The sequence below is a fragment of the Equus asinus genome, chromosome 13 (assembly GCF_041296235.1).
Source record: "Equus asinus isolate D_3611 breed Donkey chromosome 13, EquAss-T2T_v2, whole genome shotgun sequence".
NCBI classification, from domain to species: Eukaryota; Metazoa; Chordata; class Mammalia; order Perissodactyla; family Equidae; genus Equus; species Equus asinus.
Window position 1 is genome coordinate 17,709,030 of NC_091802.1, and position 210,747 is coordinate 17,919,776.

General features: G+C 46.0%; 5 protein-coding genes and 1 long non-coding RNA gene across 10 annotated transcripts; 3 read left to right on the forward strand and 3 right to left on the reverse strand.

Moving 5' to 3' along the window:
• The first annotated feature begins 12,344 nt into the window (after positions 1–12,344).
• Positions 12,345–19,938, forward strand: TLCD3A (TLC domain containing 3A). Of its 2 annotated transcripts, XM_044745461.2 has the most exons (5): positions 12,345–12,527; positions 12,967–13,050; positions 16,335–16,539; positions 17,680–17,775; positions 18,239–19,938. In XM_044745461.2, exons 1-5 carry the CDS (start codon positions 12,406–12,408, stop codon positions 18,506–18,508), a joined length of 777 nt encoding a protein of 258 aa, XP_044601396.1. In that variant the 5' UTR covers positions 12,345–12,405; the 3' UTR covers positions 18,509–19,938. The 2 variants fall into 2 exon arrangements, with proteins under 2 accessions (XP_044601396.1, XP_044601397.1); XM_044745462.2 differs by lacking the exon at positions 16,335–16,539 and having other exon boundaries at positions 12,395–12,527.
• A 1,049-nt stretch (positions 19,939–20,987) lies between these two features.
• GEMIN4 (gem nuclear organelle associated protein 4) lies at positions 20,988–27,416 on the reverse strand. Its single transcript, XM_014826915.3, has 2 exons — positions 27,219–27,416; positions 20,988–24,340 (listed from the first exon to the last, which is right to left on the reverse strand). The coding sequence occupies exons 1-2, from the start codon at positions 27,226–27,228 to the stop codon at positions 21,174–21,176; spliced, it is 3,177 nt and encodes a 1,058-aa protein (XP_014682401.2). The 5' UTR covers positions 27,229–27,416; the 3' UTR covers positions 20,988–21,173.
• Positions 27,417–31,595: 4,179 nt separating this feature from the next.
• GLOD4 (glyoxalase domain containing 4) lies at positions 31,596–51,173 on the reverse strand. The gene is made up of 9 exons (XM_014826919.3): positions 51,010–51,173; positions 48,434–48,483; positions 47,756–47,876; positions 43,802–43,946; positions 40,056–40,192; positions 39,207–39,293; positions 38,833–38,946; positions 38,655–38,741; positions 31,596–33,090 (listed from the first exon to the last, which is right to left on the reverse strand). Exons 1-9 carry the CDS (start codon positions 51,103–51,105, stop codon positions 33,025–33,027), a joined length of 903 nt encoding a protein of 300 aa, XP_014682405.2. The 5' UTR covers positions 51,106–51,173; the 3' UTR covers positions 31,596–33,024.
• On the forward strand, positions 51,143–59,578 carry MRM3 (mitochondrial rRNA methyltransferase 3). 4 transcript variants are annotated; one of them, XM_014826918.3, is made up of 4 exons: positions 51,143–51,540; positions 51,796–52,040; positions 54,528–54,695; positions 57,000–59,568. In XM_014826918.3, exons 1-4 carry the CDS (start codon positions 51,227–51,229, stop codon positions 57,533–57,535), a joined length of 1,263 nt encoding a protein of 420 aa, XP_014682404.1. In that variant the 5' UTR covers positions 51,143–51,226; the 3' UTR covers positions 57,536–59,568. The 4 variants fall into 4 exon arrangements, with proteins under 4 accessions (XP_014682404.1, XP_044601386.1, XP_070338721.1 ...); XM_044745451.2 differs by having other exon boundaries at positions 51,193–51,540; positions 51,799–52,040; positions 57,000–59,578; XM_070482620.1 differs by having other exon boundaries at positions 51,226–51,540; positions 51,796–51,982.
• A 4,425-nt stretch (positions 59,579–64,003) lies between these two features.
• NXN (nucleoredoxin) lies at positions 64,004–202,257 on the reverse strand. The gene is made up of 8 exons (XM_044745453.2): positions 201,763–202,257; positions 87,912–88,029; positions 86,164–86,297; positions 85,602–85,702; positions 83,680–83,786; positions 70,582–70,761; positions 68,603–68,727; positions 64,004–65,623 (listed from the first exon to the last, which is right to left on the reverse strand). Exons 1-8 carry the CDS (start codon positions 202,132–202,134, stop codon positions 65,441–65,443), a joined length of 1,320 nt encoding a protein of 439 aa, XP_044601388.2. The 5' UTR covers positions 202,135–202,257; the 3' UTR covers positions 64,004–65,440.
• LOC123276238 (uncharacterized) lies at positions 161,318–162,341 on the forward strand. The gene is made up of 3 exons (XR_011493653.1): positions 161,318–161,415; positions 161,596–161,690; positions 162,204–162,341. It is a non-coding gene; the product is annotated as an uncharacterized lncRNA (long non-coding RNA).
• Positions 202,258–210,747: the final 8,490 nt, after the last annotated feature.

Sequence of the window (210,747 nt, forward strand, 5' to 3'; positions counted from 1 at the left end):
ACAAGGCTGGATTGTAAAGGAGGAGTCCTACAGTAGGCTGGAGGGGATCTGTAGGGTGCATCTCTCAGGACAGCGTCAGAATAAAGTGGAATAAACCCAGTAACCCCCAAATGAGGAATTTTCGTAATGTTTCTCATTGTGTGAAAAAAATGTTAAGTATATAGGATGGAAATATTAGGTAGGTTAAAACAGCCTTGGTTAGTGAAATCCAGTGAGATTTCTAAATTTCACGTGTCAATTTAGTGTTTCTTTCTAACTGTTAAAAGGAGTGTCCAATATCCTGTTACATCTACAACCAGTTTCATTGTTTTTGCAGTAGCTGTACTATAATATCTTTTTTTTTTTTGAGGAAGATTAGCCCTCAGCTAACTACTGCCACTCCTCCTCTTTTTGCTGAGGAAGCCTGGCCCTGAGCTAACATCTGTGCCCATCTTCCTCTACTTTATATGTGGGATGCCTACCACAGCATGGCGTGCCAAGCGGTGCCATGTCCGCACCCGGGATCAGAACCAGCAAACCCCTGGCCGCCGAGAAGCGGAACGTGCGAACTTAACCGCTGCGCCACCGGGCCGGCCCCTGTACTATAATATCTTAATAATTAATAATAATGTTAGTAATAAATAAACACTATTAATAACATTGTGCAGAATATGTTATTTTATAAGATCAAGACAGTGCCTTTCTTTCATTTAAGCTTCTCTCTCCATAATGACCTTCTCCTAAACAGCTGAGCTTTTTGTGAAACTTCTTATTAAAAAATTGCAGGATGTCTGAATTACCTGATCTGTATCCGCTAAATGCCAGTAGCCTAGCCCCTTCCTCCAACATTGTGTTAACCAAAAATACCTCTTACAAATTTCCAGAATGACCCCTAGGACTCTCAAGCACAATCACACTTAGGTCCTGTTGTCACAATGGGTAGCAAAAGCTCCCAGGCCAACTTGTGGTGGAGGAATATAGTTTAATTTCTGCATGAAATCTCGTTCAAGATGTTTTTTTGGCACTCCTTTATGGACTGTTTTTGGTACGTGACTTTTCATGATGACAGGTCCTTTTGCTGCTCTTCATTCCTGAATTTTCTGACCATCCTGGACGCTGGCATTTGTTCTTGATTGACATGCAGGTGGTTCTGAATGTTCCCATAGTCCTGGACACCAGTTTTGTTGTGGTTGGTGCTCTGGTTATCCGTGCATGCCCATTCTTGCTAAACCGATCCTAATCTGCAGCTAGCTTCAGCGGCTCCCCTGTTCTCACGGTCATGGCTCAGGCATTCAGTCATGCATACATGCTAGCTCCCAGATGCTTTTAAATTAGAACCCTTTCCCATTGGCTACGCTGGGTTTCTAATTCAGTAATTCCTTCACTTACTCACAAAGTGATAATTACATAGACAAAATGACAGACCCTGTTGTGCAAGTCTTACACATTACAACAAATATAAAAAGACTTGTTTCATAAAACTGACATTCTCTAACTAGTACAATCATTGTACTCTAACCCCCCGAAGTATCTCAGAAACACCACAGCCATTTCCAGCCTTGTGTTCTTGTTTCTTTGGCTCCACCTCTTCCTGCTGAGTTCTATTGTATTCCCTGAGCTGGATCTTCAGCTGCTACTCTTCTCCTGGTCTACACCAGTAGTTCTTAATCTTTTCTGAGTCTGGACCCCTTGGAGGATGTGAAGAACCCTGTATAGATCCTTTCCCCAGAAAAATATACATTTGCATAATATTTTGCTTGCAATTTTAAGGGAAGGGGTATTCCATTGAATATTTCTTACACTTTTTTTTTTAAGCCCGCACCTCCTCCTGCTAAACATAAAAATCTTGTGAACCCTCCCACACCAATATCCTGGTACGAGGTGTGATCCTCATTCCTCCAATTTTACAATCAGTGATACGAGGCCGATACCCATTCTCCACTTGCCGAGAGTATTTTGCACAGCTAAACTTTGTACGTCTACATCAGAAAACCAGTAAAAGTTTTATTTCCTAAATGTAAGATTGTCCAAGATTCTGATTGCCTTCTCCACTCTGATCGCCCACTGAGATTCATTGCTTTGAGAGACCGCTCTTACAGCCATCATTAGTCTCCAAATCTTTGATATTAACACTTGGTGTCAGTCACATGTTTTCAGCTGCCTGTGAAAATCTTCGCTTTGCTTATTCTCAATTTCCCTTCTTTGCCCTCACTGCCCTTGCCTGAGCACATTTATCTGTTGGGTTAAGAACTTAGCATTTTTTGGGCAGATAGAATCCACTACACTAAATGATAATGAATGGGCGGCTTCTACAGTAAAGTGCATTTGCATTGTACTTTATGCACGGCTTCAGTGTTTTCACATATGTTGTTTCTTAGTCTTCGCCATAGTCCTTGAGGTAGCTAGGACGGTAGGCTGAGGAGCCAAGGTCGTGTAGCTAAGTGCTGGCCTGCTAGAATGACACCAAGGTCTGTTACACTCCAGTCCAGTGCTTTTGCTCTCGATGCTTCTCTCACCTCCCCAAGCTAGGTCCTGCTACAGCGTTATTTAGAAAAATCAAAGCCGTTGTTTCCCAAGAGCTTACAAGACACCTTGACACTTTAAAAAATGATGACCCTAAAAGCATGTGTCATGTCATGTTTTTAAAAATAGTACCTTTCATGTATTTTTCGAGGCAGCGTGCTTTTCTTACTTCATCAGATTTCTAAGTATACTTCAAAATACTGGCATGCATGTACTGAACCATGTTGCACAGAAAGCCGAGCAGGTTGAACAATGGCTTTTTAGGTGCTTATTATGATTTTCCTTTCTGTTATATTTATGTAATAAATAAGGAATCATTTGTATTGGAAAAACTCATACAACACAGGAAAATGTCAAAGTCACTCTCACCTCACCCCATAGACACACGCACAAAACCAACACATCCACATACTCACTTCTCTCCCCAGAGGGAGCACTGTTGGCACTTTGGTGTTTTTCCTCCCAAACGTTCTTTGCATGATTATACAGCAGTATATGTACTAATCACAGTTATAGTTTTTTTAAATCATAAATTATATCTCACTATATTTATTGTTATTTGCTCTTTCCCCTTTAACAGTATGTTCTAAAGCTCTTTGTATTTTGGTCTATCTCTCCTTTTAATGGCTATATAGTATCCCACGGTTTGGCCATACCATAAAATATTTTATTTCTCTATTACTGGATATTTAGATCATTCCTAATTTTTTGCTATTACGAAGATACTATATCCTTGTAATACATATAAATAGTTCTACCAGCACTGAACAAAGTGCCCATATCCTTGTATCTTTATGTACTCTGGGTATTATCAGTCTTGTAAATATTTACTTATAAAGCTTTTATTGGCCTTTTTTATTTCTTCTGTGTATTTCCAGTTTATATCATTTGAATAATTCTTTTGGGTCGTTTGTGTTTCTTCATCATTTGTAGGATCACTTTGGCTATTCTGGATATTAACCCTGACTCTGCTATATACTATAAATATTTTCTTCTAAACTGTTACTTGTCTTTTAACTTGTTACTAGTCCCTTTTGATGTACAGTTTTGTTTTGTTTTGTTTTGTTTTTAATGTACACAAATATGTCAGTCCTTTTCTATATGACATCTGGGTTTTACACCTTGTTTGGGAAAGCTTTCTCCAGCCTATGGAATTATAAAAATAGTTTTCAAAACTTTCTTCTAATACATTGATAGCATTGCTTTTTATGTGTAACCTTTGCTATATCTGGAATTTACGTTTGTACTTCGTGTGTGGCAGAGCATTGTATTAGTTTCCTGGGGCTCCAGTAACAGATTACTCCAGGCTGGGTGCATTATGACAACAGAAATTTATTTTCTCACAGTTCTGGAGCCCAGAAGTCTGAAACCAAGGTGTCTGCGGGGCTGATTCCTTTTTGGAGGCTCTGAGGCAGAAACCGTCCATGCCTCTCCCCTGGCTTTTGGCGGCTGCCAGCAGTCCTTGGCACCCCTCGGCTCGTGGACTCATCATTCCAGTCTCTCACTCCGTCTTTACATCGACTTCTCCCTGCCTGTGTCCTTTCCTGTCTCTTAGAAGAATACTCCCACTGGATTTAGGGCCCACCCTCATCCAGTATGGTCTCACCTCAGTCCTTACCATATTTAAATTGCATAATTAAATCTGCAAAGACCCCATTTCCAAATAAGGCCGCATTCTGAGGTTCTGGGTGGACATGAATTATGAGGGGACACAATTCAACGAATTCTATTTTTTCTAAAGGAAGGCTAATAGTTTCTGTGGTTTTCTTACAGAGTCCTCCCTTTCCTCACAAGCATGATGCTTGCCACAGATTAAATTTAGCGGCTCTGGTTCAGGATTCTGTTTCGTTCCATTGAAGTGTTTCTTCTACACTGTTGCAATTATAATAATTTGTAGGATGTTTGGGTATATTAAATTCCTCCCCTCCTCCCAGCGTTCTTTATTCAAATATTTCTTGGCCATTCTTACACATTTTGTCTAATTCACCTAAGCTTTAGACAGAGCTTGCTGAGTCCGTTAAAAACATGTTGGGATTTCGATTGGGATCGTTCGGTCATGCAGCGTTTAACGCCAGGGACACGTTCTGAGAAATGCGTCGTTTGGTGATTTCATCGTTGTGCGAACACCACAGAGTGTACTTACACAAACCTAGATGGTCTGGCCTACAACACAACTAGGCTACGTGGTACTAATCTTATGGGGCCACTGTCGTATATGCGGTCCACCGTTGCCTGAAATGTCCTTATGCGGCACACAACTGTATTGAATTTAGAGATCAATTTGGAGAAACTTGGCATGTTTACAATATTGAATTTTTCCTTTAGGGCCATGTTCTCCATTTATTTAGGCTTTTATGTCTTTCAGTCAAGGTTTGTAGCTTTCTTCATATAGGTCTTGCATATTTCTTGTTAGGTCTAAACCTAGTGATTTTATACATTTTAAAAAAATTGTAAATGGGCCTCTTTTCCTATTACATTTTGTAATTGATATTTGCTTACTTATAGAAAAGATATTTATTTTCATATATTGACCTTGTATCCAGACACCTTACTTCAATTATTTTATTCTAAATTTCAGTTGTTTTTCTTGATAAATTACCATATTGCTTGAAAATAGTGACAGTCATCTCTCTCCCTTTTGAGTGTTAAAATCTTTTTTGAAGGCTTATGTGTGCACTGTTGTCTTGGCCAGGACCCGAGTAGTAGTGTAAAACCACAGCAGAGTGAATGAACATGGTACTTACCAGCTAAATAGAAGGAAACATATAAAGATGAACCAGTCAAGTCACAGATGCTGCATAAGGAAACAATGGACTTATAACACATAAAAGAAGAAAAGCAGCAGAATCTTGACTAGCAAGTGCTCCCTCTCCTTCATTTTGCACTGATATTACATAATACTTTCCCAATCCTTCTAAGACCTATGCTAGGCAACGCCATCGTGTTACCTGGCAACGTGGGAATTTGCTCTGCCTGCAGGGCAAACGTATTTCAGCCTGGCTCGTAACAGTTCATTAGCCTTTAGATTGACCATTAATAGTTTGGGAGGTCAGTTACAGACAGGTGGTGACACTCAGCTGCCACGTAAGCATGCACTAGTATGGGCTTGGGCGGAGGTTCCTGTTGCTATATATAAGGAAAATTCCCTCCCAAATGAGACTTTGAAGTCCTTGTAACTAATCAGCTTTCTCTGCATTGTTTTTAGTTTCTGGCCATTCAGGTTTTCACCTACAACCTTGTTGAGAAGTAATTACCTCTTGCAGTTGAAATTGGCTGTGCATGGTAACAGACACTGCAGACTTAGCTTCAAAAAGAGTGGTTTTCCTTGATTCACTTCTTAAACAAACACCAAGCGCCTACGTAATTGTAGTTTACTAAATAGGTTAAGAGAGCTCAGCTTATAAAAAGAAAAAAACAGATACCTAAATAGGAGGTTGAGTTTCTATAGATATGATGATGCCCACTTTAAAGACAGAAACGGAGTGCTAATAAGGGTGGGACTCTTAATAATATTTTTAAGGTTAAAGTTACCAGAAAAGACAAAGGCCTTGTCTAAGTCTGCGTACCCGAGTGTGCCTGCGAACAAACCTACTCTCCACCCACTTAGGAATTTCTAAAAAAAAAATTCCTTTCAAAACCAACGATAACTCACATTGAAAGATAATGTATAATAATTCAAATATCAAGTTACTTCTGACTTATTAAAAATGAGGTTTGTGAAAATTTTCGTAACACTGCAAATGTTTATGATAAGTGAAATAATAACATTCAAAATTAATTTAAACCATGATCTCAATCAAATATATAATAAATGTGTATAGAGAGGACTGGGAAGAATTTTACCAAAATGTTAATATCTGAGAGTAATATCTCTCAGTGATGGCATTATTTGTGATGATTATTTTCCATACTGGGCATGTTTTACTTTTTAGCATATTTTATGATAAGAAAACTGAAAAAAAAAATCATCTGAGTTTAGTTAAGTAGAAGAAGCAGAATAAACTTTTTACTGAATTACTTATGAGACATGAAGACAGTGAAAATTATTGATCTGATAATTTAGGAAGGCAGCTGAATTTGTTCACAATGATTTGCTGCTGCCAGCTCATTTCAAAGGTAATTTCCTTAATAGTTCAACACCCTTGAAGATCTTTTTAAACTTGAGTGTAGAACCCACACTACTCTGAGTTAGGTGTGACCACCTGCAAACAAGCAAATGTTTGCATTTACAGCAAAAGAAATGTGTAAGTGAAAGTACTTTGAAAAATAGAAAGCAATACACCAAGGCAAGCACATATAATCAGTTCTTGTGTAAATTGTGGTTTTTATTGATGGGGGTCCTTATCACTGTGTACCAGAGCAAAGACTTCCTTGTGGCGTGCAGCTGTGGTCACTGTTTGTAGGAGCCAGGTGCTCGGGGTGTGACTGTGCTGCTTAGGCTCACAGTCTGCTTTTGCAAATAATCCAGGATGAAACTGAGGAAGCTGCAGTCTGGAAGCTGGCTAAGGCCAGGCCGAGGGCATCCTTATGGAGAAGCTGAACAGCAAGACTGCTTCACAGATACCAAGATAAAGAATCCTATCCCTTGCCTGTGCCCAGCACATAGTTTACACGTATTTTTTAAAATATCTCATCTCATTCTCACAACCGCCTGTGTAGTAGGTAGAGGAACCGCCATTTTACAGGGAGACTAAGTGGTTTTCCCCGTCACACAGAGCCAGGACTGGAACTCAGGTCCTCTAACCCTAGCCCCGGTGCTGTATGCCATGGCTTCCTCTGGATCCACAGGCCCTACCTGCCTATCAGAGGCATGTAGTCTAAAGGGGAAACACAGATACAGAAACAGTGCAAGGCCATATCGACCAAGTGTTTCTATGGAGTGCGACATTCAGGAGAAAAAAGAGGAGGGCAATTAACTTTCCCTTGGCCACGATCTCCTAAAGAGCAAGTCGCCTCCTTATTTGTGCCGTATGTCTTCAAATGCAGTATGGCTTTTGTTGGTGCTGGCCTAAAGGGACCGATGTTCCATGAAGGGCTGTCACTTTCTTTCTCTTTGTACACCTCACTTTACCTTTCTCTACATCTTACAGCACTTTTCCTCTTGTTCACTTGTGAATCCCCATCTCTGGATCTGTATCTCTCTCTATTTTCCTGTATTGTGGCCTTTTTCTTCCTCGTAACTTTATCTATCTCGGCCTCTTCCGATGGATCTTCTTCCTAGGCTGTATTTCTCCTATGGGTCTCCATGAGACCCTCCATGTCTCTTCCCATCCCTTCATTTCTCCTTTTGTCCTCCTTCCTGCTCTGTCTCTGCTTCATATGTCCCTAATGCAGAAATGAAGTGTAGTTCTAAACAAAGTAACTTTTATTTCAGAATAGAGTTTCATTTTCTGTTATGATTTTTTTTTTTTTTTTGGCGGAAGATTAGTCCTGAGCTAACATTTGCTACCAATCCTCCTCTTTTAGCTGAGGAAGACTGGCCCTGAGCTAACATCCATGCCCATCTTCCTCTACTTTATATGTGGGACGCCTACCACAGCATGGCCTGCCAAGCGGTGCCATGTCCGCACCCGGGATCTGAACTGGCGAACCCCAGGCCACCAAAGCGGAACGTGCAAACTTAACCCCTGTGCCCCCAGACTGGCCCCTCTGTTATGACTTTTTAAGTAGATGAGTAGATGGAGACCTCCAAGTTCACTTTCAGTTCTGGAGCTTGATAGGAAGATGTTTCATGTGTGAATCTGAACTGTTTTTCCTGAAGATGCATTTTTCTGGATAGGAAGAAGATGTCCTCGATCAAGGGTAGCGGCCCATACATCACATATCTTAATGACATTCACTTGAGTCTTCTCAAAGTATTTCATAAGTAAATATGGTATTTTCAGTTTAAGGCTGGAGATACCAGGGAGCAGACATGGGAGAGTCCTGCGTCTTATCCCCTAATGGTGTCCAGATTGGGGCCTAAAGTAATGGGTGAGATGGGGACTAAAAAGCAGGATCATATACCTCGGCGGCAGAAGAAACCATCGAGAAATCCCACCACAGCCTTCCCAAACTGAGAGCTTTATAAATTCCTGTTCAAGGGGTGAGACCCAGATTTGCTAAATGAGTCTTATCTTGACATCTACTAACCTAAACTTCACTCTTGAAACCCATGTAAGAAGCATAATTAAAAACTCCTTAAGTCCCCACCCTAACAGCATGACCTAGTTGAAATCACTCTGCAACATGAATCAGGATCCCCAGGTTCTACCTTGTGCCTTGCCACTTCATAGGGTGGCAAGTCAGTTTACCATTCTGTACCTAAGTTTCTTCATCTATAAAATGAAAATATGTCCACCTACTTCACTGGGTTATTTTGAGAACCAAGGGAGATAATATATGGGAAAGTGCTTTGAAAAATTCTAAAGTTATGTATAACTATAAAATGGTGTTAATAATAGCAGCATCAGAGCCCATAAACTCCACTCCGCACATTTATATTTGTGAGTAAAGAATTAGGAAAGCAGTTATTAATCAGAAGCTGTATTATGCAAAATAACTACTCTCTTCTTGCTTATAAGTTTGAAGGCAGAAAGTACTCAGTTCAAATCCCAACTCTGCCACCAGCAATGGGACCTTGGGGAATTTTTTTTTTTTTTTGGTGAGGAAGATTGGCCCTGAGCTAACATCCGTTGCCAATCTTCCTCTTTTTGCTTGAGGAAGATTCTCCCTGAGCTAACATTTGTGCCAATCTTCCTCTATGTTGTATGTGGGATGCCACCACAGCATGGCTTGATGAACTGTGTGTAGGTCCATGCTGGATCTGAACCCATGAACCCTGGGCTGCTGAAGTGGAACACATGAATTTAATCACTACGTCACCAGGCAGGCCCCACCTTGGGCAATTTTTTAATTGCTCTGGGTTTCGCTTTGCTCACACACACATACATACACACACACACAGTGAGGATAATAGATTTTTCTTGAGAATCCAATGAGATAATGCATGCAAAACGTTTGCCGCAGTGCCTGGTACACAGTAAGCACTCAATAAGCATTAGCTTAAAAAAGTATCAAACAGGGCCAGCCTTGTGGCCTAGTGGTTAAGTTTGGCCAGCTCTGCTTTGGCAGCCCAGATTCAGTTCCTGGGCATGGACCTACACCACTCGTCGGCCGGCCATGCTATGGTGGCATCCCACATACAAAATGGGAGAAGATGGGCACAGATGTTAGCTTAGGGCGAACCTTCCTCCACACACACACAAAAGTATCAAACACTTGTTGAGCACTTAGAATGTGCCAGGCCTAATTTAGCATACAAAATGAAAAGACGTGGTCCTTGTTTCAAAGAGCTAACAGTTTTCAGAGGGTGGGGGACATACATACAAATGAAAAACAATATGCTTCCTATTCCAATTGAAAGGTGTTTAGAAAATGAAACTTATAAATCTGCCTGGAAGAGATAGGTAGATAGAAACCTTCCTGAAGGAAATGTTTGACTCAAGACTTTTGAAGGGGAAGTAGAAGTTTGTGTGAAAAAAGGCTTCGTGCTTTTTATTTGGCTTTATCCCTTGCCCACAGGCGTTTGATTGCTTGCAAAGCCAAGGCTCATGTTAATGCTTGTTGGCCTTCTGGTGATTCAACCTAAACATTCCAGTGACGTCATGAGCATGATTTTGGAAACTGATTTTACTTGCTATTTTCTATATCTGAAACATCTGTTGTTTTATTTTCATTTCATAGCCTCCTTAAGAGCTGTACAAACAACTTCTTGTGTAGGGAATAGATTGGTTCCCACCACTTAAAAGTGTTAGTATCAGGGCTGGCCCCGTGGCCGAGTGGTTGCGTTCATGCGCAGGTGGGCCAGTGTTTCGTTGGTTCCGGTCCTGGGCGTGGACATGGCACTGCTGATCAAGCCATGCTGAGGTGGCGTCCCATATGCCACAACTAGAGGGACCCACAACGAAGAATATACAACTATGTACCGGGGGGCTTTGGGGAGAAAAAGGAAAAAAATAAAAGAAAAAAAAAGTGTTAATATCGTTGGTGCGTGTTGCCGATCCCTTTAAGGAGAGAAGGCAGGGAGGACTTGTCACCACTTGTCCCTCTCTAGAAAAGCTGCAGCTGGAGGTCACTAGGATAAATGGAGGTGACAAGGATTTGTTCTTCTGGAGAGAATGGAAAGTTTACAGATAGCTGTCCTTGGTCCACTTGCAAATGTGAAAATACAGAAAGCTTTCTATTTGCTGGGTACCTTGCTACCAAACTGAAGTGTCTTTCTCATTTCACCAAATACGTTAGCAGTGAATTTAGGAGTCAGAGATGTTTCCCTAAGTGGAAGAAATTTCAGGCTTTTCTTTGGGCTTTCTGCTTCTTTGATGGCAGCTAAATCCCTCGAGAACATTTAAGGAGATGTTAAAAGCTGTATTTATTCTCTGTTTCTACACCAGTAACTGCCATGTCAGAGAAATTTAATTGGCATCTAACAGAAATCATCTGTTACCTTATAAAAGTCATAGAATTTAGAGCTGCAAGAAGCTTAAAGAGCTTGTAATCCAGCCCTTCCTCATTTCACAGGTGAGGAAACTGGCCCAGACAGGCTGAGCCCAGAGTCCTCCTAGGGGGCTGTGGTGAGCATTTTGCATGATGTTGATTTCAAGAGAACCATAGTACCTTTCAGTTGCAGTGGACATAAATGAATTGTATTTTCCCCAACGTTTGGTAGCTGATGAAGATACAGATCAAAGTAAAGTAAAACTTTAGGAAGTCCCAAGAGGGGGAGAAGCCAGTAATACTGAAAGTACTGTATTGGCCCGTATGACTGGCGCTGAGTGAAAATGAGATCCATCCCAAGTCACTCAATTTTAGGGCACATGGCCCAAGAAGTTTTAAATAAGAACACGTTGTCGACAACAACAAAATAGTCACCAAGACTCTGGATAGTATCTTGACCCAAAGCCGAGACGCAGTAGCACAGAAAGTCTTCAGACTTGATATTCCACCTCGATGTGTAGATGGAGAGAGGATTCTGCGGCAGGATTTAATGTTTTTCAGAGCGAGCCCCCTCTGGAGAAATTGCAGCAGTTGGCAGGGCATAGAAAAGCCATCTCTGGCCTGCAGAAAGATCATTTTCTTAAGACTTCTGTTTGGAAGCAAGTGTGCTTGGTACATAAGCCAGGCGGGCAGATGGCTAAAAGCCCACCCGCCCTCTCTTTCCTTCCCCCAAAGAGAGATGCCCACTGCACCCTGCGCGGAGCGCTCGCCTTGGGGGTAGGGGTCTCGATCGAGTGTGTTTTCCTACCTGAGCTTCTGGGGCCCTCCTCCCGACCCTGCCCCTTCGCCCGGGGCTGGGGAGGAGAAGGGCGCTAGGGGCAGGTGCGGGGCATTTCGTCTGCCGGGCTGGTCCCCGACGGAGGGGGAAGCGTTTGCGGTGACGGAACAGAAGCCCCGAGACCTCGGCCCTTCCCGCCACTGCCTGGGCCCGGCTGCGGCCACACGCGCGCCGCCCGTCCGGGGCGCAGCGTCCGCGCGCTCGGAACCCACACACGGAACCGCGCGCCCCGCGGCTCCAGGCCGGGGCAGCAGCTCGCCGCCGCCGCGCATTCCCTCGCCGGCCGGCCGCCCGGGGCAACCCAGGGAAGCCTCCGGGCCCAGGGGCGGCGGCGGCGAGACCCCGCCCCGCCCGGCCGGCCCGCGCCTATCGCGGCCGCCGGCCTGGTCACGCGGAGAGTGGCGCTGCGGGCTCGGGGCCAGAGCCCGGCGGCTGCCGGAGTCGCGGCGGGCCGGGGCCGGGGCGGGGGTGGAGGGTGGAGGGTGGAGGGTAGAAATAAGGGCGGGCGGGCCGCGCCAGTCTCGGAGCCGCGAGGAGCCAACCTGTGCCACGCCGAGGGCGCCGAGCGAGGCGCCGACCCCCGCGCACCCATGCTGCTGACGCTGACCTGGGGCGCACTCTTCTTCCCCGGGCTCTTCGCGCTCTGCACCTGGGGGCTGCGCCGCGCGCGGCCTGAATGGACCGACACCGACTGCGTGATGATCAGCACCAGGTACGGGGCGAGGCCGGCGCCGGCCGCCCCACCCCGCCGCGCGCAGGCTGCCCGGCCACCCGCCCCGCCTGCGCCCGCCCCTGCGCCGAGCTGAGGGCGGAAAAGGGGGGCGACAGGAAGCGAGGGGGCTGCCTCCCTGGTCCTTGCCCCTCTCTGTGGCGCTGGCCAGAGCTCTCCGAAGACCCTGCGCGACCTGCCCTGGAGGGAGAAGAGAGGGTGGAAGGCTGCCCACGCGGGTCGGGATGGGCAGGGAAGCCTCCTACCGACGTCCGCCAGCTGCTTTGGGGGTCGGGGGCGCGGCGGCGGCCCTACCATTTTCCTCACCGCACTGGCAGCCTAGGGGCAAGTCAGGTTGAGGAGTTGGGCTTTACACTGTCCGCAGGACTGGATTGAGCGCGCTCCCCTTCCCTCCCTTTTTTTCTTTTCTGCCGCTCCTTAGGCTGGTTTCTTCAGTCCAGGCTGTGTTGGCCACCGGGTCAGGGATCATCATCATCCGCTCCTGTAGCGACGTGATCACCGACAGGTAACATCCAGTGCCAGGTGAAAGCAGCACAAATAACAGCGCCAAACTTTTTCTAAGTTTCCACCTTTTAGTGATTCGCAGGCATGCACACGCTCTTAGGTAGCTGGCTGATTAATGGGAAAACTCGGGCGCTCTAATTAGTCTCCTCCTCCTCTCTTTACCTCTTTGAGCATAGCCAGCTTAGGAGAAAGTAAACTGAAGAAATGCTAGAAAATGGCAGAATCTAAGTCTAATCTGAGGTATTAGAGGACAGTGTGGTCCATTGATCCCAGTTCTTTATGAGTTAGACAAGTGTGAAAATTATTCAAAAGTGGGAGTATGGCTTTTGGTTTCTTTGGGTGACCTCCCTGGGTCCTGCTCCGGAGCATTCATTGGCCATGATATGTCCAGTGTGGTCAGCAGAGCCCTTCCATGGAAAGGAACAAATCCACCACCGCTTTCCTTGCAATGCTGCTCTTGTCTTTCCTCTGGATTTGGTAAGAGCAATGAAGAGGTTTCTGGCGCTCTTAGAAAACTGACTTGTATGTGTATTAGAGCTCAGTCCAGAAGACAGGTCAGGAAATGTGCATCTACTGAAACAAATCAAAGACCAGAGTGGTCTACTTTGTATAGTATTCAGAGCTGGGCAGTGGTGGTGCTTTTTTTTTAAAGCCATCCTTATCACCTGTCTCCCTAGAACCACCCTTGCTTTCTCTCAGTGACGTTGCAGAGCCATCATCAAATGTGCAGGGAAGGTCTAGCGGCCTTTCTGGTCCTATTCTCCTGTTGACTCTGCAAAGTGTCCTGCTTTACACCTGTTGAGACTGGAATGGGAGAGGAGCCTGAGCGGGGCATCTGTCTCACTGTGACCTGCCAGTGTAGTATCAGGATCTTACTTGGGATTAATCCGGCCACCATGATGTTTATGCTTCTCTTCTTATGATTCTTTTTACACAAAACCAGTTATTGACGATGAATTGTAGATGCTGAGAGAAGACAGGTTAAGTGACCTTGATTGTAAACACCAAAGGCTAATGGTGTTTGCTTGGCTGGGCTCAATTTTTATTTTAATTGAGCATTTTCTGATCATGCAGCAAGCTCCCTCACTGCCCCAAGTTTGTCAGATCAAACTTGAAACCAGACTCCTTTGCAAAGATGAAACTAAGACAAAGGCAGCCCCGTGGCACTAGCTCTAGCTGATGTGAGGGCAAGCAGCAGACAGCCACTACACATTTCAGAAAAAGATGTCTGCATACGAGTCACTTCCAGTTCTATAGCCCCATTCTTGTTTTCCCCTCAGAAGCCGTGTGTCAGAGGCTTGAGCATAGCAGCAAACCTGAGTTTGGTTTTCAGGTTCCTCCTCTTGTCTATCTTTATGCCTGAGATTGTCTGCTTGCAAAATGGAGACAGACACATTTCTGTGCCCTCTACCTTTACATGGATGTACAAGGATGCTCTAAAGGCACCTAGATGGTCTAAAAAGGGGCCTTTTGGGGCTCATATACTGTATACCCAAGTATTTTTCTATTATACGCCTTTTCATTTTATGCCCTCATATAGAATGTCTGTAGATAGAAGGGAGTATCTATAAACCCCCCCAAGGTAGATGCAGAATGTGTTGTGGGGCCAAGGATTTCATCCTATTCTTAAAGAGGTCCAGATCCCTAAAGGGCTAAGAGTCGCAGCTCTAGGCAGTTTTCTCAATTTAGGCACTTAAGTTTGGATAGTACTTTTTACGTTTAAAATGACTGTGACACTTGTAGTTTTTTAATCTTCGCAATAACTTTGTCAGGGAAGTAAGTCAAGGATTAGCATCTTCATTTTATAAAGAAAGCTAAGTTCCAGGCCAGTGGTAGTTAAGATTCTAATCCAGATCTCTTGCTAATAAATCTTCAGAGAATTCCACCTAACAATCGCAGTTTCAGATCTTACTGAATTCGTACTGTGTGCAAAATATTAAAACCCTAGGCTCCACGCAAGGGGAGAGGCCAGTCATATTGCAGCTGAGCTTTTTAGTGGCTCTTCATAGTTATTTTACTTGGAATTGCTTCAAGAAAGCACTGGAGACCATAGATAGGCAGTAGAATAAGTAGTGCATCTTTTTCGTCTAAATGGAACTTGGTTAATCAACTTACCTGCCTGTATATTTGCCATTACTTACTTGTTTGCATGTTTCATCGTTTATGCATTATTTAGTTATGCTGTGGGAAGGGTGGACTCACTCAGGAACAGAAACTTGAATGGCACCCTCACAGAGTATATTCCCAATGTTGGAGTTTAGTGGACTGGCCCCTTAGGAGGTCATCTGAGACAAAGTTAGAAATACAGATTCGAGGGCCCTAGGCGTACCATTTATAGTCGCTGGGGAGTGGAGCCCTTAAGAGACACTGCAGATGATTCTGATGTCCAATTAGTGTAAGAACCATAAATTTTTTCTTCTACCTAACACATGGGTACTCAATAAAAACTTGCTGACTTAGTGAATCTAATCCTTCTCAGCGTAGTACATGGTTTCAATTTAGGTTTTTTTCACATAAATTTTCTGTAGAATTATGATCATTTGGGAACAAAATGTGGAAATTATAGACTTTCCCTCTAATCTGTTCTAGGACAGTGATAAACTATCATTTCAACTCAGCAAATATTGATTCAACCCCTTTGGACAAGTAAATGGGATTAGTGTCTCTTGTCCCAGCTTCTCTTTTGGTATCTGACTGCTGTAAGGTAGTCCTTGGGCTCTGGGCTCATTTCCAGACAAATTTTTCGTAATGAATAGAATTGGGGTTAGCCATAGAATGGTAAAGAAAACGACCGGTTTCCTTCCCAGGAACTCCCGAGAGTGGGTTGCAAGCAGATGCAAGAGGAAACTCCTAAGTATTGAGCAACTGAGTGGAGTTAAACTGGAAATATGGGATTTGGGACACCTTCTAAACCAGTTTCTTGGCGGGGCTGTTGAATCATTGGTAGAGGTATCTATCCCAAAGTCAGCTTCTACCACAAAATGTTGGAAAGTCCATTACAAATGAGTAGCTAAATCAGGCAAATAGAACAGCTGGTCACCTAAACATGTGGGGCCAAGTGAACACCTGCTTTCTGCCTTTGGCACTCCTGAATTTGCCCTGTAATTTAGAGAAAGTTGTTCACTCTCCTTATTTATCAGTTTCAGCATCTTCATGGTAAAGTATTTGGAGTAAAAATGGCTAAGTACAAAGCTGAATGGAATGTGTTTGAGAAGAGGCTGACTTTGAGCCTTCATAGTTGCTATCCATAATTATTCCATGGACCTTTCATATGCTTTCTTTCAGGCACTGGCTTGCCCGAGAATATATCTGGTTTTTGGTTCCATACATGATCTATGACACCTACGCCATGTACCTCTGTGAATGGTACCGAACCAGAGACCAGAACCACAGACATTCCCTCACAACTTTTCAGAACTTCCTAAGTAAAAACCGCCTCATGATCACGCACCATGCAGTCATTCTGTTTGTCCTTGTCCCCGTTGCACAGGTATGGCCTCCCAGGACAGCCACCAGCAGCCTTGGTCCCTTGTTTCTCCTGTTGAACTGCATATCTTGACCATTACTTGGGAGTCAGGATTGCCCTTCTTTTCCTTCCCTTACCTCTGGCACCCACTCTCATGCCAGCTGCTTTTGCAATTAAATCCCCAGGCAAATCATAGAGAAAAGAATCAAATCTGAAATGTTCATGATCCTCCTTCCAGCCATCCCCCAGCCCTCTGTGATTTCCTAGCATTTGTCGAAGGTTCTGTCTTTAGTTCACACAATATAAAATACAATACAAAAGAACATAAAATTTGTTTTAAAAAAATGAGAGCTTAGTCAACTAGTTACTTGCTCTAACAGTGCCAGAGAGTACTGTATACATAATTTTGATGTCACAAAAGCACAGACTTTCAAAGCAAATAGCCTCATAATTTCTCCCCATATCCATGTTTCCCATAAAAAACCAAGAAGGAAGAGAGATGGGAATGCAGAGAGGAAGCTAGTAATTCCTGAGTGCCTATCACGTGCAGGCGCTTGATTTAAGAGCTCACAGCTTTCCATTGATAATTAGAAATTATCAGGAATAGTTAGAAATTGTTAGCTCTGTACCATAGATGCAGAAGCTGGGGCTCTAAGAGTTTTTGTGCCTCAGTGGCCCTAAGTGAAGAGCTGCTAGTCTACTGTGCTGTACTGCCTTCTTGAAAAGATAAAATGAGAGTGCACCACACTCTTTAAGAAGTCTCTCTTGATTGCTTTGGGTCCCTAACATCTAGCACAGGGCCTGGCACGTTTTGTTGAACTGGACTAGCTAAGTGCCCTTGGCATGACTAAGTTAGACACCCAAAAGTAGGCTGCAGAGTTCCTTCTGGCTAACACTGAAATTCAGACAAAGCTTAGTGTGTGATTCAATCAGCTAATCTGAAATTGCCTCTGGATCCTAGGATCCTCTGGATTCGACTGTCAAAGTGCTATTGCTCTGGAAGTATCAGAATATTAACTGGGTTTACACTTGCCCAGTTAGCATTTCCCTTTCCCTTCGTGGTCTCTCAGGGTTACCCTTTTCAGTAGCCCTAGTTAGAATTTTCCTTCCGGGGGTTCCTCAACCTCCGTTTCTCATTTCCCCCTTTTCTCTTTTCATCTGCAGAAGCTCAGGGGAGACCTTGGGGACTTCTTTGTTGGCTGCATCTTCACAGCAGAACTGAGCACTCCATTTGTGTCGCTGGGCAGAGTTCTGATTCAGGCATGTATGAAAGAAATGGCAGAAACAGTGCAGAGGGAGCGGACTCTGCTTCTCTTTGGCACATTGTGGGGTTTGGAGAAACCCCTTAGTGCTAGGAAGAGCGGGATAGGAGACCCTTGAACAGACTTATAGGCCAGTTGGTCATCTGAGCCAGTGGAGATGAAATTGTAAGTTTGATCCAAACTTCACACAGCTTTGTATGTATTTATTTCTGGCCACAGATTTTTTTTTTAATCCACTGTTCCTGTGCTCCTGTCAGCGGGGTGGCTTAGGCCCAATTCAACATCGCTATTGGAAAAGCTACGAGGCTATGTGCATGCATAAAGACAGCAGCGCTCAATCTTTTCTACAAGTGTCAGAAAACTGGATACTTGGCATTCACTGTTGCGGGTCTTGGGCTTGTCATTCCCTGAAGGCCCAACCTCTCAGTGACCCTGCATTCCCCTTCCCTCTTCTTTTGCAGCTAAAGCAGCAGCACAGCCTTCTGTACAAGGTGAACGGGATTCTCACGCTGACCACCTTCCTCTCCTGTCGGATCCTTCTGTTCCCCTTCATGTACTGGTCCTACGGCCGACAGCAGGGACTCAGCCTGCTCCGAGTGCCATTCAGTATCCCCTTCCACTGCAACGTGGCCAACGCCTTCCTCATTGCTCCCCAGATCTACTGGTTCTCTCTGCTGTGCAAGAAGGCAGCCCGGCTCTTTGACACTCCCCCAGCCAAAAAAGATGGTTAATTGCTCCCAGGAGTCAGCCAGTGAGGGTGCCTCCTCACACTATCTGCCTTCTTCACTCAGTATTCCATGGACCAGATTGTGCCCTGGGTGGCCTCAGCCTTTTGGGTATTGATAAGCAAATGGGTTTGAGTTTTTCTACAGAATATTCATATTACCTCCCTCTTCTAACCTGCCCCTTTTGCAAAAGCACTTTTTTCTTAGTAACAACGATCGGGTCCTATCAGACCTCCATTGGCAGCAAGTGGTTTTAATGCAAGCTCAAGGATGCTTCCTTGGGTTTTATCTCAAGGGCTCTGGGAGGTAGAAGCATGCGGTGTGGAGATAGGTGGACCAGGGCAATAAGTATTTGGGCCCCCGCCTGGCCCTAATACTGGCGGCTACCCACCTTTCCAACCACTCAGGGCAGTATCCACACATACTGGGCCAGCAGAAGCAAGTGATGACTTGGTTCTTGCAATAATTTCTTGTGATGTTGGCCTGGGAAAATCGTTGTGGGTAGGTAGTTTTTTATTGTTTACTAGATAAGCCATTGGTCCTTTGCCTCATCCTTTCATCCACGTGCCAACATTGAATTCTGGTGTCTACTGACTTCCAATCAGAAGTCTCACTGGCAGGGGAGGGTAGGAGGCAGGGATGGGAACCTGAAGCACTTGAGTAGGTAGGAAGGCCAACAGGTCTGCACCTTTGCAGGCTGACGGTAAAGACCAGTGTCAAACCTGTGAGCTTGTTGTAAACACAAATATTATTCCCTTTTAAACATGTCCCCACAAGCCCAGCTTTCCCCCATACCCACACGCACAGGATGCTCTTATGAAAAACTAGGGGTGAAGTGAAAATGACGGCTACCGAGCTATTTACTGGGTAATCCCACTCTTTGACACTGTCCTTTTCATATGCAGTAGAAATGGACTTCTCTATTCCAAACCGTGACAGACTGCCTCCTGATATATGCCACAGCTTGTGGTCCAAAGTCTGTTCCTATGGGAGTATATCGCCATCTAGCCAGAGGCTGGAGAGCAAGAGTGCAAGATAGTCTTGGCCAAAATGCATCCTGTGGACTGACTCCTTCACCCACCATTTGCAACTGGGGTCCTCTGGTGCCAACGCTAATCATTCCTCATCAGCTAGGATGGGTTTTAGAAACTGTGCTACCATGAAGTTTTTTTCAAGTGGCAGTGAAAGACTAGAGTTTTTAGTGTCTTAATTCATTGTTGTCCATGAACTCTTAAAGTACTGAGTATGTAACAGTCTCAAATTTTGACTATTTCAGTCTTTAATGGGTGCCATTTAAAAAACCTAAAGTGCTGTAATTTTTTTTTACTGTTTACTATCAGTATATCTTTATAAATCATCCCTGTGATGATTAAGCTGCACTAATATTTCCCAACTTATTCTCATTTGTGAAATACATCAGTACCAACTTCCTGTAAGATCCATCCTGTGACCTGACTTTTCTGGCCGCTGTGTGCTATTACTGTTTCTGATCTGTGTTCGCATCCATGCAGCCGGCAGGGGTGGGTGTTGGGGGTGGGGGAGGTTAACGCTTTCAGCCTCCAGGAGAGCCTAGCTCATACCTTACTTTAACGCGTTTCTGCAATTCATGGTTCCAAGAACACATTGCAGGGTCCTAGAGTTCAAGCCCAGTGGTCACATAACTTTAGGCCCTTTCTTCTCTTCCTAGGTGAATCCCAGTTAGGAGTTGGGAGGGTGGAAACCCAACAGTAGGCCACAGAGCCAGCCCACTTTAGGTGGGAGCGGGGACCTGAATAATGCCCCATTTTGAGTGAGGGTATGGATATGAAGGAGGTGACGGGATATATCCTTTTCCCTTGCCTCCCAAATTAAACACCTCACCAACCAGTTCTCATAGTTCTGTAATACACCCTGGACACCTTTAATTTGCATTTTTATGCTTCTGCCTGCTCTCACTCTTGAAAACCATGACAACCCACCCCAGGCAGAAGATAATTACACCCACCCTTTAAACACAGCAGAGATGTGTTTACCAGACCTGGTGTTAGCACAGCCCCTTCCGGATCGACCGAATGGTTAGAGCTAAGACCGTATGGCAGAAGTCCTCAACCAGGAAGACACCATTTTCTTGAGGTCATTAATCTGCCCCCTAACATTGACTTTTCTGGGTCCAATCCTCTCCTTTTACAGTGGTATGGGCCTTTTGACCACACAAATCACATGGCCAATTGGTGGCAGAAGAGTTCTTTTCCTAGTTGCTGCCCTTTCCAGGACACTGCAGAACGACTCTGGAAGAGGGTTTCAGTGCAAAGGAACATCATACATAGCTTGTAATTTGTCTTGCTTGGGCGGTTTCGCCTTTGGACTGACTTCCCAAGTTCTAGGGTGGAGAAGTCCAGTTACGAACGTGCTCCTCCCAGCCTGACTTGATCTTTAAGACTCTAGCTGAGCCCAGTCTCAGAGTGTATCTAGACTATTGAGGAGAAAGACTCAAAAGAGACAAGAGGAAACAAGAGACTTTTATTATAATTTGTATGTTACAAATACCTAAGAAACTACTTTCTTTACACCATTATTGCCATATACTTTTTGGCTTGTGGACAATTTCAGATAACCAAAAAGTTTGTGTTTCTCAGCTCTAGCCCCTGCAGACCCCACCAAGTTGAGGCCCAGTGTCTTCTGATCTACAAGGTCAGAAGTTGCTGATCTTCTGCAGCAAGGTTTGGCGCCACTCCTCAGGGCTGATGTTCTCGGCAATGGACTTTAAGAAGCGCTGCTCATTTACCTTCTGGAGCAAGGAGCTAACAGAAGGGTTGGTCTTGCTCAGCGTTTCGTAGCAGGTGAGGATTTCCAAGGCCAAAACGTAGAGTGGTTCACACACCTCTTGGTGGAGCATGGCCATGATGTGCAGAACATGACAGAATACCTGAGTGTAAAAAAACAGGGTCTCCTGAGTCAGGTCCTGTTCTTGTCCTTGGGCCCATGGGCCAACTGATTGTATTAACCTCACTGAGTCCAGGAGGTTGGTCAGACTGCCACAGAGGAGTTTGACTACATGGCTCCAGCCTTCCATAGGAAGCCAATTACGACAACTCTGGCTGCAGAGAAACTGGAAAGCTCTCAGGAAGAGTACGGAGAGTTGGAGCTCCTGCGCAAAGGGCTTCAGGTTGAGCAGAGGAACAAACTGAATATATTCCAGGCTATAAGGGACATGCAGGAGCTGTTTCTCCAACAGTCTCCTGGTCAACTGGTAAAGGTACTGCCACTCTTGGGGGCTGCACCAAGGCATGACTTGCACCAGGGCCACCAGAAAGCCCTTGCTGAACAATCTGACCTCCTCAGGGTTACCCACATCTACCACCAGGAGGGAGAGCATCCGTTCAGAGATGCTGCTGGAGATGTAGCAGCACTCCATCCAGGCAAGAAGCCCTGTGCCTGGCCCATAGCCAGGGTGGGCCTGGGAGGTCCACTCATCCTCAGAGAGCTTGCAGATCTCAAAAAGTGTGGCTGGCACCTCACACTTGAAGTGGCCCTCAAAGAAGTTTTTCAGTCTCAGGCCCACAGTCCAGTCTAGTTGCTCCAACTTCCGGTGGAGCCAGGACAAGGACTTGATCCAGGTGTCTGGGGAGAAGGTCTTGGCATTAGCTAATACAGTCTCACAGAGGAGCTCCAGAATATGGATCACCAGATCCTTGCCATCCAAGGAGAGGCAGCGCTTCTCCTTGGGGAGCTGCCAGTACTTGCTAAAGCAATCCAGGAGCTGGCACAAGCTGAAGATGAGGGGGAATGGAGAACACGTCTGGAGCCAGTATTCCTCCAGGCACGCATTGGCTTCAAGAGTCTGGATGAAGATCTTCAGACTGAGGTCCACCTCTTCAACATCTAGCATCAAGAAAGGCAGGACAAACTCCTTTAGCACCTCATCTGGCTCAAGAAGAGCAGCAACTGGAATCCCCTGGGGCTTCACAGGCCTCACCAGGTAGCCCAGGAGCTCCAAGAACTGCTTTTCTTCCTTGGGTGTAGAGAACTTTGTCCACACAGTTTCTTTGAGGCATGACACCATGAAAGTGATGGATGGATCTGGACCCTGCTCTTCTGTGAACCTAAGGGCCGGGAAGGCAGTGAGAATCTGAGCCAGGAACTTATGGGTGCCGAGATTGACCACAGCCATGCTGCACATTTTCTTCACTGTCATCTCCGGGTGCAGTATTACCAGGCGGGCCACAGAAGCTACAGCTTTAGCCAAGCCCTGTTCAGAGGCACTCTGAGCAAGCTGGTTGAAAGTCGTATTGAGGTCTTCCTGAAACCCCTCCAAGTAAGCTAGCAACTTCTCAGAGAGGCCCTTTCGCCCCCAGGAAAGCAGGACACCTGAGAGGACTTTATTTTTATCTGGAAGTGACAGGTCTGCATAACATTCCAGGATCAAGTTGATCACTTGTTTGAGCTGAGGTTCGGGGATGGCTCTGTCTGTCGTGCTGACTTCTATCACTGTTTCCAGCAGCTTTAACACCAAGTCTGGCTCTCGGAAGAGAGCCTGGTTATTAACCAGGCATGCTAGCCACTCGTCTGAGAAGGCCCACTGCTTCTCAGAAGCAAAAATGTAGCACATTTCCATATGCCGGTCCATCTTCTGCTCAATAATGGCCATGGCGATCGAGGCGGTGATGTCCTGCTCGAAGCCCTTGTTCTTCAGTACCCTGTTTGTTTTCCTCAGGAAGTCCTCGACACACTCTGCCAGCTCAGAGACTACCTGCCTCTCCTCCTTGGACAAGCCCGTGGTATTCAGGTACAGCTTCAGGTTCTGGCTGAAGGAAGTCAGACTGTCACACAGCCGATAGCTGTCATAATTGGTCCCTTGGCTGCTATTGAGCATGGTCTGCAGCTCTTCCCCCCACTCCCGCAGCAGGCTGCGCAGGAACTCAAACCCCACGAAAATCGTCTCGCTCGGAAGTTTGGCCAGTGAGCTCAGGCTGACGTCCCGTTCTGCCTCCTTTACCTTCTCTGCCAGTGCCTGTTGGTGATATGGGTTCTGGGTGTCTGAATTCCACACGGAGATCACTGTGGCCAGTTTGTCTAGATATACAGTTGCAGACACTTCCTGGGGGTCGTCCTCCATCAGTGCAAACACAGTGAGCATGTCAGCCAAGTTGGCTAATGCACAGCACTTCATCCCAGGGCACAGGATTCTATTTTGAATTTGCTTCAGCCCCGTAAGCAGCATGGCCAACAGTGGCATGGTAGGACACACATCTGGGTCTGACTTAAACCTCTTTGGAGGATGGGAGAACTCATCTGTAGAGGACAAGTACTTATGGGCCATTGTCCTAAACTGAGAGAGCAGGGGGTCCTGCTGATTGCCCTTGTGCTTCATCATTTCCCACCAGACATCAAGGAAAAAGGCCACATCCTTTGACGAAGTGTCAATCATCATGTGCTCCAAAAAGTGCTCTAGTTCCGCACGGCAGATGGTGGTGGGCAGGGCCATTAGGAGCTGGATAAAGAGTCCAGAAGCTTCCAGGGACTTGAGCAGCTCAAAAAGGACCGTGTGATTGATGGTAGGGATCATGTTGCCTACGGAGAAGAACACATCTTCCTGCCACCGAGTTTCAGTGTCAGAAGGGGTGACAGGGTAAGGCTGAAGAACTTTTGCCCAGATGATGATCAGAGCTTTCTTCTTCCAGGCGAAGGGTTGGGAGCATGCTGTGGAGGAGATCTCCCTCAAGGCCTCCACAATGGGCCGCCCAACATGCTCCCAGTCAGACTTTGTCAATTCTGCCAATGCTTTGGGGCGGAACAGCTGCTCAGCCAGCAAGAAGCCCCCATGCAGAATAGTCATTTCTTCACAGATATTCAAGGGTCCTGCACAGAGAGAAGCCCAATAAGATAGTGTGGTGAAAAAATTCTCAAAACAGTAAGCAGAGCTTAGAGGGAGAGACAGCAGTTAGTGGGCTGGCTGTCATTATCAGGCTTAGAGATGATAAGGGTTCTAAATGAAATCAATGGGAGAGGGGGGAGAAGGGATGGTTCTAAGAGGCGCTGCAGAGCTGGAGTCAAAAGCACTTACCCGAGGAATGAGAAAGGATCCCCAGCTCTCTAGCCTGGAACTGGGATGACAACAGTTTCCAATTGGAAACAGGGAACGCAGGAGAATCAGAACAGGTCTGGAGGGAACACTGTTCAGATTTGGTTATCTGGAGTTTGAGGCAGAACATTAAGGTAGAAATGTCCTCCAGCAATGGAAATGAGGGGTTGAAGCTCAGGAGGAAAGTCAGCCCTGAAAAGTGACTCGGGGAGGAATCTGCCCAGAGGGGATCACTGGAACCAAGGAAATGACAGAGATCCTGCAGGAAAAGCCGATGAAGAGGAAAAGCTGGACTGCTGAGGCCAGGCCCTCCAGCAAAGGGTGGGCCAGCAGAGGATTTGGGGAGGAACAGCTTGAGAGAGAGAGTGGACAGCACAAGGACAGCACCAAACCACAGGAGCCACCAAGTACGTACTGCAGGACATGACAATTGACTTTCTAAGTAAGGATGCAGACTAGGAGGGGTCCAGAAGCAATCAGACAAGCCCTACCTTCCCCCTTTTCCTTTAGAGCCTTGTCTTGCAACCAGATTTCAGATGTTCCGCTTTTCAGGGAAACAGTTCATCCCATGGCTCTTTCCATCAAGGAGAACAAGCTACTAAAGGCCCTGGTTCTTTGGTAGAAACTGAGAGGTAGATAGAAAAAAATACTGCACTAGATTAAGAAGGAAAAGTCCTTCCTTCAGTGAGCCATGAATCGACACAGCCTTATCAAGGAGGCATCTTGGGATGTTTAATTGGACGTGTTTAAATACGAGCTCAGCCACTTAAAGGCAGTGTGGTCTTGGACAGATTACTTCCCTGAGCTTCCCTTTGCCTATGTGGGGATAACACAGGTTTCATATTATGACTTGGAGGATCAAATGCTATATGCTAGTTGAGCCCTTGGCCCTGGGTTGGTGCTCACTGTTAGCTCTCGATCCCATGTGCCAGGGCTGCTGAGGGTTAAGTATGATACAGCTACGATAAGAGTCAGGCTACGAAGAGCCTGATTAGCTGCTCAATAAATGCTGGTTTCCCTAAGCCCTTCCATTGTTGGCAGAACCAGAATATTGTCACTAGTCTTGGCCTCTCCCAGTTCAGAAATGAGAAAGGACATAGGTCTTTCTCAGGTATGTTCTGTTGGCCCAGAAACTACATCAGAGTACAAACACTGCTCACTATTCAGTATTCCTGACTCCTCTGCTCCCAAGGCCCAGAGATGCCACTCCTTCGTCAGTCCCTCATGCCCTCAAGAACACATTTTCCCCCTTTTCACATGCCAGGAGCCAACAGAGAGAATCCTGCTTCCAGGAGACTACAGAATACTCGGCCCCTCTGACCATTTAAGGGAGCAGCAAAAGGCCAAGGGCTCAGTCTTCCTAGGCAACCATGGTGAAGGCAATCCACCTTGGCTCCCAGCAGCCGAGGCAGGCGCCCAGGGAGGGTTAGGCTACTGAGGGCTCTCTCTAGGCGTCCTGGCCCTTCTTTCTGGCTCAGACTGCTCTCCCATATATGTTCCCTTATGACTGTAAATTTAACTTTATTGCATTATCAGCTCAGCTGAGATGCTTGCCCCCAACACCTACCTTCCAGAGACATAATCCATAAGGACATACACGTGCTATTTAAGGGAATAAGTCCCAGAAGCAGTTACTACCTGAGCGTCCCAAGTGTTTTATCACTGCTGGTTAACTGGTGCTTGTGAGTGCCCACTCGTTATGTTTAAGTGCTTATCCTGTGCCAGGCTCTGTGCCAGGTGCTATGCATATAAGATCTCTTGTAATCTTCAAGCCAACCTTTGGAGGACTATTGCCGTTTTAGAGATGGGAACACAGACTCAGAAACAATTTGCTCAGGATGTCACAACTGCAAAGCGGTGCGGCTGGGACAGAAATCACCACAGCTGCAGGGCTGCAAACTCTTCCAGCTTTACCGTGCCACCACTGAAGAAGTGGCTGGGGACAGGGACCCAACCATTTCTCCACAGCCTACTACAACTGGCACATCTTGGGGTACCGTGCCCCAATTCTCCCAGAACAGCCTCCTGGTCTTATCCAGCAGGGTGGGAGGCTGGGCGGGAGCCACCGATATTAGCCGCTCCCCGCTCGCTTCTCTCAGCCTTGCCACTGAGGATTCTGAATCGACGTGCACGTGCCCCTCGGCTGCTGCAACCCCTCCCCACAACCGCTGGTCGGAGGAACGCTGGCTCCGTACCAGACCCTATACACGTGCTCTCCACGCAAACGCCCCTCAACTCTGTGAGGCGGGTACATTTTATCGATGAGGACCTCACGAGCCTAAGGCACTTGCTGAAGAACTTAGACGTTCAATAAATGACACCGTCGGGGCAGCCGGGATTCCCCGGCACGTCCTCGAGCCCAGCATGTTCCAAAACACGTGCACGAGCCCGGTCCACTTGCAGGGACCCTAACTTCACATCCGCTTGGCCTTTCGCGTGGAAAGGCGCCCCGAGTGGCAAGCCGCCGGCCAAGGCGCGGCGGGGTCGGGGCTAGAGCCCGGCCTCCCGACCCCCGTTCTCCGAGGACACCTGGCCCTCCAACACCCCTCCCCGCCCCGGAGCTCCCCCTTGGCCCGGGCCCGCTCAGCACCGCCCGGTCGCCCGCTGCGGGATGCGGCCCAGGCAGACCCGGAACAGGAGAGCCAGGACACCCACCTAGGTCCATGGCGGCGACGCTGGCAGCGGCACGGGCCGCCCCTCCCCCGCAAGGCCGCGCGCGGCGCAGGCGCCACGGCACAATGGGCAGCGCGGGGGGCGGGACAATAGGCCGCGCCTCAGGGACCGCCCCAGTCCCAGCCCCGGCTGCGCGCGGTCGGCACACGCGTCCTGCTGCTCGGCGCGCACGCGCAATCCTCACCAACGAGCCCGCAGCGCCCCCTATCGGCCCGAGGCCTCCAGCCGGCCAACAAGCAGGTGCCGGCGCCTCCCTCCCGCCCGGCTGGCCCGCCCTTCCCTCTCCCTCCGCCCCGCCCGCCCCAGGTCCCCAGGCCCCGTCGCCGCCTGTTCCTTGCTGCTCTCGGCCACGCATCTGTCCAGTCCCCTGCCTAGCCCTGCTTCCTGAGTCCTGGTCGGTGCTACTCCATCCCTGACCCTGCATGCTCCCCTGCTCGGTAACTCCCGGGGTCCCCCGCTCACAGTTCACCCACACGGAATGCCCCTCCCCAGACCGCCCCCTAACCAGCATAGACGCGCCACTCTCCGAGCGGCTTCCGCCCCCGCAGCGGCTCTCCCGCTCTCAGGCTCTCTGACCCCTCCGCTAGCCCCACAGCCTACAATCTTCCCCAGCGCTCCGCCTTCTGACAGCAGCAGCAGCACCTTAATTTTCTGGCATCATAGATGCCTTTGAAATGTTAATGGGCTTTCTCCCCAGAAAATGCACTGTGCAAGAACTGTGGGGCAGATGCAATCCAGTGGGCTCTAGTTTGCAATCTGTACTTTATAAAAACACACATTTGATTTCCGAGAAAACACACAGAAATATCCTATGTTCTTCTCACACATTACCGTTTCTTTTTCTCCCCTTTCCTTCTTCCCAGACTTAATCACCAGCCTCAAGTGTTTCTAACTGTCCACCCTCCAGTTTCTAGCACCAGATACCACCTAGAAAGGACCGAGGGGCCGGCCTGAGCTCCCGCAATGTGCCAGGTGGAGTTTGAGCTGGCCTGTGCTGCTATCAAGCAGTTGAAGGGACCTGTGAGCGATCAGGAGAAACTGTTGGTGTACAGCTTCTACAAACAGGCTACCCAGGGCGACTGCAACATCCCGGCCCCGCCCGCCACAGACGTGAAAGCCAAGGCCAAGTGGGACGCGTGGAACGACAAGAAAGGGATATCCAAGATGGACGCCATGAGGATCTATGTTGCCAAAGTGGAAGAACTGAAGAAAAATGATACTGGTTAAGGAAAGTAGCGTGTCAATCAGAATGAGGTAGCGCGGGGAGAAGGGCTTTTTAAAAGACCTGAATGGCGGAAGTGTCCTGAAACGTAACCACCATAGCTGGGGCATCAATAAATCACTTACACCGCATACAGTGATTGTCTGCTGTTGGCAAAGCGAGGAACTCTAAGTGACTGTGAGAGTCCCGGGCAGGTGTCCACAATATATAAAAAGCATCTCTCCTGTGGGGAAAGTCCATCAAAACTGGCTTTCTCTCTGATTCTGAGTAGTCTTTCTATTCCCAGAGTGTTGGTAGCTATTTGGCAGGAGTAGAAGGCTGAGGGGAGAATCATGCTGTGAAAATGCCCAAGACTTGAGGTCAGTGAGCCGGTTCTCTGGAGCTCCCCTCTGGGGGAGAGGGGAAGGAGGGAGGGGAGGCTGAGGTCCCTTATCTCTTCAGGGGTTATGGATTCACACTAAACCCCCATTTCAGAGGAGAAAGGGGCCTTGTCTTCCAAAAAGCTAGTCAAGTCCTACTACAGACAGCGCCTACTTGCACACAGGCCTGATGAAGTTAATGTTTTGAGGGAAGTGAAACTTTTAGTGAAGTAATTGATGCACCACAACAGAGTTGAGAAACACTGGAGCAGTGGTTTCAAAATCCCAGCCTCTGAAAGACTCTTCTAAGGCCACACAGCCAAGTTCCTTGGGACCACTCCATGGCTAACCTTGGTCTCTGCTGGGGCATGCTGGTGGGACAACATGTATGTAAGTACGTCTGTGGCTTTTGGTTTAGGAGCACAACACACCCGGTAACCTATGCGAGGGCCACAGTACCTGAGCTCAGCTTCTGCCCCTTGTCATGGAGGCATTGATGCAGAGTGCTGCCGTGGTGGGACACAGTGCTCAATGGCATGATTAAAGACATTCCAGGGAAAAAGCTCTGCTGGGGCATGGAATTCCCCAATACTTTTCCTCAATTAAAAACTATTTTCTTTTTTTTTTTTTTTTTATTAATGTTATGATGGATTACAAGCTTGTGAAATTTCAGTTGTACATTTTTGTTAGTCATGTTGTGGGTACACCACTTCCCCCTCCGTACCCTCCCCCCACCCCCCCTTTTCCCTGGTAACCACCGTTCAGATCTCCTTCTCAATATACTAATTTCCACCTATGAGTGGAGTCATATAGAGTTCGTCTTTCTCTGACTGACTTATTTCGCTTAACATAATGCCCTCGAGGTCCATCCACATTGTTGTGAATGGGCCAATTTCGTCTTTTTTTATGGCTGAGTAGTATTCCATTGTGTATATATACCACATCTTCTTTATCCAATCATCAGTTTCTGGGCATGTAGAATTAAAAACTATTTTCATAGACATCAGGCAGCTCCAGTTCATAAAGACCATTAAACAATAGAAGCAAAAACCACAAAGACTTCAGAGGACGAAGAAACCAAATCTCACCAGATCTCTTCAGGATCTTCTGTTCACCAATTTGCCGGAAGCTGCTATAAACCAAGTACATTCCTTGAGAATGTGAAGTACACCCAGGACAGCAGTGATGACAAACGTATTCCCTATAACTATAAGCTGCGCATGAGCCACACTGCACAATAATTGTGCTGTTCTCTCTTCTTTGGAGGATATTATGAACACATTTTGAAGCTTTTAGGACTATGATTTATATTAAATGTGAATTAATAGTAAAAGTAATAATGGAACATCTTGCTCCAAAATGTGGCGTCAGTTTAGGAGCTGTAGGCATAGCCATACCATTCTGTAAATCATTATAAAACCTGATAAAGTAAAAGTGTACCATAATTAGAACTGCAGAAAGCAACTGTAAGATACATTAAAAAAAAAAAAGCAGGTATAGTGTACACAGTGTATTCTATTTGGTGGGAAAAAGGAAGAGAATAAAAAAATATATATTTGTATGCTTAATAAGTAGGAGGCGGGGGAGTGGAGCTGATGGGGATGCGCAGGAGCCAGACTTTTCAATGTCTACCTTTTTATGCTGTTTTGATTTTTGAACCATAGACTCTCCTACCTTATAAAGAGTCTGAGGCAAGGGCACTTCTTTTTTTTTTTTTTTTTTTAAAGATTTTATTTTTTCCTTTTTCTCCCCAAAGCCCCCCGGTACATAGTTGTGTATTCTTCGTTGTGGGTTCTTCTAGTTGTGGCATGTGGGACGCTGCCTCAGCGTGGTCCGATGAGCAGTGCCATGTCCGCGCCCAGGATTCGAACTAACGAAACACTGGGCCGCCTGCAGCGGAGTGCGCGAACTTAACCACTCGGCCACGGGGCCAGCCCCTGAGGCAAGGGCACTTCTTTACTGATCACAAGGCCAAAGTAAATTTCCTATAAATTTCCCAAGGGTAAACATAAGAAATCTTAGACCAAACTAAAATTTCCCATTAATTCTTACCATAAATTTCAGTGGAGAAAAGTTGGAGCCTTCCTGGAATCTCTGCTAAACCACAATGGCGCTGTCTGACAGACGAGATGGGCAAAAGTCACATAAAGGAGCACTGAATATTCATGGCTTTGCTAATTCCACCAAGAGGTCAGGCAAATATGGATTTCATACAACTCTCCAGGCGGGAGAACTCTTGCAATACAGCCATCCTAAATCTCTCTGGATTTAAACCCAAGGGATATATGAACTTAAACTTACTATGCTAGGACTCCACAAGTCAAAAGACAAAATGACTACTCTGAAAACACTACTCTGGAGAAACTGAAAAACTTTCCGACTTCATCTGTTTAAAAACACCAGCTTGGGAAAACCATCTTTCTTACATCCTTGTTTTCTAGTTGATCATACCATCCCCAAAGATGGGGAAGTAATCATAACTTTTGGGTTAAAATTACTAGCTGCACTATGCAGAGATAAATTTTTGGATTATCAAAAAGGCCAAAGTTGTACACTAAATGGTTTTAGGATGAATTAAACACTAAAGATTGCAACAAAGGAAAAATGACAGGCAGTGAGATAAATAAAAAGGGGCTTCTATCATGAAGCCATACTGTCCCAGGTAGATAAACCACATTAACTTAGACCATACACAGCTGTACCTTTAAGAGAAAAACATTTTGGTACGTTAAAATATAAGATAAGCAGATAAAAAGGAATGGAGTGTGTGTCTAGTCATTCAGTACTTACATAAACCACTTATTTTATTATAACACACTTAGAAGAGCAGAGCGCAGCAGCCCAATACACTGGGGAAAGGATAGTTCATTTTCATGATAACAGTATTACTAGAGATAAACATCAAGAGTTACTTAATAATCTAATAGAAAATCTGAGAATTAACAAGTCATAGTCTAAAGAGACACAGAAGTTTGATCATTCAAAATTCATATAATTTCCCCATGTATAGGAAAAAAGTGAACCGTCTAGACAAAGAACACGTATAACTTGGTTTGCTTTCAAACTCATGATTGCTTCCCTAAGAGAATTTAAGTCGAATGAAAAGTGCTGTAGAGCTGGAAAAGGATATTTTTTTCTCAGTGAAGGTAAGATCACCCTATAAGAAGGTGAGCTGAAACTCACCCTGAAATTTCCATACCCCAACCCCCCCACTGCCACTGCCAGCAAGGGAGAAAGCAGAGGCTATGATTTACAAGTAATTTCATATGTGCTATTCTGGAACTGGTATCCTCTGAGTCAATCCTTTCCAGTCCCCTCAGTGTCTTCCCTAAAATTGGAACCTGGCCACCACTTTAAATAATGAGTCTGCAGGCTAGTGTGACAGCTTGATTTCAGAAGTATACTTTCAAAAAACATTTAATAAGTATGCCCAATATAATTCTGCTTCCAGTGATTAAAATATATTTGTTCTGTAGAACCAAATAGAAAACCATAGGAAAACACTGTTTTCAGGCTGAAGAAATCATTTAATCCATTTTAAAGAAGTCTAACAGGTTCTCTTCTTGTAAGGATTAAAAAAATTTATATATAAAGAAATTAGCAGAGAGCCAGGCATGTAGCAACACAATACATTAGACCCTTCCGGCTGTTTTCCCTGGCTACGCAAAATTTTAAAGCAAGGAATGTGGGGGTGTCAACCAAATCTTTTGGTTGGAGGAACAAAATTTCTTTAAAGATTTTTAAATGTCAAGGCCTGCACTTCATTAGAACAGCACACTGTCATTGGGTGCTGGAAGTATTCCTGCTGTACGCAACTGGTTAGGATTCATTTGAATAGTTCTCATAAAATTTACATGCTTATCAAAACCCCCTTCATCCCCGACCAAAGGTAACGTACCCCATAGCTGCCCCAGGCTGGAAAATAATTTATTACTAATCTAATAAATTAGGTTACACACAGAATGCGCCATTCCAATGACAATGCAGATTATAGCAAGAGTTCGCCTCTAAGCGGACTGATAATAGGATTTTATATCTAAAATGTATCAGAGCTTTCGAAGATTAAAATACATAAATCTTCACCAGCCCAATCTCCTTGTCTGTACAGAAACAACCAGGTTGTGAGAGCATTTATCATGATGGACACACCAGGCCTCACAGGTGCTAGACAGGAACGATAAATGCTTGTTCCACATGATGTCTTCTGTTAACCTGAAGCCTTTGGTTTATTTCGTTTAGCAAACCATTCATCACTTTTATCTGCTGCCATTGCCTATGAAAACAGAAATGGAATATGTATTTATTCTAAGTCCATAAAACAAAACATGCAGTCCACTTCATACCTCACTGCACTGTCTGCAGCAAGAAATTCACAAGGAAAAAGTATTCCTTCAGTGTAGAGTATTACGTTTAATTTGACAGAGGATGCTGATGAGTAGTGAGCAACTGCGTGTGAATCCTCACTTTGCAGAGTAAAGGGCAGAGCCTGCAGCCAGGAAGTCTGGCTGGCCGACTGACTAGAGAGCAAGGACCGAGTACCCCAGGCTGTGGGGTCTTTGGTAGAACAGACAGTGCTGTCACTCTTAGCGTCCGGGCAGGCTCTCAAGAACCTTTAGTGCTCATGAGACTTAGTCTAAAAAGGAGACCAAATATGAAAAACTATCTTGGCGTTTTAGCTATCAAGCCTGCCTCCTCCCACACCATTCCACTGATGTTGGTTAGTTTTAAATTAAAAAGGAAGCCTTGTTAATAACAACATGTTTTGGTTCCACCAGAGACCTCTCATCCTATTATTCCATGAGGTTGAGACCAGGAAGCGGGGCTTGCAGAGGGGACTAGGCTTAGAACCTACATCTCTTAAAACTTCCTGTCCAATACAACCAAGCATATGCCAACTAGCTGTTTGGTAAGGAAATACATTCATTTACAAAAAGCAAGTACAGAAATACCTTTATTTATTTATTTTTTTTTTAGGAAGATTAGTCCCAAGCTAACATCTGCTGCCAATCCTCCTCTTTTTGCTGAGGAAGACTGGCCCTGAGCTAACATCCATGCCCAAATTCCTATACTTTGTATGTGGGATGCCTACAACAGCAAGATTAGCCCCGAGCTAACATCTGCTGCCAATCCTCCTCTTTGCTGAGGAAGACTGGCCCTGAGCTAAGATCTGTGCCCATCTTCCTCTACTTTATATGTAGGACGCCTACCACAGCATGGCTTGCCAAGCGGTGCCATGTCCGAACCCGGGATCCAAACCGGTGAACCCCAGGCCACCGAAGTGGAACGTGCGCACTTAACTGCTGTACCACCAGGCTGGCCCCAGAAATACCTTTAAAAATGCCAGTTTTCATTTTGAGCTAGGTATTATGCTGGGTTCGGGTGTGGCAGCAGAGACACAGTCTGAGGCTTTGAGGAGCATACAGAATAGCTGAGGATTCAGACAAGGAAACAACTATTTTGCATGAGGGAGTATGTATCTGTGTGTGTGTGTCTTGAAGCATTTGCTACAGTAGAATCACGAACAAAGTAATATCAAGACCAAAGGAAAGAGTAACTAACTGGGTGGAGAAACAGTGTAAAAACACTCATCTACCTTAACAGGAAGTCAAAAGGTGTTGTCTGCAACAGAGAAGGAAGAAACAGAAACCCATGTATTTTTTATTTAGAAAGAGTGAAGCTGAAGTGGCTTCCCTGAGCAGCAGGACTCAGAGATGGGGCAGGACATCACCACATTGCGTTTACATAAAATCTTAGTACTATTTGATTTTTTATTTTGATGAAAATGAAAAGTACTGAAAAAAAATCAAAGTTACGCAAAAAAAAACAAAAACCAAACCCACAAAGATGCAGAAGTTTCTGTCTTTCAGGGGCCATAAAAAGTGGGGAGAAATAACAAACTCTCCTGTGGAGAACTCAAAAAAGCTTCTGAGTTTTGAAGGATGAGTGGAATAAGAGAACAAACACCCCTCTGGTGGAGGCAGGAAGATCTATATCTTGGTCCATATAAACAGTTCACTGGGACTAGAACGGGGGTGAGTCAGGGAGGAGAGCTGCACAGAAGACCAGAGTAGGGAAGGGGCAGACATGTCACACGCTCTGTCAAAGAGTCTGGAACGTATCTTGGAGGCAATAGAGAGCTAGCAGGTTAACCAGCTTTAAAAGGACCGTGTGGACTTAGGCTCTAGAAAGCTGATGCTGACAGCGGGGACTGACTGGAAGGTGGGAGGATGCTTCTGCAGTGCTACAGGTGAGAATGAGGGCCTTTGCAAAAGGGAAGTAGATGACAAGGTTTCAGAGGGGGAACTCACAGCTCCTGGTGACTAACAGCTAATAGAATATAGGGGTGAGGAGAAACAATATTCAAAAATGAGTCTGTCTGTAAATCTATCGCTATTCTAAAATAAAATGCATATTAAATGTTAAAAAAAAAACTGGCTCTAAGGATTCTAGCTTAAACAGCTGGGATAACAGAAATACAGTGCTGTTCAGGGGAGGGAGCAGAGTACAGAGGAGGAAAAACGGTTGTGAAGCCTGAAAGGCCTCCCCGGTCAAGCCCTTGCCCTGCCACCTACTGAATGTCTAATGCTGGGTGACTTAATCTTTTTGAGCTTCAGTTTTCTCATGTGAAAAGAGAATGCTATCAATCTTGCACATTGTGGTAAGAATTAGAGAATATATATGAAGCACTTAAGAACGTGTCAATATAGGAGATGCTTAGTAAATAGTAACTTTTATCTTTATATTATTAAAAGAATGGATCTGAGGTAAGATAACTTATAGACATCCTGAGATTGAAATGTCCATGGTTTAGCCAGGTGAAGAGGTCTCACTGGCCACAACACTAGTCTGAACACAAAAAGCACTAAACATAAAAGAAAAAGTTGATAGACTGGACTTAAAAAAAAATTTCTGCTCTTCCAAAGACTCTATTAAAAAAAATAAAGAAGCAAGCCACAGACTGGGAAAAGTACTTGCATTTGCAGATATCCAACAAATGACTCACATCCAGGACTCCAACAAATCAACCAAAAAAAAGATAAATAATCAAATTTTTAAAAAATGGATTTGAATGGGCCTTGAGAAATAAGCAAGTATTCAAATGAGAAGAGATGTTCCAGGAGAATAAAATAATGTAAGCAAAGACACATAGAGTGAAAATAAATTCATATTCAAGAGATTAGAGAATAGATTAGAATGGTTAAATATCTAGGGTTGAAATTACATGGTGCCTGAGATTTGCCTGAGAATTCTCCAGCATAAAAGAAAGTGGAGTGGGAAGTAATGATGAAAAATTATGGCACAGAGTTGATTGGTGTCAGTCACATAGGAATTTGTTGTACTCTCCTGTGTATATCTGAAATTTTTATTTTTTTAAATTTAAAAAAAGTTTTAAATTATTTTTTTAGGAAGATTAGCCCTGAGCTAACTTCTGCCAATCCTCCTCTTTTTGCTGAGGAAGACTGGCCCTGAGCTAACATCCGTGCCCATCTTCCTCTATTTTATATGTGGGATGCCTGCCACAGCATGGCTTCATAAGCAGTGTGTAGGTCCACACCTGGGATCCAAACCAGTGAACCCTGGGCCACCAAAGTGGAGTCCGTGAACTTTACTGCCACACCACTGGGCCAGCCCCATATATCTGAAATTTCTAATCATGAAGTATTAAAAATAAAATCTATTATGGAAAGAAATGGACAAAAGACTTGAACATAGAATTCACAAAGGAAGATATACAAATGGCCAATAAGCATATGAAAAGGTACTCAACATTGTTAGTCATCAGGGAAATGCAAAATTAAACCATAATGAGAAACCATTTTATATGTACTAGAACAGCTAAAACAAAACCCCAAAGAAACACAAATGTTGGTGAGGATGTAGAGAAGCTGGATCTCTCATAAACATACATGGCTAACAGGAGTGTAAAATGGTTCAATCACTTTGGACAACTGTTTGGCTGTTTCTTATAAAGTCAAGACAATTCCACTCCTAGGCAGTTACCCAAGAGAAACGAAACATGTTTATAAGAAGATTTACACAAGAATGTTCATAGCAGTTTTCTTTATAAAAGATAAAAATCTGGAAATAATTCAAATATCCACTATTGGAAGAATGCATAAGCAAATTATTATATTCATAAAATTGAATACCACTCAGCAGTAAAAAAAGAATAAACTCTGATATGTGTAATTACATGGAGGAATCTCAGAAATGTTGAGTGAAAGAAGCAGGCACAGAAGAATACCTTCTGAATGATTACATTTATATGAAGTCCAAGGACAGACAAAACTAATGTGTCAGAAATCAGAATAGTAGTTGCCTAAAAGGTGGGAGTGGGAACTAACTGGAAATGGACATGAGAGAACTTTCTACAACGATGAAAATGCTCTTTATTCTGAGTAGTGATTGTATGAATATATATAACTGTCAAAACTCACCAAATTTAATACTAAGTTTCTGTACATTTAAATTCAATGTGTATTTTACCTCAGTAACAACAAAACATACTTATTTGGAGCTTAGGGAGGAGTAGCAACTAGAAATTAGCAAGTCAGAGAACGGATGATGGTGAAGCTCAAAGCAGAGGTAACCTGAGCAGTAGCTAACTTCTACTTAGAGAAGAGACAGAATGCAGAACAAGGAGGAGAGGCAGCCAAAGTGGGACCATGGGTAAGATCACTGTGGGATCAGACACAGAAAGAGATGCCTGTGACGGAGAAGACGCTGACAGAGAAATAGGAAGATGGCACAATCTCTACCACCAAAGGAGAAGAGAGCTCGAAAGAGGAGGAAGCTGGTGAGTGAGATGTAGAGTGAGAAGGAAACAGTCTAGCAAAATCGCCAACTGAGAGGCTACCTGAGATTCTATTTTTCTTTATGGTAAAATTTATAAACGCTATATTTTCTACACATTTCCTGCTTTAATTAACATTGAGTGTTCATTATTACGTCAGCAGTTTGCCAAGCTCTATAAAATATACCAAAAATTCAAATTAAAAAAAAAACTACAAAAAATTTTTTTAAAATATATAATGATCCTATGAAGTGAATAATCTTATTTTCTTAAATTTTTAGATATGAAAACTGAAGTTTAGAGACTTTAAGTAATGGAACCAGGATAGACTGATTCTTTCCTTTAATCATCAACAGAGTATTCACCAAGTACCTACCACACACCAGGTATGTGCTAGAAGCTGGGGGACAACAATGAACAATTGCTTGGATGCTGAAGGACCAAGTTTGATGAGAATAGAAAAAGTAACTGCTGGATTTGGCAGATGGAGGTCACTGATGACATCAACACAAGCATTTCACTGAGTGACAGGAGCCAGTGCAGAATAGACTGAAGTGTGAATGGGAGGTAAGAAGTAGAAACAGTGTGTAGGCAGATTTTTAAAAGAAATCTAGAGAAGGGATATGGGGTAAATAGAAGATTTTTAAAAGATAGGAGACACTGGAGCTTGTTTGTATGCTGAGAACAATTCACTAGAAAGGAAGAGAATGGTGCTGTAGAATGGAAAAGAGATGACGAAAAGAGCTAAGGACGTGGGAAGGGATGGTATGCGGGCATTTCCATTCACTGAGCAGAACAGGGATGTATACAGCAGGAGTGGTTCCCCAAGGCAGCCTGAGGTAGTGGGAAGGCACATATGCTGCACCCAGGTAAGAGTCATACGGAAGACACAAGAGGCAATGAAGACACAAGTCCTTGGCTTACAAGTCACCTTGACAGCACAAGAACATCGTTCTAATAGTAAGAACTGGACCCTTCTCCATACACACTTAATGCAATCCCCCTTGGGCCCATGGTGATATAAATTTAGAAAGGAGACTCACATCATTCAACAATTTGCTTCCCTCTGGATCCATCTTAGAAAGTTCTCGAAATGCTTCATCCCCCACAAAGCAAATTTCATGTCCATCCTACACCAATAAAGAAAAAAGAAGTTTGGCAAAAAGACACCTCAGAAGGGACCTGTGGTTGCAGCCTGTCCCGTTCCTGAGTAATACTTACAGGGTCAGCCAGGATGACCACTTGAACCGTGGCTTTCCCTGGGGTATCCAGACTCACCAGGGGAGTCAGGATCTTTTGGTTCTCCCTTTTCATCAAGTCTTCTAAGTCCGGTAACTTGAGGAAAACAAAAAGGCAGAGTAAGCACTCTGACACCGTAGTCCCCTCCCCATCAGCCCTAGAGGAGTATTAGATCAGCCAGAAAGAACCCAGGCACCACTTGTTTGATTTTATTATCTCGGCTGCTCTTGAGACAACCGTTGAACTTGATACCAGCACCATAATCAGAATGAACCTAAACAAGGGAAGGCCAAAGTTCTCAGCTGGTTGCACTAGCCAGACACAGCTTAACCCGAAGATCTGGTACCAAACAGTACCTCTTTTTGGGGGCAAGAAAAGGCAATTCTTCCAAAAGCTGCTGCATGATCAACTGCACCCTGGATGGCCTGGAGCTCCAGCTTACACTGAAAAGAAATAAGGCAGGGAAGATGATATTCGGTAAACAAATTCAAACAGTACTACAGGAGTAAAGTAAAAACCAAGTCTCCCTCCCACTCTCACCTCAGAGGCGACCAGTCAGCAGTTTCCTGTGGATCCTTCCAGAAACACAGCACGCATTGATCTTTTTTCCCCACACAAATGGTAGCATAGTTTACACATTATTCTATCCCTTGTTTTTCTCTAATTAATGTTACCGTATCAGCAGATAAAGACTTGCCTCATTCTTTCTGATAGCTCCATGGTAATCCATTCTACAGAGGAACCATAAACTACTGAACTACTCCTCTAACCCACAGGACGTTTAGGTTATTTCTTATATTTTGTTACTACAAACACTGCTGCAACAGACAACCTTGTACCCACTTCTCTGTGCACATGTATGATAAGTAGGAGCAGATCTGCTGGGTTAAAGTGCAAGGACTAAATTATGCTCAAATGCTATGTTACTTTTTTAAAAAAAATGATGAAATTATTATCATTACAGCATTAAATCTTGTCTACATCTCTTCTCACTCAGCAATTCCACTTCTGAAAGGATATAACACCAAATATAAACGAAGGTAATATCTGAGTGGTGAGGTTGTCAGCATTTTTTATTTTCTTCTTTCTGTTTATCTGTATAAATATTGAATTGCTGTGAACAAACTATGGAAATAACCTTCATATTCATCTCATTTTTAAGCCAAACTCAAAGTAACAGATTATTTCTCTCCAAGATCACTCACCTGGTTATCAGCATAGCCCAGCAAAGCCTTTTGTTTCTCTTCATCTTTTTCATAAATTTTCATTCCCAGTAGATTAGACCAGTAGTTCAAGGACTTCTGAAGATCAGACACTGCCAGAGTTACTTTTAATACAGGATCTTTAGGATAATAAAACAGCAGGAATAGACAAGTCAACGCAATGGAATAGAACAGAAAGACCAAAACAGGCTCAAGTATATATAAGAATTTAGTTTATAATAAGAAAGAGATTTTTAAGTCAGTACGAAAGGGCACACCTTTAAACTCAATGGCAAAACATATTGCTGATGGGTTGGTTAAAGGATTAAGTTTATAGAATGAAACTATGAAAATACTATAAACAGGTGATCATTTACACAATTTTGGGGTGAAGAAAGATTTTTTAAAAATCTGACACTGAAGGGGCCAGCCCGGTGGCGCAGCGGTTAAGTGCGCACTTTCCGCTTCTCAGAGGCCTGGGGTTTGCTGGTTCGGATCCCGGGTGCAGACATGGCACCGCTTGGCAAGCCATGCTGTGGCAGGCATCCCACGTATAAAGTAGAGGAAGATGGGCACGGATGTTAGCTCAGGGCCAATATTCCTCAGCAAAAAAGAGGAGGATTGGCAGTAGTTAGCTCAGGGCTAATCTTCCTCAAAGAAAAGAAAAAAAAAATCTGACACTGAAGATAGAAAAACTATGAAGGAAAAAATTTGCTAAGTTAATTACATGAAATGAAAAACTGTTAGAAAACAAACACCAAAAAAAAGAATTACAGGGGCTGGCCCCGTGGCTGAGTGGTTGAGTTCGCGCGCTCCGCTACAGGCGGCCCAGTGTTTCGTTGGTTCGGATCCTGGGCGCGGACATGGCACTGCTCGTCAGGCCACGCTGGGGCAGCGTCCCACATGCCACAGCTAGAAGGACCCACAACGAAGAATATACAACTATGTACCGGAGGGCTTTGGGGAGAAAAAGGAAAAAATAAAAAAAAATAAAAAAAAAATAAAAAAAAAAGAATTACAATCAAAATTAAAGGGTAAACAACAAAGGAGGAAAGATTTTTTGCAACATACATGACAAAAAATCCTAATATTTAAATCACTTTCAACCATCAATAGGAAAAAGATAAACATCCTAGAAAAATAGGCAAAAGGCACAAAGCAGTGATTCACAAAAGATGGAATTGGAATGGTCGATGAACACAGGAAAAAATACGCACACTCACAAATAATCAAAGAAATTAGAATTCAAATAAAACATTTTGCTATCTAATTGGCAAATAATTTAAAACATCTGCAGTGTTAACTGATAGTACAGTGTGAAAAATCACTATCACATTAATATTGGTAGAGTGTAAATTAGTACATTTCTGGGCAACAATCTGACAGAATGTATCAAAAACCTAAAAAACGCACGCTGCTATTGAAAGAGCAATCCCATTTTCAGTAATTAAAGGAGTAATTGTGGATATATGAAGGGCTTTCGTCACAAAGGCATTCATCACAGTGTCTCTCATAACGACGAAACACCAGAGGCAACACATATCTCCAACAGGAGAGAATTGTTTATCTTCCTACAATGTAATACGATGGAATCCCTACAAAGGAATCTAAAAGAAAAATGTATGTTTAATTCTATATTTATTTCTTTTGATAAAGAATTGGAAAGATATACTCTAAAATATTAACAGTGGTTATTTCTGGATATATACATACTGTTTTCTTCTTCTTTTTTATTTGCTTATCTGTTTGTCTAGGAAAAAAATCTCTTCTTCTGGGCTGGCCTGGTGGTGTAGTACTTATGTTCGTACGCTCCACTTCGGTGGCCCAGGGCTCACTGTTTCAGATCCCGAGTGCACCGCTCATTAAGCCATACCCACACAGAAGAATCAGGACTTACAACTAGGATATACAACTGTGTACTGGGGCTTTGGGGGGAAAAAACAAAAAAGAGGAAGATTGGCAACAGATGTTAGCTCAAGGCCAATCTTCCTCACCGAAAAGCATACTTAAAAAAAAAAAGATTCTCTTTAAAAAAACACTCTTTTTAGTAAAAAGGAAAAAGTTATATTAAAACACTTAACGTTATTGGAAACTTCATATTGTAAAGTGACTTTCTGAAAAGCTGTTCCAAATCCCAATCTGACTGACAAATTCAATACATTTTCTTCAGTTTACTAGTCCCGTTTGCCAGAAGAGCAATACCATGACTAAGGCAAAGTGTTTCTCGCAGGTGACTCTGCCTGGCAGACTGTTTTTGTTTATCCTATTCACCGATAAATCAACAAATTCCAGATGACTCGGACCCTGAAGGGATGCACGGGTAGGAATGGTGACAAGTGGCTGAAACTACCCAGAAGTGAGTGATTCAAAAGAAGGATGGACACCAGCTGGACTGATAGATGTGACTCTACTACCAATCGGAAAGGAATGCCCCAAACGTATTATCATGTCAAAGGACAAAAACATCTTAGGACTGTGGGGCTCTCCATTATTTTATGCACGGAAACATCATTAAGACTAGGGAAAAAATGTACTGTGCAAATAGCGGCAGGAGCTAAGTTTTAAAGTTAGCCTATAAAGCAATGGTCACCTATCAATAAAAATAATCATAAAAATCCCTTAAGTCACCAGAGAAGTACAGAAATACCATCTCTCAGTAAGTCCCAAAGCGCCAGGAACCAATCACTGTTTCTTTTGCTGAGCTCCAGATGAAAAGCAAGCAGCATTCATACAATCAAACTCAGTGTGAGGGGCATTTGGGACTTGAGGCAGACCAGGGGAGGAAAAGGAATGCATGTCTTCCATCTCAGGTTCACTTAGGGGCATGTGTTCACTGAGCAAAATGGCACGCAGAATTGCCCTTGCTCTTCACCAGTATTTGTTCTTTCCTTTTGCTTTTCTTTGGCAGAGCAGGTAGCAGAATTTGCAGGAATTAAATACGTGCATGATGAGGGTCCCTCTGCAGTAAACAAAACATGTCATGCGAAGTTTCTTTCTGCTCCTACGGCAGTCAGTGTGGTGGGCTCCTCACTTGCATTCCACCTCGCTCCCCGAGTACCAGCGTTAAAGTGTGGGAAACTGACTTCAGCTGGAGGGAAATGACTAACTGGTCTAAGAATAATCCTATTTCTCCTGCCAGTGATTGGTTCAGAAGCAGGCTGTGAATCAAATCTGACCAGGAAGTTTACTGTAAGATTCTAGGAAAGTTTTGCTCTGCTCTTAAAAAAGAGCAACAGGAAGTCAGTCTCTCCCTCTCCTGCCAGAAGACAGTATAGAGGCATGTAGCCCCAACTGCTACTGGCAGCCATCCTACAGCCTACAACCTCTAGGAGGAATAGACCCCTGCGAACAAGAGAATGGAGAGAGAGAGAAAATTCGGGTCCTTGATGCCACTGCTGAGCTGCTGAATCAACTAACCCTGACATCTTTCCTACCTACAGAACGCCTGCTCTGTGAGCTAAAAAGATTTTTATTGTTCAAGCTAGTCTAAGTTGGGTTTTCTGTTACTCGCAAGTGAAAGTATCTTAAACAGATACATTACTGGTAGGACGGAACCAGTCTAGATCCTCTATGGTTATGCACTCAAGTTCTAATATGACAATATAATTTCTCAGAGAACACTGGCACGGGAAAGATATGTCAAGTCAATATAGAAAGACTCTCCAGGAGAAAGAAACCTAGCTCTCTCTCTCCTCTTCCATCAAAGATGCCTTTACACAGAGGGCTCTTATTAGCCCTGGTATAATTACCTGACTGAGGTGGACTGCGATTCTGCAAATAGAACTTATATCCTCCTGGGGCCTCAGTTTCAAAAACACCTTCTGCAACTTCACTGAGTGGCCACTCCAGCTTCCTGGCATTGCTGACAGCCTGGCTAGAAGCGAGTGTGATACCCTATGACAAACAACAAGATCACTCAAGTGTATAATCACAACAGACCTTTTAAAGAACAATATAATGAAGCAAAACCCCATTGCCTTTGTGTCAAATCACTGAAGATTTCATTGACATTCAAAATTTTCTTCTAGTTATTTAGAAGCAGGTTTTGGGTATTTTTCTCCTACGAAGATTCCAACTTCGTGAATTGTAGGACAAAAATTCAAACGCCAGAGAAGTTTGATCCATTTAATACCAAACATAATCTCTCCTAATTTTATTTTATTTATTTATTTTTTTTTTATTTTTCTTTTTTGAGGAAGACTAGCCCTGAGCTAACATCTGTCAATCCTCCTCTTTTTTGCTGAGGAAGACTGGCTCTGAGCTAACATCCGGGCCCATCTTCCTCTACTTTATATGTGGGACGCCTGCCACAGCATGGCCTGCCGAGCAGTGCCATGTCTGCACCCGGGATCCGAATCGGTGAACCCCGGACTGCCAAAGCAGAACATGCACACTTAACCGCTGCGCCACTGGGCCAGCCCCTCTCCTAATTTTAAAGATCTAGTCAGAGAAATATTGATCTTAACTTTGGCTCCCCAGCTACCTATTTAAGATGTTTTGGGGCCAGCCCCAGTGGCCTAGTGGTTAAGTTCAGTGCTATCTGCTTCGGTGGCCCAAGTTCGGTTCCTGGGTGCCAACCTACACCACTCTGTTAGCAGCCCTGCAGTGCTAGCAGCCAAAATAATAAAAAATAGAGCAAGATTGGCATGGATGTTAGCTCAGGGCAAATCTTCCTCAGCCAAAAAAAAGAAGAAGAAAAAGAAGTTTTGTATTTTTGCTTTTTAAACAAAAAAATTTAAACCAACTATCAATGCGGTCTTTCTTTAAATTTAATCAAAATATCCAAAAATGTTCACTTATGCCTTCTGATAAGGCCAGCCTCATTGCTAGCCGGGATTATCGTAAGAGCCTCTTTCCGCCTCCAGTCTTGTCAATCCATCATCCACACTGCAGCCAGAATAAACTTTCCAAAACACATCCTACAGTCTCTTCTCAAGACAGCAACCCCATGTTGTTTTCCCTCTGCTTAAAAACCTCCAGGGCTCTTCACTTCACTCAGAGATGGCTTATAATGGCCTAAAAGGCCCAACACAATCTGGCCCCATGCCATTTCTGATGGCATCTCTTCCCACTTTCCCCTCGCTCTATTCCAGCCGACTGCCCCGCTTGCACTTTCTTGAACATGCCAGGTGCTGTCTGAGGGCTTTGGCACAGGCTAGTCTCTTTACCTGGAAAACTCTTCCCCAAGACATCCACACAGCTAATCCCTTATCTCCTTCAAGCCTTTGCTCAAATACCACCTCCTCACTGTCACCTACCAACCTCAACACCCTACTTCAAATTAAAACTAGTCATCTGCTCCATACTCCCAACCCCCCGTACTCTGCTCTATTCTTTCCCTAGAACAATGATCACCTTTAAAATAACATATTATATGACTGATTTATTTATTCTATTTATTGTCTGTCAGGTCCTGGACCCCCTCCCACCAGGCATAGATTTTTGTCTGTTTTGTTCACTGGTGATTCCGGGGTTCCAGGAACAGTGCCTGGCACACAGTAGGCGCTCAGTAAATACTTATTGCATGAGAAATACTGTAATAAATGATTTAATACATAAGTCATTTCACATATTTGTTAACATATATGTAAACTAAATTTCTAAAAGTGAAACTCCAAGGTCAAAGGGTAAACGCATTAATTACTTTGATAATGCCAAACTGAGGGTGTACCAACTTACACACTTATTAGTAATGTATGAAAGTGCCAGTATTCCAAATCCTTCCTAAAACAGTGTGTTATCACTTTGATTTCTGCCAATCTGATAGGTGACAAACGGCAGCTTGGAAGCTGAATATCTTTTTCAATGTTTAAGAGACATTTCTAATTTCTTTTCTGTGAACTGTCTGTTGATAGTTTCACCTTTTTAAAAAATTAAGTTGTTCATCCTCTTCTTTTTAATGTGTAGGAGTTGTTTATGGATATGGGAGCTCCACTTAACCTGTTTTTCTTTTTGTTCCACAAACCAAATAGCACAGAAGGTACCTTTCATCAGGGACACTTTACTACCCAAGTCTCTCGGGAAGACCCACAGTGGAGCAGCCACGCTGTTCTCCTCCACTCTCATGACCTCTAGCACCTGCAGTCCCACTAACCGACATTTGACTTGAGCTGGTTAAATGTTGTGGCACCAAGATGATTTTGCTCGTCTTTCTCTCCCTGATTTAAATTTGAAGAGTAAAGAAAAGAAAGGTAGGAAGAAACACAAAGAAACTCTCAAATATACTCAATCACCAAATCCTATCAACTCTACCTCCTAAACATCTCTCAGATCCATCCCCTTCTCTCCATCTCCCACTCCTACCATGTTAGTTAAGGAGCTGCTAGTCACTCACTGTATTGTCCTTCCAGCTAGTTCCCTCACTTCCAGTCTTGCTCACTTCCAACCCCAGCTCTAGCCAGGTGGATTCTTGCACATCACAAATACTATGTCATTTCCTTGCTTAAAAATGGCTTCACTCTGCTCGTGGAATGAAGTCTAAACTGTCCTAATATGATGTGGCCCCAGCTTACTTCTTCAGCCTCAGCTCTACCCCCTCCCTTCTTCACACACGAAGCTCCAACCAGACTGCTCTACTCCCAGGTCTCCGAGTACCATGGTCTGTCTCACCTCCAGGCCTGTGCACATGCTGAGGATGCTCATCTCACCCTCCCACTCCAACCCCACTCACCTGGCTCAGATGTCACTTTCAGGAATCTTTCCCCCAATTCTCACCTCTCTGACAACAGGCTAGGAATTCCTCCTATGTAGTCCCACACTCCCCTGTTCTTATCCCAATCTTATCACTTTGTTGTCTCTTTACTTGTTCCCCCAACCAGACAGGAACCTCCTTAGGCCAGGGAACGTGTTTCACTTTCTATTGTATCCCCCAGGACTTAATGAGGTACACGTTATATAGTAAGTGACAATAAATATCTATTAAACGAATAAATTAGTTACAGACATGAAGAGTGAGAAAGAGAAAACCAAATATACTAATACGTTAAATGTGAAGAATCCTTTCCATTTACAAAACACTTTTATACATATTTGATCCTCATAAAAATTTCCATCTCAATATCATTATTATTTTAACATGAGTTAACAGGAACAGTGAGATCGAATGGCCAAAACAACATCTGGCACGAGGTAGGTTTGCTCAGTAGATTCTGAGTGAAAATTAGTTACTCCTATCTTGCTATGCATTTGGGCCCAGTGACATTATATCTAGCACACAGTAAGTGCTCAATAAGTGGTAGATATTATTACCACATAACTTGAATCTTTGAATGAATGAATGAATGCAGTGTTTGCAATGCCTTCTTCTCTCTCTCCTTAAAACCTCCTCAGGTTTTTCTCTAAGATTGGCTATAAATGCCCAATCCAATCCTAACAGTCCACTAGAGAAAAAAAATTTCTCTGAATGGTGATCAGGACCGGACCAGACCAATGACCGTGGCCCTTCTACCTCTCTAGGTTCAGTCTTCCCCTTGAGGAATCTTGTCTCCTTCAAAGTTGTCTCTAAGTCTTGAGCGTGATTCCTAAATACTGGGAAAGCACATTTCATCCGGAAGCCAGCTCTGAGACAGAATTTTTTTTTTAAACAGAAAACATCATGAAACTAATCACTAAAGTGCATCACTTCTGCAGTCATGACACCTAAAGTTGCATCAGTCATCTCCATAAACGGTACAGCCATAAATCTGATAGAACCAAATATTTACCAAGAAGTCATTGCCAAGCTTGTAGTCTCCGATGCCATAATTGTAAGTCAGTTCTGCAACAAAATGATCATCCTCAGGTCCAAATCCCACCATTGTTTTACTCCATTTGCCATCATAAGGCCTAGAAAAATGAAAGTAAATGAACTCAGTGACCACAGACAAAATCTGCCTCAGCCCTCCCCCAAAGAACTACTGGGACAGAGAGATGGGCAGTCCCTTCCAGTCCTCTAAGTACCCATAAGGATGAGATGACCTCAGCTGGTGCTAAGAGCAACTGTGGACAGTGCTTGTGGGTCCCATCACCAAAGGCTCCAAAGACCGTCCATTTGCCACTTCCTTGAAGGAAAGATTCATTTACGCTTTCTTTAAATAGGTGACAGAATCCTATAAAGACAGTTTTCCAACCTGACTTTAATTTATTCTTTTGTATAACCATCAATGAGCATGCTACTCCCATCAGGCCTTGGAATTTTCCTGCTTGCTGTGGCTACTAAGCTTAAGAGACACTCATAAGATATTGCTTCATCCAGAGCACATACTTATTTGTGCTCCTGAAGTTGCCTAATTTATTGCCTCCTTAATTTCTTCCACTGTCTTATAGTCACTTTTGAGAAACTGCCTTCTGTTCTCCAGGGGTATTCAGAGCCTAAAGAAGATTTTAAGAATCAAGTGTCATACCCATTACAGGTAGCTTTGCAGCCTTCTTCAAATTCCTCATGCCGCAGAATCTGGTAAGGGAATTAGAATAACTTGTAAGGTTTTACGAGTACTGCACACACAGCATATTTAACGTAAATTAACATGTCAAAACACTGATATTATCATCTGTGCGCTTTACTGGTAAATCGAACAAAAGATAGTTATCTTTCTATCTTTCTCAGGCTTGAAGTAGTGGAAGTAAGGAAGAACAACTGGATACCAAGGGTCAGGCATCAAGCAAAGTTGTGAAATCTATTTAGACTGGGAAGCAACGCTATGCAGGAAAAAAAAATGTGGCCTTCAGCATTGCAGAAGTCTGATTTAAAATTGTGGCTGTCACCTAGTAGTTGTGTAACTCTGAGGACACCGCTTAGGATCTGAGTCTCCTAATATGCTGTGAAAATAGATAATTTATTAAAGCAGTTGACATGGAATCTAGTACACAGTAGGCTCTCAATGTGCTAGTTTCTATTTTCCCTTTTGATTCCCACTGCTACTGCTCCAGTTCAAGCTCGCATCACTTCTCTCATGGACTATTGCAAATCATCTTTATTGATCGCCTTCCTTAAAACCACCATAAAATTATGTCCCTAAAGCACAGCTCTGATCAAAACACTGCCCTGTTCTAAAACGTAAGAGATCTCTCTACTTACTGTGGCATAAAATCCAAATTCCTTTGCATGGTATTCAAGGTACTATCAGAAGCAGTCCCACCCTATTGGTCCTGATATCCCATCCCCTCAACTTCAGCTAAGTAACCTAAGCTAAAGGCATATAAAACTAGTGGTGCTTCTCAAACACACCTATTCAGTTTTTCTAGTACCCTCCCACCCCAATCGTGGTCTGTGGAAATCCTACCTATCTTTAGAGGTCAACTCAAACACAAGGTCTCCACGGATTACCTCCTGACGACCCAGGTTAGAGTTAAATCTCTCCCTCTGTGGTAATTTTATAGTAATAGTAGCTAATGCTTACATAATACATACGATGTGCCAAATGCTACACATATAATAATGCGTTTAATCTTCACAACAAACCTTCAGTCAGTGAGGAAACACATTAAGGGAGAGCTTTGTGGTTTTCTATCACTTTCAAATTTCTCTTTCCATTACTGCTAGCTATGTACAAATCCAATTTCCACTCCCACATCATCTCAGGCCAGGAGCTTTTATGGAAGACAGATATCAGGGTCGTTTTCATCCTCATCACAAAAGTTCAACACAGTACCACAGAACTGTTGACGAAAATAATCCATAACCAATCTATAAACGAAAATTTGGGTGAGTTTATTCTGAGCTTAAATCTGAGGATTATAACCCGGGAGAGTCTTTCCACAAATGAACAGAGCACTCCAAAGAAGTGGGGGTATACAGGGTGGTTATATACCCTCAAAGAGTATGTTTCACATATGATTGAAATGTCCCTTTTACAATAGGCTGCTCTGTCAGCACAGCAATTGATGGAAATGGCAGATAGGTCTGCTCTCTCAGTGAATGCCGCGGGGTGGCAGGTGTGTTGCCTCGGGCTGGGCGGTCACAGATGAGTGCTGCAATTGGTTCCCAGCCTAAAGAAAGATGCTTAATCTTTAAGGAGATGCCAACGTTGGGAGGGGGAGAGAAGTTGCACCTTTATCTCAAGGGCCTTTACTCTTGCCATAGGGAATCTCTAAAGCAGATATACAATGTATGCTCAACGGCCTCGGTCAGGCCCTTTTGGAAAGACAAGGTCAGGCGGAATTAGGTTTACACAAAATGGCTTCCTCATATACTCTAATATATCCTATTACTTGCCATTTTTATTTGTCAAAACACAGACGATATTTTTCAAAAGCCTGATGAATTCAGCTAACTCCCTTTGCACTCCACGTCTTCTGCACTGTTGCACCTCTAAAGCCCTTGCTTATCAGGAGACCTCCAACGGCTTCCACCTGCACCTGCCACCCAGGTGACCCCTGCAGAATCACAGCTGCTCAAGGCTGGAGAAATGCCGCTTCTGGGCATCGGAGAGGAGAAAGGGTTCTCTCTTCACACTTAGATCTGGACTGTTGAGAGGATAGTCAGAGCATTCATCCAGAGAGATCCAAAAAATTATCCAAGAGCCCATTCAAACCAGCCCTGAGAAAAGCAGAACTCTTAATATGCTGAGTACCGAAACCGAAAAGCTCCAAACCAGAAGCGACTGAGTTACTGATCATTGGAAGAGTATTATATAACCTTTTGTTTGTTTACTGTCTTTCCCACTAGACTGAAAGCTCCACAGGGCAGGAGCTCAATATTTGTGAGTGAACTTAAATGAAAGAACGTGTGTGGGCATATAGTCTGTGACTACTAAGGGTGAACCCCCCCTTTCAAAGGCCGTCTAACCCAGCCAGCGACTCGCAACACTTCCTAAAGCTGAAAACCCAACAGGGCTAACGGGGAGCCCAAGGGCTAAGGTCAGACTCCCGGGTTCTGGCTGAGATTCACGACACACCCATTTCTGCCCTCCCTCGGCCAGGTGTGGCTCAGCGGCCCGTGCCAACCTCGCGGGCCAGCCCCTCTCGGCCCCGTCTGCACCTTCATTCCCAGGACATCACGATAGAAACGCGCCGTCTGGAAGCGGTTTCCCACTTTGAACACGAAGTGCAGAGCCCGCCGAGTCGCCATGACCATCAGCACCACACACCCGTGACACGGTACAGCGCCACACCGCCCACAGATGACGCATGGGGCCGGTGACGTCATTGGTCGCCGCCGGCGCGCTTTCTTGACGTAGCCCACTGCGCCGGGAAAGATGGCGACGCTGGTGAAGGGCCTGGGGCAGGCCACGCGACCGTTGTTACCGGTGGTTCAGAGTTGGGACCGTGACGCTCGGCGCTGGGTGCGGGCACTGCGGCGGAGCCCCGTGAAAGTGGTGTTTCCATCGGGAGAGGTGGTGGAACGGAAGCCCAGTCCTGGGAAGCAGCCCCGGAAAGGGGTGTTTGAGGCCGGTCGCCACGAGCAGCGACTGAAGCAGCCGCTTCCTGTGCCCCCATCCCAGACGCCCAGCACCTGGGAAGAGTCCGGGCTTCGCTATGACAAGGCTTTACCAGGGGACAAAAGGCTGAGGTGATGTGTTCGTGAGGCTTGTCGAGTATCCCCGTTTCTCTTCCCGCCCCACAGCGGGACCTTAACCTCTTTCTTCCTCTTGGAGGACTGCTTCCAGGACAACCCGCTGGTTTTTATTGCGCACGGAGAGTCCGGGTGTTTTCCTTGGAATTCGTTTGTTTCTGTCTCTCTGAGCTTCTTCATGTATGTTATAACTAGGTGTGTCTCCGTAACAAGGTTGTTGGTAATTATCCATCTTTTTGTTTCTATCCACAGCAGTGTAATGACAGTCGTTAAGTCCAGGCCATTTCGGGAAAAGCAAGGGAAGATCTTGCTGGAAGGTCGCAGATTGATTGCAGACGCTCTCAAGGCTGGTGCTGTGCCAAAAGTTTTCTTCTTTAGCCGTCTGGACTACATAAAGGAGCTGCCCACTGATAAGCTGAAAGGTGTCAGCCTCATTAAGGTGAAATTTGAGGACATCAAGGATTGGTCTGATCTAGTAACACCACAAGGAATAATGGGTCAGTGGTTATACAGTATGTCACTAGAAGTAAAGACCTAGGATTATTTGTCCATACTTGTCTGAGGGCACCAACTTTTTATTTTTTTTTTTGGTTTTTCTCCCCAAACCCTCCTAGTACATAGTTGTATATTTTAGTTGTGGGTCCTTCTAGTTGTGTCATGTGGGATGCGGCCTCCACATGGCCTGATGAGTGGTGCCATGTCCCTGCCCAGTATTCGAACCAGCGAAATCCTGGCTGCCAAAGCAGAGCACGCGAACCTAAGCACTCGGCCATGGGGCCGGCCCCAACAAATTTTATTTAAACCGAATTCAAAATACTATTGCCTAGTCTTTTCTTAAGACACAAAAAAATATATTTCTCAAATCTGTGCATCCTATAGTATTTTCAGTGGGAAGTGAAGTCAGTTTTTTGTCATCATTTGTATTGTGACTCTTTGTAATCTCTAGGGATAGACACTGTTCCTCAAACCTTACATTTTTTAGGTCACTTCTTCAGCCTTCAATGTCCAACTAAAAATTAAGAAAATGTTTACCAAAAGATTTAGCCCTCTATTTCCACAAAACCTCCGCTGGGCTGGTAATACCTGTCTGTCATTGACCCCCTTCTTCTAGAAACAGATCTGAGCAGTAAGCTGCAATTTATTGCCTTGTTTAACCCATTGAACAAGAAACTTTGTCTTCATTTGACTGAATCTAAATTACGATTCTAATAGACTGTGGTGTCTGTTAGCACTTAATCTTCTTTCTAAATATGGAAAAACTAAATTCTTTACACTTTTTTGACATTGGAGTTATAGTTAAGATCTGAGCATTGACTGGTAGTAAGTATAGAGGTTTCTCTTGGATAGCAGGGGACAGTTGGGGCAGGGGGAGTGATCTTCAAGATTCTAACGTTTGGGGCCGGCCCTGTGGCCAAGTGGTTGAATTCGCACGCTCTGCTTCGGCGGCCCAGGGTTTCTCGGGTTTGGATCCTGGGTGCGGACATGGCACCGCTCATCAGGCTATGCTAGGGCAGTGTCCCGCATGCCACAACTAGAAGGACCCACAACTAGAAATACACAGCTGTGTACCAGGGGGCTTTGGGGAGAAAAAGGAAACATAAAATCTTGGAGAAAAAAAAAAAGATTCTAATGTTTAGCCAGAGCCTCTCATACTAGTTGTGCATGTGTATTCCCTGTAGTGGGCTCACGGTGCAGCTATTAGTTGGGAGAGGAAATTCTGGGGATCATCTCTTATGTCTGTAACCCAGCAAATCACAGGGATCTGTGCCTCTGTGCTCAGAATTCTCCCCTAGGTGGGGACTTAGACTACTAAAGTCCTCCACACACTCTAAGTTGCTGTGATCTCTTTAGCTACACCTCTCTAATCATTACTCCATGCTACAGTGAAAGTATTGCTCGTTTTTACCGTGCTTGCCACTTTGGGCGTGTAGCCAACCCATCCTGGACTTCTTTAGCCCCCTTCGTCATTATAACTGCTTTCATCATTTAATGGCTTTTAAGTATATGTATTATTTAGCTTATCGTTATCATGTTTTGTTTCAGATCTGAGAGGGTGGGGTAAAAGCAGAAATAGATAAGATCTAGCAGTACCTGTCAGACTTCAGGCACATCTCCAAAATCCAGTAATTTAGTGGAGCCTCCAGAAGTAGAGTGTTCTTATCATCACAGCTGTTCAAGTAGAAATTAAAGGACTTCTAAGGCCCCCTGCTCCAATGAATGGTCTTGTGGCTCTGTGACTCTTAAGTGCAGGATCTTTTTACAGCTTACAGTTGCCTGATATCGTTCCATTGCCTTCATTCATGGGTTAGGTACAGGTATTTATGTGTTCTTGGTGTGAATAAACTAGAATAGCCTGTGAGCAGCACAGTTTGGCAGTATCTGTTAACATTAAGAGTGCCACATGCCATTTATCCACACGCCATAAAAATTCGTTTATCCATTTTTCCTAGGGAAGTGTGTGGACATATGCACAAAGAGTCATACAGGAATGTTCATTGCAGGGTTGTTTATAATAGGGAAAAACTGAAAATAATCTAAATGTCAGTCAGTTGGGGAAGAGCTAAATAAATGTGGTACATTTGTGTTACGAAATAACATGCAGCTGTTAAAAGAATAAGTAGCTGTGAATGTATTGACATGGTAAGTTCTCTAAGACATGTTATAGAGTTAAATTAGTTACAGAATGATACATAGAGTATGATTTTTTTTTATATATAAAAGAAAAAAGCACATATATATGGGTAGATGTTCATATATGTGGGTAGATGCATGAACAAGTTGTGAAAGAATACATTCCAAGATTGAAAACAGTTATGGGGGGTGTGTGTCAGTGGTAGGACTTTATGTTTGAATTTTTTCAGTCAGAATGTATTCATATGTTATTTAGGTAATTAAGAATATAGACAGAATAATAAATAAGTGAAAAGTCCAATTATTCCCCATGCCCACATCAGACAAGGGAACCACCTGTTTTGTTTCCTCAGGGATTTTTGCCAAACCTGACCATGTTAAGATGACATACCCAGAGACTCAGCTTCGCCATTCACTACCCTTATTGTTGATTTGTGACAATCTCCGTGACCCTGGGAACCTGGGGACGATTCTGAGATCTGCTGCTGGGGCAGGCTGCAGCAAAGTATTACTCACCAAGGGTAAGAGCACCTGTTACTGGGTGGATGGAGTGGCCATTTGTAAGTGAGCTGGCCCAGTGGGCAGACATGCATGGATCTGAATCTTGTATCTGCCCTTACTGAGTTAGATGTCTGTGAGCAATATTCTGAGTGTCAGTTTCCTCATCTGTAAAGTGGGCGGAACAGAATCTACCTAGTAGGGTTGTTTTAAGGATTAAGTGAGATGAGGCACATAAAGTACTTAGCACTGTGCCTGGCATACAGTAAGTAATTCAGCAAATATTAATTAGCTTTTAAAATTATTTTGACACCTGCTAGGTTATTAAAGAAACAATTTAAAATCAATCAGAGAAAGAAATAGATGCCTGTTTTAACACTTGGTTTCAAATCCTTTATTTAATGGTCTTGAGTTCCCAAATTGTTGGGATTATGAGACCTTTGTAAATCTTGACGTTCTGAATCCTGTGAAAGGAATGCTATCTGTTAAGAGTGTGATTATGAAATCATGATGTTTCCCTTAGCTTCAGAATGGGTCACACACCCCCATACAAATTAGCTTCGTTACATTTCCATCTCCTCTCATCAGAAATGGGGATTAGTAGGTTTGGTTCTAAACAGACTCCTCTAACAGTTGGGACATGCCTAAAATGCCTATTACAGCTTGAGGGGAGGGTGGGAGGGAAAGGATCATTCATCAGAAGCGCTCAAGTTGCTATTCCGTGTAAACTAATAGTGGCACGCATTGCTGAGACTTGCCTAAATTGCTCCTGCCACTTCTTCCAGTCATGCTTTGTTGGAGTGTATTTCTCTGCTGGTGTGAGAGCTAGGTGCTGGGGTTCCATCATACATACCCCATTTACCCACCTCATTGTTGAGAGTTCTGAGAGCAGGTGTGGTTTTGGAAATGTAGCTATAGAATCCAAGCACTGTGGTTCCCACACTGATGCTGGTGACTGCTGCATAAGAGGGAGGGAAAGAGTAGGGAACACTAGGTGTGGTGCCCACTATCCAGGACATGAGGATGAGGGGAGAAGGCTCATCCTGTCCCTTACTCCCCACCAGGTAGACAGCTCCTGTCATGAGTCTGGGCCCCTTTTCTGTCCCTCCCTTGCCCCCACCCTCTTGGCATATAGGCTGTCTCCCATCTCTCCTTCCCTGCAGTGATTGGGAAAACCCATGGTTGGGGATATGTGTGGGCAATGTTACATGCTCCATGTCTAATTTTTCTTTTTAAATTTGGTTTGCCTACTTAATTTATCCTAAATTTGACAGATTAATTTTTTAAATAACTTGTAATGAGGAGACTCATGCTAACAAGTCAAGGGAGAGTGGTAGATATGTGGTGCGCTGGTCCTGGGAAACGCGAGGTGTCTGCCAGTGTATAGAAGTGGTTGGGCTTAGCATGTGACTGTACGTAAAAGAATAATTCTTTTAGCCTTCTTACTACAGCATGAGAGAAGGTGTGTGTGTGAACAACAAGGCTGTTGCCTTGCTTCTCCCTGGATTGCTGTAAGTGCCTCTGGTCTCATTTCCCCATCTCGGGCCTAGTCTTCCCTGCTTCAATCCAGATTTAACATTGAAGACAAATGGGTATTTTTAAAACATAAACCAGATTCTGTCACTACTTTGCTAAAAATCCTTCAATGGCATTATATTGTCTTCTGGATAAAATCCGAAACAACTCAGCCTGGCATACCCAGCCTCCTGGAAAATTGGTCCTTGCCTGCCTCCCATCTCCTCTCCCACCACACCCCCACCCATTAATGGGCCTGATCCACCTCCCTGGACTGTGGTACTCTTCTCCCTGCTGTAACTTTGTCCTCTGTCTGGGCCTTTCTCTGACAAGACCCTCTGGTCCTTCAAGATCCAACTCAGCATCATGTTCTCTAGGATGTTTTTCCTGGTGGCCCTGTTTTGTACAAGGGTTTCTATTACCCTGTTCACGCTTCTTTTACATCAGTTATTACTGATATTGTAGTCCCCTGTTTAAATATCATCCCGACACCATTGCCCACTGTACCTCAAGCTCCTTGAGGTTGGGGACTTTTAATGCTCTGTGCATCTCCCGTACAGTGTCTGGCACCTGTGGATGGTAAATGTTGAAAAGATGGATAAAATCTGTTGCAGCACCAGCAGGAATTAATCCTACAGTCCCTTTGCTGGACATTGCCATAGGTGGGATGGCAGAAGTCCCAGCTATCAAGAAGGCTACAGTAGGACATTTTTTGCTTTATTGCCTGATCCAGAATTAATCTGATTTACTCTACAGTCCCTTTGTCTGGGAAGGTTTGTAATCTTAATTGGATCCTGTCTTTTATTTTCTAGGGTGTGTGGATGCCTGGGAGCCCAAAGTGCTGCGCGCAGGTATGGGTGCGCATTTCCAGGTGCCCATCATCAACAATCTGGACTGGGAAACAGTACCCAACTACCTGCCCACCGATACCCGGGTCTACGTGGCTGACAACTGTGGTCTTTATGCCCAGGCCCAGACATCTAATAAAGCCAGTGACCATGGCTGGGTATGTGACCGACAGCTCTCGAAGCTTCACAAGTATGAGGAAGAGGTGGATCTAGAAACTGGAGCCAGTAAAGGCTGGCTCCCTGAACTTGAGGTCCAGAGTTATGACTTGGACTGGACAGAGGCACCAGCAGCTGTGGTGATAGGTGGGGAGACCCACGGTGTGAGCCTGGAGTCCCTGCAATTGGCCGAGAACACTGGGGGCAAGAGGCTGGTGATTCCCGTCGTGCCTGGTGTGGACAGCCTAAACTCAGCCATGGCTGCAAGCATCCTGCTCTTTGAAGGGAAAAGACAACTGCGGGTAAGGGCGGAACACTGGAGCAGGGACAGGAGTTCCCACTGAGAGGGGACTGGCAGGCAGTCCTCGGTTTGAGGTTGTCTCCAACTCCTCCTACATTGTTAAGAGGCTGGCAGAGTTGGTAACTGGCTTCCCGGGCCATATTCAGGAGGCAGGAGGTAGGCATGATGCTGTTATATGGTTATTGAAAAAATAAGAATTGCCATGAATTTCTGCTTATCTTAAAAAATAACAAAGGTCAAAATTCTTCCTGTGATCTCCCGTCTGCCCACTGATATTTAAATTTATTTGTATCTGTATATTTTCTGTGACAACATAAATAGATGATCCACATGGCTCTCTCCATATGTTTTTTTAAAAATTGTCCACCAAGGAGCATTTTTGTGTCTAGAAAGTTTATGAAGGCATCATCTTGGGCAGGGAGGACCATTTCCTCCACCAGCTGGTGGGTGTCTTGCAGTCACTAAGCACTGGGTATAGGCCTGGCCCCGTCACTCACTTCTCTTCATTGGTCAGTGGAAAATAAACTCCTGTGAAGTAGAGACCAGCAGATGACACTGAAGTTTTATTTCAGTGTGGTCAGTGGGGCTCAACGGCTCTCTTTTCCTCCTTGGCCTAGTGATGAAGACATTGCTGAGAGAGAAGACTCGGGAAGCTACGCGCCGCAGCTGGCGGCACTCAGTAGCCAGCTGTTCTTTCAGCTTGGCTGTCAGTCTCTGCAGTGGTTCATTCAGGCCTTGGCTTAGAGAGCCTCTGTTTATGTATAGCATGATTTTTCCCCCTATTTCTGCTGAAACAGCTGGTAGAAGCAGCATAACTCATAGGTGGTGTTATTTATACCTTCTTAGCGCCTCTGCAGATACCTTTTTGAGGACTCTTTGTTCAGAAAAGGAGGAAACAGTTTTAAAATCTGCAGCTTAATTGTGCATCCGTCAGGAAAGCTGTACTCTTTTCACTAACTTCCTGCCGTAAGTCCTGCTTTAAATAACACTTTTGGTTAAATGTAATGACTCAGTTACTTATTTACATCATTCACCTCTCCTGCATAGCGGAACAGAGCTGCTTAGGAAGATGCCAGTGTTTCTGGAGCTGTGTCAACAGAGGGCTCCTGGGAGGGCAGAGAGGCTGAAGGTGAGATCTTCAGGCCCTTAGGCCCACAACGCTGCAGCAAGACCCTGCTGTTCTCTCAAACCCCCAGGGAACCAGGGCAGGCTGGATCCTTACTCACCAGGTGACAGCCGGGATATAGCGAGGGACATGAGGACAAATGCAGATGATAATTACTGTAAGTCACTATGGGAAGGGGGCAGGTGAGACTGGAGTAAGGGACTTATTTCAAGCATTTTGTAACCACAGAGAATTTGGTTGGAGTTGAGGACAGTGACACACCAGCAGTGTAGTTTTTCCACATCCCTTCTGTACAGCAGCTCCTGGAATGGTTGGATTCCTTGCGAGCCTTTCAGCTGCTCATTCCAGGGAGATCCAGTGAGTTGCCAGCATGCCCAAGAGAAACCATGGCTCTCCTTCCTTCCCCCTCGGCTTCCCCAGCTCCCTAGTAAAACTTTTTCTCGAGGGAAGCAAAAGATGGAGCATGACTCCTGCCCCAAGAGGCAGGATTGCTTTGACGAGCTCGAGGGGATAGGTTTTTGCAGGAACAGTCTCTGGTGGGCTATGCTCTCCTAGGCTGACCGGCCAGAACCACTGCTCTGGTGCCCCACTCTGGTCTGCACAAACGTCCCAGGCAAGCAGCCCACAGATTGTTCTTGAGACCCTCTTCCTACCGTCAGCTTTTAGAAAGTAGAAGAGCCTTTATACTGTGCTAAGCCCACAAAGGCTGGGGCCAGCTTCACAGAGCCATAATGCCTGTCACACCAGCCAGCTAAATCTGGGAGGCAGCCCAGAGAACTGTACCACTTGAGTCTATTGACATTCAGTCTCTCTCAACACCTTGGAAAAGTGCTAAAGAAACAAGTTACTAAAAGGAAGCTCGTGTCTTTCCAGCATGAAACCAGTCTCCTGCAATTTTTGTCCCTGGGTTATTGTTCCTGCTGATTTTTGTTACAAAATAAAGATCAATGAAAGAATAACAAACCTATACTTTGTCCTTCTTCAGAAAAACAAAGCAATGCAAAACAGTATACCTGGCAAGTAATTCTAAGCCTATTTTATCGCTCTGGGTGTAAGAAGAAAGAGAAATTTACATCCATTCACTTTATAGTCAGTGGCTTCTATACTAGGCCTTGTGAGTTCCTTGTGTATTTTTGTGGGTATAATTTAGCAGAGGGGAGGGCAAATTTTCCTTTCTTTAAGACTACAGGGGAAGCAAGTGGTGGTGAAGTTCTTGTTTGCTGAGTGATAGTGGAAAATCACTATCTTGAATTCTTCTCAATTATGAGGCCAACGTTTGTTCTATCACCATTTCGCCAGGAAATAGGAATAAAAACTGGGAAGTATATGACAAGCAAAACACCACTTGGCTGAAACAGCTGTCAGAAGGTTGGCCAAGCTGCCCCTTGCCTTTGTTCAGTGTAGCTGTACTATGATTTCCTCCACGAGGTGGCAGCCACGCCTCAAAACCACTCCCAACCCTGAAAGGGGCGGGATTTTTCCTGGATTTCAGTTGTTGAAAAAGAGGATGGAGTCAAGTCTCCCTCAAACACAGAGGGCATTTTGCAAGCCATTTGTGCTCAGAGGTGCTGAAGTTGGAGACCCATCCAGATTGCCACTCATTCTCTCCACAGGATATTAAGTGTAGGACATTGACCAAAAACTAAGGAGAAAATGGACAGAAATGGGAAGTGGCTGTACAGGGAAAACTAGCACAACTTTTCCCTTTGAATGTGAGCCTGCCTCTAGGAAAGCAGTTCTGCATGGCCCAGAACTCACGCTGGGAGCCCACCGCCTCGCCATTGGCTTGGAGCTTCAGGGCAGGGGGAGCTGAAACTTCCCCTTCCCCCAGCACAGCTGCTAGCTCCTGGTTAGACTCGCAGTCCTTGAGGCCCAGGGGCTAAACAGACCTCTGGGGAAAGGTTTCCACCAGTTTCACCTGGGACCTTCTACCACTTGCCCCAGGGTTAACAGCAGCACTGGACGTCACCACCCTCCGAGCTGAGCTGCTTTTAGCTCCACTTCTGTCATCCCGCCACACGAAGACCCCAGAAAGAGCGCTTCACCCAGGGTTCTGTGGCTAGTGCTGAAAACCAGCAGCTGCCCTGCAGGCCTGGCACTCCACTCTTGGCCCAGCCACCTCTGCCCTCCTGCAGGAGCAGACCTGACTGACTCCCGTTTTACCATTGGTTTGTTTTGCTTTTTAGGAAACACTCACAGAGACACCTTTAAACTCCAAGATCTTATTTTCTCTGGTTTTGTGTGTGGGAGGAAGATTCGCCCTGGGCTAACATCTGCACCAGTCTTCCTCTATTTTGTATGTGGGATGCCTCCACAGCATGGCTGATGAGTGGAATAGGTCTACACCCAGGATCTGAACTCACGAACCCAGGGCTGCCAAAGCGGAGTGTCTGGAATTTTAACCACTTGGCCACAGGGCTGGCCCCTTGTTTTCTCTGTTTTCAATAACTGCACAAAAGTAATAAGCTAGAAGCCAACTTAAAGGATGAGCCGACTTAACTGCTCTGGGAGACTTAAAGTCCCTGACTAGGCTGCCATGTTACATCGCAGCAGCTGAGACAGCAGCTGCAGGCCGAGTCCTTGCTGAAGGCCTCAGGATGCCGGGCTGATGCTCAAAGGTCCGGTAAGACTGAGAGGCCAGAATACGTTACAGATGGGATCAGCTCTGTTCTTACTACATTTGTTTTGTAGGGAAGAGCAGCTTTTTTCATTGAAGCCTCATAGCTGGAGAGGGCCATCACCAACGCTACGGCTGCCTCAAAAGGCAAGAAAGGAACAAAGGTTGAAGAGGAGACATGGCTGCAGCAGGGTCTGGCCTCCCAGCCTCCCTTGCACCTCTGTGATGGGAAGTGGGGGCGCATACTGGCCGCAAGCCAGTAGAGGGGTCTTGACTGGTTGGATACTCCCATATCCTCTGATGTCCAAAGGAGACTTCTTTTTTTGGCCCTGGGTCCTAAGATCACGCCTTCTCCTGTATCCTAGTTCTGGCCTGTGTGCACATGAGCACCCAGGAATCCAGACTGGAGGCAGTCTGTCTCCTTTGGGCTTCACACTGGCCCACAGGCCTGGGGACAGAGGCTTTCATAAGCTGGCACATTATTTAATGGAAATCCAACAGTCCTTCAGAACAAGTCCTACCCAAATCTAAACACATTTCCTGGCTTGGGAAGTTTTCCAGAACACCAAGGGGGTGAGGTATACTTCACGCCTTGAAAATGAACCATATTTACTTCATGCTTTCACATACAAGGTGTATGTAGAAGATCCTAATGTCCTATTTTCCTACATACAGGCCTTTTGTTTCCTAGAAAATATTTCACCCTTTGCATATGCACCATTAGCTCCAATAATGAAGCTAACAGGCAACAACCATTTGTTCCCAAAGAATTCGCCCCTGAGCAGCCTGCTCGGAGGAAAGCAGGGGGTGCTCCTGTCCCTGTTGATGTCAGCAGAGGGTCACGGGCTAAGTGCTCACTTCAACACAGCCGCTTCAGGGCCAACTTGAAAGATCCTCCTGAGCTCCGGACCTCCGGGTCAGTGCTCGGCCCACAGCAGCACCAGGGAGAAGCCGCAGAGGGCACTGCTGACCCTCCCCACAAGCCGGAAAGCAGTCGTGTTCAGGTCCTACCAGGCAACCAGGGGGCTGCCAGGCTGGCCGGGGGAAGTGACAGTGAATGGAATGCATGCACACGCCCGCCTGCAAGGCTAGAGGGGCCTGGACCAGACACTCGCACTACAGTTCCGAGTGTACGGCGCGTCCACACGTGTACATGTGCACACGTGTGTGGTTTTCTCCCTAAGGCGACAGTGCAACACCTTATTAGATCCAGCTGATCTGTTCCTGGACCATATCCTACTCTGTCTTTACAGCATTGCAGAGTTTGGTTTGCTGTGCTGGAGCAAGGCAGCAGGAGGAGGGAACAGCTTTTGAGTGTCTTTAATTAGGCAACAGGAAAAAACAAAGTCTGGCTGAAAATTACCAATTGAAGCTCGGCTGATGCCAAAAAAACATTACTGGTTCCCTGTGCTCGGAAAAGTGAGTGCCAGAGATTTCAAGGACACCCTTGAGCCGGGGGACAACAGTAGGCCACCTCATCCTGGAGAGGAAGCTGGTTTTCAGTGGCCCTCTGGCATTCACAGCTGCCCACTGTAGTACTAATCCCGAATACATACCTTCTTCTTAAGCAGATCTTTGTTGTTGGGGACAGGTAAAAAAAAATCCCAGGTTTGTTGTGAAAATGGGGGGAATTGGATCTGGAAGCCATTATGGTGAACACAGATCTGGAACCGCAGGGTGGCATTTTTACAGCCACCGTCCTGCCTCAACCTGCAGAGCATGGTTTCCCTTGCTGCTGGCGGAAGCCCTTGAATGTGTCACAGCTGGTGTTTTAACCTGCTTCTAATTAGCAACAAGAATTTTAAGGTATTTTGGGGGCTGCTTAGTGGAAATTAAGAAACCACCCACTTCGTCTGCATCGGTAACCTTTAAGATCTTAGGCTATCAAGACAGGGATTTTGCACTGGCAAAGGATCCCCCCCAAAGTCACCACTGTATCAACCTAAAGCAGCTTTCTAGTAATCCTTCCCACTCATCCTGACTAACCCACGCTCCCACTCTAAAAGGCGAGTTCTGGCGTCAAGGATCCAGTTGACTTAGTGGCAAGTAGCGCAGTCAGCCCTCAACGGGCTGTGGAAGGCTCACAGAGCACCTCGTTTTTCTGCTGCAGTGACTTACAGCGACTCCTCACTGGACTTTGTTCCTTCTGCCCCAGAAGATAAGTAGCTGCTGAGAGAAATCATCTTTCCTCTAAGGCTATCACAACAGAGGGCACAGCCAAATCCTGCCCATCTTCCAAGCGAGGTTGACCTTGCCTGTCCCCACACCCACGCCACCCGTAAGGGACACACTGGTAGGATTCCCAGGGAAGCCCCCAGCCCAAGGATAGAGCTAGGTTTGAGGTCTCCAGCTATTGCCCCATTCTTCACAGGAGACCTGTCTGGGGTTCCTTCTGTTTCCCCAGCTGGCGTCAGGCTTCAGAGCACTTACTCCCCAGTAAGGAAGAGAATGAGGGGTGTCCACAAGGACGTCTGTTATCTGAGAGTCCACCCCCACAAGGGCAAGTGAGACCAGGAGAGATGGCACCCAGGGCTCCAGCAGGGATCTGCCTCTGACGCTCAAATCCAAGGAGCTTCCCAGGTTCTGGAGGACTTGACACCACGACCACATTCGGTCTGGGGGTTCCTGGAAGTTCTGAAACATAGCTACCAGGTATCCCGTGAAAGTCAAGAAGATCTCACGTGTCCCACCCCCCACTGCCCACTCCCCATGAGAGCACAGCACCACAAGCAAACAGATTTTTGTTACGAAGGACAGGAAAGGCCGGGTGGTTGATAACGTCCAGAGATGCCCGCTTTATTTCCTACTAGGCAATTGCATTTCAGGCTGGTGACATCAAGGAACAGTCTAATTACCAACTAATGTTGTACCTCTGAACTACAAATCAACAATCCAATTTGGCAAAGGAGCAACAGTGTCAACAGCTCACTGGGGGCTGGGTTTTCCAAATAAACGGTCTTGACTGGCAGACAGCTGGGAGTGGGGTGAAGGGTAAGGCCTGGGATTATTTCAAGACCCTGACGCCTGACTGAGAGAGGCTAACACCCTGCGAATCCCTAGGCCGAAGCCCTCCAACCCAAAGCCTAAGTACGCAGCTGTTATGGTTTTTGTTTTTGTGGTCAGTTCAGCCCAAATAAGGAGCTGAGCTACCGGAACCTAGCAAAGCGGATCCAAGGCCTACTCTTCATTGAAATGTCCTCTGCCCTCACTCCCACCCTAGGGCACAGCTCTTTCTGCAGGTTCTTAGCAAAAAGCTAGGCTTCTGGTAATTTCTTGTCTCTTTTTAGTTCTGCTATGAAAAGGGAACGACAGGGGTAACCAAAGGTGGGCACAGGCACCTCAGCAGAGCTGCTGCAGCCCCAGGCCCGAAGCTGGGCCAAGTTAGAGGTCTGCTCCTCTAAGAAGGCAGGGCTGAGTGCATCTTCTTGGGAAGATGTCCAAGGGTGAGAATTTATCAACAAAATTCCAAGATAGTAGGGGCTGTTCGTATGAAACTTGGAGAAGGTCAAGATCAAGGAAGAAAGATACTAGGAAAGAATGAGAAGCTCCTATCACATGGTAGGAGCTCAATAAAAGTAAGCAATTACTATATAAATCATTACTGTAGCTACTCTTTTTCTCACCAAAAGAGAACGCAAGCTTCCTTTGAGATCTGGAGATCCGCTGCCCAAGAACTGACTGACAAGCTGGTGTTTCTCCCTCAGACTGAACAGACTAAGTCACTAGGAAAGGATGTTCTCACCAGCAGCTCTAAGCTGAGGCCTAACGCCGCCGTGGCCCTTTCCCTGCTCCACCTGCACGTACAGGTGTCACTGAGCTGTCTCGAGCACGTGCTGACCCCAGAGGCAGGGCCCAAGCCCCGATGCCCTGTTGCTTCATGTGAACTTGGCAGGAGAACACCCTGGCGGATGCTTCACTAAGAGCTAGTCACTAAGTGACGCAGTCCCACTTCTGGCTGGGTTATGCCAGCCCCGTGAATCCCAAGCAGGGTCTCCAAACACGGTGGGTTCTTCTGCTGCTGAGAGGATGCGCACCCTGAGGTGCTAGCTGAGGAGTTAATGCAGAAAACAAGGCACCACAGAGAGGTTGGACACTTGAGTTGTGTGATTCAAAACACGCTGGAAAAGTCCAAGGGCAAAGGGAAGGAAGGGGAGGAGAAGGAGAAGACTGAGTTTTAAATAACGTCTCATGAGGCCAGAGCCCCACTAGATGGGCTCGGGTTTGAGCTTTTCTGCTAGGAAGTCATTCACAAAGGCCTCCACAATGGCAGGGGTGATCTCCTCCACGTCCATCACGTACTTGGCCCGGGCTGACATGTCCAGAATGGTGAGCAAAGGGGCAGCCTCAGGCAGGTTGGTATAATCTCGCAGGGAGTCAGTCATGTCATCCTGGAAGTCACCAGAAGGGAGAGAGAACCAGTAAGTTTTCAAGACAGAGAGTAACGTCCCGCAGGCCCAGGCTCCCCAGATGGCATGGAATGGAACCACTCCATCACCCTGAGGAGCAGGCCCCTCCAGGAAAGATGGGCTCTTGGAACGGGGAGCAGTGGACCCTGCCCTGCCTTGGGGAGGGGGAGGCTGGTTCACACACTCTCTCTCTGCATCACCCCAAACCACCAGGCAAGTCATCTTTCCTTATTAGGATGAACGCAACTTTAACACGTCTTCTGCTCTGTAAAAACGTGATGCCCTTTGATTACGTACGTTTGCAGTCAGCTCTCAATCATTTGCAGCGCCACTGTGGATTATCTGAAGCCAGTCTGGACTTCAACTCTGGAGTGTTTACACACAGAAACAGCTCCCTGCCCCCACCTCCACCCCTGTGTCTCAGTCGGGCAGGACTTGCACGGCCAGTTCAGGAGACAGGGCTAGTGAAGTACGGCTGAGGTCTAACGGGTCACTGTCTTGATCTGAGCAGGAAGCCGGCACTTCATCATACATTCCCAGTGGCTGTCCAAGTGGATTTCCTAACATCACATGTAGCCTTACTAAGTCTAAAGGCAAACGCAGAAAGCCAAAGACAAGGAGAAAGATTTGTAGGGAGCAACCGTTTGAGATTACCTTTTACACTGTTGACCCTCATTCAGTAGATAACAGCAAATGGACTCTACATACCCATCCTGAGGTTATCTCACTATGAAATGCACAACATTCTAAACAGAATGAAAAGACCAGGATCGCCCTGCAGAGAAAGGGTGTGGGGTATTCCTGGCCTTAAATGCTGGTGACCAGGAGGCATGAAATTTATGGTTCACCAGTTTCTGAGACAAAAAACATTCCTTTCTCAAAGGGCAAATCTTTAGCAAGATTTAGTGATCGTCTTTTTTTCCCCCACCCCAGAAACACCACGCACTTCCCAGCCACACCGGGTGATTCAGCCTCTCTGGTTTGTTCACCCAAGTCAGGCCCTCCATATGGGTTAATAAACAATCTTCATGATAAACAGAAGAGAGACACCTGGACAAATACCATACATCGAATTCCCATTAGGAGGCCTAGGCCAAGCCAAGAGCTACGCTGCCTCCCTCCCCTCTCCTCTGAGCAAATCAAATGGAGATGAATTCTAATGTCTGTTAAGGCTTCAGAAGGGATGACTTCCGCCTGCCAGAGCAGACAGGATCAAGACAAACAAGGGGCTCCCCTTAGCCCTGGGTGGAATGTGAGAGGGCCAGAGTCCTGGTCTCAGAGGCACTCAGTTACTGCCTGATGTTCCAGCACCCTGTGCCTACCCTCCTTCCATGTTGCTTTGTTTCTGAGCATGAGGACAGAGAACTGGACCAAGGGAGCTGCCCAGGTGAAGCGCACAGGAAGGACAGGGCGGCCAGGTGGGGAACTGGAGCAGCGGATGACCCCAGCTCCCCTGTCCAACTTCCTGGTCCAAGCATCCTTCCCTCTAGGCCTGGGCCGGTCCACCTGCTGGACCACATGGACAGAAGGAGTGGCAGCACTTCTGGAGCCACACCGACCTCACGTTTACTCCTCTCTCTGCCACCTACTTAATGTGTGACTTTGACAAGTCACTTCTCCGAGCCAAGGTCTCATCCCCTGTAAAATGGATTTAATAACAGCTCACGTGGGGCCACATGAGGTGTGCAAGCCAGGCAGCACTCACACTCTCGGAGCCGGCCCTCCTCATCTGTGGAGTGTACTGATTCCCATGACCCGAGAGAGGAGCAAATGGGACCCAGCAAGTGAAGCATTTGGCTTGGTACCTGGTATCTAAAAAACCTGCAGATGCTGCTTTTCAGCCACATTTCTAAAGCAGTTACTGGAGCTTCCTAGCGCCGACCCCTGCCCACGGCTGAGCCCTTTCTGTTCTGCGCCCCTCTTTCCTCTCAGAGCCATTCGAAAGGGGTTAGCGTTTAATAAATTCCGGGCAGCCTCCGTGCCTGCTTTGTTTCCTCCAGGCAGGGCCCTGTGAACCTGCTTTGTTTCCTCCACCCCAGAGCTGAGCAGGGGGACTTCCGCCGGCTGTGAGGGGCCCAGCAGGGCTTAGCAGGGGCTGCTATTGAAGAGGTGATGAATGGGTGGTTCAGGGTGTCCAGCTGCCACTGCCTCTCCTGGGATTGAAACACAGTGGGAAATGCGCACGGGGTTCTGACCAACTGGAAGTGGAGGAGAGCAGGGGCGCTTCAAAAAGTGTCCGTCAATAACTGGCTAACGGCGGGTGCCTGGGAGGGTGGGAGGCAGTGGAGGAAGCTCGTGGGGGTGGAGACCGAGGTAGAGCGTCTATGCCGACCGCAGCCATCTTGCTGAGACCCCCACATTGCAAGACAGAGGCTCGTACTCCTTAGGGGAGCCACGCATCTGCTCAAGTCCGCTCGACTGAAGGGCCCGGACGTCTCACCCTGAGAAAAGCCCCCTGCTTGGTCCCGCCCAGCTGGAGGCCTCCAAGGGAAAGGCCTTGGGTAAAAGAGCTGGGATGTCAGCAGTTTCCAACCTCAGCACTGTCCATAACTGCAGGTCGCAGCTGTGGCCCCCAGCAAGGATCCCTGTAATGGGAAAAGCCCATCTCCAGGCTGGTAGGAGGGACTAACCAAGCAGACACTCAGCAAAGCATCAGGGGCCTGGTTTGGACCCTCGTTACTCCCGGAGGGAGTAGGTGTTATCACGATCTTTGTGGCTGCCACTCTCCCCAGAGCCTGGGTGGGAGAGGTGCACGTGGGATGTCTGTCCTGGGAGGATATCCTGCTGCTCTGAGGCTGTTGAGTGAGAAAGACTGGGAGAAGAAAGCAGCAGGGGCAGGAAGTGGTTTTCCATGCCTGATGACCCACCTTTCCATGCCACATTTGTCTGTCGGCTCTCCAGAAGCACCCTCACCCCAGACCCTGGGGCCCCCAACTCACGTTCTAAAATGGAGGCACTCACCTCCCCCGCCACGAAGAACAGAAGCGGCGCCTCTTCCTCTTTGGCCTTGTACTTGGCGATGATCTTCTCGGCTATGGGCTGGATAAGCTGCTTGGCCGCTTCAGACTCCCCATCATCCTCAGAATCTGTGATGGGGAGAGAATGACACAGAGACACCCTGGCTTGTCAGACAGATGGAGTGGTGCCCCCCAAAGAAGCCTGGGCCAAGGGCCTGAAATGCCCATCTGGGCAGCCCCTGCATGGACAAAGAGCTTCCCCTGGGACACAGGCCTCGCCTCCTGGGTGCCCTAGGGTGGGCCCTGTGCGCACATGCCCCGGTTCGCACAGCGCTCTCCTACGCCACGCTCCCCAGAAACACCTCACCTCGCTGAGTAGCACTAATGCCCCAGGCAAACATGATCCTTTTCACAGAATTCTTCACAAACCCACCTTGAAAGCCGAGCTTCCCCTTAAGCCAGGACCTGAGGTCCCAGGTAGTTTTGCTCCTGATCACAGAATGAGATACCATGACCTCAGATCTCTGACTTCCTAATGAAAGTGGCAGAAGGAGGGGGTGGGAGGTCACGACTGTGGTCCAATCAACAGCTTTGGTGGCAGTGAGGAGGCACCAGGGCTGCTGGAATGCCAACTTAACAGCCATCAGCAGGTCTCACCTGGGAGGAGATAGGCTGACCGCGTGGGAGAGCACCCGACCAGGCTCCCCAGGGCCACCTTTAGGCACCTCATGCCTCCAGTGAAACAGCAGCATGGGAGCAGCCACACACGTGCTCCTAGGGCTCACTCCTGCTGAGCCCCGGAACCAAGAGCAAGAGCAAGAGGGGCAAAGCAGGGGGAAGGAGGGCAGGTGCCAGCAGAGGACTTTCACCCAGAAATACCACACCGCCCAGGAGGCCCGCAGCGTGCAGACCCAGCGGGCACCCTCTAGAGCCACATCTAATTAGCTCTGAGATGCTGGGACTCGCTTCACCTCTGGAACCCTGCTTCCACATCTGCAGATGGCCAGGGACATTCCCAATTGTCCCTCAGTTCAGAATTGTTTCCCAGCGGCCCCAGGATGTGGGTGTGTGAGCCTGCAGCAGGCAGGAAAGCCCCAAGGTAAATGACTCCCCAAGGCCACCTCTCCGCAGGGGGCCTCTGTCCTCCAAGCACAGGAGCAGCCTGCAAGTCTGCATGCTTAAGAATTCCAAGTGTGGGTACTGGCTCCCCTCCTGGGGGCCCTGAACCAGACTTCCGGAGAATGGGGAGAGAAGGTTGCACATATCCCCAGTTCCCCTTGGTGAAGTGGGTACGCAGCATCTCAGCCATGATCCTAGTACCCTAATTATTTTGAGTTGGAGCTCAACAGCAAGTCCCAAGGCAGAGGGTGAGGTGGCCCTTGAGCATCAGCTGCTCTGTTTGCAAGGAATCAGGGTCATCCCACAGGGCTGCAGGGAGCCTAGAGTAAATGTTCCCATGTCCTTCTGCCCCCAGAGCACGGTCATCCACTGAGTGCCAGAATGGGTGAGATGGTGCAGGGGTGCCGAAGGGACACGTGGCCCCAGAGATGCTGCCCTGAGGTTGGGGCCAGCTCCAGCAGCCCCTGGACAGTTCATTAGGACACAGGTGATGGCAGAAGCAGCCTGGGGTAAGCCTTGGCCCGAAGGGGGCCAGCCCCCTGCAGCTGCTGTGCGTGCAGCCCTGCCTCCTTCCAACAATGGGTCTGTTCATCAGGGGGGCCCAGGGCATCCTCCTGGCCTGACCTATTCTTCCCAGCTGGCAGCCAGAGCAGCAAGGAAGGAAAGCACAGCAGCAGCTCCCAGAGCACCTCCCGCAGGGGGAGAGCCATGAATAAATCATTGGGGTCAAAAGCAAGGCTGCAGGGAGAGACAAAGGCCCAGGCTCTGCATTGTTGTGACAGAAAGAAGCTGCAGGGAAAGACACCCGCCATGGGAGGCCTGTCCAGTCCCATCCGGCCCTGAGGCCCCCACTAAGCTTCATACCTACAAAAAGGACGAGGCAGGGGCCCTCGTTGAGCTGCACAGCGTTGGAGTCGGAGAGCTCCAGCACGGGCTTGGGGTGCCACGGGAACTCTCTGCAGTCCTCATCGTTGAGCACCTCCACGCGCCCTTGCCGCGTGATCACCTCCCCCTGCGGGTCCAGCACGATGAGGGTGGGGATGCCTGTAAGAGAAAGAGCTGGCCTAGAGGCAGGCCCTGGCAGGAGGGGCCGGCTCCCACCCACAATTCACGGGAGGGACCTAGGATGCCACACAGGCTGACGATTAAGAGTCAGAAAGGATGGAACCCAGACTCAGCCACTGAATAGCCACAGAACTCCCGTGGGTTCTCTGCGTGTAACTTCTCCGTGGAACCCTGAGCACGTACTTCACCTCTCTGGGCCTCAGCATCCTCCGCTGCAACACGGTGCATGCATGCAGTTCCTACCTTCTCCTCCTCTGTAAAGATCAACGAGGTCGTGCATTTAAAGAACTTTGAAAACAGGGTCTTGACACATAAAAACAGTCCATAAATCCTACAGATCCCAAACAAGCAGGAGACGCTCCTCCCACCTGCAGGGAGACTCACACCTAACGGAGTGATATAGAAACCCACTTCCATGTGGCGTACTTGCTCCAGACACACCAACCAGCACAAATCAACTGATGCCACGGGAGGCCTCACACAGGCAGGAGGGCCCCACTGTGTGAGCACAGGGGCCCATAGAGAGGGGAGCCTGGGGCAGGGGCTGCCAGCCAGCCAGTGGCCCTTCCCGCCCAGCTCCAGCCCTGCTGCCTGGGGAGGGTCCAATACCCGTTCTGAGGAGGACAGTCCCTGGAGGGAGCATGCTGATGGCAACACTGCCCCTTCACATTCGAGGGCCAGACTGGGGTGAGAAATGCAGCACGGAGCTCCCCACAACCCTCCCAACCATAAAGCCTCAAATGAGAAATCAAAGAAAACCACATCCTGGTTACAGTCGCATCTGAGTGTTGCACCTCCCTGCTGTGTGTGTCCCACTCTGCGCGCCCCACTCTGCGCTGATTCTCCTCCTGCCAGGGCCACCCCCCGCCAACCACAGCCCAGAGTCAGCCTTGGTCCTGCCCTTTAGGGACACTTGTCTCTCCACTGGCAGCTGGTCCCCTCCCCACCTTGCAGTAATCAGCCGCCTCTCCTCTGGAACCGACCAGCTTTAATTTTATATGGGCCAGTGAAAGCCAGAGCAATTTAATATTTATAGATACCAAAGTGTTCGGTCAGTAATTTGCTCCACTGACATTCTACTTCTCTGTGGGGGGCACTAAGGTACCCGAAATACGGCCCTGGTGTTTTGTAACCCGCCGCGGTGGCTGGTACAGCGGGCATGCAGTCGCAGGCCTGTCTTCAAAAGGGAAAACAATTCCATTACGTTCACACCTATCAGAAGTGGCTTGGCGTGTTAGGGAACAGATCCAGAGAGCAATGCGCTCTGGAGGACTGCCATTCCACTGCATCGCACGCAGACTCATGTAGCTGGGACTCCTTGCAGGCTTTTAACATGTGCTCGGAGCTGTCCAGGCCACCAGAGAAGTTGTGTGTGAGAGTAAAAGAGACTTGGGATGTTTCCAGCCTCCTCATCACAGCTGCGTTTTATCCCTAGGAGGCCACATCAGGTGCATCCCCATCCCCAAGGATCAGGCTGGGCTTGAGTTAGCAGCCTTAACGGAGGCTTGGGCCATGACAGGCCAGCCAGCTGCAAATGAGTGCCTCCCCATTGCCATACCCCATCCCAACAATGCTCCGACAAAGTTCTTTCATCAGAGAGTCAGTGTGTTTCAGGAACTGGGCAATTACATGTGTTGGGTTAAACCAGGGCCCACCCACTGCTATGATTAGACACAGCAACTGGCCTGTCTGTAGCCCAGACAGGGCATGCCCAGTTGGTCTGTAGAGGACAAGCAAGAGGATAGAAAAGGGAGGAAAAGTAAAATCTGAAGGCTAAGAAGCCCGATTCCTGGTTTGGTGCCTCAGTTTCTCCAAGGGACTACCTTAAGGCCTTCTTTGTTACCACAGCTGCAGCCCCTCGAGTTCATGCCAGTGGGGACCAGGACAGCAGGGCAAGGACCCGGAGCCCCAGCTGGCTGCTGAGGAGCCCTGAGCTGACTCCACCAAGGACCATCTCCCCGGGCCTCGGGTCTCCCCACTCCTTCCCCATGGCTACAGGAAAGCAGCCCCCACTCAGAGTTGGTGCTTTGAGCACTGAAGCCCATACCTAGGAGCCCAAGATGACGAGGTGTGTGACTGTGGGGCTTAAACAGAAAGCAACTCAGTAAAACAAGCACAGTCAGAGTTCAACCCAGAGAAGCCCATTTCTGGCAAGTGGACAGGGAAAAGCGTCTCTGTGCAGGGTGCCAGGCCCCCTTCCCATCATGGGATCTTGGTTAGCTTGGCCCTAGAGCCCTCCATGTGTGCTTTCCTCCAGGCATGGGCCAGCGGGCGAGGGGGAGGAAGCTTGCGTCTCCAGTGCATCTGCCCTGTGCTAGGCACAGCCCCTGCCGCCTCACGCAATGCTATCAGATGGTGGCGGGAAGTACGACTATCCCCCTTTTATGGAAGGTCAGGTTATCTACCCAAGGTCGCCTGGCCAGTAAGTGGCCAAGTTGGGACAGGAGCCCTGGTCTGCTTGTTGTAAAAGCTGCTGTTCTTTCTACCAGGTCACCAGCTGGTGGGGGGCTCTCCCAGCACTGGCGCAAGGGGAGGCCCAGCATTTGCAGCTTTCTGCACCGCCCACCTCCCTCTTCTCTCGCTTCCCAAGGCTGCGTGCAGGAAGGAGGCTGAGGCTCCAGTCACCTCTTCCCTTTCCTCCCCCTGTCATGCAATCCCCAATCCTCCCTCGCTGGAAGCAAGTTCCCCAAGGCAGAGCTGTCTACAGAGAAAAGAGGGCAAAGCCTCTACTGGGAAACTTAAAGGGAATGGAAGATTTCTAACCGGTGCCTTTATACCAAATAACTCTCACACCAGCAAGGGCTTCTCTGGAGGGAATGAAAGAGGAGCAGCCTGGCTCTGCTTTGCTGGAACTCGTGTTTCCCAGCTGCGATGGCCGGATGGTTGGGGGAAGAGCAGTGAGAATTCTCAGGAAGATCCAGGCAAGCCACTTAACTTCTCAGAGCCTCATTTCCACAGCTGGCAAATGGGGGTGGTGATAGCTTCTGATCTTATTTGGTTGTTGTGAGGAATAAACAAGACGACAAGTATAAAATGCTTTTTAGCAGCGTATCTGATATACAGTAAGTACTCCATAAATAGTAGCTCTTGTTACAAATAACTTCATTATTATTATTTTTTTAAATCATCCGTAAGTTGATTATTTGGCTCATGAGAAGGCAGATGTACAGAAGACTGCTGCCTGGCTCTATGAGATAAATAGAAACCTCCATGCTGGCTGGAGGAAGTTAGCTAAAGACACAGAAGACACAGACAGTGTCTACACTGCAGTGAGGGTTCCAGGATCAGTGTGATGCTGATAGTTTACTTGCACCATCCCAAGCTTAACTTTTGGGCATAGAACACATACTCCACGCTCCTAGAGAGGGCTTCAGCCCCAAGCCCCCGGCCCTGGACACCAGCAATGCCTAAGAATCCCCTTCACCATCTCCTTCAAAACCCAGAGAAGAAAGAACAAAGCCTAAAAAGCCCACTCCCAACAGTCTCCTTGTACGAGAAGCCTATTTGTGAGTATTTAAAACCATCTCAAGCCACGTGCACTGCGAGGGCCCCACAGTTGAATCAGTTGCTTTTCTACTGCCAAGAGGGGGAGTTTTGAAGGAGGTGGCGTGGGGTGGGGATGGGGGCGGGGCAGGCTGGGGCAGAGAGTCTGGCCAGGGTTGTCACCCAGAGAGCCTCTTGCTCTGCATGTGGATGGCAATATGATCTGAGGGTGCTGGGAGCTGGGCAGAGAAATGGGAGGAAAAGCGGACCTGAGAATAGGAAGAGCAGGTTAGGGCAGATGGCAGGGCGAAATATTCTGCCATCACCAAAAAGGTCATTGTGAAAACTAAAGCAAGATGGAAAATGTTTGTAATACATGGTTAACTAGAAAATACAGAATACACGGTGCTGTGTGTGCGATTACAGCTGTGGATAAGCACGTATGCGTGTGGACAGAGACCAAAAGGGCTCAGAAAAGTGAAAACAGTTGTGCTAGTAGGACAGGAATGTGGGTGAGATAGATATTTGAGCTTTCTTAAATGGTGTTATGATAGATGTAGTGACATAAAATAAAAATCAAACAAGCATGGAAGGGCAGTAGGGCTGGGTGGGAATGACAAATACAAACCATGCCTTGGCCATATCAACGGCCAGTTCCGTTCATCAGATCCCTCCTTCTCCCCTCCTGGCTCCCCCAGAACTCTCCCCTGCTTGGAGAGCTAAGGAGCGGAAGGCAGCTGGTTTGGGTGGTGATGAAGCTCAGAGAAACCCAAGGGAGGTCAGGGGATGGTCTGGGCCTACTTGAACTTGGCCATCAGGCCTGAAAGTGGCTCAGGCACGTCCCTGTGTCAGGAGACAGGCACGAAGACACTCATGCAATGTTCTTGCAACACAGAAAAACCAGAAAGCACTGAGTGCCCATGCTCAGTGGGACAGATAGATAAACTGTGGTACAGTCGTACAATGAAACACTTTGCAACTCTGAAAAGAAATGAACCAGATATAAATACCAACAGGGCTAAATCTTGAAAACATAACATTAAGTAACAAAAGCAAGTTGGAGAAGGCTATTACAGCACGCCAGCATTTAAGCATGCTTCTAAAATACACCCCCAGCGCGACTATATATTATGCATGGGTTCACATACCTGCAGTAAAACTATGAAGACAGAGTATGAAGATATACATTAAACGTAGCGTCTCCCCCGGGGGACAAGGAGGGAGCAGGGCCGTGCAGGGGAGCGAAGGGAACCCACTTCTGTCTGCACTGATGCTCCCATTTGCTCATATTTCAAATACCTGAAGCAAAAATGTCAACTCTGGGTGGTGGCCACATGGGTGTTTGTTACATTATTCTCTGTCCTTTCTTGTTTTTCCTTTTTTATGTTCTCAAAATAAAACAAGACAAACAGAACACTGAAGCTGCTCAGTAGGTTTCGAGGCAGCCCCCCGCCTGCCCTCCCCAGGCCCACGGGCTGGCTCCACACGGCCTGCGCCAGGCCTGTAAATACAAAAAACACCAGCGTTGCCCCTTCGCTGTCTACGGACTGAAAACCACGTCTCCGAATGTTTCATTTCTCTATAAAATAAACAGATTTTTTGAAAGGGGCAGGGAAGAAGGCAAAGGAAAGGAGAGGAGAAAGGTGGGAGATGGAGAAAGGGAAGAGGAGAAGAAAAGGGAGAAGGATAAGGAACAGACAAGAGGGCAAGAGAGAAACAAGCAGATGCTGGGAGAGCCGGCAGCCCTCACCCCAGTGCCGTCCTCCCGGGCTGCGGCCTGGTGGCAGGGCTCACGTCCACTCGGCCACTCCCTCGAGGCCCCAGCTGCCCCCCACCCCCAAGGCTCAGGGTGGGGAGGGGAGAGGAAGAAACCCGCCAGGGCCCCTAATGCAGGAGAGACGGGCTGTAAGCCTCCCTGTGAGGAACACGGTGTTCTCTGACAGCCAGGATTAGTCAGACAATCGCTAATGGAATTTGTCTTTTGCCAAGTGTGTCTAAACCCCTTCCTTAGAAAGGCATTTTTGAACAGCTTATAGGGCTGCGAATTCCCCAGCATGCATAGAGCACTGGGAGAGGGAGCCCCTCCGGCTCAGGGAACCCAGCCACTCCCCTCGGACGAAGGAAGGAAATGGACGGAGGCCAAATGCCAGGGCCCTATGAACTCAGGCGGCCCGGTGGAGCCCGCTGGCTAACACAGCCTGGGTTCAGTCCAGAGCCCCCAGGGAGCCAGTGAGCAGCCCACCAGCGGCAGCAGGACTTTTGGCCCGGCAGCAGATCCTGTCACTCTGGGAAAGGGATGACTTGAGGGGGACAACGTCAAGATCCAGACTCGGCCACAGCCACCTGGACAGACACCTCCATAAGGCCTTTTATGCAAGGCCTCCTTCAGTCTGCTGGGGATACTGGAATCCAGTGACGCTCTAAGCCCGGCTCCCAAGATGCTCAGAGGATTCGGGGTTCTCCTTGCATTACCCATTTTCATCCGAGCCTGTCAGGATGGCACAGGGAAGCTCTGCCCTCGTGTGCCTCGACGCACAAAGTGACTGTCAGATCCAGTCACTGGCTCACCGGAAGGCACAAAGACAGCCCAGGTGGAGGTGGCTCACCTTGGGTGCAGGCAAGGGAATGTACCTGGTGCTGCTCTGCGAAAGCACCTTCACCAAAATGCTTGAGGAGGAGAGACGGAGGGGAGCGAGAGCCCAGGCCACACACAGAGACTCCAACAGGGAGCATGAGCTCCCCCAGACCCAGCCCTGCAGGCTCTGCTGAAGACCAGAGGCTCGGCACAGTGGAACCCTCCACCAACTGCGGATGTGTGGCATGTGTGCACATCATGAGATGTAACATAATAAGAAAGCTGTGTCTGGTCTTCATTCCCAGTTCCTGGCACAGAGCTCCTAAAACCCTTGTAATTTCCCGATTGGTAGTGGGAATCCTTTGTTATAATATGTGGTCTTAGTCCCTGGTTCTGACACAAGAGCTTCCAAGATTCTTGGAATCTCGGAGTGATGAGTGTCTTTTGTATGCTTAATCAGATGACAGGTGGCTGGGGGCCCCGAAATAGCTTCAGAATGAGTGGTGGTCACCAGAAAGGCATGATCAGAAGGTTAGAACTTTCTGCCCCACCCCATGACCTCTGACCTTGGGGGAAGGAAGAGGACATGGAGGCTGAGTTAATCTCCAATGGTCAATGATTCAACCAATTATGTCTACATAATGAAATCTCCATGAAAACCCTATCTGGCGGGGTTCGGAGAGCTTCTGGGTTGGTGGAGACATGGAGGTGCTGGGAGGGTGGCACACCCAGAGAGGGCATGGAAGCTCTGTGCCTCTTCCCATGTATTGATGCATCTCTTCCATTTGGCTCTTCTTGAGTTGTATCCTTTATAATAAACCCATAACAGTTCACAATAGAAGGAGTTTGCCCTCTGAGGGAAAGCACTGCAGGAGGCAGCATCCGAGCTGGAGGGATGGGCAGGATGGTGATGGAGGGAGACCACGTGAGATGGCAGGGAGGGTGTAGATGGGGGAGCAGTGAGAAACGGGGCTGTGAAGGTGTTGGAGACCAGACTGGAGAGAGTCTTGGAATATCAGGGCACGGTCATGGAGGGCTTCCACACAGGGGATGAACACCACTATCAGAGTCAATCTTCTGAAGCTTCACTTGGAGGTGCTCTGCCCGGTTGGTACATACAGTAGACTGGGACAGGGGAGGAGGACTGGTGCAGAGGAACAGAGGGGTTCTAGGTGTCATGGAATCATTAGAACAAAGGGAGAAGAGCTGGGACAAGCCCCCGTTAAAGAGATGGTGGAGGAGAAAGCCAAGAAACAGCAAGCCAGGAGAACACCAGGAGAGGGGGTGATGTGGAGGGAGAGGGGGAGGAGGAGAGGATTTTAGGGGTAGCCCCAACTGTTGAAAAACAAAACCAGATGGAGCAGGAAAAGAACAGGGAGGTCACTGGATTGCAAACATCTCGACTCACTCCTGGGTGATCTCATCCAGTTTTAAGCTTGGAAATATAACTATATGCCAACTGACAAATGCCAAATTTGTATCTCAAGCCCCACCTCTCCCAATTCTAGGCTGCTGAATCCACATCACCACCAATGGGCATCTTACAATCAACATGATCAAAATTAAACTCCTCTTCACCTGAACTCCACACCAACCCCATCCACCCCCACCCCTACATCCGACATACGCGGCTTTCCCAGTCTCAGCTGATGGCGGCTCCATCCTTCTAGTTGCTTAGGCAGAAGGCTTTGGAGTTGTCTTCGAGTCTTCTTTTACTCTCACACTTCACATCCAATCTGTTAGCAAACTGTAAGGCCCTAACTTCAAACTCTATCCAGAATCTGCCATGTCTTGCCACCTCTACTGCCACCACCCCTGCCCGAGCCCCATCATCTTTTCCCTGGATTATTACAATAACATCCTAACTGGCTGCCCTGCTTCTCAACACCACAACCACAGGGACTCTACCATAAATTAGATCGTGGGACTCTGCTCAAACTCCGCAGTGGTGTCCCACTTCACTCAGCGTAAAAGCCGAAGTGTGATTAGCAAGGCCCTATGGGCCCTGGTCTTCTTACTCTCCAGTCTTAACCCCTCCACACCTGACTTGGTCATTCTGCTCCAGCTGCACTGGCCTCCTTGCTGTTCCATAAGCACGTGAGGCACGATTCTGCCCCAGGGCCTTTCCATTGGCGGTTCCGTCTGCCTGGAATGCTCTTCTCTCCCAGAGAACCACAGGGTTAATTCTCTTGTCACCTTCTCAATGAGAAGAACCTGTTATGAGGCACCTGTTAGGGCAGGCTGAGCAACAGCTTTAGGGAGTGATGGATTTTTTTTTTATGGCTAAGCATTCTGTGAAGTGGAGAAGAAGGAGCTAATAGAGAAACAGAGACAAAGAGGCAAGAAAGGGAGGGAAATGCAAGAGGCAAGAGCAAGACCCTAGAAGAACAAAGGCAGAATCTTAGAAAGCAGGGATGATACTTCTAACAAGAAAGAAGAAAGGAGATGGGGCGATGCATAGACATCCCGAGCTATGAAGCCAAGGACATAACAGAGATGTTTCATGGCAGAGAGGAGGGAAACAGAGGGAACTCAGGAGAGCTGGCCGTACTCCCACTAAGGCAGATCTGCGGAGGAGAGAAGCTGGAAGAGGGGCAGGGAAAGGAGACAAGAGAGCTGTGGGAAACGGCCATAGGGAGGAAAGCGATGGCCCCAAGACCTCAGCTCCTCTGCCAGCCCCTGCTCCACATCCCTGTCCCTCCACTCCTGGTCCAGCCTGGGCAAGGCTGCAATGGAGGTTCTCAGCAACCCACCTCCTACAGCAGGCCGTGGATTTTCTCTACCTTCTGTGTTGGGAGTGAGAGGCAGTGGGATGCAAAAACTTGTCTGCCCTTGTCCTTGTGAGAACAGAGCTGCTGACTGGTAAGATCAATGTACAATGCCACACGAGAACTTACTAGCCACGTGTGCTTCTACTAGAAACCAGACCCCTGCTGCACGGGGGACCTCAGAAATGCCATGAAGCAGAAGACCGTAAGTGACCCTGTGGGGCTAGAGGGAGGCAGAGCTAGGGAGACGGGCACGGGGCTGCAGAGGCCACCTGGGCCACCTGCCTCAGAGCCCAAGGGTGCAGCTTCCCTCTCCCCATAGGCAGGCCTGTTGTGAGCCCTGTGTGAGGCCTGGTCACAGTGGGTGCCATCAGAAATATCAGTGGACAGCCTGCCTCTAGGATTTCTCTTCCAGTTTAGCTTGAATGTCAATACTGCACTGATCTCCCCTTAATCAAAACTTTCAAAAGGCTCCAGAAGTCCAAAGTGTCAAGTGTAAAACCTCAGCATGGCGTTCAAGGCCCTCTACGATGTGGCCCCACCAGCCTTATTGCCCACTCTGCCCTATAGTACACCATGCACATCCTACTCTGGCCTTTGCCCTGGAATGTCCCAAACCCCCTATCTAAACCCCATCCATTCTGTGAGGCCCTGCTCCATAGCCACCTCCGCCAGGAAGCCTTCCTGGCAAACAGCTCTAAGCAAGTCTCTCCTCTGAACTCGGATTATTCCGCTGAGTGGCCCTTCATTAAATGCTGCCTTGAGAAGGAGCCTGTGCTGCTCTTTTCCACTCTTGTTCCACCATGCTTTAGTGCATCTCTGGCTTCACAGGGCCAGAGGCAGACAGACCAAGGTCAGCAGGCAGTGTGTGACAGGCTGTTTGCAGGAATGAGTTCTAAGCCTTAGCCCAAGAGGTCAAGTGATCAAGGAAGCAGTCGGCACAAAACACTAAGCCAGGGAGAGACTGTGAACCCGAGAGCGAGGAAGCAGGAGGTGGGGAGCCGGGACAGCAGACAAGTCCAAGCTGGAGACAGACCAGAACAGATGGCAGGGGAGGATAGGCCATGGCTTCAGCAGACGAGGAGCAGTGGGACGCGCCTGGTGCAGGGCTGGGCTGCAGAGGACGCGCGCTGGCCGGAGTTGCGTTCCATGTGAATCTCACATTCTTCTACTGTGGCATGCCTGGTGGGCCACTGCTTGCCTGGGCACAGAGCCTCCCCAGAGCAGCTTTCTGATCCTTGACTAAGGGCTCCTTGAAGTTGGGGACCACGTATGTACTTCCATCCCCACACTGCTAGGGCCTTAAGGATTGTGCCAAATGAATGCGTCTCTGAGAACTCTCCATTCTCTTCCTCCTCAGTTGTGGTCATCCTCTTTCTGGCTGTCTGGGCCACACCTAACAACCGCAGCTCCTATGGCTGTAATATTTACATGTTGACAACTAGAGAATCCGAAGGAGAGTTCCCTTCTCCACTTTCTGCAGGCAGACAGGAAACCATCAATTTAATTTTTTTGTGCCTTGCCCACATTCTCCAGAAGGGTGTCCTCCAGCCTTAGCAGTGTATCCAAAACTTGTGTTGAATCTTGAAGAGCTCATGATCTCTCCTTATGACGCTGGCACCCACCCTCCAAAGGGTCCTCAGAAGCATCTCACAGAGCACAGGGAGGGTAGGGTACACACTGCCAGCCTCAAGCTGGCTATGTGTTGTCTGTAGACCATCCTTTGGCAATTTATTAAGTTCAGGTGACCCCACGGCCTTAGCACTGACCACCAGGAATATCTGCATCATGCTGGACCCCACATCCAGGAAAGGGCAACTCAATTCCCTACCTCGGAGAGGAAAAGATTCTGCTCCACTGATGACACGTGCTTGGAAAGAAGTCTCTACGTGGAGAGGCCTCCTGACTGAGCAGAGTGGCTGAGTGAGGCCCAGCACCCAGCTCCACCCTCTGGACAAGTGTCAGTCTGCTAAGCCCTCATATGAAATGGCACTTATTTGACCAACACTTTTTAGTTTCTCCAGACATCATCATACTCTGCTCTTTACTTATTTCCCAATGTAAATCTCATCTCGTCCACTCAAGGGCAGCACCAGCCCACCCTGCTGGTTTATCTCCCACGGAGCTCACTGCAGAGTCTTGGTGGTTAGTAGGAGTTCAAGAAACACAATCCTGTGCATTTAAATCTACTCCATCTTTTTCCCCAAAAAGGATTTGAGGCAGCTTAAAAACTGCATGATATAATCCAATAAAAAGAGATGAAAATATCCCCCTGAAGGGAAAACAAGGAAGGAAAAAAGAGAAAAACGGAGCCAGGGTCAAGGGCATGTGCACAGAAATGGGCATTTTTGCAAAACTGCTGAAGGTGGTTACAAATCCAGCTCTGGGTTTTCTAGAGACTAAAGCAAAGAAAGAATCGTGGTCTGCAATGAAATTCAAAGTATACAAAAGATGAAAGAAAAAAACAAAACTATCCCACCTGCTCCAGAGAAGCTCAACCTTTGCTGGTGCTGGAGGATAATTTCCTAAGCAGGAAGTCCTACAGGCGGGATTGCTAAATTAAAGGTTTTGTAGATTTTTAAGGCCTCTGATGTAGATTGCCAATTGCTCTCCTGAAAGGTTGTCTTGATTTACATTCCTACCAGCAGTCTGCTCTCTTCCCTACACTGGGGATTGCCGTTTTTTTATTGGGGTGGGGAGGAGGAGTTCATTTTTAGTAATAGGAGGCATGAGCCTCCAACGTTCTCAAAGGACCCCTAGATCTAGACTGTTAATACCCAAAGTGTGGTCCCTGGACCAGCGGCACCAGCATCGCCTGGGGGCCCGCTGGAAACGCAGGCTTCTCAGCCCCCCCCAGGCCCACGGAAGCCCAACCTGCACTCTCACAAGATCCCCAGGCGATTCTTACGCACATTTGAAACGGAGAAGCACCAATTACAAATTAAATATTAATTTTTTGAAACTTTGGCTCTAAACAAAGCCATATGCTTACTCTAAATGGTGAAGAAAAAAGGGTGAAGAACCTGATGAGTTCCCCTGGAAGCTGTGGAATTTGTGGGTAAATCTTCTCTGTGTGTGTGAGGAAGAATGGCCCTGAGCTAACATCTGTGCCCATCTTCCTCTATATGTGGGACGCCACCGCAACGTGGCTTGACGAGCAGTGCCATGTCTGCACCCAGGATCCAACCTGGGAACCCCAGGGCCACCACAGTGGAGTGTGCAAACTTAACCACTGCGCCACTGGGCTGGCCCCTGTGGTTAAATCTTGGATTTGTCTTTTTTCACTCTCTGTAACACAGGAGCACTGAGAACTCAAATATTAGCTGTACCTGTTTAGGGCTGACCAGGCTCTGGTACGACTGACACAAGGGGAATGAGTTTAACTCTTAACAGACCAATTAAGTGCTTCACCAAGAGAACACCTGGCTGGGGAAAGGCTGGGAAGGAGGTATTCAAATAATAAAGAATAAAAGCACAGTTTGCGTCACTAATAATCATTATTTCTGAAAAACACCATGATTAGTACTCCAAGTCTTAGTTTTCCACCCTCTCAGGAAATCTGTTTTCTCACCTAAAAAGTAACACGCACTCAGCCCTCACTATATGCGTCAGGAACCATATGAAGCGCTTTATATACATTATCCTTTAATGCCCCTACAATCCCTTGTGGCAGAGATTTCTCATGCCCGATTTGCAGATGAGGAAACCGCGGCTCAGAGTCCTATGGAACCAAAGATCACTCTCAGGTCTGTCTGACAGTAGACCCCTTGGGATAAGGTTTTGGCCAAGTCGTTTGGGAGCATGTGCTCCACGGCCCAACTGCATCCGAACTCACTAGGCCAGGTGGTGAGAACTAGCTGTCTCACCTGGACATGTACTTTTTCAAAAACCTGGCTTTAATGAGGTGTAATTTACATAGCATAAAATTCACTGCATGTAATTTTTAAGATGGTGAAGAAGGTGAACATTCATGGAAATAAGGGTGCTCTTTTCCCTCTAAAAGCAAAGCCAAAGAGGTGGTAAGCCCAGACAGCAGGTTTCCAGGGACCCCACGGAGTGGGGGATGCCTACCTTGGATTCCATACAGCCGGTTGAGGCGCGACCGCCGGGCCTCGTCGGTGTAGGGGACAGCGAGCCAGGGCATCTCACTGAAGTACTGCTTGAATGAGTCCTCTGACCTGCGGAGACACACGCGGAAACATGGCTCTGTTACATCCGAACGCACCAGCACTGGGTCCTCCCCACCTTCTACCCACTTATGCCCAGGGCTCTGCGGATGCAGGGGCCACTAACCAACATGCTCCTCAGGCACCAGGCAGATGACACAGGAGGGCTATGCCGCCCATCCTGGCGTACGCCAAGAAGCACAGGCCTCCACACAGCAGGCGGATGCCAAAGCACAACGCCAGGCCATTTCAACAGCCTCCTGCGTGCGTCCCACCAGTTCAACTTATGCTCAACTTTTCATTCTTCAACATGACAGGCCTTTCCCTTTTTTTTTAAGATTTTTTTTATTGTGGTCATAATAGTTTATAACATTGTGAAATTTCAGTTGTACATTACTATTTGTTAGACACCATGTAAAGGTGCCCCTTCACCCTGTGTACCCACCCCCAACCCCCATCCCCATTCCCCTGGTAACCACTAAACTGTCTGTTTGTCCATAAATTTGTTTACGTCCACAAATGAGTGAAATCATACAGTATTTGTCTTTCGCTGTCTGGCTTATTTCGCTTAACATAATACTCTCCAGGTCCATCCATGTTGTTGCAAATGGGACGATTTTGTCTTTTTTTATAGCTGAGGAGTATTCCATTCGGACAGGTCTTACTTTTATAAGGAGCCTAGAGTGCACAGACACTGCATTCCCCATGATGCTTCTAATTTGTGCACATAACAGTGATGTGTACAGGACCACACTTTTAGCAAAGCATTAACCTATGATTCCATGTCTAAGAAACTCCAGGAATGACAAACCTAATCCAATGATAGAAAGCAGATTGGGGGGCCCCTGGGGCTGGGGTTTGGGGGTGAAGACGGACCAAGAAGAGGCATGAGGGAGTCTTTTGAGTGACGGAAATGTTCTATATCTTAACTTACACGGGTACATACATTGGTCAAAACTCATTGAACTGCATAACTAAAATGTACACATTTTACTGTAAATAAATTATACTCCAATAAAGTTGCTGTTTTTTAAAGCTTTAAAAAAGCAATCACTCCACGTGGCACGCCTTCAAGCTTGCCGCCACTCACATGCAGAGATGGGAGCTGGGGACCAGCAGGGTGGGACCATGGCCCAAGAAAACGAGCATGGCAAAGTGCAGACGTTAAGGATGCAGAGTGTACAAAACGCCCTCAGTGTGTTGGCATCTCAGAGACCCTTCTATGAACAAGAACTTAAGAGGCAGAAGTGCCTGGTGGCTCGGTTTGAATTGGGGCTGGAATTTTGTGATGGAGGAAGGTAAGTGATGAGTAAAGCCAGTGAGAGGGCAAGAAGCAGAAGAAATTGAGGCTAAAAGGACCTGATGGACTCCAGGAAGAATGTCTGCCCTTCTTGTTTTTATGATAGCCTCCAGACAAAGTATGTGGTCAGAGCTAAGAAAAATGACTGCATAGCCATCCAAGAGAGGTGTCACATTCCATCAGTCTCTGACTCTTTTCTTTCCATCCTTCCCCCTCTGAATCCTTTCATCACAATCTAAAAAGATGAACAAACCAGACAAATGTATCCTAATCTCAAATGATCCAGGCCAGAATTGGGACATAACCCAGGTATTTACAGCAAGAACAGGTTTTCCTAGGCTCCACTGCAGACAATTACATGAGTAAATATGAAATGTATCCGTCCCTCTGCCAATATTCCCAGACATGTCTTCCCCAATCCCTACCTCCAAGCTCTAAAGAAGTGAGAAGTGTAAGGCAAAAGGAACACATGTTAACCGCCTGCAGAAAAGGGCAGCTACACCGCCACCCTCCCCAGCACACGTTACCTGTCTGCACTAACAAAGATGATCTCAAATTTCTGGCCTGCCTCCTTGATCTTCCGGTAGGATTCCACCAGGACCCGCGTGAGGCTTCGGCAGGGTGGACACTGAAAGACAAGAGTGGGATCCTGCAGGGTGACGTTGTCCCTTCTCTTTCCAATTTCCCAGCCACTTGTCATCAGAGGCCAGGTTAGCAAGACCCAAGTAGGATTGGTACAGCAAAACCCAGTTTATAAAAGAGGCAGAAACAAAAATGCCTCTTCTAATAGTGAGCACCCAGCACGGCTCCTCCACACCCACACTGTGTGCCAGCAGGCAGCAGCAGAAACGAACCCCCTCAGGGTCCATTAGAAGTCTCACCAGAAGAGGTTAGGAGGACTATCCTTTTAGACCAGTCAAAGAGATCATTTTCTTGCTGCTATTATCATTCATAACAACAAGCACTCATGGCTTGCCAACAATGCAGCAGGCACAGGAGAAAGCAAGAACCGCCAGAAGCCAACCACAACTGGTCTTGGTGGAACATCACTGCTCCTTCTGTCTGGACTGAAGAGGGACAAACACTCACCCAGTGTGCGGAGAAATAGACTCCCACGTGAGACCCCTCCAGGCTGCTGCTCTCCAGGGACTGCCCGTTATTTCTAAGCAAGGGCCCTGCAATGACTTCCCTGAAGGGTTTAGGTCCCCAAGGGAATTCCAAACCTGAAACAGGCAACAGAGGGAGAGAATTGTTAAGACTCTTCATTGTGATCTCTGACCCAAGACCCTCAGGGATGCACGGCATGACAACCTCATCATCAAATAGCATTTGTTAACACATCCGTAGGATCTGCAGCTAAAACCCAGGAATAAAAGCAGGACTCATCCATGGCAGAGCCTGCCTACCCTCCAGGCAATGGGTCCCGAACCTGGATGATCACAGGACCCAGCCCCTGGGGCCTTTTGAAAACTACAGAAGCCCAGGTCCCACGCTGAGTCCTGGGATCTGAGAGCAAGGCTGAAGATGTACGTCCAAAACAAAGCAAAACAGACTCTCCAGGCAACTCTGACGATGGGCCAAGGTAGGGAATCATTGCTCAGGTGTTAACCATGAGTTTCTTCAATTCCAACCCTGGAGTCTCAGAGGCTGTCAATTCTGACTGCATCGTAGAGTCAGCTGGGGATTTTAAAATATGATGCTCCTGGGCCCCGCCCCCAGAGATCTTGCTTCAGATGGTCTGGTTTGGGGCCCAGGGAACCAAGTGAGATGAGAATTTAAGTCTAGTGAAAGGAAAGAGTAAAATCTACTCAACCCAGATGGTCTACATTCTGATGACACTTAAGCTCCAGGCAGGAAGAGCAAATAATATGCTCCCAGCTCAACAAAGCAGTGTTTTCTCCCAGGGTGGTCCACGGACCACTGCCTCAAAACCACCCGGGGTGAGCAGGGGATGGGAGAAGCACAGGCTGGTTAAGAGTGCAGATGGCCAAGCCCACCCTGAAACAACTGAATCCAAAAATCCCTGGGGGTGGGACTGGGGAATCTGCCTTTTTAACAAGCTTCAGAGTAGGGGGCATATATGTGTGTGTGTTTAGATTTGAGAAGGTAAAAACTTAGTTCTGCCATGCTCTGGTTTTTACAGAGGGCAATTCTTTGAAGCATGTGAAATTTTTACTGGGAAAATTTGTGACCAGGGTTGACTTCTCTAATTTGATCAACAAGTGAGGGAGGGAAGACCTCATGACCCTATTATGACTCCAGGGCAAGGGGGAAAGGAACAGACCATGGACAGCCACTGAGCAGGGTTATCAGAGCAGAGATGCCTACTCATTGCGTGGCCACCACCCGGCTGGTCAGCAAGACCAAGGCCAGCAGGACGGGGGCAGCACCAAGAAATGAGGGGCAGTCACCGCTGAGGATGGGAGAGCAACCCAGAGACTGTGACTTTGCTACAGAATTATTATAAAGAAAAGAAAAACAAAAACCACTTAGCCTGCCTCTAATTGTCAAGGTGACAGCTGCTGTCGAAAAGGCACTAGAAGTCAGTATCCTGGATCTAGCTCCTTCTCAAAGGCCTCCTCAGCTCTCAAAGCTGAACTTCCTTTTTCAGATTCCATCTCCTCTGGCCCATGAATTAAAGCTCCCAGAAAGGACATTCTAATCCCTTTAAAAATCTGAGCCATGACCTGGAGAATACTATGATTTCATCAAGACAGTATCCTCTAGCCAAATAAACCCACGTACATGTAGTTCATTTGGACGCTCTCTACCAATGGGGAGGAGGTCGGGGCAGGGGGACGGAACAGGACTATGGGATGGACATGCCAAGGGCTCACCTTCTGGGTCATCACGGATCACCAGCAGCCCATTCCTGCACACGACCTTCCCGGTGGTGGCGTCTAGGAATATTAGTGATGGAATGTTGGAAATTCGATATTTGTTCCAAAGTTTAAGCTGTAAGAAGAAACATAAAAGAAGATGGTTAAGTCCAAACCGGATTAATTGCAGAGTTCTTTTGAGCCCCTTAGGCCCGAGGGGTAGATGAACTAGAAAACACAGAAGTACAGATAAATGAACAACTGATGCAAAGCAGGGTTGACTAGGCAAAAGAGACAAGTGAAGCTACAACCCCACCTGCCCCTGCAGTCCATGACAGTGCAGGGGACCCCGAGTCTGAGTCACCCCCAGACTCAAGCCTGGGCAGGGGCTGACAGAGGACCACACCTATTCTAGGAGAGCTCTTCTCTCTCACCTCTCCCACAGGCACTTTCTCTAAAAGGCATGGAGATGGATTAGGCATCTTTCAAACATCATCAGACCTCCACCAGGTGCTTAAGGCAGGAAGGGGAGCTTATGATGGGTGCCTCCCCATCCTAGCAGCAGGCAGGTGCTCCCCTGCTCCCCTGCTCTGCCGTGTCCCCCGAGCCCCAAGGGAGAAGGGACAGCATAGCCAACAGAAGACCAAGTAGTTAAAATCTGCCCCTCTCACCGTGTCCCAGGTTCCTGCACTGGGAGCATCGGCAGTTGTTCTAAGTGTGTGCCATTCAGCCCACAAACGCTAGGGAAGCGATATCCTGAGCCAGCTCCAACCCTCATCTCTCTCTCGGTGCCACTCCAAATAATCCACAGCCTATTGGCAGGCTCTTGAGGTTACTGTGCCAACTGTCAGAGGGCCAGGGTCTAAGAGGGATGAGGCTGAGAAAACATCAATGCAACAGCCGAGAGCTAGGAGCCGAGTATGCGCAGGCTCCTTGGTTTGCTCTAGACATCGGGGTGAACACCGTTCAGGGTGGGCCACGGGGTGCTCAGGAACTCAACTGCCATGCCCAGAAATGACATAATTAAATGAAATGCCGAATTACCAAAGCACCTCCAGAAAGAAAGCAACAAGGGAAAACTGAAGAATGGCCAATAATGATTCGGCTGCTGGCCTTCCTTCCGGGGGCCTGGGGCCCAGACGAGAGGGCTGGCCGTGTGGGCACTGGCAGAACAGAGCCCGGGTGTGTCTAAGGGAAACAGGCACCAGAAGTCCAGCTGCACACAGCAGAGGGAAAGGCATGTGTGGCTGTGATAGTTATTGTTTTTAATTCACTTCCAAGCAGCGAGGGAGTCAGGCAGTGTTATCTGCCAAGAAATGTTAGGCTTCCCCTGTCTATGGAGACCTGGGTCTTGGCAGGAAGGGTTGTGGGACCCCACCTCAAACTGGGTGGGCCCCACCTTAGCGCTCATGGGCTCCCCAAACCAGCCCAGGCCCTGAGAGCAAGAGTGACTCTGCACACATGGTTTTCAATGACCAGGATTGCATCATTCCAGAGACATCTGACACAAGATTCAGATCAAATATTCTTAGGAGAAGATCAACAGCAGAACGAGAGCGTCTTGCCCCTGAGATCAGCCTCACAAGTTTGCTGTGCAAGGATCCAGCCAGGTGAATAAAAAAAAATGGCGGGGGCAAAGGAAGATTAAGGGATTTTTCTGGTTTAAAAATTATTGGGGAAAAGATGGTAATTATTGGGAAAAAATGGGAAACATAGCAAACCACAAAAACTGAGATAAAAATCATCCATGACTCACCACTTATGAAAGCTTAGACAATTTTATATTTCCACCAGTGGCAAAAGAGAGGGCCCATTTCCTAGTCCTCTCACTAACAGTATCACTAACATTAGTTTTTCCGATTAGATAGGAGAAAATGATGCCTCATTTTGGTTGCTGATCTTTTACTTACTGATGTTTAGGCGCTATATACATACGTATATCTCAATGTCGTAAACACACCGTTTTTTCCCAGGATTTTTTTTTTAAAGATTTTATGTTTCCGTTTTCTCCCCAAAGCCCCTGGTACATAGCTGTGTATTTTGAGTTGTGGGCCCTTCTAGTTGTGGCATGTGGGATGCCACCTCAGCATGGCTTCCTGAGCGGTGCCATGTCCGCACCCAGAATTTGAACCGGTGAAACCCTGGGCTGCCAAAGGGAAGTGCGTGAACTTAACCACTCGGCAACGGGGCCGGCCCCCCTCCCCCTGGATGTTTTACAACTGGTAAGTGCTAAAATTCATTCAACAGACACTAACTGAGCACCTACTATGGGCCAGCTCTGCTTTGAGCACAAGGGATACAAGATAGAACAAGGCAGATGAAGTTGCTGCCTTCACAGCTTCTATTCTAGGGGGAGAGACAGACAATAAATAAAAATATAAATAGAAAAATAATTTCAGACACTTGTGAGTAATCAAAGAAAACAGAGCAAGGTAGGAGCAGAGGCATGCTGGGGGAGTGGCACATATTTGGATGGTGATCGGGGAAGCATCTTTGAAGAAGTGGCATTTGAGCACAGACCCCCATAATGAGATGAAGCAAGTCATGTGTGCATCGAGGAGGCCACCTGAGGCCCAGGGAACCTGTGTAGAGGCCAGGAGGCTGACTAGGGAAGGCTGGAGTAGATGCAGCCAAACAGAGTCAGGGAGAGGGGCCGCAAAAAGGTGAGACGGGCGCTCAGAGACCAGATCTTTAAGGACCTATGGACTGGTAGAAAGAATGGAATTTTATTCTAAGTGTAATAGGAAGCAACTGAGGGTCAGCAGGGGAGTGGTACAATCTGATTTACATTTTAAAATGTCACTCCAGCTGCTGTGAAGGAACAGACTGCTGAGGAAGACAGGTGAAGGCAGAAGACCCATGGGGGAGGCCACTGCCAACAGTCCAGGCAGGAGCTGAGAGCAATGGAGAAGACTTGGGTTGTAGCAGCAGGGTGAGGCCGTGATGTATTTTGAAGACAGTCAACAGGAGAGGTTGATAAATTGAATGCAAGAAACGGGTGAGGGAAAGAAAAAGATCAAGGATGTACTGTGGTTTGGGGGCTTGAACAAAAGCGTGTTAAGGTGTCCCATTAAGCAAGAGGAGGAGCAAGTTTGAGAGAAAAATCAAGATTGGACAGGTCAAGTTTGAAGTGCCTGTGAGACGTGCAAGTGAAGACTTTGAGCAGGCATCTGCACTGACAAATCTAGACTCTGGGGGCGGGCCATGATATATCACCAGGGATCATCAGTGCCTACATGCTGTTAGGGGTCATGGGCCTGGATGAGGTCATCCAAGCAGAAGACACGGCCACAGGGGAAAAGAGCCAGGGCCCACCCACAGAAGACTGAGCAGGAGTGATGAGCGATGTGGGAGGAAAACAAGGAGACTTTGGTGTCCCAATAGGCAGGTGAAGAAAGTGTTGGCGAGGAGAGAGTAGGCCACTGCGTCAAATGCTGCTGAGTTGTTGAGTAAGATGAGGACGGAGAACTGACCAGTCGATAGGCAACTAAGGTCTCATGAGACCTTGACGGGATCAGGGAGGAGTCGGTGAAGTGGTGAAGCTGACAGACAGGCCGAAGTGAAGAGGGAAGAAGTGGGGCACAGCTCTGTCTAGCGCGCACACCTAAAGCGGGCGTGGGACCCATACAAATGTGAGTCCTCTTGCCAACATATCAAACACCTAGAGGAGAATAATAAAAAGAAAGGTTATAAAAAGAGAAAGAGAAAATGGCACACAAGGGGCTGAGGGAGTGGCTACAGACAGTTCTCTTTACGAGTTTTGCTATAAAGAGAGCAGAGAAATGGGATTGTAGCTGGAAAAGCACATGATGAGGTCAGAGGGAGGATATCTTAAAGATGGGAGATACTGTCACATATGCTGTTGGGGATAATCCAGAAAGGAGAGAAAAAAATTGACGAGAAGGAAAAATGCAAGAACAAAGTCCTTGAATAGGCAAAAGGGTGGAATCTAGGTCACAAATGGAAAGGTGGAGCTGTAAAAACAGCTAATTTTTAAATATATACTCTTACTTCAAAGTAGTGTTTTAGTCTGAATAGAAAACCAGGGGCCGGCTCCGTGGCCGAGTGGTTAAGCTCGCGCACTCTGCTGCAGCAGCCCAGGGTTCAGATCCTGGGCACGGACATGGCACCGCTCGTCAGGCCACGTTGAGGTCTACAACTAGAAGGACGTGCAACTAAGATATACAACTGTGTACGGGGGGGGGGGGTGTCGGGGAGATAAAGCAGGAAAGAAAATAAAAAGATTGGCAACAGTTGTTAGCCCAGGTGCCAATCTTTAAAAAAAAAAAAAAGAAAACCATGCTACTTGCAAATAAAGATCATTTATCTTCTTTTTTCAAGAGTTATACTGTTTATTTCCTTTTCTTATGGCACTATATTGGCTGGAATTTCCAGAACAATATTAAGTAGCAAGCATCCTTATCTTCTTCCTGACTATAACAGATATATCCATATATTTTATTATCATATGTAATATTAGCCATTAATTTGAGACAGATATTCTTTAACAGTTAAACAAAATAGTTTTGAATATTACCCAGCCTTAAAAAAGAAGGAAATTCTGCAATATGCTACAACACGGATGAACCTTGAGGACATTAGGATAAGTAAAATAGGCCAGACACAAAAAGACAAATGCTATATGATTCCACCTATATGAAGTACTTAGATTAGTCAAAACCACAAAGACAGAAAGTATAACGGTGGTTGCCAGGGGCGGAGGGGAGGGGGGAATGAAGAGGTATTGTTTAATGGGTACAATCTCAGTTTTACAAGATAAAAAGAATCATGGGGGTGGTGATGGTTGCACAGCAATGTGAATGTATTTAATACCACTGAACTGCACACTTAAAAATGGTTAAGATGGTAAATATTATGTTATGTGTATTTTACCACAATTAAAAAAATAACAGCCTTCCATAACTTTTTGACCAAAAGTTTTATCAGGAATGGATGGTGACTTTATGGTTATTCTTTTCACCTGTTGTGGTATATTTCATTAGTAGCCACTCCAAGGTTAAACCATCCTTGCCTTCATAGAAGAAATCTTCCCTGGTCACATGTATTGTTAGGGGATCACTACAGTCATATCTTCCTGGGGCCTCGGGCTCCCACAAGCAAATGGTATCTTGTAACAAGACTCTCTTTGTGGGTAGCTAGACAGTTTCCCTAAAGTAAACTGCAGCCTGTGAGCCTTAAAAATAAAGATGGCAGACACAATGTGATTCTAATAGAGCGGTTTGACTGTAGGCACTCAGACTTCAAATGTAAGCATGTGATTGGCTCTTGGCTAGGTATTTTTAAAGGAAAGGTGGGTTTTGGAACCTGGAAGAACTAGCCCCTAAATGCTTGGCCACCCCAGTGTGGGTCAGGAACATTCCCCCAGGAGACGTCATCAAAGGAGGCCCTGGGAGGCCTGCTTACGATGGCCTGAGGGTATTAATGTAGTACCTTTTATGACTCTAATACTATAGGTGCTGTCCTTGCCCTGCCTTGACAGATAAAGAGGAACTCAGTTTGTTCTGGGTCCCTTGTATAGGCAGAAGGATTATAACACCCTCCCCCTGCCTCACCCCAAATCAGATACTTCTTTTCTATCAGCATCGTCCTTGGGGAGGTAAGAAACTGTAACCCTGATGACCCCTGTCATCCCTCCCTCCCTAGGGACCCTTCCTTTTCTTTCCCACTGGGTCTCAAGGAAGACAGGTCTTGGCTTGTGTTTCATCCATTGCTGTTGGATCTTTTGTTTCCAAGGGAAAAAATTATGCTTCTAGACTCACATCTGACACTGAAAAGTTGATCCTTTTGTAGACTACACATCATGGTCTAATTTTACATGATAGTGATTTATTTAGGAACTTAGGTCATCCATCAGTGATTTGCAGATTTGCCCGGGACTGGCTGCCGCAGGTTGCCGCACCACGGTTGCTCTGCTCTGTGCAGAGTGCAGAAGGCACAGGAAGGATCATTCCAACCATGCCAATTTTGATACCTGAACCAGAAAGTGCACCTTATGTTAGAGAAGTCATGTAGGTCCGCTTTGATGCTTTTCTCATGCTGACAGGAAATGAGAAATGCTTGAGCTTAAAGAAATGACCACCGAGATTCACCTCTGTGCCTTTTCAACATCTCACTACAGGGTTTCAAAAAGGCCTCTTAAAACAGTGGTTTCATAACCATTTTTGGGTCACAGACACTTTTGAGGATATAAGCTATAGATCCTTTCTCCAGAGAAAAATGCACATACACAAAAACGTCTGTGTGCCATTTCGGAGTTCATGAATTCCTTGAAGGCTGTTAATGAATTTGTCTGATCCCAAGAGGTCTATGCATCCCAGATAAAGACCCCTTGTCTCAGTGCATTTTAGTGCATGGCTTGACTCTGATTGAACTGAAAGAGCTATGATATTGCCCCATCTTTATTCTTGTCACGAAAATTCACCCTAATAAAAATCAGCATTTGCCTAAACTCTAAATTGATGGAATAGCAAAAAGTGGGAGATTAAAATCTCACTGTTCTGTCGCTGCTGTGTTCTTAAACTCCTTCAGAGCTGATGACTGCCCGTGGTCTTTCGTTCATCCCTTTGCCCTCAGGATGGTGAAGACCAGAACCACCCAAGACTGAGCAAGAACTGCGCTTATTTTTAAGGCTCCCCAAGAAATGAGTTCACATTCTTCCTCAGTACGATATTAGAGCATTTAATCAGAGTCAGGAGCATAAGTGCTTCTTCATTAAAGTTCCTTCTTGGGAGGAAACATGCTAAGGTAGAAAGAAAACGGGCTTCAGGGACCTGGCCCTGACACCTCATTAGATGTCAGTAAGTGACATGGTACCAGACCTTGGGCAGGTCCCGCCTCCTTGCCTAGCACAGTAATACCCACATCACAGGATGAATATCGAACTTAAATGAAGTGATGTGTGGGGAGCCGCTTTGAAAACTAAAGCACTACCCACATGGGACACATCACTAATATCTGAATCCAATTTATGCTTATTTCTCCCTTGTCTTGTCAGCATCCTCTTCAAAAAACATTTTCCTGTCAACTCTATTTTAAAGTTAATCAATCAACTGGATAGTTAGTAGGCTATAAAACTCCTCAGAAAACAGGGATTCTGTAGCAAATGGTATTTTTGCCATAAGTACCTTCTGCAAAACAAAAATACATTTTTTTGGCCAGTTTTATGTGGTCAGCTTGCCCTTTTTTTTTTTTTTTGACCCCCTACCTCTTTTTTTCTCCCTCCCACTTCCCATTTTGGATTTCCAGATTTTAAAAGGGCATCTGGAAAATTTTTTTTAACTGACTCTAGATTTTGCTTCTCTCTCTACTTAACTCTGACACCACTTCTGCTTCAGACAAGAATTCCTACTTCATTTCCTCACCTCCTGGCTTGGCTGACTGAAGTGTGAAATACAGTATAGTCGGGCACAAAGAGCGGAGGGGGGAGAAGGAGCTGAGCCTGGCAGTTCCCATCCCAGCAGCCTCTGAACCAGGAGACGGGATGGAGAGTGACAGCTCACATCCCACTGGTCACGGGGAGAGGAAAGGCTGGTGGCAACTTGAACAAGGACTTTAAAAGGGTCACACTGACCAACACTGCTGCAGGAGGGAAAGACCGGAGGACTTTCACATCCACTGCTTGCTCTCTCTCCAGTGACTATCCTGCGGGCACAAAGGCCACCTGAAGTTCATTTCCATGATGCGTTCAACTTGCTGAACCACCTCCTTTCGTAGCTACCCAGGGGACTTCGACAGAACAGGTCACAGCAAGACCCCAAAGCCTAGACATCGAAGTGTTTATCATTAGCTCGCCAAATTCAGAAGCAAGGCAACAAAGACGAAATCGAAAAAAAGAAAGAGGAGAAAATATTAGCTCAACGTGGCAAAAATCAAAAAGGATGACAAAATGGGCTATCCAGTTACTTCCAAGTTCCCGTTGCGCGGCCTGGCGGCTGGTTCTGGTTAGCGAGTCCAAGGCCGCGGTTGGAGCTATCATCCCAGGAACGCCAGCCAGAGACGCTTTCACAGTGACCCAGGAAACGATGAGGCAAGTATCAAAAGGGACAGGACCGGGAACTGGTAAACTGTAAAAACCCAAACTGTACAGCCAAGGTAATCTGAGACACTGGGGGATTAGTCAGCACCCACAGATGCCACCGGGAAACGCAACCTGGCGATTTCCGAGAAAGCCCCAGCTCCTGAGGGTGACGCGGAATCCGCTTCTCGCTCTGAGGACTGGGTCTTGTGCTTGACTGGGGGCTAAGTTTTTATTTCTCAACAGCTGCTGCAAATCTGTGGGATCAAGCCAAAGCTAACACAGATGCAGGATTAATCAGCCAGCTCCTTGGCAAGGTCAGCCGGAGCCTTCTCAGGCAAATGCTGACCACAGTCAACATCATCCCTTCTGTCCTTAACAGTGTCCCCACCCTCCCCAACCAAACATCACCAAAGCCCATTCCATGTGTGGTCTGAGGGGGAAACTCCCCCGCGTCCTCCTCTCCAATGTCAAGGCGGTACAGACCCTGGAGGTGACCCAGCACAGGCTCTGAAGCCAGACTGCCCGGGTCTCACTCTGCTCCAGCCACTTGCTAGGTGGCGACCTCAGGGAAGCTACCTAACTTCTCTCTTGGTTTTCTCATCTGTGTAATGGGGAGAATAGCACCTACACCTCATTGGACTGTTGTGGAGATTCGACCTGTTACAGAAAGTGCTTAGAATAGGGCCTGGCACAGATTAGGCCCTACATAAGCATCAGCTGCTACTATTAATATCAATGATTATTGCTGTTGCTACTGTTATCCCACAACCATTCTAAACGCTCCAGCAGGACCTTGTCCTTGGATCCCCAGAGTTAAGACCAAATCTTGCTTTGGAGGCATGATTCCCAGTGTGTAATTTGGCCTGTGACTGAAATCTTCAGAGCCTGGTATAGCCGTTGGCCAAGCGCAGTGCTTGGCACATGTTATGTCTTCAGCAAGTGATGGGTAAACAAATGAAGGAACGAACGAACGGAGGCAAGGGAAAGAGGAAACTGTCGACGGGGCAGCCAGACTGGGTGCCTAGCCATGCAACCAAGTTCAGCTACTTAGAGGGCTTCCTTACGACCAAGACTCTTCCTTGTGCCTTGAGACACTCGGGAATGCCCAGAAGACTCTTTAAATTGCAGAATAAATAAGCCAAGACAAGTGCTAGTGGAATTAGAGCTCTTCTCCCTTATCTAACAGTGCCTCTGATCCCTATACTCCCCTCACCTTCTCATCTCTCCTTTGCCTGGAGCCAACACAGAGAAGGGACCAGCATGAGAGACCAAGGGAAAGGTGCGGGTGGGCTGGGCCAGGCTGCTGGTAACCAGCAGCAGCTCATGAGACATCCAAGCCCTCCTAGTGGAACTGCAGCTACGAAGCCGGACTGAAAACCAGCTTCCCCTTCACTATAACTGGTTCAGAAAGAGGTCACCGGAGCGTGAGGTTTAGAAAACGAGGTGTCCACTCTGCTTCATGCAGACAAAGGCACCTGGCATTAAATACACCACACGCCCTCCTTCGGGGTCCATCTCTGCCACTCTGGGCTGTATTAAAAAGAAAAAGAAAAAGAAAAGACTGGGTAGAAGAGACATGAAAAATTTACTCTGCTTTTCGCTAACGCTCAGAACAGTAAGTTTTCTAACCAATTTATGGCTAACCTAGCCAGGCTGCGCAATCCGGGCTATGAGTAAGTATGATTTACTTACAACACTAACCAAAGTGCCTCAGGGGAAAGGAAGGGAGTGAGATACCCGCCTGCCTTCAGGAATCTTACAGTCCAGAAGTGGAAAATGGTAAATTTTATGTACTATATATTTTATCACAACTTAAAAAAAAGTGGGGCTATGAGTATACTATGCACACGCATAGCATGAGGCAGACCGTGGTGACAGCCAGGAGAACGAGTAAGAAGGAAGACTGGCTCCTTGCTCCTTCACTGAATATGCCAGGAATGGCTCTGTGTGTTACATCCAATATGCTCACCATTTCAAACATCCTCCGTGTAACCACTCTCATTCCACTTGGGGCGGCCACAAGAACCAACAGCTCATGGACGCGTTTGGTCCTTGTTGGTCAGTCAAATCTTTACTCAATACTTTTGCTCATCAGAGAGCAGCCTGGTGCAGGTAAAAGGGTTAAGAACATGGTTCTGCAGCCAGACTGCCTGGCTCAAATCCCAGCTCTACTACACACCTGCTGGGTGGCCTTGGGCAAGTTACTTCACCCCTCAGAGCCTCAATTTGCTCGTGAGTAAAATGAGGATAATAACAACACCTGCTTCACATTGTTGCTGCTGGAAATAACTGGATTAATATACGTATAACAGTGAGAAGCACTGCCTGCTGCGTAATAAGCGGTCAGTAAATGTTAGAAATGATGCTGGTGCCTGAAGAGAACACTGCCATTTCTCCTTGACCGTAAGTGGAAAAACGTGATGACCCCTCTAACCCCCGTTTAGCACCCACGTCAGCTGCAGGTTCCCGTTCTGGTGGAGGCGGATGGGGGAAATGACTTCTTGGGCCTTGTCTCAATTTGGGACACCTGCAGACAGAAGAGCCAGGCCAGGAGACAACCCTACACAGTAAATGCAAGCTCCTCGCAGCCTGGTGGTGGGGGGACTTAAGTTCTAAAGAGCCTCACTTCGCTTTGTAAGATCTCCTTTTACCACAGAAATCAATTTGCTGCTAGTACGAGAGCTGGAGGATCTGACATGCTATTTCTTCCTCTATCTCTTTATACAAGAGACGTCCATCCTCATCAGTGGACACCTTCCACCACAGACCTCACCAGCTCACAGCAAGCTCTGCCACCATCTTCACTGGTCACCCCAACGTGCTGTCAAACGCACTGCCGATTCCCAGGGTAAGGGCCGCACACCATGCTTCTATTAGATCTTGAACACGAACAACCACTGCCCCTTAATCTTTTCTCCCAGGGGACGGCCGGGTTCCAGCAGCCCCAAATCCTCTCGCCACATCAAGGTGGGAAGCAGAGCGTAGTGCTAAGAACGTAGGCCTCGGGGCAGATGTTCTGGGTTTGAATCCTGACTCTGCCACCTCAGGCAAATTCCTTGCCTCTCTCTGTTCAACTGCAAAATAGTCCCATAGCACCTACCTTCTAGGGTTCCCGTGAGCATAAATAATAAGATGAAGTGCTCAGAACCGTCCCTGGCACACAGTAAGCACCCACATGAGAACGTGTCTTTTGTGTGCCCTTCCAGATTTTTTATCAGAAAGCCAGCTTAGAGCAATGGGCCTGCCCAGGGTCCTCAAACAGCAAGAGCACTCCATGAGCAGCATTTGGCTGTGGGGATCAGGACACCACAGCGCCACCAGTCCCTGCCAGGGCTGGATCCAGAACAACCCACACAAATAAATGCAGAGTGCTTTACAAGAGGCCTTCTGCCAGGTTAGCAGACAGACCCCGAGAGAGCAGAGGACCCTGTAGTTCCCCAGCAACGGCGCCGGGCGGGGCCACAGCTCCACCTCCTCACGGAAACGAGGATACTTTCCAACCAGCATCAGCTCTGCGGATCTTCCTTTCTCAAAATGAGGGAGTGGCAGATCTCAACTAAGAAAGGGTCACTAATTCTAACCCAACCACCAGAGACACAAGGGGCAGATGGTGGCCACGCAGGTAGGCATGAGAAGTTAAAAAACAAAAAAGTGGTGTTCCACGTGGCTGGGAGGACTGGGTCTGGCCACCAGCTCTGCGGTTTTGTGATCGTGGTGACGAAGGCCACAGTGGATGAAGGGGGAGCACGGGGAAAGAGGCTGCATCCCATATGCGAGGAGCAGTCAAAGAAGCCAACAGAACTAAAAGTGCATTCTAAGACACCAGTGCCGCCGCCACCTCCTCCTCCTCCCCCTCCTCCTTCTTCTCCCCTTCTCCTCCCCCTCCTCCCCCTCCCCCTCCTCCTCCTCCCCCTCCTCCTTCTCCTCCCCCTCCCCCCTCCTCCTCCTCCTCCTCCTCCCCCTCCCCCTCCTCCTCCAAGCCTCCTTCCTTCTCAGGAGTCACCAACAACTCTGCTCCTAAATTTCCTTTCAGAAAGCTGCACCTTCAGACTGGCTTCAATCAACAACAACAAATTAATGAGATAAAAAATGACGTCCACAAATATAAAGTCAAAAACGTAAATGTTTTCCTCTCAGCCTTTCAAAAGTGCTGAAATGCAAAATATTTCTTAATCACTCTGGTTCCCTGCGGGTTCGGAGAGTCCCATTCCCGAACACTTGGAAGCGGGTATCATTCGTAACACCAATTAAAGAGGTTCATTGACTGTGCCATACAACTTCCTGCCCTAATGACTCAACAAGCCAGGAGATGAGCAGTTTGTTGGGAGTACAAAGCAACATATGGCTGCCAAGTTCTTTCTGGCCGACACCACAGATGGAGGGAAAGGCTGCTCCGCTTCCCAGTGCTGCAGCTCGCACAAACTCACAGAGGGGTTTCCTAAAGCCCCATCTGGTACAAAAACCTCGACTGGGCAGAGTGGTTTGGAACAGCAAGGGGGTGGCTAGTAATAACAGACTAGGGCCAAATGCTATAAAGAGAGAAGGACTAAAGAAGTGGCTGGAGTTTTCAGACAAGAGAGGGCAAGGAGCCAGAATCAGGCTGGGATCGGAGAGACCACGTCCCAGCTCCAAAGGCAGTCACTTCTCGGGGGTGATAGGGTTTCCACGGCTTGTGTCACTGTGGATCCCTCTGCTGACATTATTGGGAAAGAGTTCGAGTTTGCCCACATTCACTCTGGGCAGTGTATTTTGACTTGAACACGAGGATCCTTGATCTGCCGCCTCCTTTGAGGGATATGTCACCATACAAGTTCAACTAGAATGTTAAGTTCATACCAAGGAGAAATAAATTCTGAGCGTCTGCACACCAGATTTATAGGGCCCATAAGGTTAAAACAAAACAAAAAAGGAAGAAAGGAACCCTAGGAATAAGGACTATGTGGAAGGCACAGTGCCATTTCTTGTAGATCCCCCAAATCTGGCAGAACTCCTCCCACCCTCGCCCCTCCTTAGTTGGAAGGTGGTAGATGCCATCAATTTACCCCAACCGATCCACCCTATGTGGCTCAAAACAAGATGGAAGGCGACCAAATGAGGGAACTGGCCATAGCTGATGAAGGCACTTCGCAAAAAATATGCCAACGATGTTTTGTTTTGCTTTTTAAATTTTTTTTTAAAAAAATCCATACTAAGAAGCCTTCTTCACCTGAAAACAGACCTTCTCCCAGAAGATGGTGTTAGTGCAGGTTCCCAAGGAAGGGCAACAGGGTTCCCCCAGCCCGCTCAGTTCTGGGGGGGCTGACAGGCCATGATCTGGGAGCTCCAGACTCTGATTTCCTACTCACTTTCAAACTCAGCACTTGAACCTTATGTCCACCACAGATTTACTGGACACAATAGAACCCCGAGGACCAGGCACTACAGTGAAAAGACCCAGTGAGAAAGAGAGGTAGATTTCACAAACTATGGAAACAAGAGAGTTTTACGATGTGAAGTGAGCCACCCAGTCAACAGCAAGAGAGAATTCCACCCTTCTAGAATCCTACCGTACTAACCCTTACAACAGGGCTTAAATACAAAAGGCCATCTTGCATCTCCTTCATCAGACAAGTCCCTCCAGGGGGACTAGAGCTTATGCTCCTTCTGCCTCTTCAATGCCTTACATATGCTAGGTACTCAGTAAAAGACAATGATGATGTTCAGGCCAAGAAAGGGTATACTTACTAACCTCTCCCATTTGACTCTACAGATGCAGCACGAAAAACAAGCAAGATGGTATTTCATTTTCACACAGTCATCGTGGTTCCTAAACAGCTACTAAGTAAGTTGCTATCCAAAAAAGAAATCAGACAAATAGGCTCAAAACTTTCTGCAGCTTCCAGTAGATTAGGAATGCGATTGCGTAACACCTACTAACCCAAACGCTATAAATTACAAGTCAGCAGGGTGAGCTTTTCCATGTCCACTCTCCAAATGAAAATAGGAGCAGGAAGTGTGGCTTGAGAGAATTACCGAGATGTTTGTCATTTCAGCGCCCTCCGTACCTGTTCCACAGTGGAGCCATTAGCACTCAGCAGAGCGCTCCTTTCCATTTCCCACTTGATTGTTCTTTCATCACGGTGGGTGGGGGGCGTTTTTGTTGTTTTCTTTTTGCCCCGGCTGCATGGAGAGCTCTGTTTCTTGGCAGAACTTTCCAAGTGCCCAGTTAAATCCCTTGTTACCACTTTCCTGCTTCAGGAAGTCCCACTGAGCCCAAGCCAAACGACAAGGGGAGGAAAGGAAACATTTACAATGATGTGAGAAATTCCCAGTCTGGAGAAAAAAGATCAAAGAGGATAGTCATCAGGGACCATTCTGCACAGAGCCTGGCACATAAAGGTCCTCTATAAATTGGACTGGATTGGTCCATGATGGGAACATTACCTCACTGGGAACCCAGCAAGCCAGCCTCGCCCACAGCTGAGGAAACCCGCATCAACCACACGGCTATGGACCAGCCGTGTCGTGATTGAACGGAATCCCATCCTCTATAGAAGCTGTGATCGCCAGGCTCCCGGATGCCTTTCTACAGAAAGGGATTGTGGCTTGCATTGTTCCCCTCCGACAGCTCTTGAAATGAAAGGGTTCCACGGCACAATGAAATAAATAACAGCAGGGAGAGAGAAAGAGGGAGGTAAATTGTTTGGAAAGTAGAAGACGGGGTGGAAAAGATGAAATTCAAGACAGATGTGTGAGAACCGCCAGCATATGTCCTTGAATTTATGCATCCAAGTGATTCATGTAGAATAAGGAAAAAAGAGCTACATACCCAATATAGAAATAAATATGGGAGTAAATACAGAATAAAGTCTTACATTCCCCTGCCCTTATAAAGAAACATAACTCACATCTCTCTGCTAAATAAAGCTGTTGTTGAAAAACAGGCTAAGTGAAGGATCCAAGATGAAACTATTAATTAAGCAGAGGTTCCCTGTGGTCTCTGTCACTCTCAACAGGATGTCAACCATCAACCATTTATTTCCAATTACTGAATGTTGATTTCTTATCTCCAAAAGGTACTGCCGCTGCTTGCTTTAACATCAGCAGAATTTTAAAAATAGTAGTATTTGCCAGGTTAATGCCTGCCATTAAGAAAAAATCAAGCAGGAAATTTAGATGGGCGTTTCCACAGAAACACAAAAGTCCAAGACACTAGCCGGAAAGACATTTTTACAATGCAGTATTAGTGTGTGTTGCTTTACTTCTAAACAGCTAACTCAAAGGGGCCACTGCACAATTGGTTCCAAATGCCTCATACGGAGAAAAAACACAGGCGGCCTGCCTCGCTGGTTAACTGCTCTCAGTTTGAGACTTCAGATGCTAACAAGAAAGAGGAAAACAGCATGAATGCCCCCAGTGGCTAGATGTGCAAGAGAAAGGGGGTGAAGCAGCGTCCAAGGATGGAACCGGGGGGCGGGGGAGATGACTGAGTTTCCTAGATAGGTGAAGCGTCGCACTTCGAGGTGCTGCTCAGCAGAACCTCAGGTCCACACCATGCACATACCTACTCACTTATTCATCAATAGACCTTTACTGAGCATCTAAAACCTGTCAAGTTTTTGTGCCAGACGGTGTGGGGATATAGAGATGACAGACAAAAGTCCCTGCCTTCAAGGGAGGAAAGGAGCTTGACTAGTGTCTGAACCACTTGCCATTTGAACACTCCACCTGGGCTGCCGGTCCTTGTCCTACCCCCCAGTGGTGAGCCTGGGGACATGTTTTTTCCACGGGCGCCAGCCTCAGGCCACAGGGGACTACAGCAGGTATGACCAATCATACTCCCTCCTGGGAATTTAGAAACTGGATACGAAGACAGATTCAGCAATGTCAGAGCTTCTCCACGAGCATGATACAAAGAGGTTAGAGGAAGGTGCCATATTGACCCTCCCAGCCCTTGGGGCAGCTGGAGCCCCCTCCACTAGTTGTTGGTCTCTGGTGGCAAGCTGCTTTTGTCCCTTTATCCCAGCAGACAGACAATGATCATTTTCTAAGTGTGGCACGGATGTGAAAAAGATGGAGAAGTACTGATCGGACGATGGTGGAAGCAGAGTCCCAAACTCACGTAAAGTGAAGGCAGGAGTAGCTTCTCGGGCCATGGACAAGCAGAGAAAAACGGAGCTCACAGAGATGGGATGGCAAGGGAGAAAGACACCAGAGAGCCAGAGAACAGAGAAGCAAGTGAGAACTCCAGCCCCCGAGGAGGCCGAGAGAGACCCATTTCTGAAATCCCATTCTGGTCCCAGCTGAACTCGATTTCCTGAATCTGGATGCCCGTGTGATTAACAACTGTGTTCTGAGAGCCTAACCCAATCTACTTATGCCAGCTTGAGTGAATTTCTGCTCCTTGTAAACAACTCCCAACTCAGACAGATGTGTGGGTAAGTGTGCACGGAGGGCCCGCGTACACCACGAAACCTCACTACTTACAACGCCGGCCAAAGAAAACAAAATTACATTACACTCAACTCTTTCCAATCCCTTTCTCACAGATCCTCCTTCTCTTGTCCCCACGGGACCCTGGGGAAACTCCTCCTTGTGCTCTGGATGCAGAGATGGGAGCAAGATGACAGAGCAAATTAGTACCAGGGCGTCTTTGCTCTCTGCCAGCCACCAACCCTCAAAGTACAGTACTCCTTAAATGTGAGTCTAAAATACTATATAAACTTCAAATGTGTGAGGCTGTGAGAAAAATCACCCTGCTTCCCCGACTTGTGGGTCCATGGAAAGGTGGCGGTGAACAAACTGTCACAAACTTGCAGAGAAAAGCCCTTTTTGCTTGTTCGTTTGAATTCCCAAGGAGGGGGGCTCTGCCTTCTCTCTGGCTCCGGGAGACGCTGCCCTGAGCTGAGTCAGGAGGGAAGAAAGTCTGAGGCTTCTTCTAGAGACAAGATGAATGGCCACTTTGTAAAAACCCCAGATGCTCTGCAGCACATTCCCAAGGTGTAATAGCAGGCATGACATCCAGAAGCAGACCCAGCAGGTCTCCACCACCTGTAGTTTTCCAAGACAGCCAAGTGAGGGGCTGCCTTGGCGGACACTCCCAGGCCAGGTGCTCCGGCACCTTCGTGCGGGTTAGTTCCAGAAGCCACAGGTGCCACAGAAGCAAAACAGGCAGGGAGTATAAAGTTTCTGAGGTTGCAACTGGACTGACTTTCTCCTCTAGAACAGCAGTGTCCCAGTGAATCAGACCTTGAATATGCCACTAATCGCTTGCTTAAGGAAACTGAAACTGCTGAGGCCTTCTGAATGGAAACCGCACACAAATTGATTCTCCGTAAGGAGCATGGACTTTCTGGGACACGCTGACCATTTTCAAGAGCACAATAATCCTGTCAACCTTTACCAGAACCGAATGTTAAATGTCAACAAGTTTCAAGCTGGCCTCTAGGCCACCCATAGAAGAATCTGTGTCCAGAAGCAGGGAAATTCAGTCAAGAAACTGGATTGCAGTGCCCTCCAGCTCTGCGCTTTGCTATGCAACAATTAAGACCCAAAGTTCTGCAGGACGAAGGGTGAGGGAAGCCGGGCCGGCTCCTCTAAGAGCCGCTCTGGCTACAGACAGAAAGGGAAAACGCCCAGAAAGCACGAGGGAGCAGGCATGGAAGCTGAGGGTCCCAGAAGGAGCGAGAACGGGCCTCACTATGTCCCCCAGTCACAGCAAAGGGCAGGCTGAGTGAGCAGAGGGGCTGAGTCGGCCAGGCAGTGCAAGTTACTTCACTTCGCAGAGAAAGTTGCTTCCGCTGTAAACTGGGAAAATGACCGTCCCTGCCTCATAGGGCTGCTTACGAGGATTACAGGAGATGGAAAATCCAGATGGCTCCTTCCAGCGCCCACATTTCCCAAACTCAGTCGTTCTCGTGTGTCGTTTCCAATTTGTGCCCCCTAATTCTCTTATTTACTTACTTTGCTTTCAATAAGTGAAATTCTTTTTTTAAAAAACAAATTTACTTTGAAAGGAAATTTTATATTACTCTTGTGAATGGAAAACCAGTACCGCCAACTATAAATAGAGGGCAAGTGTCAAAATAAAAAGAACAAAAACCAAACGATTACTAAATCGGATCGAGCCCCTGTTGCCTGCAGAAGGCTCCGAGGTCTGCTTTCTCTATTGAAAAGGAGATTGGCAAGAGTTCCAGAGGTTTAAACATGGAGTGCACACCAAGACTTTCTCCTGATATAACAGACTTGAAACGAAGAACGGAAAAAGCATGATGTGGCCTCATCAGTGGCTCCAATCCCAGTAACAGTCTTGCCACCTCAAATCCCTTAGGTCCTGTGCCAGTGGAGGCAGCGGTGAGATAAAGGGACAAGAATCTGGGGGGCCCAGCATACCCCTGCATGCGGGCCGCGGCCCCACAGCCTCCAGAAAGCTCTTTGCCAAGGAGGAAACCCCACTAGCTCAGTCTCACTTCTCCTGCCACTTGGGGGCACCACGATGACCTCTTCTCACAAGCCCGATCAGTGAGAACCCGCCTTGGCCACGGCCAGTGGTGTCTCCATCAAGGAACCTTATAAAACTCACCACGACCAAGAAGCTGGCATGCCAAAACTAACCACCTCCACCTTTACTAAGGAGGCCTGGAGTTCTCTCTAGCAATAATTGCATATTGGAAGGAAAGAGCTTCACCAACAATATTTAATGCAGTATTTCCCCAGGAAGAGCTGCACCAGAAGCCCCTGGGGTGATATAGATTTCTGGGCCCCACCTCTGACCCACTGAAATCTGACTCTTTGGGAGTGACATGCAAAATGTAAATTTGAAGAAAGCTCCCAGGTAATTCTTATGCCCACTGACATCTGAGTCATACATGCTCTTTTGCATATAGTGTCCCTCTGTCACACTGCTTTCCCCCTTCCTCGGTTATTTCTTACTCATCCTACAGATCTTGGATCAAATATTACTTCCTCTGCCCACTGCCCCCCGAAGTCTAGACCAGGTCCCCCATTATAGGTCCAAGCCCTGGCGTTCTTCTTTCACAGCCCTGAACACGATTTTCATTACATATTTGCGTGACTTGTTGAACAACGTCTGTCTTCCCCACTGGCCTGTGGAGCTCCACATGGGCAAGGCTGATACTCTGCTCACCACTGTATCCCCAGCTCCCAGCCCAGTGCCTGGTACAAAGTCGGCATGCAACAAAAATACACGTTGATTAAATGAACGAATCTGGAATTGCTACTTTTTTTTTTTAAGATTGGCACCTGAGCTAACAACTATTGCCAATCTTTTTTTTTTAATTCTCCCCAAAGTCCCCCAGTCCACAGTTGTATATTCCAGTTGTGATGTGCCTCTGGTTGTGCCATGTGGGACGCCGCCTCAGCATGGCCTGATGAGCAGTGCCATGTCTGCGCCCAGGATCCGAACCAGCGAAACCCTGGGCCACAGAAGCGAAGCTCACGAACTTAACCACTCAGCCATGGGGCCGGCCCCTGGAATCACTATTTCTAATTCTCATTTCCCACCACACCTCACTATGCTAAGGTTTTTCAGCTACTTGAAAGTCCTTGTCATAGCAGCAAAGGGGAACCCTGTTGCTGAGATATTTTTCAGTTAAAGGGATTTTAAACAATCCCGTCTGCTCACCCCAGGGGAGTTTTAAAAGTTTAAAATTGTTCATATACTAACATAAGAGAGACTGAAAGGCTTCACAGTCCCGCCTGAGTCCCCCAGCCCTTGAATCTTCTGGGTCCTACTGTGCCCTAAGGGGACCCAGGAGAGCTATGCCCAAGGTTATAAGCAGAGGAAAGGGATCACTTCCAACCTAATCTAAAATATCTTCTCCAAGGCTAGCAAAAACATGACTGCTTCCCTAGGATCCATTTATCCCACCAGTTCTATTCATGAATAAGTTTGTTAAAAAGTTTTGTTTGAATTAGCACAACCCTCTCTGAAAACATGCCCCAGAAGGAAGCAATCCTCCCATTCTTCAACAAGTATAGATGTGGCCCCATCTGATCCACCACCAGTCTGGCAGCCAAAGACCCACAAATGTTTAGCTCTGTCATGGGATATGTAGAATAAATTAAGTTTAGGGGAGGAAAAATCATAAAACAAGCCTCTAAGTCCAAAGACTCTGTGTACCTTGGCAGGGGGAATGTATGTGCTACAACAAATCCCAGCCAGCGTGCCAGAGAACTCCATCAAAACCAGCAGAAAACGATCCCTGCCACAGGAGACAGGCAACTCCACAGCAGGCCCCTGCGGGAGATGGAGATAAGGCGGTCCGATCTAGCCTTGCATCTGCCAAAATTCTTTTCCATGAAGGCTGAAGAAAGAAAAGGCCCTGAGTAAGAGGAGACGGACATTCTAGAGTCAAGGCTTTTGCAAGCACAAAACAAACATTAAACCCCTCAAGAAAGCTTTCTCATTGAGGTCTTGACCTCTGGGATTCTGACTGGACATGCTCCGGTAGGAGAGGAATCTTAACTCATTCTAGGGCACGCTTTAGGCCAGGAACCTTCCAGGTCTTAAAATATGGCTCCATGGGTCTTGCTAAGCACTTGCCTTTCACTAGAAACTCTAATTTCCACTCCTGAGCGTGCCCTGCCTCTGGATGGCCAAATTCACCTGGACCCAGGTAGACTCTAGCTAATTAGTCTACCAGGCCCAGCCACACCAGCCCCAGTAGAGCAGGACTCACTGGTGAGACGGACCCATCCCCGGCAACAGGGCAACGGAGAGTACTGATTAATTCCTTGCTTGGTAAGTCAGGGTTCCTCAGGCCAATATTTTACATGGGGGTGGGGAGGGGGACACAGCCCACTTCACACCCCTGTTACCCTTCTTACCACTTTGTGGAGAAATACATCAGAAACATCAGATTATCTGTGGCTTTGATGGACCTTTGCTTCTCCCGATAGGAAAAGGTCATAGGCCAAGGGCATGAACTCTACTCTGGGCTACAGAAGCTCATTCAGATCCTGGAGTGTCACAGTCTGAGAGTCACACTCACAATGTTTTCCTGAGAAAACAGTTTCAAACAGACTAGAGCAGGTTTCTACCCGGCCTCTCTCCTGTGTAACTTGTTTCTAATGATCTAATAACCGACACCAGTTTTGGAGGAGCTGGGCACATGCCTCTCTAGAACGAAAAATACACAGGCCTTCCTTTACCACACCTGTGAGCAAGCTTACCATCTCGAATGGACAACTGACTTTGCTAATTAACTGTTGCCAGAAGGGCTAAACACCAACTTTCTACAGCTAAAGGTGTTATTTCTGGTAGATACTTCCCAGCTTTTTAGTTGATTTGTAAACTAAGTACAATCCCATGTGCCAAGCTGCTTCCTTTTGTAACCATCAGAGTTTACCAAGAACCAGGATCAAAGCTAGCTGGGCTGTGAGGGATTTGTTGAGGGTTTTCTTTCTTGGCCAAGGTGACCGAATGGTTTGGCAGATTTTGAACTTTGTTCAGTCTCACACGAGGCCATACTGAGTGGAACCCGGGAACTCAATGCCTTCCCCTCTATCTGGGTACTAGAGCAGATTCCAACGATCTTCAGAGAGGAGGTCTGGCCCTCCCCCCGGTAGTCTTCCCTCCGTGCAGCCCAGAGTGGGACGGCCTTCCAGTCTATCCTTATTAGGCCCCTTGGCTTGCACGAACAGGTGCCAGCCCACACCCAGCTCACCTATACCATCCAGACATATCCAGGAAGGACAGTATTAAACTCGCCGCCATTCCCCTGAGCGAGAGAAACCACATTCAGGGAGAAAGGCTTGAAGAATACACCTCCAGATAATCCAAAATAAACACCTACTTCGGGGCAGAGCAGCAGGGAGCTGAACTTCACAGTGACCACTCCCAGAAGCAGTTTTACTAAGTTTCTCTTTGGTGGAACGTCATCAGAGTCTATCAGTGGTTATCTTAAGAAAATTATACACTTACCATAAGATACTGTTAAAGGCATAACTCAACAGACCACACAAATTCCTCTCGATGAGGGATCCTGGAAGAAATGCTCACGTTTTTCTTAAGCAGTTGGTTTTATTATATCTTACAGACACTGGGAATTGTGGAACAGATGTGGTTTCCCTTTTCTCACTGGCTGTAAGGAAGCTCATGCAAAATTTTACGTTCCCATGCAGCAGGGGTACAGGTCACCATGACATGCATTTTCAGTCTTACTGCAATTCTCTTTTGTCCTCTCCTTCCTTATTTTTCTTATTTTATTTCTTATATATATGTTTTTAAAGATTTTATTTTTCCTTTTTCTACCCAAATCCCCAGTACATAGTTGTATATTTTAGTTGTGGGTCCTTCTAGTTGTGACACGTGGGACGCCGCCCCAGCATGGCTTGATGAGTGGTGCCATGTCTGCGCCCAGGATCCAAACCAGCAAAACCCTGGGCAGCCGAAGTGGAACGGGCAAATTTAACCACTCAGCCACGGGGCCGGCCCCTCCTATATTTTTTATTTCCCTGTTTATCATATTTTGCTTCATCTTTAAATTATTTTATCCTGCCACATTTTATGCTTCCTTATAAATTAACTTAAATCCTTTTTTGAACATAGAGTAGAATATGTATGCATGTATTCTGTTTCTAGAAGAAACCTCAATGGATTGACCTAAAACAAGGTGTGTTTTTAGACACGTCAAACTACTGTGAACCCCCTAGTTTTCAAGGACATTCTAAAAACGGGAGCATCAAAGCTATCTGTATTGATGGTTACCACCTTCCCAAATACCACCAGGGTGGTCAAAATATGGCACTGGGCAATGTTTCTCTAAGTGAAATTACTTATCTATACCTGATAGAGATCATTTCTTAGGTGGCAGTAGTATTCCCCTCTGCATCAGATAGTGATCAAATGTTATTCCTTTTTCAATTTTCTTCCCGTCTTTCTAATTACTGTAGGGGAAAAGTATCAGTTTCATATCAGTAAGTGATTAACATCTCTCTAATACCTGCTTATCTCCCTTTTTAACAAAAATATACATCTAAATTTTAAAAGTAAGTATATTTAAAGAAAAATATTAAGTAAATGGTAATACAACTAGTATTCTGACATGACAAAACCACAATGACTGGAATGACAGAGATGTGGAAAATATCACCAAAAACTTCACACTTTCCTTTCCATTCTCTATCTAGCCAAGGGCAGAAAGTGGTCAATTTTTATATTTTTTGAATCTTTTAATTTACTCTACTCTGAGCACCCTGACATGAACCAAATGGACTTCCAGGAAGCCCAAGGAAGAAGTGACAAAAGGATTTAATGTTGGAGGGATCTGGTTCGAAGGCCATCCCACCTCCACCGTCTGGGAGAGTTTCTTTCCTGAGAACATTCTCTACTCAAGAAAAGGACCAAGTCATTCCAGGAAATACTTTCAGATCCAGTTTCCTGTCCAGCCATGGTTTTCAGATTAACTCCTCTCAGTCTGACCCCAAAACCATGCTTAATGGACTCTCTTAGATGTGTTTATGCACGTTTACCAATAGTTCAAAGTCATCATTTGGAAGTGGGATAGAGTCGCTCCCTAAACTCACCAAAGGAGTTAAGACCAGAAACACTGGACGAGATTCCTGCTGAGGTCACTTGGAGTTTAGGGGAATTTTTGGTTTGGGTTTTCTCCTCGTTTTAATTGCTTATAAAAGCTCCTTAATGTCAAGTAAAGAACAACAACAACAAATGTGAAAAGTTAACTTCCCCAAGATGTTTATTCTAAAGAAAAAATTTGTTCCCTGCAACTCTTACGCAGGAGGGGATTAAAAGTAGATAATCTTGTACGAAGAGGAAAGGGAAGCCCAAATGACTCAAGAAGCAAATAACAGCTGCACTAAAAGGCCGGCCAGAGAAGCAACTTATCTGCTCAGTCAAACTCTGTTTCACGGATCCCAGATCTGCTCCGGGGGATACCCCGTCAGGTCCACTCCTGTCAAAAGCGATTAAATGGACCATCCACACCAAACTCAGACATCTTCATTCTGTCGGAAAGGCCTGCACCTCAGGTCCTCCCGGTGACCCGTTAATTACCCTCCCACAGAGGGCTTCGCCTTGTGCACAGATTACGAGGCAACAGACAAAACTGAGCAAACTGCAGAGCAAGGGAGGATCAGGAACTCCACAGTGCGCTGTTTCTAACATGCTTCCTCTGGTCACGACCGACCCCAAGAACTAGCACCTCAGACCACTCCTGCGTGTGTGTAAAGAACAGGTCCCAACACAGATGGGTACTGTCACCTTCACAATAAGGAAGACAGAACGAACAATAAATTAGAAACCAATGAAGTGGTTTCTCCGGAGAGTGGAAGTGAGACTTCTCTTAGTATATTATCTTGTATAGTTTTGACTTTTGGACTGAGTAAATATTTTACGTATTAAAATAATAAATTTTTTTAGAAAGCATGAGGGAAAAAGCAAATCCTAAAGTTGAATAAGAACAGAAACACATGACGATTAGTACATGACCTGCCCCAAAAAGTGAAGTCATTCAAGTGACTTCTGGATGCAGTCCTCTGACTGTTCACCCTTACCTGGATGTAGTCAAAGGACAAAAAAACTGCAATGAAATCTTAACTTAGTAGGTTTATTGTTGGCCTTGATATCAGTATTGGAAATCTTTGAACAACGTTCTCACTGTGGGACAAGAGGGACACAAATATGCGATGAGGAAGGAAGGAAGTACCCTGTGATGCTGGTTCTGAATTGAACGTATCACTATGAACACAAGGTTTTAATAAACATTTAAATTTTTCAGCTTTTTCCACTGACAGTGTCTGGAAGCAGTGACACTGCCAGCAATGAGCACAGCTGATGCCTAGATCTTGGTTTCTAACCACCATTTCTCCACCCAAAGGAAGCAGAGTTTCTTAGAGAAATAGCTGATTCCAAGACTGGGGCAGGGGAAATAACAAGTTGAGCCTGAACATCTTATTGTGTGCCAGAAAAGCAAGGAAATACCCATATAATGTTGGGGACATGGGAAAGGGACTCAAGAGCCATCTTGAAAAGGTACCCATTTACCAAGCTTGGGATAATTAGAGTATTAAAAAGAATAATGCACTTAATGAACTATAACAATTGAATTTTTAAAAAATCCTCGAGTCTGAAGTGATACTAAGAAAGGGGGGGGGAGCATGCAAGCTTTCTTTATAAAAGCATGCAAGCTAATAACTGTAGAAGGAGTGACAGAATTTAAAGATCACATTCTGCAATGACCAGTGTAGAAACAGATTTAGGCAAGGATCATCAATGTATCAATGGATACTAAAGCCACTGGGTGACAAGTTATTTGAAACAGAAGGTTCCCATGGTCCTAACGTATCACACCATTTATTGCTCGTTAATTACGAAGGAGAAAATACCTTTACGAGAGAGATCTGGCGGACGTTACCTTAACCAAATATTTAAACTCAGCATCACCAACTGCTATGGACTGAATGTTTGTGTCCCCCCCAAATTCATATGTTGAAATCCTAACCCCCAAGGTGATGGTATTAGGAAGTGAGGCCTTGGGGGGATGATTAGGTCATGCAGGTGGAGCCTCATGAATGGGATTAGTGCCCTTTTATAAAAGAGACCCCAGAGAGCTCCCCTGCCTCTTCCTGCCATGTGCCATGTGAGGACACAGCGAGAAGACAGTCATCTGTGAACCAGGATGTGGGCCTCACCGGATACCGAATCTCGTGCTTTGATCTAGGACTCCTCAGCCTCCAGAACTGTGAGGAACACATGTTTGTTCTTTAAGCACCCAGTCTATGGTGTTTTTGTTATAGCAGCCCAAATGGACTAAGACGTGAATAATGGGACCAAACTATTATGTGCCTCCTAGTGAAATACAATAGGAAGTATACATCAACTTTGTAGTATTCCTGACGAAAATGCTTCAATCTAATCATAAGGTAACAATGAGACAAAATCAGACTGGAAAAGGCTACAACACAACTGACCTACACCCTTCACGTATCACTATTAAATTTCTCAGGTATGAGAAAGATATGGTTGTCATGAAGAGAACATCCTTGTCCTTAGGAGATACACACTGAAATGTTTCACAGTGAAATATGATGTATACAATCTACTTTCAAATAGCTCAGGAAAAAAAGGATACCCACCATTCACACATGCGTATAGACTGATGTCAGAGGTTCTTAAAAATAAACTCCCCAGAGCAGCGGCAACATCACTTAAAACACTTAATGTAGCAAAATGTTTACAATTGGTAAACTTAGGGGAGGGCGCATATGATGAGCATTTATTGTACTATTCTTTAACTTTTCTGTAGGTTTGAAATTTCCCAAAATAAAAGGTTAGGAGCCGAGAGAATAAGTCTTAATCCATATCCTTCGCAGGGAATCTAAACCATGGTTCTTCTTCCAACTGTTGCTTCTTGAATGTGCAACAGTGTTGGGGCGTGCTCAATTAGACTGACGCGCGCTCTCAGTCCCCGGACAACGTGAGACTAAGACGTCAACCTCAAAGGTATTAGGTCGGGGGGCCGACTATGTGAAGGAAATAAAACAGAGGAACAGACGGGGCTTTGCCATATGAACTGCTGCCTTTGTCGTTCAGGCTGTTTTTCTCTGATAAACATCAGTTAGACCAAGCTGAGTGTGAGGCTTTGCAAGAACTCATGTAGCACTTCTTCCCTCTTCAGACAATTCTCTGGTCCAACATCTCAGAAGATTTTTTTTTACCCGACTTCTACCCAGAGATCATTTCCAAACTAATTGTAACGGAAACCATAATTACCCCATCCCTCACTCTGAGGCCCTTCTAATTAAAGGGTCTCCTTAAGGAATGTATTTGGCATAAAAGGAGCAAAGAGGGCAGTGCACAGTTAAGTAAACTGATGTGAAATCTCCTGAAAATGTAGGTGACCTAGGAGTCATTCAGTCTGTCTGCTGCCCAGGGAACGGTCAGACACCCCACAGCCTTCTCACTTGGTTAAATGATGGTGAAAGGTGTAGGATCTAGAAATTCAAGGACTGATTCTGGCATTTTACCTCCTGCTTAAGCCTCTCCAGGAGGCCAGGCTTCTGAGTCTCAGAACTAGAACCATATCTGGGTTTATGGAAAATCATGTTTGGGACTAAACAGATCTTCTTGCCCACAGACTGAACAGATGAGAAAACCAAGGTCCCCAGAGGTCCTCTGTCTTGCCAAATGTCATTCATGCTCCCCACCAGTGTTGCCTTATAGTTTGTAATGCATTTGCTTATAGCCTCTGTATTAGGGAGTAGCAACATTTTCTGGGAGGAGGAAATTACCAGCATTTTAGGCTGGCTGCCTGCAGCTAGAGTTAGAGATTTTCTATAAGGCAAGAGTTAGATATTTTCTATAAGGCCACCCCGGCTCTGTCTCCACGTGAAGGACCCTGGCAATGTCTATCAAAGTTAACAATGCACATATCCTTTGGCCTAGTGATTCCAATTCTAGAAATTTATCCTGCAGATGGATATATGCATGAGTATGCTAAAGCATATGTGCAAAAATGTTCATCATAGCATTATCTGAAACAGCAAAAGACTAAGGGGAGGGAGGAAACATCCCTTTATAAGGGCCTGGGTAAGGAAATCACACTATGTCCATTCAGTGGAATACAATGCTGATATTTCAAAAATTGTAGCAGGTCAGCATGTGCTGATAGGGAAAGACTGTCAAATTATATAATTAAGTTTCATTAATCCAGGGGGGGGTTTTTTTTGCAAATAAGACAGACGTTACCCATACATATATGAATGTTTATAAATGCATGGAGAAGGATATTTTACGTATGTATATATTCATATTCCAGGAGGATATGTGGTTATCGAGTTATACCTCTATTATATGTTTCAGAACAGCTTAGAATTTGTACCTATGCACGTGTAGTTCTGCTTTTACAATTAGAGAGAAAAGGAGCAAGGCTTCCTCCTTTAGGAAAAGTCCTAGCAGGCTTGGAAGTTGCTCAGTCTCAGCCCAGGCCCTATCAAGTGGAGACTTTTTAACTGAACCAGCAATTAAACTGCTGGCTGTGAGCTAATCTCATTTTATCTCAAAATATAGACTCTTAGTGAAACAAATGGTTTGAACACGGGTCAGGACAAGGCTGACATTCAAATACTTCTTTACTGCAAACCCTCAGCTGGTGCCAGCCTCAGGCTGGGGGCAGAACATTTGAGTGGAAACATTTTACAGGAAAGAAAACTGATGCCAGCTTGGTCAGCAAGTTCCCTAGCTTCTCCAGGGAGTTCTTTCCAGCCCCTCAAGCTGTGTTCAGGGGAGGGCTTCCACAGCTACAAAAGTATACTCTTCCTTTGTTAAAGGAAAAGTCTGGCAAAACTATGCAGCTAAAAGACACAAACGGCTTTTCCTGAAAGAATGGCTTTTCCTGAAAGCCTGGGACAACAGCCGTCTGGCCCTCTGGATTATCCCAAACTCGTGATTAAGAGACAGACAGACAGCTTAATTTGGTAGATTCAAAAGTCTGAACAAACGTATTAGCAGTCAATTCACTTGCAAAGGACATGCAAAAGATGTCAAAATCTAAGTGAAGGTTCTAGATGAGGATTCCGCCTTGTCACTGAAGACCCTCAGAGTTACAGGAGCCTGATCTATTTTGAGGGGCACAGTAGAAGACATGAGTTATGTTGCGGGCAGGGTTTGTGGGGCTTCCTGAGTATCATCTCCTAGCTGGACCCGTGCAATAGCTCCAGAGTGGACTACCCGCCTCCACTTACCTCCATTTCCTACCCATTGGCCATCTGCAGCCTGTGTCAACTTTCTAAAACATCCATTTAAAACCATTTTCTGTTTAAAACCTTTCTGGGGCCGGCCCAGTGGCATAGTGGTTAAGTTCACATGCTCCACTTCAGCAGCCTGGAGTTCGGATCCCGGCCAGACCTATACACCACTCATCAAGCCATGCTGTGGTGGCATCCCACATACAAAATAGGGGAAGACTGGCATAGATGTGAGCTCAGGGCCAGTCTTCCTCACCAAAAAAAAAAGAGAAAGAAAGAAAGAAAACAAAAAACCCCTTATGACACCTTCAAGACGACATCTCCACTCCTTACCATATAAGACTTTTTGTTCCCATTGCTCTTTCCACCTGCCCACCTATACCTTATACTTTAACATTCACAACTGTACCTCGGAGTCCCCTGAACTCACCCCTCCCTCTGTCCTTTGCATATGCTATTCCCTCTATCTGAATCGCCCTTCCCTGTCCTGTTTATCCGACTCCTCCTTCTTCAAGACATCATGAGAATCTCTGGGAAATCTCCCTGACCTCTTCTCTCTTGAACCCTTGTCTAGCCAACAGACCGAGGAGCCACTCCTTTGCTCCCATCGGTGCAATCAATGCCATCGTATCTCACATGTCACAATTCTTTCCTGTCCCCACGAACACCAAGACTCTCCCAGGAGCAGAAACCACGTGCCCTCCACCATGGTAGCCCCAGCACCACACAGGCCCTGCACTGGGGTTCACCATCCAGTGCAGGTTTGTAGGAGTAAACGAGGAGAGAAAGGAAACGTCCAGGAAGTACAAAGAGGAAAAGACGCTTTCCTTTCATCCCAGGAATCACTGGACAAGTGAAAGGTGCAAAGCACACAGAAGCCCACATGGTCAGCTCTTCATAGGGCCAGGGTTAGAAGGTCTTTGCAAGGCTGCTGCCGCCATTCCAGAAGCAAGGCAATGGCCGTATGGTACAATGCCCTGAGCTGCAGACCTTGATCAAGTCTGGATCTTCTCACAGATGAACCTCTAGACTTGGGGGAACCCCATCTACTCAACAGTTCCTTTCCTCGCCTCTCTTTTCCCATTTCATTATTTGTTAATTTCCCAACACAAATGTGTCTCTCTTTAAAAGGCAGGCATGTCATGACACACACCAGGTTACATCAAAGGCCAGAACGCCTTGAGGAGGCCATCAGAACAGACCCTGGCGGCTGCTCCTGCGGCTCCTGACACTGACCCAGGAGCGTCCCAGCTTCTGACTCACCAGGCACCAGCTCGGGCTCTCTGATCAGGAAGCTCTGGGCAGATGACTTGCGTTCCAGGGGGCTGCCCGACACATCTCTGCTCTGATCCAACAAGGGCTTCCACCCTACTTAGATTGCAAAGTAGAGGGAGGTCTCCAAAGTACCCGAAAAGTACCTGGCCCTGAGCTGCAAACACGACCATCTTCTCAAAGCATTTTGTCAAAAGTTCATGTCCCAGTTCACTTCCACATATCTTATATTAATACTTTAGAAAGATGCTGTAGGAATAACTGGTGTGTGTAGGTTGCAGTGGAAACAGCACCCTAGCTCTACTCATTAAGAAAAGACCCCCTTGGGGCCAGCCCGGTGGCACAGTGGTTAAGTTCACACGTTCCACTTCTCAGCGGCCCGAGGTTCAACGGTTCGGATCTCGGGTGCAGACATGGCACCGCTTGGCAAAAGCCATGCTGTGGTAGGCGTCCCAAATATAAAGTAGAGGAAGATGGGCATGGATATTAGCTCAGGGCCAGTCTTCCTCAGCAAAAAGAGGAAGATTGGCAGTAGTTAGCTCAGGGCTGATCTTCCTCACAAAAAAAAAAGAAAAGACCCCCCTCATTTCAAGTACTCAGTTCTGAAAATTATCTGGAGAAATGAGTGAAATGGAAAGGAGAAAGTGTTAAGTAGGTAAAATCTCATCATTGTTTTCTATTTCCTCTACTCTTTTGTATTCCATGGGACAATTTACTGCTACCTCCTGCCAATCCTCCCTCCAAGTGTCTCTGAGAACCAGTTCTTCACCTTTCCTTCGATCTCAGTCAAGCACCGCAAGCCCGTCGCCCCAGTGTCAAAGGTGGCACGCAGGATGCCTCTGGGAAGGCCACTGTTGAGGAAGGAAGGGAGAGTGCCAGGCACTGACTGCTTGCTTGAAGTCATTCATTCTCCACTGAGGGTAATTTTGCTTCCCTGGGGACAATTGGCAATGTCTGGAGACATTTTTGGCTGTCTGCAGTTTGGCTGGGAGAGCAGATGTTACTGGTATGTAACAAGGAAAAGGCAGGGATAATGTTAAATACCCTACAACGCACAGGACAGCCCCCCACGACAAAGAACGATCTGGCTCAAAACGCCAACAGTGGCAAGGTCGAGAAGCCCCGCTCTATGCCTCTGCTGGAATTCTTCTGGTTGCCATCAGCTCCTGAATCACCTCCTAATTCCAATTCTCCAACACAGGAGGAGAGGTAACAGACTAGAGAGATGAAGGGAGAGTTAACTCAGCAAGGTGCTGGTTCTGCCATGTATGCGTAACGGGGAAAGCACCCGGAATTTATTGTGTGATTTGGAAGATGCATGGGCAAGCTTTAATAGTCTCGTTTTTATAATCTGGTAAGAGTTAGGAGGCCTAAAAGAACATCACGGCATCGGAAGGGGCAGGTGGAATCAGGAATCCTATCCCCATAGTCTTTCCTCCTGAGTAAACAGTCTGGAATCACCCCCACTTTCAGAGCTACCTGCTCTGATTCGAGGCACTGTGATCTTCACAGCTTTAATTCTCATTAACCAAAAGGATCCCACAGCTCCAATGCTGAAGACTGGTCCAGTATGACCACCTCAATGATGAGATAAACAACAAGTAGTCTACTGCCAATATCACTTAAAGGGAGGTTTGTAAATCATTCATTTCTCAAACATAAATCCTAACACATACTTTTGTTTTTGATACGCTCCCTTGAATGGAAAAAGTTGAAGCTAACTAGCTGACTGGGAATTACATTTTATCCATCCCTGATCTAGCTATGTTGCTTTATTGATGAGCACTTAAGAGTTACTCCCAAGCTTATAAAAATGCTTTTATGAAAACAACATGTCACAAGGCATCTGTAGCACTACTTGCTTTATTTCTTGGGAAACATGGAAGTGGGGGTATAGGGGGAGGAATTGTCAAAATTTGCACATGCCCATAGAAGTATGTCATGCATGGAATTTCACATACCATGTGTGCTGCATCAAAAATATAAAAAATAAAAAAGTGGAGGGCTGTGGTTCTAATACAGAACAAAGAAGGCCTGAAGCAATCCCAGCTGTGAATAGAAGAACCTAGGATGGTGGAGAGTTCCAGAATTGAGTCCCAGTCTTTCAGCTGAGTTGCCAAACACTCGTGGGCCAGGACACCGAACCACATCATTAAAAGACAGACAGACAGACAGAGAGCAAGCGAGCACCTGTGACGGTTAATTTTATGTCAACAATAAATAAAAATTAAAAAATAAATAAATATAAAAATAAAAAATATATATATAAACCTATTGGTGTCAACAATAAATATAAATAAATAAATATAAATAAATAAATATAAAAATAAAAATATATATACATAAACCTCCTATTGGTTCTGTTTCTCTGGATGAACCCAGACTAACCCAGAGCCCAAATCAGTGACGTCTGCAGGTCAAAGAGTCATCACCTTTGAAATCATATGTTGGAGAACATCAGACTCTTACTGGAACCTTCTTTTAGCTTCTACTCATCTGAGACCTCCTTAGCCCCTGTGCCAGAGGGTCTGGAGGGAATGAAGTTCTGGAAACTTTGTTCACATGAATAATCAGGATAATATCCAATGAGTTTATAGGGAATTGCCTCCCTCCACCAAAGAAAAAAATCCTCCCACAGTTGATTAAAGAAAAATGTTCAAACCTTCATTTAAACCACTTCCCTGGGGAAAAACAGGGAGCGTCCCTTCATTACACGGGACAACAAAAGACGGAAGGGGGAAGAAAGAGGCAAACTGGGGTCTAGTGAGGATGAACGCTGCTCGGCTTCTTTGAATTCTCCACCACTCACTCCTAAAACAGAATGCTATTCTTCTCCTGCATGAGCTCTCTCCTCTCAAGAAAGGGATCGCAGACAAAGGCGATGAGTCATTACTGCAGAGAGTCCTGAACGAGAGAACCAGAATCTGCTCTAGATGAATAAAAAATTAGCTGGGACAAAAGACAAAAGTGACATGAGAAAAGACTAATTCTGAAGAAACATATCAACAGTGCCATTAACATAATGCAATTTATTATTAAAATCAAAGTCATATTAGCCATCATTGGCAGAGCACTCACTTTGTGTCAAGCACCACATGCTTAGAACAGTATCTGGGGCTGACAGTGCCATATAAGTGTTAGCTGTTTTTATTATTTAATCTGGTTGCAAGTTAAGAGAAAGTGGAGGGGAAAGCAGAGATATCTGAGCGGCTTTTTGAAGAATGAACTGGATTTTATCAGGCAGGTCTTGAGCAGGATAGGGTAAGGCATCCGAGACAGAGCGAGAGGCAGGAGAAAGCCCAGCACCCTGGAGAACTGCACGTTTCTCAGCACTGTGGACTGAAGCCTCGGAGGCTGTGAGGGAGGGTGGGGGAGCAGTGGGAGACAGCGAGCCTGGAGCCCCAGGGGCTGACAAGCCTGACTGTAATTCATGTCGTCACTGAAGCAAACTATTGGAAATGAGGCCAGACCTAGAAAACCAGGGCTGCACACTGGCGACATGGTCTGGAGGGTGAGACAGACAAGAGAAGAACTATCTACAATACAAGGGACACCAGCACAGAGATCTGCAGAGCCAAGCAGTAAGTGTACAGCAGGGGGAAGGTTCCTTAGAACAGGTGACATCTCAAAGGACAAGGTGGACAGCTTGCTTTTGAGCACAACTTCACCAAACAGAGAAGAAGGCAAGGAGTCCCATGTCCCGGTGCAGGAGTCAGCATGCACAGAGGCTCAAAGGTGTGACTGTGGGTGGAGGTTTGAGGATCTGGAGCAGATGAGTGTGGCACAGCGGAGGGCAAAGGTGGGGGTGCAGGAGACGATGACAGAAGGCTGGGTGGGGTTCGAGGGTGGCAGGCCGCGAAGTCCACGCCAAGGAGTTTTGGATTTAATCTGTCAACAACGAAGGTCTGTACGTAGGGCAGTGACATGAACAACCGGTAGTGTAGAGAGGTTGTCCTGGGAGCTAAAGGGGTGGGACTGGGGGTTGGCGGACTAGTTAAGGGACTACAGAAACACTCCCACTCTGACCTAATTAGATTCAGAAATGGGGGAAATGAGTCCGGAAACGCCAAGGTTTGTAGCTTGGGTAAATGAGTCGGGATGAAGACCAACTAGAGTCTTGACAAGCAGGTAGAACCAGTTAAAAGCTCAACTATTTGTTGAATGAATTAATTAATGAAAGAATAGGTAGATAGAGTGGGAAGAAGAAGGAGAGAACAAAGCAGAAGAGAAACTGGTGGAGGTGGGGGAAGGAGTTTGGTTTCAGGCCCAGGGGACGTGAGGTCTCTCCAGCAACCATGTAAGGACACCCCTGGTTGACCGACGAGTAGGAGGGGTCCGCCATGGAAACCACACAGGAACCCACTGGCAATTTGTTGGACGTCGTCTTCCCCATCCTGGAGGTTGCATCTGACACAGAGAAGAGCTGGTGGGGAGGAGCTTTCTGCACTTGTCTCTTTCTGGCCTCCAGCAGGGGGCAGCAAAAAGGATGGTTCAGAAGAAAGAACTCGGCTGGCCAAGTGTGTGCCTCTCATGCCAAAGGGCTCTAGAAGCTTCTCTCACAGGTATGGAATTCAACCACAGTGCCGACTGTGGTGAAGCACTGTTTTGGTCCAAGAAGAAAGTGACGAACAAAACGACATTGAGACCAACCCATCTTTCAAGTAGAACCTCTGCGCCCTATTTTGTGTGGTTAAGAATGGAAATTCCACTTTTATTCCAAGCAAATCTTCTGATGCACCAAATTCAAGGGTGAGGTTTCATTCAAGAATTCTTTTTAAAAAATAGTGAGATCACAGTGATTTTTTTAAAAAGCATTATTTTTCAGGAGGGAAAATGGTCTTATCCTCATTCAGGGCGTAATTCCTAATCCTGGTCTCTGAAGACAACACACAGCCTCAAGCAAATCATTCTTTTTTGGGGGGTGAGGGGATGGTTCTTTCTTTCCTTATATGTAAAATGAAAGAATTTAATTAAATAACTTTGGATTAACTACCAGGGCTGAGGTTTATGATAAGACTGTGATTAGGGGCACATAAAAGGAGAAAACGTCTTAATAAGCGCGTCTTTGTTGCCTGTTTGAGCCTTTCTTTAGTAAACTAATAAGTTACACTTTTCCTGGAGAGAAAAATCTTGGAAATGACCCATTTCCCCAACAGGAGATCATTTCCTGTAATTCACATGTGGTAGAGTTAAAAAAGATGACTTGAACCTAGCTCAGAGAGGTCAGGGAGAAAATTCAAAATAAGTGTTTATTTTTCCAATCAAAACCAAACAATCAGGCTCAAAATAGAGAGGCCCCAGAAAAGCCACAGAATCTCCCAAGTGGCCGTGAGCTGGTACACCCAATGACCTCTCCTTATAGGAGGAAGAAGGCAGGGGAAAGAGGAAAAGGTGCTCCACTTTCCTCAAGCGGGCAAAGCTGGGGTCAGTCTGCCAAATTCTTTATTCATATTTAGGAGCCAAAAGAATAAGTCGATTGTGAAGGACAGATACTTCCAATGGGAAACTAAGCGGGGAATTTGCTCTGACAATAGGATAAGGCTATCTGAAGTGAGGCCCTCCTCCGCAAATCCCACAGTCTGGGCCAGAGCTCCAAGGCTGATCAGACCAGGGTCCAGAGGCTCAACGTCTGGAAATGTCTCCCTCCCTTTCTGCTCCCTCTGTGCTGGGGGGCGTGAGCCCTAGCTCACGCTAGTGAGCACACACTCGACACAATCAGAAAGGGTTACATACTGGAGTGAGGAGCTAGAACCAAGAGCGGTCACCTAGCATTGAATGGCTATGGAATGTCTTACTGGAAAAAGGGAGACTGAAAATTGGTCTGAAAAGTGCAGAGGAGTCCTAACCATGAAAGGCAGAACAATGAAGCTTATAAAAGATAACAGAACGTGAAAGAACAAATTTAGGATGAGCGCCCCAGGGTGGTAAAAGACTTCTTCTCACGCCACAAGAGCACCAACCTCACATGAAGTCTCACAGATTTGACTTCATTTTAAGATTAATAAATAATTCTGTTTCTATAAAGCTCCCAAACAGGCAAAAATAAACCATAGTATTTAGGGAAGCACACTTAGGTGGAAAATTCTCAAGGGAGGCAGGAAGTGACTGCTGCCCAAGTCGGGGTGATGGTTCCCTCTGAAGGAGAGGAGGGGTGTGCCAGGGAGGGGGCACAGGACGGTCTGCTTGATTAGATGTGGTTACACCGGAGTTCATTTTATAATAACACATCAGCTCCTAACGCATGTTTTCCACAGTTTTCTGTATGTATGTTATACCGGACATAAAGGTTTTAAGGGGAAAAAAAGTGAAGGGGAAGCAGACAGCTGGACTGACAGAACATGGGAGCGTGCCCTAAGAACCCATGACCCAAAAGAGCCTACATACAAGTTCAAGAAGAGCCAGCAAGGACGAAAGAAAGCAAGTGCATCTTCTGTCAGTGATGAGCAAAACTCAGACAAAGGCCATTCACATAAACTGTAAAAAAACAAAGTAGTATTAAGGAATTATTATTACTACTTATTATTTTTGGTGAGGAAGATTGTTGCTGAGCTGACACCTGTGCCAATCTTCCTCTGTTTTCTGTGGGATGCTGCCACAGCATGGCTTGACAAGCAGGGTGTAGGTCCACACCCAGGATCTGAACCTGCGAAGGCTGGGCTGCCAAAGCAGAGCACACAAACTTTACTATGCCACTGGGCCGGACCCAGGAATTATTAATTTTTAAGGTGTGATAATGGTATTTTGGTTATGCATGTGTGTGTGTGTGTAAAGAGTCCTTATCTTTTAGAAATACATACCAAAACATTTACGATGGAAATGATATGACATCTAGGATTTGCTTCAAAATAAGCTGGGGAGGAGGGGTGTGTGTATGGAGACATAGAGGAAACAGCACTGGCTGTGAACTGTTGAGGCCGAGTGATGGATACATAAAGTTCATTAGAATATTCTCTCTACTGCGAAATCTGAAGTTTGGAATTTACCATCTTTTTGAAAATTAGGGCGAAGGAACACTACCTTGGAAATGCTCTAATACTGGATGTTCAGTAGTTGAGAAGGACTCTCCCTGGCTCGACAAATAAACACAGTTCCAACATCCAGAGCCCCTCATATGCCCGCACGACCCACTCAACTCTAATCCCCATCCAGACCGAGAGTCAGCAACAACGTCCCATACCATCTTTCCACAACAGAAGTAAATTCTTGTAGGAACTAAAGCACCTTTCATCTTATAACTTCCTGACAAGAATCTGAAAACACCTCTAACGCTTAGGGCCTCAGGATGGGTAGAACCAAATGATATTAAAATCAAAAACCTAGGTAAATGTATATTTAACAAAGGATTCCTACCCAGACTATATAACGAACTCTTACAAATCAATAAAAAGATGAACAACTCAATAAAAAACAAGAAAAGAGTTGAACAGACACTTCAAAAAAGTGGAGAGGCCAATAAGCATATGGAAAGGTGTTCAACATCATTAGTCATCAGGAGACGCAAATTAAACCCACTTCACGTGCATGAGAAGAGCAAAAATAAAGAAGACTGACCACACCAAATGCTGGTGAGGAGCGGGAACCACCAGCATCTCATACAGGGCTGGTGGGAGTATAAAACGGTACAATCACTTTGGAGAATTGTTACGAAGATAAATATACATTTACAGGGGCCGGCCGGGTGGTGCAGCAGTTAAGTGCACATGTTCCGCTTCTCAGCGGCCCGAGGTTCGCCAGTTCAGATCCTGGGTGCGGACATGGCACTGCTTGGCAAAAGCCATGCTGTGGTAGGCGTCCCACGTATAAAGTAGAGGAAGGTGAGCATGGATGTTAGCTCAGGGCCAGTCTTCCTCAGCAAAAAGAAGAGGATTGGCAGTAGTTAGCTCAGGACTAATCTTCCTCAAAAAAAAAAAAAAAAATATATATATATATATATATATATATATATACATTTACCCTCTAACCCTACAAATCGACTCACAGGTATTTCCCCAAGGGAAATGAAAAAATATGTCCATAAAAAGAATTGTACAAGAATGTTTATAGCAGCCCTCCCACACCCCAAAGTGGAAACAACTCATACCTCCATCCACAGAAGAATGAAGAAACTGTGGCACGGTCATTCAGTGGAATACTTCTCAGTTCAGTAACAAAGGACGAACTATTGATTTATGCGACAGTATGGATGAACCTTACAGACATTAAATACAGGTGTATGATTCCATTTATATGAAGTTCTAGAACAGGCAAAACTAAACTACAGCGACAGAAGACCAAAAGTGATGTGCAGAGGAGAGGGAGAGGTTTACTGGAAAGGAGCATGAGAGAACTTTCTAGAGAGATGGAAATGTTCTCTTTCTTGTTTTGAATGATATTTACATAAGAGTTGTCCAAACACATTGAACGGAACACTTAAGATTGTGCATTTTATCTTATTAAATTACACCCCCCAAAAAATGCCAAAAAGAAAAATAATTTGTTTTTCTATGTAGGGGCAGGCAATTGAGAATTCCAGCATGAACACATGGTGCCTGCCTACTGGGCATGTTCACCTCCCCAAGAGTGAACGCCTCCCCCTTCTCTGTCTTTCTCTGCTATTAGTCCCTGTCTCCATCAATGGCACTAACTACTCTCTAGCCAGGTTCCCAAGCCAGAAAACTGGGAGTGCTTCCACACTCTTCCTTCTTCCTCACTTCTACTCCGCCACTTTCTGGATAGCTCCTGAATCCATCCCTCCTCTCCTCTCCATCCCAACCGCCCCAGCTGGAGTTTGGATCCAGGCTACTACATCCGCCTCCTGACCATTTCCAGTCTGGCTCCCCAGTCTGTCCTCATCCAAAACCCAAAGCCTCTGCTGAACATCCTTCTACTGCTCTAACCCTGAAGATAAAGACCAAACTCCTTAGCAAGACAAGTAAAGGAAGTCATCCCCTTCTACAGCAAGCAAGTCTTTGCTTTAGGTGTTACAGCTGCCTGGAGCCCCCTCCAACCACTTTCTCCCTCACTGCTCCCTCCCACCCAACTTCACACCTGTCCAACCTGGGAAGTCCTTATTCTTCCTTAAGACTTAGGTCAAGCATCACCTATTCTGACAAGTCTCTCTCCTAGGGATCCTCCTCTGCCCTCTGCCTCCGGACATCCTCTTACCCAGATGAGGCTTATATGCTTATAGGATGGCTGGCTATGACGGGGCCAGGCACTGGGGGCAACCACTTTATGTATGTTAGCTCAGTTAATAGCAATTATCACTCTGCAGAGTGATGACTGGTTTTCTGTTTTGTCTAAACTAACTAAACTGTAAATAGTGGCTCTTGTTCAACTTTTTCCCTGGTACCTTTCCTGGAACTAAGAAAATATAGGTACTAGCTTACCTATTTGCTGAATGAATGAATGTCACACAATGAAGGCATGAAATGGTTTGTATTTCGTTTCACTTCAACAAGCAAACTGAACATGTAGGACAGGCTAGTGCCGAGGTTTTGACCTGGCTTACTATGGCAAAACCCAACTGCATCCAAAGGATTTCCTAAAGATAAGTCACTCACCATACCCAATCCTCAGGTGTCTCAACTGCCTTACTCTCTTCTCTGACCACAACAAGCTCCTTATAAAAACCTCCTATAAAGTGCCTACTGTATCCCTTACATTGTCCTGGCCTCTCACCCACATAATCTTAGTTAATCCTTTCAGCGGCCTGGAAAGGTGGGCATTATCATCATCCCCTTGTTTATATATGAGAAAATTGAGGTTCAGAGAGGTTAAGTAACTTTTTAAAGGAACCAGAGCACTGAGTGGTAAAGCCAGAACAGAAAGCAGCTTGAACACCAAAAACCTACATTCTTCCCACTCACCACACTGCTTCCCAAGAAGACAAAAAGGAAAACCTTGTTCTGCTTTGGTACAATGTTTTCTGAATCACTGTTATATGAATGTATATCCAGTTTTTATAGAATGGGAAACCAAGACTCACTGTGACTCTGTGGCTTTGCTGAGGCCACACAAAGATAACAGGAGGAAGGCCGGCGTGGCATCTGCACGGATAGGCAGCTCACAAACCAAACAGCAGGCCCTCCTCCCTGCTCACCCCACATGCCACATTTCTACCTGCTCAAACCCACCCTACAGCTGAGTTACAGTGAAGAACGGGGGTTAATGTTTAGAATTTCTAGAGAACTAGGAAAATGATCGCAATAATGTTTACAGTCTGTAATGGTTCTGGATAAAAACAGCAAAAATCTTTAAAGCCCAAACACCTAGTCCGTAAAAACAACAAACTGAGAAGAGAAGGTTTTCATGAGATTCCCTTAAGGGACAGGTGACGTGTTGGAGGCAATTCTGGGAGGAGAAGCGGCAAGAACTGAGGATCTAGAAGACACTTGTGGGAAGCTGTTTGTTTAAGGCGAGGCTGACTCCATCAACAGCCGAGGATGCGAGGAGGCAATCAGCCTGCAACCTCCCAGGAGGCGGAATGAAACAGAGAGCTGCGCTGATAGAAGTGTAATTACACGGAGAACGGAGCCTGCAGAACCCAAGAGAACGTGAGGAAAGTGAGCTGTACTCTGCCTGGCCATGTGTAACTAACTACAAGATGGAAGCCAACAGGGTCCCCAGGGGCGAGGCCATGGAGCACTAGGAGAAAACTGGCAGGTGGGTGGTCCCATGTCTCCTGAGGAAGGGTGGGGTGAGAGAAAGATCTAGAAGCAACCCATCCAGCTCTTCCTCCTCCAATGTGTCTGGGATATCAATTCACAGAATGTAAAACTTCCCACTTTCAAATATGAAAAAAAAAAAAGGACTATTTTTCTGTCTTTTCTTCCCATTCCTTCTCTTTTCATGCCAACATGTCCAAGAACTGTGCCACTTAGGCCTGGAAGGTAAAGACCGGGGGAAGAAGAGAACTGATTTGGATAAAGGAACCTGACTCTCTCTTACTGAATCTTCGTTTCTCAGACATGGAAATACCCTGTTCACAACCCAGGCCTCTCTTTCTCTCCCTTTTCTCCCCCTGAGCTCCCCCGGCAGAAGCTGCTCGCTGGCTGGTGTAAAAGTAGTCTTTGTTCTTGGAGTTCAACCAGCATGGGCCTCAAATTTCCATTACATCCACAGCTCTAAACTCCTCCTACACCACCTTCCTGACCTCAGGCTAAAGAAAGAAAAAAGCTGGCTGTAAACATTCTGAGCTGAGAAACGAAAACCTCCTCTCCAGAGGAGACCCTCTGGAATCCTCTCCAGAAAGGAGGGACAACACTGGGAGAATCAGAAATTCCCATAAAGATAAGCACAGAGGAAAGCTCACTTAGTCAAGATTTCAGGGCTGTCCCATAGAGTTAAAAGTACAGAAATGGGGGGAGGGGGCGCGAAGACCATTAGTCAGTGGGATAAGCCAATCTCTAGAAAGACTCGGGCTCTGGGGATGGTGAGGAGGGCGTGGTCAGCAAAGAGTAGGAAAAATCAGGTCTGGCAAAAGCCAGTTCCGGAAGTATGCCCAGCACTGTCAGGGGGACAGAAATTCTGCAGTCACAGCAGCTGGGGACAGGAGCGAGGGAATATGCCGCCACCTCTCCATCCACCTGCCTGTCTGAAAAACCTTCTAGTTCCTAATTTGGTTTCTAGTTCCCTAGTAACAGGGCAATGCAGCAGCATCCTCGATGGAGAACACAAACGTTCAGATACCAGAAAAGGGATGGATGACCCCTTGCGAATTAGTAAACTAGCCTGAGTTGATGTCTGATCCTGAGGCTCCCATCACCTCTGGCTGTCCTGGTAAAACATGTTTCTAGAATGCAAACAAACCGTTCTTACACAGCTGTAGCCCAATCACCAATCTAGAATCTAGGAACCAGAGATGAAAAACATGGTTTCCACACTCTCACATCAGATGAATCCACCCCAATAAAGTCACTTGGTGAAGCTCCTGGTGGAGAGCTGGCTGACCTCACCTTGGCAACAGAGTCATACACTGCTTGCCAGGGCTGCCCATCTTCCCACACTCTCGTAATTTCTATGGTCGCAATAAAAACGAAGTATTAAAACCTGTCATTTATTATTATTATTAACTTGTAGGGGTTTTTACCAGACACACAGCTGAGAACAAGGAAGAATGACTGAGGTGTGTATGAAAGATGAGTCTGGCTGAGCACATCTTCTGGCAAGAGCCATCTCGCTTAGTGGCACGAGGGACATCTAAGACCAAGCGGTCCTGACCAGGTCCCCTGGGTGGGATGAACTGGCACAAGGGAAAGAGTTCCAGGACAAGGGTCTTGTCAGGATGACAGGTCCCAAAAAGAGGAGGCAAGGCTTGGACGGTGACTGGATTAACAAGAGGTGTATGTCTGAGCAGGAGGGAGACGCTCAAAAGGATGGAGGATTCCTCAGTGCATCTCCTACTTCCAGTCTTCTGTTTCTCCTGTTCAATCGACTCTGGAATTAACTGGACTTTTCCTTGCCTTTTTGCACAAGCCCCATGCTGAAGAGAGGCTCTGTGTCCCCCTGAGGGCTGCAATACTTGCTTTTGATGTCCCTTGGGAAAATTTAAACAAAGGCTCCAAATACAGCTCAAAACCCTGGCACAGAACCACACAAAAGGCAGGAGAGGCTGGCACAGGGCAGAGCCCATCAGAAGCTAAAGGATCTGCGTCCAGGACCCATCGGCTTCTGATCGTGGTGCCCATTTCTCAACCGAAGTAGCTCCCGGGTCCCAAGTGTAAGGCAGACGGGAGTCCTGTCAGGAAACTATGCAAGGGTATGTTCTTGTACAGAATCTCTCCAACATTATTCTTGGCTCTGCTAACATTGCTTTGGCTTTGAAAAATCAATAAATAAAGCAAGCAGAAGGTCCCCTCACATCCAGGCTGGACTAAAGGGCTTTGCCCTTACCAAGCCAAAGGAATATTTAGTCCAAGGAGGCATGTTCTGCTGGATATCTGACACTTTCGTGTGATTTTTCCTTGGGAGGGCCAGCAGCACACGGGGAGGCTGTGCTACGTGAGAATCAATGTTGCTAAGCTACCAAAAGTCACTGCGGGCGAGGGAATAACCATGGATTGCGGCCGGGGTGGGGGAGGGGCGGGGGTGCAACGTCAGCAAGAGAAAGGGAAGAGGAGACAGGAAATAAAGTCCCAATTACACAATGATTTTTAAGCCTCTGAAGGGAAATTGCTGGATCCTGAAAGTTTCAGTTCTAGAAAGTGGATCAAAATCCATTCCAATGATCCCGAAATGATACAACATAAAGATGGTATAGAAATAACAGCTCTTACACTTCTGGATGCCTTGAATTCTGACCTAAATCAAAAGGAAGAATGCCTTGATCTCATTCTATTATTTATTCTAACATTTTTGCCTGACAATCTGGGTAAAACAAACAAACTTTTATCTAGTAGGAGCTCAATAAACACGCGTTAGTGGACTGGCCAGTCCTCTCCCAGGGAAGAGACCACAGTGAAGAAAGACCGATGGGGGAGAAAAGGATGTGCACACAGTTCTGCAGGAACAAGGCCACGTGTGGTTCGGTGGGGGTGATGCAGGAAGCTGTCACTCATGTACTCTTGTCACCAAAGTCAACAAGAATACCTTCTGCTCCACGTATTTGGAGATTTTCCGAATCCCAGGCATTTTCAGTCCTTTACTCTTTCCACTAAAATCCCACAGCTTACTTCTCCCAAGTGAAGAGGGCAAGAAAAGAATCTGTTTTATTTGTCAGAACTAGCCACACAGTAAACAAATCCAAAGAAAGTGTGTGCTAGCCAATTAAACAGAAACGCAGGCTCCTGGCAGCTACATCACCCAGTTTTTTCATCCACTTGATGTAAGTGAACCCCCAACACTGAGATAGCCTCTTTGGCTTCGGAGGGGAAAAAAGGGTTTCCATGTGTTTCTAGAAGCCTTCTCAACCTGTTTTTTCTAAGAAAAAGCAAAATTCCATTTAATCCAATTCCCATTCAATGGAAAGGAAGTTAGAGCAGAGTTTGGCCTTTGGTGTCACAGGGGCCTGGGTTTGAATCCCTGTTCTGTTATAACCCACTAGCCATGAAGTCCAGAGCAGGTGTACTGAACCTCTCCAAGCCGTAGTTCCCTCATTCAAAAAACAGAGATGTCGACAACTACTACAGAGGTTGCTGAGACAACTAGAGGAGATAATCCATGTCCACAAAGCACCTGTATATACCATATACTCAGGAAGTGTTCCTCTCCCTCCAACTTGGGTTCACACGATACTTAAGAGATTCGATACAGGTACCACTGTAGGTGCAGAAAAGGACAGAAGACTGGGCTTAAGGAGCTTTTAATGCAAAAAAAAAAAAAAAGGATAACCCACATCTTAGAACAGGGCCAAGGGAAGTTCAGAAAGACTTTTTAAAAAATTTTTTTCCTTTTTATTTATTTATTTATTTATTTATTCATTTATTTATTTTATTTTGAGGAAGATTAGCCCTGAGCTAACATCTGCTGCCAATCCTCCTCTTTTTCCTGAGGAAGACTGGCCCTGAGCTAACGTCCATGCCTATCTTCTTCTACTTATATGTGGGACGCCTGCCACAGCACGGCTTGATAAGTTGGTGCCATGTCCGAACCCAGGACCCGACCCAGCAAACCCTGGGCCACTGAAGCAGAACATGCGAACTTAACCACTGTGCCACCAAGCCAGCCCAGAAAGATTCTTTAAAACTTAAAAAAAAACTAGGGTGCTCTAAGGTCTTTTGACAATTACTATCATTGATCACAATGAAAAAACACAGCTGCAATGTCAGAGGACATTCTAGATACACTGGAACTTACACAAACACTGACTGATCCACTCAAATTCCAGACTCAAAAAAAAAAAGAACCAGAAAGTTGGGCGTTGTCCTAAGTCTTAGAGCACAAAGAGAAAGCCCTGTAAGTCTTGCAGATAAAGGCTTGATCCAGTCCGGAAACAGGTTCAAATCTCAGCTCCTCCACCCACTGTGACCCTTGGCTTCTTGAGGATTCAGCGAGAAGGCAGAGCATTAAGCCCAGTCCCTGGCATGTTAGATGCTTCTTAAGTGCTGAAGTTAAGTTGTAGCCACATGAAAAGCTCTTAAGTCAAAAAGAAGACTGTGGGAAGGTAGAGATAAATGAGAAATGCAGACAGGTTAACCCTCAGGGGTTGCAGAATGCAAGTTGAGGGTGGAGCCTGGGGTTTCAAGTTTGAGGCCATGAACACTCCAGGGCCCGTGGATACTTCCTGTACTTCAGAGCGAGGAACAAAGCACTAGAATGCTTTGTCTTCGCGTCCCCTGGACTTGCCATACAAAATGTACCCCGACTCACACAGAGCATGCAGGAGCATGGCCATTCCTGCTTCCATCACCAGGGTAAAGAAAAATGCCCCAAATGCAAGGTTCAAAAGTACGAAGACATTAAATTTAAACAACAAAAGTCAACACCTCATGTGTAAAGGATCTTAATTAAACAGTGTCAAAAATGCAAATGGGAAGTCAGTGTCTGGACCTACTTATGATGAAATAAACTTGATTAAGAACAAATCTCTTTTAAGAGGAAAGGACCCAGCAACGCTCATGCACATCAAATGCTGTTCTCAATTAGCCCTCTTCCTCTGAACGTCACAAAGTACCAGCAGGTGGGAGATAATTAAAGTTTTAATAAAACTTGTTTGACATGCCTCAGTTGGAACCTTTTTGCTCTGCAAAGCTTTTCCCTTTCCAGCCCAAAGATGCACCCACGAAGGAAGATTCTTTTCAAAGGATCATTTTTCTGGTTACATTTGGGGTTTTAGAACTTCAGAAAGATGAGGGTGGAGGAGGTAATTTATGAAAAGGAATATTTCTCTTTATCCACATTTACATTTTATAAGGGAGTGAGTTTGGTTTTTGGATTCTCCTCCCAAGCCTATCAAGGGAATAAAGTCCTTGCTGCCATTTGATAAGATTTATGGAGCAATGAGAGGTCTGTGGGACGACGCGAGCTACGCCACTCGGCTCCATGAGTACAGGCTTTCCATTTGCAAGAACTGCTGACTTTTACAAAGCTTGTATTTTTCCCTTATAAATCTCTTGTCTTTAAAAGCAGTCATCTTGCAGCTTACCACCCCCACCGCAAACCTCAGCATCCACATAAGCCCTTTCCAGTATAAAAATGCTACTTCTTGGGCAGTTTTTAATTGATTACGTCTCCAACACTATGTCCTGCTGCCCGCAACACAACCCTGGCATCACAAAAGCTAACAGTAGGACACTGTAGCTATCAACTCATGAAGACACTCCACCTAAGTCCAGACAAGAAGGACAACTGTCTTCCTCTTCAGAAAAGGCAACCGAGGCAGTGAGAAAATAATCATGTTGCTTGAACACAGGGAACCTGCACCCAAGACCTGGGCTTTCAGTTTTGGACGGATCAGAAACTGCATTTAATCCGAGAGTAACCTAAGCTAACCCCACCATGCACAACCCAATAATTATAATTTTTGGCATTTTAATTGGACTCAGACCTCAGGGTTTGAATTTAAGAGGGTGAGAGTTAAAGGAATGTGTGTAGGGATTATGGCTGGAACGCTGCCTGCAAGCCACAGTTCCTTTTCTCTTCAGGACTTTCCAGATCCTCCCGGGTGCCTCTCTTCTGCCACTGCACAGCCAGGGTTCCCATTGTCCAATCACCAGGCTCCTTTCCAGCCTCACAACCCCACCCCCACCCCACCCAGACACACCTGGTCGAGCGTCTGCACAGCAGGGTTTCACAGTCTCCGCACACTGACATTTTGTTGTGGGGGGCTGTCCTGTGCATTGCAGAATGTTTGGCAACATCCCCGGCTTCCGCCCACTAGATGCCAATAACTCCCACCTAGTTGTAATAATCAAAAATGTCTCCAGAAGCCACAGGAGATTTTTAGGGCAGTGAAACTATTCTGTATGATACTGTAACAGAGTATACATGTCATTATGCATCTGTCAAAACCCACAGAATGTCCAACACAAAGGAGGAAGCCTAATGGAAACTATGGACTTTAGTTAATAACAACGTATTAATACTGGCTCATCAGTTGTAACAAATGCACCACACTAATGCAAGATGTTAATAATAGAGCAAACTGGGGGGAAAGGAGGAGGTATGTGAGAACTCTGTACTTTCTGCTCAATTTTTCTATAAACCTAAAACTACTCTAAAAAATAAAGTCTATTATTAAAAAAAAGCCTCCAGATTTTTTTTTTTTTTTTGCCACGTGTCCCTATGGAGCAAAACTGTTGTGGCTGAGAACCCCTGCTGCAGAGGGCAGGCCAAGTCCCTGGGGTATCAGGTCACACTTGCGGATGGAAGGTGGGAGAGGTCAGTTTTCTGAGTGGATTACGAAGATTCCTCTGGAGGATAATCATATTAGGGAAGAAAGCGAGGAACTCATCTCTTAGGAAAATCTAAGCAGAGGCTAGACAGAGGGATGCAATCCTCCTGTCCTGGCCTCAAAGACAGCGCCTCGGCCACTGTCTTTTAGTCTTTGGTAAGATTGCCCTTTGGTAAGCTGCCAGGAGCCCAGAAGAAGCATCTGAACCCCGCAACTGGGGGTCCTCCTGGTGGCTGCATTTGCACCTCTGCGTCTTGGGTTTCAACCTGCCTGCGGGCTCTGGCAGTGCCGACGGAGAGGGGCCCATGCATACTGTCTCCTGCTTTGTAGAACCTGTGCTAACATACTCCCTTCCAACAGAATACATAATTGAGATGTGACAATATGAAGGTTAAACCCACTTAGCAGACAGCAGCGCACACGCATATCTGAAATGTGGGCAAACCCCAGGTCCGCCCTGCAGCCCAATGGGTCACATCAGGGCTTTCCCTTGAGTCCTGGCTCCCTGGCTGCTTGGGCCTGGATTTCCTCTCACCCCTTCCCTTTATAGGTCATCTTCCCTAAGGGAAAAAAAGGAAGAAAAGAGATTCCCCAAAAAAGCAGGAAAAGCAAGAGATAATACATAAATCAGGAGAAACACTGTGGGGTGTGCGACTGTGACAAAGCTAGGTACGGGGACAAAACAGAATTAAACGCCACTCTAAAGCTGCTGCAATAATACTTGATGGTTCAAAAAGACCTAATCTTCCCCAACATCATTAATTTTTCTCCACAACGTAGATTTCTTCCAAGTTTGAATCTTGGGGTGAAATGGGCCTTGGGAATTGTTCCCACACCTCCCAGGGTTGTCGGGAGGATCGTGTGTATCCAGCACCTAACCTGGTGCCTGGCACACAGTACACGCTGACTACACGGTTTCCCCTATTATCTTTATTTGTATTTCGACTTCACTTTTAACTAAATCTAAACATTTATTAGGCTACCCAGTCCCCCCACTTCTCATCTCATAAAACCCAGCCCAGGGAAGTTTCTCTGGAACTGACGTTTGTTTTTTTTATAGAGAGAGTTGTTCCTGAGAAGAGGACCTTCTCATCTAGTTCAAAAGTCCCTTAAATCCTCTACCAACAAACCCTTCAACCTCTCCAGATCTCGGAGACAATAAAAAGCACCAAGCAATCGTGGCCACCGAAACTGACCAAGGCTCAACCACTCACAGGTGGCTACTCAACCACTCACCCCGTGTCTCAGTGGCCTCACAGCACAAAGAACATTCTCTCTCTTTTTTTTCAAACTGGTCCCTTCTTATGCCTTACTGTGTAAATTATGCCTCTCACAGAAAAATCTCTGCGGCAGATAAACACAGGATCTGTAATGGAAACTCCAGCACACCTAACAATAGTGCCACTGTCACACTCGTGTGAGCTTTTGTGAAAGCTGGGGATTGGCAACCCAGGGCTGCTGTGCCCAGGAAAATTATTTCCTGTGGGAGAAAGAAAACAACCTTCAGCTCCTGGCAGGTCCCGGGCAAGCCCAAGCCAGGCTCCCTGGAGAACTTACTCAAGCTCTGTATTTGGGAAGGGGAGGCGGAGGTGAGGGCTGTTCCCACCCTGGGAAGGGCAGTGGGGTGAGAACCAGAGATGCAGCATCAAGCCTGGCTTTCTCCCAGCGTAGCAGAAAGAAAACCACCATGGGCTGCCCAACACTGCTTAGGGGGCAATCAATTAGCAAGATGGGTCCTGTGTCGGAGAGAAAAATAGAAGCTCGATTTCTTTTTGAAAGCACCTTCCAGGGTCGGATGCATTTTTATCCCATCGGTCAGATGTAGAAAGGCAATCACTTAAATTTAATAAGAGTCGGAAACGCTGGGCAGCCTCATTGACATCCTGCATGTTCCGCGATTACTGAAAGGAAATAGAGAAATTACAGACGGTGAAACCTATTAGCTTCCGGAGGCCCAGTCCCAGGGTGATCAGCAAAGGCTTCTTCAACACATCGTGCTCTTCAGCTCGGTGTTAAATGAATTCCTGCTTCAGGATTATTTAGGGATGACCTGACATTGTGCGCCTGGAAGTTTCCCATGGGTTGAGCTGGCCAAACGATATTTAATTCTCAAATACCTACCCACCCACTGCAGCCCCTTTATTCCCTCCAGGCTCTTCACCTTTGCTCCTCCCTCAGCCCGGCCCCAGGCCTCCCCAGGGGGTTCTTCCCCTAGTTCAGTGGGGACTGTCCGGTGCACTGCAGGGTGTTTAACAGTACTCCCCACAGTCTGACAAATGTCCCCTTGGGGGCAAAACTGCCCCCAGCTGAGAACCATTGTCCCGGTCCTGTGCATTGTGCTCTTTTGGGAACAAATTCCCCTTTACTTCTCGCTGCCTGGAATACTTTTGGTCTCATTTTTATCTCCTAACTCCCACTTTGCTGTCAGGAACCAGTCTCGACATCACCTCCTCTGGAAAACTACTCTGATGCTCCTCCCCACACCCCCGAACAAGGGCAGGGCTGAGATTCCTCCTCTGTGCCCCGACCCTGCCCTGGGCATGCTTTTCTTAGAGCACCTGCGTTACAGTACCATAGCTGTCTCCTTACTTCATTTAATAACTCATCCACCCATTCATTAATTCAATGAATACCTAGGTGCTGGGTGCAGGAAATGCGACCATGAATAAGACACTTGCGTTCCTGCTCTCACTGGCTTACATTCCAGTGATGGAGGACAGGCAATAAAAAAGAAAATGGCAGATACTAATAAGAACTATAAAGAAAATACAGCTGGCCTCTCTCCCCAAGGAGACTCAGCTCCTGGAGGGCAGACTGCTTTATTCAGTATTGTAAAGAGAGGAACTACCACTGAGCCTTGGAAAAAAACAAGAACAAAACACTTAGCACTTCCCTCCTTCCTCTCTAGGCATGTGTCATTTTCTGCTCTCTGTCACGGAGATTTAGGTTGGGGGTTCTCTCCCTGGAGCTTCCTCAAGGGAGGATCCTGCCCAATTTATAAATTTTAGAGAGAAAAATCACAGGGTTTTTGTAAAATTAAATGATTTTCCTCAAGCTATAGTTTTTAACACTAAAATTTTACTAAAGATATAGCCAAAATGGTTATGAGGAGAGACAAGCATTTTATAGATGGGGAAACTGAGGCTCAGAAATAGTGACTTGCCCAAGTCACAAAGCCAGAAAACTGGACCAGACGCCTGGCTCCAAAACCCAAGGTCTTCCCCATCACACGCCACCGCCTCTTGCAGAAACAGACAGGCGCCAGTCAGGTGGAAACGTCAGGAGGAACTCTTGCCTCCCAGAAGGCTGCTGGCAAACCGTGGCTAGCATTTGGGATCCTCCCTGGGTGGGAAACGGGAGGTGGTGAGTTTATTTACGGGCAAAGGGGATCTGCTAGTTCAAGAGGAAGAAAAATGAATGACATTAATTTTTCAAATTCTTACCACTGGGACTGGGCCTAAACTTTAGCACTTTATTATTAGCAAGGCCAAAAATCACTGAAAAGCCAACGCCTACAAAGGAGTGGGCCAAAAAAGTCTGCCTTTTTTCAAGGAAAGAAAGGTTTGTAATATTTAAAAGCTCAGGACTGTTTCTGCGCAGATGTTAAAAATGACCCCATCTGTTGGCTTAGAAGCATCTTCTGAGAGGCAGGGTGGTTCCGAGGGACAAGCATGGACTTTAGGAAGCCAGGTCTGTATTCTAATTTGCATCTAATTTGCATCTAATTAGTATCTCCAAATGTGGGGGTTTGGAGGGAGAGGGTATGATATCCAAGTTAAATGGGATAATAGTACCTGGCACAGAAGTGGACACTTACTCACTGTTAGTGCTTCCTTTTCTGCAGTTGATGCCAGGGAAGAACCCTGACGTGGGAAACAGGAGATCTGGTTTCACCTCCCAGCTCTGCCTCGACTCAAGTACTCAACTGCCCTGACCCCAGTTACCTTAGACAACAGTCGTAGGATTAAAGGACACTGTGTTGGTTAAAACAAGCACAACGCCTGGCAGGTTGTGGGCATCCCATAAATGTTAGCTAAATCTGAACCAACTGGGTTTTGTCCTGTGAACATTTATCATGAAAGTTCCCCTCAACTTGCTGTTTAAACGTGGCCCTAATGCAGCTCCATCTGCCAGGCAGCTGGACAGCGATACCAGTCGGCGGTTCCAGCCCTCCAGGGTCATCTCCCAAAAATACTCCCTGGGTGTTTGCCCCAGCTGACAGTCAAGATTGAACCTGAAACCAATGGTAAGTATTACCACTATCCACCTACCTCTCACCAACTCATCTGTTATTTACTGCTCCCATGTGCATAAAGAACAAATATCTATAATCCATCCCAGATGTAAATCAACGTTCATGCTATCATTCTTACAAGCTAGAAAGGTAACAGAAATAATTTTTAACTTCCAGTATCAGCCTCTGATACCGACGACCTTCAAGCAGAAGGCATCAGAATGTCTATCTGAACCCCGAGAATCATGGTGAAGGCCCAGCGAACCTACAGAGAGGCAGGCACAGATGGATAAGCGGGAGAGCAAGAACCAAAAAAAGATGGCACAGGAAAACATGCAGGCTCCCTGGGCTGTCTTACCCTGCCTGCCCCCTGCAAGGGTGAGCAAAGAAGGCTATTTGAAGGCAATGCCACAGGCTTTCCAGAACTTGTTTTCTTTCCCCCAAACCAGTTTACAAAGAAGCGAGGGAGGGAGCAAAGGGAAGAGAAGCAGAGCCAAGCACCAGTCTAAGCTTGTGCTCGCCCTCATTTCAGCGTGGCAGCTGCTCTCCATAGCAGTTCACCACAAGGAACGACTACAGTAACAACAGCAACAGAAGCAGCCAGGGGATCCGTGCTGCCCTCTTCCATTCTGCCGCAAGTTTCCTACATATTAGCTCATTTAGCACCCATGACAAAGCTTTGAGGTACTACTATCCCCATTTGCCAGATGGAACACCAAGGTTCAGAGAGGTTAAGGAACCCGTCCAAAGTCATCCAACCCATAAGCGGCTTAACAGGATTTGAACCCAGGTTGTCTAACCCCACACCCAGAGGGCCCAACATCTGCCTTAATTCAAAGATCAGAATGAAACTCCCTTCTAGAGTGATCCCCTCAGAGCTCCACCACACACACACACACACACACACACACACACACAAAGGTTCTTATTAAATTCACATTCCTTTGTTTGTGGGAAAAACTCACTGTGGACAAGGAAGAGTTAAGTGCGCATTTGCAGACTTAGAACTCCGAGTTTGCTCGTTCTGTGGACTGAAGTCAGACTTGTAGCATTAACTTTAATGTAAATTTTTTTGGAGGTGATTCATGTAGAATTTCTGCCAAGAATTTTAATAATTAGACTGAATTAGACCAAACTTTGTCGGTACATGCCTAACAGCATCTGCTGATTTAACAGTTATCCTGGAAGCCCCTCAAACCCTGGGGAGGGGTTGGCCGAGAGGGCTGTGTGCCGGGATCCTCAGTGGAGAAAGACACCTGTGGGCTGCCCCCGACTTCCGCCTTCCATCCGACTAACAACTGGCTCCGCTTTTGTAATATCCCATAGCCACCAGGGACCAAAGAAAGGGACACAACAAATCGGAAAAGGCTCATAAAAGAAAAACCTTTCCCAACGGTCTCCTTTCTACCATGAGCTAAGGGCTATAAAGTGTTTTTCTCTAATGTGGTGATTTTCAGCATTTTCCCATCACAACAGGGACTCACTCACATGACGGGATTTCTCTAAGTGGAGGGGGAGGTCAGGGGAGAATCCAGATCTTACTCCCCACCCTTCAAGAATCAGACTCTTGAAGGGTGGGGACCGGCACAGTTTGGCAAAGCCCCCTGGAGAATCTGCTTCTCATGTTCCTCTCCCCGTCTCTCCTGGTCACACACACACACACACACACGTGTGAGTGTGCTCAAACATAAACTCATACTCTCACACTCATAGCACCATTGATTAACACACAGGCCCCCCAACAAGTAGAATCTCAATGAATCCAGCCTTTCCTGGAAGGCAGTGCCATTAAAACTACAGAAATTACATTCAAATTATAAAATAATTTATAACCTTCTTAAAGCAGTCTTCAAAACAGAATGGGAAGTTTAGGTCAACCTGCCCCCCACCTGAAAAAAATGTGTGTCGGGGGGCCTGTCACATGCCAGAATGGTAGCAAAATATAAAGGCATATCATTTGTATAAAACAAAACTTATGCTATTATGAACCATGGGAAATAGTTCAAGCCATTGCTGGCCAATAGAAATATAACGTGAGCCACATATATAATTCTAAATTTCCTAATAGTCACATTAAAAAGGTAAAAAGAGAGATGAAATTTAATCTTAATATATTTTAACTTGATATATCTGAAATATTATCATTTCAACATATAATCAATGTAAACAAGTATTAATAGGATACTTCACATTTTTTTTTCATACTTAGTCATCGAAATCCAGTATGCATTTTAAACACAGCACATCTCAATTTGGCCTAGCCACATTGCAGGTGCTTAATAGCCACATGAGGCTGGTGGCTACTGTATGGACTACAAAGCTTAAGGAATTGGTACAGTACAATTAAGAAAGGTCCAGAGGGGCGGCCCAGTGATGCAGCAGTTAAGTTCACACACTCCCCTTCAGGGGCCTGGGGTTCGCTGGTTCGGATCCTGGGTGCGAACCCACACACCGTTTGTCAAGCCATGCTGTGGCAGGCGTCCCACATGTAAAGTAGACGAAGATGGGCATAGATGTTAGCTCAGGGCCAGTCTTTCTCAGCAAAAAGAGGAAGATTGGCAGCAGATGTTAGCTCAGGGCTAATCTTCCTCTAAAATAACAGAAAAGAAAAGAAAGGTCCAGAGCTCCAGCTTACCTCTGAACAGTGTATTTCCTTTTTTTTTTTTTTTTTAAAGATTTTATTGGGGCTGGCCCAGTGGCACAGCGGTTAAGTTCGCATGTTCCGTTTCGGCAGCCCGGGGTTCACCGGTTCAGATCCCCAGTGCAGACATGGCACCACTTGGCAAGCCAGGCTGTGGTAGGAGTCCCACATATAAAGTAGAGGAAGATGGGCATGGATGTTAGCTCAGAGCCAGGCTTCCTCAGCAAAAAGAGGAGGACTGGCAGCAGTTAGCTCAGGGCTAATCTTCCTCAAAAAAAAAAAGATTTTATTTTTCCTTTTTCTCCCCAAAGCCCCCCCATACATAGTTGTGTATTTTTAGTTGTGGGTCCTTTTAGTTGTGGCATGTGGGATGCCGCCTCAGCGGGGCTTGATGAGCGGTGCCATGTCTGCGTCCAGGATCTGAACCAGCGAAACCCTGGGCCGCTGAAGAGGAGTGCGCGAACTTAACCACTCAGCCACGGGGCCGGCCCCTGAACTGTGTATTTCTGAATGACTGGCCCATAAGCTATGAATACATACTATGTTTTTTGAAGATTTTTTTAAAAAGAAAAAAATTTTAAGTCCATGCCTGCCCATTTACTACTAAATGGCTCAGGGCGAGTAATTTTAACCTTCTGGAGCTTCAGCTGCATCAAATGTAAATAGAGATGAAAAAAAGGCCAATACAACTTCCCTTACAGGACTGTTGTAAGGATCATATGCCATAATGCATGTGAAAGTGTTTTGTACGGTGCTATGCAAATGCTAATTATTGTTGTTACAGCTCCTGTAAGAGAACAGATCATCTTTGCAGATCAATGGCATTCTTCTCTCCCGTCTATAAACATTTTGCACACAGCTGTCCTTCCTTCCTGGAGACATATACACAGTAAGAAATGCATATCGACAATTCCTGAGCACTGTTACCATATCAGAAGCTATAACCTACCTCACAAAAAGATCCTATAATTTCCAAGTGATATTTAAACTGTTTTGTTGAATAGATCTTTTGTTAAAATGAAGACCTTCCTTTAAAAAGAGGAAGACATCACTGGTTGGCAAATTCTAGAGGGAACTAGCCTTGCCTCCAAGAGAATCAGACAATTCAAAAAACATGTTCTGAACAAAGATGGAGAAGAACATCCACCCCTCACCCCATCAACCCACCCACTCCATCTTGTTCCCTCTCCCCCAGGCTTCTGCCTTTCAAGAGTTTTTGCAAATTATCTGTGAATTTAGGTAGTTAGAAACAACTGCTATGTTAAGATTGAGAGGAGAGCTAATGTCTAAATATTTCTTGATAGTTGAACAAAAGACCTGCTAGATGCCCCTCCCCACCCCAATCTGTTATGATAATGGAGACAATAATGCAAGCCTTGAGTAGTGATTAAGTGAATAAGTGAGTAGTAATTATTTTATGAAGAGTGACTTACATAAAGAGAAACCAGAGAAAGCTTTTGTCTTCGAGAATTAATTGTAGGCAGAGAACAAGTCCTTGTTTCCAAAGGCCATCCAAGGTACTTGGCATTAGCGCCCCTCCCTGGAGGCGCAGAACCCTGGCGTTGGTCCCGAAGACCATCAGTGACAGCATCCTCACTTTACTTTACAGCTAAGCCACAAGAGCATCAGGTTTCTGAAGTCCAGTTGTAGCTAAGATCAGGCTTTCCCAAACTGTGTTCCGCACGTTGTTTCCAGACATTTCATGAAGGGGGTGTGGGGGTGGGGGACTGGGCAAGAGTTCCACAGCCAGATGAGATTTGGGACATTCTGTATCCACGCAAAGTTCTTCTACTGCTCAGAGACTTTAATATAGTAGTGTTCTGAGATTTGACCGTAAGTTAGACCTTTTTTAGATACCAAATCAGGAGTATTTTCAAGTTGACATGAGCATGTCTTCAGACACTTCTATTTTTATAAATGGCCACAAAATATACCGAGTGGCAGAAAGAAATGAAGGTAGATTCTCTCCTGAAACCAGCTGAGTGTCTGTTTTGTTGTTTTCATACTTGCAGAACTCCCCATCATAGCTGACCCTCTACAGCGCTGGACTCAGTGCCAACGGATGCAACAGGCTCCATGGCAGCTTGGCTACCTACCTCTGATTTCTCTGTTCCACCTCCCCAGCCACCCCCATGATTCCCTCCTTACAGATACCTGTGGCCCCCAGTCACAGGCATTCCTGCTTTGCATCTCAAGGTACCAACATAAAAGGACTCAACATTTGAAATAAAATATAATCATCATAACTTCTATTGTCTTAACTGAGTGTTCCACAGAGCTCGCTCAGAGTAGGAATGTAATTCAAAGGAAGAACAATTTCAATTCCCACCCCTAATTTTTCTCCTCTAGAACCCAGCTTGGCTGTTTCAGAAACCCAGATTCCACCTCTCTGGACTGAAGCCTCCAGGGTTAAATCTGAATAGTGCACAGTGGTTTCCAAACACGGGCCGAGGGCCCCTGGGGGAGGGTCTCAGGGTCGTTTCAAAGGTCTTTCAACACATGAGCACCAAAAATTGTCTACAGAACAAAAACTTACAAGTACAACTCTTATTATATGAGGGAATCCATGAAATGTTTTGATGTTAAAAAGAGATCCTGGGGCTGGCCCTGTGGCCCAGTGGTTAAGTTCATGCACTGTGCTTCGGCAGCCCAGTGTTTCGCCAGTTCGGATCCTGGGCGTGGACACGGCACCGCTCATCAGGCCATGCTGAGGTGGCGTCCCACATGCCACAACTAGAAGGACCTACAGCTAAAATATATACAACTATGTACTGGGGGCTTTGGGGAGAAAAAGGAAAAATAAAATCTTTAAAAAAAGAAAAAGAGATCTTCATGTTTTAAAAAAACTGGAAACCAAGACTAGCACTTTTAATAAACACACTCCTTGCCAGTAATTTGTCCTATTAGCAAAAGAATAACATATCTCAATATTTTCCTTTAAGTTACAGATTAATTAAATGATAAAAAAAATCTTTGATTTTGTTTCTCAGTTTTACTCTCACAAGACATGGCAAAATTTGAAATTATAAATACTCATAAACCCAAACATTATTCAACTGTCCTCCTTGAAATTCTACAATTTTCTATTCTTCGGCAGGGAACAGATTAGTAGATTTTGTATTTATTTTTCAGTGAGAACAAATAGAGGGAGTTATTGGTGTGTCTTTAGAATAAAGTCTCAGTATAATATTTTGACAGACCAGTACTGATTAGAAAAACAGTAAAACCACCAAAACCATGATGACCTTTGAGTATTCACAAAAGACAGCATTTCTTTATTTCTGCTGGAGTTTCGCAAGGAAGGAAAAAAGGAGGTTTTATAAACTTGTGTTCCAATGGAAACAAATGTTAAAGAACTACTGTGAGTGATGCTTATAAACTAGACTAATGGGAAATGGCGTAAAACAGATAACATATCTTAAGAAATGTTAGCAAGAGATCTCCCCTAATATCTATTTCTGTCTCCTTTAGATGTTATAAAAGCATCATCATGAAATACTCCTAACATATTTGCCAGGAGAAAAATCTTAAAAGTCATTTCACCTATTCACAGTGAAGATTTCATGAAGATCTACAAAAACAACGGTTTTTCTACTAAAAGGTCTATCCAGTTCTAGGTTGGAGCAACACGGTCACACCTTCCAAACCAAACAATCTATGGCTTATATGCTAATCTTCATAACTGGCATAGAGGGATGATAAAATGTTTTTCAAATGCAGTGGGAATTTTTTTAAAGCTTCCAATGCATAATACTGTTGTTTTTTTTTAAAGAATTTATCATCAGTTCCAAGTTAGAGTTCACTTGTAACAAATACTCAGAACTGAAGGCTTTTTTAAAAAAACAACATACTTTCTATATAGAGCATTATTGCTTCAATGAATTAATGCCAACAAATGTGGTCAGTATTGTTTCCAGATTCTTCAAGCAATTGTACTCCTTGTATGGTCGACCCCATCTCGCCTGTCCTTGATTACTTCATTTTTAGTCATTTGCAAACTCAAAAGTGAAAACGTAAAAAACCATGGGGGCCACTTTATTTGGCAGTAGAACAAGCAATGTGGGCACCGTTCATAAGACTTTCTCACATAGCTCTTCTCAATATAAAATTCACCATAGAAAGAATTTCCTCCCCAGATGAAAATTCCCTCCCTAGACGAAGAAGCCTTGGGGAAGAGTTTCCACTTTTTGAGAGAATATGAACATTAAGAAAGATTCCTTCTTGTTACAGCTTATCTTTTTTAGCTTTTCATTTTTTTTTTAAGGATCCCTCACTGATTAACTCCATTCAGTCTATTCTCTCTCTCGGACTCCAAGTTCCCACAATACATATGTATTCAATTTTATTGCTTTGCACTTGATATATTGCTTTGTAACTGTTCAAGGCATTTTTTGTGAACATTATGTTTCTGTCTCCCAAACTGTACTCTAAGCTTCTTAACAATAAAAACCATGCCCTGCCTCCACCTTGGGATTTTTTCTTTACTGTGACTGCATTAGACCCATAAATTAATTCTGATTAGATGGCATCTTTACAATATTTCATATTTCCAGCTAGGAACACTCATTTCTCCATTAATGCAAGTCTTTTTATTTTTTCTTTAATGTCTAACTGAAGTTTTGTAGTTTTCTCTAACAATAAAAACAAAACATGCACATGGTAAAGAACTACAAGTGAGTTTCTCTCTCTCCCTCGCCTCAGAGGTAACCCAGCAACAGTTTCTTACGTAGCTTCATGCATATGCATATTTGTGTAAGCATAAATACCATCTTTTCCCCCCGTCACTCTTGCTTTTAAAAAGCTGGGCCAATTATCAATTTATTACCTCTCAGTTGACAAACAAAAAATATTTAAAGGGAACAGATTCATTTTTATACATCAGGAAAGAAGGGTGAATTTGGAGCTGAGAGATAATAAACTGGTATTGGACACAGAAGCTAAATATAACCGCACTATACACAGCACAAACTACAAATCTTTTCAATCAAAGATTTACAAATCTTTTAAACCATATTCCATTGTGTGGACGGACCATAATTTACTAACCAGTCTTTTACTCAAAGGCACTTACGTTGTTTCACATTTTAACAGCAAATATTGCTACAAGGAACATCTTTGTACAGACATCTTTGTTAATATTTGTAAATTCTATTGGGTAAATTTCTAGAAATTGAATTGGTAGGTCAAAAATCACATACATTTTAATTTTGAGTGACTTTGCCAAAGAAACTACACTCCCTCTGACCACCATGAGTGCCTGCTTCTCCACACTCTTGCCAACACTCTATGTTATCAAATGTTCTTTTTGCTAGTCTAATAGTGACATATTGTATTTTATCCGTTGCACTTCTTTCATTTTAAGTGGAACTGAGTATCTTTTCATGTTTACAAACATGTTTATAGTTCCTTCTCTTTTTAAATTCTTTACTCAAATTGATTTTAAGAGCTTATTACGCATTAAGCAAAAAATGGCCATTTTCTCTAGCGTATGTGTTGGAAATATCTTTTTTCTGTCCATGGCTTGCCATTTGATCTGGTTTCTGGTATTTTGAACCACACAGAAGGTTTATATTAGTTATCTCTTCTACATTCACCAACAAAATCTAGTTTAATTTTCTCAACACAAATACGTTAACTTCCTTTCAAGAGAGGTGAAGTTAGAAAAATTAACAACCAGTCACCAAAACACTTCCCCTGAATTTGTGAGAGTTTGGAAGAGCAAATAGCTGTTAACCAAACCACTGCCAGCACTCAATGACGTAAGTCATGGAAAGGGCATCTGCAGATCCCTGGAAAGGCACCACTTCTCCTTTTGTTTGAAAAGTCCATATGCTCGCCAGGTTCCCAGAGTCCAGCAACCCTCTTTTGTCTCTAGTAAAAGATGCCTTGGCTCAGCTGTTTCAAAACAGAAGTGATCACAGATGAAGATTTTGGCCCTTGCCCTGCCACAGCAAAGACTCACAACACAATACCCAGTTCGATGGGCAAAGAAAGGAGGTTTGGTCAATTTCCCAGAGAGACCATGGCCCAACACAGGACCAAAGGAAAAAATGGTAATGAGGCAGGTCCTCCAACTACCCACTAAGTCCCCAGGCAATGAACAGGTAACACGTGTTCTTAGATAACTGTTTCTCTCCTGGCACTTTCTTCTTATCCTTTCCAGTAAAAGAACAGAGCAAAATGAAGTAGAAAAAAACATGAAAAAATGATTTCTCTTTTCACCTCCACTGGCATAAAGTCACTTACACTATGGCAAGGACATTAACTCTAATTAGAATGGTGTGTCCTCTCGAACTCAGGGGAGATTTTAATTGCATTCTTTTAGTTCTTGGTCATTTGAACATGATGGTACCAAATTAATGTCTGTGCAGGTGGGACAGCTAAAAAACAATCAATGTGCCACCACAATGATATGAAGATTCTTTGTAGCGGACATTAAATTGTTTATTTAACAAACATTTCTTGAGTACCTGCCACACATCTAGATCCACAAATTCAGAGTCCTTGCTTTCCAGAAGTATACAGTCTGAGAGAATGGAAACACATAAAACAATGATTGCGGTAACCTTTTTAAAGTCTTTTCACGGAAGAATTCACCGAGTGCTGAGGAAAAACATAGGCATATCCAATCAGACTGGAAGTCAGGGGGAAAAACCACAGAGAGGGCGAGTGTGAACTATTCCAAAGAGAAGCCTGGAAAGGAAAAGGGGAGTGATGGGACAAGAGCTTAATTAAGGGATCACTGAGGAGGAAGAAAGATTTGGGGGGAGGGCCAGGGGAGGGGGTAGATAAAATAAAGGAAAGCTCAAAAGAACAAATACAAAGGTTTGTAATTGATAGAGCAAGCAAGATTCCCAGAAGAGACAGGAATATATACAATTCAACAAATATTAAATGTTACCTTGTGCCAGCATTGGACTATATGGAGACAAAGATGAATAACAAAGATTTGCTTCTAACCCTCAAGAAGCTCATAGTCCACTGAGTGAAGTAATTAACTAAACACATAATTTAATAGAGAGAGAATTAAGGTAGGGGAAGTACAAAGTACTGTTGTGTTCATGGGAGGCGTACCTAATTTGGGGAATCAGGACTTCCTGGAGGAACTGATGATAAATTCATGGAACAATGAGCACAGGTAGAGGAAAGAAAGAAAACAGGATGAGTAAAAACATGAATGTGAGTAGGGTGGCAGAAAGGAATTACATTGGAAGAATAAGTGGGATTACGACCTTCGGAGTATAGAAAAGTAAAACTCTGGATGACCTCTAGGAATTATTTCTAAGAAAGGAATAAAAGTGAAAATTAATTAGCACCTAGTGTGACACTCACCAGCTTTGGTGCAGGGACAAAGAAAGACTATTAACAAGGATACCCTGGAGCTGGAAGCTGGCATGGCAGTGGACCCAGCAAAGCAAGGGGGACAGTTCTCAGAGACCAAGAAGCACAACACTAAATGGGCGGCCCCTCATAGTGGGAAGAGTTGGAACTTCCAGGGTTTTCCCCCCAACCCTAACCCTAACCCCCGGAGTTTTGGTCTCCAAGCAATCAGTTCTGTGTTCTTATTTCTATGCTCAGTTTGAAACCACATTTTGAAAAGGCATTTCTTGAAAGGCAAAGACTGGGAGAAAAATACTGACGCTCTAAGAGCTCCTGTCTAGCTGCCAAAGCATTGTTTTAGTCAAATGTCAAATGAAAGGGGAGAAACAGAATGATGATTTTATTTGAATTGCTTCCAAGGAAAAGTAACCTCCAGCAAAACACTGGGCCCACTTTGCTGGAAATCCTGGCGTGTCGACAACAAAAATGGAAGTAGAAAATTGCATCTTCCAGAAAGCACAGGATCCAATAGGAAAAACTGCAAAGGAGTGCTGTGCAATCGGGTTCCCGTGGCTCAGGATCCATTTTATTCTTTTCTACTTCTTCCTACTGAAAATGAAATTATTTTAAATATAATTTTCCCTTCGGGGGGCTTTAGGAAATGATTAAAGGTCAAATCCCTTGTTTTAAGTAAAATTAATATGTTAAATTCCAAATTTACTGAACTAAAAAAAGTAGAGAATGAAAATAAATACAAATATATTCCAAAACTTTAAAAGGTGATTTCAGGATACGGTTAAGTGATGGTTTCTCTTGGTGGAATGTGAAATTGCACCCCAGCTAGATTAGTAACAGAAATAACCTAGGAATCGAAGTTCTAAGTGTTCACGGGTTCTCGGGACCCTTGTGGCCCAGAGGTGAATGTTATGGGCAAAGGGGAGAAGGAAAAGAAGAAAAGATGGCAGTGCACTTGGAGTCATGAGACTACTGCAAAGTACCAAGGGCCTTAACATTATGCTCGTAAGTTACAGCAGCCACCAGGCCTCTAGGTCAGTCACCATCTTAACCTCTTAGAAATTTTCTTTTTTTTTTTTTTTGGTGTTTCATTATTTATTCTTTTGTCCCTCAAATTTCATTGAGGTATAGCTGACAAATAAAAACCGTATATATTTAAGGTGTACAATGTGATGATATACATATACATTGTGAAATGATTACCACAATCAAGCTGGCTAACACATCCGTCCCCTCACGCAATTACCCTTTTGTGTGTGTGGTGAGAACACTTAAATACGCTTTTAGCAAATTTCAAGTACACAATACAATATTATTAACCATAGTTACCATGCTGGACATTAGATCCCCTCCTTAGAAATTTTCTAACCAAGTTGAAGGCAGGTATTTTCAGTGGGTCTTTATCTTCACTCCTTAATCACATTTATGAGACACGCACAATGTGTCCTGTCCTGTTACACACTGTTACAAATCAAACAGACTCTGCCTCTGATGAGATTGCTTGTTCTTATGTGAACAAAGGGATGAAGTGTTCCATGTCTGTGACTCTTTCACTCATGAACCGAAAGCCAAGCCACAGGTGCCACCTTGTCATTTGTGGCAATTGTCCCAGACCCTCCTTGTTCCTTCTCAGCCTACTCCCACACTCTGATCATGTGGCCGTCTCTTTCCTGACCCTTGTCTTCATGTCCCATTTTTTATTTCACGCCTACTCCTTGAACTTACCACGGGTAGCGATGGGCGCCTTGGCTTGGCGTTCGGCTCCCCTAAAGGACTTGGCTCAGCCCTACTTCACCATCTCAGCCCAATTTAGACCACCCTATTCAACCTCCTGGAGGTAAACCCCATCTTCCAGCTCTACAAGAGGAAGATACAGAGTACATCAAGGGAGCGATGGGAAGAGTAGCTAATTCTCTCTAGGAAGGCTTTGCAGGGAGGTGATGGCCACACCCAGTCTCAGAGGATGAGCAGAGTGGAGAAGGGTGGGAAGAGCATTCCAAAAAAAGGGTATATAGCACGTTAGTGAAGAAAAATAATGTGTTTTGTAGTCAGTTTTGCAGACAAGAACCCCTAATGGATAATAATAAAATGTTTACTGAGCTCCTACTTTATGGAAAGCACATGATCCAGTACAGGACCTGGCACATAACAGAAACTCATTAAGTGTTTGGGAATAAAGAATATCAGTTTCACTTAAAAAGTAAAGATGTATGTCTAAATCAGAAAATAACCTATAACATTATCCTAGGAGAAGTGCCCAAAAGAAAAACAAAAACCCAGAAAACTTGATATCACCTCTCCCAAGACAACAGAGCTTTTACCTGCTGTAATCAGAGAATGACAATGAGACTGTGCTCGGCCGGGTCCTTTGTGCCAGAAACAGAGCCACAGAACCCTGGGGCCAAAGGATCTGGTCTTGATTAAGGTTATTTTCCTTTGTAACATTCAGTTTGGAGGGAAAAGGAAAGAGGATCTACAAGGAAACTAGAGGAGCCCAAGAGCATCCGTGAGTTTCATCACAGCCTTTCACTTCCTTGGTGAATGGGACTCGGGGAACTCATAATCCCACCTTCATTCGGCTACTGAGTCAACTGTTCCTTTCAGTTCTAACCACCTTCTGTCTTAGCTTCTTGACTTAAAAAAGGGTTTGGTTGAACCCTCGGTGAATTTAAGGACTCAGATAACAGATAAGTTTGCACAGTCCCTTTCCTTATTAAAAATGTTTCTGACATGATTGTTCTAATTAAACAAGCTTGGTTACAGGGCTCTGTCAATGCAGTATGATAATTCCTACATCCTAAAATGCTATTAAATGTGAGTATTGTTGTAACAACAAGGAAAAAACTCTCTAATCCAAGCATGACTGGAAGTTAAACTAATGCAGCTAGTTTTGGGAAGCCTAAATCATTTCTACATCCCTACTCTTATGGTCATTTAAGGAATCTGTGTCCCCCAGGCCTCGCTCATTGAAATCCCTGCATTCATCTCATTTGGCCCTCAGATGGCAGAGAGAATGGCATCAATCAGCATTTATCAGGTAGTACAGAGCTCTGGAGGCAAGCACCAACTGGGAAAATAATGTTGGAAAAGAATCCAGAAAATCCAACTGGATGCAAAGCAGTCCTGGTAGAAAACCCCTGGCAATACCCTCCATTGGATCTGAGCTGACCACACTGGTGTGGGAGCTCATGTGGCTATACCTCCCTCTGCTCACCCCACAAATTGATATTCACTGACCTCCAGGCCATAGAGAAACACGTACTCCATCTCTCTCTGCCTCAACTTCTGCTAGCATCCTAAGTATCTTCATCACCCATCTAGATTGTTCACTCAATTCCATAATGTCCTCCATGCTGAGGACCCTGACCTCCAACTCCCTTTAGCATGGCAACATCCTAAATTTTTAACACCCAAATACCCTCAAATCCAAAATTGCAAACTTAGAAATTCTGCTTCCTATCTTTCCATTTCTCCCAGCCAGCTACCTCTTCTGCCTTGGGGAATCTGACAACATCTTATGATTGTTTAAATTCATCCTAACAAGCCAACATGCCCACATGCCTGTCCTCTCAGCCAGGAGCACCTGAAGACACCTAGGCCCCACTGGAATCTGACTTCACAACCCAGCAGTGCCTACACAAACCTCTGGGCCTTGGTGCACACCTAGCCTGCCTGGGCTTGGCATAGTCTCTTATCCCAGTTGCTCCAACATTCCCAGTGCCAGTATCCAGCTCCCTCCAGATCTGCAGTGCTCTCCCGGGCACTCAGCGCTTATCCAGATTTCCTTACCCTCTAGCCTATACCTCAGGGTCAGTCTCATCAGTTGTAACCTCCTTGAGAGCATCTACGACATCCTCAACTAGCTCTTGATTTATACTGCCTCGCTAATCCATTCTCCAGTCAATGATTCTCTTTCAGCTCCTTTACTGGTGCCCACAGCAGTTGTTTCAAAAGTTGGCCAGGTCTTCTACCCTACGGCCATTCACTCTCAACAATTTTGTCTCATCTTCACCACGAAAAGAGAGGGCATCCAGTAAGGACTCTTCAGGTCCCTCCTCATCAACTTCCCGTCAATCTCAGAAGTTGGTACCCACCTCCCACAACCAACTCTTCCACCCATGCTCTTGCTCTTATCCCAAAACTAGCATTTAAACGCTACATGACCTTTAAAAGTCACTTAACCTCTTTGTGACCTAGTGTTCTCACCTGTAAAATGCAGAGAAGAGGGTTTATCTCATAGATTTGCAGAGAAGATTGAGCGGGACAACACATACACGGCACTCAGAACACTGACTGCACATAAACAGTATGTTCCTTTACAGCTCCCTCTCCGTCTCCTCCATCTACAGACAGAGCCAGGTCTTTACAACCTAAAAAGTAGCTGTTTATCCTCAAGCAACCGCTTGCTTTCTCTTGCAGCACCAAGCTTCCTGACTCACCGCTGCCTCTTCCTTATCCCTGCTCACTCCTTGGCTCCCTGCAGGCAGCTGCCCTCACAATTCTACAGAATCCACGCTCAGCCGCTCAGCGATGTCACCAATGACGACTTTTTTTTTTTAAAAGATTGGCAACTGAGCTAACAACTGTTGCCAATCTTCTTTTTTTTTTTTTCTTTCTGTTCCTTCTCCCCAACTCCCCACAGTACAGAGTTGCATATTCTAGTTGTGGGTCCTTCTAGTTGTGGCATGTGGGACGCCACCTCAGCGTGGTCTGACGAGCGGTGCCATGTCCGCGCCCAGGATCCGAACCGGTGAAACCCTGGGCCACCGCAGCCGAGCGTGCGAACTCAACCACTCGGCCACGGGGCTGGCCCCACCAATAACTTCTAATGGCAAATCCACTGTCCAGTGTTCAGTCCACTCTGCCATCTGAAACACTGCCCTCCATCTCTTCCTTGAAACTTCTACTGGCTCTCCCAGCTCTTTCGCTTCTGCAGTTTGTCCTTCTTCGTCTCCTACACCAGCCCCTCTGACTGCCCGCTGAATGCCAGGACTCCTGGTTCCACCCTTGGCTTTCTCCTCCTCCTCCAAAGATGAGCTCATCTGCTCCCACAACTTGGACAACGCCTGGTAGCTAATGATTCCTCATTCATTCCTCACCCAGCCTCTCTCATGGTCTCTATCTGCCTGGTGTCTCCCCCTGGTTATCCCAAGGGAACCTCAAACCCAACATGTCCAAACTGAGGTTACTGCTTTCTCCAAACCTGCTTCTTCCCCTGTATTTCTTTTTTTTCCCTGCTTTTTCTCCCCAAGTCCCCCCAGTACATGGTTGTTTATTTTAGTTGTGGGTCCTTCTAGTTGTGGCATGTGAGGTGCTGCCTCAACGTGGCCTGACGAGCGGTGCCACATCCACACCCAGGATCTGAACCAGCAAAACCCTGGGCCGCCGAAGCGGAGCACACAAACTCAATCACTCGGCCACGGGGCCGGCCCCCACAAACCCCGTATTTCTTAGATAGGCTGATGACATCATTATCAACCCAGCTCGCTGCTTCAAACTTCTGGTAGTGTGCTGGACAGAGGGCATAATTCCAGCAAACCCATTTTAGTGGGTACCTGTGACCATATTGGTAAAGAGAAATAGTCATGCATGTGGATTCCAAGTGTAAGAATCATTAGTCAGAAATGAGATAGGGCCACAAATAAAATCCAAGGGCTACATTCCAAAAGCAAGAGCTTAAGAAAAGACCTAGTTAGTTCAACGGGGTGGGGGTGGGGGGCCTCTAGTTTGGAGCTAACGCAAGAGAAATGTGAGAAAGCGAGAGAAAAGGCCCGGAGGGAGCTCACTGCCAGTTCTTACAAGGGGCTGCGTGACTTCCAATGGCCTGAGCTGTGCTCATCTCCTCCCCACTTCTCACTTCAACTCTGATACCCACTTAGTCCCACGTCCCTCTAAGTTCCCCTGTTCTACCCCGCTTGCCGCCACAAAGCCACCAGTTCAGGACGTCTGTTTCTCACCTTACAAACCACAACCACTATTAACTGTTCCCAGCTTGAGTCTCTCTCATCGTCAATCATTCTAAACCATAACTGTGATCACACCATTTCTCCGCTTTAAAGTTCTCAATGGCTCTCGACCACCATTAGGAACGAGCGCCAGCTCCGCCGGCCTTCACAGCCAGGCCCCAGCCTGCCTCTCCAGTTCCCATCCAGCATCACTACAGCCACGACAAACCACTAGTACTCTGCTGCCCTGGAACATGCCATGCTCTGAGCCCTTCGCCCAGCACACAGGTTCTCTCTCCTGTCTGGAACACCCCTCCTTGTCCCACCCCTCCTACAGCCAACTGCCATCACTTCTCATGAATGCGCAGTGGCAAAGGCTGATCCTCCAGCCGGGCACTGCTCCTTTCTCCAGCCATCAGGCTTTCTCCAGCCATCTGTCTCCCCTGTGCATAATGGGCCCCTCAAGGGCAGGGCCCTTGTCTTCTTCATCCAGGTTACATCCCCAGGCGGCGCTATTACAGTGTCCAGCAAATCAAATAGCCATTTAATGAGCGCTAAACATTTACAGGCAGCATCTTGTTTAATCCTCACAAGAACTAGGTGGGCACTAATTATCTCCATTCACAGGTGAGTGAGGCTGGCCAGCAGCTCAATAATGTTCCTGAATGACAAATCCACTTTACACTGTGAATGGTTATCGCTACGCAGCCTTAAAAAGACCCTGAAGAAGGCCAGGATTATTAAGGAGACAAAGGCTCTGACCATTCCCTCACACAACGTAAAACCCTGAAATCCTCTGGTAATGCTTTTCGAGAGAGTCTCGGGCTCCTGCATGGGGTATACTTAAAGCATCCCTACCCATTGCTGCCCCTCTCCCAGAAACTCAGTTTCTTCATCGTTGGAGGCCTCTGTTTCACCTGTGACTACAAAGCTAGTTATTCCTTCATAGATGGTTAAGGCTGAGAACTTCGCTCACAAAATCTCTCAGAAATCCACCAATTAAAAGCTCGTTTGGATAAAATGGATACTCTCAGAGGAAAATATAAAAGATCAAAACTGACTGAAGAAGTGAAAAACTTGAGTCTAACAACAATCACAGAATATCTATACATTCTTGTCAAATTACCATCTACCCCAAAAGGCACTGGGTTCAGACAGGTTCACAGGCAATTTCTTTCAAACCTCTAAGGAATAGATAATTATCATGCTATTTAAACTATTCCAGAGGCGAGAAAAAAACTAGTGAGTGATCTGTACTTTTTTCTTTGTTCTTTTCTATGTTTTCTGAAACTCCACACAGAGCATGTATTACTTTAATAATGAGAAAGAAACACTAAACCTATTTGACTTATAGAAATTTTTAATAAGGAAATAATTATGGATTTGTACAAAATTTTATCTATACACAAATGAGTGTTTATGTATAATCTACAGGCAAAAATCAGGAAATGAAAATGTCCAACACTGTATTCATTTATTCCCTTTTTGTTTGCAGACCTCCAACATGCCAGGCACAGTGTCAGGCCCGGGGGATAAAAGGGTGAGCTAAACACACAGTCCCCATCCTCATGGACTTTACACTCTTGTGAAGAGACACACATCAAATAATCTCCAAAACACATACATTATAAACTCAGATAAGTGGCATGAAATAAATACGTAGATTACAAAGAGGGCGCACGTGATCCTGGGAAGAGGGCCTTATCTGGGGATCAGAAATGATGGAACATCAAGCAACTGTTAAAACTAGTGACGTGATGGGCTGGCCCGGTGTCTTGGCAGTTAAGTGCACACGTTCCACTTTGGCGGCCCGGGGTTCGCCAGTTTGGATCCCGGGTGAAGACATGGCACCGCTTGGCAAAAGCCATGCTGTGGTAGGTGTCTCACATATAAAGTAGAGGAAGATGGGCACGGATGTTAGCTCAGGGCCAGTCTTCCTCAGCAAAAAGAGGACTGGCAGCAGTTAGCTCAGGGCTAATCTTGCAAAAAAAAAGGACATGTACAATTCTGTGGTATTGAGGACATTCACACAGTTCTGCAACCATCACCACCATCCATCTCCAGAACTTTTTCACTTTCCCAAACTCAACCTCTGAGCCCATTAAACACTAATGCACTGATCCGGCTCTCCCCAGCCTCTGGCAACCACGGAGCCTCATCTGATTTTAACATTCAAAGACCAAGCCTCACTCTCACTTTCAGGGTAAAGTACCTTCATCTGCTAAACTCCCCTCCTGAGAAAAGACTGCCCAGGTAAAGCAGGCAGGAGCTGGAGTTTTATAGAGCTGAGAGACAGGTCGAGGGGGCAATTTTGGACAATCAGAAGATGAGAGGTGGGGGCGTGGGAGTGGGAGGAGATTCTGAAATAGAGATGGGAAGGCAACGTAACTGCTTGCTTTGAAGTTTGGCCCGGGGCCTTGGGAGCAGTCGGTGCGTTCAGGTGCAAGGACTACTAATCGTAAACTTCCACTCCTTTCAGTTCAATGCTGATTGCCTCTGGCTGCTAAGAGGCACGCGCCCATGTGCGCGCGCACACACAAAGACAGTAGGAAGGAAGGGTGGCAAGGAAGAGATATAGAAACTTAAACGTCAGAGACTCAGGCCTCCCAGGAACCAAATGCAGGAATTTCCTTCACAATACTCTTGACAGCTGGCCATGCAGCACCTGTCCGAACACATCCAAAGACAGGGGGACAACGGAGCCCTGACATTCCAGAGAAGAACATCCAGACAGCTTCATAAATCCCCAACCCCATAAATACAGAAAGAGTTGTAGAGCCTTCAGGCTTTTTCCTGATTTTTTTTTTTCAAATGCCTGACCCCCCCCCCCACTGCAAGTTAACCCCCTTTGTAACTTTCTCCAAAACTATCTCACCAGAAAAAATTTTGTCCTGGCTCAAGCAACTGCTAAAACTTTCATGAACTTCCTTGTTTCCTGTGAAGCATATGGTGGCCTTATTCCCACCACAGCCAAATTTATCATTCTAGTCTCTCATTCACCCAAACTCCTTTTTCTTTTTTTCTGGCTAAGACCTAGCCCTTCTTCAGACATCTTGGCTTTTTCTTTCCTAACATCTTCATACGAGCAGCTCGTTAGTTAAGAGTTACAACTGAGCTGCAACTCAAGTCTGTACCTCAGCACAATTACAAATTACTACCTGTCAGGAACTTTAGGGATGGCTTAAAGCTCTCAAAAAAATCAGGGCAGTGTTAAATCTGCAAATTCTAAGTATATACTGTCTATGTGGCTTTTTTTCCCTCCTCCTTCCCTCTATTAACAGCAGCATCCCACATACTCTCAGGATTTATAGAACAAGTAACAAAAGCATCTACTGTTAAATACGTTTGCCCATCTTCCCACCCAATGTAGCCAGGAAAACCATTTAGAACGACCTTGGAAGGTGAATGTGGAATCTGATGGAGGGCTGGAAGGAGTACATGAATAGGAAAGAAGTGAAAGAAACAACAGGTAGCCAGGGGCTTTGGGCTGATCTGGTTAAACGGTGCTGCCGTCCAAGGGCCCTGGGCTCCGGGGGCAGAGAACAGAGGGAGGTAAAAAACGAGACAGGCTGGAAGGAAGAGAGGTGGAGCTAATTTCAAAATATCACAGGAAGACAGCCCTGCCCATGCCCTCACCAGCTGTCCTTTAATTACTCAAATCTGCAGCTAATGTTCCTTCTACTACCTTGAATCTCACCAGCCGGAGGGACTTGTGTCAGCAAAGTCAAGTCCTCTGAGAAGCTGGGCTGGTGGTAATTAAAAAAGAGGGGAGGATCAAGATGAGAAAGGAAAATCACAGATTATAAGCTGGAAGCAGACCCTGGCCAAAAATCTGGAAGAATTCTTTATTTCACAGGACTGTTGTAAGGAGCTAGTGAGAATGCAGATGAAGGTGTTCTGCAAATAAAGTTCTACAGTGGCCCCCCCCATCCAAGGTTTCAATTTCCGCAGTTTCAGTTACCCACGGTCAACCGCAGACGTCATCTGCCCCTGACATCCAGTCATCCACAGTGTCATGGCCAGATGATCCTCCTTCAGGGGAATGGTCAGAAGGTCAATAGTAGCCTAAGGCTACGTCACAATGCCCATGTCATTCACCCCACTTGATCTCATCACATGGGCACTGTATCCTCTCACATCATCACAAAAAGGGTGAGAACAGCGCAATAAGATATTTTGAGAGAGACAGACCACATTCACATAACATTTATTAAAGTATATTGCTATAATTATTCTATTGGGTTATTACTTATTATTATTTATTACTAGTTATTGTTGTTAATCTCGTGCTGTGCCTACTTTATAAATTAAACTTTATCATAGGTCTGTGCAGGAAAAGATACTATATAGAGGGTTTGGTACTATCCGCGGTTTCAGGCATCCGCTGGGGGTCTTGGAACGTAAGCCCCATGGATGAGGGGGATACTGCATACAAACATGCTACTATTAAAGAGCCTGACGACGAGCAAGAGTCGGAAAGTGGGGCTTTTGACGGCTCAGCACCACTTCTTCAGAAAGTGACATCTAAGTAACTTCATGTCTTTCTTCAAAAGTAAAAGTGGCAGTTTGGGGAAAGGTGGCATACCTGGCTTATCTGACTTCACAAGGAAAGCTTTCAATGAGATTTCAATGTGGACAAGACGGAGACCTGAGGGCTGGAGAAGGTGAACCGCTAAGTGGCCAAACCAACATGGGTGCAAAGTGCGGATTATTGGACGAATATTCATCCAGAAGGCAGTTTCACTCTGTGTTCTAAACAAGTCTATTCTGGTCATGTTCAGCTCAACATTATTCTTAATTCCCTTGAAAAAAGATATCGGGGAATATTATAAACACGTACAGATATCACAAAACTAGGAGAAGACAAGTAAACGTTATAATCAGCCGTGCAAATGCAATATTCAGAATTTTTATGAACTGTTTGCATTTAATCTCCATACAGTAAAGCCAAGGCCTTAAACTGGTGAGCTGCAAATGGGCTTTGTTTGGCTTACCCAATGTTAAGAAAAAAAATTTAGATTGGCTAACATGTAAAAATTAGCTGGTTTCACATAAAAATCCAGATTTTAAGCTTGAAAAAGCAGAAGACCTCATTCCTGCAGGACAACATCAGCTGGAGGGAGTGCTGCCTTCTCCCTTGGATGGGCGTGGCCATCCATTTTGGGCACCCACATGGCCCAGTTCACTCCACTTCACCTGCCTGGCCTCCTACTGGCATTTGAGTTGGTGACTCCTGCAGTAAATTATTAGTTCAGATTACTAAATGTGTCCAATTTACTGTAAATTTTATTTGATTGTGCATTAAACTCCAATTCAATCTTCTCCCTTGCAGGTTTTGCTCTTGCAAGAAGACCCAACATCTGATCACAATGTCATAATTATAACCCGTACATTCAGAACATCTCAGTTTTTCAGTGTGCTTTCCGATCGTTTGATTTATTTGATCATCTCAATGTTCTAGAAAGTCTAGGCTTATTTTATAAGAAAGATCAACTAGTTAACAGGGACCAAAGGTAAGATTTCAATTCAGGGCTTGGGTTAAACCTTAATCTACCATTTCCCACCCCTACCATGCACCCCTCAATCCCCAAAGACAGCCCTCATCCCAGGCTTTCCCAACCGGAGGAGATGTGAATCCAGATTGCAAAGCCACTGGCTGCTCTGGAAAGAAGACGGTATTTGGAATCCTTGCTTTACTTCCCTTTTTAATCTTCTAAAAAAAAACTGTATAGTGTCTAATCCAAAGACAGCTGATTCTCATTTACACTTAACCTGTGCTGAACTCACATACTAAATTTTAAAGCTCTGCTCTGGAAAAGGCATTTTGCTCTTTAAGATCTCCTTGGTAACACTCGTAATTGGTATCTAGGCTACAAAAAAAAAAGTTTGGAACCAATCAGTGACTGGAGTTAGAATAAAATCCAATTGGAAATCCAGCTCAGGAAAGTTCCAGGATGACAGCTGTGTAGCAGACTTCGAGAACAACCTGTCCAGAATAGAGGAAGACTGGAAAAGTCCCAGGAAAGGGGGACTCTGCAAGGTAAAAAGGGGCACTCAATAGAACATCTGATCGAATCGAGTTTTAGGGGGGAAAAACTGAGGACATAGTCAAATAATACAAGGGGAAAAAAGGCAATTAGAAACCAGGAAAAACAAAACGCCGTACAAAAAAAATGTAATCATAACTTACCACTTGAATTTGCCCTGACAATATTTACAGATTGTCAACTATACACAGAGGATGAATTTCAACCTGCACACAAAGCACGAATCACAGTTACGTAACAGAATGTAAACATCACCAACTGTGACAAGGTAAAAGTGAAGGGAACAGAAAACAGGAGGGGGAGGGGAAAGAGAACCAAAGGGCAGAGTAGAAAGACACCAACATCCTTAAACCATGAAAAGGCCTTATTGAAGGATAAGGATTAAAGGCATAAGCATGTTATTTAAACCTCCAAGTGTAATCAAGAGAACCGTCAATGATGATGGCTTCATATCAAGAGAACTGGGAAGGCAAGGTAAGGCCAGTTTAAGCGGGCCAAATAGTCATCTATTGTGGCAGAAAAGCAAAAAATAATGTTGAAAAAGGATTGATAGAGAAATAGCAGCAGGAACATATATTATTTAGAGGTATAGACGTTACTACCAGAATTTAAAAAAAGAAAAAAAGCCACAACACTTAAAAGTGGTAGCTTTTGGGAAGAGGAAGACACAGTGAAAGATCACCTTTTTATTATAAGCCTATGTAGACCGTTTGATTTATTTTTAGCCATAAGCATATATTATTTAATTTTTAAAATGTTTTTCATCTATTTGGGAACCTAGGAAAAAGCTCGGATGTAGAGCATCTGAAGTCTGTCTCCCAACCCAGCGACCAACCAATGGAGCACGGTTGTATCTTAAGTCGTGGTTCCTAAAGGGTGATCCCTGGACCAGCAGCAGCAGCATAACCTGAGAACTAATTAGAAATGCAAATTTGGGGGCTCCACCCTCGACCTACCTAGCGAGAAATTCTGGAGGGTGGGCCTAGGATTTTTTTTTTTTTTTTTAGGAAGATTAGCCCTGAGCTAACTACTGCCAATCCTCCTCTTTTTTTGCTGAGGAAGACTGGCCCTGAGCTAACATCCCTGCCCATCTTCCTCTATATGTGGGATGCCTACCACAGCATGGCTTTTGCCCAGTGGTGCCATGTCTGCACCCAGGATCCGAACCAGCGAACCCCAGGCCACCAAGAAGCAGAACGTGCAAACTTAACCGCTGCACCACCGGGCCGGCCCCCAGGAGTCTGTATCTTAACAAGCCTTCCAGGTGATTCTGATGCAGACTCGGGTTTGAAAACCTGAGTTTTCAAAAAGTTGAGTAAAACAAAACTCAATGGCAGTTTTTGGTGCCATCATCTTCTCTTTGGCTAAAGTGTTAACTATCCATTAAGGACAGCTCAGGAGAAACTTGAGCCTCTTCTAAGAAAAGACAGTATGTCTTTTAGAGGAATCTCTAGCTGGTTTCCCCAGGATCAGGGCTGGAGACAGGGCACCCCTGCCCTGTGTGAGTCCTGGTGGGAGCCAGCAGCAAGGACCCATCACAGGAAGACGCTTCTGAGAGGTACCCATTTGCCACAGCCATCAGTGGGCAATAAGCGGGCTGGGTGACTCCTTGGCTGAGCAGCTGAGTGGTTGGAAGTGCCTTGTGGCTGGTTTTGCATAAGTCATCTGCTATTATAAGGATGCAAGAGGCACTCCACTTCTGGCTCCTGACATTCTGAACAGAGCTCTCAAATATCCTTGGGCTATTTCTGACTTAAAATAGACCAAAGTGGGAGTGAGGAAGCAATATGTTGCATCCTATATACACTCTGATGATGGGATCCAGGGTATATGCTTTCCAGCTTCTCATTTCTGCTTCTCTTTGGAGGAGACCAAGTTCCAGGAATGGAGAGAACATTTCAGGACTGCCATCATTTCCCTCTACAGAACCCTTGACAGACACAGCCACCAGACAAAGCCTCAGAATCCTTCTTAACACTCAGCTTGCAAAGCTACTACTTATCAATCAATGTTGGTAAGCAAGATGAAATTTATCATTGCTGGTTCAGTACACCCAAGTATTTTGTTATCAACAGAAGCCCCAAAGGATGACACAGTTACCCTGGAGTCTCTTAGTAGGAACAGGTGACTGTCATTAATGATTTATAATTTTCTGCATATTTTCCTTCTTAGGGTAATGAATTTCATACATTTATTACTGGCTACATGAAACAGGACTCAATTTCATTTCTCCTAAACAGCCTTGCTAGAATTTAGGTCCAGAGGTTGGTAGGGTGATCTGTGGGCTTAACTATCCTTAATAAGGGAAATTAAGGTCGAAATTTCCAGAAACCAATTTAGGACTAGTCTAAGTTCCACCTAAACATAAACAGAGCAATCTAAATTTTCAGTTCTGGTCCTTTCCTTCAAAGTGCTTCTAATACAGTTTGGAAAGCAAAATGAAAAATACAAATCAACACAAGAAAGTGCCAAATTGCCGACAAGAAAATAGCACCAGAGTTTCCCAAGAGGCGATATTCGAGAGTTGGAGAGGGCTTTATGGAGGTGGATTTGGACAGGCAGAGAGCAGAGGGGAAGACATTCCAGGCAGGGGAAACTACGAGCACAAGGAGAGGAGAATGGGAACGAGCCTGTTGTGTGGGGTCGCCGACATGGGGTGCCTGTTGGAGAGTGGTGAACACTGACGGTGGGCAGGGGGAGCGGCGCCCGCAAGGACGGGCCGGGTGCACGGGCAACTGAGCACTGCTGCTCTAAGGCATGGCTGAGCGAAAACGGTGCTGAAGAAAGATGAGTGTCACGCCCTAAGGGATGAATGAGGCTTGGCAAGGTCCAACAGAAGAGAAGGAGCTCCGTTCTACTTTCGTAGGTGTCTTCTGGGTACAATAACACTGAGGGGTCTGCAGTCTCTCCCATCTGCCATCCATAAGACAAAGAATTCAGACCAAATTCCTGCCACTTCCTCCTCTGCCCCTGCCTTATCAATCCTACCAGTCCCGTCTTGTCACTGCAGCCAGCACCATAAGAAGCCCCGAAGCTCCTCCAGGCTACCTGAGGGCTGGGAAATCACTGGCGGATCTCATGGGACACGTTCCTAAGGAGTGCATGACAGAGGCAGTAGGGTATCATGGGGGGGGGCCTGGGCTTGGAGTCAGCCTGCCTGGATTTGATTTCCAGCTGCATCGCGTGCCAATCCGTGATCTTATGAAAGTTACCTCACCTCCCTGTGCCTCAATTTCCGCATCTATAAAATGAGGCTAATAATAGCACTTACCTCACAGGGTTGTTACATAGACTAAATTAATACACGTAAAAATTCAAACAACGGCTTACACACAGTAAGTGTTCATTAAACACAGCTATTATCAGTGGTATTATTATCCCATATATTAACTATACTAGTTCTAAGATTATTTTTGTGGATTATTGATTTCAAGTCAACCAGTTCATGAGTTTTTCTTAGAAAGTCTATTCCTCAACCGCATGTGAATCCACGTAACCACCTGATGTTCACATCAAACTCTGGGCTGGAGAGAATTTAGGAGTTATCCAGTCCAAGTGGCTCCCTCTTTGAAAGATGAGGAAACCAAGGCTCACAAAGGCAATGTTTGTCAGTGCTCAGTAAAAATTTGCTTTCAGTTGATTTGAATTGTCCAAGATCACAAAGGACATTAGAGATGAAGCAGCCAGGTCCCAGGTTAGAAAACCCTGCTCCGTTTCAATCTTCATGACCACTTGGAACAGTCCCTTCCCACCAGCTTCAACATCTGCAGCCTGAGTCCCCCACGAGGACTAAAAATTCAGCCATTTCCAAATCCTCAAAAGTTCCAAAATGCAAGATAACTTAGTGTCTCATTCCCAGTCCCTCTGGGACCAAGATACAATATAACCAATCGCAGAGAAGGTATTCGGTTTTTCTGATAGGATTTCGGGCTTCGGGTTGTGGTCACCAATGACTAAGGCAACATTTGCATCTAAAACAGGGAACATTCTAATTGGCGAGCGTGATTCACAAGACGTAGGCAAGGCCTCTGGGAGAAGAGCTTGGCCAAGGAAGAAAATCTGATTAATAAAAAGATAAGCAGCCAAGAAATAAATTAAATGACTGCTGACAGAGAGAGCCGGAGAAAGGAGAGGGAGAGAGACTCGGTGTACACATTGTGAGAGAGGCAGAGGAGGATTAGGGCTCAGGGTGGGGGAAGGGTAAGAACTGATTTTCTAATATTAGACTCAGCACATGCTCAATTCCCAAATCCCAGCCAAAATGAGGGCCCCCGTCCCGCCGCGGAGTCCCAGGCAGCATTCTGCTTCGGGACGCTTTCTGCATGAACGCCAAGCAAATCCCATCCATCTTAAGTCCTCACTGAAACACGAAATTACTCACAGGGCTTATCTTGGAACGTCCTTTCATCTTTGCCTCCCACTAACTTAAAACAATGCATTTAAAAAATATTTAAGACCCCTACAGTAAATCCATATCCTTACGATTCACAAAGCACTTAGCAGAACGCTGTTTACCCTGAACTCTACGTGGCCAGTTTGAGAAATAGGCCTTCATTTAAGCTGCTTTTTTATAAAATAAATAAATAAAAGCCTTCGTGAATACCAGAACACTATCAATTTGGACTAAATTCACGGATTCCAGTGCAAGCAGCCGAGGTCCTCAAGCCTGGAGCACAAATGTCCCTTGCCCTTCATTAATTGAAAAATAAACAGATAGGGGAAGACACGGGTGCGTGCCTTGCTATGCAATTTAACAAATGACGTGATGTTCTCGATCTTCAATTTATTTTTAAGCTGGCATTTTATTTTTAACCTTACGACTACAAAAGTAAGAAATGCTGACTATGAGAAATTTAGAAGTACAAAAAGAAGAAAACCAGGGGGAGGGTCACTTCTGAAAAAGTTCTTGAAGTGATGACTCTGATGGTCAATAAAATCCCAAATCTGGCCAAATTCCAACCCAAGCAAGAACATTCTCCTAGCCCGTTTCCAAAGCTGACTTTCTAGTTGGATGGGGTCTTCATTTGCTGCCACTCATCACGGCATCATTTTGCTGCGCTCTTTAAAGCAGCTGCAGGATTCCACCCCAATTTCTAAGTTTCCGGGGATTCTCTGGCAAGAAGTCACCACCTCTCCTATATTATGTGGTCTACATGACAGCCAAAAATCCCCTCGGCTTAACAACACTGAGAAGCAAGGGGGCGACCACTGGATGACTGTGCCGACTGGACAAGGAGAAACCAGAGGCTATTTTGTGGGTGGCCAACCAGGCAAGCAGGTTTGGGAAATGGCAATTCTTGGAAACTGAGAGCTATGAAATGGGTCGAAGTACGGCCTCAGGAAAGCTCAGAAAGCCTTCAAACCTTTTGGCCAACACAGAATAAGGAGGAATCTAGAAAATGGGAGGTGATAATGTTTAGAGAAGATCTGGTAAGATCATATGAAAAGGACAAGACATCAGCTTTGAGATCCATTGAGGGCTGCAGTAAATGAGCATTCTGATCAATAAGCTATGCTTTGGTTCATTCAATACATATTTATTGAGCGCCTACTGTGTATAAGCCCCTGAGCTGTGCAGAACACCACCATGAATAACAGAAGGAGCTTACTCCGATGGAGCTCTGGGACAAAATGCTATTAATGTGGGTATTGACACTGTAGTCCTTCGGAGGACAAAGCCACCTTTTATACCACACCAGCTGCATGAGTGTCTGCTTCGCATCCTTCAGACTTATCCAAAATAAAACCTGCAGCTCTACTGCCATGAGGCTACACTATCCTCAGCCCCCTCCTGTTTACATCAGTTGTCCTCCAAGGACGGCTGGGTTCTCTCTGTATCGCCAGCACGCCACTCATTCAACCTAAGGACTGAAGGCACACAATCAGGTGTAACGCTGTTCCCTGGAGGGCCTGGCTAAAGCTATCTTCTCTCATTAGACCAAATGTTCTCCGTGACAAAGCCTTTCAGTTTTACCTTTTGCCTCCTGTTAGAGCGGAAGAGCTGCCCTTTGTCTGAGGCGCCGTAGCTGTTCGTGCCTTGGAGAGTGACAGCACAGCACTTAGACACTGCTTGTGCACCACGTGAGACCAGGGCCAGCACTCGCCCCAGGTAAAGCCCCTGCTGTGAATAGACACGCTATGCAGCTCGGCCCAGTGGCTCTTTCCTTCCACACCTTCCAGTCCCCAAAAGTGATCTGAAGACAGAATGCTACTCTGGGAAAAAATGGACCTGGATGAAAAGCCCTGAGCTGGAAAGAAGCAGGGAGGGAACAGAGAGGTGTGTCGGCCTGCCCCACTTCAGGAATGCCAAATCCTGGCTGGGCAACAGAAGGATGCTATGGACACCTGACTTAAAAGGTGAACGGAGGGGCCAGCCCAGTAGCGCAGCGGTTAAGTGCGCACATTCTGCTTCTCGGCGGCCCGGGGTTCGCCGGTTCAGAGCCCAGGTGCGGACATGGCACGGCATGGCAAACTGTGCTGTGGTAGGCGTCCCACATATAAAGTAGAGCAAGATGGGCACGGATGTTAGCTCAGGGCCAGCCTTCCGCAGCAAAAAGAGGAGGATTGGTGGCAGTTAGAGCTAATCTTCCTCAAAAAAAAAAAGCAGATGCAGCATCAGTCCGGCGTCAGAGCTGTCGGCTAAACCAGTGTTCAGAATACACGGCCTTAGAGTAGATTTTTTTCTAAACTTGCAGACATCATATGAACTACTTTACAAAGGAATTGCAGCTCACATTTATACATATTAGTTCACCTTTACTGAAGAAGCTAAAATGATATAAAACTGGGAGTGTTGAAGAAAATGCAGGACATGTGTTCACCATCACGACACTCACTGATACAAAAGAGACAGAAAATCATCCTTTCCCTCTGTAAATGTAAGCTAATCTTTAGGGGTTATTATGACAATTAAATAGCTAATGTGTCTAAGCACTTTGGATGGCGTTAAGTACAAAGAGTGCTATGCAAGTTTGTTAAATAGGAAAAAAAGAATAACAGTTTAAATGCTATAGTTTGGTACAATATATTTAACAAAAATTTGCTGTGACCCCAGAGAATCAAAGTTTATAAGGAAACTGTCCACAGTCACCAGGGCTCCAAGCACAAAGGAGAGAAGGAGCCCAGGGCTCCAGCACAGGGGCTGTCTGGCTAGGCGGATCCACAGCATGGGGCTGGCCACCTTCTGGGTGACAGCCTGGCCAAGCATCCTAGACAGGCTGCCTTTCACTGACTTCCCCTGGCTAGCTTGGGGGCCGTTTAATTAGAGCTCTCTAGGTCTATGGCTGGGTAAAGACTTGAAAGAAAGAAAGCTTGAGATTAATCAAGATCTACATGTAATTTTGAAAAGTGACTCAAATATATATATATATATAATGAGATATGGAATATTTGAACATTGGATTGGATACTTGATATTAAGGAATTTTCAATTTTGGGGGTGCAATGGTAGTATTGGTTCTTTTCCAAATCCTTACCTTTTATTGATACACATTTAAATATTTATGGCTGAAATGACACAATGTCTGAGATTTGCTTCAAAATAATGGGGGGAGGTAGAGCGGGATAAGGGGAAGAGGGTATACGTGAAACAAGGTCAGCTATGAGTTGATCACTGTTGCAGAGGGATGATGGGTATATGGGGTTCATGATATTATTCTGTCTACTTTTTGTATATATTTGAAATTCTCTGTAATAAGAAAAAGAAAATTTTTTAAGGTCAAAAAAAAGGGAGAGGTGGGGCCAGCCTGGTGGCGCAGCAGTTAAGTGCACATGTTCTGCTTAGGTGGCCTGGGGTTCGCCAGTTCGGATCCTGGGTGCAGACATGGCACCGCTTGGCAAGCCATGCTGTGGCAGGCGTCCCACATATAAAGTGGAGGAAGATGGGCACAGATGTTAGCTCAGGGCCAGTCTTCCTCAGCAAAAAGAGGAGGATTGGCAGCAGATGTTAGCTCAGGGCTAATCTTCCTCAAAAACAATAAATAAATTTTTTTTAAAAAAAGGGAGCGGCGTGGCTAAAATGAAGAGTCTAGGCATTCCAGAGAGGGAAGTGGCCAGAGAGCCCCCTTTGAAGAACTGGGGAAACAATGAACACCGCGAGAAAACCACCAGGCGATGATGGCTCCAGAGGGAATACTGAAACAGCAGTTTAAGGGAAAACTTGGGGGTTGGGAGGAGTGAAAAGGAAGGAAAAATGAAATATTCTCCATAATCAAGAAGAACATATGTTCTTCCAGGATTATTGCCAGTTAAACCTCATTTCCTTCCGAACACGTACACAAAGTTCCCGGGGTCTCTCCCCACCTCCCTCCGCAACACACTCGCACCAGACAATTTCACTCTTCTCTGCACAGATTCCAGGGAGGTATCCTGGAGACAGACATCAAAGGAATTAGAGCTGGCAGCCCAGAACAGGTCATGCTGTCAGAGGGAGGCTAGGAACCACATGAAAAGCGGAGAATTCACAGGGCGTTTTATTATTATTATTATTATTATTTTTTAAAGAGCTCAGAAATGTCTTTCGTTTTAGTTTTAGTTTAAGGACAGCTACCTCTGGGGGAATGGCTTTGATGTCACACAGCCCAGAGCAGCACGCAGCAGCAGGCCAGCCAGGGAAGGAAAATGCTGCACCCAGCGGAAAAAGCCAGAGGGATCCATGCCGGCTTAGGGGTTAGCCTCTCCTCACTCAATAATAACCCAGAAGATTTATGCTTGGTGTAAGGACATGAAGGAAGCGCTGCTAGATATAAATAGTGCAGCTGGGACCAGATTGGAAAAGGCTACCAAGACCAGACTTGCAATTGCCCTCCTGAGCTACAGCAGTATATAGAGATTAAGGGAAAGAGACCCTGGTGCGACCGCATTAATGACCCCTTATGTAGAGGGGTGGAGGACAAGAGTGGCCTGAGAGATAGAACAAGCATACCCCTTGGACTGTTTACTGGTCTAGAAAGCAGGATCTGAAGTGCACAGGATGGGAGTCTAAGGGCAGAGGTGTGGGATCTACAGCAGGGCACCCAGACATGACAAATAGATGGGCTGGCCACAGTGACAGCTTACAGCTAGCGGGAAGAAAAAAAGCAGAAAACCCCGAGCATAAAGTTGACCCCATCTCAGCAACTCCAACAAACAGAGAGAACAGCGATGTGCCCTCCTAAAGCTGCCCATGTGCCCGGCATCTTCCCCACTCCCAGAGGGCTCCTGGAGAGCTGAAAGGATGACACAAATTCATACTAACAAACACAAGATCTGAAAGGAGGTTCTGTCCCCACAAGGCAGACGGGGAGAACCAAGTAGAAATTACGTGTCCTGTCTGTGGGCAGTACAGGACCTGACAAAACTTTCTCCATCCAAGGGCAAATAAACATTACAAACTGTGAAACTCCCAGAAACAGGCTGCCACACAACAGCAAAATGTTGGATTTAAGATCCAAAAAGTAGACCCCTGGAAACAGAAGAAAAACGTGGAAAATGTATGCTTGTTTTTAGGCCAAAATGCAAAAAAAAAAAAAAAGAGCTTAATAAAATGAGAAAATATTGTAAGGAAATTAAAAAACCGGTTGTATTTTTTTACAATCTCCATTGAAAGACAATAAAAAAACAACAGGGTCAATACTGCAGAACTGAAAGGAATAATAAAAAGAAAACAGGGAAAATAAAAAAAAATTAAAATAATGAAAAAGTAGAAGGAATTGAGGCTAGAACAAACGAAAGGGAGAATAATAGCTAAAGGAATAATAGAATCTTTGACCCAGGAATTCTTCTTAGGAATTTATCCTATGAAAAAAGCAAAGACGTGCACAAAGATGTATATAAAAACAAGTTTATAACAGCACTGATTATTACAGCAAAATCTGGAACTGGCCTAACAATTCCATAACGGAATTGTTAAATAAAGTATGGTATATTTATATGGTGAAATTAGAGATGGTCTTTTTTTTTTTTTTTTAAAGATTGGCACCTGAGCTGACAACTGTTGCCAATCTTCCTTTTTGTTTCTTCTTCTTCCCAAAGACCCCGAGTACATGATTGTATATTCTAGTTGTGGGTCCTTCTAGTTGTGGCATGTGGGATGCCGCCTCAGCATGGCCTGATGAGCAGTGCCATGTCCGCGCCCAGGATCCGAACTGGCGAAACCCTGAGCCGCTGCAGTGGAGAGCGCGAACTTAGCCACTCAGCCACGGGGCTGGCCCCTAGAGATGGTCTTTTAGAAGAATGTAGCTATTAGAGACCATCTTTTAGAAGAATATATTCTTACATGGAAGTATGCATACATAGAAAAAGATAAGGCTGCCTGGGGACATAAGAACATCAATCACCTCTGGGAGGACGCCTATCAGTGATTTTTCCCCCTACACGCTTTTTTGTATTTTCCAAATATCTACAATGATCCCATGCTACTTCTAAAAGAGAAAAATATTCCAATAAATGTTTTAGTAAAAAGAAGAGAAAAGAGCCTAGGGAAACTTTAAAATGCAAGAACAGAGCTGCCAAAAATCAATTCCGCTGAGGTCAAAGGCAGCCCCCCCCTTAGGAAGCTATCGCCCAGACAAGTCTCACTACTCAGGACCAGCACTTTACAGTTTGCCCTATTTTACAACAACTCAGCAGGCTTTCCAGAACCCTTAAAAACAGAATTCCACTGTGCAGCCATAAATTCACAGCATGTGTTTGCCGCCTCAGATTCACTACGGGGTAGGCAGGCGCTAGACCCCATCTTCCCCTCCCTGTGCCAACATACTTCACTGTTTTTAAATAACCTGTCAATTCCTAAAGGTAAATATTAGGGTTAGCTCCTTCTCGGGCATCATAATTCTCTCTCAACTAAAATGTTTGTGAATTCTAAACCTCTCAACTGAGGTACTTGTCCTGTACGAAGTTACCGTGTGGACAACTGACTCCTAGCTCCGAATTAACCACCCCAGTTCACAGAGAAAAGTCACAGACGGGGAAATGGAGGCTCCAGGAAGACTGAGTGACCAGAGGGTTCTGAGATCACACGGAAAGGCAAAAAGGATTCCGTGGGAAGGTCCTGAGCACTCACGCCCCGGTGGGTCTGCTCTCCACAGCTTATACACTTTTTCTAAGTTACTTCTTCCAGCCTTCAGACGTTGAAAACAAGTAACAGCCTGTCATTCAGTCATATATCTTTCTTCAAAAGAACACGCCAACAAATTTTAAATTAATTCCCCCCAAAGACTCCACAATTGCCAGTCCTATTTTATGCACAGAAAAAAAATGAGGTTACAAAAGGAAAAATCAGAGCTTCATAAAATCACAAAGTTAGAAGAGACCTTAAAATTTAGTTCAATGTCTATCAACAGACGAATGGATACACAAAATGTGGTACATACAGCCAATGGGATGCTAGTCAGCCTTAAAAACAAAGGAAATTCTGACAAAGCTTGAGGATATTACCCTAAGTGAAACAAGCCAGACACAAAAGGACAAATACTGCAGGATTCCACTAACGTGAGGTTCCTAGAGCAGTCAACTACAGAGACAGAAAGTAGAATGGCGGCTACCAGGGGCTGGAAGGACGGGGAACGGGGAGTCAGCCTTCAATAGCTACAGCTTCAGTTGCAGAAGATAGAAAAGTTCTGGATGGATGGTGGTGACGGGTGCACAACAATGTGGGACGTACTTAATGCCACTGCACTGTACACTTAAAAAAATGGCTAAAGTGATAAACTGTCATGTATATTCTACCATAATAAAAAATATATAACTTTTTGGGGGCCGGCTCCGTGGCCGAGTGGTTTAAGTTCACGCGCTCTGTTGTGGCGGCCCAGGGTTCAGTTCCTGGGCGCGGACATGGCACCACTCGTCAGGCCACATTTTGAGACGGCGTCCCACAACCCACAACTAGAAGGACGTGCAACTAAGATATACAACTGTGTATGGGGGGTTTGGGGAGATAAAGCAGAAAAAAAAAGATTGGCAACAGTTGTTAGCCCAGGTGCCAATCTTTAAAAAGAAAAAAAATATATATATGTAACTTTTTTAAAAAGTTATCTAGTTCAACAATTCTTTCAGTTAAAAAAAAAAACAAATCACTTGCTAAAGCTTGTATAAGGGGAGCTTGGAATCTTGGTGACTCATACTCCTATCTTGTCCGTATCAGCCTCAAACTCCAAGGAGATCAAATATACTTCTGACTTCAAAACCTGAAGTTTATACAGACCCTCCCTGTACAAGGACCACCTCCAAAAGGAGTTATTCTCCTGTCAGCTGCCAAGGCCTTAGCTCCGTGTTCGGGCGACTGTGGTGGCTTCTCTCACCTGTTCAGCCAGAGGTCATGCCTTGAGCAATGGGAGGGCTCTTTCTGTGAACAGATCACAAAGAGCCAAAAGTATGGGAGATTTTCTTGCTGTTGTTGCTTATTTGTTTCCAATAGCTAAAAGTGACCGGAGCTTTATTCCTTCATCTCTGACAAATTATCCAGTTCTGAAAACGTCCTCTGAGGGACAAGCAGTTGGTGGGACAAAGGTGGTGAGAGAATGGGAAGGGAAAGAAATGCCTTCTTCCTTCATTTCCACCTCAAAAACACCAAGCTTTGTTCTGGGATTCCCAGCGAGTACATATTTCTCACTCTCAGGAACTAAACAAAAAGAAAGATCCAGAAATCCTGGAGGAGAGGTCAAAATTTTTTAAATTGTGGCCAAGAGGGTCAGTGTTTTCTTTCAGGCGAGGGCCGCACTGGGGAAAATTTAAAAACCAACAATAACAAACTACCCACAACTGCGAAACACAGTGAGAAGAGAAAATTGGGTGCAAAATGGAAATAGATTTTTCTAAAATGGAGTCAGATGCGCAAAGGGCTCAAGAGAAAGCGCTGGGAATGGCTGTCTCAGTCATCAACAACATACTAGCGAGTGGGAACAGCAAGCGTTCCTCTTTAAACTACAGTATTTGTGGAAATGCCAAAAGGGGCTCAAAACAGTTTTCTCAAGCCTTCGGTCCCATCCCCTGTGACAAGACATGCCCCCTGTCACCACCCTGCCCCACGCCCTCACATTAGCCTCCCAGGCCGGCCTTCCCCTGTCTAGTTCCTCCAACAGAATCATACTAAAATAATTTGCCTTAAACACCACAATCATCATCTCAGGCCTCTGCTCAAAATCGTTTAATGGTTGCTTAAATCATCATGCATTCAGTGTAAACTTTCTCGCCTCCTTCTGCAGCCCCACCCTCAGTGCAGACTTCTATTCCTCTACTCCCCACAAGTACTTCCATCCCAAGCCCTCTCAGGCCCTGGGTTCGAGTCCCGGGCCTGACTTTCACAGCTATGTGGTCCAGAATGCTTTCGCGAAGGAACGAGGTCGGGGTTTTGGAGACAGGCCTGGAATCCCATCTCTGTCACTTGCTAATTTGCACGGTCTGGGTAAATCGCTTTAATATTCTGAGCCTCAATTTCCTCACTTGAAGAATGGGGATGAATACCACCTACCTCACCGGGTTGTGTAGAGGAGAACACGGAGAAGAGTGTGTAAAGCCTTGGTACAGCGTTCCGTCTTCCTCAGTCTCTACAAACGAGAGATCCCTCATCTCACAGGAATACACACTGGGGAAAGCGCTTTGAAACCAGTCAAGTGCTGTGTAGAGAATACGTGTTATGACCGCTTCTGAGCTCACACTGGGAAATCTCCCTCAAACATTCCTCCTCCCCTCCCCTGCAGGCCCAAGGCAAGTCCTGCCCCTCTGGGGCCTTCTCTGACCACTCCAGGGGTCCAGAGTTTGCCCTCTGATTCCGCCACACCGTTCCGAACAGCTGAATGCCATCTTCTCTTGCTCTTTATTGCTTCTCTGACTGAGGGAGAGCCTTTTCTCCATAAGAAGACTATAAACTCCCTGGAAAATATACACTCATATTCCTGAATGCTCCCGGGCCTCCCTGTGCAAAACCCCCACGGGTGCCCCACACACTGCCAGGTACACACGGCACAGTGTTGGGAGTTGCTGCACCAGTAAGGCCCAAATCACCGAGAGGCCACTCAAGGGCCAAACCGAGCCCTTGGACATATCATTTAACATACACAATGTTTGAAATTGGAATTAGCTGACAACACTTCATCAGAAGATTCCACATTTTGTAAACATTAGGGAAGATTCAACGAACCAGGTCTGCATTCCGGCAGGCTGCTCCTTTGGGAGGAAGGATGTCTCACCAGTTTGCCCCAGGCTTACCACTCCCTATGGCCTCCCAACTCACACATACACTGCAGCTTTACACAGGATAGAGCTTAGATAAAAGCGAATTACTTATTACTCCTAAGTCGCTATCAAAGGTTAGAAAATACAAGATATGCTAAAAGGGATATGTTTCCAGAAAAACGGGCAAATGTTTCTTTGTGGAAGAGAAGATTATTTCTACGTTTCATAAGCATGCAAAGAAGTTCTGCATGGAAATTCCCCACGTGCTTCCTGCAGTTGGGTGACAGTAGGTCTCTGAGCTTTCTGCCCCACAGCGTGCCCTATAATCCCAAATGGGTCTTAAAGGACCCTTGGGAACTAGATGAGCATTTTCCAGATCACAGAATTAGAAGTTAAACACTGAAGTCAGTGGATACTAAGGACAGGGATGTTTTCCCCCAATATAACAAATAGAGGGGTCCGGTGAAAGAGCCTAAAAGTAGACCACGGGGCCACAGGGCACACAGTTGTCCCAACATCGCTTCCCACCATCAGGGTGTCAGGGCAGTGCTCTCCCACTTGCTACCACTGCTTATCTTTCGGATTATTTTTTACCTTCTTTCTCTAGAGTCTTGTCAATTCTGCCCTTTCACAGAAATGCTAATCTTTCAGAGTTGATCAGCCAATCAGGAGCTCCTTTGGGTTAGGTCAGCAAACCACAGGCTGGAAATGTCCCTGGGGTCCTGGGACCTTGGCTGTTTTCACCCTGTTGAAGGCTCAAAGGGCTCTTTCTTTGCTGCCATAGACATTCTTCCCTGGGGTAGGGAGAGACTGTATGTGTGTGTGCGTGTGTTGGGGGAGCTGGGTTAACCAAAAGAAGACAAGGGGGTGACCGATTCTACGTGCCTGAAAGTTCAGAAGGCCGTCTTCTGAGAAATGAGTTTCAACCCCTCTCCTGAATTCTCCATGTTCCGAGAGTCTACTTGATGTGCAAGACCTCAGGCTGCCTCATCCTCAGTAATACCCTGGCTGAGAAATTCCGGCCAAAAGACAAAGGCCCTATTTGCTTCGGAAATGTGCCTAACACCATGGTCCCATCAGACACAGTGGGGACCAGGGAAATAGAACAGGCTTTGGAGGGAAGGCCAACTGACCAGGTGATTCCGCCACTTACTCCCTCTGTGGGCACATCTCTCTGGGCCTCAGTTTCCTTACCTGTAAAATGGGGGCAACAATGCCTACTTCATGGGTTCTTGTGAAAATTAACTGAGGCACCATGTAAAGTACTTCAAATCATGGTGCTTGGCACACAGAAGACGCCTTCTTAAGCGACAGTCCTGGTCAGTTATCAGGCAGTTCAGCACAGCTCCAGGGGCAGGTTCTGGAGGCAAACAGCCAGAGTTCAAATACCAGCTCAACCACTTATCAGTGTACCTGGAAAACTACTCAGTCCAACAGGGCCTCACTCAGAGGGTTATGTGAGAATTAAACACATACAAAGCACTCCGACGGGGCCGGGCAAAGCACACTTTCAATAAATGAGCACTGCAATTCTTATTCTTGTTATGAATATTATTCTCATGTCCCCTTCACTGACGTGTCTCGTTCTAGATCACAAAGCACTGGACGCCTGAGTACAACAGTGACATAAAAGCACATTGACACTAATAATCACCAGGACTTTATCTGCAATGGGCCAGAGCTGCAGGACTACTGGGGACTCGATATGGAGAGGAAGGATACACCTGACAGCTTACTCTGGGCTCTGTGTGCATGAATGACTGCCTAAGAGATCGTACTCATTCACTTTCCTGGACACTACGGGCTTCCCACGCATTGAGCTAATTTTGTATAGTGCATGTCCCATGTACCAGACACTGTGCTATATGCTGGGACAACAAGCACTGGGAATACGTATTTTTAAAAGCTCCCCAGGTGACTCTGAATATCAGCCAGGGTTGAAAATGACCACTTGGTGTTTCACAGGGAACAAGCTCTGTGGTAAACCTAACAGAACTGGGGTCCCAACATCACCCCCCACCTCTCCCCGCTGCTCTCTGAGGTTGAGAACTGTATTCCCTACAATAATATGGAACTCACACTCAAAACAGGAGGAGCAGAGACCGAGTCTTCCTCTTCCCTCCACCAGGCTCCTTAGCTGCAGCCCCACCGCCCTTCCTCAATCTGGAAAGGGCAGCAAAGTGAGGGAGTGTATCCCCCGGAAGCCTGGGGACCCTGCCTGATCTCTGGCCTGGGAGCAGTTGGGGCTAGCACAGCCAGACATCATCCATCCTTCACCCCAGGGTGCAGGCCTCAGACGTCCAACACCTCATGACAACAGCCATTTGGCCAGCAGCTTCTGGGAGGATAATGCTGAGGCCAAAACTCAACAGGCAGAAGTAACTTGCCCCAAGTATTGGTCCTGCTTGGAGGCAAAACAATCAGTAGGTTGATGACAGCCTGATGCTTGAGAAATCATTTTTTTAAAAAGACGGGGGGGGGGGGGGGGGTTGAAGATTGCTTAAAAGCAGCCCTTTAACTCAGAAGGCAGTTCCATCCACCTTACAAATTCAATGCCCTCTGAATACACATCTATCTGTCACAGCAGGGAATCTTTTAACTAGCAAAAGAGCAAGAGAAGGAATTCAGATCAACATCGCGGGCTGTAGCAATAAAGCCCTGCCGTGGATTCACCCCTTTCCCTCGAGGCAGGAAAGAATCAAGGAAGAATTTCAAAATCTTTTTATACAATTAAAGAAAGGGATTTGGTGGGAGAAGGGAGCAAGGAGGACAAGATCAAGAATGTAAGGTTTGCTATTTTAAGCTCAAAATAAATCATGATAAGAAAGGACTAGAAGGTTTGATTTTATTTCTCAGATCTTCTCCATGGCAGGAACAGTATCTGGTGTTTGGGGGGGGGGGGGCAAACTGTCAGGCCAGCATCAGTCTTTTCACCCCCTCATCCAGTTCCCCCAAAATAAAACCAGTCTGTCGTGTGCTTCCAGAATTTTACAATCTTGAATTACGGCTTTGAAATAATTCGGATTCCACTATAACAAATCTCAGAGATATGAGGCAGGCTACAAAGAAAATCCAGCAAAATATATCCAAAGAACTGTATCCAAGATGGTAGCAGGAAAAAGAACCAGACAATATGATAAATTTGGCACACGAGGACCAGCGAATGACGTACCAAACCAGTAAAGACAGCTCCCTAAGAAATACACATTCACGGGGCCGGCCCCGTGGCCGAGTGGTTAAGTTTGTGTGCTCCGCTGCGGCGGCCCAGGGTTTGGATCCTGGGCACGGACATGGCACCACTCATCAGGCCACGTTGAGGCGGCGTCCCACATCCCACAACTAGAAGGACCTGCAACTAGGATATACAACTGTGTACAGGGGGGGTTTGGGGAGATAAAGCAGGAAAAAAAGAAAAAGATTGGCAACAGTTGTTAGCCCAGGTGCCAATCTTTAAAAAAAAAAAAGGAAATACACAGTCACTATTTCCCAAAACTATTTTAGAACCCACTCTTGTCAACCATTACTTTCTAGAAGCCTAACTTTTACAACATCCAATCCTTGATCATTTATGATACAAAAGAAAACAAAAGCGGGTGGAACCATAGTACTGTGCATTATAAAAAACATTTCCTTGAGAGAACCAAAGTTCTGAAGATACATACATCAGTCAGCTGCTTGGCAACTTTAAGGTCGACACCTGTGGGGATCGACAGACAGCCCAGGTGTGGGTTGTTTTTATCACTTCGCTTCATCAGTGTACTTCTACATTTTGGCTTGGCCCTGTCAGATCTTTTCTTCTCTCAAACCAGTGAGAAAAGTGTACATATGCTAATATATGTTAATATACAGTCGCACGCTGCATAAGGACACTTTGGGACCACATATACGATGACGGTGGTCCCATGAGATTAGTCCCAGATAGGCTAGGTGTGCAGTGGCTCTACCACCTAGGTTTGTGTAAGTACACTCTGTGATGTTCGCACAACAACAAAATTGCCCAAGGATGCATTTCTTAGAACGTATCCCGTCGTTAAGCGACACATGACCGTGCACACACATATACATGTTTATAAAATGGATCTCAACCCCCCAAAAACCTTCTTTACCTCTTTTCAGATTTAAAAGCTTATCACTCACTTCATTTGAACTCTCTTAACAATCACAAAGTTGGAGACCAGTGTTGTAACCACAGCACTCAGGAACTAGACTGTAGTTTTTATTGCCTATTCTCTGTTGAGATGCCCAAGTTCTCTTTTTGAAGACATGTGTGGTTAAATCCAGCATCTTTTTTAATAAATACATTTCTTTAAATGTAAGCCAGGGGGTGTCTGTCAGCTGTGGGGAAACAAACCTCCTGCAATAGGCGCTCTCCCGGGAGAGGCTGGCAACCCCACTTCCATGTATGGAAGTGAACGAAAGCAGTAAAACCTCAGGCATGAGTCTGGGCAGGGCGGGGGTGGGGGCGGCATTCCTCACGGTAAAGCAAGTCCTGGCCCAGATGGACGGACTGCAGGAGCCCTTCCACCCTGCCCTTGGCCTGGGGTCCCGTGGATTCTTTAGTGGAACGGCTGTAAGGGCACAAAGGATGGGAAGCAGGACAGCAAGGGGTACAGCACAGTCAACAGCCAGAAGGCACCCAGAAGTGGAGGGTCATCCACTCTGAGAGCCAGAGCATGGCCACAGGAGCCAGGCTGCCCCAGGAGCAAAGCTGCACCCTGAAAATCAGGGCCACTTGGCTCACGCACGCACTGACCTCAGCATACTGGAATGCAGAATTCTCCACAATTTGCCATCCATCTCCAGTGCTCCCACAAGGCCAGCACTTAAGGCAGGGTAGATTTTTTGTGTGGTCTAAGAGATTTGTGATGGAGGCTGAAAGGACAGTTACCCACTTCTTGCAAGGGCAAGTCTGGGAGTTCCAAGAAAGTTTAGATCAAGCTGTTGGGGCTGGGGTCACACAGATGAAGACTGGAGCCCTGTGGGTGCCATTTACTATGTGACTTGGGGCAAGTTACTTCACAGCTCTGTGCCTCCATATCCTCATCTGTGCAATGGGGATAATAACAGAAGGTGCCCCATGGGGCTGCTGTACGAAGCCTTTAGTGCTGTGCCTATCACAAAGTAAATGCTGTCTAATGTTAAGTATTATGATTAACAATAATAAAGTATAAAAACTGCTTAAGGAAGATTTACGGTACCCATCCTAAATTGATAAATGAGTGGTAATTTTCAAACTTTTCTTACATTTCATGTTCACCCCGTTGCTCAACCCCTCTCCGATGTACCTTCCCTTGGCCTCTGTGCCCGTCTCTGCTCCTTTGCTGTCCTGTCCCTGCTGGTGCTTCCCAGGATCTCCCCGCAGGCCAGCTTCTTCTCTCTCCACACTCTCTGTCTCTGGAACTCTCACAGCTCTAATTGCTAGTGACTCTCAGATCTTTCGCAGGCACAGACCTCTCTCTCCACAGAGCTATAGTCAAGCACCTGGACAGCTGAACATCTCTATCTGCCTTCACTTTCCTTAGCCTCCCCCACAAACCAACACCCCCTTCCATTTTCCCTGTCTCAGTTGATGACATACCTTGAGCCATTAACTCCTTCCTATCTCACCCTCGTCTTAGTCAGCCCGGGCTGCTCTAACAAAATACCATAGGCTGGGCAGCTTAAACAACACACACTTAACTCTTACAGTTCTGGAAGCCGGGAAGTCCAAGATCAAGGTGCTGACCGATTCGGGGTCAGATGAGAGCTCTCTTCCTGCTCGCAGACGGCCGCCTTCTTGCTGTGTCCTCACATAGGGTTGAGGGAGAGCAAGCTCTGTTCCCCACCTCTTATAGAGGCGCGAATCCCATGAGAGGGCTCCACCTCATGACCTCATCTAAACCTAATTACTTCCCAAAGGCCCCATCTCCAAATACCATCACATTGAGGGTTAGGGTTTCAACATATGGATTTGGGAAGAACATAAACATTCAGTCCATAACACCCTCCAAAGCCAGGACACAACCATCAATTATATCTCCTAACGCCGCTCAAATCCACTCCCTCCTTCCCATCCCCATCACCACTACCCTGGAGTAGGCACTCATCATCTTTCTCCCTCACTCCAGTGCTGTCCAATAGAAATAAATGCAATTTGAAAAATGTTAGTAGCCACATTAAAAAGTAGAAAGAAGCATGTGAAATTAGTTTTAATAATGTATTTTATTTAGCTCCATATATCCAAAAGATTATCATTTCAACATGTAATTGATACAAAAAATTATGAATGAGATACTGCACATTCTTTTTTTCATACCACATCTTTGATATCCAGTATATATTTAACACAGCACATCTCAATTGGGACCAGCCACACTTCAAAGAGCTCACTGCCACACATGGTTAGTAGCTGCCATGTTGGACAGTGTGGCTCCCATCTCTTTCCCTCAAGTCCATTGTCTACACAGCTACTGTGGATATCTATCTAATCTGATTTTGGAACATCCCACTTAGAACCTATCAGTGGCCCCCATCAGGTCACCGTTCCACACCCTGATGCCTCTTCACTTTCTGCCCCCCACCCCACCTGCCCATCTAGCCTCTTCCCTCACCACTCACTCCTGCCTCTCACTTTAGGATCCAGCAATGAGGAACAGCAAAATGCAGATTATACAAGTACAGTACGATACTAATTTTGTTTTAAACATACATACTTACGTACAAACACATAAGCATATGTATAAAATGTGTGAGAGCACAGATGTTGGCTATTTATTGCACACAAAAAGCTCTGGAAAGTTAGGCACCAAAATAAAACAATAATGATCTCTGGTTGGTGGAATAGGATGATCAAGTATTTTTCCTTTTGCAAATTTGTATTTTCTAAATTTTTTTATAACTGCATGATTAAAAAGGGGGGGTTGAAATAACTTGCCAGAGGAGTGGGCCCTCAAGCCAAGCAGTATTAAACTACAGAGGTTGTTCTGCACGTTTAGCATAATATTTTGGAAAAATGAGTACAGTCAATCCTCGTCAGTAATGCACTCCATATTTGTGAATTTGCCTACTTAGTAAAATGTATTTGTAACCCCCAAATCAATCCAGCGACAGCTTCGCGGTCATTTGCAGACATGCACGGGATGGTGAGAAATCTGTCACCCGCCACACTCATTCCCAGCTGAGGTTAAGCAAGGCAACACTCTGCCTTCTTGTTTCAACTCACATGTAAACAAGTGTCCTTTTCGCGGTCGGTTTAGTGCCACATTTTTTGCATTTTTGTGCTTTATGTTGGTGATTTCACTGTTCAAAATGGCCCCCAAGCCTAGTGCTGAAGTCTAAGTGCCAGCAGGCTGCGAAGTGCCTTAAGACGAAAATGTGTGTTCCATAAGCTTCGTTCAGACATGGGTTATGGAGCTGCAGCTCTAAGCTCAATGTTACTGAATCAACAATATACACTGAATAAGGTGTCTTTAAACGGAGACACACACCAAAGCTCTGCACACTGCCACCTTGATGACCGTGTGTGTACACGGTCACAGTGGAGGGACATGGCCAGGCGTGCATACGGTCACCATAGCTCCATAGTGCATCTCCTCTCTGTATACAGCAAATAGCAAATCACCTTCAAGGAGCCTGTGCTGGGGTTCAGAAAGTATTTTAAAGCACACCAAGATGATTCATGAAGAAGAACTGGCAATTCCCACTCCTAAGTTTCAAAACAGCTCAATTCTCTCTCTAGTAAAATAGCTAGTCTAACCCAGCAGCCCCCTTTCCAAACTCTCGAGGCCGAGGCCAAGGATGTGTCCAGGGCTGCCAGGAGCCGACTTGGCTTCTCCCCTCTCCAGCTTCTTTCTCTCTTCCTGCTCCGGTGGGAAGCACCTCCTCGAAGCACAGGGCAAGTTCCCGTGACCCCAGGCCCCGGGGCCGGGTGCCAAGGGTTCAGGCCCTGGCTATCCCTCAACACGGGAAGGGCGCTAGCTGCCTGGACAGGCCCCAGGACAACGTGCCTCCTCTCCCTTCCCCGCCAGCCCAACAGGAAAAAATACTGCGGCCTCTGACTCATCGGAATGGAATTTCTCTTTAACACTTAGGAGCCTCATCAGCCTAGACTCACAAATTGAAGCACCTGGCTCTTTGTAAATTCCTTTCTTCCCGTTGCACATACTTCAGCCCCTGTAATCCGCTTCCTAAGTGTTCGGTGCTGTTGTTCAGCGAGGTAACGTTTGTTTTTTTCAGCGATGAGTTACAGCCACTCGAGGCTTTCCGCAGAGGAGGGCTGACCGGCACCCCGGGCCTGACCCCGGCCCTCCCACAGGAAAACAGGCTCCTAGGACCAGGAAAATCGTCCTGCTTTCTAGAGGCCAAGGTACACAAAATTACTCAGGAAAACTAGGACTGTGGCATTTCCCTCTTTTCAGGATGCTTATCTCTCTGTTCTGTGAGCAAAATCTGGCAATGTCTTACAGACTCTGATCGGCCTTTTTTTCTCAGGGCTACTGGGAAGAATGCCAAGGAATACCACTGACCCAGCACTGAGGAGGCCTGGAATCCTCTTCCAGCCTCAGTTTCCGCATCTGTAAAGGAAGGGGGTTGCTACATAATCCCCAACATCCCTTCCCGTTTACCACTCAATGAGCACATTGCCCAATGTCAGGTAATAAGAGCACTTGTTTAATCAGGATTCTAGCACAAACACACAGAAGAATGGACGCCTTTGTTCAACTTTGACACTCACCTTGATGCTTGGAATTCCATCCCTCTTTCTACCTGAATCCTATTACCTCTTCCTTCTCAGTCCAAACCACTCATTCTTTCCTTCAATAAATATTTGGCACAAATATTTGTTATGCCAAGTATGTTAAGTCTGAATGACACAATGATGGGGAGCACAGAGTCCCTGCCCTCAGGAACTTTCTGGTCTGGTGGAACAGAACAATCATCACCACCTCTTGATTAATTACCACGTGCCTTCCGCTATGCTGAGGGCTTTCTATTATTCACCATCTCAAACCTCCACAGCAACCCGACAAGGTACAAGGTGCATCCTATTTTACAGATAGGGCAACTGAGGCTTGGAAAGATTAAAGGAACTTGCCCAAGAGCTCAAAGCTAGAGAGTGGGAGCGATGGAGCTGCGCCAGGTCATCCAGGAGAAGGTCTGGCCTCTGGGGCTGCTGTCTGACCAGGTCACAGGACTCTCGGTCCTCAGAGCTCCTGTTGGCAACCCAACCCCATTAGAACCAACACACCAGACATCACCTTATGGAGACTGGAAATTCATATATATATCATGCCTTATCTCCTCAGCTGAATTATAAATGCCTTCGAGAGCAGAGACTTTGTCATTAATTTCTCTGCATCCTGACACTGTCTGAGGCAAGTGATACTCAAAAGACATGTGACTGGGGCTGGCCAGGTGTCATAGTGATTAACTTCGCGCTCACCTTTGGCAGCCAAGGTTCGCCTGTTCAGATCCCAGGTGCAGACATGGCACTGCTTGGCACACCATGCTGTGGTAGGCATCCCACATATAAAGTAGAGGAAGATGAGCATGGATGTGAGCTCAGGGCCAGTCTTCCTCAGCAAAAAGAGGAGGATTCATAGCAGATGTTAGATCAGGGCTAATCTTCCTCAAAAAAAAAATAAACGTGACTGACCGAGGCTGGGTAGAGCCAATACAAAGCAATGAAAAGTGCAAACTTGATTTTTATAATATGAGCACATACTAACTATGTGAGAAATCTAGTCTGGGAACCTCTTAGTTAGTCCCTGTCATCGCTCCCCCTCTCCCCAACACTATACAGTAGTGGAAAATTCCTAGAGGAATTTCCTCTCCTTTATTTAACAAACAGAAGCATGAACCCAGACTTTCTTCTTTATGATCAACAGAAGCGTATAGAAAATGCGTTCCTGCAACCTGGCCCAGGGTGAGGTTCTTTGGTTTGAGTTTGGCCTCCTTGGTACAAAAAGCATCTGTTTCTTACTATGTGGCATGTCTGGAATCCAGACCTTCTTTCTCATTTCAAGCCCAAACCCCCTGAGGGAGGCCACTACCACCTTGCAAACAGACCGCTGTAGTCAGCTTCCCAGAGTCTCCACGAAGCATGAAATCGCACCTCCAAATCAGCATCATCTAAAATGGATTTTCCTGACCACCTGCCAAAGGAACTTTTCTTTTCCTTATAAAAGGTAAAACTGTTCCCGCCGAGCATGGGGAGCCTCTGTCACTCACCAGTTTTCAAACATGCATCATCTCCCCATCCCATACTTACTCTCTTTAGCTGGACCAAACGAACTTCCTCCTTCTCAGCTTGCCCCTTCATTCCCACGTGGTTATTTATATCCAGAATATCTTTCTCTCTTAATCCACTGGACTACCCTCCCCCTCATTTTAAAAGGTCACTTTCAAGTTATTCTTTCCAGAAAGCCTTCTTGGAGTAGGTGGCTGCAAGCTCATTCTTTTCCCCTGTGTTCCTCTGCTCAATAAGACACGACGAGCAAGGCTACTTACTCATCTTCTGAAAATGCTACTGACCTGCTAACTGGATCAAAAGGGGGTAAAAAACCCTAAAACAAAGCATTTGAAAACTAGATGCACACTCCTTCAGGCAAGAACACCATTATTTTCTTCACAGATATTTATGTTTTTGTTATAAAAGTGATTATATCCAGAACATTTGGAAATCAGAGACCCACCACCATAGACGTCACCACCCCAACATAACTGATAAGCAATTTGGAGTAGTGACTTCAATCTTTCCTCTTCTACATCTGTTTAAACAGTGTTGCAATCATGGTATCCGTATAATTTGGGATCTTGCTTTTTTGAATACAATATCTGAATTATAGTTCTATGTTCCAGCAAAGGTCATTAACTCCATTTTTAATAGCTGTTCAACATGATTCTGAGTACTGTAATTTCCTTAACCATTCCATGATGAACATTTAGGGCATTTCCAATGTCTTACTATTATATACAGCTTTAAAGAATACCTCCATGAAGGCGAGGTAAGCATCATTATAGTTTTGTTCTGACCTACAGGATGCACACTCAGTCTGCATTTACGATTAACTGTTCAGAAAATATTCTCACTTCTAAACTGACACTAATTCCCTTTCCATTCTTAAATCAAGTACCCTCTTAAGGTTCACTGGACCCTTCCAAAATTTGCCTTTCATAATTTCTATTATCTATTTAATAAATCTATTTAATTCCCACAGCAACCCTTTGATTTTTTATGACTTGCCCACGTGAACCTACAACCAAAGGAGTTACAAGTTCTCTCAGCCGCCTCATATAGAAAAGAATAAGGAAAGTTCAGGGACAAGGGGAAGGGTTGTGCGTGACACTGGGTAAAATGCCTTTTGAGGTAGTATTTGTACATTTTTTCAAAGGAACAGATGCATTCTGAAGATGTTGTAGGGGAGTTTTCCTAAGTGGAAGAAATCGCATTTTGAACACCTCTCAGGGGCTCACAATCGAAACGACTCCGGCCTAATAAAATGAAGATCCTTCTATAATGAAAATAATAGTCACCGTCCCTTACTTTGTCTATTTCATCATTTTGAATTTGGGGGTGACGGATTTTCTAAAAATGCAGCACACTTTAGTAAATAAAAATCTATGTTAATACAGGTTGCCTAATACTAGTCACCACAAAAGACCATGCATAATGCAAGTGCCTGGCCTGGGGAAGTCCTTTGTCCCCGTGTACATCCGAATACTCTCAGAAGGGAAGACTGACAGCCTCAAGAATGAATCTCTTAATTTATCCAAAGGGCAGGGCTCAGCAGTGGGAATTTCACAGACACTGTCTTCTCACTGCTTTGTGTCAGTCCTAGAGGGGGCCCCTCTCAGAGGACGGGGAAAACTGCTTTCAAGGCTCTCCTTAGCCCACCACACTCAGGGAGATGTCAGGCTGAGCCATTTCCCTTCCAGGGAGAGTGGGGCTTGGGGATTCTGTTCCTTGTCTCTGTGTTGGGTTCATTACTCAGGCAGACATGATACAGAGTTATCACAGGGCTTTGCAATGACATTCCACCTGAGACAGAAAAAACAGCACCTGTCAGGGGCAGCCAAGAATTCGAGCAAGATCTATTTAAAAGGCTTGGTTAAAATAAAAAAAAAGCATATGTGTGTCAGACTCACACACACACAAAATATGTACAAAATACCTTTGAAGAGACATACAAGAAGGATAATGGTGGCTGCTTCGGGGGAGGCAAGCGTCCAAGGGCAGTGGGAGTGAGACTGACTTTTCCCTGCATGCCTTTCATTTTATTTAAAATTTTTTAACATGTGAAGGCACTATCCTTTCAGAAAATAAAAATTAATTTCAAATGCTAGATCTGTTTGTGTAAAAACTATTTGCGCATATACATTTATATATGCTGTATATGCCTATTCTTTTTCTGAAAGAATATATAAGACACTGTTGGAAAGACAATTCTATTTACGACTCAAAACTGAAATGCTGGCTTTCTCTTGCAAACAGGAAAAAGTTAATAAGTGGGAAAATAGTGTTTAAGTATATGCTGAGTAAAGGAATATAAATGGCTTTTTAATGTAAATAGTAGTAAAGCCATAATTTGTGCTGTCTATGCACCCACACAAACAAATCCCACTGCCCTGGTGAAGGCACACACGTTTTATTCCAGGGATCTGGATTTGCCTGAATTACCGCCTCTGTGGCCACATCAATTGAAGAACAGACTCAGATCATCTCAGGAAAAAAGTCATTAATGGAGCTTTCACAGGAAAGCAGTGCTCCAAAAAGCTCTTCAAAACCAGTGTTCGACCCCAGTCCCTGCAAATTAATAATTTCCACAAATCCCAATGAAAGAGAATATGTTCAAGGGGTATTAAGTAGTATTTTACTCTTAAGAACATTTGTAAAAGCTTAAAACAATGGATCTGAGGCTGAAGCCAGCGACCTTCTGCAAAATTAGGAACGTGATTTCCACCAGGAAAGTGTTTTCAGGGATTTAATTCCAATTCCTCTTCAGGCCAAACATTTGAAACGTCAGAATTCTCAGGTACAAAGCTGCACGGCGTCTAACGGATTCACGTGTACTCATAAACGGGCAAGTATCCCAAAAAGAAATCCATTTCAAAACAAAGGAAACTGCCCAAAATAAATGGACTAATTCATCCTAAAAAGTCAAACATTAAGAACAAATCTACCCACACAAGGACACTGGGTTGCTTTGTAGCTATTACTGTCTCTTGCTAATTTTGAGACAAAATGCCACACTTAATTAGCCAGCCAGATTCTCATCCTGCCTGTGCCTGGTGGGGAGAAATGGCATTAAGAAAAAGACTCCCTCAGGTTCTATTACTGCCCTAATGAGATGGCGGGGGAAAAGGGATGTTGGGATGGGGGCTACGGCAGCCACTATTGCCACACAGCCTTCAGAAAGTGCAGGATCTAGGCTCCTGAACAACTGGGGTGCTCTCAACTACACACTGACTGTGTCAGGGGTATCCGGCCCCAGCTATTCCTATAGGGTCCTCTCCAGAAAACAAATGTACCAACACTCCACACATGCCCAGCTGACCACACGACCCTCTTCCTGTAAGGTGTGAATTACATCCAAGAGGGAGAAAACGTGCCCATAAGACCATCTAACCTTTGTCAGTGATTTCATCACCACCGACCAACACATGGAAGGAGTACCGATTTTCAAAAGGACAAGAAAGGAGAGATTCTGCAAACTACAGACTGGTGAAGTTGACATCAACCCCTAAACAGATCCTACCGCTTATTACAGTTATTAAACACACACTGAGGAAAACAAGTGATCGATTCAGAAGCCAGCACAGGTTCAACCAAACAAGTCATTTCAGACTACCTTTCCTTGAAAGGGAAACAGCTAATACCCAAGTTATAGCAAGCTATGTGTTAAGGTGTCCTATGATAAACGTGTTAACAAGATGCAGAAATGTGGGCTGAATAATAATACAATTAGGCAGATTTAGAATTGGCTGGATTTGCAGTTGGTTGAAAAACTAACTAACAGACCACTATTAGCCTGAGGAGGTCTCTTGTGGTGTGCCGTGGGACTCCATCCCCAGACTTACTCAACATTTTCATCGACTGCCTGGATAAAGATCTGGAAGGGATCACATAATTCAAAGCCCGGAAGGGGCTATGATTATTGTGGACGACCACGTCAGCATACAAAAAGATTTCAACAGACTGTAAAAACGGATCAAATCTAAACAAACTAATTCTTAAAGATGATAGATAAAAGATTTGGGACTCTGTTCTCATTTGTTCAGGTATAAAATTAGTGAAAAAGACTTTGGAGGTTTGGTTGACAAAAAGGTCAGTGGGCCAACACGGTGCGACACGATAGAAAAGCTAATGCAAGCTCAGGCTATAATGTAAGTCTGGACAGTATCTAGAACAAAGGAGGCAATAGGCCTACCGTGTTCTTGGGGCAGACCACGCAGGAATCTGTGTTCAGTTTGACTCTTTAAGAGAGGCCCCAGACAAACTTGGAGAGCTCAGATAGGAATGGCTGGCTGGTGAGGAAACTTGAACCCACATCATCTGAGAAATGGTCAAAGGACCAAGGGAATCCTTCGTTTAGGAGAGAGAAGAGTTGTCTGCAGTTCTTTAAAGGCTGGCCAGTCCCCTGGGAGAGGATGGCTGATGTCAGAATGGTCTTCTCAGGAGACGGTATGTTGTGGTCACTAGAAATGCTCCAGCAGAGGCTAGATGACCACTTGCTGGTCATGCTGTCAGGGGTTAGTGTAGATGTCTCTAGTGGGCATCTATAATTCTCCTTGCCCAGCATTCTCGTCCCCTCCCTCTGGTAACATGCCCTCGTTTTCCTTGGTGAGTCCCCCATTTCCTGATGCTCAGTCCACCTGGTTCATGACCCCACCCTCTGACAGCACAGGTGTGGGTGTGACTTGCACTTGACCAATCAGAGTATTACATGCCCTGGCATGGTGACTGGTCCTGGGACCAGAGGGTGACCAAGCTGGCCTCCTTCTGCAGGGGTTTTGAGAGGACAGGAAGCAAATCTAAATCTGCTGGTGGTCCTCACATCACTCTAAAGAACAGCCTGCCAGAGGTCAGGGCACACACAGAGACAAGCAGAGCAGAGATGGAGCTGGACAACCTGTCCTGAGGACAGCATTTGAGCCTTCCGGCCCACAAGGTGACCCACATCTGGAATTCTCAGTTATAGGAGGCTAGGACCCTTCTGACCAGAAGTCAATAGTCTACAGACTTAGATAAAGAGGAAAAGAGGGATAAGAAAAGACTGAGAATGTGGCAAGGAGATAGACCCAGAGACAGAGACAGTTTAAATGAAAGGGAGCAACAAACAAACCTAAAGGAAAAGGGAGAGGGGAGAAGAGACTTTAGAGAGAGAGCTAACAAAGACAGTATGTAGACCTTATTTGGATTCAAACAACCAACTGCTAAAGATAAAAAAGAAAATCATAAGACAATCAGGGAAATGTGAATACTGGCTGGATATTTGCTGATCTTAAGGAATCACTGGATTTTTTTTAGGAACAATATGACATTGTAGTTATGTCTTTTTTAAAGAGTTATTTAGTGAGATGTTTATGAAGGAAATGATATGATGTCTGGGAGTGGCTTCAAAGTAATCGGTGAGGGGTAGAGGGAGCGGGTGTCCACGAGTAGATGATTGTTACATCTGGACGCTGGGTATGTGGGGCTTTGCTGTACTATATTCCCTACCTGTGTGATGTTTGAAGTTTTCCATGTTAAAAATTAATAAATCGGGGCCGGCCCAGTGGCACAGCAGTTAAGTGCGCACGTTCCACTTCGGAGGCCTGGGGTTCGCCGGTTCGGATCCCAGGTGCGGACATGGCACGGCTTGGCAAGCCATGCTGTGGTAGGCGTCCCACATATAAAGTAGAGGAAAACGGGCATGAATGTTAGCTCAGGGCCAGTCTTCCTCAGCAAAAAAGAAGGACTGGTAGCAGATGTTAGTTCAGGGCTAATCTTCCTCAAAAAAAAAATAATAATAAATGCCAGGAGAAACGTGCTCAGACCAGTATCTCTCCCAGTTCAAAAGTGAAAAGAGAACCCATTCAGTAAAACTGAGCATCTAGGGGGCCGCCCCAGTGGCACAGCAGTTAAGTTTGCACGTTCTGCTTCTCGGTGGCCCGGGGTTTGCCAGTTGAGATCCCAGGTGCGGACATGGCACCACTTGGCAAAAGCCATGCTGTGGTAGGCATCCCACATATAAAGTAGAGGAAGATGGGCATGGATGTTAGCTCAGGGCCAGTCTTCCTCAGCAAAAAGATGAGGATTGGCAGCAGTTAGCTCAGGGCTAATCTTCCAAAAAAAACAACAAAAAACAAAAAAAACTGAGCATCTAGTTAATCGGAGAGATGGTCTAGAATCACACCCAAAGACACGGCTATGTCATCAAATCAACAAGCGACAAGTAATTATTGCTGTCCTGGAAGAAACTGAAGACAACCTAGGTTGCACGATAGGTCGCTAGATGCAAAGAACCAGGTGCTGAGGGTAGGGGGAGACAAAGAAATACAAAAGCTGAGAATTCTTCTTTGCTGTAATCTGAATAGCCACAAAATATAGAATGAAATACCCAAGTGCCTGGGGTAAACATTTAAATGGCACTTACTATGCACCAAGCACTGTTCTAAACACTTTTCGATTATTAACTCATTTAATCCTTACCAACAACCCTATAAGGTAAATACTGTTATCTCCATTTTACTGACCAGGAACTAGAGACACACAAGTTAGGTAACTTGTACCAAAGTCACATAGCTAGAAAGTGACAGAGACTGGGATTCAAATCCACGAAACTCAGATCTAGAGTCCATACTCTCATCTACTATGCAACAGATTTTAAACATTCACTTAAGATAATGGAGCATTTTTAAGGCCCATGGGCATAAACACTTTTATTTTTATTTATTTGTGTGTGTGTGTGTGTGTGAGAGAGGAAGAGTAGCCCTGAGCTAACATCTGTTGCCAATCTTCCTCTTTTTGCTTGAGGAAGATTGGCCCTGAGCTAACATCTGGGCCCATCTTCCTCTATTTTATGTGGGATGCTGCCACAGCATGGCTTGAGGAGCGCTGTTACGTCCACGCCCTGGATCCGAGCCTGCGAACCCTGGGCTGCCAAAGCGGAGCGCAGGAACTTAACCGCTATGCCATCGGGCCGGCCCCCATAACCGGTTTTTCAGTTGCAGTCAAATACATGCTCAAAGCTGAGAAAACACTGCCCTCACAGCCACATTCGCTGCCCTTCAGAGCTCAGAGGGTGGCACCGTGACTTCTCCCCATTGCACGTTGTTCTGACCAATCTTTACATTTCACGTCAAATCCTGAAAAAATGAGTAACAGATGAGGCAGCTGTGCTGTGAGCCACCACGATCAAAAGAAAACTGTCTTGACCTGATCACGCATAAAGGGGAAAAAAGGCAATGTCTTCTGATTTGAAACACACTAAATCCATTCCAATTTTTATCCCAGGGATATTGACCCAAAAAGACAAATAAAAAAAAACTGTAAAATTGATTCATCTGGATAAAATTCTCGTAGGAAAACAAAGCAGGAAACCCTACGCCTCTGACAGCAAAACTCACCACACCCTGTTTTATGACTATGCAACAAAGATCCAAGATAAAGGCATTATTTAGTAAGTAGAGAGAGTACTTGAATTTACCTGTGCTTGGTGTCTGCATCAAAATAATCTAATGGGGAGCGGGGGATAGATGTAACAGAAAGGAATGCTGAACTTTAAGCTTCAACTGCTTTTTTTTTTTTTTAAAAAAAAAGGGTTTTCTGAAGCACAGTTCATACAAAAATACATTGTATATCTGGTCCAAGAGTTATGACCAGCAAGCAGCAGAAAATTTATGTTTGCTTTTAATCACAGATGCCACAGAACAAAACTTTCCATTACAGGGCTTCACTCCAGAATAACAGCACTCGGGCAACTTTCAATTACTCCACTTCTTACTTGTCATAAAGCAGAGAGCACATGTTTGAGATTTCACTGGAAGTTAGAACAGCAGTCTCTGAAAACCTCATAAAAGGGAGGACTGATTTAGTCCCAGGATCTCGGCAGGACACCTGAAGTTCGATTTTGTCTCTGAACAAAACCACGAAAGCAGCCCGCAGGCTTTGCATGGGATGAAGGGGAGTTGGGGCCACTTCACCGGCTGATCTAAAAAAAGCCAAATCATTAAAAGGCCCTTAGAAACCCTCCCCCCCACCACCACCACCACCATGGAAAGGTAGCGACAGAAAAGGAGCTCTCCCGTCTTCCAGGCAACAGCAAATGTTTTAAGCAGTTAAACTACCTCGATCTTACTACAGAGTCTCTACGCACATCTAGAGTGAATCCACACTGAAAGCTATTCGTTGAAAAGAACTTTCTGCTCGCTCCTCTTCCCTGGAGAATGTTTGATGTGAACATTTTTTAAGATACGATTTCATCATCAGAAAAGACCATGGTGAATTTAAGGGAGTTCACCTGAGCCCTTTCACCCACTGCTGCGACCCTGATCTAACCATCGGCTCTCTCTGCCTCAATCCTCCAACTAGAACACTTTGCAAAGTTAAAATGCTTAATATCTACTGATTATTAGTTGCGGGAAGACATATTATAAACTCATTTTGAGTTCCCTGGAAGAAAGGTGCTAGAGAAACACAAATTGTGAAATATACAAGGATGAAATGATAGGTCTGCAGAAACGAGACTATTTTTAACGGACTAAGATTTCTGACATTTCAAAAAAGGAGAATTGAGTCTTTTCCTATTTTTGAGCACAGAATTACAGGGCCATGGAGTTACACATCCACTTGCTCATTTAAGTGCTCTTTAAAGCACCTATTAAGAAACAAAAACAAACAGAAACACGTACATACTGTGGGTACGTACAATTATACAATTCAAAAGAGGCCTAACTCTAATAGCAAATGTTAAAATCAAGCTAAGTAATAGTGAAAGTGCACATTCCAACTCACACAATGTGGAAACTACCATGTTTTCAAGTTACCAACCTAGAAGTCACACGCCTGCTTTCCGTGATCATATTATGCAATTCTCAGCACTGAAACACTGAGCATCTTCCCCTCCCTTTGGTTGGTTTTTGTCCTCAAGGAGCTTACAGTCTAATGAAAAAGAAAAAAATAAAATAAAAAAGGCTAAGTGCTAGGTAGTCATGCACACGATCTATGGAAGCTCACAGAAGCATCTCACCTGGAGGGGGAAAAGCAGGAAAGCTTCTTGGAGCAGGGAAACCAGAACTGAGTTTAGAAGTTCCAAACTCAGCCAGATGGGAGGAGAGAGAGAACACCGCACAGGTGGCAGACAAGGCAGCTGGGGACCACGCTCTAGAGTCTGGACTTGACCCCAGAGGCTATGAAGAACTATGAAGAATTCTTAAGCAGGAGAATGATAAGATCAAAGTTGTGTTTTTGAACCTGTCATTCCATTCTGGAAACAGAGCAGTGCTGTTCAAGGTGGGTCTGCAGCCCAGCGCTCGTCCGTGAGCTGTTTGTTACTGGTCTACATCATGGCAAGTGCAGAAGTTGAAAGGAACACCTAGAAACGTTTTCAGCAGCTTGACATTCCAGCAACATTCAAGCTTATGATCAATGTGCCCATCTTGTTGAAAAGGACAGAGGCCAGTCTGTGTGTTGTCAACTCAGTGGGGAGCTGCATGTGGTTCAAGCCATATACAGTCACGTATAATAGAGCCATACGGTGTGACTGATTGGAAATTAACAAAGCAAAACAAAACAAAAGTGATCCTTGACTACAGACAGTTTGAGCAGCTCTGGTCTAGAGAATCATTTCAGGGGTCAGGACTGGAAGCAAGGCGCCCCTGGAGACGGCTGCTGGTGCACAGTGGTCCACAAGAAACCTGAACTCAAGCAGTGATGGTAAGGGTGGAGGGAAGGAGTCAGAGCTGAGAGCTATTAAGGAAACCAAATCAACAAGACTCAGTGCCTTTTGGATGTGAGGGGTGGACGAGAATCAAGGATGACTCATGGGGCTGGCCCCGTGGCCGAGTGGTTAAGTTCTCGCGCTCCACTGCAGGCGGCCCAGTGTTTCGTTGGTTCGAATCCTGGGTGCGGACATGGCACTGCTCATCAAACCACGCTGAGGCAGCGCCCCACATGCCACAACTAGAAGGACCCACAACGAAGAAAATACAACTATGTACTGGGGGGCTTTGGAGAGAAAAAGGAAAAAAATAAAATCTTTGAAAAAAAAAGGGAAAACCATTTATAAAAAAAAAAAGGATGACTCCTGAGACTCAAGAACTCTTATTTATTTTTAAAATAATGGCAAGATATAAAGCGACAGTATGCAAGAGCTTCATGAAAGTCAGGATCAGCAAAAAGATTCTAAATTCATAGCCATTTTCTTTGAGTGCCTTTGAATAAGCATAATGGTACATTAACGAAATACAGAAAACTAAGTACCCTAGTGGTTAACACTGAGTACCTCTGGGACTTCTGAACACGAAGAAAGAAAACACATCCTATACCAAGTGTACGCTCTCCCGCTGAAACGGTGTCATGCGGGAAGGAGCCCAGTCTAGTTCAGGATGGGGCTAGCTGGAGCCCTGGAGCCCCACATCCCGTCAGAAAAAAAGAAGACCCCCACACACACACTCAGAGATTTGTTCATCCTGCAGCCCGGCTGTATATAACACAAAGCCTTCTTTCTCAGATTTGTGCAGATATTAAAACAAGACCTTCCAGTAAAAGGAAGAGTGATCAAAAGAGGGTGGGAAAAACAAAAAACTGGAATAGAATGAAATCAATGATCTTAACCTCAGAACCCAGTGCTGGGGCTGGCCCCGTGGCCGAGTGGTTAAGTTCGCGCGCTCCGCTGCAGGCGGCCCAGTGTTTCATTGGTTCGAATCCTGGGTGCGGACATGGCACTGCTCATCAAACCATGCTGAGGCAGCGTCCCACATGCCACAACTAGAAGGACCCTCAATGAAGACTATACAACTATGTACCGGGGGCTTTGGGGAGAAAAAGGAAAAGAATAAAATCTTTAAAAAAAAAAAACCCCAGTGCTTTCCTATGTGCTCTGGTCCACAGCCCAACCCAGCCCAGAAGAGAAACAATCAGCAAGAGCTGTGGCCAGCAGTTAGTCCGGCCTGTGCCGCTAGGTGGGTATGAAGCCCGCAAGTCTGAGCAAACCCATCCTACAGCATTCCAGAGCTGGGGAGGGAGGCGGTTCCCTGTTAGGGGGTGAGGTTTCCACTGCTCCTGAGCTGGGGCACCGTCTGTTTCCCACGTGAAAGAGAAGCAACCTTGCAACCTCCACGCTGCCCAGATTTAAGCAGCCAGGATCAGGGGAAGACACACCTAATAGCTTTGGCAAACCACAAAATGATCACCAAGTACATAATTAATCTCTCTCAAGAAGGGTGCGTCACCATCTTAAAGTTGTTACCCTTTATCCTGCCCGCACTTCATCGATCTGCTGTCTCAGGTTTCGCTGGCAAATATAAGGAGGGAGCTCAGTAAAGATCAATACCATCAGTACTTTAAGGAAAAGTATTTTTTTTATATTCTTTTGCTTTTGTTTCATTCTTCTAGGTCTTTCTCCTCAGTTACAATCTCTTCTAAGGCAATTCTTTCAACTCCTTCACCATATCCCCTTGTTTGCTTGTAAAAACCATTTGTTTGAAAAGTTAAACAATACACCTCACCACAGTTTTGCAATTCTGTAATTGATACATTCCAAAGACTCACACTGTGAAATGAATTACTAGACTTCATGATAACTTATTAACAATTAATAATAGCTAGGACTTATGGAGCACATACTATATGCCAGGCATGTGTATGTTATCTTTACAACAATCCTGTAAGGCAGGTGCTAATATCACCGGCATTTATAGATGAGGAACCTGTAGCACAGAGATGGAGGGTAACTTGCACAAGGTCACACAGCTAATAAATGGCAGAGCCAGGATCTGAACTGGCAGATGGACCAGAGTCTGATTTTCAGCCACTACGCTAGACAACTTCATTATGCAAAGAAAAATGAGATTAAAAAAGACATTAGAAATAATGGAATGATGAAAAAGCCTCTCAAGGAAAATTGCTCTTATTACTTTAAGTGGACCGTTGTCTTTCATTAGATAGATCCAAGTCCTGGAAAAAACAGGCAACAGAGGGAGCCTCTCCTGGCTGGTCCAGGCTCCTTATGCAGAAGGCAGAAAACCCCAGTTTTCAAAGCCATGCCTTTTTGTCATCTTTTGCCACCTTGAAAGTGGTCGGTCAGTGTTGCAGAAGTTATTCTCTGCGTGGCCAGGGTATTTAGAGTTGACGGAGGAAGAAGTGGAAGAGATGTTTGGGTTGGTACCAAATCTGGCCCCATCCAAAGAGATTCAAGTGAATTCTAGGCCAAGCCTCTCTGATTTAGTCTGAACCAGAAGAACCACCCAGACAAGCAATTCACACAGCGTAGCAGGAAGATTTCACTTCCCCTGGCTGGAGCAGGTAGACCAAGGATACCGGACCAGAGCCCCCTGACACTGCTTGCCTCCCACTCCGACTTTCTCCTCCCCTTTCTGTCAGGCAGGAGGTTCTGGGACCAAGCCAGACCCCAGCAAACCTGTCGAGCGCAAGACCAACGGTCCTGCGCCCTTTGATGTAGAGCACCCGCACTGACCAAATGTTTTCCATCAGGCATCCAGCCCAGGCATAGCTGAGTCCTCCGGCTTTAAAACCAAAACCAGTGCTCTCCTCTATGATGCTGAAGCAGATCCTGGAGATAACTCTCCAGTTTTGACAACTAAGTAACTTATAGTAATCTAAAGGGATAGATCAAATTCCAAAAGTCTAACTCTTCACCACTTTCCAACTATGCATCACATCTTCTCTCTCCAGAAATCTGAAAAAACTCTACCAACAAAACAAAAAACAAACCTACTTATTAAAACAAGTCTAACTGCCTTAACTTCAGAATTATATGTTTCCTGGCAAAACTGCTCTTATAAACGCACTCAAAGTTCTATTATCATCTAATTACAATTTCTATACAGCTATTTATATGTGTGTGCTTGGAAGCCAAAAAATGAAGCTCCAATTACTTTTGCACCTACCACTAAAGCAAGCAGAAACAGGACAACCTTCCGTAAATAATTTTTTTTTAAAGATGCTGGAATTCTGTTATTTCGTGTTTTCTCAGAGCTCCAATCAAGGTGAGAGGAGCCAGGCAAAGGGCAGGCTTAACAGACATGGTCATCCCCAGACTTTCTTACTACATAAAGGGGAAATTAATAAAAGAAGACAAAAAAAGAAATACCACACGGCATTTTCTTTCCCCACCATAATTTTTCAATTTTCTTTACAGAAATGCCAGCCAATAACAAATTAGAACCATACTCTTTGTTATCCCATTGGGAAGAAGTACATAAATGGTTTTAAAGAACAAACGTTAATGAGAACATAAAAAAATTAGTAATCTGGAACTTTGGTTTCCCTTCAGTGTAAAACAAAATTCTCTTCTTTTTTTAAAAAAGATTTTATTTTTTCCTTTTTCTCCCCAAAGCCCCCCTGGTACATAGTTGTATATTCTTTGTTGTGGGTCCTTCTAGCTGTGGCATGTGGGACGCCGCCTCAACGTGGCTTGATGAGCGGTGCCATGTCCGTGCCCAGGATTCGAACCGGTGAAACCCTGGGCCACCACAGCTGAGCGCGAGAACTTAACCACTTGGCCACCAGGCCAGCCCCCCAAATTCTCTTCTTTAAAGCTATTTTTAGAGTTGGTGAAACAAAATCAACAGGGTCCATCAACAAGGAGGTGAGCATCCAGCCAGCCAGCACCCTGAACTAGGCGTGCCCGGCGCTCTTCACTGTTTTTATCAGAGAATTCGCATCACAAGCTCACAGACTTCTAAGCACCCCAACTTCAAACAAGGGAGACAAAAATTCAAAGTTACAGAAAAGGAATTTGTTCTACATCCCTTTGGTTTCAAGGAGGAAAACAGTTCCTTTCAAAGTGAGTACACTGCTCTTGTAATTTCCAAGAGTACGTTTTCCATAAGAAACACAGCTGGAGTCTTTTTATCTGGGATATTACCAGGAGGAATAAAACAGCATCGGATCTTGAGGGGCCTATTCATGAACATCCAGGAGCGGAAACTACCTTCTCGAAAACTGTCCTTACTTTAAAGAACAAAGTGAACTAGTGGACGTGTCAGAAAAACTCTGAGCAAAAAGTAAGTTTTTGAGATGCTAACCCACCATGATCTGGGCAGGCACAGCATCAAGTGTATTTTCAAATGAGGGTCTGCTCACGTCATCCAGACTCTCATCCTGGCGGAATGAGCAGGTCCAGGCTAGGGCCACAAAACATTTTTTTTCATGCAAAAGGACTGACCAGGGCATAGAGAACCAGGCATGGCCCACGTCAAATCAAATACTCTCCTTTTTTGAGAAAAAGCTCTAAGCATTTGCAAAATATCTCAATTTGCTCCATATTTTTACTATCCAGCAGATTTATATCCCTCACTGTGAAAAACACAAGAATAGGCCTTAAGTCTGTAATATTTTACCATCATCGTATGTTTTCAAAAGCCAGAAATCATTTGTATTGCCCAGTAAGGACGTTATTCTACAGAGACTTCGGTCTACAACAGAAACTTGCTGTAACAATGAAAACATTTTTTGGTAAATCACTTTCTGAACATTACTCCTCCCCGAAAGGATCATAAAAACAGCCAGCAAGGAAAACAAAGGATTCCCATATTTTAAAGCAGAAAAGGACTGGCTGCCCATATCACACACTATCAAGCATATAAATCAAATACGGGCAAAATCGCCTAAAAAGTAGTTAAATGCCAAGTTTTGCTTCTGTGTGGTTCGTGAGCCAATGTTAACTTCACAAACCGTATTTGTTAAACTGTATTTCATACCTTAAATCCTAAGTCTGTACCTGCTTTGGAAGGGATGATTTACTTGTGACATTTGGGGTCACAGTATAAGCCATTTGCTCTCACTAAATCTAAATCATGCTTCTCAGCAAGATTTTGTACACATAAATGAAACACATGGCATAGCATTACCATGCTCCCCAGAGGAACCGAACCGCCCGGAACAGCCCTTCTCCTGTCCACTCCATAAACTGAGATTCGGATTCCAACGTTGCATTGACACACTAACTAAGCAAGAGCAGTCCAAAACTTTCTGTTTTGACTCATAACAAAATTTCCTGAGTTTGTTTTATTAAAACAGACATTTGCACCCAAAAGAGATACTCAAAAACCCAAACTAATTTCAGCAACAAACTGGGAAGAATGAGAAGTTGACAGCGAAGTATAAATTTCCCCAAATCCTCGTTCTTCCGGTCAATCTGCACCTAGGGGACCAGTTCAGCATTTAATTCTAAGTGTGCCAAGACGACAGTGGCCCACCAACCAAGCAACCGAGATCCGCGAGGAGGGGCTGCTCCCGTGCCCGGGAGGCATCGGGGGAGGATCGCTGGTCAGCCACACAATGAAAAGCTCCCCGGTGGCCACTCGTTCAGCCCGGGGGGCGGAGGGAGGGCGAAGGCGAGAGGCGTGAGCTCCCCTCTCGCCCAAAGCCACGGTCAGCGGCCGCCTCCCCAAGGCGCCGGGCGGCCTGACCCCGGCCTCGGCCTCCGGGCGCCCGGTCACAGGGCAAGGGGCCCGAGGAAAGCAGATTTCTCTCGGAAAGAAAGGAAACTTCCTGGTTTGAGCATTATGGGTAGGGGGCTAGCGCCCTCCCCCACCCACTACAGGTATCCGCAGGGAGTCTAGAGGCCGAGGGAAGAGAGCCCCTCCCCGCGCCTCCGGCCGGGGGTGGGAGTCACGGAGTGGGGACCCCCGAGAGCAGCCACCCCCTACGCGAGGCTCCCAGCGTGTGGGATGGGGCTCTCGACTCCTCGGGACGCGAGCCGGGGTCCGGGGCGCCGAGGGGTGTCAAACTTCCCCCGCGGGCGCGGCCTGGCACAGGCACCGAGGAGTTGCCGCGGGAGCCCCAACCGCGGGGTCCTGGGATGGAGGGCGGGCAGAGGCAGGGGACGCTGAGGGACAGGAGGGGAAGCGCGTGCAAAGATGGAGGAGGGGGCAGAAAGGGCAGCAGGGTGGGCGGGCGGTGGGCGGCGAGGACCCGGCTCCCGGGAGCGCGCGGGCTGCGCACACAGGTCGGGGGCGCCGACGAGGCCCGCGCCGCTCACCTTCCTGTGCTTCTCCTTGTAGGGCAGCGCCAGCCACGGCATGTCCCGCACGAAGTCCTGCCACTGCCGCTGGTCCTGGTCCGAGGACACGAAGACGATCTCCAGGCGGCGCCGCGGCTCGGGCTCCGCCGCCGCCCCGGCCCCCGGCCCCGGCCCGGCCCCGGCCCCCGGCCCGGCCGCCGCGTCCCCCCGCAGGCGGCCGTAGAAGGCGGCCAGGCTGGCGCTGAGCTGCGCGCAGGGGGCGCTCAGGCTGCAGCCGAAGTAGAGCCCGAGCAGCGAGATGCCGCGGGCGCCCAGCGAGTGCACATCCACCTCCTCGCCGCCGCCCGTCACCAGCTTCTCGCCGAGCAGCTCCTCCAGGAAGCCCGACATCCTGGCCCACCGCAGCCCCGGCACGCGGGCGGGCAGGCGGCGGCGACCCCGCTCCCTTGGTCCGCGCGGCGGGCGGGTGGAGGCGGCGGCTGCGGCGGCGGCGGGCGCGGGTGAGAGGAGAGCCCCGCCCACGCGGCCCCGCCCACGCCACGCCCCCTCCGGCCCGCCCTCGCCACGCCCCCTCGGTGGCCGTCCCGGGCCGCGCGGCCGCCTGGGCACAGTCCGCAGCAGCTGGCGCGCGGGGCGCGGGCTTCCACCGCGTGGCCAAAGCGCTCGGGAGACAGCCCCGGCGAGAAAGCTGGCCCGAAACGCTCCGCTCTGATGGAACGCCCGCGGCCTAAGCGAAGAAAGGAGAAGGGTCCGCCGAGCCGGCCTTTCCGAGGCTGCGGTCCGCGCGGAGCTGGACTTGGCCTCGCCCTTCCCTCCGTTTCCTCTCCCCTCCCGAATTCTAAATTCTAGCCCAACTTCTCCAGATATTCCCACAGTCGTCCCCCGCGAGTTCTTTTACCCCTTCTTGCTGTTTCCCCTCCTTCTCTCTGTCCCCCTACGCAAAGAGTAACACTTGGTCCATTTCGTACCCCACTGACCCCTCTTTAATGCCTACAGGACTTACCATCTTCACCGCACAGTTATCACTTTATCAGGCTGGCACTTATTTCTCTGTTTGTGTGTTTTGTGTTCTCTAGTGTAAAAGGATTGGAGGATGCCACCTCCTGTTTTTCGTGTGGCTTCCGATCTGGTGCTAGGCACAGGTGAAGGAATCCGTAAATACTTGTGGGTTGATCGCAGGTCGCGCTGTGGATTTTAGTCCACAGGTGGCGGCGGCCATTCCCCACCAGCGAGTGGCTCTCGTCCATCTCCACGAATGTATGCAACAGATGCCGCGGCATCTCTAGATCAATGCTGGCTGCTCTCCTGAATCGGTTCCATAGCTTATATCAAGTCTTGATAGTTGGGAAAAATACTAGGGACTTTTCTTGCCAGCTGGCAAGATGCTACCCTATGCCTAGGAAGAACCTGGATTAAACAGGTGGCCTGTGGCAAGTTTTCCGGCCTCACACACACACACACAGGAAAAAATAAAATGTATACTATGCCCACCCGCAATGGAAGACCTTCAGTGTGTGTGTCAGCTCAGCTGCCAACAACCCAGTGAAAGGAAAAAACGCCCCTCTCACTGCCCTCCACCAGCCCTTTGGAAATTATTTCTTGGGCATCTACTGCCATCTCATGGAAAGAGTGAAAAAGAAAATGAGGTTTACCAGAGCCCAATATGTGAAAAGAGATACTGGCAGCCAAGCAGAATATTTTTGTTATTTTATAGCAGCTTTCTACACACACACACATCACAGCACACTTTACAAGAGTTCATTTAAACCTTAGAATGTAACTGCAAGCTTTTGGCACAGACATAAACTTTCATGCCTAAAGTTCTCAATTTTTCTAGGACAGAACAAAGAATTGTACTGGTTCTCCACTCAGTAAGATGTTACCACACAAACCGGTGAAACAGGTAGAGGTGGAAACCAAGAGCGGATTGGCAATTCCTAAAAATTGTATCCGCCTTCTTAGCATCCACCTAATATCACCACTCCTTTCCCAGGCAGCATCTTTGGATTGAGGACTGCCTTTCTGCAGGCAAGTACCCTATCACAAAGGCGAATTCCAAGTGAATTCTTAGAGTGTCATGCCAAAATTCTGTGCCACTGCAGGGACAGTATTATTATAAAACACGTGGAAGCATCACTTTTATTTTTATTTATTTACTTATTTGAGGACGATTAGCCCTGAGCTAACATCCATGCCCACCTTCCTCTATTTTATATGTGGGACGCCTGCCACAGCATGTTGATGAGCAGTGTGCAGGTCCATGCCCGGGATCCAAACCTGCAAACCCTGGGCCACCAAAGCGGAGGGCACGAACTCAACCACTACACCACTGGGGCTGCCCGGAAGCATCACTTTTAGTGAAAACATTTTAAAGCTATTAACATAAGAGACATCAAGTTATTAGATACCTTTAAAAATCCTGAAAATGGGTTAAATTGCTTTATCTTCTCATCCAAATCCTATTTGAAATACCCGGGAGTGGGTTATGTTAGGCCCCACGGAAAGCGTGTGAGACAGATAGAGTCCTACACTCTGACATTTTCAAATGAACCCTGAAGAGACGGAAAAGGACCCTAAGGGTTTACATCCTATGGAAGCCAAAGAGCAAAGGTTTTGGTGTGGAAGCGGGTGAAGAGGGAGTTGGGGGGATTGCACATATGGGTAAATGGTGAAGTCGTTACTGGAGCACTTAGCCTGGGTGCGCTTGGTGCAAGTGTGATATAAGGAGGCGGTTTGTGCAGCATGTCACTTTTACGTTTTGCAGGAAAGCACTTTCCACTGGAGTGTATCCAAACCAGCATCTGGCACCTGCGAAAGTGAGAGTTCAAACATACTGTGCACGAAATATAAATAAAATTTAGAGAATTGTGGGTGCAGCAGGCTTTGGTTAGAAGCCAAATATCGCAGCTGCCTTTTAAAGGGGTGTGGAAAGAGGGGATTTGCAATGGAAATGATTCCAAAATCATAATTCTAGTGGATGTTTGTTACAAGAAGAAGCCCAAGGAGACTCATTTGGCTTCCTGTAAAGAATGGCCAACAATCTTTGGCTTGTGGAAAGAACTCTCTCTGCTTAAGCAGTTCAAGAGAGCCACTTAAAGAGAATGTCCCTCCTGGTATTTAGCCGGTTACGTTACATGAATTGACTGACTATTCTGCAAATTTTTATTGTTTTAAAATATATATTAAGGAGCCACAACATGTCTGACATTGTACAGGACATACACATTACAGAGTTTTCCTTTGGGGAAATTGCATTCTAAAGCACATGATGTCATACGAAACTTGCACAGAACAAATACGTATTTATCACCTTTAAGATTCGTAAGTCACATTCCTTGGTCTTCAGGTATAGTAGCGTTCATCCACAAAGATGTATGTATACAGATATTTATCGATACTCTGATGCAATTAGAAAAAGACTGGAAAACTGGAAAGAGCTTAATTGTGTATCAATGAGGATGATTAAATTATGGAACATTCATCATTTGGAATGTAATCTGGTCGTTGAAAAGAATTAAGGAGATTTCTATTTATACCGTATTTGTCTGTGTTCTCCAGAGAAATAGAACCAACGTATATATAGAAAGAGATTTATTATGAGAAATTGGCTCACATGATTCTGGAAGCTGAGAAATCCCAGAAATCAGCCAGCTGGAGGCCCGGGAGAGCTGATGGTATAGTTCCAGTCTGAGTCCAAAAGCCTGAGAATCAGGAGTGTCAGTTTTAGTCTAAGCCTGAGTGTGAAGGCAGGAGAAGACTTATGGCCCCACTCAAAGAGAGGAAGGGAGTGAATTCTCCCTTACTTCACCTTTTTGTTCTATTCAGGCCTTCACCAGATTGGATGAGACCCACCCACACTGAGGATGGCAAACTGCTTGACTCAGTCTACTGATTTACCTGTTAATCTTATCCGGAAACACCCTCACAACACACCCAGAATAATGTTCAACCAAATATCTGGACGCCCCATGGCCAGTCAAGTTGACACATAATATTAAACATCACAAGTGTACCCCTTGTCACCTTGGCACAAAAATGCATCTCCTTAAACCATACTTATTCTCCAGATAAAGACAATAACAAGGTCACAATTCCGCCTAACGTGATACAACTATCCTGTGTACAACCAAAAATACACGAACCCACTCCCCAGAAGGGGAGGTAAAGTCCTTGAGTGGTATTTGTTCTTCTGCTTGATATCCTGTAACTTAAACACTGGGATGTAAAATTAACAATAGTAAATAGTATGACATAAAGGCAATATATCTTATGTTACATGATAAGGGAATAAGCGAGGAAAGAAACAAATATTTTTATTATTTCTGGCTGAGGAAGATTAGCCCTGAGCTTACATCTGTTGCCACTCTTCCCCCAGTTTTTACATGTGGGATGCCTCCACAGCATGGCTAACAAGTGGTGTAGGTCTGCGCCCAGGATCCAAACCCGCAAACCTAGGCCGCCAAAGTGGGGCACTCTGAACTTCGCTATGCCACAGGGCCGGCCCCTACGAAGATATTTGCTATTCACACACACAAACATATTCGTGACAAAATAAGGCAATTATAGCCGTCATGACAGTTATAGCCCTCATTTCCATAACTGGTCCTGTGATGATAGCTGCTATGTCTAACTTCTTCTATTACCCTTTCTATATTCCCTTTGCCGTTAGCAAGGCCCTCAGCTGGTCATGGTTCTTTACCTGGTGGAGTGACTCAAACCTTCATTCCTGAAGGGTCTGGGCCATTAGTAGTCCTGCCTGGATTCGGTTGCTGTAGTTTTCTACTGCCTTGATCACAGGATATAGTAACTAAGAGATGCCCTAAGGGACCTCCTGTGTTCCAGATGTACTCTTCCTTACTGCCATTGTACAGCACAGTAACTCCCTTCTTTGCCTGTGGATTCACAGGCACAAGGAGCCCAAAGTGGCTGGGTAGCAGTCTCAGCTCCAGGGCAATGGAATCATTGTTGTGTCTCCTGGTGGAAGCATTCTTCCCTTTTTATTTTTAGGAAGATTAGCCCAGAGCTAACATCTGCTGCCAATTCACCTCTTCTTGCTGAGGAAGTCTGGCCCTGAGCTAACATCCATGCCCATCTTCCTCTACTTTATACGTGGGACGCCTGCCACAGCATGGCTTGCCAAGCAGTGCCATGTCCGCACCCGGGATCTGAACCGGTGAACGCCGGGCCGCCGAAGTGGAACGTGAGCACTTAACCGCTGCGCCACCAGGCCAGCCCCTGCATTCTTCCCTTTGGAACTAAGACCTCTAGGCCAGCAGGTCATAAGGTCATGGGAACAAGAAGCAAAAAATTTGCTAGTGGGTAACTGGGTGATGGTGAGTGATGCCACTCCCATTTCCACCCCTTGATTCAACTCAGGAATCCTGGGTATGGGAGAAATAGCCATATATTGAGTCCTAATTCAGGTCATATGCAGCCTTCTGGAGAATCTTGCCCCAGCCATGCAAGGTACTGCCACCTAGCTAGCACTGTAAACTGAATCTTCAAAAGGCTGTTCCAGCATTCTATCAAACCAACTGCTCTAGGATGGTGAGCAGTGAGTTCCATGAGCATGGGCCTATTGCGACATTCCTTTTGCTGTGAAGTGAGTTCCTTGATCAGAAGCAATGCTGTGTGTAATACCTTGGTGATGAATAAGAAATCCTGTAAGCCCGCTTGGCAGTTTTGGCAGAAGCATTGTGGGCAGTGAAGGCCAAGCTGTGTCTAGAGTAAGTATCTATTGTAGTAAGAACAAAATGCTGCCCCTTCCATTATTGAAAGGGTCCAGTGTAATCAACTCGCCACTAGGGAGCTGGTGCATCACCTCAGGAAATGGTGCCACATGGGGACTTGATGTGGTCTCTGCTGCTGGCTGACTGGGCCCTCAGCAGTGGCCACAGCCAGGTCAACTTGGGTGAGTGGAAGTCCACGTTGCTGAGCCCATGCATAACCTCCATCCCTGCCACCATGGCCACTTTGTTCACGAACCCACCGGGTGATGACGGGGGTATCTGGGGAAAGAGGCTGGTTGATATCCACAAAATGGGTCATCCTAGCCACTTAATTATTAAAACCCTCCTCTGCTGAGGTCACTCTTTGGTAAACATTCACATGGGACACAAATATTTTCACTTTTTTTCCCCAGAGAGGTCTATCCACATACCTCTTCCCCAACTTTTCCTGTCACCAATTTTCTACTCATGTTCCTTCCAAGCCCCTGTCCGTCCAGCCAAACCACTGGACTCAACCCATGAGTCAGTACATTATCGCACATCTGGCCATTGCTCCCTCAGAACCACAGATGTACTGCTCAAAGTTCTGCCCTCTGGGAGGATTTCCCTTCACTACTATCCTTCAAGGAGGTCCCGGAAAGAGGCTGTAGTGCTGCGGCTGTCCACTTTCAGGTGGTGCCTGCATATCACGCAGAGCCGTCTGGAAACCAGGCCTGAGTCTTCTCTTCCTGTGACAACTGACCACAGGCACAGGCTGGGAGAGGGAAAGTGATGCAGCAGGAATGGGGACCATGGGCACTGGGACCACTTCTTCATGTAACTTACCTGTGCCTTCAGGGCCTGCTCAGGCCCAATCCCATATATATCACTTCTATTTGATGATGGAGTGTGGCTGTGCACACCCAACTTTATGGCTTGATGGGTTAGATATCACCCCGTTCACAACGGACAGCTCAGGTAGCATGGCAACTTCATGGCCGGTGGTTAAGCTTTCAGCCTCTATTAAGACCCAGTAGCAGATCAAGAGGTGTTTCTCAAAAGCAGAGCAGTTATCCACAGAGGATGGCAGGACTTTGCTCCAAAATCCTAAGGGCCTCACTTCTAGGGGCCTGCCAAAGGCTCAAAACAGCATCGCTATCTGCCACTAACAGTTCAAGCACCACTGGATCTGCTGGATCATGTGGCCGAGTGGCAGAGCAGCTCACACAGCAGCCGGGACCTGCTGCAGAGCCTTACCTTGTTCTGGGTCCCACTCAAAACCAGCAGCTTTTTGGGGCCGGCCCGGTGGCGCAGCGGTTAAGTTCGCACGTTCCGCTTCTCGGCGGCCCGGGGTTCGCTGGTTCGGATCCCGGGTGCGGACATGGCACTGCTTGGCAGCCATGCTGTGGTAGGCGTCCCACGTATAAACTAGAGGAAGATGGGCACAGATGTTAGCTCAGGGCCAGGCTTCCTCAGCAAAAAGAGGAGGACTGGCAGTAGTTAGCTGAGGGCTAATCTTCCTCCAAAAAAAACAAAAACAAACAAACAAACAAAAAAAACCAGCAGCTTTTTGGGTCAGAGTAACACACCCAAGTGAGAAATATGTTGCCACCAGATATCTGGGCAGCCTGTGGCCCAGTCAAGTTGACACATAAAATTAGCCATCACATACACTGATACGAAATAGCTCTAAGATGTAGCACAAGAGAAAGTAAGGTGCAGAATAGGTAGGAAAGACTAAGCCCCACTTGCAAATTTTTAAGTGAAGAAAAATACATATAAACACACAAATATAATGCTTACTTATGGATTAAATATATCTGGAAAGACATTTAAGAAATAGTAATAGGTTGTTTGGGGGATGGAATTGAAGAACTGGGAATTAGATGTGAGAAAAATACAGAAGGTATTATTCTGGTCCAAGAAGAAAGTACTTTTTGAATGTTCTCTTAAAAACTTATTCAAGGATAAGATCTATAAGTGGAGAAAGGAATATTTAAAGTACATTAGGACATCTCAGAATGAAAGAGAAAAAATGTCTCGCACGCAAAAATTCTAATTCCATTATAACAAAGCTTTTAGAACAAAATGAACATTTTGATTACAAAAGCTTTCCAAGTCCATGTAGTGCAAGAAATAATCGATTCAACAAAATTTGAATCAAAATTGATTCAAATAAAAAATGTGTTCCATTTAATTGGGAATCCCTGTAAAAGATTTTACCTGCAGATTAACGCAGTTTTTACATCTGTTTTATCTTTTCCTTTTTCAAAAGTTGGTGTTTGGGGGCAGATCCACTGATAAGAGAAATTGCTTGATAGAGAGGTGAGTAAAGCAAAATATGGAGGTGAGATCTGACAAGGATCAAGAGGAAGGAAGGGAAAGAAGGGCGCTCTCCTCACGGGTAGTTGCAGAAGTGTGGTGCTTATCTTATGTGACTTTGGGAAGTCATCATTATTGTTCCTGTTCTTGTTCATTTTATCCCCCAGCAAAGCAGGAGGAGTGGGATCTCAAGTTCTCGAAGTCTCCTCACTCTTTTCCGAGTCAGAAGTTCGAGGTGCTAGAAAAACATTATGCATTTTTCTATTTACCTCCAATACTTTCAGATCAAATCTCAGGATCACAACTTGTCATCAATGTGACCCTTTTGCAGATATAGCCAAAGCATGTGGGTCATAACTGAGTCTGAGGTGGGCCCCAACAACCCACCAGCCTTCCAGACTGTTTGCTGAATCTCCAAACCAGGCTCACGTCTAAAGATCTGTCACTGGAAACAGTACAGGATACCTTTGTTCTCACCATGGCCATCACAAGGCAAAAGTCAAATAGAATTAAGAAATAATAATGACAACTACTTTCTAACATTTTACAATTGACTGAGGACAGGGCACAAGTCAAAGAAATGACACAAAGTCAAAAAGTCCAAACTCGTCTCTCAAACACTAAAGAACACAAACTATTTGGGATTCTGAGTCATCATTTCTAGACCCCAAAGAGACATTGAAAGCAGACAACTGGGAGGGAAATGTTCAAATAAGAACTAAATGTGGACTGAAGCATATGTGTCTTCTTGGGTACAAGTTGTCGGGGCGACACATTGAGTTTAGATTTTACCCTGGCATGGAAAAGAATTCTGAGCAGGGGACATGATCACGCTTCTGCGCTGAAAGGTCATTCTATGGACGATTTGCAGAAGAGCAAGGCAGGAGGCGTGAAGACCAATTTAAGAGTCTAGTAAACGAGGGGCCAGCCTGGTGGCACAGCGATTAAGTTTGCGCGTTCTACTTCTCGGCGG

Bases quoted from the DNA above. Each gene is read 5' to 3' on its own strand.
- TLCD3A (XM_044745461.2), top strand. From the start codon at position 12,406: ATGCTGCTGACGCTGACCTGGGGCGCACTCTTCTTCCCCGGGCTCTTC. The intron at 12,528-12,966 runs GTACGGGGCGAG...GCCGCTCCTTAG, and splicing joins TGCGTGATGATCAGCACCAG to GCTGGTTTCTTCAGTCCAGG. The intron at 17,776-18,238 runs GCATGTATGAAA...CTTCTTTTGCAG, and splicing joins TGGGCAGAGTTCTGATTCAG to CTAAAGCAGCAGCACAGCCT.
- GLOD4 (XM_014826919.3), bottom strand. From the start codon at position 51,105: ATGGTCATGGCGACTCGGCGGGCTCTGCACTTCGTGTTCAAAGTGGGA. The intron at 40,193-43,801 runs GTAATTATACCA...ATTATCCTAAAG, and splicing joins TCGCAGTCCACCTCAGTCAG to ATCCTGTATTAAAAGTAACT. The intron at 39,294-40,055 runs GTGAGTGATCTT...ATTTCTTTTCAG, and splicing joins TGGGCTATGCTGATAACCAG to TGTAAGCTGGAGCTCCAGGC.
- MRM3 (XM_014826918.3), top strand. From the start codon at position 51,227: ATGGCGACGCTGGTGAAGGGCCTGGGGCAGGCCACGCGACCGTTGTTA. The intron at 51,541-51,795 runs GTGATGTGTTCG...TTCTATCCACAG, and splicing joins CCAGGGGACAAAAGGCTGAG to CAGTGTAATGACAGTCGTTA. The intron at 52,041-54,527 runs GTCAGTGGTTAT...TTGTTTCCTCAG, and splicing joins AACACCACAAGGAATAATGG to GGATTTTTGCCAAACCTGAC.
- NXN (XM_044745453.2), bottom strand. From the start codon at position 202,134: ATGTCGGGCTTCCTGGAGGAGCTGCTCGGCGAGAAGCTGGTGACGGGC. The intron at 68,728-70,581 runs GTATGAAGCTTA...TCCCCATCACAG, and splicing joins CTGCCTCGTCCTTTTTGTAG to ATTCTGAGGATGATGGGGAG. The intron at 65,624-68,602 runs GTGAGTGCCTCC...GGTGACTTCCAG, and splicing joins TGTTCTTCGTGGCGGGGGAG to GATGACATGACTGACTCCCT.